Source organism: Perna viridis, chromosome 2 (genome assembly GCF_037379345.1).
Source record: "Perna viridis isolate PV_CMFRI_1.1 ecotype Kerala chromosome 2, ASM3737934v1, whole genome shotgun sequence".
NCBI classification, from domain to species: domain Eukaryota; kingdom Metazoa; phylum Mollusca; class Bivalvia; order Mytilida; family Mytilidae; genus Perna; species Perna viridis.
Genome location: NC_142446.1, coordinates 25827056 through 26073761, shown reverse-complemented (window position 1 = coordinate 26073761; position 246706 = coordinate 25827056). Strand labels below are relative to the sequence as shown.

Sequence of the window (246706 nt, the reverse complement as noted above, 5' to 3'; positions counted from 1 at the left end):
TATGTGCTTTTAGAAATGGGTATGGGTGTCAGACCTTTTTGCTGAAGCTCCATGAAGATTGGAAATCTGCACTTGATAAAAAACCAGTATGTGGCAGCCATACTAATGTACCTTTCGAAAGCTTTTGATTGTCTGCCACATGATATTTTTTAAAGTAAACTCTCTGCTTAAGGCTTATCATCTAAATCTGTGAAAGTACTGGCTAATTATTTAACAGGTCATAAGCAAGAAATCAAAATACAAGGAGTAGTCAGTGACTGGGCTGACATCACTAAGGGTGTGCCTCAAGGTTCTATACTCGGCCTCTTCCTTTTTAACACAATTATAAATGATATATTTTGTTTCATTGAACAGGGTACTTTATATAATTATGCAGATGATAACACCTTATCTTATGCTGATTATTACTTCTAAAATTTAATGTCTGTTCTTTTAAAGGAAAGTACTGTATTGATAGAATGGTTCAAAATAAACTGTATGCAGGCCAACCCTGAAAAATTTCAAGCTATTGCTAATGGTAATAAAACTCATGATATGAAGCCTGTTTTTGATATTGAGTCAGCTGTAATAAATGTGATAATGTTGTCAAATTACTTTGGATCGATATAGACTATCAATTGAATTTCAATCAACATATAATAAATATATTACATAAGGCCTCAAAGCAACTCAGTGTGCTTAAGCGCATTGGCTGCTACCACTCAAGATTTAATAAACTTACTATATTTCACACTTTTATTCTTTCGAACTTTGATCTTTTGTTCTTGATCTTTTGACATGGCATTTTTGCACTATAAGTAATACTTCTAAATGGGAAAAAAATACAAGAGAGAGCCTTGCAGTTTATATATGAAGAATATGAGAGTACATATGATGAACTATTAGATCGACCTAAAGTACCATCGCTTAAGATCAGAAGGATGTGTACAATGACTATAGAATGTTTTAAGATTTTGAACAAAATGTCACCGCCATAGTTACATGATCTTGTTGTTTTTAAAAACTCGAATCATAATTTTAGATATTCAAATATTGTCGATATACAAAGAGTACGAACAACTACCTATGGTAAGAACTCTTTTAAATATGCTGCAGATATTTTATGGAATGACCTACCTGATGATTTTAGAAAAATATCAAATTTGAATCAATTTAAAAAAAACATAAAATCTTTGGATGAAAAAAAAAACTGTAAATGCATTGCATGTATTGACTCAATCTATGTCATTTCGAGTTGTTATATATATATATTATTTTGCTTTAACGCTTTTGTATTGCTTTTATCACCTTAATTTCAGTTGCTTTTAGTTCTAGGGGTATTTATTCACCTGCTTTTATTTTGCTTTGGTTGCCAGCTCTTATCATTTATGTATTTCTTTTATCGTCTATAATTTATTTGTTGTTACATTATGTCGCTTAAAAGCTCATAAGAGCTTATGTTTATTATTATATATTTCACGCCGACTATAAATAGAACTTATTTATTTATTTAATAGAGTTTTCTAGAATTATTGGGAGTGCTTTTTTTCACTATTAATATAATACTATTAAAATAAGGATTTGCATTAAAATGATGTGGAAATCCCGCGAAGTTCTATTTAGAAAATAAAAGTAAACCTTTGATCAGAATTTAAAGAGTCTGTCTAAAATTAGTGGAAATGCTTTTAATTTGAATACCAATATAAAATTTTATTGTTAAAAATATATGTTCATCGGAAATTTTAAACATTCATGACATTGAATGTTTTGATAGATACTATGTTTTGATGGTTAGTGTTACTACAGGCAGTGGGCATCCTGATGGACAATTATTTTGCACCCCTACTCGCTTAACTTGTTCTACAGTCTCATATGGGACGGAATTTGACACCTTCTTTTGATTACGGTTTTCGTTAAATTGATTCCTAGATTTGTTTCCATCCTTTGCATATTAATCCCCAGCAAAATTAACTCTTTATGTCAATTTCATGAACAGAGACTTGATCAAAACTGGATAGATTGCAAAAAGACTTAAGTTGCCATTTCAAAAATTCTATACGACCATCATCGTGACCTGACTAAAATATACTGAGAGTCGGTATCCAATATGATCGATGACATCTGAATATGATTCTGAATATAATTAAATGAGCTGTATGTTTGATGAATTAAAAATAAAAACTCGAAAAGCATATATGATCTTGAAGTTGGCAGTATATTGGACTAATTCAAAATAACTGGTATAGAAACAAATAAACCATTGTAAAGAAAGAAAAACCAAGCTAAGCTGCAATTTTATTTAGAAAATTATCAATTATAAAAAGACCAAAATGTTGCTAAAACATAGATACATAACATGCACCGTGAACAAAATCGCTGAAAATTTAAATTAAACGATTTAAACCACAGAACTCCTGTGATGATGTAAAACATCTTATAGTTCTGAAATTTAGATATGTTATTAAAAAAATCCTTATCCACCAAAGTTTAACCTAAGTCCTTTTTATTTTCTACCGACTTTTGTCGAATAACAAATCAAGAGTTCATTAAAGCTAAAATTTCCCAACATTGTGATGAAATTTGTACAAAAGTAGATATAAATAAATACTTTTTTTTAATTGAAAATACATGTATATTGATTATTGTTGGTACTCTGTACGTATATAGAAACTTTTCTGTCACTTTGCTAAACCTCATTTTTTGCACCATTTGCATTTCATTCCAACTAAACACTATGGCTCTAATGACTATGATTACTAACTTCTTGGACTTCATCACATTAGAACCAAACTTTATTCTATACCCCTCACTCTACTACACTCCCTTTACAAAACAAGTCTTGACACTCCTGTTTCTGACCCCACCTCATCATTATACAGACTTGTTGCCATCATTTTGTTCTTGGTTTCCACAGGCTCTTTAAACCAGTTGGTGTAAAAAGTCAAGATGAAGAAAAACGAACATTTCCTCCACTACCGTTTGTAAACAAAGGTATAGATGCAATAAATTTGGCTAACATCACAAAAACGTTACCAACAGAATTCCATCATATTTCAAAGACAAATCCATACCAGTTATTTCATATTCCTATACTTCACCTATTGCATCCAAAATTTTCAATTATAAAAGGCTATTGCAGAACCTCGAGATTGAGGACTTCAAGGCTAAACTAAATGACAGTTCTTGCGAAAACTCTCCATTCAAATATGGCCCTTCTGGTCACGTCGTTACGGGAGATTTAAGCATCATCGAAAACGAATCTCTGCGTAATATCCTTTCTAAAGGTCCCAAGTACCGTGAACCACGCTCCATAAATTGGAATTATAACTTTAAAGTTCTTATGGATGCCGTGGAGGACTATGCAAGAAAATGGATACAACGAGAACAAGGAGACATTGATTCTCTGTCAGAGTCGTTAAAGGCCGTAAGGTCTTTCATTTTGAAACGAATGAAAGTTTTAAGTAGGTCAATGAGTGCCAAGGCTACATCAGTTTTCAAAGACCCCTATGTAGCAAAAACATTGTCTAGTATACATGACAAATATGTTGTCGTACCAGCACACAACATTGTTTTTTCGGCAAAACGTTTTACATCCAATGTTTATTATCAGAGGTAGACGTAGAAAATAATAGCAGTGATAAGTCCTATACTGCTCTTCAAAGAAGAGATTGTGGAAAACCATAAATCTGTGCTATCCTCTTTTGGTCTCTCTACCAAGGACGATGATTGTCATTTACCGTCTATGTACTGGATTCCTAAACTCCACAAGAATCCATACAAACAACGTTTCATAGCTGGAACTGCAAAATGTACCACCAAACCTCTTTCAAAACTTTTAACTTCTATACTCACAACTGTCAAAGAGGGTCTGCAGTCCTACCACAACACTTGTTACTCTCGTAGTGGTATTATTTCAATGTGGATCCTGAAAAATTCGAAATATCTTTTGAAGACAATCAGTTCAAGACTATTATCTGAATATAATAGCATTAAAACCTATGATTTTTCAACACTGTATACTTCTATTCCCATACTCAGTTAAAATCTCGACTTAAAAATATTTTACATCGTTGTTTTTCCAAAAATGATGTGTACACCTAGATACAGATATATAGTTCTTGGTAGAGATTCCTCATGCTTTCTAAGAAATAATTCCAAATCATCTTCCAAATATACAGAGGAAGATGTTAACAAAATGCTGGAATATTTAATCGACAACATATTTATCCAGTCTGGTGGACGTGTTTTTCAACAAACGGTCGGCATTCCAATGAGAACAAATTGTGCTCCTTTACTTGCTGACCTATTCCTTCACTCTTATGAGGCTGCCTTTATAGCTGATCTGATCCGGGAGAAAAAATATCGTTTGGCTAGATCCTTTAATCTCAGTTTCCGCTATATAGATGAAGTACTATCTTTAAACAATCCTAATTTCAGGGATTTGATACATCGCATCTACCGCAAAGAACTTGAGATAAAGGATACTAGACAGTGTGAAGTCAGCCTCTTGCCATAGTCATATCTTGACCTACACTTAGAAATCGATGATAAAAAACTATTGACCAAACTTTACGGCAAACTTTTCATTCAGAATTGTCAACTTTCCTTTCGTCTGTGGCAACATCCCTTCAGCACCTGCGTATGGAGTGTTCATATCACAACTTATACGTTATGCCAGAGCTTGCCGAAACTACGCGAACTTTTTATATCGCGCTAGAACTCTAACAAATAGGCTTCTGAAACAGGGTTATGTTGGTACAAGATTGAAGTCATTACTAAAGAAATTTTATGAAAACTGATTTATACAACGGGTCATAGTTTCCCTTTCCTCGTCTGTCTACCCGGACTTGACTTTTTATGAGCAACTCGGCGGTTGTTTCTAGAAAAGATGAGGACGCTTACCCTACAGGTGCACCTCGTCCATGCTCCCAGTTTTTAGTGGCGTCCGGGTTGCTCATTTGCTTTTGTTACTTTGTATATATGATTTTAGTTACCTTATGAGTTTTTGTTGTGTATGTCTGTTTTCCATTTCTGGTCTTTGTCCCTGGATTACATTCTTTTGATTACCGCTATAACCGTGCTTTCCCTTGATTACTCTTTCTAATATTTGATGACATTGACACCTTTTTTTGCGTATTATCTCTCAACACTATACTAGAAATTGTGACTATTAATCATCAATTATATTTTATCGATAAAGCTCTATGGCTATGTTGCTGACAAAATAATCTCGTGCTCAATGTTCTTAGATCGTCACCATGACTGCGAAATTCCAATTTAAGAAACAACTACCTCTTGTTAGATATAGGTTTCCTCTTTCACTAAAGTTGACCTACAACGAGCAACGTGTAGTTATTTTGCAGGAAACAGGAATTTCTCAGTCTTCTTGATTTCTTGACTTATTACAGTGGTTTTAATGCTGTCTTTCGTCTGTTCTGCTGTAATTTGTCCGGGCATTGTTTTGTCCATGGATTTTTTTCTTGTTTGTATTTTGTTCTTGCTTTTACTTTACATCGTTCTGACTTCACGATTGACAAATTACTACGCTTTCCGTCAAATTAATGTAAATGAATTTCGACGGTTTTTATGTCAACCTGACAATAACAAAATTTACGGCCCTGGTAAAAATCTTAAATTATAAATGACATCGCCTAAAGTAATCCAGGATAACTGCATTTATTCACTAGAGAATAAACGATCGAAGTTAGGATCCAGCATTTTAAATAATCTTGCTAATTACAAAGTCCTTACACAACAGACATCATATACAGTTATATCAATGATTATTAACTGTGAATGTTGACATGTAGCCGAAGAATTCAATAGCAACAAAAAAGTAGCAGTCTTTATAAATATCAGACGGGAAATTATACATCCAAATAAAAAAAACAAAAAGTCACTTTTCTTTCTAATCATGGAACAGTTACAGACCAAATAACCAGTCTTACCGTGTCATGCGGTTGTTGCTTTTTTTTAAATAAACATCATAACTTTCAAATCAAGTAAGCACTTTACTTCAACTTGTATCACTTCTTCCTTCTTAGCAAGTGAATTTCAGATGGACTGGTAATATTTTGAATTTAGTATTAACATTTTAACTTCGAAACATAATTTGGCACTATGTTGATTTTCTTATTTACAATAAAAATCTTCTTTAGAATTCTTTTATAGGTCAATATGAGTTTTAACGCATCTAGTATTTCAAACTGACTGTAGGCTTTATGCGGATTGATATTTGAAGATTTCAAATCATATTCATAAGTTTGAAAAGAATAATTATTCTATTATAGTAATAAAACCGGTATAATATAAACGAATGCCATTTGACATTATATTGATGTAAGACGATTGGATAGCTCTATTGGTTCAACATGACATCAGAATTAAAAGAAGACATCTTTCATCCTATTAAACAATAAAAGAATTTCATAAATAAATGTAAAATCATAAATCATAATCATAAATATATTAAAAAAAAACATGAATGATTCGAAATAGAACAGATCTACATGTAAACCATTTGTTTTTTTTCGGAACTGAGAAAAATTGAATTAGAAAAAAAATATCAAATCAAGACAAATAGAAATCTCCTTCCGGTTATCTTTAATGAATGTATTCAAACATTATTGCTTGATGTAATCCCTTTAATACAGAAACAATAAGAATACCGAAGAGCTATTGCAAACGCACACCCGAAAATATCAAACGGGTTATATATACGAAAAAGGTTACATGCAATTAAAGAATCTAGGACGAATAAACTAGAAAAAAGCATGAAGCTAACTTAAAACCTAGAATGAACTCTGGTCCTACCAAAGATTAAGAAGCTCCTACCCTTTTATGACACAACGCCAAATGAAGGTCATTTATTTGTTTGGAAACTTATACTATACAGTCAATAAGATCATGATGGTATAGAACATCATAACAATCTCGAAAATATTTTGTCTAAGCCACTGAATTCTTATCCGCAATATTTATTTGTTATATTAAAAAATAAATCAATACGATTGAGCAGTTGAATTATTACTATATAAGAAAAGATAGTTGACAAAAATAAAAGGGCGTCATTAAGCGAACTTTTTGTTGCTTATTACAATTAGGATTCGGTGACAGGGTTTTGTTGCTACAAAATTAAAGTAATTACTACGGAAGTTTTATGGTCGTTATCATGAACTCTTGGATCGTTATAATGTATCCATCTGCACCACGAGAACCGATTTGTTCATTGTGTCAAAGTTTCCTTACCTCTTCCGTCTACCCCGGAAGTGTCATTTCATGAGCAACTCGATGGTTGTTTATAGGAAAACAGAGGGCATTTACCCTACTAATGGTTTTGCTCCAAGTTTTTAGTAGAGTACGGGTTGCTCATTTACTTTTGTTTCTTTGTATGTATTATTTTGGTTATTTTATGTTCTTTGTTTTGTATTTTCCCCCGTCTTGTCTTTATCCTGGGTAGATATTCTTTTGATTACCGCTCGAATCCTGTTTCCATTGGCTACTCTTTCGGGATTTTTTTCTGAATCATCGTTTTTAGGAACATATTACAATGCACTTAAGATAAAATGTGTGTCATAGTATTTTCATGGACTGACCTAAACATGTTTGAATGTCCGATATTTTTACAGAAATCTGTAGAAAACCTTAGTTTTTACTAACAAAATGAGTAAAACTTGTGAAAAAAGAGACCGAGAAAACCTGAGGAATTTGCACACTTTCAACGAATATCGATAAAAATGCATTTTCGACGACGGTTTTACTCTAAACACATTCAGTCGGGAACCATAACATTGTATGATCTTCACGTTTGTGAATTAAAAAGAGCATAAAATGGTTTTAAAAATTCTTTTACATGAAAATGTTTCTTTAACAGTAGACTTCGTGTCACTTATTAAATCTTTACAATTCCATTCTTTCTTTTACCAGGTGCTATACAATCTAAAGGTGCGATGTAGTGTCCAACAGACAATACAGTCAAATCAAGTAAAACCATTGAATTTCTGAAGTTAAACAAAATACTTAGAAAGTTACCCCGAAAGTTGGTCCATGTACCTTTTCTTTCGTTCGTTTTTCTTCAAATTAAGTTTAAACAGTGAAACATTAACCTCCTTTGTTATTATAATATCATACAGTGGGATAAACAAAGGCGAACGGGAATAGGGCGAAATAACTTAAATGTAGCGAACGAGAGAAGGAGCGAAACGACCCTCATTATAGATCGTATACTACTTGGTTGGAGAGCCATCCAATTTAATTATTAATTACATGTAGTTTATTGTTTCATTGATCTTTGTTGAATATAAGCATACTGAAATTGCAATCTTGGGGGTTGTTTTTACGAAGAGTAATAAAATAATGAAAATTCTCTTAAAATCATATTGTTTTTTTCTGTTATGAAAATCGAAAATAAAACAGTGCTAATTAGTCAAATTAATAGGTTTTTTTTACTCCATTGCAAATTATTTCGTCAAATAAGGCAATAAATCAATTAAACAAATTAAAAATATCTTGCGCTTAATCCAAAATTCCAATTCATCATATGACATTATTTCTGTACACTTTTATCGAATTTATTTTTTTTCTTCATTCATTGCAAACACACTTGTCGTAGGCTTTGGTTTAAATATTGGTAATTAATAGAGTATCGTGCATGCTTACAAGGATTCTAGGTTTAGCATTATTCAGTTTCTTATAATAAGGCTTCTGGAACAGGGTTATGTTGCTACAATATTGAAATCATCACTACACAAGTTTTATGGTCGTCATCATGAACTCGTGGATCGTTATGGTGTATCCATCTGCACCATGAAAACTGATTAGTTCAACGTGTCATAGTTTTCCTTTTCTATTTCGTCTGCATCGGCGAGTGTTTCTGAAAAAGCAGAGGACGCTTACCCTACCAGCGCACCTGGTCCATGCTCACAGTTGTTGTCCATGAAGTTTATGTTGTTTCCCAGTCAAATTTAGCTATCATTTTATCACACTTTTGAATATCAGCATTACGATTGTCCCTTACACGAAATTTGAGTTTTGATGTCGTGATGTTTTGATACATGTGTCGCGGCATTATTGAATGGAAAAGATGTGTCAGTTGGCTTTTGTTGTTGGATAAAGTTAATTCATATTGTTTTCATATACTACATGACGGTATTATGATCTACTCTGTTGATTTTCCATTGAATAGTACAAAAAATGTGATCGTGGTAGATAGAGGCCGCTTGTCAATTTTTAACTGTAACAATCATGTGTTTGTGATGTATCTTCTAACCGGATCAATGTGGATTTTGAAAATTTTTGATTCTTTGTGGAGCATGAACCGTTACTCTTATGCTCAAAAATAAAGCAATGGAATTCATTTTGGATTTTCGGGACTAGCATGACTGCGTTTCGATTCGGGATTTGAGACATACTATTTCATTTTGAATTTATGAAAGACATTTAGTTATCGTTCACATGATAGGATAGGATGACCTGATATAGTCAGCTTGATAACCATGTATTTCAAGAATATTTTTTTCCAAAATCAAGGATTTATATTTTAAAATGTGTCAGATCTGGACGAGTTCATCGGTGACAGGGGAACAGTTACGTGTTGTGAATTTGTGTAATATCAGGTAATAGTTAATTTTATATGCTTTAGGAGCCATTTTCACCCAGGACACGTGTGAAAAACGCTTCTGACTTTTTTTTATTTTAAAAATTATATAGATTGGTCATTTTCGTGAACTCAGTTTTCACGAGTTCGGCGAGTGTTTCTAGAAAAGTAGAGGACGCTTACCCTGCCAGTGCACCTGGTCCATGCTCCCAGTTTTTAGTGGAGTTGCTAATTTCCTTTTGTTGCTTTGTATGTATTGTTTTGGTTGCTTTGTGTTCTTTGTTGTGTGTGTCTGTTGTCCCTGGATTGCATTCTTTTGATTGCCGCTATGGCCTTGGTTCCCTCGATTACTCTTTTGCTCAGTTTCAAACTAGATTTGATTTCAATGGAGCAAGAATTATTCGTTCCACTCACTTCATTCGTAAATCTCGCTCAGTTGGCATTGCATGTGATTCTCGGTATAATGTCATATTGATGTTATTGTCTACTAACGAAATTCGTTTTCTCATTTTTAAGATTTTCAACTGTTTTCTGTGAAATCAAATAAAATAAAATGAATACCTAAAATAATACAGCTACAAAAACGAAATAATCTTGCCTTGGACAATAACATGTACATAATTGGTGAGTTTGGATCACAGTCTCACCCATCATACCTAACACATCGACAATTGGTGATACTTATGCCGCAGTAAAAGTATCCAAAAAGTAACTAAATGAATGACGGGGACAAATTATTTTGTTTTGAATCCTGAACATCATGTAATTGCTTGTAATTACCCTAAAGGGCTTTGTTTTTATATAATTAAAAACTAATATGGTACTCCTATACAGGGCGCAATAGTACTAGTTTTACGATCAACATAGCACAACAAAGATACGTCAGAGGAACACTGTGTGAGCTTTACAAAAGCATTGTAAACTGTTAGTTTGCTATTTCAATTAGTTTTTATAGAATTTTTATATTTTGTAAACGTGTTTCATCCAAACATAATATTTTACATAGTCTTCCTTAATACATCAAACCTTCATTTGACATGTAAAACATGTTAGATTATGCCTATTATCAAATGTACAATATTTGTTCTCGTGTTTTAATTATTCAATATTATTAAAATATCGGTTGTAAATATTTGATATCAAGTTATATTACAGAGACAATACACTCATGTCACATAATAAATATAACTTCAAGTTAACTATATTCGAAATAATTGAACATATTTTTATGGTTCTAAAATTAAAAGCCATTAATTTTTCTTTTAAAACCTAAAAATCAGACTAATATTTGTCAATAATGTATGTATTTGAATGAGCCTTATCATAAACGAGAATTTATCATATCACGTTTCGTAACGAGCGTATATTATAAAAGTATCATATTTTTTAATGTATAAACAAAAATGTCATTAAAGAATCATACTGTTTGAAATCACATATCACTTTGCAGAAGAAAATAGCATATTGCAGCAATACTAACTGACATTTTATGGTGAATTAAGTCCAATAGACAACAGAGATAAGATTTCTTTTAAATAGTCGTATTAACGATAATTTTATTACTAGAAACTATCATGACAGTCCTTCTCAATTTGTCAACAGAAATAAAAGTAGTGCCCATGCTTCGTCTACACGTGGTTTTATAAATGATTTAAAATTACAAAATGGCGGCCAACAGTGGTGGTCACGAGATAGTTTGCTCATGGAGCAAAATAGGAATATAAATGTTTCTTTGGAGTCTGTTAAGCATTTATATGCACATGATAGTGTAAATTGTAGATCTTTGGGTCATGGAGCGAAATACAGCCAATATTCCCCACGGAATGATGACTTTGTGAGGTTATTTACATATACACCAGATCCAAAAACAAACACTCATGAATTGTAGTCACAGCGATATATAGGTAGATTTAACCCCATCCCAAATAATGTACAGTCAATGTCCATACTTTATTCCCCAGGAAGATTGTATTGCTAATATTGATCACTAACTAGCCGACCTCCCCAAGATTCATACATGGAAAAAAAGAACATAACCAATAATTCGGATGATTGTATCACATGGTATGGAAATACCCTGATGAGTACAGCTTAATCTGTCCAGTGGTGGCCACCAGGGAAAGTACACGAACAAGGTCTTCAGCTGATAAATTTGCTAGAAATTGCTATATTTTGCAAATGTTTCTAAAAACGTGATGCCCAAACAAATTCAGTACAAAACAATATAGAGTCTGTGTCAAACATTATTGAGAATTTCATTTCGATATACGTGTTATTCTCTTTGCAAGCACTTCTGGAAAAATTCGCCAAAGGCGGAAAGTCAAATGATAACAACGAGAAAAAAATACAAACCCTACAAATTCAATACACGAAGTTAAATGACTTGTTAAATGAAATAGTATCAGTTAATGAACAATTTTTAATGGAGAATTGAAAAAAAAATCGACTCAATATGACTCGAAAAAGAAACTGATGCAACAAAAATAGAAACAAGTAGAATAATCCTATCTAAATTTATTAAGAGAGAAATTAAAAAGTGTTATCAATGAGAGAGAAAAGATAAGTAAACTTACTTATTGTAAGTTAAATAAATTGAAGGTGCTAGTTAAACCATCATATGTCTCAACAGTTTCCCCTATTAACAATAACACCCGTCAGTGAAGTACCAAATTCCAAGGTTAGCACTAATCATGTGGGACAATCAGCTAACGATACATCAAAAGTTAATACTAGTGTTACCTAACACTAACGGAAATAAGTGTAATGAGTCAAAACTTTCAGAGAATAAACGAAGGGATGAACGTCCCCTTCCCTACACAGAACTATGTACTAAATCAGAAAAAAAATTACCAATTCATGTCAGCGGTGTTTTTACCGAACAAGAGAACCGAGATGACGTATAAATTGGAGTGTCCCGAAAATGAACAGTTCGTTATTCTGTGAATGGTATTGACTTCATATTGATACGTTCTGGTACATTACATTTCCTTGGAAGTAAAGGTGTGTAACTTTCCTACAGATATTTCATGGCAAATATGACTCTCTGTACATTTCTGCGAAATTAAACGTACATCCAAAATGTGGCAAAATTGTAGAATCTGAAAACTTTTGGCCAGCAGGTGCATAATTTCGTGCACGGTTAAGCCAGCAGAGAGTGGTTTAATAGATGGAGAGATGATAAATATTAAGAGTCACGTTAAAAAAATTACACTATGTATTACAAACTTATCAAATCCAATTAGTTTAGTGGTATCGCTGTGTTGTAAGCAAGGACTTCTAAATACTATGAATTTATCCATTTTGAATTGGAATGTAAGACGCATTATGTCACCAACAGTTTGTTTATCAGAGTTTTTGTCAAAAACCAATTGTGATATAGTAATTTTAAGCGAGCATAAGTTAAAACAAAATTCTTTAAAATACTTTAACAAATATTTATCTGTTGCAAAATTTGATACGTTAGATAATACGTACATGAGTACTCATGGGAAGGGCAGCATAGCCATCTAATATAAGAAATCTTTACAGTTTAATGTTTACATTATCAATAATATTGAATGTCACATAGTGGTCGGGATCTGTATGAAGGGTGATTTAATTAAACCTACATTTTTATTTGGTGTATACATGCCATATGAAGGTTCAATTGAGAGATATAGAGAAGTATTAAGTGTTCTTGATGAATTATTATGATAACAACGGGAATATAATTATTGCTGGTGACTTTAATGCACCTTGTATCACAGATAATATTCACTACATCAATAAGTACAAGTCATATGGACTCATATAATTTGCAAACTGGTGTTTATTTCACCATAACTTTACATTAAATTAATACTCTTTAAAGGCCCATTTTACATATTTGCCTTGAAATATACTATGCTTGAATATATTTTGGTGCAAGAATCCCTTGGCAGATATGTAGACATCTATATAATTCGAACAGAATGCTTGTTTAGTTCAACGTCAAACTACTTACCAATTGTGTGTTGCCTAAAAGTATCTGAAAATCTACATATAGACATCAAGGCTTACTTAGCGTTACCGGCTTGGCAAAAGATTGAAACCGACACCATTAAAACTTACCAGACAACACTTTCGGAACCTCTAGACAAACTACTTACAGGTTTTGAAACAAACTGTAATGATATTAACTTGTTATATATAACTCTAGTAGATATTCCTCTTAATACTGCAAAGTCTGTTATTCCTTCTTCGACGTTTAACAGATACACAAAACCTTACTGGAACAGCAAAGTAAAAGAATCACATAAGAATGAACGAGAAAAGAGACGTCGTGAAACATCCGAGGAATACATAAAACAAACTTTTGACGACATTAATAGTGCATACGAATGAGACATTCGTATGTTTTGGAAACTGATAAAACACCAAAGGCCGAAAAGTAAAAAAAAACATTCGCCTGAACTAAACATAGACGGTACTTCCCATAAAACCCATATTTCAATGGCCAAAAGCTTTGCTACGTATTTTGAATGATTGTAAGGACCATCAAATGACACTTTGATGACGAAACATTTAGTGTTATTGAGAGAGATGTTTCAAATACTTACCAACAATGCAGAAATGGCACAATCAAAGATCTTCCGGGTGGACGCATAACGGGTTCTCCAATATCTGTTATCGTCAAAAACCTCACAAGGCGAAAAACATTCGGTGTTGATAAAGTGCAAAACGAACATTTAATTCGTGGTGGCCCAAAACGTATGAACTGTTTGCAAAATTGTTCAATATCAACTTCAAGCAAGTTTAAGTCTTAAACTAGTAGAAATATGGACTAATCGTACCAATCTACAAGGGTACCGGTCTGTATCCTTATGATCGTGTATCCTAAAAGTTTTCGAAAAAAATTGTTCTTACCAGGCTACAAACTTGCATTTTACCGCCTGAAATTTTCCCATGCCTTCTTCAACAAGGATTTCAGATGTGTATAGGATATCTGACTACATCGTTTCTGTTATATAAAGCCTTATATCATAATATTGAACTTAATAGTCATGTATTTGTTGCTTTCTTAGACAGTTGATAAGCGTTTGATACTTTGTGGCGGAAAGGCCTCATGAATAAGTTATTTAATTTGAATGTAAAAGAAAAAGCATGGAGACTTATCGATGACCTTCACACTGATATTCAAAGAGCAATTGTAGTTAATCATCAAGTTTTTTAAAGGTTACTGAGGGTGTAAGACAAAGAGGTCTGCTATACGTAGTTTTTATCAATGATATATCACTTGACCTCATAGAATGTAACGGTAAAACGGGAATTGAAAATTTAAACTGACGTGCACCTAGCCTTGCCGATGACCTTGCATGGATATCTACCCCACCCACAAAAAACAAATATTAATTGTCTGCTCGAACTACGCAAACATATGGCAGTTCAACGCAGCAAAATCAAATGTCACGTATTTCCTAAAAGACAGAACAAAGCTCATTTTGTTTGGACTATGAATGACCAAATAATCCCTATTCTATAACTAACTGTCATAAACATAATTGTATAGAAATAGGTAGTGATTTGAAATCCTCCGATAGAATAAAAAACTGCTGTAAAAAAAAAGGCTGCAACATATTTTCTCTCTTATCAACAGTCAAAGTGGCAACATGAATCAAAAACCAATTATCATAGAGTATTCAGGAGAACCAAGATATCAGCGGAAATCGAAAGAATGCAACCCTTGGACAAAGACCAGACTTGGAAGACAGACACACACAACAAAGTGCATAAAACAACCAAAATAATACATACAACGTAACAAAAACAAATGAGCAACTCAGACCTCCACTACAAACTGGGTGCATGGACCAGGTGCACCGGTAAGGTAAACGTCATCCGCTTTTCTAGAAACACGCCGAGTTACTCACGAAAAGTCAAGTCCAGGGTAGACGAAAGAGGAAGGGACAACTATGACACATTGAACAAATCAGTTTTCATGGAGCAGATGGATACACCGTAACGATCGACGGGTTCATGATGATGACCATAAAACTTGCGTAGTGATGAACCCTGTTCCAGAAGCCTAATTGTAAGAAGTCGAGTGCGATACAAAACGTCTGTGTAGTTACGGCAAGCTCTGGCATAACGTAAGTGTAAAACTCCATACGCCGGGGATGTTGCCACAGATGAATGGAAAGTTGACAACTGTATAAAACCGTTATTCTACCCACCTGTTTATACGGCTGTGTTCTAAAGAATCAAAACACCAAACCAAACAAGTTTCATCAATTTGTAGCCCAAAAGATCCAGTGGTTTCCGACAAGAACTAGATCAGATATGTACGAAAGCGTGTTAGGCCTTCGACATTGTTTGTGAAATCGAAAAACGCAAGCTAATTTTATTTTATTTTTTTTTTTTTTTTTTTTTTTTGGGGGGGGGGGGGGAACTCTGTCTTTTAAATAGTGACAATTTACCTAAAAGGATATTTAATAACAGACTGATATTTCCGAAATGTCCTGATTCATCCTTGATGTATTTTTGATTTTTCAAAAGTATGGAGTCTTTTCCTTTCTTGGGACTTATGTCAAAGATGGACATTTTCCAACAAAGTTCGTCTGGAAAAAGATCAGTGAAATCCAATCAACCAGAAACAACAAAATATGTGGTTAAAGCGTATTTCTACTGATGTGATTTTTTTCGTTTATGTCAAATTCACCAAGATGTGATAATGGCAAATACCGGGAAATAAAATACCCTTGATCTCCAACACAACTGCAAGGAGCGTTTTATATCGCCAACTTATTATTACCGTACCCGACAATATCATCAAACTTTGTGAAAAAGCTTCAATGACGTTTTTATTCACTCATCGTCTGAATGTACATATACTTACCCTCTGCGGGATATGTTGTATTATATCGTCATTGGAAACTTAATGTTGAACTGAGCCACTTTTACATTGAAAAATTCTATTGTGTCCTTCTCTGAAAGAAAACAGAGTTTCATCTTGATGACACCGATGTTGAACACTTCTACGCGATATGATATACACGTGATTAAATTCACAGCCACTTACAATATAGGTCTTACAAATCGAACAGCTATAGACCTTTGACCCTGTGTCCTTAAGATCACTAACATTGATCAAAGTTCTTTGACATTCAGTATGTATATATGTTAATTTTTCCATTTTAATCATTTTTGTTTTACTCCTGTATGTATACTTTTGTTATTTCATATCAAATCCATGTAAGGATGAACCAAAGGAGTGAATGGTGAGTAAATTAAGCTTCATTAAACATACATTGTCGTCATTTAAGAAGCTAACTATATGAAATCCCTCATCACCATGCGCAAGAAAATGGCACATTACAGCAATATTAATTGACGTTTTATTGTGAATTAAGTCCAATAGACAATAGAGATCGGATTTGTTTTCTAAACAGTCGTATTGTGTGAACCTAAAAGCCTTCTAATCGTTATGACAACAAGTTTATCACGAGAAGTTTAAACGACAGTCCTTTATTTGTCTACAGAAATAAAAGTAGTGCCCATGCTTCGTCTACACGTGGTTCTGTACATGTATAAAGTCGTATACACATAAATGTTAGAGCAAAATACATGGGCGTTGCGTGCACTGCAATGTACATTATGTTCACGTTATATAGATCTTTCGTTTAGTGCTTAAACGAACAGTTTTGTAACCGATATCTCTGAAAAGAGGTCTATAACATACTTCAATATAATAATGTTTCATCTTTTTTAGAATTTAACAAAAAATATATGTTACAGTGATCAAAAGCCATGATATTGAAGATACCAATATAGTGGCTTTATAAAATTGAATAAAAACTGAATAATAATAAAAAACAAACAAACAAACAAACAAACAGAACAAACGATGAATGTTTAATTTTAATACGAAGACAAAATACAAATTTTGTTTCTTATTTAGTGATGACAATCAGGTTAATGGTACATGGTAAACATTGGAATTCTTTAATCCTGTTCTTAAATGATATTTTAGGATAGTTTAGAAAAAATAGAGATACTATAGGTAAGCTCGCAAAGAGAATACCATTCCAAACCGCTTCAAATGGAGTTCACTGTAATACCCTTAATACTTCCCTTATAAGTAATCTTAAAGTATTTTTTTCCTTCATGATTCGCAACCTTCTTATAAAATTTCATCCGGATCACTTAAGCATTTTAGGAGGACTGCACTTATGAGGTTTAACATTTGGATTATCTCCCATGGAGTCCTCCGACAGTAATTATATCTACGTATGCTGCCCAACTTTTCTATAAAATTCCATCAAAATCCTTTGAGGGGTTTAGGAAGAGTTGCGCTTGCGATGCATTAACGTGCAAAACCCATAATTTGGATTATCTCACTTTTGAGTGCTCGGGTAGTATTTATATGTCTTCATGCACATCTATACATAATGCCAAATCTTGCTATAAAATTTTATCGAAATCCCTTGAATGGTTGCTCTTAAAAGAAATATGGACAGACCAATAGACAGACTGGTGATTCCTATATAATCCCTTGTCTTTGTATTCAGCTGGGATATAATAAACGGATCGAAGTATATTAGTACATAAGTATTTCACATATAACACGCAAAGTGTTATAGTGTTCTCCATTCAGAAGAAAATAATAATTTCTCCCATGTACTTTAATACAAGTTATCAGTGAGATCAATCTGGAACAAAACAGTTGTAATGGTTTGCTTATAAATTGGACTGATGAATAACATGTTGTGAAAAGACTATGTGATCTGTAGCAAATGTGCACCTTTAAAAAGGTGTTGTGGTCATATATGTGTTGACATTAACCGGATCTCCTATTATTTCTACCTCTTAAATGGAATTGGAAATAAAAATGGGTTATAGTTATAATTTCGCTTTATCAAGATGATCATTATTTTTACTCAATTATAGGAACATTTAATTTGTTCAGATAATTACAACACTTATTGTTTCAAAGGAACTTTGCTTGCAATAAAACACATGGAAAATATTTATTTTTCTATTGCCATGACTTGTTTCGAATATGTACAGATGACTACAAAAATAAAATGGCATTGTAAAAATCAATGTCAACAAATAATTTTTATCATAATTACTACGAATATTTATCGGGATCATTCAACTATTAAATTAGGGAATAGCATGTTAATGGCTGAAACAAAATTTACAGCATCATAACTTATATCATATGTCAGATTATCTTAGGCTTGTTGGCGCTATTACTCCACAAGTTACATAACAATAACCCATCATTGGGAAAATACATTTCGTGTAAATTGCTTGTTCTACAGATAGCCAAAATTAAGTCATTACAAAACATACGATTAGTTTAAAATATATAAAAGATGAATAGCTTTTCTTGTTTGAACTCTAATAGTTCAATCAATACTTACCCACACTTAGTATATTATCTTTATTCTTGGAAAAATGACCCCCTGGAAATTCTGTGACAATTGCAAAGAAATTGCTATTAACGGTCGTAAACATTATATGTTTATTGAAAATCATAAAAAAATGATTCGTTATCAACGTGCAGGAATTTTTAAGTCTTAATTGTGGACAATAAAGAAATTACTTTAATTTTCAGATGTCACATACTCGTTGAAATGGATAACTGTTTTCACTAGTATTTAAAGTAATCAATGTTAGTTGAATCAGAGTTAAATATTTCCAAAATCCCGATAAAGCTTTTTTCCTCTTTGCTTTGAGATGGGTCTTTTGGTATAAGGATTCTTGAGCTTTGACTTTATTTGCAGCAGTGGTATTCTTGAGGTATCCTAGATGTTTAATGTAACACTTTTTTAGTACAAATAGTAATATATCCAATTTCATTTTTTGTCACCTACTGTTAACTCATTTTTAACTTACAGGTTTTCTTAATTCGGAGTAGCCAGTCATATATTAAAATATTTTATGTTTGTTATCTGTAATATATAATAAAAAAATGCCTTTGTCTGAGAAACCAGTCCATAAACTTTAAATGAACTGTACTGCAATTTAAAAAAGAACAAGAAGCAAAACCGAATGCACAAAAGAGGAAACATAAATCGAGAAATTTAATGCATGGGACACAAAAAGGACAAAAGACGAAAAACAATTGCAATTAGGATGAAATCAATCGATTCAAGCAGATTTCATACGGAAAAAATGTGCAGCAACGTGGCGACAAGTATTTTTGGTTGAATATATATTTTTACTATTATAAAAGCAAATTAAATAAAATCAAAATAAATAACTATTTTAAGTTCAGGCGAGAAAGTGCAAATGATATAATAAAACTTTTTTAACTTTGACTTTGATGGAAAATCAAAGTGCTGACGCACTGAGTCAAGGAAGACCTCAAAGTAATAAAAACATTCATGTAACCAAATTGTAAGCTAATTAAACCGATCAAAACTTAGTCCTTTTAAATAATAACAATTTTAATGCAGTGCATATTTATACAGTCCATTTATCAATGTATGTTTGGATGTTCTATTGTACTATTGCTTTTGGTATTCCTGGCTGTACACTTACATTTATGTCTTCATATTTCTTAACACTTTACACTTAAATTAGCATTTCTTACAAAACATGAATTCCACTGAGAATCACAGATGATCAATATTCGATGAATTTTCAAAACACGTGGATTTTTTTGTAATAAATTAAAACTAAAAAATTGTCCTTGCCATTGCTATCTAGATTAGGCCCTGTGTTTAACTCATCGAAACTGTGCACGTATTTACAAGAAATTATTACCTTTCTTTAGGAATTTTTCAATTCAAACAAGGACACAAACTCTTGTTCTAAAAACTACAGTGCAATTTAAAAGTCTTTAAAATAAAAACAACTTTGCAGCTCATAGATATGAGCAATTTAAGATTCCAATGAAGTCGGAAAGTCAATGATATAGAGATGTGGTGAATACAGGGAATATGATGTCTTAATCACAAATGCACTTTGAGTATAAATCTTTTTTTCTCTCTAAAACAAAAAAGTTACTAGTGAACCCATACCCCATGAGTAGCACTTTTTTATGATGAATCAATATTGTGCTAAAGCTGAGTGTTTAATACCTGTCTGCCTACAATAATGTATGTGCATTTCTTTCATTTTTTTCTGCATGATTGTTTCACAAATATGTATAAGATTGCAATACCAGTAACTTCTAAGTAACTCCAAACATATAAATGCTAAGAAACCAGGCTTCATGTTTGTATAGTTTTTTTTTTTATTAAGAGATGATTATTTCTACTCACATCATCTAGTGAAACTTTTAAGTGATAACCACTGAAAAGAAATCAAGGAAACAAATCATAACAATGTCCGATATATGCAAAATGTTACAATGTAAATGCATGAAAATATACATAAAATATACATTTTAACCATATGATATTAAAAAAAACCTCCTCTTGTTGGGAAATATTGTAACATGTACATATAATTTTGTGCAAAGCCTGCAAAAATAAAGGTTGGGTGGTTATAACAGTCCCAGGTTTTTACTGGTTTTTAAACCACCTGGTCAATATTCCCAAAGCGGATAATACTGGTCAATCAGTGGCGGATCCAAACATGTATGTTTACTATTTTATTTTGTTTATGTACATGTATATGTAGTAATTAACATACATATACACAGTGCATTTTATGTACAGAAGATAAATTCCTGGGATAAAATTAAACACACGTGAAATTTTCCAATTAAAAGGAGGGGTACCAACTCCATTCACCCTCCCATGGATCCGCCAATGTACTCTATAATTACAACACAAAAAGTGTACATTGCATCTCCGAAAACCCGTCATTAGATGCTCCCAACATTCTCATTGCCAACCCCATGCATCCTTCCCTGGATCCTCCACTGTACATACTCTATACTTACATGAAAAGTGTACATTGCAACTCCGAAAATCCGTCATTAGAAGCTCCCGACATCGTCATTAACAGGGTCAGGACGAGAGAAATAAATTGGCAAATCTCGATTGGGCTTTCTTCTGTGAATGTTCGGGTCTCTGCGTCAAAATTTAAATAGTTAATATCATATAATCATTTAAATATTGTAGTTTAACACAGTCATATTAAATATCTTTTATATTGTTATACACCTATATCGTAGGTTAAGTAAACATCGAATATTTTACATGGAGTATGATCGGCGACGGAGAGATATTTTCACGTGAACTTAGCAAGGAGAATAACCCGCGTATTTTTATTGTGGTAGTTATATGTAGAAATGTCTACCCTGGTTACGTAATTTGGTTACCGACGATCTCTAATTCAAATTCAGTCTATAAATAGACTTCCTTAACAAACGGCTTGTTATGCGAAAAAAGACAAAAATAGTTATGTTTGTATACTAATGATTTTTAAATCAACGGCGATATACAATGTTTACAGTCGTCATTTCAGTGATAAACTACGAACAAAATTTGATCATACATATTTGGTGTTCATTGGCATCATGAAACTGGCTAAAATTCAGATGCCGTACTATTTCACATGCATTAAACGCTTTAGATAAACTTTTGAAAGAAAAATAAAACAACTGGATTAAAAAATACCAGAATAAAGGATATTGTCTATGCTATGTACGCACACCGGTATACTTCTTTTTTAAATGGTTCTCTGAAATGGTTATTAGACACTTAGACAATTGGGCAATACCTACTTAATTGATACCCTTTCCCTCATTTGAATCATGCATCAAAATCGAAAATAGGAGATAGAACATGGTAAAATGTAAAACCGATTTTGTGGAAGTTTCATTGAATTCCTGGCTATGTTGTGGAAAGATAAATCCAACGTTTAGCTAATTTATCACAGATCAAAATCTAAAATAAAAGGTCACATTCAATATCTATTGAAGATTCTGTAAAGGTTTCATCAAAGTCAATTAAGTTGTGTATAGGAGTTTCAAATAAGAAAAAAGTAACCATATTTTGCTATGTGAAACCTCCCAATTGATTTGGATGAAAATCTAAAATACGGGCTTTACAATAGGAATATGTGGTAAAGATTTTGTGAAAGATTAATTAAATCCCATTCACAATAGTTTTATTGAAAACACCATTTTTGTAAGCCACAACCTCACGAATTAGACGCTAAATTTGCAATAGTGCTAACCGTAATTTAACTGATGCTCTTTGAAAATATGTTCCCAGATTTTGATTAATGTAAAGCAAACATTATCAGATGAATAGACGAATAGACGAAGTAATGATTCAGACAGTACCGCGAGTATGAGCATACCCTCTATAAATATATATCAAATAATAATTACAATATTAAAACGTCAAAATTATACGGAACAACCATAAAAATGGTATTGGCAAGAAACGAAGTCCAAATCAATGTCATTCAACAGGTATAAAAAGAATATAGATCGAATGAAAAATACAGAATCGTTATATTAGATATACTTTTTATGATTCTACTCTATATGGAAAAAAAATGTATTTTACAATTTTACATTACTATAACCCATACAAAGTAGTTCTAGACGGAGAACATAACATGTAAACTCCTGCACAAAAGGCCCGTCTCCCTATGTTTGTGTTGGGTGATTAGAAAATATAGATAAACTATTTGAAAAAAGAGGGGTTTTTGATTTTTTCATTTATATTTCATAAAAAACATTTCGCTGTTTATCATACGGAGAGACGTACCATATTAAAATGACTCTGCTATGCTATATATTAAACGTCCGCCGAGAGATCACAGAATTTTTTTCTGGATAATATATTGGAATCTGCATTAAGAAATATGTTGTGCATGTGTTTACTCAAAAAAGGGGAAATAGTATGGTATAGGATTTTTCCATATTTACTGTACCACCAAACATCGGTCCATATCGGCCCTAAAGCGATGCGTTTTGGCTTGTAATGACTATGATTGTGTACTTTATATGGGCAATTATGCTTAGTATGAGTGAATGTCTTGTCCTCATACGTGGTTCTTTGATTAAAACTTAACTCAATTTTCATTTTAAAAGATAAATGCTTGATACAGTCATTAGTTGACGATTGATTAATTAATTGATAACATTTCTCATAAAACAGATTTTTTGTTTAAATTCAGTACAAATTATTAAAGACTATAAGGTCCGTTTCCGGTACAAACGTGTTGTACATAAAAGATTAGAATTACAAATTATAGATTTTGTTCTTTGCGAAGAATGTTCTATGAAACTTTCTATGTAAATCACTTCAAATGAACCAATAATGGAAAGGAAACCGATGTTCTCTCATTCAAAATAATATTTAATTTCTATCACACTGCAACAGTTAATGGATCGCTATAAAATAAAATTCAGTACAATACTTGAAAGAAGAGATTCACCGACACGTTCATCTTCAATTAGACAATCATTTTTTTCAATTGTGGAATGCAAAATCAACTAAATGTTTTAACACCTAAGAGTTTGAGATAGTTAACATGACGCTGATCTTTATCAATTTAATGGTGCAACCTTCACTAATCCTTACTGTAAAAAACCTGTTATGAGACCAATTTTAAGTATTTAATATTTTTGTTCATCTAAGCAATATCAAAGTTTATATACATTATGTATAGGTTGAAACGGTTAACTACTATCAATGTTCATATATTAAAATCTCTTGTTACTTAAATTGTTAGTTACTTAAACTATCGTTAACCTTTTTGTTCATAAAAGTACGTATTGTTCTATATAAGAATTCATTTCATAAACTGGTATGTTATCTCTTATATTTTTTCTACAATCTGAATAAGACGAAAAAAATCAAAGTAGAACTAATATCTAGCTGTCTTATATGTTAGAAGAACTCTGTTAAATATTTTTTTACGAGTTTGATCTTGCATCCACAACAACTTACAGATTTAATTATACCTGTAGACAGGACAAGACAAATTGATATAACAATTCATGTGTGCTTGAAATTAAATTAGACCTGATTTCCCTTTGGCTATATATGAAAAAAAAAGTTTATTCGTTTTAGAGTTAAATCATTTACAAGTTATTTGATATTCTACACTCTTAATTCATATAAAGGTGTTTAAGTAGTACGCCACATCGAACATGCAAAAACATGACTAAATATACAACTTTTGAATTCCTCTGTATAGATGTTTCGATTTGTTAAAAATAATTGATTAAAAAATAATGTATGAATAGGCAGTTGTTCAACTCAATGTAAATTTCATCCCACCAAAAATACTTTGAGTAACATATAATTATATGGTATGGTAAGCATCTCAGCTATATTACCATATATATGAATGGCTAACAATATGTAGTGATACAATCATTTTAGAAAAGAAACAAATATGTTCTCATGAAACATATCAAGTGGCATTTAATGAAAAAAAAAAAAAAAAAAATGACGATGGCCTGAATAAATAATCAGCACTTCTCAATATATTATATGTTATACCGGTAATAGATAGGGTATATAAATGTCACATTCATGGCATATGAATTATATTCCATGAGTCGAAAGCGAAAGGAATATAAATCATAAGCTGTGAATGTGACATTATATACCCTGTCTAAGGCCGGATAACATATAATGTTATTGTGAACATCTTCATATTTGATAAAAAATCGGGAAATAAAATTTAAAGTTCTTACTCGTACATTGAGCGAAGTCTACTTGACACCTTCCTTACTTATCTTATTATTCTTTACATTTTTTTGTATTCTTTTTATTTGAATTTCTTCAGAAATGAAAAAAAAACCGTATTTTTCTTTCCTAAAGTAATTAACATAGAAGTACAAGTTTCGTTTATTATCCTGTGTGAGGCCTCTACATTCCTTGTGACTGCATTGACCAATAATATATCTAAGTGGTTTAATAAGAAATTACAAACACAGAGAAAATTAAACAATCAACAATATAATTATCACAGAAATAATAATAATAAAATAATAACAGAAATATGTTCATATATTTATATGTGATAACGCCCACGGCGGGAATACGAAAAGTCTTGTGTATACGGCTGTACCGGCTTATTATCGAATCAGAATTCCTACACTTTAATGTGAGCTGTGACATATACCTTTTATATATTATATAAGCTATACCCAAACCCTGGAATCGATGCAAGGCATGGCTGCAAATTAATGATGCAAATGTGGCCGCTCTCCCGGGGAGATTCAAACCTATTCTCTATTCTTTTATTTTACATAGGTTATGTGCATGGATAACGCACGATTCTCATTTGTAAAAATAGCCATTCTTGCATGATTTTCATTTGCAGTAACAGTTTTTTTTCGCATGATTTCCGTTTGTTATAACAGGTGTTTTCCGCATGCTTCTCATGTGTAATTTTTTTTCGCACCATTCTCATGAATAAATAAAGGTTTTCTAGCGTGATTCTCATTTTTTGAACATATTTTTCCACACGATTTTCACTTGTAGGTAAAGATGTTCTTGCATATGATAGCCGTATATAAGTGAGGCACATATGACAACCAATTCAAAGGTAGAATTTCTCATGTCTGATACTTGAAATTTCAAATGAAAACGTAAGAGGAGCACATTAAGTAAATTGAGAGAGAGAGAGAGAGAGAGAGAGAGAGAGAGAGAGAGAGCGGGGCAAACTTAACAACGAAAATGATCCTTTTCATAGTATGAGAGTTCTGAAGCGTTTATTTGTTTAGCCAATTTCGCTTAGATCAAACCAACGAAATGACTCTGAACAAAGCGCTTCGTCCATATTCTAAAAATGAAAAATCTGATATTCGAACACGAAATTGTTTTTGTAATTCTAAATTAATATGTCTCTAATGTCTAGATGAATGATATGATAGAAGGACGGATACGGATCAGGATTATCTAAAACCTTGGAAAGACTTACCCTACCGGGGCATCTGGTACATGCTCCGATGTTTTATTGGAGTCTAAGTTGCTCATTTAACTTCGTTTCTATGTTATTTTGGTTATTCCATGTTTTTTGTTCTGTTTGTCTTTTTCCTTGTCTAGTCATTACCCTTGGATCATTTCCTCTTTTAATAATCGTTCGAAACCTGATTCCCTTTACTTTTACACCTCCCATACTTTTACTGACGGAATTAGTAGGAATATATTTACATTAGGCGTAAGAAGGATGTCTTACTGTCGTAGGTAAACGGGCGAAGTATTCGTGTCGATGTTGTATTGGGAATCCAAAAGCGTTATAAACGACACATAATATAAACATGCTTTTTTAACAATACATGTAAATAAAGTCAATGTCATCGGGTTATATAGCGCTATATATTCTCAACATACTCCGGGCCGTAAAAAGTGAACGCAAAATGAAAATACTGACTTAATATGACAATAAAAGATTGAACAATATCCCCGATTTCAATTCGCATTGTGTTATCTCATGTAGTTTTGTGATATTCTTTAACAGCACCCAAATACTCTGATTTCCATCGAATCCTAAAGTGTTCAAACAACATACATTGTCTTTGTGACACACAGTTTCCATCAGTTTTCATGTATTGTAAATTTAAATCGCTTATACTCGGGTATAGAAGTACAAATATTTTACGTCCATATAGCAAATGTGCTGGAGTTAACGGCTCATTGTAACATGAATCTTCTTTTTTCCTTTGATCTTTTTATGGAATAATACAGAGACGACAAGCATGTACCAAAATGTATGCTCTAAATTGAAGCAACCAAATAATATTGCATGAAAGGTCACATGGGCCTATATAATGCAATGAGGAAACAGCCATGAAATAACCAAAACACTAAAACCAATATTGCATGGGTAAGCTCCGCCTCTTTGGGAAAAGATTACGCCTACAAAAAAGCACACATACAAATGTCAATTTTATTAGGTTTCATATAATAAAAGACAGAGAACAAAAAATATAATGTCTACTCATTAATTTAAAGATAGAACCGAAAAAATACACATTTCTTTACTTTTGAAACATATTAGCAAAAATCCACAGCTTGCGAAACACTCATGTCATAAAATGGTTCAATATTTTGATGAATTTGCGACAATCTAATATTCTCCTCTATTGTTGCCGACGCATCTGCTAATGATATATCTTCCTCGACATCTTGAAGAACCTGCAAAACATATTGTAGAAAATTGTAAATATGGAAAAATAAATAGATTTTTTTTACATTTGGGCCAAAAAAGGGGGTCCATGCCCCGAATAGTTGTGTTTAAAAGCCTTCAAAAAGACAATTAGCGTAAATCAGTCTAATTCAATAAAAAAATACACACCTGAGAGAGAACCAAATCATCGCTTTCTACATTTTCAATGTCAAGCCAATCTGGTAGAGAGAATGCGTCTGCCATACTGCCTACTGTGCGGGTTATTAGATTTTCCCGCCAAACGTTATTTTTTTCTGCACGGACTGTCATGGGCGTGTCATTCATGTTACAAATCATTTATAGCAACGCCTTCCTCGTTAGCCAAATAAACTTCTCACGCTGCGCGTTCGAAAGTTTATTTGTCTAACTCGGAATACTATGCTATAAATATAACAGGTCATCTGGGTCTGATGAAACGGTAGTTAAAGGTCGGTCGTTTAGGACTGATTCGATCTCTGTAACAATAGTTTGTAGACTTTGGGATAAATTTCCACTATATTCATTTTTCAGTAAATGATTTTTGTATTGTAACACGAGCGGGGTTCGCCGGCCGACAGTAGCGGTCCCGTTCGGTTGACACTTCTTTTATTTACTCTCTCGTTTGTCAGGATCATTATGATAAGCCAAATACTCAATAACAAGGAAAACAACTTTATTCTGGTCCACATAGTTTGCTTCAGTTTTCATGTATTGTATTTTCTACATCATTTATACTCGGGTATAGGAGTTCGCATATTGTACGTCCATATAACAAATATGCTGGAGTTAACGACTCGAGGTCATCTGGGTCTGATGAAACGGTAGTTAAAGGTCGGTCGTTTAGGATTCGACCTCTGTAACATTAGTTCTAGACTGTCTAAATCAATTAGTGATTTTCCTAATACTATTTTCAAACTTGTCTTCGTTAATTCTGAGTCTTTCCCACCATCCTCCAAACCACGGCGCGCGTTTGGGGATAAATTTCCACTATATTCATTTTTCGGTAAATGATTTCCGATTTGTTTCTGATTCGTAGATTCTTCGCATTTCTTTTGAAGCTGCTTTGAGTATAATTGCATTATCAGGCATAAAGATTTTATGTGTAAATTTTCTGCTATAAAATCGTCGGAAAGCTTGCAGAAATGCCTCTTCAGATAGATTTTGAACAAATTCTAAATGTATCGCCCTTGTCGAAACACACGTGAGGAGACAAGTGTAACATTTGATCAGAATTCTCTCCTTATTTTTTATATATAAGGCTCTAGTAAAGTCAATACTAGTAGTTGTAAACGGTTGTGCTTCTTGTAATCTTAGTTATTGTAAAGGTGGCGGGTCGGGAGCTGGAAATGATCGTCCGATGACCTTTCGACAAGTTACATATTTGTGAAGTGTGTAATTTTTACAAACTGTGTAAGTGCTGGTATCCAAAATGATTGTCGGACTTGAGTAACTGTATTGTTTGTTCTTGAATGGCAGGTTCTTTCATTGGCGTCAATAACAATAAGTATTGTCAGTGTGTGAAGAATGTACGGATATTTAGTTGTGTGTGGCAACGGTGCATTATGTATTCGTCCAACACATCTAATAAGATTTCTGTCGTCGAGATATAGTCGTAGTTGCCGAATTCTTGGTAGTGTCTTCCACTATTCCTCAGTGTAGTCATGAGGCAATCATTGAGACTGAGGTATTCTGATGATATCTTACAGTTGTGCACTTTTTTATTGGTGTTGTACTAAAGTCTTTCTTGAATACCGAGTGATGCGGAAAGCAGTGCATTCTGTAGAATTTGTCTCTCCGCTTACTTTCTCGATAAATTCGGGGAGCTTTTGCACTTGAAGAATTTCAGCGTATTTCTTTAACATGCTTGGATCCTAATTCAACCTTCTAATCACATTCTCTGTTCTTCTTTTCGTTACATTGTAGTTGGTTGGCAACTCGTCACATTATTGTTTACATGGTAATTTTGCGTAATAGCCGTTTTCTCTAAATTCAATGGATAATTCCAGGTATTCTTGTAATAACAATTTTTTCTTTTGTCTTTATCTGATGTATCTATGCTAAGAAATTCAAGGTCCAAAAATGTGTGTAGGTCGAATTCTTCAGACTTGTGTGGTACTAGTACGTTTAATATGCTGTAGCGTTTGTAGATACGCGTCTGTTGTCCGTATCGTTCCTTTAATGCACTGATGTCTTCCATATAATTGTCATTTGGAAGTGAAAACCCTGAAATCGTATGCAGCGCTTCGCTTTGCTGTTAAGATTTCAAGTTGTTTTCAACGTTGGTCAATGTAGGGTTGAAATGAGCTGCCGACACATGCGAGTCCCAAAATGTCTACCAGTCTAAGATGTTTCCATTAAAAGTAGGCAATGATAACTTCCGAAGTCTATGGTTACTTATTGTACTATGTGGCATATTTCTACTTGTTTCCGATACGGAATACATGTATCTTTGAGATGCCGATTGTAGGTCATTGGTATCACGGGCGTTCATGTTCTGATGGGTAATACTCAACGGGTGTGTAGAAGGGATGAATTGTGGGCTCTAAACATTCAAAAGTTCAATTGAAAAGTAGATGATGTTTGAACAGCGTGTAGGGTTTACATCAAGTTTCAAAAAGTTATTGATACGTCTTAGTTTAGTTTCTAGAGTGTTAGAATACTAATCTGGGTCGACGATTTCAGTTTTATTGTCTTCTGTTTCCATTTTCTCCCAATATCTGCCGGTTCAGTTTTTCTAACGACTTTGTCTTCTCTTTTAAGTTATTATTAGTAAATAGCAAATCTTTTGTCGAATTTCTGTAATAATCTCGTTACTACAATCCTATTCCCCGCTCGAACTGCTTTGAGCTTTTCCATTTTTCGATTACCGACGGTCACGGCATCACTAATTTCGGGGATTTAGCGTTGATCGTGTTAAGACACGAAAAACAGCATGTATAGTTTTACGTTTACTTTTTGATCTCCATTTTTATGTTATGACGACACCGCCGTCAAAACGTCGAATATAGTTATAATTACGTTAATTTCCCGCCATATTCACGACACTGCCCCTATTCATAATTGCTCTTTTCCAAAACCAAACCGTAAATTCGCATTAAAAACAATACTGATTCGTAAGTATGATAGAAATTTGTATCTTTAAACTTTTAAAGACCTGAAAAAAAAATCGATTCTTTATAGACATTGACTTTAATGATTTAGACAAAAGTAGCAAAACGATTTAGCTCATCTACCTAGTCCTAGTTATGTCTGAGGATACTTTGGGCAGGTAGTCTCAATTCATCTGTTTTATCCTTTCTTTTCCAACTCTCCCCAGATGTAACCACGCCATTTCATCTCATCTTCTACAGTGTATCTCCATGTTTTTCGACGTCCCTGTTTTCTTTTCCCGTGTGGTGCCCATCTTAGTGCTTAGGCCGTCATCAGCCAAAATATCTTTTTCAATTAATCGTTATGGAAAATGGAGAGCTTTCTGATGCCTCGCTCTGTCATTCTCCAACATTCTGCTCCATATAGAAGAACAGAGAGGACACAGCTGTTGTATATCTTGTTTTATGTTATCATGCTGACAGCTGAGGATTTCCAGATGTTCCGGAGTTTTACAAATTCACCACTTGCCTTTCCTATTCTTTATTGGATATATTTGTCAGCACCACCGTCATGTTATAGTGCTTCCTAGGTATGTGAATGATGAAGAGCAGTGTAGTTGTTTTCCATTTAATTCAATATCAGGAGGTACTCTGCAGTTTAGGGTCGTCAACTCGATTTTCTTGATGTTGATGTTTAATCCTATTGAAGCTGCGTTATTCTGTAATGTTGTTGTTTAATTTTGTCTTTCATGTTTTCCCCCAGATGTCACGGTAAGGCAAGATCATCTGCATAATCTAAATCTTCTAGATGTGCAAATAAGGTCCATCTAATTCCTGTGTTTCCTTCACTTAGGCATGATCTCTGTCAATTGTTACTATGAAGAGGAGAGATGACATTACACATCCTTAGCGTACTCCTGCTTTTACTAGAAAACTGATGTCCGTTGTGTTTCCAACGGAGCATCTATTCTGCATAAAACGTTTGATTAAGTTGGACTATTTACTAGTATGCCATAACATTTTCCATAGGCTGTTTATGTGTATGGAATCGAAAGCTTTTTCAAAGTCGATGAAATTTATTATCAGTTGTCTCTGCCATTCTGTGCATTGCTCGATGGTGTGTCTCAGTACAAATATTTGATTGCAGCACCTCTTTCCTTTTAGAAATCCCGCTTGTTCTTTTCTCAGTTGATTGTCAACAGCAGTCTTTATTCTATCGATCAAAATTTTATTGAACACGTTGCTTGGTATTGAGTTGTTGCAGTTAAAGAGATCATCTTTTTTGGTAGTTCGATGATGTTATTTTCTGTCCTGGGTCTTTGGGTGGTGTTAATTTGCCAGATTTCCTGGAATAGTGGAAGTAATTTATCAGCAGTTTTGGATGGATCTGCTTTAAAACGTTCTGCTTTTAGATGATCTTTTCCAGGAGCTTGTTGTTTTTCAGACTTTTAATTGTCATTAATAGTTCTTCCTTGGTTGGTATTTCTAAGTTGAAATCTATGTCCGCCTCAGCCTCTGTTATATCAGTTGTTACTTCAGGGTCAGTTCTGTTAAGAACCTCTTTCAAATGCTCCATCCATCTTGTTTCTTGTTTTTTCTCTGATGTCAAAAGTGTACCCTGTTTGTTCCTTACCGGCATATCATATCTCTTTCCACATAATTTCTTCCTTATTTGGAAAACATCCCCCATTCTGTGTTCTGAAGCCGCCTTTTCAATTATAACGTCTAAGAAGCACCTAGGACGTCTTCAGCTTCTTTTGTCATGTCTTCTACGAAGTTATGCAGATCTTTCTTGAGGATTTCTTTACTTCCGTGTTGGTTTTGGAATATTCAGTTTGTTTTTCAATCTCTCTAAGTGTGTACTGCATATCTTTTTCTTGCTTTTTTTCTTATCAATAGTCTTTCATATTGACAGTGTGATCCACTCTTTATGTAGCTGCCTTTCGAATCTCAAGACCTTAATGAATTTGAATGAACCTTAATGAACCTTGAATGAAAGTTGTATAAAAGGGTGCTACAAAGATTTGTGTTTCTCATCTGTCACTCTTAATGTCTAAATTACCCAACATATATTTGCCATTTCCCTGGGAAACATATGTCAGAAATGGTTGGCTAGATATTGAAATGAAATACCAATATCCACCTACAAGGAAGCATACATGGTATTTTAACGTGTCTTTCTCAATGTTTAATTGTCTAGTTAGGTGACAATGTCTCGTACAATGTGTTGCTTTAGGACAATTATAACGTCTAAAAAGCACCTAGGACGCCTTCTTTTACGATCAACCCTGAGCTAAAGGTCGCCTTTTGGACAGATAACTATTATAATGTTATTTTTTCCCTCTTATGTCCATTACTGTAACGTCCTCTTTTTTATTCAATTGTAATCTCTTTTGTCCTGGGTTTAACCTTGATATTCAGGTTAATTCCATTGTTTAGCTATGTAAATTATGTGGCGTTTGTTGCTGCATCGTGTAGAGTGAAAATAGTTTTGATAACAACGTTAGCACTTGTGATATGACTGTTATTGACCCTTGATTGTAGTGACGCACTTTTTTTTTTATTTCTTTCTGAACAGAAGAAAAAATCGCTTTAAATTCACTGAATTTACGAATTTACTGGGGAGGTTAAAATGCCGATTTAGGTAAACCTTTATGCCACCATTAATATTCTATTTTCCCATGTTAAAGTATGTTGTTCCGAATATCGAATCGGACCATAATTCACAGGGGAATCCCATCTGTGTAGATTTAGTTTATTCACTAATTTTGAGTTATGAAATCTATCTTCGTAATTGTCTATGGGGAACCCTATTGGTCGATTGATTTACCATTAGTAAGTAAAAATGCAAACATTGTTACATATTCGTGCGTGTTCCGGGAATGTTTGTTGTAATATTTTCCATTTTAAGTCAATCAATATTAAAACAGGGAAGTTTTTTCCCAGTAACGTATAATTTCACAATTTGCAGCAAAAGACCAATTCATCATTTTTATGAAACTCGTCACAAGCATATTTTAACTGTGTAATACGCTTCTAATCTTTATAAATCAAATGGTTATGAGATGCATATTACAACCTACGAGACCGAGACGATTTACTGTAACATGGCACATTTCACAGGGAAGGAATGACTGACATCATTATTGCAATACAAAGTATGTGTTAAATGGTCATGTAGCAATCACTCTGGATATTTAATTGTCCTTGTAAAGAACGTTATTCTTCATAAATAATAATATTTAAAAGTAAAGTATCACAATTGTAAGAAAATACAATTTGACATTATTTATATATGCAGTAGTAGATTTTTAAACTTATAGAACCCTTTTTTTCGAAAAAATCTTCCACCACGCAGGTTTTTGGTCGATTTAAAATCGTTTTTTTAAATTCTTCTGTATTCTGATCAATTTTCAGCTCTTTTAATTTCTCGAATTACATTTGTATACTACAAAAACCCTTCAGTCCTTCTGACCCTCGGAGAAAAATCACTTTTAAGACATGTATATTTTTCATATTTGTGTAAATCTTCTATGATCCAGTTCCATCTTATAAAATGTCACTTAATCCCCGAGAGAAAGCAATGAAATATTTGTAATGAAAATACTTCGGCAGATTCGACAACCATGCTTAATAAATGAAGACTTTTATTCGTAAAACTCGCTCACGATAACCATCTATACTCATTCCTTCACGCCTGTCAACTATTAAGTATCCCTTGACGAAACAAGTTACTGATATCCGTATTCTAGTTACTGTAATCATTTTAGTTCCATTTCACTTATCTTCTATCTAATTCGCAAGAAATACATTCCATACCAGGGCCCAGAATTCATTGTTTATGTGCTTCTTAAATGTTAACGAAGATGGTTGAAATTTAGTTATTCAAGCATTTTATACAGAAATTATTGTTGGAGTTTCAAGATCTTCTATGTTTATAATTATACCAAAAAGACATTTAATGTTTAATGCCAGCGAATTAAATCGTAATTATTGCAAACTTTCTGCAACAATGCATTACAACTATTTCTGAAAGATAGACTAGTTTGCTAAAACGCCAACGATTATATTCAAATGAAATCAACACTTTCTGTTTCACTTAAGTTACTTGTCATATCATGTCTCCTGATCAAAGTAATTATGATAAATCACCAATATAAGATGAAATTAGTGGTACCTCCAACTACCATCTAAAATCTTTCTTATAGTTTTATACTTGGATTCAATATCAAATCCATTGGTAGGCTATCAATGTGCTTTTCATAACTGGAAATTAAAATTACAAAAGGGAAGCACAAGGCTCTTTATTTCATGTATCATTATATTCTTACCTAGAAACTAGGACAACATTACTTCACGAAATTTCTAGATTACAAATAGTACTGTTTTTATGTTCGTATAAAGTTATTGTAGGGAAATTTGATCCATTCCAGACGTTTGAAGATTTTTTCATCAGGATCATTTTAACGTGGGAAGAATAATCAAGGGAACCAAGACTCTAGTTGAAATCAAAAGAATGTAATCCAGGGACAAAGACCAGACATGGAAAACAGACAAACACAACAAAGAACATAAAGCAACCAAAACAATACATACAAAGCAATGAAAGTACATGAGCAACTCGGACTCCACCAAAAACTAGGAGCATGGACCAGGTGCACCGGTAGGGTAGGTGTTCTCTGCTTTTCTAAAAACACGCAGAGTTGCTCATAAAAAGTCAAGTCCGGGGTAGACGAAAGAGGAAAGGAAAACTGACACGTTGAACAAATCAGTTTTCATGGTGCTGATGGATACACCGTAACAATCTACGTGTTCATGACGACGACCATAAAACTCCTGTAGTGACGACTTCAATCTTTTAGCAACATAACCCTGTTCCAGAAGCCTAATTGTAAGAAGTCTAGCATAATACAAAAAGTATGCGTAGTTACAGCAAGCTATGGCATGACGTATGAGTTGTGATATGAAAACTCCATTCGCAGGTGCGGAAGGGATGTTGCCACAGATGAAAGGAAAGTTAACAATTCTGAATGAAAAGTCATCACGTTTGTCGTAAAGTTTGGTCAATAGTTTTCCTTTACCATCAATTTCTAAGTGTAGATCAAGATATGAAGCTGACTTCAAAGTGTCTCTAGTATCCTTTATTTCAAGTTCTTTGGGGTAGATGCGATGTACAGAATCCCCAAAACTAGGATAGTTTAACGATATTACGCCATCTTTATTGCGAAAACTGAGATTAAAAGATCTAGCTAAATGATGTTCTTTCTTTTGGATCAGATCAGCTACAAAGTCATCCTCATAAGAGTGAAGGAACAAGTCAGCAAGTAGAGGAGCACAATTTGTTCCCATTAGAATGCCGACCGTTTGTTGAAGAAAAAAAACGCACCAACCACACTGGACAGATATGTTGTTGATTAAAAATTCCAGCATTTTGAAAACATCTTCTTCTGTATATTTGGAATTTTTTTTTCACTAAGAATCTCTACCAAGAACTATATATTTGTATCTAGGTGTACCATCTCTTTTGGGAACGATGTATAACGCTTCTGAGTCGGGATTTTAACTGTGTATGGGGAATAGATGTATACTGTGTTAAAAAGCTTCTTTTCCTTTCTGTCATGACAAAAACAACAACAATAGTTTTCCGCTTTTCAGGGGCAATAACTTTTACATAAGGGATCATACAACTTTGACACCACAGAGGTCTATAATCTTGGTTTTTTTTTTAAACATTTGAAAGTTTCTTTATATCTAATATGCTTTTCAAGAAAACAGCCAAAACGGCAGTGACATTAATATTATCTTGTTTTGGCTTTCAAGGACAACAACTCCTATATGGAATTTCAATACAACCTTGACCTTCAAAAGACTTTTTTTGGCAAGTTCTTGAAGCTGAAGAAAACTAGAGGCTCAAGAGAGCCTGAATCGCCCACCTAGTTAACCATTTGCTCATTTGAAAACCTTGAGGAGTTAAAATCAACTAAATTGTCAAATTGCAAGAAATGCTTTCATAGCATTTTCATGACCTGAACCAGAAATTTGCTAAAGGCAACAATTTTTGAATTTTTTCCCCTAAGTTCCATTTTTAGTATAGGCAGCCATATCTATTCGTGGATTAAAAATCACAACAGTCATTTTGAGCACAATACACTAAAGAACTATTATGCCTATTTTCAGTCAATGATCTTGAAAATGGTTTTAGAGAAGATTTTCAAAGTTGTACATGTGAAAAAAAAAAAAAAAAACTCCTACAATAGTCAATGAATGATTTTGAAAATTTCACCATAGGTCCTTCTCATAATGCTTAACAATTTTACCCATGCCAGAAATTTGCTAAAGGCAACAGTTTTTGAGTTATTTGCAAAAAACTGCCATTTGACCCCTATGTTCTATTTTTAGTAATGGTGGCCATGTTTTTTCATGAATCAACAATCCCAACTGTCAATTTGTGTGGGATATCCTAAGGAACATATATGTCAACTTTCACTGAATTCTGTGCAATGGATTTTGAGAAGATTTTCAAAGTTGCACATGCTAAAATACAAAAAAAACTGTTTCAGGGGCCGTAACTCCTGCATCAGTTGACCAATTGTTTTGAAAATTTTGGCATAGGTCCGTCTCATGATGCTGAACAATATTACTCGTGCCAGAAATTCGTTAACGGCAAAGGTTTTTGAGTTATTTGCAAAAAACTGCCATTTGACCCCTATGTTCTATTTTAAGTACCGGCGGCCATGTTTTTCTTTGAATCAACAATCCCAACGGTCACTTTGTGTTGGATACCCTAAGGAACATGTATGCAAACTTTCATTGAATTCTGTCCAATGGATTCTGAGCACAAGAATTTCAAAGTTGCACATGCGAAAAATGCCAAAAAAAAAAACTGTTTCAGGGGCCATAACTCCTACATCAGTTGACCAATCGTTTTGAAAATTTTGGCATAGGTCCATCTCGTGATACTGAACAATATTACCCAGACAGAAAGTTGCTAAGGGCAACGATTTTTGAGTTATTTGCAAAAAACTGCCATCTGACCCCTATGCTCTATTTTTGGTAACAGCGGCCATGTTTTTTCATGGATCAAAAATCCCAACGGTCATTTTGTGCAGAACACCCTAAGGAACAATCATGCCAAGTTTAAAACCTGTCAGTCCAGTATTTTCAGAGATGAAGATTTTTTAAAATTTGTCCACCACGACGAAGACGGACACCAAAGTGATAGCATAAGTTCACTTGGCCTTTGGCCAGGTGAGCTAAAAAGTAACATTTTTTTTCTTATGACTTTGGAGACAAGTTAAATTTAATAACCTTATAAGTTTGAAGCAGAGAGTATCCTCTTTTGTCTACCCTGAGCTTGATTTTTTATGAGCAATTTGATGTAGTCCGAGTTCAATTACTTCATATGTATTATTTTGATTATTTATGTTTTTTGTTGTGTTTGTCTGTTTTCCATGTCTTGTGTTTGTCTTTTGATTTCCGCTAGAAATTTGGTTCCCCTGATAACCTTATCACCATGTCCTTATTGATAAGCTAACAGTTAGTTGACTATCCTTTCATAGAAGTGTGAAGATAATATCAATTACTGCCTAAGACATTTAGTCTATGTGCTTTAGAAATGTTTGCATAAAAGGTAACACATTATCAAAAGGGGAGAACAAAAATGCACTGAGAAGACAGATTAACTCAAAAAAGTTTCGAGGCATACTTTACTGTTCATTTTTTTATATTTAGCATTAGCTTTACAATATTCAAAAAAGAAGTAATTACAAAAATAAATGTAAAGCCCTTATTTTTGATTAAGGATGACTTACTGCCAACAATAACTAACATTTAGCAGTACAACAACCTATTTTTTTCATTTGACCATTACAATTATATATGTCACAATTTGTCTTAGTAAACTTGACTGCATTTCAGTCAATTGAACATATGTCAACATAGAATCCTAGAGAATTATGCAGCAGCCTTCCAAGCAGACAGTATCCTCTTTAATGTAGGTATAGATAAATGTGACAAGTTTGAACACAGCAGTGGTAAGGTGGGGGATCCTGAAAAAAAAATTACAAATTATAAAGTTATAATTAACGTGACTGAGAGAAAGAGGTGTCACCTTAAAAATGCATATAATGCTGTGGTCATTTCTACCTTGAGATCAGATTTGTTCACAATATCATAGTTTACCTCTTTCCTTTTTACCTGGATTTGACATCATATGAGCAACTCGACAGAGGTCTCGAGAAAAGCAAAGAATGCCTACCCTACTTTTTCCATACTTCCAGTTTTTAGCCGAGTCTAGGTGATCATTTATTCTTCAGATTCTGAGTGTGCTGTTATAGTTAACTTGTATCTGTATGCTTTCTTGGTCTAGTCCTTGTTTCCATATCAAGAATATCCTATTCCTTGTTTTAATCATAATTTCTTTGCATGCACCTTCAGCTTATCCCCTGTTCTAACCATCATAAAAAGACACAGCCATTTGTGTTTCGGTTCAAACTGTAGCAGGGTTCCACACAATAAACAGATTAGTTGTCTTGTCAGGGAATAGGGTTTTAAAAAACACTGAAATCTTTAAGCACTTGAAATTTTTGTATTAATAATTATCAGACCTAGGAGACATATTCTTTTAGAAAAATAAGAAAGACATTACTTTGTTAGAATGATCTCCTTGCACAATAATATTCCAGTAAAATCAATCTACCATGTTGACTATATGCTCTAGATATTGTTGTAATCCCTATGTAATTTATATCTCTTAATTAAATTCTTATTGCAATGTCTAATCAGCAATATCTCAAACCAGATTTTAATACTGAACAAAAACACAACACCTATATATATCACGGAGATTTTACTTATAATCAGAATTGTTGAATGGAAGAGGCAATTTTCAGCATTTATATTTTTGGTTTCTTCAAAGAAAACATTGGTATTTAAATAATCAGACAGTTTAAGTTTGTATACTGAGGGAATACTAACACAGAAATTCTGACAACTCATTTTATTAAAAATTGTTTTAAAAGATTAAAATGTGTCTTTGGAAAAAAAAATCCCCACTTTAAATTGGATGGTTAATAACTATGGTCAATTGAAACATGCAGCATTTTGACTGCAGTTTAGTTAAGCAGAATAGTTGATAAAACTCAGTATGAAGCAAAGCAGGACAATTTCACAAGTTTACTACAACAGTTTTCTCTTTCATAGAATTTTTTTGAAACTATTTATTTCTACTGATAAAATAGACACATCTCTATCCAGTTTCCTTATCAGTTTGACTTGACTACACTGTTTATAAGTTCTTATTGGATTAAAAGAATCTAAAGAAGAGATTGTCATTTCAGTTTGAAAACAAGTAATGGAAAAAAAGATACAATTTACTTAATTTAAATTGTTATACAAACACTCATATACAAATTACTACAGATCAATACATTAAGTACATTATATCTGAATCAAATATTCCTCAACTTGTTCTTTTTTATTCCTTATTTCAACATCAACCCTAATGTGTAAATACTGTTTATTTAAGTTATTGTCAAAAATCTTTTTATGGTCGGGCACTGACATACAAGGAAACAATAACTATTTCAATATGCAGCAGTATATTCACAAGTAAGTCTGTGTATATCGTAAAGACACTCACCAGACCTAAAAATAATATTCAATAATTGATAATATTCAAAAATAAATTGAAAGTATTACAAAACATGGAAATGAAAACGAGAAAACCCTCTATTCATTAGGCAATAAAACATTTCTAGATTATTACTATTGAATGCATTTCTTTCAGTTCAGTAAAGAGCTTATCAGTTTTTCTGCATCAGTAGATAAAAAATTTAGACCTAGACAAAGTATTTAGGGACTTTTTTACAATACAAATGATGAATTCAGTTTTGTGGTGAATTACAACACAAGAAAAATTACTTAAGGTCATACAAAAATGAAAAGTCATTAATAATTCAAATTCAACTTAAATTTTGAAGTGATATGCCTTATCCTTCTGAAAAAATATAAGGTTTAATCCCATACTTTATAGTTATGTGAAAGGATCTAACTAATTCAGAACCAAAATTAATAATTCAAATTTGGGTGTAACATCATTCCTGAATAGTCAAGTTTTTAGGCCCATTTCTCCATAGTTATGAAATATTAATATATACCGTAAACAATGTACCATCCAATTTGTGCCTGAAGTCAAGCACTATAACAACTAAGCAACTGGTTATACCAAATGATTAGTCAACTGAGTGATTCAGCACAAGACACTTGATGTACCAGGTACATGAAATTTTCTACCATAAATCAGTGATTCACATCATCAGAGAAAACCATACAAGTTTCAATGACCAACCACCACTGTTTCATTTTAAATTGAGAAATTGCTTTATCAAAGAGACCTCAAATCTTTTTAAAACATTGTCAAATAGTACTTCAGTCTGTTTCTGAACAATATGATGCTTTCTGTGTACTTATCATTGTTTTATTATTTTTGATAAAATCTTATTATTTGCTTCATGGGAGATATCTCTTGATCAACAAATTATCATTTCTCACAGGGTGAATTTAAAAGAGCTATCTCCGTTTGTGATGATACATGTTTTGCTGTGATATGTTTTAACCAGGACCAGGCAATTTGGGTTGTAAAAAAAATAAAAAAACAATAAATATCAAAAGAAATGCAAGAAGATCCTCACATTGAAATGGGAAAGACCTTAATACAAAAGTTTTGAATAAATTCTGAAATAATAAAAACTACTAAATTTTCCAAGATATCTTTGTTTAAGTTAAAAAATGACAGACTTTCAGAGGACTATGATGGCAATTAAAAAGTAGACCCCCATTTAGTCAAATATCTGAATTATTTTTTTTCATCTTACCTTCAACAATTATCTTGGAAATCTGTGATGGTGTTGGTAATCTGAACCATGTCAGGTATGAGGTTAGATGTGAAAGTTCATAACCTTTCAGATTTTCTCCTTGTAAATATTTGACAAGAAGATCCATGTTACCTGCAATATAGAAAAGGGGAATGTTTTCACTATTTTCAAATAGAACTGGTTTCTTAAAATACACTTAAAAGCAAGACAAATGTCTCCATAGTTAATGTTAAACAAAGGCCAACTATGGACTCTTATTTAGGACCATGATTTAGTGTTTGACACAGCGCTGGTTTTTAGGTGTGAATATGTTAATATAATAAGTCATAAGAAAAAGACCAGATGTCAGTTAAATATAACAAAATGGACATTTAAAAAGGAACATATCAAGTTACAATCTCATTCTCATCTTGAAGTCTCTAGAAAAAAAAAAACCAGTAGTACTAAATTACTATATCTATGAAATTCTTTAAGCCCAAAACCAGCAATTTCATCAAAACTCACTTAAGGTAATAAATCACATACTTGAATTGTTCTACACTAAGATATAATACAATACTAAAAATCAACTCAAAATATGTATACCTAATACTATCTGGAATACTATTTGTTGTAGTAGGACAGAATATGTATACCTAATACTATCTGGAATACTGTTTGTTGTAGTAGGACAGAATATGTATACCTAATACTATCTGGAATACTGTTTGTTGTAGTAGGACAGAATGTGTATACCTAATACTATCTGGAATACTGTTTGTTGTAGTAGGACAGAATATGTATACCTAATACTATCTGGAATACTGTTTGTTGTAGTAGGACAGAATGTGGAATGAAATGGTAATTTATATGCCCTAGTAACTTTGTGGTCAACCAAGTAAACAGATATAACATAAAGGTCATAATTGAAAGCTTCATTAGATGTCATCCAGCAATCTCAACCTATTGCTTTTCTTCATTTATTGAATTTTTAATAAAACAAAAAAACTAAAGAAAGATTGCCAGATAATGCCCACTTATGATACCCCTGCACCAGTTTTTGACCTTTCTACACAAGCTCCAATTGAATGAACTTTTAACTACAAGATTATATTATTTCAGTTTAAATACAAGAAATAAAAACAAGAAATGTTTGGGCTAATGCCCAAAGATATTCTTGCACCCAACTTTTGTATGTGATCAAATATAAACAGAATTGTCATACCAGATGTTGCGAGACCCCAGCCCAAAATCAAATCCTAAAATAGCAGTTCCAGAGAAAACTAAACTTACAAATTTGTGACAAACAGATGGACAGATAAGAGTAAAATGGTATACCCCCTTCTTCAGAGCAGGGGTATAATTAACACACACAGCTTCAGTTCTAATGATTTTCATTATTCAAATATAATTGGAAGCACATAAAAATGGTAAAAAAAAACCTTAACACTACAAACAGGAACAAAGCCAGTCCATCTTACATCATTACTTACAGGACCAACAGTTCTGTCATTACAGAATATATCAAACCTACATTCGGGGAACCCACATCATCAGTGTCAGAGAATGACTCATATAATCCATTGTTTTATTTCAGAGGGAGTATCTTTTCTGTCTGAAACATTTAAATTGAGGACATTTGTTAAAAATCTTGATGAGCATTAAACACACGAGGGAGCTTAGATTAAACACAGAGTGAAAAGTTCATCCTAATCTCAATCTGATTGTTTTCGAATATTTTACCAAAAAAAGGAAATTAAACTCTCTTTCAAAACACATATTAAAACAAGAGTAAATATAGCAACAAACTTGGTTAAATATTACTTGTTCTCTGTGTAAACTACATTCAGCATCAACTTTCATTAAAGAATAATTTAATTCTGACTTCTACTTAATTGTCATTTTGTAAAGGAGATATTCACTCCAACTCACAAAATATCGATAGCAATCAGTTAATTGCTAACATGCAATAAACCAGTTTTATAAAGCTGAAGTTAATTTGCTTATGTCACGGGTATGGTTCACTGTTTTGGATTTAACATCTAACCAATTGTGGAGGAGAGTTCACAACAACTCAATTTAAATTTACAATGTGATGAGATAGGAAATGGTCTGTTAACACAACTTCAATTCCAATAAAATTTCAAATTCATTTAGAAATGTTACCATTGGTCTTACAGCTACAACTGTCAGTGACACTTAATACATAATGACATAAAGGTGACACTGGGAAATCAATGTAAGGTCATTTTGAAAGTAAAAGTTGTAGTAGTTAAACTGAAAACAGATTGACTTATCCTATCTTAAGTCAATGGGATCGAAGTGCTGGTAACTTTAATTACTGTAAATGTATTAATTTTCGCGGATTCTGTCAACTGGATATATTAGCGTGTACCAATTTTTACAGGTTTAAAAAAATGATAAACCTGATATCAATTTCGCAGGTACCATGTCAGAATTTGGCAAAACCTAATGGTTTTGGAGATATATACAAAAACCTGCTGTCTGACTCCTATGTTCTATTTTTAGTAATGGCGGCCATGGTTTTTAACTGAACAAAAATTGAAATGGTCATTTTATTAAGGATACCATAAAAAACAAAAAATACCAACTTTCATTAAATTCTGTAGTTTCTGAGGAGAAGATTTTTTAAAGTAATAACATCAAAAACCTCAAAATACACACAAAAAGGACAATAACTCCACCATGGGTCAACAGATTTTCAACAAATTTCAACCACAGATAGATCTCATTATGCTGAATATTTTACCATCATATCAGAATTTGGCTAAACATAACAGTTTTGGAGATGTATACTAAAAGCTGCTGTCTGAACCCTATGTTCTATTTTTAGTAACAGCAGCCATGTTTTTTAACAGATCAAAAACCCATCAGTCATTTCGCTCAGGATACTCTAAAAAAACAAACATCCAAATCCATTCAGCAATTACAGAGGAGAAGATGTTTGAAGAAATTGTTAACAAAAACATTGACAATGATGACAATGGATGCCAAGTGATGGCAATTAATCACATGGCCTATGGCCAGGTGAGCTAAAAATCAAGAAACCCAAACAAACAAAAAACCAAAAAAGGAAAAAAAAAAAAGAAAAATAAATCTGTGAGCAGTCTGATACTCCCGCTTTTAATCACTATAAAAGGAAAATAAAATAAGTCCTTGGTAAACAGGAAGTTGTTAAAGAATTTTTCCAGAAACAGACCCCACCATATGGCATAACCTACAGGAATTCAAGCCACTGTGATGAGAAGTTGCTGAGAAAAGTGTGACGGAGAAAAAGTGTTACCAAAGCACGGACAAAGATAAAATGGTGTAACCCCCACTCCTCTTAAAGTGGGGTATAAAAGTGTGTATAATGACATTATAGAATAATCATTCTGTGCAAGTTTCACATATTTACATCAAGAAGTTAGAGGAGGTGATATGGAAAAACTGGGTACATCTACCATCTATTGGGAGTTCATTGTAATTTCCTTGTCACACTAGCAGGTGCACAAACATTATCTCACAACTATTCCTTAAAAGTTTCATAAAAATATCATCACATTACAAGAGTGTGGTGGAGGAATAAAAGGACAGATAGATAGAATGAGCTTGATCACTATATATAAACTTACTCTTTAAAGCTAAGGCTGTAAATACAATCATTCAAAGAATTTTTTTTGGTAAATTACAGAAAATAAATCATATAAAAGCATATTTTGTTCTACAGAAGCAAGTTACAAGGCATGCAATAGCTTTGAAATACTTCTGAATGAGGAAATATTTCTGATAATAATGTAATTTAATTGGGAAACTTTCATCGTTGAGCAGTAGTATCATATTTTTTATTTAATCAATCAAAAACCATTCAGCTCTATCATAGCCCAGACAAAGCTCAAAGGAAAGTTATTGTTGCAACAATTTGATGATTTCACAATTTGACAAGAAATATGACTTTGTGCAACAATCATATATTTCACAAGCAATTTCATCATAGCGATAAGACACAGCCATTTGAGTCTATTTACACAAAGATCACGTTCCGGTCTAGCCAGACTTCAATTACTATTCATTTTTTGGCCTCAGAATTAATATCAATAAATGTAGAGAAATTGATGATTTTTCTATAATCATTTATAGTTACATAATACCAATATACCAATACCTGAGTCATTTGATTGTGACCACGCTTAAAAGATCAACTGCTATGTGTTGTTATCACTATCATGCGATGTGATTTACCTTCTCCATCAAATTAGACAAATTTAGCTTTTTTTAAAGACACAAAAAAGTGGTTTTACAGTTATATTAATCTGAATTTACTTTGATGATAATGACACTTTAACAGCATATTCTCAATAGTGCAAGCAATTACATCACTATAATTAACATTTACTTTTAAGATTGAATAAAATATACACAGATATCATTTTTTTTTTCAAAATTTCTATTCATTAAGTCAAACAAACCCCATGGACTTTGATCACCATCATTAATTTTTACATTACAAAAAGTAATGTAAACCTACTACAAGCTAGAGAATGTTTATATCCTGCAATGGTAAAACAATAGGTCTACATGAATGAAAGCGTCAACTAATGATACCTGATAATACTAATCATCATTCAATACAATATCAAAGATTCACACTCTAAAAATATTGCTAGTTGCATTTAACTACTGAGCATTTGAAAGTTTAGATGAGAATTAAATGGTCTGGGAAATGACTTGTTACATTATGGTCTGACTAATGTCTCAGATTGCCTTTATAATCTGATCAGTAGCAGCCACTTTACTATATTACAAATATACATTCAATTTTAAATATGAACAATTGCATAAGCAAGTCTGATAATATTTTGCCCCTGGGAAAAGATACCATTTTCATATGATATGCACATTACAAAATTGTGTTTAAAACATCAATTTAGCATAAAAGGCATCAGCTCAATGACTGAATTTTTACAAAATTGTAATCAACAAAATCCACATTTGTAATAGTGGTCAGTGACTTCCACACATCTGTAATCAACAAAATCCACATTTGTTATAGGGGTCAGTGACTTCCACACATCTGTTATCAACAAAATCCACATTCTAGACATCTGTAATCAACAAAATCCACATTCTACACATCTGTAATCAACAAAACCCACATTTGTTATAGTGGTCAGTGACTTCCACATATCTGTTATCACTAAGAAGACCACTTCCGGAAAATTCCGGAGCAATCATTTCATATTAGAGGACTAGAATCTTTTTTATACATACATTTGTATTTTTCATTTATTTTTTTAGTAGGATTGTCAAAATCATCTGAAATTACAAACTGGTTAACTGATTGGCCAACCGGCAAGATTTTGTTAATACGGCAATTACAACCAGGAAATCGCCTCTATAGTTTTCTATTTGGTTTGATGTATAAAATATGCATATTAAGTTGATTTGTCTAACAAACAAACATACAACATGAACAAATGAAATGAAATTGTGAATTCAAGTGTATACATGTCAGAGTCTTACTCATCAGGTTTAGAATCCAAAATATAATTTTTGTTCAAGAAAATAATTTAATCAGATACAGATGATGACAGCAAATTTCTTAATTTCGTAACTACTTGTCCTACACACGAAATATACTATCTGATGAGACAGTTGTTTCTGGAATGCTCAAATACTGACATGCCAAGACTGAAAGACGGGTATTTTGCAGAGTTTTCATTTCACCATTCAAATGGGAATTTGTCATGCAATGCAAGCTCTTTCTTTTACAGCAATTCAAAAATTCATTCATTAACGACTGTGTTGCTTTTTCTGAGGTCTGTGAAAATTTTGAGTGTTTTAAGTGACTTTCAACTTATGATGATTTAAATAGCATGTTGCTAGTCCCGCCTGTGTATGCTTGTTCCAAGTCATATAGTTTGCATTTAAATATGTTTTTCATCTGCACTTCTCTTAAAGTAAGACAAAGCTTTACACAGTGGCATTTTCACTTATGATAGCAATGATCATTTAGAAGTGCAAAAAAGTGTTTACTACAATTCAGAGAACCAAACCATTTGATTTTTAATTAGATGTTTCAGTAACTATCAAATCAACTTTTAATGTTGTAATTAGCCTCTGGTCAAATGACCATTGCATGTCTTAATTAGATAACGGCAGTTGGAATTATATGACCTGTTGAAAATAACAGTATACAATAAAAATATCATGTAATAAAATCTCAAAATTCAGAACATGTACAGTTAATCGAGTAGCATTTTTGGTATTTGATATTTGGTACTTCTGACGGTTAAGCGGTTAACCGCTTCCATCCCAAATTTTTAGACCAGATTTTCCCATCTCACTCTTACATCTAGCTTTCATATTTTGCCCTACTGTTAACCCTAGATTAACCATGAATTTCTGTTCTTTTAAAATCTTATAGTTACTTAGTTTATATATCAAATTTTTTCAGAATATCATATAAACCAAGATCGTTTTTTACATAATATTTTGGACTTTGAATATTGTCCTGATATGATCTGAACAATATCGTTGGCATCCATTTTTTTAAAAAGATTCTTTATTCTTTCTAGACATAATTGAAAATGATAGAAAGGTAGTGACATTTTATAAGTTTGCAAAAAATATAAAGACTTTCATTCAATCTCATTAATCTATTAAATATAACCTGTATAAAGGTATTTTTGAAATTGTATTGGAAAAGAAGATATGAAACCCGTGGTAAAAAATGCCTAATCGATGGATAATATTATCTTAGTCTGAATCAATCATTACCTTAAGAAAATCATATCTAATATTTTTTATGTCTATAGATTTTCCAAATTTTTTTCAGAGATGATGTTGAATGATTATATTTTAGAATATTGATTTCAAAAAACCTAGGTCACCAAACTTGATTTTGAGATAATTGAGTAGTAATGGCAGAGATTTTTTCAAGATTTTATATATGTTATCATGGGAATTTTCTTCCTTATGGGAGCAATTAAACAAGAGCCTCCCAGGAGCCTGAATAGCTCACCTGGTTAAATTTTTGTATTTCAAGGGCAATAACTCTAACAAGGAGTTGTCAGACAATTTTGACTCCATGAAGACTTTGGTAGGACTTATCATAAGGATCATTTCATCAATCCAACGTTTCATTCTATCTATTATAGTTTTCAAGGTATTGACTGAAAACTGCTTAAAATGTAATTTTTTGCCTTTCAAGGCCAATAGCTTACATGGAGTTGTCTGACAACTTTGATCCTGAAAGACTTTTGTTGGCTTTATAATAAGAATCATTTCAGCAATTGAAAGTTTTATTCTATCTATCATAGTTTTCAAGATAGTGGCTTAAAACTGTAAAAAAAGGTCATTTTTCACCTCTCAAACGCAATATCTCTTACATGGAGATGTCTGACAATTTGGATCCTGTGGAAACTTTTGTAGGCCATATAATAAGGATCATTTCAGCAATTGAAAGACATTGGCTAAACATAACAGTTTTTGAGATATATGCGAAAAACTACTGTCTGACCCCTATGTTCTATTTTTAGTAATGACGGCCATGATTTTTAACCAATCAAAATTCCAAACAGTCATTTTATTGAGGATACCTTAAAAAACAAAAAATGCTAACTTTCATTGAATTCAGTACAGTAGTTTCTGAGTAGAAGATTTTTGAAAGTAATAACATAAAAAAAAGCAAAAAATGTCAAAAAAGGGCAATAACACCAACAAGGGTGAACACATTTTCAACAAAATTTGACCACAGATAGATCTCATCATGCTGAATACTTTTACCCATGTCAGAATTTGGTTAAACCTAGCAGTCTTGGAGATATATGCAAAAACCTGCTGTCTGACCACTGTGTTCTATTTTTAGTAATGGCAGCCATGTTTTTTAACAAATCAAAAATCCAAATGGTCATTTTGTGCAAGATACTCTAAGGAACAATCATCTTAAGTTTCATCCAAATCCACTATGTAGTTTCAGAGGAGAAGATGTTTGAAGTAATTAATAAGGACGACAACAGAGAGCAAGTGATGGCAATAGCTCACATGGCCTACGGCCTGGTCAGCTAATAATTAATCTAAAAAAAGGATACTTTCAGATATTCCTACATATTTTTATTAAGAATGTAAAGGGCCACTGAACTTTGATCTTTTAATAACAAAACATCTAAAATTCCCATTCCATTTCCCTACCAATTACCTCCCCTTTCGAAAGAAAATACAGTTTTATAAATTACATTTAAAGTTTTATGTGAAATAAATTTTCACATTATTTCAATCAACTCCTTAAATACATGTTTTTATAAATGCATTTGCAAGATGACAGAAAGAGACGCTGCCTGTAAGACGTGTGATCTACCTTAGAGTCAGTAGTAAAGTAAAGTTCTTTTCTTGATTAAATGTTTGTTACTGAACAATGGACAAAGAGATTTTAACTTTCTATCAAACTTACAATAAAATACCTATGAAATGATAGAAAGTCTCCTTGTTATGGCCTAAGTTATTTCATCAGGTACTATCAATCAATCAAGAAAAAACCAACTCTGTTCCCTGAAATTAATCAATTTACTCCCTGCAGTACTCTCAGATTATCTAACAAACAATTGTCAAATTCTAACCAAGAAATAAAAACTGTGGACAACATCATCATTACATACAAATGGAAAACCAACACAATGAAAAGAGATTTATTTTCAGGACTTAAGTTTTATTATCTCTTTATACCAAGTAATGACAGGATTAAGATTATGAGAAAAGCCTAGATTATTTGTCCTATATTCTATTACCTTTCTAACTATTATAAATCTTCATTACAATAGCTGATATAGCCAATCATAGCCTGTTTTGTAAACTGATGAAGTGACAATAATTGGAGCATCTCATTTTCAGCTAGTTTTGGAAATAAAAAAATAATGATATTGATGATAACTTTGAAATTTGAAATAATACTTTTTTTAGGTTCAGTCAGAAAATAAAGCACATAATATTCATCTTTGATCGACATCAGAGAATTGTTTCCAGGACACAGTTCAACAGACTATAAAAACTAACAATATGATTTCATGGTATATGTCTGCTTGCAAATATATTATAAAGTAAATATTTAGATTATCCTTCCTTGAAAAAAATCAGACAATAATCATCCACATCTACATAAGACCTTCAACCAACATATTAAGATTTATCAAAATCTTTTCAACAATTTGGGATGAGTTGCACTTACAAGGTACATAACAAAACAGACAGACAGATGGACATTTGCCCATATCTTGCTATGCAGGGAGCCTAATAATGCATCAATCTAAAATGAAGTACCGTAAGATCTATCGAAATGCATGATAAAAACCCACACATATTTTAAAATGAGCCATCTAACAAAACTTTAACACTCTAAGGGTCAAGTAAGGATTTATTCTCCTTGAATAATCAAATCACGGTAAAACATACAATATACTTAGGACATTGATGAAGAAATTGGGGGGGATCATATAAGTAAAAATAAACATGTCACTGAAACTTCAAAGAAGCTCCATCTAATTGAATAATCCATCTCTTTTGCATATATTTGAGGTTCCATGATTTGAAGCCATTGTCATGTGATGGATCAATAAGAATCTTTATATCTTCTTACAAATTTAAATAAAAGGCTTCATAGGATAAAGCTTGATACAACCGCAGAGGTCGAACCCAGAACATTCAAAACTGATAAGTGCAAAATTTGGATTGTGATTAAACATTTAAGAAAACAAAAGCTTCTACAAAGAATGAAAGTGGTCAAAGAACTTTAAAGTAAGCAATTTATACTAAGTTCAAGAAAATAATAATCCACTTTTGGACCCTAGTTCCTAAATTACCATAACCAAAACTTTCCTTTTGTTTCTTGTAGTACAATTTCATAGAGATCAATTCTAGTTTTACTCAAGTAATTGCCAAGAAACCAAGAGAATGTTTGGTTTTTTTTTGCCTCAGTCTGTCCCTAATTCCTACACAATAAAGGTCATAACCCCTAAAATCTACCCCAGTCTGACATTTGTAGTACAGTTTTAAAAAGATCCATACACTTATACTTTAGTTTTGGAGTTAAGGTTTGCCTTTTTTTTTCAGCCAAACTTTAGGCAATCAATTCCTTAACAGCATTATTTAAAAAAACCACTGTAAACGTTCTTTTTGTGGTGTACACTGTGATACTATCTCAAAAAGAGATCTGTACACTTTCACTCAACCAATTGTAAAGAAACAATAAAAAAGTTTCTTTTCACCCCGTATTTTAGTCCTTCATTCCAAAATAGTTTTTGCCATAACCCCCAATACCAACCTTCTTTTGTGGTATGTAATCTTGTAATAAAATTCATCACGATCCATTGACAAATATTAAAGCTATCATAAGAAAACTAAGTGTCAATGGCCAACAGATGAAGGAGGAGGATGACAGCACCACAACATTATACAATCACTTAGGTTTTGCAGTCATATAAAACATGGGGGGAAAGTACAGTTAGTTTTAATTAGATTGTATTAATATAAACCTGTTTGCCATGTGTCCAGTACATTCTCCAGTTTGGCTTTCAGTGACAAAAGAAACTCCATCTTAAAGAGTTGATTCTTCTGTTCAACATCTTGCCTAAGGATCTGGTGCTTACTTCTGTAGTATGATAAAGCCAACAACAATTGTGTGACCCCCTCTGTTTTTAATTCAAAGTCAATTTTGTCCAAGACCTGAAAACCAACAAAAGCATTTGAAACAAACTAGATATACTGTAAAGAATACCCCACTTGAAGTGGATTTAATACAAAAAATACCAGTTAAATATCTTCCTTCATGCACAATTGCATACAATGCCAAACTTTTCTAAAAGTTACTTCAAAATCCATTGAAGGACTTAGGACTAGTGCTTATGAGGTCTCTTGAGCTAGATTATCTCCCTTTGAAAAGATTGGATAATAACCCTTGTCGTGCTGCACCAGGACCTATATGGGATTAGCCTTGCTTCTGCTTTATTGGTTCTGGTAGTGTTAATCTTAGTTTAGAAAAGCACCATTTGTGTCCATCTTCAAGTAGCGTGACTGTGCTTTAAAATGAGGCTATCAGATAAAGAGTTTGTTAAAAAAATAATGACTTGAGAGCTGAAGGAAGAGGTCATGGGTCTCCACTGTCCAAAAAAGTGAAATTTTTTTAGGGAGTAGGGTTCACTTCTCGGCCCCTCGCCAGAGCAGAATCAATCTATAGTTCTTTATTTTGCCTGGAATCTATTTGTAATTTATATTTTTATACCAGTATAATGATGAAGAAAATAAGAGTCAAACAGTCATGGCAGCAATAATAAGCAATTAATCTGATAAAGGACAGACCTTTTATTGGTAGGGCTACTGATATAATGGGTAATTAGTAACGTCAAAGACATTCAACTACAAAATAATACTGATGAAATTGACTCCAGTGAATGAGAACCATCGAAATCTTTTTATCATTGCAATAATAATATTCTACTTTTGTTTAACTACATTCAAAATATTATTATTTAATATAGCAGTTTTGATAAAAAGAAATGAGGCTCATACAATATCATGAGTAGTTTCCTATTATTAAAAGGTTTTGGAAGAAAAGATATAAAATGGGACTGTATCACATGTTTGGAAGTGATATTGATGTTTTTGCCCTTTTAATAAAACACAAAGTTGCAAGACAGTACCATTTCAGGCCTGGGTTTCATAAAAATATCTCAGTTTGAGAATTTCCTCAAGTCCTGTGTTTTTCCTCAAATCTTCCATGTCATGTGATCTGATTGGTCAAAATGTGAGCCAAGGAAGGATTGGAAGAAAATCTTAATTTGAGATGTTTTATGATACCGGACTCTGGATGGTTACTGGTAACAGGCCTATCGTAAACTGTAATGCGATTCATATCAGACCGTAGTCAGTGGTAGTATCATTACTACAGAAAGGGAGGGCTTTATTATAAATCAAAGAATATGTTCGTGAATAAAGAAATTACATTAAAACATGAGTTGAAACAGTCATCTAGAGCTTTTTGTAAAGATTTAATTATTGGATAAACAGATTACGACATTGCATTGTTCCATAATGTTCCTTACATCAACCCTCGATCAATCTCAAACTTGGAGCAGAGCTCTCAGGGTTGTTATAGCAGTCTTGTGTTGATGGCCAATAGGAAAAATGCAAGGTAACAATCTACAAATATCTACAGAATATACACCACATTATCATGCTGAAAAAATAGAAAGTGGTGGTCTGAAATTAACAAAGTACAACTCATCATGTCAAAATTACATATCAAATATCAAACCAACATTCCCAGTAGGAGTTGAAAAAAATCATGATCATAATTGTTAGTGGACAACCTGATATTATAAATACAGTACAGCCAGTTTCTCATGAGTGTGGGTATATAAAAAAACACCATCAATTTTGGTAAACATGACAGAAGACAATCTCTCATCCACTGGAACTTCAACAATAATTTAGCACTTTAACTGTACTAAATTATGTGAAAGTTGGAGATGACCTTATATAAAAGAAAGCTTAGATGGAATGCCAATGTTCACCTAAATATGGATTAAACACAAATAAAAGTCTTGGCAGTAAGTCTGAAGGCTCCTATGAGTATTTGATACTGAGTTTTAATAGGTACCTGATTGAGTCCTAACAGAGACATTATAGCCTCTGGTTTCTCTCGAGTGACACATTCATACAGTACCGCTGACAAAATCTGTAGCAATGGACAATCCTGAAAAGATACAAACCAGATTAATTTATTAAAATGCTCACAAACAATCAAACAGAATGCAAATAACTGCCATCCTGAAATCCTAGAAGCAGGGTAATTGGGTTATGTTTGATTCAAAGGAATCTGCAGTTAGGTGTTATCCTGGTGAAAGAATTACAAGGTCATTTCCACACAATGTCAGTTATAGTTCTGGTGACCCATTTATAAAGTCTTGTCAACAGAATTACCTATGTACTTAAGTAATAGAACTAGGCAAAGGATGCCTCCACACTCCATGTTAACACATCTACTGCATAATGAGTGGTTGTCAAAATTCATTTATGAGAAGATTGTTGTGTCTGAGAGACATATTTGATGCCCCCACATTTATTTTCTTACATATATAAAAGTCCTTTTATACTTACAAGCTTTAATTCTTTAGAATGGCAACAATTTTATGATCAGACAAAATGACAAAGTCCAACTATCCATGACAATGTCAAATATTAAAAGAAATCAAAACCCTGATAATTTGCACATCTTCAATCCATATATAATCATTCTGCAAAGTATCAACTTTGTACTCTAAATACTGTAAAAGGAGTTAAGCCAAATAACTATATACTCTGAATGGGACAGACAGATGGACAGGGGTAAAACAATAACTGAATGATGCAGGGGCATAAAAAAAAAACACAACAAAAAGGCCTCAAAATACAAAATGTTGCATGCCACATTGTGCTTAAAATACTCAAACACAACCATTTTTAATTAATTAAATCATACCATACATAGAAAGTAGATATGAAAAGAACAGGGAAGGAGACACAATACACACATTGAAGCTCTTCAGTCATTAAGGTTGGTTATTAAATAACCAAACAAGTCATAGATTTGACTTCATTCTTTTTACCAGATTATAACACACATAAATTTTAAACTATTTAAAAATAATTCCAAACAAGACATTTTCAAATTAAATTCCATTTGCAGAATTAATAAGTAGATTTTTTCAATATCAAATTAAATTCCATTTGCAGAATTAATAAGCAGATTACTTAAAGATAAAACAGAGTTGTACATGTTGTCATGCTTGGCATACCCCCTCCCCTTGTACAGGAAGATGAAAAGAACCAATATCACTTACAATGTATGCCTCGCTTATATTATACCATACACCAAATTTGAAATTAATCCTTCTATTGGAAGCCAAGATAATTGCAACCAAATTCTGACAAACGGACTGACAAAGTGATTCCAATATACCATCCACTTGTTGAGTGGGGTATAAATTCATACATTTTTTGATAAATAAGTATAATTTTCATTTAAGTTTGCAACTGTTTTTGATTTTAGCTTGAACACTAATAAGAGTACACAAATTTTCCACCTCAATAAGTGAGTGACATTCAAGGTAAATTTTCATTTTCATTGCATCCACCTACTTATCCAATCACAAGTGGTCTACACCATGCAAAATCGTACAAAATATTATATTAACATATCTAATGGAATGAATTTGTTCAAGTAATATGATGCACATCATACATTTATTTTAGTTCTCAGTATATCGGTAGAATTCCGCTTTCAAATCCACCTCAAGGCTGCGTAGAATGATGCATAATTCATACACACACAAATTAAGAGAAAAATTGCAAAATAGTCTTGATAGATTTAATCAAACTTATTCAAGCACATTTATAGTAAAATAAAGCTTACAGATTGTCAGGGTAGTGGAAAACAGGGGAGCACAATGAGAAACAAAGTGAAATAATCTACACAACCTCTCATATCAATGCTTCAATAAGAAAGTACTGGAAGTCAAATACTATTAGATATGAATATAGAAGTGTACTTATGATCACTTGTTTACCTAAAGCAGATCAAGACTAGTCAAAGGCTAATTTGGATAAAAAGAAGGTTCAACTTGAAACTAAGAAGACAAATTTGGTCTATAGGCTAAAAACCACTAATTCCACTTCCCATAGGCTTCTATGCTAATTTCACAATATTCAATGGCTTCTCTGGACTTTACCTTAACTTTAACCTGCAGAGGACTATATATCAGCATGATTCTACATATGTCAGCTCACAATCCTCAGAATGGCATGTGGGGTTAGCAGACTTGCAGTGCAGTACTGGTCACCGGAAGTGAAGGGTCTATAAATAGCATGGGAAATCCCAGTGTTTTCACAAGATAGGGGTATATTTAAAAATCATTATGGAGATTAGGCTTCACATCACAAGAAGCAAAATTCACCTATAAAATGTACAGAAATGTTTTTCCTTTCAGAAACTGTTTCAATTCTTTAAATAAGATGAGAACTTTTTTCACAGCACTATGAGGAACAGGGGTAATTTCTGCGTACGTTCCAAATGCTCATTGGTTGAATTGGTGGTCTGTAACCTATAAAGCATCATCAGGCACTTCTTTCTTTTAAATGATGGTATATATGTTCTGAGGATTATTATAACCACAAAGTGTACCAATAATTACACATGTAAATGAATTAATTTCATCATAACAGAAGTTTATTTGACATTACTATAATTTAAAAAAAAAATCATGATCCACATAAAAGGTCAATTTTACAAAAATGTAACTATACCATTATTTTTTTTTTTTTTATGACCAACCAAAAACGTCAATTATCATAGATTAAATATACGAAAAAATCAGCTGTATGTTAGGAAAGCTAAGCATCTTTTTGAAAAAAGTAACTCACCTTTAATTCATGAAACAGATGATACTATGATATCAACAAAATTACTTTTAGTGAGTAATGACACATATACAATATTATAAACTTCAAAGGTCTGCAAAGCCAGACATCATGGAGAAATTCTCAGATATTAAGACAAAACTTAACAGGATCTGTTTTCCCTTGATACCAAGGATGGTCTGGAGAAACACTGCTTGTCTCATGATAGTTATGATGAATGGTTCTTGTATGCAGATGAGAGAAAAACCTATTGTTACAAGGCGAAGAATGACGAAGTTAGAATGCATACAAAAATACTTTTCTCAATACTCAATAAAAAAAGAGCTATCCCAGTATTTAATTTAATCCAAAAACTTAAGAAAAAAGACAGAGAGAAAAGGATACTTAGGAGATCAGGTATATGTGCACTATCAGCTGATAAAACTTATTAACCCAGATTTATTAACCAATATATGATATTAATATTTTATCTCTTGTGACAAAACTGCATGCAAATTGGTGCTATTTTGAAAGTTCAATATTTGCATTAGCAAATAAAATTGAAGTACATTTTTTTTCCAATATTGAAGATACAAGTTAAAATATTGCCATAAAAGTTCAACAAAACTGATGTTGTGATTTAACTAAATGCATATTATTTGCATTTAGAATGTAATTTTGTTATCAGATTTTGTTACCGTGTAAACATGTCACACATGATATAAACAGCATATGAACAACAGAGAAGAGAAATCTAAATTGTTCCATAATGATCCATTAGCTACAATTTATGGTCCTATAAACCCTAGGTTATTTTCTGCTTCAGAAGCTGGGCTAGGGTTTTGTCATTATTAAAGAGAGGAAATTTGAGTACTTTAACAATACACTGCTGTGCCACACCAGGGAAATTTAAAATCTGATAGAAACACTCCTGATAGTAACTTGTTAAGTGAACAGGTTTTGAAACCTTTCCATTTTCAGCACATAATTATAAAGTATTACTTCTTTAAAGTAGTTATAGGCATAGATTTCACATCTCTGTGACTAAAAATATTCTCATTAGAACAAGAAGGGAAAAATGTTCTAGGCCATATACTTTGTACTACTGTTCATTGCAACAGAAATCTCAATGTACACATTCTCATTCAATATATGTTTAATAAATTAAGAAAAAAAACTTCAATAAAATAAAAAGGTCTAATTTATCTGAAGACTAACAAATAGAGAGACTAATAAAGTGTATGTTCCAAGCTATTGTTATTTTTTTGTTTTCTTTGTGTTGTTTGTTTTTTAAGCCTTATACACAAGTTCAGGGACTAGTTGTTCAAAACTTTATCTGCTAGATAAATATTTAATCACTTGATAGCTCATATAGATTGAACTCCACATTTCAAGTAGATAATTTGTCCAACAAAAAAGTTTTTGAACAAAAAGGCTCTGAACTAGACTGTATGGTTCAACAGTATGATCAATGCATGGACCATCAACTAATTGTTGTGATCTATATTAAATTATCATTTCCATCAAATTTAGACATTAAAAATTGTCCATTATCTTAACATAAAGACTTTGTGTATATTAGGTATCAAAAAGCAGGCAAGAATAATAAAACAGGATGAACAATACATTTTAATAAGTATATTTAAAATTTTTCCCAAGCAGTAAAATATAAGGTTTTTGCTTTCCATGCTATCACCATCAGTCTGCACTGACATTAGCTTTGTGTAACTTATGTCATCTAGTGACTATTCCAAATAAAATCAATCTATTTTAAAGAAGTTTGAATCAATCAAGACAGATTGTTTTAGCCAAAATATAAGCATATGATATAGATAATGGTTTGTAATCACATTTTACATTCATTAGCTTCAAGTCAACTGTCTAGATTATCCAAAGGTCCACCTCAATGAACCCTGATCATATCGAATAAGTATATGTGATCACTCCATACACCCATATAGTCTGGAATTTCTTTTAACTTACATCTAAGAACCTGATAATGGCTTATATCATTCAACTACAACTATAATGGATTCACATGGACTTCGCTTTTTAGACAATTAGTTCTTATTTATATAAGACTCATCCAGCTCTTACCAAAGGTTCTGATGGGGTCAGTCATGTTATCTGCTGAGCGTTAATTGGCTGGTCTTATGGATGTTACTAAATACATAAATACTCATTTCAATCACTAGCTCAGTAAATATTTCACTCTTCAATTACCAGAATGGTTAATACAATTTGATTGCAAGTGAAAAATGTTTCATCTAATCTACTGAATCATGATGAAAAATATTTACTTCTCGGAAGCTAAATATGATTCATGATTATAAGTCATGCTAACCCCGGACTATTGATTCCTAGTTATATTAACTTGTTTGTTTTCATGGATAATTTAATTCAATCTATCACTTTTTATCATTGATATTTTTGTGACGTTTATTTGCTACTCCTTTAATTATGTCTAGATTTTATAAAATTGTTCATATTCATCATCACATGATCAAAACTCCAATAAACCTTTGCATGGAAGATTCACTTACAACAAAATTCATCTCGTTACAATTACTGTCCATTATAGAAGGACTTCACTGTAATTGGTGATCATCCGATCGTTAAACCATCAAAAATGTTTCCCAATAATTCATCCTGCCTTAATATAGATACAATGTAATCAACGAAAAAAGTGGACAAGAACCTAATAAGACTAACTAGATTTTCATCAAAGAAGACTGACTAAAGTAATATACATAATACACATTTATGATGTCTCTTGCTGAGAAGAAAATGACAACTTCTATCACAGGGTTGGTGAGCCAATTGGTCATTAATTTGCTTTAGGAGTTCCAGCAGGACCCCACCAGGCAGACTAATTTATACTAACAACAGGATAACAGAGTGCTGCCAAGTTAAATAATCTATACATGGAAAAATTATATGTATATATTTCTACTGAACACTCTAGTAAAAAGAAAATGTGAGATACACTTAGTGTTAAAGGATCTTATATCATAGAGAATACACATATTAATAGTTCTTCTTTCAATTTACTTTCCCTACCTTTTCTTATACAAAAACACACTACCAAAGCAATACTTGACAAATAAGAATGTATTTTAGGTTATTAAAACTACAAATATTATTATTCTGATTATGTGCAGATCTTATTACTGTTTAAAAGAAGAATATACTAATCATGTTTGTCATGCTATTAAGAACGATCAGGAAGTACTTTAATAGAGGTAGAACGATCAGAAGGAAGACTTACACTATACCTTTACAGATGAAGATTAGCTTAAGATCAAAGGTTCTCATCAAATAACTCTGAAAGGTTATTAGACATCTTCAATTTCTTTGTCTTACCATCATCTTTCAGACATTTAAATGCCAACATGTCAGGCAGGCTCATATATCATGATGCAAAAACAGGAACTGTTTCACATGTAGCTAGAGCTGTCCTTATACTGATACCCCTCCTCCCACTTCAGCATATTTTTTAGCTTCAAACTTGCTTTGTTTGATACATTTGTCCAAACAATTACTAAATGTATAAATATCTAAATTTTATTACTACAACAAACATTTGTCAGGTATGTCACAAAGAAAGATGAAAAAGGTCAAAGTTTAATCTTTTCTGAAAATTTACTGAGTTCATAGCCTGAAACTTCAAAATTTTGTGGAACTGAATGAAACTGACCAAGAAAGACACTTACAACCCTAAAAATCAGCTCAACATCTGTAAGAATACAGACAGCTAGAAGAAATGATGGAATAGGAAACCATTGCTATCCCATCCCACAAAGTCAAAGGAACATTAAATAGGAAATAAAAATCTACACAAACAGTATAATGTTTTTAATGAAATTTCTATTTGAATTTCAAATGGTTGCAAAGCCATATAATCACAAAAAAATCTATCCCACAAAAATAAGTCTTACATAGGATACAATTCATAAAGCAGGAGCTGTATACCACGTTTTATCCTTTCCTTTAATAATGGCTTGGATTTTTGCAACAAAAAGTTATGAAACTCTAAAAAAAGCAAAACCACTTGGTTAACTGGAAGTAAATGGACTGCACATGGTACAACATGGTTCAAGCTGAAGCTGCATATTTATATTTCAAATCATTTCAATTAAGCATAGTTGAGATATTTGTGATAATAATATACAAACGTTGTCAAAGAAAAAGAACACCTTTTAAGCCAAAAGTTAATAGAATACATGTGCCAACAAACTGAAAAACTTACACAGGGTGATAACCAAAAAGAACAACATGCATTCCATATCTTAAAATTGTTTTCAAGAGGGTTGTGATGAAAATTAAGGCAACAAATTTGTTAAGCAAACAGGAAGTTGATTCAAGACAGTGTATAAAAACACATTCTACAACCCCTCAGACTAAAGCTACATAATTTCTTAATAGCTACACAGTGTACAATCCTTCAAGCTAAATTGCATAATTTCCTCATTTTAAATTATCCCCACAAAGGTTTTCTGAGATTTCTGCTCAGAAAATTTACAAACCCCACCCAAAAAACAATAAAAACCTTCCAACAAACAAAAAATAAATATGCAATAGAGCTGAAAAGCTCACTAACTGTCCAACCTTTCATGTTTAGCTGTATACCGAAATATTCTATTGATGGATTGTTGAAATTTTTGCAAAGAAAATTTATGAAACGTTGTAGGCCAGTTATATTATAAAAACTGGAGCAAACTAAAAACAAATTCAATATGCATCCCATTAACATACATAAACATACCAAATGCTAATTCAATATCTGCAAGCAGTAAGAAAATAATTAAGGAAAACTGTTCATAGTGAAATGACAGTATAATAGAATGCCAGACAAGTGTAAAATGACATGCCATGACCTTTTGTTGAAATCATCTTCAAATGGCAATAAGACAAAAAGAATCCTATACAAATACACGACTGCTAACTTTGTGATCATATAAAGAGGAAAGCAGACAAAACAAAATATATTCTTTGTTTAATACTTTCATTGGAGACAGACAATTAATCAGCCAAGCTAGATAATGGAGCAATAAGACACAACAAGTTACACAGGAATCTGCAATAAAGTCAATCATTTCTGTTCACCTTATCTGGACTTTATATTGCTGCTAGCTAGAAGGAGTTTAAAATTATCAAAATTCCCAAAATATAAAGTAAAAAGAATGATTTGATATAATGTTATCTTCAATGTTACAACATGCAGTTCATATACATGATATTTGAGCATGAATACTTTTTATATATGCCCTGAAGTTCAATTTACTATTGCATAACTTCTAAAACTTTTATTTAATTGAAAATTTACATGCTTAATTAAGATTGAAACTTGTTCATTTGCACAGAAATAGGTAGTTAACATGCAAAAAGTTTGACAGAAAACCAGTATCCGACTGGAAAAGGCCTGCAATGTGATCTGGAATCATTTATCAAGTATCAAGTAAATCAAACATATGAGATTAAGGCTACTGGAGATAGAGACAGTTTATGGTAATTTAGCATGATGAGAACCAAATGTTCAACCAACAATGTCAGTCAATATTTCAAATCATAGGCAACTTCCTTCACTATATGTTAAGATAGATATACATTTATCAAGTAAGTCTGTCACCTTATTAACTGGTGAATAAATATATATAAATCCACTACAATTCTACCATTTCTATAACAGTAGCTCTATTATCACAAGTCTTTATATTATATATGACAGTAATTCATAGAAACTTCATTCCATGTGGGAATAATTGTCACAAAAGTTTTAAGTCAATCTGATACTTATTCATGAACATATATCAAAATCTATACCAAATATTACTGAAATCTGAAAAGTGTAAATAAAAAATATAAAAGGAAATATCTCCCACTCATGTTCACATTCATTCAATGTGAAGAACAAATTTCAATTTGAAATCCATCTAGAAGCATTACAATTGAAATGACTTTCTTTACACATTCATCAAATACTTTATGAATGCACCCATACATGTGATATGGTTCACACTAATACAAACTTTCTTTTAAATCACTGAAAATAAGATGATAACATTCAAAGAAATATGACTGACTTGATTTATGGAAGGAGGGTGATGCTACCAGTCTGTTAAGTAGTTAAGTCTATGTAAAAAGTTACCGAACTGACAAATTTCCTGGAGATCAGACCAACAAGCAGTGTCATACTTAATGTCCTACCACTTCTGAAAGTTTAGCCTAATTTTGCTATTTTTTTTTATTAATTTGCAACAACAATTTCAAATAGCTGTCACAAAATCATTAAAACTGTCTTAAAATAATTAAAACATGTTTTAACTATCTATTTCTCAGTTTTAGTCTAAAATATTGGCTGAATAAGCAGAGAAAAATATCCCAAAATATCTGAAAGTTTAGCCAAATTTTGGCATTTTTTTTTATTAATTTGCAACAACAATTTCAAATAGCTGTCACAAAATCATTAAAACTGTCTTAAAATAATTAAAACATGTTTTAACTATCTATTTCTCAGTTTTAGTCTAAAATATTGGCTGAATAAGCAGAGAAAAATATCCCAAAATATCTGAAAGTTTAGCCAAATTTTGGCATTTTTTTTTATTAATTTGCAACCAAAATTTCAGATAGCTGTCACAAAATCATTAAAACATGTTTTAACTATCTATTTCTCAGTTTTAGCCTAAAATATTGGCTGAATAAGCAGAGAAAAATATCCCAAATTTGTGTTAATATCAATTATGAGTCCTGTCAAACAAAAGTTGGCAGCAGGACAGTACACAGTACAACTAAATATGTTAATATAATATACATATAAAGAGAAATCTTTTCCCCAGTATAACTGAGAAAAATGTGCCAGCAATATATTTAAATAAAAAGACAACACGAAGCAAGTAAAAAAATTCTCTTTATTCTGTCAATCTGTTTGTCATAGATGGAGGTACATAAGATTCTGAGAGCTCTTACAGACACATCAAAATTGTCACATCTATATTCTTCAATCAATGATGATGTACAATATTTAATTTATCAAACATTTACATACCTCAATAATCTGCTATTTATATAGATCTATTTACTACCCTAACTTTCCTATTAAGTTAAAACCCACAGCCATTCTTATATCATCATGACTTTATTTCAATGTATTAGTTAATGTTGTTAAAATCAGGGTACATACTCTCTAAAACCATTATACAAACCTCTGTGTGTTTGGAGTGGAGAAAATATTCTGTCATGGCATGTATTCTAGCATCTGATGTGAAAGCCTTCACTACATCTGGCTAAAAAAAACCAAACAAACAAAAATAAACAAAAAACAATAAATTTTATAACATGAACAGTTTTATTAGACTTTACTAAAAGCTAACAATATAAGATAGAATTACAAGGCGTAGACATTAAAATCAAAACTATGTAAACCAATTAAAATAATGAATTGTAAAATAATTTTACAATAAAAGCAATGGTTTTATAAATTTTCATTCATAATCATAAAATCATTCAAAGCCTTCAGTAAACTGGAAGATACTACAGAAGCTATAAATTTTCATGGTTTTATATTCCAAATTTGCATATGACTATACCACATGTCATAAAACAATGTTATCATCAAAGAAATGCCTACCAACCTCGTCTTACTTAAAAATGAAACAACGCATACAGAGCCAGAAATTCCTGACTTGGGATAGGTACAAAAAATATTGGCGAGGTTAAAGTTCTTTGGAGTGATGACAACCCTCCAACAAGACTACACCACTGCAGTTTAAACCAAGGTCAGAACCATAAAATAGCATGATAACAGAATTTGGAGATTGTAGGAGAAAGACAACTGTCAGTTATTCTATGATGAAGTATAGGTCGTAATAAAACAAACAAGTTCTTAACATAGGATACATGGCTACAAAATTTTGTGACATGAATGTAGTCAAAGATGCCAGATTTATAGACTGAAAATCTCAATGTCACCTTATTTTCTAGGAGAATCATATTGAAGCTGAAGGCAACTTTTTATTTAATCAACTTTTTTCATTGTTTCCAAATTAAAGTAATAGAAGTATGATATACACCGTGACAATCATGACCTAAGTATTTACTGTGGACAATCTATAGTTCCAGATGTTTACTTTCAGTCAGAATGTACTACATGGAATCGACATCAAATTACATTAAGGAAAAATATTTGAAGCAAATCAAGAATAAAACATGGTTGGGACTTTTATCAGTTTATTACTACAAGATACTTCAATGCTTTTGATTTATTCAACTGTATTCACTTACAATAATTTGCATAAAATGATTAGACTGAAACTTGAAAGAAAAATCATTTTGAAATTGTTGTAACAATGAACAGCCAATGTTTTATTTTTAAAATCTTGCATGCAACTAGACAATTTAAAGTCACATTCTACTGCACCTGAGTCAATCCTACTCTTACAGCAATCAATATACTTTGAGAAGCATGTAATTCAGTTTTGTAAAAATAATTATAAAGAGTAAACCAGATCTCCTTCCAAGGTTAAAAGTAAATGTATTGATAATGTATTGATTAAAGGTATTAATGTAATGAAAGCTGAAAGATAGATAACTTAGTCTAAAATAGACTGCGAAGTACTTATTGTATCTTAGGATCTTTAAATATTGCAGATGAGGGCCTACTCATTGAAACATGTGTACCCATACTAGCATTTGCAATATTTACATGAGCTGTATCCAATTCAACTGAGCAAAAATTAACAGCACTTTTGGTGGTTAAATTTGAAAACATCTACAAATATCTTCCTTATGTGATCTATAAGAATGTAAGCTAATGGTTTTGGTATAAACCAGACTATTATAATGAAGTGATAGCATGTATATTCAGCATCTTTGGTGGAACTTATTAGGGTTATTAAAAACAATCTTCATGATATATGCTTTGTAGGGTCTGAAAGATGGATCTTTTGATTTGTTTCCTCCTGTTATATTAATGAGCATTTTAATCAGTTTAGAGTCCTTTTACCAAATAAGTTTAGTAGAATAAGTTCAGATGAATCAATCAGAGCATCAAATATGCAGAAGCGTCATATACGCATCTGTATCAATTATTAACATTTTAATATATTTTCACAAGTCAGACTTTTCTCTGGTAGACAACCTTTGGGCCACATTTCCAACAGGGATGGTAATGGCTTTACTATATATAACAGTTTTATGACAAATTTCCAGTCATTTTTTGCCAAACCAGGGAGTGTATACTTAGTCCCATTTTTTTTCATTTATAATTCACAAAATACATTTCTTTTAATAAATCAAAAAGGTATGTTAACGACAATTTCTTGTTCAGCTAAAGTACATTTTATATCTTCATTTAGACATGAATGACTTTTCAAGAGACTTTAAGATACAGAGTTAACATAATCAACTGGCAAGCAAACATCAAGTGTCAATATTTTATTGAATCAAGTTCAAGATATTTATAAGCCTATAGAAAATATATATGATACACGTATTTGTCTAGAGTAGATGAAAATAAAAAAAAATATTTGAATGAGGCTTAGGACCTGAGAAGAAAAAAGACTGAACTCGGTATATTATCCTCTTCCAAAGATTTATTTTCACTCATTTTGCAAGAAAGAAAGAAAAAGGGAAAATTAATCGCAATGAACCAATGGCTATATTATGGAATAAGGGATGGAAGAATGTAAATTGTGAAAATAAAAACCAGTGAAATTGAATGGATATCCTGCAACACATAAATGAGTGTCGGTGAAATAATAAGTTAGTTTACAGATTATTATCATACTTATTACAACAACAGATTTCAGTTTTTGTTTTAGATGTGCTGTGAAACCAGTGTAAACCTAATCCCTTTCCAATTTTATAATCGGTTCAATTTACTTAAAAGTACAAATACATTTTCAAAATTCATATGAAGGGACTTTTAATAATGTCTGGTTTAGACAGTTAATTAGATTTTTAACAGTTTGGTTTAGACAGGTTTCTCTGTAGTACTTCCCTTTGTGGTTATACTTGGGCAGTACTACCCTTTATGGTTATACTTGGGCAGTGCTTCTCTTTATGGTTATACTTGGGCAGTACTACCCTTTATGGTTATACTTGGGCAGTACTACCCTTTACGGCTATACTTGGGCAGTACCACCCTTTCTGGTTATACTTGGACAGTACTACCCTTTATGGTTATACTTGGGAAGTGCTTCTCTTTATGGTTACACTTGGGCAGTGCTTCCCTTTATGGTTATACTTGGGCAGTGCTACCCTTTATGGTTATACTTCGGCAGTGCTACCCTTTATGGTTATACTTGGGCAGTGCTACCCTTTATGGTTATACTTGGGCAGTGCTTCCCTTTATGGTTATACTTGGGCAGTACCACCTTTTATGGTTATACTTGGGAAGTGCTTCTCTTTATGGTTATACTAGGGCAGTACCACCCTTTATGGTTATACTTTGGCAGTATTTCCCTATATGGTTATACTTGGGCAGTATTTCCCTATATGGTTTTTATTTAGAAGTACTTCCTTTCATATTCATACTTGGGCAGTACTTCCCTTTATGGTTATACTTGGTCAGTACTACCCTTTATGGTTATACTTGGACAGTACTTCCCTATATGGTTATACTTGGGCAGTATTTCTCTATATGGTTTTATTTGAGAAGTACTTCTCTTTATGGTTATACTTGGGCAGTACCTCCCTTAATGGTTATACTTGGATAATACTTCCCTTTATGGTTATATTAGGGTAGTACTATCCTTTCAGGGTTCTCAATATGTGCCGGCGACCGGCGATTTTGTCATCTACTTTGACATTGACCCTGGCTATTTTGTACCTAAAAAAATTAAATTGAAATAAGAAATGTTTCGTTATTTCACATTTCATAAATAAAAAATTGTGTCAGAAACCTTAAGATTGTGGTGTTTATTGTAATGCAGATTAGTTTCCTTGATAACTTAATTTTGTTTTGTCGTGATAGGTGCTACAAATAAACAAAGTTTAATCATGGTTAATTCGGTGCTTTTGTTGTAATGAATGTGATCCTTTTTTTTTTCAAATGCAGTACTGATTCCGTATCACGGATTCCATATGTGGGAAGGTTTAGAATCACTTCAGTGCTCAGTTCGGGACTGAGAGGGCCCTCAATGGTGCCACCTAATTTTAATTTTCTTCCACCTACTTTAAAACTTATTGAGAACCCTGTTCTTTATGGTTATACTTGGGCAGTACTTCCCTTTATGGTTATACCTGTGCAGTACTGCCCTTTATGGTTATGCTTGGGTAGTACTATCCTTTATGGTTATACTTGGGCAGTACTATCCTTTATGGTTATACTTGGGCAGTACTAACTTTTATGGTTATACTTGGATAGTACTACCAATTATGGTTATACTTAGGCAGAGCTAAAAGCTACTACACAAATATCGTTTTAAAATATTTAACAACTTGTATTCCCCTGAATCTATATATAAAATTTCCTTATTACAGGATTAATGCTTATATTCAACATCAAATCTATTAACTAGACAAAACCCCTGATGATTATCAGAAGCTGTAGACAGGAATATCAGTGTTTTTTTTTATTATTATTATTTTACAATCCAAACATACTTCAAAACAGACCAGAAAGTCAATTTATGTTTTGACAAAGGGGAAATCCTAAAATAGGACACTACAGGAGATAGCAGTGTGAGTGGGAGGAATTGATCTCAATTAACCAACCTTTGCCCACAGACCAAATTACAAGAATGAATACAGTTAACTATTTTTTTCAGAGATTACTATTCTAATAAAATAAGGAGTAGAACTTTGTAAAGATAAAAATCCCAATCAAATGGGCTTTTCCTTGATATGACATGAAATTTAGAGAGACCCTAAATTTCACATCATACCAAAACTAGAAAGCTTATAAAGAGAACACCCATTTTTCAAATGATGTTATAAATGTTAAACCCTAAAGTTAGATTATCACTCTTTGAAAAAATTGCACATATACATAAGAAGCATACAAAAAAAAAAAAAAACAACATCAAATTGCTTTCAAATGACAAAGGACTTTACAATAAACAGTCAGGCCAAGATTACTACAACATCAAGGAGATTAGTTTAATAATAGACCTGTAATCACAGATCTTTGGTTTAACTGAAAATAAAATACTTACATGTCATAATTAATCTAGGACAATTTATATGTGACACTTTCATAGTCAGTGAACTATGATTTTGATTTAATGATTATATTTTGTACATACAATTTTCACAACTATGAATATAGGTAAAAAATGCATGTTAAAATATGTATATGTAAAATACTGATAAATTTGTAAACATTTTTCTTCCTTTCATTACTCTTCAGTCATATTCTTGTGAATATTCTCAATATACAATAGAAACACCTATAACTAGAATATATGATATTCCAAGGTTTTGATTTTACATACCTCTTTTGTGAAAACTAGAAGACCTGTTTATCACAGGTGCCCCCCTCATTTTTTAGTAGTATTTTTTTATTTTATAAAGAAATCAAATGTGTCTGTAAGACACTAATGATTCCCCCCTTGCTAGATTTGCCAAATTAGGAATTAGTTTATTTTTGTATGAAGACATGGTTTGCAGATTCAGAAATCCTTTCAAGGCTTGTGTTACTCATTGTCTGAGGATCAATTTGGGGATCAGAAATCCTAAATATATGCATATCTACATATTGTATCCTGGCAACATAGTGTCATGAAATTCTGTTTGGTAGTGTCAGACTAGTTGTGATGAGAAAAAGGGGACCAATGGACGTATTAATGGACACATAAAAAATGTTAATACCCCCCATAACAAATCCCTAACTTTGTTGCTTGGGATATATTTCTGACAAAAATAACTAAGTCTAACTATCACCCAGTTCTGTAATATTTCATGAAAATCAAGATATTATGACCTTGCACACCATCATTATGTGTAGAAATATCCTGCAAAAAATATTTTAGATGTAGTTCAAAAACTACAGAAAGAGATAGCCATACAAGACATATAGCCCTATTTTTGACGAAAAATAAGTAAGTCTAACTTTCACAAGTTTCTGTAATATTTCATGAAAATCAAGATCCTTTGGCCCTGCACACCTTCATCATATGTCGAAATATCCTGTAAAATATTTTAGATGTAGTTCAAAAACTGTATGAGGAGATAGCAGGACAAGCCATATAGTCCTGTTTCTGAGCAAAATGACTAACTGTAACTGTCACCAATTGCCGTAAAATTTCACGAAAATCAAAATCCGTTGGCCCTGCACACCCTCATCATTTGTAGAAATATCCTGTAAAAATATTTTAGATGTAGTTCAAAAACTGTATGAGGAGATAGCCGGACAAGCCATGATCCATATATTTCTGAGTAAAATGATTAAGTGCAACTATCACCAATTTCCGTAATATTTCACGAAAATCAAAATCCCTTGGCCCTGCACACCTTCATCACGTGTAGAAATATCATGTAAAATATTTTAGATGTAGTTCAAAAACTGTACGAGGAGATAGCCGGACAAGCTATGATCATGTGTAATCTGGATGGACGAACGGACGGAGAGGGGTAAATTAATATGCTCCCCCCCCCCACCACCAACAGCCTGTCATGGGGGCATAAAAAGGTAGTAAAAAATATATACAAACCTGACTTTCATTCAAATTCCCCTCTCCAAAATTTGGTGAAACAAAAAGATCTTTCAATTTAGTTGTTTAATCTGTTATTTTGGACTTACAAATTCACTTCATTTGAAGCTGCAATTTATATGTATCAACCTGTTCTTAGACTATCAAATTTCTAAAATGAACAAATGTTTTTCTCATCTCCAGGAGAAAGATCTATTCCCTAAGACAAGCTGTGAGGGGAGCACCAGTACTATAAAACTTTTCAAGACTTATCTTAGTATCACAATGGACCAAAACTCAGTATCTTAGTATCACAATGGACCAAAACTCAGTATCTTAGTATCACAGTGGACCAAACTCAGTATCTTAGTATCACAATGGACCAAAACTCAGTATCTTAGTATCACAGTGGACCAAACTCAGTATCTTAGTATCACAATGGACCAAAACTCAGTATCTTAGTATCACAATGGACCAAAACTCAGTATCTTAGTATCACAGTGGACCAAACTCAGTATCTTGGTATCACAATGGACCAAAACTCAGTATCTTAGTATCACAATGGACCAAAACTCAGTATCTTGATGGATGAAGAATAACATTAACTTGTTTTATAGCATATTTTTAAATGTAGGAACCCATATGTTTTATTCAGAAATCAGTTTTTTTAAACCCCCCCCCAACAGCGGCAGGTCCCATGGACCCACCATTGAAGGTAGTTGGGGTGATTTCATAATGAGACCCAGGAAAAAACTATTTACCTTCACTAAACAATGGCTGGAATGATCACTGGTCAAGGATTTAGCCAGCATACTTCTGTAACCCTGAAATTTTTTTTTAAATTATTGCATTCATTGATCAATTAGACATCAAAATTATATGTACATAGATTAGCTGAATTAACTGGTCAATAGTAACATTAGTATCAGAAATAAAATATCAGATGTAATTTTGTTTGAAACTTTTCTTCTACTTCACAGGGAGATACAATTAAAACTCATTTAAGGTATTTATTTAATAAAACCATGGCAGCAAAAGAAGACAATAGAGTTATACTTGCATTGTGACTGTGGTGTTATCTAATTAAAAACCGTATATATTTCTCAGTTAACACTCTCTTGATACAGACCTTAGGATCCTCAACATAAGACAGATGTCCAGCTCTTTGTTTGACATAGAGAATTCCTTGTTTTGATAACAGCAATCTACAAATATTATTCTTTATCTACATGTTCGTATTGCAAAATTTATATCAGACAATAATAAACCATTTACTGTATAACAATATAACTCAGTTTTGTTTAAAATGAACTTATGTCACAGAAGATATCACAAATTTTAACTGTATTAGCACTAGTGCAATATGGAAATTTATTGCATGCTGATGTTGCACTGCTTTCTATGGGGAAATTATATCACTTTAAAATATCAAGAGGCTTCAAGGAGCCTGAATTGCTCACCTACTTTCAAGGGCAATAACTCTAATAAGGAGTTGTCTGACCATTTTGACTCAAAAGAAGACTTTGGTGCAAATTTTCACAAGGATCATTTCTTCAATTGAAATTTTCTTTTTATCTATTATAGTTTTCAAGATATTGGCTGAAACTGCTAAAAACATCACTTTCCACTTTTCAAGGGCATTAACTCTAACAATGAGTCGTCTGACAACTTTGATCTCCACCCACTTTTGTAGGCCTTATCATAAGGATCATTTCAGCAATTGAAAGTTTCTTTCTATCTTTTTATAGTTTTCAAGAAATTGGCTGAAAACTGTATAATCAAACACGATTTTTCACCTTTCAAGTGCAATAACTCTAACAAGGAGTCATGTGACAACTTTGACCTATTGCCGACTTTTGTAGGTCTGTAATGAGGATTGTTTCGACAATAATAGAATATCGATTGATAGAGATACATGCAAAAAACTTCTGTTGGTTCAATTTTTAGTAACAGCAGCCATGTTTTTCGACAGATAAAAAATTCTCATATCAGTTGTACGCAGAACATCAAAGGAACATTCAAACCAAGTTTGGTTCTGATTGGTCCAGTAGTTTCCGAGGAGAAGATTTTTGAAAGAAATAAAATAAAAAAGGGGCAATAACTCCAACATGGCTAGATAGTTTAAAACAAAATTGAATCTAAATATGGCGAACACTTTAACCCTGTCAGAATTTGCCTAAACCTAAAGGTTTTGATTGGGGGAGAAGAGTTTTGAAAAATTGTTAGCGACAATGATGATAGATGCAAAGTGATGGCAATAGCTCACATGGACTAGGGCCAGGTGAGTTAATAATCCTAATCTAAAGCAGCATACTGTAAGTGAAAGGTAGTGTGATTATCATAACATCGTTATCTAATTTTATATACATCAAGCTTGAAATACTCACTCAAGTATGCTCCAATTTTTATCTCTATGGAAATTGATAGGCCAATATCTTGGTCCTAATATTTTAACCTGAAAAGATCAAAGAACCTTAGTGAGTGCACTCACATATCCCATGCATTCCCATGTTGGACACTCAAGTAAATTTGTTTGTAAGAGAAATACATGCAGAAGGATGCTGATAAAAAAGGAATAAGAGTGTTTTTTGGGCTTTAGACCTTAATCTTCTTTTTTTTTTATTTTTATTTCTTTTTGAATATATTCAAGGTTTTACAACATCCCCTACATCACTACCTGAATAGAGTGTTATGGGGTTTGTAAACATGTATATACTCCTCACTCTATTATATTAATTTGAAAGACTGCACTTATCATACATATTTACTTTCACTCATGCTCAAAAGACAATCATTCTATGATACATACATTTCAATTTACAATTTGAAATAAACGAAATATACTGTCTAGTATTTTAATGTCTAATAAACACATTTTCAGTTATCAAATATCTGAAATATTTCTAATAGGGGCCAATATCTTCTCAAATTTATGCAAAACATTATTTTCTGGGCAATAAAATGTTCAATGCGATAGTAATGTTGGATTCTTTCCTTTAAACCAACATTATAAGCAGTTTTTCTTCCAATTTGCATTTGAATATGTACTGTTTTCCAATAAATAACAAAAGATTTAATTTGATATCTGCCTCAGGAACACCAAAAAAGAAAGTGCTTTTTTTCATAACAAAATCAGAATAATATTTTCTAAGAAAAATCTGAAAATCATGTAAGACATTTGAAGTGACTAAGCAGTCAAAAAACAAATGTTCTATAGTTTCTATACTCTGGTTACAAAAAGAACACAAATTTGAATCTTTTATATGAATCTTGTACAAAAACATATTTGTAGGTACAACTCGATGTAAAAACTTGTATTGGAAATTGGCAATATAAGCATTAATACAACACTTCTAATTCAGAACAAAATATTTTTTCCAATCTGGAATTTCAGCATGTAATTCACTTACCCATTTCAAAAATTTTTCATGGGGAAGATAGGACTGTAATTTCATTAAATGACGATAAATAAATCTAATACATTTATTATTAACAAGCATTTTCAAAAATGAATCCTCAACAATGTGTATCACTGTGTTGTCTACATTATTTTTTCATAAATTGTCTTAAATCAGTAGGAATACTTGATATTAAGGAAAAGTATTTCACAAATTTTTGTGTATGTACCTTGCATTTCAGTTCTGTAAAGTTGAGGAAATTTTTCCCCACTATGTCAAATACATCACTTAGATATTTGACATTTGAGTCTTTCCACTTAATTAAGAAAGAAAAATCTTGTAAAGGCACAAATTTTAAAATATCTAAACTTAAGCACTCATTAATATCTGTAAGTTTTTGTAATGGTTTAGATAACGATAAGGCATAAAACACATCTTTCCAAAACAGATTTTTAATATTTTTTTATACTTCTAATAACTTCCCCTTTTGCAAAGAAAAGGTTCTCAACCCCCCACCCCCAAAATCTTTTTATTCAATAATAAGCAAACTTTGCCACTCTCCTTCTTTTTGTAAAAAGAGCCTTCTCACCCACCTAATTTTCAAATACATAGTAAAAGAATGTAGATGGACCATCTTTAATCCCCCATCTTCTATGTCAACTATGAGTGTTTTACGCTTTATTTTTCTGTTTTTCCATCCCATATAAAACTGAAAAACATTCTATCTAAGTCATTAATCAAATATTGATTTATATTAGGCAATGCTGTAAATAAATGTATAAGCTTTGGAATTGCTAGATTTTTTATTACAGTGATTTTACCCTGAAGTGTCAGCTTTCTATGTTGCCAGCTTTTCAGTAAACCTTTTAATTCTCTTATTTTCCTTTTAAAATTCCATAATACCATTGAGCTTAAATCTAATGAAAAATCTATGCCAAGATACCTAAAATTTGAAAATGACCAATCAAGTTTAATGTCAGGACATTAGATCAAATTTGAAAACTTTTTACTACCTACCCATAGCACTTTTGTCTTTGAAGCGTTCATTCTTAGCCCAGATATCAAATAAAAATCATTAAAACATTTCAGTGATTCTCTTAAAGATGAATCTCTACCATGTAGTAATAAAAATGTATCATCTGCATATTGGATTATTGTGGGTTTACAGTCAGCCACGTGTACTCCTTTTATACCAGATGTTAATTTAAGCTTCATAGACCTTTATCTTCTAACTACATTCTGTTACTCAGAATGGTAGTTTCAAACTCTAGACTGTGATTTATTTGAGTTTTAGTCAATCCAAAGTAAATATCATTGTAGCAGAACAAAATGTACACTTGAACTGTAACTTATCATGGTGAACTTGTATACCAAAAATCATGTCATAATCTGCAAGTGTTTAGAAAAAAAAGTCCAAAAAAACGGTTATTTCGGTGAATTTTGCTAATTCAAGGCACATAATTTTGGTAAAAATCATCGGAGCGGGACCAACAACAAACTGGTCCTTTAACTTATCATGATGAATTTATATACCAAAAATCATGTCAATATCTGCAAACGTTTAGGAAAAAAATTTGGGAAATGTTTTTTTTCTGTGAATTTTGCAAAGTTCAAGGCCCTTAATTTCAGTAAAAATCATTAAAGCGGAATGAAAGTTAAACTTGATCTGTAACTTATCATGGTGAATTTATATTCCAAAAGAAAACAAAAAAAAAAACACATATGGCCCAAATTAATAAAAATATTTAAAAAAAAAGAACGAGAGGCTGTAAAGAGCCTGAATTGCTCACCTAGCTGCATAAACAACATTTTTTTTTGTAGAAGCAGCCATGTTTTTTTTTCTTGCGAAAAAAATTACTAATGCTCATACCTTAGGAACAATCACATCAATTTTAATTTAATTCTGTCTAGTAGTTTCTAAGAACAGTTTAGAAAGCATTGTGAAAGGGCAATAATGCCAACATGGTATTACAGATTTACACAAAAATTTTGCAAAACTAAAGTTTTGGAGATATAAAGGAAAACTTCTGTCCGACCCCTATGTTCTATTTTTATTATTGGCAGCCATGAATATAAAGCCCCACATCAGTTTGTTTGTTTGTTTGTTGGGGTTTAACTCCTGAGCAGCAATATTTCAGCTAAATTCAGGCGATGAACATAAAGTGGATGATAAAATGAACATGAAATGAAAAATGGGATGGGACAGAAGGACAATGGGATCGACAAACTTTGATTGCCACTGGAAATAGGGAAAGATGGGTAGGGTCAGGCAAATTCAGCCTCCTGTGGCAGAGCCCTATGGTTCCTACTCCGGGAGAATACCACAGTAGGGTTTTTTAAAGTGCGAGGAACGTGTCATCTTTCCCAACATGGTGCACCACTATGGTTTGCGGTCAGGTTTTCCATATTACAGCCTGACAACCCCAACATCTAACACACCAGGGGTATCCCATTCCACCGCCTGGGGCACACAACCCAGTTGCTCTGTGGGCAGAGCACCCTAGCCCCCTGCTAAGGTTCTGAGCACTATTTAGTCGCCTTTTACGACAAACTTAGCTCTGCTGCAGGCCTATTCTTTTGACACCTGGACCTGCACGGGTCGCCCCACATCAGTTCTATGCTGAATATCATAAGATACATTCTTACCAAGTTTTGTTTTAATTGATCCAGCAGTTACAGAGAAGAAGAGTTTAAAAACTGTTAATGATTACAACAGCTCATATGGCCATACAGGCCATATGAGCTAAAAATAAAATCTACAAAGCATAAGTTCACATGGTATTTAATGTAAGTTTCACTGAGCATGTTCACAAAAATACTTAAGTCTAATCCTTACACAACTCAAAGGTCGAGACTTCATTCTAATGGTTTGCCGCCTGACACAATGTTGAAGCAATACGAAAGAGTAATCAAGGGAACCAAGGTTATAAAGGTTATAACAGTAATCAAAATAATGTAATCAAGGGACAAAGACCAGACATGGAAAACAGACATACACAACAAAAAACATAAAGTAACTAAAATCATACATACAAAGTAACAAAAGCAAATGAGCAACTCGGACTCCACTAAAAACTGGAAGAATGGACCAGGTGCACCGGTAGGGTAAGCATCCTCTGCTTTTCTAGAAACACTCACAGAGTTGCTCATAAAAAGTCAAGTCTGGGGTAGACAAACAAGGAAAGGAAAACTATGTCCCGTTTAATAAATCAGTTTTCATGGTGCAAATGGATACACCATAGCTATCCACGAGTTCATGATGACAACCATAAAACTTCTGTAGTGATGACTTCAATCTTGTAGCAACATAACCCTGTTCCAGAAACCTATTTGTTAGAGTTCTAGCGCGATACAAAAAGTCTGCATATTTTCGGCAAGCTCTGGCATAACATATGAGTTGTGATATGAACACACCATACACAGGTGCCGAAGGGATGTTGCCACAGATGAAAGGAAAATTGACAATTCTGAATGAAAAGTCATCATGTTTGTCGTAAAGTCTGGTCAATAGTTTTCTTTTACCATCGATTTCTAAGTGTAGGTCAAGATATGATGCTGACTTCACAGTGTCTGTAGTATCCTTTATCTCAAGTACTTTTGGGTAGATGCGATGTATCAAATCCCCGAAATTAGGATTGTTTAAAGATAATACGTCTTCTATATAGCGGAAACTGAGATTGAAGGATCTAGCCAAATGATATTCTTTCTTTCTGATCAGATCAGCTATAAAGTCAGCCTCATAAGAGTGAAGGAATAGGTCAGCAAGTAAAGGAGTACAATTTGTTCCCATTGCAATGCCGACCGTTTGTTGAAAAACACGTCCACCACACTGGACAAATATGTTGTCGATTAAAAGTTCTAACATTTTGTAAACATCTTCCTCTGTTTATTTGGAAGATGATTTGGAATTATTTCTTACAAAGTATGAGGAATCTCTACCAATAACTATATATTTGTATCTAGGTGTACCATCTTTTTTGGAAAAACAACGATGTATAATGTTTTTACAGGATCCACATTGAATTAATACCACTAAGGGAGTTATAAGTGTTGTGGTAGGACTGCAGACCCTCTTTGACAGTTGTGAGTATAGAAATTAAAAGTTTTGAAAGAGGTTTGGTGGTACATTTTGCAGATCCAGCTATAAAACATTGAAGTCATACAAAGGAATTATAGTTTTGCTGAAGTAGTAAAGGAATAACAGACAGAAAGTAAAGAAGATTTTTTACCTCCTGTATAAGATGTAACTCAGGCAACAGACATGGAGCTGTAGCTTGGAAACATACATTCTGATAAGCTTCTGTGTCCTACAAGTAATTAAATCAGTTTCTTCAGTGAGAGTAACAAAATTTTTCCAAGTACAGTTTTTATAATTATTTAATCTTTTTTTTTTGACGAATATATTAGTAGTTAATTGATACTCCACAGTCTAAAAACAATTCTTTACATAAAAGATTTTATCTCACATAAGATTTTAAACAATAGTCACACTAACATCACATACTGAGCCTTAAATAAGCAAAATTATACACAGCAAGTTTGCATCTAGTTCTAAGCTAAAAAAGACTTTTGTTACATGTAAAGTAAAAAACTCTCTGGTTACATGTAGTGTAATAAACTTTCTGGTTACCTGTAGTGTAAAAAACTCTCTGGTTGCATGTAGGGTAATAAACTCTCTGGTTACATGTAGTGTAATAAACTCTTAACAGTACAAACTTTGTTTGCGGGGGTATAAAAAGTCTAGAACGATGTAGTGATAATTTACTTCTTTATACAACAAAATTTGTTACTTCTTAATGAATCAGCAGCGCAGAACAAAATAAGAACTCAATCTGTACAATCACATATCAAAATGTGGCACAAGATCAGTAAGTATTCAGGAATGACAAATGAGTAAAACTAGTGCCATAAAGGCAAAATTTTCAAATTAATCCACCATATATTTTCATTGTTGACACTAGACTTGGTCTACAAGAAATTCAAATGTCATAACACTGACCTTAAACTTAACCTCCATTGGAACATAACAAGGATAACCTGTGTCCACGTCTCTTGGAACTACAACCCTCATTTCTGTTGCTAACACATACAAATGTCTAAAGGCCTGTAAATGGTATCTGGAAAGGACAGCATACTTGTGATAAAAGTGGCATTAACTGTGATGTTACATGTGCCCTTAACAATAATATTATGTTGAGTAAGATTCAGAACAGACTAATATTATTTCAACAAGAGCAGAGTAAGATCAAATTCCTAACCAGCTTCAATAAGTCTTTTTTATGAAAGTCAACATTCACAAAAGACACCAAAAATGTCTTTCCTTGATATTTTAAATTGATTCAGATATGTAAAGTGAGAAAATATTGAATGCTTCTCTCCTAAAATATAAGCCTAAACCATTAAGGATTTACACATGATCTTCTGATCCCTCAGCTGTAAGATAAGATGTAAGAAGATCAGCAAGTGAATGTCCTAATTAAATATTGTTACCTGTTGTCATTACTATGGATAGGATACTTTGGAAACATAGAACATAAAAGTACAGCAATAGACTCTGGGTCAGTCTTTAATGAGTATCTGTAAAACAGGAAAGTTCTCCATTGGTAGTGTAAGGTAATTAATTAATTATTAAAAATGATAACTGAATTGTATGTAATAAAGGTAAAATTAGAAAAATTACAATGAAAAACAGAAAAAAAAATTTTTGTTACTAATCAATTATTAAGTGAAGAACTATAAAGAACTGATAGCCATGTGAGTATTACTTACCTACATCCTCCAAGGAAGAGAAGTCCTAATGACATACTGACAGCCATGGGGATATTACTTACTTACATCCTCCAAGAAAGAGAAGTCCTAATTACATATTGATAGCCATGGGAACATTACTTACCTACATCATCCAAGGGAGATAAGTCCTAATGACATACCAATAGTCAGGTGAGTATAACTTACATATATCCTCCAAGGTATAAAAGTCCTAATCACATACTGATAGTCAGGTGAGTATAACTTACATACACCCTCCAAGGAAGAGAAGTCCTAATGTTATACTAATAAGCACCAGAGTATTACTTACCTACATCCTCCAAAGAGAGAGTAGTCCTAATGACATACTGATAACTGCCTGAGTATTACTTACCTACATCTTCCAAGAAAGAGAAGTCCTAATTACATATTGAAAGCCATGTGAGTATTACTTACCTACATCCTCCAAGGAAGAGAAGTCCTAATGACATACTGATAGCCATATGAGAACCATACATCACATACAAGTTATAGGGAGGTCCTACTCTGGATCTTAGATGTCGACATATCCTCAATACCTCTAAGTTACCTGTACCTGCCATTACCTGTAATAATTTTTGCTAAGAATAGAATGTTTGTTGAATTTAGAGCATTAGCTGATGAAATGTATCTAAGCCCATTGAAGTTATATAAAAGAACAACAGAAAGCTATGTTATTATGAATCCTTGCAAGAACGACACCACAAATTTTAATGAGAAAGATTGACCTTTCAACTCATCCTTAAATAGCTATATGTATTAAATTCTGTAGACTTAAATGTGACTTTGCAGGTTCTAAAAGTTTTCATGACAACAGTTTAACCTTACTCTCAATACAAACATAAGAATTTGTCAGATAATAAATCACTTAGTGTAAAATACTTCACAAAGACTCTATTTTATCATTATTTTACTTATTTTACTATGGGCTGGTCATTTATGTTTTCTTCTATTACCCTGAGTGATAGTGCAGGAAGTAATAATGACATTAATGGTAAGCCCTTGGTAAAACAATGATAAAATAGAGTCACTGTCAATCATTTTGATTCTTTTAGGACATGTTTCTTCATGTTTATGAAAGATGCAGCCTATGTATCTGATACTAAATGTTTACAAATCTTCAAAGATATACTAACCAGAGCTACAGCAACCAGTACAGTCATTAGACAGCTTTCTACTGTACTTTTACCCGCCTGTTCCACTAGTCGAGGGTTGGTTTGGAATGTCAAAAACAACTTTATGCATCTCATCTATAAAATAACTTATTCAAATAGTACAACACAAAGTCATTGCTTATTTTTTTGCAAGAAAACCTGACAATAAATACTGAAAAATGTTTAAAAATCTTTGTAAGGATGCAAATATTCTTGGTATATTATCTCTCTTAATGATCCTTATTATCAAGGATTAGTTAGCTTCAGAGTGGTGTTATTGTTGTAGTGGTTTAATTCATAAAACCTGATACTGGTAAAGAAAGGTTGTCAACGTATTATTTTAAGAGTTTTTGATAATGACATTATGGACAATACAGTTCAGAACATGTGGTTTCTGCATATATTTGGTTACTGGAAAAATCTAATACAGTTTTAAGATTTAAAATTTGAATAAATCATATGCCATCAAATGTAAGCTTTAACCACCAAGTACTGAGATAATAGCACCCAAAAGCACACAGTATCTTAAATGAATACATACTAAAGTTTCAAAAGCTGTATGATTGGCAGTACCAGCAAACTTTAAACCTATCACCATACTCGCTCCAGCTAGAATGTTGCAATAGGCTTGGCTACAATCATACGAATATTGTCATGAAATGATCAGTACAAATCTAACATTCTGTTGGATGTACCCCGTAACATAATTTTCAGGCTATCAATTGTAGACGGTCCTTAAAATTGTGAAGTAAGTCCTGCCCACATTTTATATTGTGGAAATAAACAAACAATTTCATATTTAGGTTCTAAATGGAGATAATATGATAAATGAATAATACTTTTAAAATGATTTGAAGGGGTCAAGTGAGATTTGATGTTAAAAATATATGCTAGTAGATTCATTACTAATAAAATAAAATATTGACAATGAAAATCTTTATTGAACCTTTCATATTTTCAAATACAATACAACAAATTTATTTCAAATTCTTGACACCCCCATTTCTGTTCATAAACAATATTATCATCAATCATAAAAAAATAAATGAAATATAATAATAGTAAAGAGAATCATTACATCCCTTAACAGTTAAAAAATGACCTTGAAACTTTTACCATTGTTTCATGACCTAGAAAATCAATTTAGTTCATAATTTGTTAAGGAAAATGTTCTTATCCAAATTTTGGTTAAAATCCATTCTGAAGTACATAAACTGGTGTTATGGACAAAAGGACACAACTTCAACGATGAGTGGAAAAAAAGCTTAAAAACTTACCTCTGTGTTTCAAAATCTGTAATGTTTTCCTCATCTGGGGACTCTGTAGTTTGTCCTCTATTAAAAGCATTCCACTGAATAGCCTAAAATATACAACACATTAGAAATTATTTTTTACAATAAATATATCTCCTCCAGCATCTTTTTGTAATCTAAAATTAACATAACTGCCCCTTCAAAATAATGAGTAAACCTAACATTTTAAGAAGTGTTAAGACTTACCACTACACTTTAAAAATGAGCAAGACAACAGAAATAACATATATTTCAAAGCCAGTTGTTTAAAAATATACATGAAAATAGGGTACTAAAGGAATATTAAGTGATATTCAACCACATAATGCTTATAAAAGGAGGATGGTAAAGTGTTAAATATGGCCTAACTTGAAAACTACATTTTGAATTTTGCTGAAAGTTGCACTTGACCTGAATTTCATAATACTTAACAACAGAACAAAGTTTCATATTCACTGATTCAGTCTCAAGTAATTATCTGGAAACCGTCCCGGGACAGATATGCAACTATTTGGAGGATATCACATAATACCTTGCCACTTTTGTGGCAATGTATTAAAAGAGTGCTTACAAATATTCATAATAATTATTAGTCCATCTAAGTATCAGAAGAAAGAAAATAAGTGGTTCATGTTTATCTTTTAAATAAATATTTTTGGTAAATTGATTTTGTAGCCCAAACAGACACTGGATATAGGAGATTCTGAAGTTTAGAAGACATCAACAGCTTTCATTGATTTGAATTGATCCATGGAAAGTATCGGAAAACACTGCAATAAAAATTTTGCTACAAAACAATAAAAACTCCTTCAGTAAGATTCCAGGAGAAGTAAAGATCACAAATATTATTGATGGAATCTTTTGAATGCTCTCACCCAAGTTAAGATTTAAAGAAGTGATAAATCACACCTTCAATCATTTTAAAAAGACCCATACTGACCAACTACATTAAAAATGGGAATACAGGCAACTTGATTAAACAACAAATTACTTACAGAATTGAATATTCCCCTATCATATTTTCAAATCAGTCATAAATAAACTGAACTAGACAGAGCTTTCTTGAGTGCTCAGTTTGCCATACCTCTGGTACACTGTTCTTCAGCCATTCAAATGTAGGTAGTACAGTATCCCACATAACAAGCCCTTTACTTAAGGTCTGAAAGTAAACATCTTCAAAATGTCATATATCATTGTAATACAATTGTGGACAAGTGCAAAAATTTCAGGATCTGTTTTTTTGATTTTGAAAGTTTTAAAGTTTTGTCTAACCAAGTGTTTGAAAATGATCATTTAATAGAAAATAAAAAATCAATTAAGAGCAAGAGCAATTATATTTATTACGCTAAGAAAGCTATTTGGTACCACCTGCTGTGGGTCACCACTGCAGATTCTATTCTCCATGAACTCAAAGATCAAAATGGGTGCAAGGATTACACATATTTTTACTACTTATTTATTGTATCTACCCGTAACATAAGGAAATCAGGTCTGACATGATCTAACATGAACTGTGTATCAGCAACACTTAACCATTCAGCTACCGCACTGCAATAAAGAGTATGTATCTACAGTTCATGGTCATATTGCTTTCAATCATTTTAATATCAATTAAAAGGTACACTTGTAACAAACTATTTCTGTATCACAAGTGTATGTATTTAAATGCATTAAATCTCTGACAGTGAAAACTGTATAAAATGACCATTTCAACAAAGTAAATTTACTTACAGTGGACTCTTTATAATAGTTATTAAATAGGATTAAATAACTCAGTTTCAAATTGTACATTGCTACCAATTTTGGAAATAGTCTTACACAATCCTTTTTGTAATTATATCTTGTAATCTTGTAAACAATTTACACAGAAAAAATACATACGTATTATTTGACTTGAAGTAGAGCATGCCCAAAGCCAAAGTAGCACCAGGAGATGTAACATCTACATTTACTGCATCTCCTTCCTGTAATACAATGAAATTAACTGTCAGATAATCATGTCAAAATTCAGATCTAGAACTCTACACTTCTATAATTATAATAACATAATAATTCAGATATGATTACTATCCTTAATAATAAAATAAATTTGAAAACGATTCTTTTCATACTACATGATAGGACATCTGATGAAACACTTAATGATAACATGTCATGTTTCAAATTAATAAACTGTGCACATCAAAAATTAAAACCATAAAAAGCAAAGCTTCCAACTGGAGAACTCCATGAATTGTGCTAAAATCAAACTTTGATTGCTTTTACAGTACTTTTAAAACAATTGTGCAGATTAAAAAAATCTACAAAACTGTTATCAAGATATCATCTGAAAACCACTTTGGGACGGACACATTGAGAGAAGGTACAGACATATGGAGATTTGTGTATTAACACTACTACATGTGAAAATCACTCTGGGATGGACACACAGAGAGAAGGTACAGACATATGGAGATTTGCGTAGTAACACTACTACATGTGAAAATCACTCTGGGATGGACACATTGAGAGAAGGTACAGACATATGGAGATTTGTGTAAAAACAGTACTATATGTGAAAACCACTTTGGGACAGACACATTGAGAGAAGGTACAGACATAGGAGATTTGTGTAGTAACACTACTACATGTGAAAACCACTTTGGGACGGACACATTGAGAGAAGGTACAGACATATGGAGATTTGTGTAGTAACACTACTACATGTGAAAACCACTTTGGGACGGACACATTGAGAGAAGGTACAGACATATGGAGATTTGTGTAGAAACAGTACTACATGTGAAAACCACTTTGGGACGGACTCATTGAGAGAAGTACAGACATATGGAGATTTGTGTAGTAACACTACTACATGTGAAAACCACTTTGGAACAGACACACTGAAAGAAGGTACAGACATATGGAGATTTGTATGTTAACACTACTACATGTGAAAACCACTCTGGAATGGACACACTGAGAGAAGGTACAGACATATGGAGATTGTTATGTTAACACTACTACATGTGAAAACCACTCTGGAACGAACACACTGAGAGAAGTACAGACATATGGAGATTTGTGTAGTAACACTACTACATGTGAAAACCACTTTGGGACGGACACATTAAGAGAAGGTACAGACATATGGAGATTTGTGTAGTAACACTACTACATGTGAAAACCACTTTGGGACAGACACATTGAGAGAAGGTACAGACATATGGAGATTTGTGTAGTAACATACTTTATGTGAAAACCACTTTGGAACGGACACATTGAGAGAAGGTACAGACATATGGAGATTTGTGTAGTAACACTATTACATGTGAAAACCACTTTGGAACGGACACATTGAGAGAAGGTAGACATATGGAGATTTGTGTAGTAACACTACTATATGTGAAAACCACTTTGGAACGGACACATTGAGGGAAGGTACAGACATATGGAGATTTGTGTAGTAACACTATTACATGTAGCCAGGTATAAAAAACTTCTGGAGTTTCATTTGTAATGTGACAAAATTAATTAAATTTTGAATACTAAGTAATTGATTAAGGATTAATTATAAATAATTCTACCTTGATGTGGTAACTTGGTGACTTGTATCTTTCCTTGTTTGGACCAATCTATAAATAAAGAAAGTATTGTTTGTACTATCAACAATCTACAAGTTGCTATGAGCCATATCGTTCACCTGGAAGTTTACTGAATAAGGAACAGTAGAAAATCATATTTTAGAGATTTCAGACAAGTCTACCATAAATTAACGATTACAAATTTTAGCAGTAGCTACTGTTTAAGAAGCCACCTGAGCTGTATCAAAGGTTGATCATTTGTAGAAGTCACTGCTTTAAACAATCTTATAAATTTTCAAAACATTTGTTCTTGTAGTTTCAGATGAGTTGAATTTAAAATTTGGACAATCAGATTCTCATATCTCTTGATATACAGGCATCACTTTGCTTCCCAAAGTGTCTAACTGGAAACTTTATTCAGCTTCCCAAGGAACCATCTTTGTGGCATTAAAAGTGAACTGTTTTTAGAAGATATCGCTATCAACAATCTCACAAAATTTCATACATTAATCTCTGTAGTTTTAGAGAAGTTGAAATTAAAAAATAGGCTATTCAAAAGGTAACAAGGTCTTATATGGATATTTTTTTTAAAGGAAGTAGAACTAAAACCAAACCATATGTAGAGTTATACCCATACAAATCACATAGGTTTACTTGGATCTTTTGCTTACTTTTTAAAGGCTCAGGATTTATAAATATCTTGTGCACGAGTCATTCATAAAAAAACCAAAAAAAGCACATAAAAATTTAGCTTGAATCTTGATTAAAAATTGAAACATCTATTTCACAAGTCTTCAATCAAGACATGAATATATTACCATCATAAAGTAAATTGAACTATCACATCAATATCTTAATCCTTTTATTTTTCCATTTAGGTAATATACAACATACCAGTGGTCGTTTGTGTCCACCTATCATAAAATGACACAGCGTATCTGCCATATTCAGATCTGACTTTACAACCTGCTCTCCTCCTTTCTACAATTATATTCAGTTTGTATCAGTAATCATAGATATTTATACATCTATATACTCAAAACTATATATTCTGTTTACAGAGCATTAAAACAATGAACAAAATGAAAAAGGGATACACTTTCCTATCAAAGAAAAAATCTTGTTTGCTAATATAACCATCTGCTGAAATTTAATGAAGCATTTTTTTCTTTCTATGATAACCACTAACCCCAAACATAACTAGTCCTAATGCCAAACCAGCTGCAAGGGAGTAAGATTCTCTGTCATTACAATTCTCCATCTCAGGACCTGGTGGTCTACCTATTTCAGCCAATAGGACTTCAGCCGTGTGTCTGTGAGCTGTACCCTGGAACACCAACCCTACACCTAAGATAGCTGATACTTGTACATTGTGGGGTACATTCAGTTCTGTAGATGTAGGTGGCAGTAGAGCAGGAACATGAATACTTAGTACTTTGGTGGTAGATATTTCCATTGAACCTCTCCTGTAATTATACAGGTCAATAATATCAACTGTTAATTGACTAAACGATACTGATCAACATAAAAAAAAAAATAATTTCTTAACTTGAAATTTTATTCAATACAATGATTTGAAATGAAAATCTGTTTTCAGGTAGCTTACCCTTGTAACAAGAACTGGAAAATTTTGCTTTTTGTGGTTTTATTTTTAAATTGATATATCTGATCAAAATAAAAGTCCTGACCCACAATCAATTTTCAATACCTTTATTAACACTGTATCAAAATATAACTTTATGGCCAAAAATAAGTTAAAAGAATATAATCTAAACTTTGTTAAGCCATACTTGTGTGTCAAAAGTTATCTCAATACAGTGTATTTTTTACAAACATTAAGAAAAAGTCTGAGAAAGTTTGTTGCAGCAACATGAAACAACATAATAGAAGACTAACTTGGTTAAAACTATATGCTCCAATCATTCAGTGGAGAGAGATGCACAAAATTAAAGACATTATGTGATACTAGAATAACCATCCTCACTATCAGTCACAAAACTTACTTAGCGGCAGCCATCCCAAGCAACAGGCCAACTGTTGTCATTTCATGACCCTGTAAGAATACAAAGTATACAGTTTTTGTTTTACAGATAAGTAATAGTGACACAAGCATCACTCACTTATATTTTTTGTCAAAATAAAGAACCGCTGGTACCAATATTTCAAAGTTTAAATCAGATTCAGCTTGTGCACCACACTGATGCCATATTAATACTGCAGACAAAGCTATCTGGTGTTTGTAGGAGTTTTCTGATCACATCAGAAAACATGCTAAATGGTGGCATTATACTCAATAGACATGTGATTTAAATGAATTACTGTATTGTAATTGAAAAATGAAAAATCATTTCACTCTTCTTTTACTATGTATCTTATTATTATACATGCCTAATTTCATAGGGCAGACTTCATATAGAGAGCAATCTATGTCCATCTTCCCAAAAAAGCAAAATATCAATTTTCAGTATGAAATAAAATGACAAAAAAAAGAATTAACACTGTGCCAAATATTTACAAGTTCAAGGACTATTATTCTGTCAAAAAATCATTTCAACCGGAACATATTTTTAGCTTAAGCTGTAACTCATCTAGATATAGCCAAACACCAAATATCAAGTCAATATCATAAAGAGTATAAAAAAATTCTGACAACTGAACAGTTTATCTAAATATAAAAATGCAAGGGCAATAACTCTGCCAAAAATCATTCAATCAGAATAAAATTCAAACTTAAAGGCAACTAATCTAGATATAGCTATATAATGAGTATCAACACAATAACAAAAAGGAGATCTAAAAATAGCCAGGACAATCAATGTGAAGGACAGATGACAGACTGATAAAATCTAAAATTACAGTTCCTTTAGGCATCCCCTTCCCACAGAGTTAGATGAATGATTTTAAATGAAAATGCAACAATATTAAATTAAGCTATCAGGGAAGGTAATAAATAATCAGAACTACTTGACCATTTCGACTACATCAAAACAAAACCTCATATGCAGAAAAAAAGAAATTCTTCTTACGGTAAAGTGTTCCCTGGGCAAAAGTAGTTCTATCCCCAGGGTGGCACTTGAAATTTTAATTAGATATCACTACAAATCATAAAAAATAACTATTCAAAGATTAGAAGCTAAAAAAAGGGAAAAAGTCCTGCAATAATTTAAAAATCTGGTAAGATTCTCTCCACTCCTGGCACCTGAGGTTTTTCTTTGTGCGAACAAGAAATGCTGAGTATTTCTAATTGCCTTACTTACCTTGCTGAGATAATCATGTACATTGAGTGTATGCAGATTAACAAGATGTCCATTAAGTCCAAGTGCCATCAGGAAACCAGCATACTCATTGGTCAGATCATTACTTTTTGGTTTGTTGTAAATAATCCAAGTAGAATCTACCTGTAAAATGTAATTAACACCTTGAGAACCTTCAATACGCTTGCTGTTTTTAAGTGCTGATAGCCTGGCAAGACAATGATGCAAAAATGTTAGACTTTTCACATATTTCCATCATGCTTCATGAATAAGATCAAATTTTGGCAACAGAGAATGTTTATCATTTTCTCCACTTTCTATCAGACCAGCACATTATTCTTATCTCCCTTGACAAAGTAAAACCATAATATTTTGTGATTTCTTCAACCATTCTCCAATGGGAAAATCAGTGTCATCTCAATTTTAATTTCTCATCACAGATAAGCATTTTCTACAAATTAATCCCACCAACTTCCATATATTTGCAATATTTGTGAAAATGTTTACCATGGCAACAGAACAGCTAATAATTACAGGATATATATACTAACTACTATTTCAGCAGAATGAGGTCTGCTACCTTTGGAATCATGCTACATGTGAATCTGATTTATGGAAACTTTAAGTTGACTTACTCTCCAAAGGTGACCTTTGACCTCTTTTATGACTTCAAATAAGTCATTTACTTGCATTTATTAACATTTTTTTCAGTTCAGGTAGATGTATTTGAAAGAAAAACATTTTTTATTTTTTATTACTTCAACCTCAAAATGTTTGATGAAGATTACTTAGTTTAGACATACATGTAACTGGCAGATTATGATTGAAAATAGTCAACAATTCTGGTTACCTGAGATGAATTAGCCATTCTAAGACCTGCTGACACTCCATTATGGAACTGTGGCCAGGCAGACATATTTGGTGGTGTGTCAATGTGGGTCAGATCAACTGTTGCATTCCTGAGAAATGAATAATGTAAATGAATCTTCATTGAGAGATGATCTTAAAGATTAGGATTACTGTAAACAAACTAATTTTTGCAGTGTAATAATTTTCGCTATATTCAAACAGAACAGAAAACTGCCAAAAATATTACCCACAAAATTAATTTTTTACACTATATTTTTTGGAAATCATGAAAATTGATACCTGCAAATATGTTTGATAGAATCTGCAAAAATTAGCCACTGCAATAACTAATCCATTTACAGTAAGTTGTATAGTTTTTTTCAGTTTGTTTTATTTTGAAACTGTATACAAACAGTAAAAAATCTGTTGAAACAGTCAAATTTGCCAACACAACATCAATATTCTCTGCATCAGAATCATTTTTCATCCTTAGAAGTTAAAATACTTCTGTACCAAGTTTCTAATCCACTCAAAGAGAAAAAATCTTCACCATGGAAATGTAATCATTATTAGTTTTGGACAAACACAGAAATAAAATGATTAAATGAATAGGAGAAATAGGATAATTAATCAGTAAGAGTGAATAACCAAAATATGATCACAAGTGCTGAAGAATGTCTAGATCTGATGAGTGAGTAGAACTTGTTTCATGCACGAATTAAATCTTCTAGCGTTTTTGGCACGAGTGATCATATATATGATCACTCGTGCCAAAAACGCTAGTTATTGGTTATTCACGATAAACAATTTATTATCCTATTTATTATATAGATTTCCTTCATAATTTTTCAATATTTTCAACATGAGTTTTAGATTTTGCGATTGGAGGATTGATATCATAGTTGTGATGTTTTGGCGGGAGAAAGTCCGAGAGTGAAATTACTGAATTTATTTCATATTGCGAATTATTGAAATCTATTACACTGGGAACATTCAATAAAACACTGCTATCTATATAATAAAATGGATGCTAAGACTTAAGTTCTTTTTGTTCAAACTTTGTTGTCCTGGTACAATTGAAGGAAGCTCAAATCAAAACTGATGAGTAACAGTATGAATTGATATAACTTGTTTTAGTTCTTCCATACCTTGGAGGAGCCCTGCCTGTGAGACAGAATTTAGGTATTGGTAAAGCTTCTGTTGGTAGTGGGCGGTAGGAACACATGGTAAACATTCCCCTGTGGAAACATATCAAACAAACCTTGAATGACTGACAATACATAATCGGATGTTCTGTTACTTCAGACTGACAACCATTTCCCTAGTATAATGACATTACTTTTTTGAAGAGTAATTTCTTTCAGCTCAACATTTCTAATTTGTTTAGTATTTATTAATCATATACACCTGTATGATATGATATATTTATTTTAAATGCAACATAATACAGTACAATAAAATACAAAAAAAAATAAGACTACTGACTTATATCATAGTACAATTATATAAAATATCAACCTGGCTTTTAAAAAGGCTTATGATGCAATGTTATAATATATTTCAAGGGAAAACCTTTTGATTTGGAAATATTGGAAATACTGCTACTTATATCAATATTTACATATTAACTGGTCAACACTATCATTAACAAATAATCTAAAATATCATACCAACTTGCTTCTGTCCCCTTATGTATACACAGAATGTACAAATATTGTACATATTGAAGAACTTACCTGCCAACAGGTAAAGCCATTGTCCTGATACAAATAGAATAAAGGTGTCTTTCTTGTTCTTCTATAAAGTCATGATCACTGCAATGATATACATAAGTGTAACAAGATGTAAAAGATACTCTCCTAACACTAACAGTGCTACACATATGGCAGCGTTGAATTCTTCACAGACAAACAATGCTACATGTACAGCAGTGTTAAATTCTCCACACACATACATTGCTCCATGTACAGCAGTGTTGAATTCTCCACAGACAAACATTGCTCCATGTTCAGCAGTGTTGAATTCTCCACAGGCAAACATTGCTCCATGTACAGCAGTGTTGAATTCTCCACAAACAATGCTCCATGTACAGCAGTGTTAAAATCTCCACAGACAAACATTGCTCCATGTACAGCAGTGTTAAAATCTCCACAGACAAACATTGCTCCATGTACAGCAGTGTTAAATTATCCACAGGCAACTGTTACTACATGTACAGTAGTGAAGAATCAATCAATTGATGGTTGCCGGTTATTACTTTTTTCTTTTAATAATTTTGGTTATTCCTCTTTCAAATGCATTTATAGTCACTGTATTAACTAACTTTCCAAAATAGACTCCTTTGTTGTTTAGTTCACTTTCATTAAAATTTTGACTTCAGGCTTTTTTTAGCAGGCTTAGACCTTTAAACAAATTTATTTAAGGTCTTCATTGCAGAATTAAACATTACAAAATGGAAATACTGAATTTGTTGCAGACTGAATCAATGATTACCTGACTTCAGGTCTCTGTACCAGAGCTATTCTAGCAGGCCTAGAGGACTGTAACAGTCTCCTGACTTCTTGTACCCGTAAATCTTCACTAAACCGTAACTTCAGCAACTGTAAAAAGATTTAGCCAGTGATTTTATCGGTGAAAATGTTTAATTTGTAATGTAAACTGGCAATTCTACATCTATCATATTTCAAAAATAATCTGAAGAAGCTGATCTGTCAAACATAGAGACCATAACACATATATGTACATGGAACTTGTTCTGTACAAGAGTTAAATCTCCCACAAGTGTTCTTGGCACAAGTAATCATATTCCCATTATTCTACTTAGATTTAGATAATGATTTATTATCAATTTCAAATAAATTTAAAATTTTGTAAATGGCTGATGGACATTTAAAATCATCAGTCAAACTAAAATGTTTTGACAGAAAAATGTCTGAGACCTAAAATAGAGAATTTATCACACTAGTGAAATATCAATTTGTTTACATAGAGAACATAGAATAATTCATTGCTGTCTACATAATAATTGTTACCTCATCATCTGTATGAGACATACCATCCTCCTCTTCACTAGACTCTTTATTCTTTGACTGGTACCAATTATTGACCCCTGGTCCTGGTTTGTTTTTGGTTAATGATAATAACTGAGATATATCTTGTCGACCTGTCAAATATAGGCATGTTTAATATGCTCACTGAACAAAATTTTGATGCAGTGAAAAAAAAAAGAAATACTGTGAGCAAGTCTAAAAGAAAAACTGCTCCTTCATTTAGAAATTAATTATTTTATACCCTTAAGTTTTGAATATCTTTCTTTGCAAGGATCCAACAATTATTTTTCAAAAATCATGATCTTACATTAGATCTACATATATATATATATATCATGTCATCTTCCTATAGAATGTCACCAAAATCCATTGAGTGGTTTAGAATGAGTTGTACTTTAAAGATTTTACCATGTAAAAACCCTTATGACAACCACAAACCTATGAATGTAGAGATTGTAGAAATCCTTCTTCATATCATTTCCCTAAGTTTTGTTTTAAAAGGCTTCTGAACAGCTGATTCAATATTGATTTTACTAGTAGCCTAAATATCATAAAAAGGTGAACAAAAATAAGTATATATCAATGCTTTACCAACTAAAACATAAGCTTCTTCTGGCCAATCAGATGGTGGGTTACATCTACAATGGAAGATAGCTTCACGGAGTGGAAGTGCAATTCCTATTGGATACTGTTCTAAATCTCTTTTTGTCATACCTGTCATGGAAATTGTATGTCAGTTTTGGTTCACAAAAACTTGAGGTACAAGTTGAAATGCATTGACAGTTTCATTAAATAACAGTTATCATCTTTTCTCTAATTTGATGGTAGTTAGAGATGCATGTGAATTTTTAGTCACTAAGGAGTTATTAAATTTCTGTGACAGTTTTCCAGCCATTTTACATTTTCCAAGGTTTCTACAGATTTCATGGGAGAAACCAATTCTCCTTATGCTAAAGGATTGCATGTAAAAAATGTTAATTTTACTATCATGAGTAGAGAAATATTACTTATTACTGAAGGAGAATCTATATTCATTATCTTTGCTTATGGCTTCCGTATTTTACCTAGGTATGATTTCACAATACCACTAACACTGCCATGATGATAAGTAATTAATTTTACTCCCCCTATCAGAAAACTAATCACAATTCTGACCCTGAGCTACATGTTAGCCCGTATGACAATTATCTTACCAAGCTCAGTCATATACAGAACCATTCTCTCTGGTACACTGGCAGTAGGTACTGATATTGAGAAACTTCTGGACATGGACAAGTCACATGTTGGTGCTCTATGTCCTAAAATATATCAAGATAATTCATAACAGTAGAACCACTGTAACTTGAAAAGTTCAGTTGGCATTAGTAGATATTTGTGTTCTATGATAAAAAACAAAAAGATTTAGTGTCCAAATCAAAAATATCTCAATCTAAACAAAATACTGACTGCTCCATTAAAATAATTGTCATGAGAAATCTTTACTTAATTCCTATGCATGGTAACTGTATCTAGCTTTATCAAATGTAAGGCTTTTTCAGAATAAAATTCATTACCTGTTGTTAAGTATAATACAAGCGTTTCCTGATAAATAACCATACCGAACACAAAGATTACACTTTCCCATTTGCAGCAAGCTTGTAGATACAAAAAATTATTCATGAAATACCCCAAAGTTGTGCTCATAATACTGTAAATTCAAAAGTTATTGTGATGCTTCCAAAATATCCATGATAAAAACTGGCATTATGGAAATTGTTAACATTATTGATTGGGATTATTCTCAAAATCACAACAAACAAATTGGCATTTTTTTTTTTTACTTACATGACAAAATTGCAATTAAACTTTAGATTTTTTTTTATTGATTCCAAAGATATAGATAATGATACTTTAATAATCATTGCACACAATAATGTCTGAAGCATTATGCTTAAATTCGTTTATCTTAAGTATTTAAACTACACTTATCTTTATAAACACCAAAAATATTACATAAAAGAAAAAAAAACAACTCAACAGGGTTTTTACAATAAAAAAAAAAGAAATATTAAAAAAATCAAAGTAAATCATAGCATGCAGAACTTGTATAATAATAGTTTATCATAGGTTCATTGAATGCAAGCAAGCCTGTAGCAGTAATTTCCAAGCATGTGCCCAGTACGGGTTCTTATTGTCAAATGAGTTTTAAATCAAACTTCTGTTATTTCTGGTTACGAATGTTTGGTTAAATATTCATTTTTATACCATGAATCAGAAAAGGAAGGAAATTTTAGTTTCAACTCTTGAAACATAAGAATGAAATTTTGTCTTGAATTCATCTGCAATTAAACAAAAGTATGATAATGACATCTGGACAAACAATGGTGACTGTACTCTATTGGTAGGACAGAGAAATGTTTGTGCATGCAATATATAGTTCATCCGAATACAATATAACAGTACATTCCAGAAGATTTTTTCCAAACGGACAACACCAATGCTTTATATCAGAAGATGATGTGTGGTTTTAAACAATACCTGGACTGTTAACACAACCTAAGTTATCAATAGATATAAAATATATAATAAAGAATGTGAATATTTATGTCTGTTTGGTTGTTAAATTCTAACTGATGTTCTAACAACATGTACTGATAATATAGATGGTATATATAATATAATATGGACTAGATTGATTGATTGTTGGGATTTAACACCAAAACAGCAATATTTCAGCTATATTCAGGCGATGAACATGAAATGGATGATAAAATGAACATGAAATGATGAAATGGAAAATGGGATGGGACACAAGGATAATGGGGTCAACAAATTTTGATTGCCACTAAAAATAGGGAGAGGTGGGTAGGGTCAGACAATTTTGCCTCCTGTGGCAGAGCCCAATGGTTCCTACTCAAATAGAATACCAAAGAAGGGTTCTTTAAAGTGCAAGAAAGCTGGCATCTTTCCCCACACGTTGCACCACTATGGTTTGCAGTCAGGTTTTCTGTATTATGGCCTGAAGACCCCAGCAAGTAACATGTCAGGGGTACCCCATTCTACCACCTGGGGCACACAACCCAGTTGCTCTGTGGGTTCTGAGCACTATTTAGTCGCCTTTTATGACTAGCTTAGCACTGCTGCAGGCCTATTTTTTTTACACCCAGACCCAAATGGGCCACATGGACATGTAATGAAAAATATGTACCGGAGATGCAACATGTAATGATAATGTGTACATCTAGGGATGTAACATGTTATAACAATGTGTACTAGAGATGTAGCACGTTATGATAATGTGTACTAAAGTAGTAACATGTTATGATAATGTGTACTAGAGATGTAGCATGTTATGATAATGTGTACTAAAGTAGTAACATGTTATGATAATGTGGACAAGAGATGTAACATGTCAAGACAATGTGTCCTAGAGATGTAGCATGTTATGATAATGCTGATGAGAGATGTAACATGTTTAGTAACATGTTATGATAATGTGGACTAAGATGTAATATGTTATGACAATGTGTTCTAGAGATGTAGAATGTTATGACAATGTGATCTAGAGATGTAGAAAGTTATGATAATGTGTACTAAAGTAGTAACGTGTTATGATAATGTGGACTAGAGATGTAATATGTTATGACAATGTGTTCTAGAGATGTAGAATGTTATGACAATGTGATCTAGAGATGTAGAAAGTTATGATAATGTGTACTAAAGTAGTAACGTGTTATGATAATTTGGACAAGAGATGTAACATGTTATGACAATGTGATCTAGAGATGTAGCATGTTATGATAATGTGTACTAAAGTAGTAACATGTTATGATAATGTGGACTAGAGATGTAACATGCTATGGTAACATTGACTAGAGAATGCCATTTACAGATCAGATGACTTTTATAGGTACAGAATAAAAAATCATATCAAAGACTACAAAGACTTCAGAACATATTCGGTTTACTACTATTTTCAGTGCTGTTTTGTGAAATTTTGGGGTAGTATAAATAAGTATTATATAAATATGTTATTGTAAAGATATATACCAATGAATAATATTACTAGATTTTTATTAATAACTCCACCTACTCAATCACTTTAAGTCTAGTTTATTAATGAATTATCCAGGGTCTCCCAAAAAAAAAAATCCTGAATTATAAGTTTCAGGTTATAAGATCTGGAAAAAATTAATTCAATAGGCACAAAAAAGAATGTATGCAAAGGGATGATTTCATTTTCAAAGGGAAACATTTTCTAGGACAGAAAGCTAAACATACCAGCAGGTGCTACTCTCCTTAGACACCTCTCTATGGCCTGGTCTGTACTCATATTTCTCTTCACCATCAAAGCATACAACTAGAAATATGTATAGAAATGGTTAGTCTATTGAATTATTCTACTTTTTTTTGTATATAATTCTAATACCAATAATTGACAATGTCTGCTAGTAACTAATATGCATGGATTTTATTTTCATATGCATTATGGTTATTGCCTCTGACCTTACACCAACTTATTTCTGTGAACTTATTTTCGTAAGCAATCTGTTTTCACTAAGCTCACAAGAACAAAAACTTTCCTTCAGAATCTGTGGAACATGTACATCTTTTTTTTAATATTCACAAACTTATATCCACAAAAATGTTGGTTTACACTTAATTTGTGTGCATAGAACCAGGGCATAATTTATGATCATCAATGACAAGGAGAAGTTCTAGTAAATTCTGTCTGAAAAATAACAATATTGACATTTTTGTCTATGCAATCTACTACAAAATCTTCTCCATGTCAATGACAATTGGAAGATGTGAGCACAAACAAGAAGATTTTACTCATTTCTCACTCTAGATTAGGCCCTTATAGAACTTGAAATGTTTTCCAGCCACCAGAGTTAATACTTACAGAGACAACATTCCTGATATTATTACAGACATTTGGTATGAATGGAAAAGGTCCTGGATCATCGTTACCGAGATGTGTCATCACCCACTGGTAAACAGAAGGTACTAATTCACTGTAGATTCCAGGATACTGCATCTTCTGTAAGTGTTCTGAAAGGAGAAAAAAAAACTGTAAAAATTTTGAAATAACCTACCTATTGATTCCTCAAAATTACTGCGAAAACTGCACATTACAAGATTTAAAATCCCAAAAGTAAAGTCACTTCCAAAATAAACAGCTTGACCTTAACTTTCATCCTAATCAATCTTAACAATAATTCATCCTAATCAATCTAACCTAAAATATTCCTAGATTCTCATGCCCATCTGATTTCATTTTGCAAGCCTTCCCTGATTGTTTCTATTTTCAATATACATTTTGAAAAATAATACCAGACTAAAATTTCTGGATATATTCCATGTCTTGTCCAGACTTGCTTTGTAATCATCGTCATTTAATAACTTTCGTTTTGTAATTTTTTTAATTTTTGGCTGCCATTTCTTTGAACAATGGTTCCAAACTGATAAAAACTGGTAAGGGTGTAGCAGTAGACACACATGTACTTTGATAGAGCCTTTTTGATACTTTTGTAAAATCAATCATTAAGCACACATAGATGATGATAACAACAAAGTTTGTTTTTCAGTACATATGAGTTACTGTAGGAAAAATAAGAAATAATAAATACAATTCGTCTCCCCCCCCCCCCATATTTTTCCCAATTAAAGAACCTTAGTGAGCGTGCTCACATACCCCACGCTTCCTCATGTTGGATACTCAAGTAAATTTGTTTGTAAGAGAAATACATGTAGAAGGACGCCTATAAAAAAGGAATTGGAGGGTTTTAGAAAAGATTGCAACCAAATAAAATTTTAAAAAGATTTTTGAAAATGATTTTTTCTTTATCTTCTAACTAAATTCTGTTACTAAGAAAGGTAGTTTCAAACTTCAGACCAAGGGTCTGGAAACGGTAAAAAATGGCTGGTCTTAGACCAACAAATTTTGCAAATGACCGACGACCATTTTCCAATATCAGAATATAAAAAAATTGTCAACCCTTATAAATTACAGTCTGTGCGGTTTTATTACTGTATAAGCATCTTGTCTACCTGTCTCCTTATTGTTTACTGAAAATTAATTGACAGGTATGTGTCAATTTTAGCTGATGTGCAGCCACCTGTGACTGTGATTTACCAGTAACTGATTAGTTGATTGCATAATTAAATTAATGCTACACATACAGTTCCATTGCGTAAACGAATTAATTGAAGTGACTTTAAGAATTTTCATACATTTATTAATTGAGTAATAAAGAAAAAAGATTGACAAGTCCATCATTTTCCCGCCGATCTTTCAGAGGTAACGAAAGCATGTGGAACATAAACTATGAATCAGTGGTAGTTTGTAATTATTAATTCATCTATTGAATCTTTTTAACACAGAAGTCAACAGGCCATTTAAATCAATATACAAAATGCGATTTTCTTTTATAAATAATCAACATTTTTTTTCATCACTTGGAAGTTTTCGGCTGTTTGCCTATGTGAGGAATAAGTCTGAGAGAAATGATGTTTTGTTTACATGTTAGAATGGCCACATGTGGTCGAAACCGAACTCGTTCACTCATTCTGATATTTTGTAAAAGACAGAGTATGTGTTAAAAAAACACAATTTCCAATATTTATCTTAAAATAACTTCATAAAAAAGTTTTTTTAAAAGTTTATTTTCAATCTGAGCATGCAAAAGACTGACACAAATGTCTGCTGAAGTTTGATAAAATGTCCGGCATGGGCTGTCAAAATTTCCAGACCCTTGTTCCAGACTGATTTCTTTGAGTTTTTAATAAATAATCAAAAGTAAATATCATCATAGCAAAACAAAACGTACACTTGACCTGTAATTTATCATGAAAACTATTATTTCTGTGAATTTTTTTTAAGTTCAAGGCCCGTAATTTCAGTAAAAATCATCTAAGTGGAACGAAAGTTAAACTTGACCTGTAACTTATCATGGTGAACTTATATATGGGGAATAAAAATTGGATGAGAATCTAGGAATCTTTTTATTTATTATGGCCTTATCTATCAATAATTTGTACATTTTGTCTCTTTGTTTTAAGTTTTATATAAGTGTAATATCATAAAGAGTCTACAACAAATACAATAATTATACCTTCATTAATTTGACTGAAGTCATCATTCCTTTGAAACAACTGTGGAAAATCTCTACTGTAAAAATCTGTGTAGTTACCACACTTCAAGTCACTGAAAAAAGGAAAATTCAAATGTTTATCCTACAGTTTATTTCAAAGAACAATCTGTTAAATACAGAGATGTTTTAAACTTTTCAAAGAGCCTCTCCGATAGATTCACCATAGCTCTAATTGTGATAATGAAACACAAAATTATTCAGTATAAATATCGGTGCAATATACAAACCTGAACTAGATTTAAACATGTAGCCTTCCCAAACAATGTTAAACTTATTGGCTATAAACAACTGTGAATTTTTCTTATACAAGTAAATACCTGCTTTGCTGTGCATTTTAATGAAGGATTGACAATAGTGAGATTATGAGTTAATATGTAAGTGAAAGTCATAGATTTCTACTAGAGTTTTTTTTAGATTGAGCACTTTGACCAATAGTCATCCAATGCCATGACGTAAATGACCCTCAACAATGTAATAAAATATCCAGAAGAACATGCCAAAATCAGCCAGTTCACTTCACATATCCTGTGATACAAGATTTGAGATTTAAAACAGGAAATCAACATAACGGCCAAACAAAATAAGGCAACTATTTTGTTTACATATAGATACATAGCACACCAAAAGTCAGCAGGAGGTAGATTCACCTTGTTTATCATAAGTCTCACAGAGAGACTGGGACAGTTAACATCTCTGTCAAATAATACAATACAAGCATTGTCTGACATGATAATATAAGCTAAACATTTCTGTTTTGTTATTAGGTAGAGACATTCTACATTTTTCTGAAGCATATCATAGGCACAATAACTAAGCCAAAAACAGAAATCATTCTATAATGATTTCTTCATTAGTTAATTAGGACTAAAAGACAACCAATAAATATCAACATTTTTGAAAAGGGTAAATATAGCTACCCTTCAGTTAGAGATTTGAGATCATTAGTCAAAATATCATATATTTTGATAACAACAATGAAGTTTAATGAACAAAATTACCTTGCTATTTGGAACAGAACAGATGCCAATTTTGATAGTTCATCAGTAAGTAAGATATTCAACTTCATATCCTGAAAAGTTATACAATCATATTCTACAAACAATGGTAAAATTAAACATAGAACACAATTAGAATACAATAAAAACAAAGAACCTGTTTTGAAAAAAAAAACTGTTCACAGTAGAAGTCTAAACTGGTGAAAAAAGAAATAGTCTATGAACCAAACAGATTGTGATAATTACCACATACACTAGATGAAATGCTTTTAAAACATGTGTACAAAAATGGAATTACCTCATATACCAGATGTAAAGCCATCATTATAGATGGTATGTGTACAAAAATGGAATTACCTTATACACCAGATGTAAAGCCATCATTATAGATGGTATGTGTACAAAAATGGAATTACCTCATACACCAGATGTAAAGCCATCATTATAGATGGTATGTGTACAAACAGAGGAGCTGTTGTGTTGATGCTACATGGTTTCGAGAATACAGTTCCATCTGGTACAGAACTAACTGAAGATAGACCAGAAGATGACTCTAAAGTGTGGCTTAATAACTGGTGGTGGTCAGAGTTCAGTAAATATTCCCAGTCCTAAAATATATTAATATTTTTAGCATCCCTAACAAACAAAGGCTTTAACCACTGTTTTTCACAAATAAAAAATAAGGCTATAACTCTACTGACCTGAACTGAATAGATATTTTTATTGCTTTCAGAGATTAAGTAAAAGATGACTACAATATGTATAATGTTGAACTAATTTTTCTCCCATTCTAAGCTGGTGATTAAAATTGCACATGACTTTTTAACCATCTGACAGTAATTAAATTTCTGTAAAAAATTTCCCAACATTTAATATTTGGCAAGTTTCCAACAGATTTCATGGGAGAAACCAATGCTCCTTCAGCCTATTTTTTATTTAAATCTCAAGTGGTGAAAAAATATAAACCGCTAATCACAGAAGAGAATCAATATATACATGATGTAATCTTTAAGACATCACACAGCGTAGACTGACCTCATCACTTCCTTGGTCTGATTGTTTAGGTTTCTTCTGGGCTATTACTGGAGACATTGATACATCCAGATCTTTCTGTAATACAATCAAGTACAACCTAAGTTATAGGTATCTCTATCCAATGATCAAAATTGCATTGGTTTTTTTTCTCAATATTTTCTGACATTGAATAAAAAAACTCAAAATAAACTAAGACTTCTTTAAACAGTTTACAAAGGTAAAACATGATATACTGATGATTTATGATTAACTGTTACCTGATTAGTGAGTGCAAGCCTTGTTGTATCATAACCCATCAAATTGAGGAGACATCGAGTAAACAGTGTCCATTCTGACTGGTTCCCTAAACCTCCAGGGGTATTCCTCATTGTAAACCACTTCCCTAGTAACATGATGGCCAAGTCTTTTGGCAACATATGTTTCAACCCATTCAGACAGGCCTCAACTAGAAAATAAATATATGAGTGATGAAGTAAAATATAAAAAGAAACCTTCTATCCAAAAAAGTTTCACTATATCTATCTTTTTTTAGTATAACTTGGTATATAGATTAAGCAAGCACTATTTTCTATCTTTGTCAAACTATACATAATTAATGTAGACATTACGATTACAAAGCTTGTTACAGCTAAAGGATTCCATGACTTCATTAGATCTAGCAGCTAGTGGATTTGGTAGAATTACAAGAATATTATATCTAAAATGTAATCTCTTTTTCACAAAAATCACTTTTAAGAAATGATAGCCTTCCCAATGTTTTTCCTTTTAAACAAACAGTATCCAACATGAATGTACTCACTTCCAGGAGAATTAGTATGATTTGGCATTGTTGCTCTACACATATGTCCATTCATCAGCTCCTGTCAACACACATTATTAAATCTCCATTACAAAATGATCTAATAAACCAAGAATGATAAGCAACCTACAGAGATGGGTCCCATTACTCTCCATGTAATTCAATAAATTACAATAACTTTGCAAATTGTATGATTAAATTAAATTAACGATTACAGCATTTCTGAATGTAATTTATTAAATAATGATTACAATGATATGTAATTTTACATCCTACAGTTTATTTCTTTGTGATAACTTCAGTTGAACAAAATTAAAATCTTACCATAATATAAAAGCTTCTACAAGAACACAAAAAATACCCACAAATTTCTCCTTTTTGCAGTAAGAAAGTCCACAACTAGTTTGTGTAAATATCTGTCAGTAAGCACATCATTACATCATTTTAATTCAATTAAATAAGTGAGGAGTTTCCTTCTGTCCTAATAACCATTTTAGAGATAGTGAGACTATTTACACACAGATTGTCTAACCTGGAAAGGGTTGAACAATATATAAAATATCTTACAATAGTGAATTTAGCCCCTATGTTATCTCTAAGACCTTGAACAAATCCAGTCTGTAATGGGTTTTCCTCAAAGTTGGCAGACTCATCAGCATCTGACACTGGTGAAATATGGTTTAACTGAAAGAAAAGCAAATAATAAAAAGTGTCAAATATTTTTCAATAGTGAATATAAAACATACTGCTGACATTACTCTCTGTTCATAATATATGTTGGCCAATTACTTTACTTACATGTTCAAATGTAGCTGTATGATAAAAAGGTTATAACAGAGTTAAGTAACACTACAGAAAATGTCCTGGACTCATCCCATGTATGGCTCAGACAACACAGGCTTCCACATACAATATGGACATACAATATTTTTGTGTATTGTACAATAAACTGTATAATAATCTTGGTGTTACAATATAACACCATAAAAAAATATATGTGTTAAACATCTGTTTTATGATCAGATGTTTAACACATTTATTTTTTTATGGTGTTATATTGTTAAAGTTGTTTACTAGTTACACTTTTAAGAATAACCATCAACATACTTCCTCATCAAATCTTGCATCCATAGCACTTGGAGGTCGGCTTGAGGTAAATACTCCTCCTCTGGTGGGACTATTCAATGGTGTAACAGTCCTCAACATACTCATTGAACCAGTTCCAACAGGTAAGGTTGGTACATGTAGTCTGTTAATCTGTCAAAACATAGAACATTATTATTTATTATTTACTTCATTGCTTAACCATTATTGCAATATAGTGGGAAAAAAACTATAAAAAATAAAGATTACTCACTAAAAGTTAGGCCTTAAACAATCCAAAACAAAAAAAAATCAGATCTTTAACACCAAGGGTAAACAAAAAATCTTTCATGTCCCCTGTTTGTTCAAAAGATGTTAATATTGTAACATTTGGAATACTTATCCTGTAGAATAAGAAGTGAGAGCAAAAAATATTGACTAAATTTCAATGTTCAATGTAGATAACTCTCACAATATAAGTCATTCATCTTGGATTTTTTCATACAAACAATAGATTCATGGCAGTAACATTGTGTACAAATTATATCCAAATATAAACATAGACATGAGATTACAAAGAAAACAAAATTTGAAATTTCTATTTTCTGAGGGCAATAACTCATGATAAATCTCACAATATCAACAGTAGCTCTTCATTTTTTTGCACTTTTCTGAAGATTCATGATAGTAACCTCTAGTATAAGATTTACGTGGGCAAAGAGGCACTAACAAGGTGTGGTAATTGGGTGCACAGAGGCCCAAAAAAGTCCCTGAGTCGAGTTGCAGCTCAGGAAAACCATTCAGGCAAACACTTTTGGAATATTTTAATACAATACTCAGCACATGAAATTTGTAACAATAGTATATATAAAGAATAAGTACTTTTTAAAATGGAATCAAAACATTTACAAAGAATTACAACATTTTACTTAATTGCATTACCTTGGTGTTCCCACTGTAAACCCATAATACATTACAAGGATCAATAACCACCAGTAAATCTAAACTCTGAAAATGAATTAAGTTTAATGTAAAGTACACGTTTTCTCCTAGTGTAAGAAGCTATTAAGATGATACCTTGTTTAACAATCACAAACAAGATGCAACAAAACTATAGCGAACCTATTGTATGTTATACTCATTTACACTGCAATCATCCTATTTGAGCAACCAAAATGCACTGACAGTATGTTTATTGCTAATCTATGGTCACTGACAGCACAAGGCATAACTAAAATGTTTTTCAAGAAGCCAAGGCTTCAACATGCTTGCAATGGAAACCACCAAGATAAATCCCTCCCCTTTTCTGTAATATGAAAGGCTTTTACAATGATTTTGACCTAGCTACACCACTGGACAGTGTACTTTAGCTCCACCTTCTTTCCTACCCTTGCATGAACTACCTGTTTATCACAGCTTCACTATCAGGGTTCAATAGTGGGGAAGTATAGTAATAAACATATCATATAAAAATTCAACTTGATTTACAAAAATAATAACTATTGCAGTATAAAGACAATAACTGTAAATTGACTAGAAATAAAAAACAAAAACAAAAAAAAACAATATATGAATTTGGCATGACTTTGCTTGAAAAGTGTCACATTCTACTCTGATTCTAAGCCTCAGCTGTGTATATTGTTTTTAATTTCAAGTCAATACACTGAATTTTTCAACATTTGTTTACTAAGTCTCATGATAAATAAAGAGAAGAAGAATGAATAAAATCATCTGTATATCATACAGATAATGCAATTATATTAAATAATCAGTTCATCAAAGCTGGATTGTTTCCTAATCAGTAGGGAAGTGCCTGTATGTACACTACTTCTAAGGTTGACACAATATCAATTTGAATCATATATCATAATAGGACTGTGTGAATGTTATGTTAAATGTGCCGATGAACCTGTCACAACCACCAACATTACACAGTTTAAAGAAATAGTATTTTGCAATCATAAAAAACCTAACAATTTAAAATTGTAATCAACACTTCTTTTGATAGTGTATATCCTAGTCCATAACATAATTAAAAGTATACCTCTACAGGCAATGCATCCTTTGCCTGAACTACTGCTACAGCTCCAAATATCAGCTGGCTTAAATCATTACTTTCTTCAAATTTTACACACCTATTCAATGACGATATGCACATTTAATCATGAAACTTGTATCCGATCTGTACAATTTGGGATTGTTCAACAGCCTTGCTGTCTTTCACATTTTTTCTTCACCAAAAGGTGAATGATATATATTTATAATGCACAGATGGTAGATTTCAAAACCCATACCAATTATTTTTAATGCAGCAAAATAATGCATTCAATTATAAACATAAGAAAGACATTAGTTAAATAATTACTTTATACATCAAAATTTTCGATTTAAAAAAACTCAATTAAGATTGCAGTTTTAACATTATTGATGTGAAAGGGGAAATAATTGAATGATTATCTTACAGAATATTTATAGAATGAAAGTTGATAAATAGACTCTACTCCATTAATAATAAGGAAACACCTTGTTATTCACTTACCTCAACTGCTGTCTGTATGAAATAAGATAACACATATACTGTTGTCCACATAAATCTCTTGTCAGAAAAGCTTTAGAGGACTTTCCAAGTGAGCCATCCCTGTCAAGATTCAAATATTATATCAGTGATGTGCAGCATAAATGAGGTTTAGCTTGAACTAAAAATACTGTGAGCCAACTCATGAAGAGAATACCCCCTGCTCCGAATGGAGTTTAATATATAATCATTATGTTCAATTATCTCCCTTTAGAATGATAAGACAATTATCATATTCCTTCATGCACATCTAAATATGATACCTAACCTTCCTATAAAATTTTGTCAAAATCCCTGAAGTGGTTAAGGAGGAGTAGCACTTACAATGTATAAAATTATACGTAAAGATTAAAATCTCATTTTATATGACTTTCAAAATTCATTCCATCCCAAATTTTCTATACATTTAGTTGCATTATAATCAAACTATGGAAGCCAATATTCATTTTTTTGTCCTTGTATTACAGCTACATACCCATTAGGTATGGTAGGATTACCTGATTGCTGGAGCAGGCTCAGTCCACAAGTGTTCAAAACACACCTCAGGTTTCAGAGGTTCCACCCATTCAGAATAACTCTCATTGATCAGTGATACATTGTATGAACCTACAGGTGGGGTTCTAAAGTAACCAGCAGGACTTCTGGCTATACTGGGAGAAGGTGTCTGAAATCTTATTACTGAGGCCGAACCCACTACTGCTGGAGACTGAGCTCGACTAAAATATAAGAAGGAAAATGTAGACGTTACAAAACTATTTTGTATGTTTTTATAACAAAAAAAAAGGAAGACATTTTATAATTATGTAATTCAGCCTCCTGCGATACAAACTGTTAATGGTTAAATCTTTTTTTAAATTTTTGAAACAGCACAAATTTAAACCAATTTATGAAAATACCTGACAGCTGCCATGGTGTTGACAGAAGGACTTAGACTTTGAGATCGTATAAATCCTCCTCCAGGGGAACTAATCCTTCCAGAAAAGTTCCTCATTGGTGAAACACTAGGAGATTGAGCTGAGAGGTTACTGATAAATCTAGAATGGTTACTAGCAGACATGTTTAATCCAAGAGATGTAGTGTGTCCTGCAGGCTGTAAAAAACTGGTCTCAAATGTGGCACAAACAGAACTACATTCCTTAAAAAAAAAAAAAAAGAAAAGGCACTGATGTTAGTAAGAAAAAAGTAGTGAACCATGGTAAGGATTTCAAAATTTACACAATAATTTTAAAAGTAAATAAAAACCTAATGTTTCTCAGTCACAAAACTATGACGACAATGGCTCAGTTCGACATGCTGAAAAAGAAGGGGAAATTGACAAATTTTGTCCAGGACAGAAAGTGCCAATTTTTAACAAGTAAATAATGTGTAGAATGATAAATGATAATGGTTCAATAACTTTAAAAAGTTACAGATTACACAAAGTAACTACCTCTAAGAGTGACAGACTAATAGAACAGCTACAAGACCTGCTTTAGTGCTTGTATCATTGGTAAAATCTTAATGTGTTTCAAGAGCAAATACAGAAAATTAATTAAATGAATAAAAATAATAATTTTTAGTAAAAATATATGTGGCATGAAAGCCTGAAATTGTAGTAAGAACTCACATCAGTACTAGCTTTTCTAACTCTCCAGACTGAGTGGACACCTATCATTGTATCATATGTAAACACTAAGGACGGATCTACACTGGTAAAGACTATGTGTTGAGTATTATCTGTCAAATAGGATATCTTTGGGTAGCCATTTACACCTACAACAGAGTAATCTAAGTATCATACATAGTTTGTTAGGCATCATTGTTAAACCAAACATCACTAAAAAAAAAAAAACCATAAATGTCATAATTAAATAAAACTTTAAAAAATCTATTAATGAACCTTTAATGACCGTAAGTCTACTGTATATACTCGAGTATAAGTCATTCCCCCTATTAGTCCGACTCCCTTTTCAGTCCAATATTTCTGGAACTTAGCCTTGACCTGCTTATAAGTCGGACTGATTTCTGACAGCAGCATCACTATTATTCCTTAATTACAATGAGTATACCTGTTTGTTTTCATAACTTCAATAAATGTTGAAATAAATAATTACAAGCTAGACTGGAGTTGATTTATAGCAGTAAGTCAAGCCATGATAACTGTTTAATAACGAACATTTATTCATTCATTCTAATTTTGGTAAAACCAATAACCCAAATTGAAATCATGAATATAGAGAACAAAAAAGAATAAAGCAGAAATTTAATGATATCCAAACAGTTCATTTTGAAGAAAAGTTTTATCTTACAAAAAGAGAAATTCATAAAACGAACAGTCAAAACCAACCAAAATATTGATTAATTTTCTCACAAATTATGGCACATTATTGGGTCATCTTTATATTACACCTTTTGGTTTTAGGCTTTATATGAGTGTACACAGGTAACAATCAATACAATAAATGGATAAGTGAGAAATACAAATAAAATCATTAAAGGCCAGTATTGTGGCAAAATAAAGACTAAACAGTAAATATTCTTTTCCTGCATCATATTTTAGCTGTAAAAGAAGATGAAGAAAGTCTTCCTAAAACTGATGTTTACAATTTAACCTAGGGGGAATGGTCTGGATGTTCAATGTTGGGTTTTACAGCTTAAGCTAATGACAATTGTCAAGCTTTTAACATTTTCAATCTGAAAATTTAATTCATCAACTAGATTTCGTCTATAAGTCAGATATCAATGTGGATCCTGAAAATTTGAAAGATCTTTTGGAAACAATCAGTTCAAGACTATTATCAGAATATAATAGCATTAAAACCTATAAATTTTTCAATACTGTATACTTCTATTCTCCATACTCAGTTAAAATCCCAACTTAAAAACATTATACATCATTGTTCTTCCAAAAAAGATGGTACACCTAGATACAAATATATAGATTCCTCATACCTTGTAAGAAATAATTCCAAATCATCTTCCAAATATACAGAAGAAAATGTTTACAAAATGCTGGAATTTTTAATTAACAACATATTTGTGCAGTGTGGTGGACACATTTTTCAACAAAAGGTCAAAATTCCAATGGGAACAAATTGTGCTCCTCTACTTGCTGACCTATTCCTTCACTCTTATGAGGCTGACTTTACAGCTGATCTGATCCAAAAGAAAGAATATCGTTTAGCTAGATCCTTTAATCTCAGTTTCCATTATATAGATGACATATTATCTTTAAACAATCTTAACATCTGTGGCAACGTCCCTTCAGCACCTGTGTATGGAGTGTTCATATCACAACTCATACGTTATGCCAGAGCTTGCCAAAACTACAGACTTTGTATTGCGCTAGAATTCTAACAAATAAGGTTTCTGGGACAGGGTTATGTTGCTACAAGATTGAACTCATCACTACAAAAGTTTTATGGTCGTCATCATGAACTCGTGGATCATTACAGTGTATCCATCTGTGCCATGAAAACTGATTTGTTCAACGTGTCATAGTTTTCCTTTCCTCTTTCGTCTACCCCTGACCACTTTTAAAATTTAAAGATTTTCAAAATTGAAATGAAGCATTTCACAGGCAATACAATGATATTTTTTTCAGATCACATTGTTTAGAGCTTTATATAGTTCATGCCAGCAGAAAGATAAGAAATAAGAAATACCTGATGTTTTTGTAATGACTGGGGCAACTTCATCTAAAGGATGGAGCATACTGAAAACTGTAGTCTGGTTTGGTGAATTTCTGCAATCATTTACCATAAAACATGTAGTTAAGGATTCCTGATATTATATAAGTACCAGTTTATTTGCATTACTTATATTTTACCCTATTTATGATTTCAACTCATGAATTTGTATTTTTTCTGAACATTCAATTTTACACTTATTTCCTGAACATTCAATTCAATAGTTATTTTCTGAACATTCATTTCAATTGCTACAGTGACAATCAAAATTTCAGTAGTTTAGATTTTTGTGGAGCCCTTTTTCTTTTTTCATATTTCAAATTCATATGACATTGAGCATGGTAACATATGACTTGATCTCTGCAGCATTACTTTTGTTTTATAGATAATACACACTATTGTATATATAAGGCTTTCCCTTAAATTGACATGAAGTATACCTTGAAATGAATGTATAAAAAAATATAATTCTGATACAATGAAGATATACCTTTTACTGCCAGTAAGTTCGGTTGGAGACACTGTTCTCTCAAACAGAAGTCCATTCTTAACAACCCAAGTGTTGGCAACCTACAGTAAATCAGTTCTGTATCTCATGTTTAATAGAATATAAAGAAACATAGAAAAAACTTTTATATTCATCAGTGAATTATAAACAATGGAGTATATACAGAATGTTAGATAATTGATTTCAGATACTGGCTTTATTACATGGTATCTTAGGTGAGCTCATTAAGCCAGTACCAAAAACCAACTGCCTAATATTTTTATAAGTAGCATTTTATTTTCATTTCGTATATTGAAAAAAAAATTACAAAAATCAAAATTCTGCCATTCAATAAAATATTTTTAAATCGCCCATTTCGTCAGATTGACCCAAAAGTGTTGGGATACAGTTCATATAACACCAAAGTACATGTAATTCAACTTCATTGTGATATGACAAATTTTTATTGGATATTTCTCCCTAATTGTCACACATGCTTGTTAATAAACTGACCTATTTTTTTGTATCAGAGCCATAGCACTGTGACAAACATTACAAATCTGTGTACATCAAAGCAAAATGCCTCAAATTACCGATACTTGTCTGATTTGTTATTGAAGTACAAAGGTAACAGCTTGTTCTTTTGAGCTATTATTGTCTGTATACAAAATAGTACAAAACTATCATTCATTAATCCATCAACAAGAAAAAAGTTCAATTTCAACAATACCTGAAATGGTAAGGCTGTGTTGAACTCACTTCCTTTCTCCATAAAACAACTGACCGAGCCTGATTCTACTACACAAATACCTCTCTGAAGATCACCTGAAAAAAATATAAACCTTTATTACCAAAATTTCATTCTAAATGAATCTAGTCTGAAAAATAATAAGACCAAAATTAAAATCAAGTTTGTTTCCTCTTACCCTACATATCCATAAAAATTGGCCCTATTCAAATAATTTCATTGCCATTCTCCGACCAGATTTTTTTTTCAATTTTCAAAGCAACATTTTCAATTCTTTGATCATGATTTTGACAGAATCAGATGAACTTTGGATAGAAAAAGTATTTCCCCTACCTACCTACCTACAGCCAGGAAGTAGAGTCATGTGAAGAGGAAGCAAACATTATTTTAAGTGTGACCTACACTGTTTGTAGAGATGAAGAAAAAAATATTTAGATTCTTTGTTTCTTATGTAAAAATAAAGATGTCATTTCATACTTTTAAACAACAAATTACGATATAAAAATAAGAATACAAGTTCAGACATTCTTTTTTCTTTAGTTGCCAACAATAAATACTAAATTATTCTTTACTTTAAATTTCTGACTTCTTAAGGTTACAGACCACCAATTCAACCAATGAGCATTTGGAACGTACGCAAAAATAGTCCTACACAGAAATTACCCCTGTTCCTCATAGTGCTGTGAAAAAAGTTCTCAGCTCATTTAAAAAATTTAAACAGTTTCTGAAAGGAAAAACATTTCTGTACATTTTATAGGTGCATTTTGCTTCTTGTGATGTGAAGCCTAATCTCCATAATGATTTCTAAATATTCCCCTATCTTGTGAAAACACTGGGATTTCCCATGCTATTTATAGACACCTCACTTCCGGTGACCAGTACCGCACTGCAAGTCTGCTAACCCCACATGCCATTCTGAGGATTGTGAGCTGACATATGTAGAATCATGCTGATATATAGTCCTCTGCAGGTTAAAGTTAAGGTAAAGTCCAGAGAAGCCATTGAATATTGTGAAATTAGCATAGAAGCCTATGGGAAGTGGAATTAGTGGTTTTTAGCCTTAAGTTGAGGCCATGGCAAAATGACAAGTTTCTTGGAATAGCTTTAAACTACTTGAAGATCTTGTAAACTTTGCTATGAGAGGAATACACTACAAAAATCCTTCAAAATATGCATTTTTTTAAGTTATAGGTCCAAATTATGGAAAATTGGTCTTTTTGGCTGAATTTTATGTCCTATTTGGTGAAAAGTGTAGAAAATTTAGTAAAAATGTCAAATATTTAACTTTGAGGGCTATATTTACTTAAATATGGTGGTAATCAGCACTTGAAATCAAGTTTTGTGTAAATTTGAGCAAAAATTTGATTAGAAATGAGGAAAAACTCACTTTCATTACTGCGGTTAAGGACATATAAGCATTTCCCTATGGCAACATGGAAAATGCATTTTTGAGTACTTTTTTTGCTTTAGGTGTCCTTTACTTGTCATGTTTTATTGCGAAAACACTGTATTTACAAATTTAAAGCCAAAGATATCACCTTTTGCGAAAATTTAAAGATTTAGGGTTTTTGACATGTGATCAAGAAAAAGGGAGAGGCATGTCAGACATAAATTTTTAAAAATAGACCAATTTTTCAGAAAATGACTACTTTTAAAGGCTATCTCTTTATTAATATTGTTAAAAAACAAGTTGTGATTGATTTTTTTTATTTGAAAAGTCAGAAAAAGTTCTTTGCAAATATTTAATGCATTTAAGTATGGTAGAATATTGTCACTTCTTTGCTCGCGCAACTTGGTTACCCTATATTTAAAAATCAAATATTTACAAAAGTGCTTGTCACATTTCACTGAAACTTGGCAAATGCATTCAGTATGTGTATAAGAAGATACTTGTATAGTTATTTATTTTTTCTAAGACAGAAAATGACTCTTTAGGTTACAGACCACCAATTCAACCAATGAGCATTTGAAACGTACGCAAAAATAGTCCTACGCAGAAATTACCCCTGTTCCTCATAGTGCTGTGAAAAAAGTTCTCAGCTCATTTAAAAAATTTAAACAGTTTCTGAAAGGAAAAACATTTCTGTACATTTTATAGGTGCATTTTGCTTCTTGTGATGTGAAGCCTAATCTCCATAATGATTTCTAAATATTCCCCTATCTTGTGAAAACACTGGGATTTCCCATGCTATTTATAGACACCTCACTTCCGGTGACCAGTACTGCACTGCAAGTCTGCTAACCCCACATGCCATTCTGAGGATTGTGAGCTGACATATGTAGAATCATGCTGATATATAGTCCTCTGCAGGTTAAAGTTAAGGTAAAGTCCAGAGAAGCCATTGAATATTGTGAAATTAGCATAGAAGCCTATGGGAAGTGGAATTAGTGGTTTTTAGCCTTAATGCACCATCGATGCCTGAGTGATAGGCTCTTGGACTAAGGTTCTATAAATGTGTCTCATCACTGCCTTTAAAAAGTTTCATACCCAATACGAAGATGTTATTGAGAAATATTCTGTTTCTGACAAATAAATTGTAGATTTTCATAATTTTGACTAATTTATATTTCTATCTTATCATTTTCATCATAACAGAACATGACTTTCCCACAAAGTTCAAGACTTATTTTAAAGTTGGTGTCATTTTTATTTTACATGTATTTTATTGTATTTGGTTCCTTTTATTTTCACTTATTGTTTATTTCTTCCGTACTGTTCTGACTAATGGAATATCAATTTTGACTGGTGGTAATTTCATACCATCGGAAATGCCTACACCAAGTATGGACTATTGCACAGGTTTCAAACTCACTTTTTACCCTGATATTGCCATTTGTTGTACATGCAGATTTTCCTTTTTGACTATTTTTTACTAGGGTATGTATGTTCTGTAACTATGTTATTACCTTTCATTAAACTTTTTTTAACCATATATTTGTAAACTTTGAGTAGAAAACTCATGTTATAACAGTAACATATGAACTTATGAACTAATGAACTAAATCATTCATTATATCATCCGGGCAAAGTGAACAATCATTAAGCAACTCTGGACATACTGTTAACCAGGACAAAACAACTTAATTCCAAGTTATACCGTTTATTTCAGATTAAAAACTTTTGAAATTTAACTTCAACCTTTATCATGAACACTTTATTGAGGACTTTAGACCATTGATTTGAAACTTGGAAAAGCCCATGATCTTCCAGTCTTGAAAGCCAACTTTGAATAACTCATCCAAAACTGGTACTTATTAGAGAAAAAGAAAAATGGTTTAATATTGAATAAGCTCTCTCCTTAGAAACAAACCTTGTATATCTATGGTTGGAATGGTATTGACAGGCACCTCACTCCTTGGTAAAATAAAGCTACACCACAAGGCCTGTCAAAAATATATAAAATTTATTACTGTTGTATGGTATAAATGGTTCCTATCTTTTTTCTAACTCATAAAAAACAGGTAAATTTGTAAAAAAATATACTAGTGCGTTAAAAGATTTTAATTTAAAGATTTCTTTTATTTTGTTTTAATTGTAAACATAATGCATTAGCTGTCTTTATCACCAAATTTTTTCTGCTGAAATATACCTTAACCTTGAATTATTTCTACTTATTTGTATTTTTCACGTATAATTTAATTTGATATCCACAAATAAAATGCATTAAATACATGAAATAGGTGTCTATGTATTTATTGCCTTGCAAGCCAAATAATCGACCTAGATAAATTCGTATGCATGTGACTTCTGGTGACCTTCATCCGCTCATGTGCTGTAAGGGTTGCCTCTTTAATAACAAAACTGATTGCAAAGCGAATGTGGTTATTCAACTGCAAGGAAGACAGACGGACTCAAGCCGTAAAAGAAAAAAGTTTGAATATAATGCAAGGATCATTTTGAAATTTACGTTATGTGATATAATGTGGCACAAATATGGTCATTATTTATTAGAAAACTGAACATAATAGAAGAAATGAAATGAAAACAAGACATGTGTATTAGTTATTGTTGTTTTTTTTTTTTTACCAAAGTTAAAGTATTTTTAACCCGGGTGAATGTCCTGTTGGCAATCTTCGGAAGTAATGGTGAAAAATAATTAGATCAGAGCTATCGATTTTCTCTGATTGAAAAAACGTTGTTTTCACAGTATTATTGACATTTATTGCTTCAATTGCATTGCTGCAAATTTATTTCATTAAATCAGCATAATTCAGTAGAATCAAAACTGAACAAATTTGGCAACTAATGCAGTTTTAAGTGTACAATCAGAAATTGGAACATCAGAATTTTTTGGTTATTTCCTACACAAACAACTACTCTGTAAGCTTGGTAGAAAAACAACCTTTCAGTTTAGTGCACATAATATGTAAATGAATATGAAATACATGAGTAGTTGTGATAGGTATACCACTACTGGTATGGCAATACGATGAAACAGGAACTTGATTTCAAACAGTATTCAAAACCACTTACAAAATATGCCCCATCTATATAAAGCTACATACCACGTTTAAAATCAATCTTTCTAGTGGCATTCCATGTAGTGAAAAAAAAACAAAGTCTCACATAATAAAAAGTTGATATTGGACAGCAACTGAATGTATGCAAAATCTATAAAAAGCCACATACCAAATTGAAATGAGTTCAGATAATTACAGTTATGTACAAACAGCTGAAAAAGGTTATAATTGAGTGGGTATAATGCAAGGGTCTGGAAATTTTGACAGCCCATGTGGGACATTTTATCAAATTTCAGCCGACGTTTGTGTCAGTCTTTTACCTGCCTAGATCAAGAATAAACTTTAAAAACCCTTTTTTGTTGTTATTTCAAAAATAAATATTGGAATTTGTGTTATTACATCACATACTTTGTCTTTTACAAAATATCTGAATGAGTGAATGAGTTCGGCTTTGACCACACGTGGACGGTCTGACATGTAAACAAAACATGGTGTCTCTCAGACTTTTTCATCACATCGGCAAACAGCTGAAAACTTCTGAGTGATGATATTTTAAAAATTAAAATAGTAAATACATTTTATATATTGTTTTGAATGGGTTGTTGACTTCTGTATTAAAAAGATTCAATCGATAAATTAATTATTACAAACTACCACCAATTCGTAGTTTCAGCACCATGTGCTTTCGTTACCACTGAAAGATCAGCAAGAAAATGATGGATTTGTCAATTTTTTTCTTATTTAAATCAAGTAATAAATGTAAGAAAATTCTCCGAGTCACTTAAATTAATTTTTATACACAATGGTGCTGCATGTGACCATTAATTTAATTATGCAATCAACTAATCAGTTACAAGTAAAATCGCAGTCACAGGTACATGGGCTTATTAATATTGACATACACCTGTTAAATAATTTCCAATAAACAATTAGGAGACAGGTAGAAAGGATGTTTACACAGTAATAAAACCATGCTGACTGTAATTTAAAATGGTCGTCGGTCAATTTGCAAAATTTGTTGGTCAATGACCGGCATTTTTTACCATTTATGGATCCTTGGTATAAAGTACCTGTAATACTGGGGAGTCCACAGTAAATGTTTTGACAACAGATCTAGCCCCATTTTGTCCACCTTTACTCCACACAACTGTAGAACCACTAACATACAGCTCTTCATCAAATTCTTCTTTATTTATACTGGTTTCATCAATGTGGTGTCTAAAATTCCACTGTTCTTTCTAAAAAAAAAAAAAACAAGATTACATGTATCATATACTCTGAGTATAGCATATAGCAGAAAAAATACTCAACTATGGAAGGGCTATAACTGTTTAAATCAATCAAGACGTACATGTACTCATATCTCAAAAATAATCTCAATATCTACAACTGTTAAGTTTTCCTTAAAAAAAACATACAAAACACCCTTTCTGCCTGGGTTTAAAGGTTAAACAATCATTCTATAAATTTCAGAAACTCTGTGTACTTCTTGTATACAATTACTTTTTTAATCTAGAACTTCCTATGTGTTTGATTCTAATGCTGCTAGTGAGAGGTTACTCCTTGAAACACACACAGCAAATTGAAATTTGCAATACTAATATGATAGGAACTTTTGTATTTCAATTTCAAATAAAACAATTTTAAACCATTCATATTTCCCCCTACATAATATATACAGGGCGTCGCTGATGCTCTGCCTCTTTAACTAGTGGTAGGGTTTATTGATTCTGGAGACTCTCACTAGCTTTGCATATTTATCAAAATAAAATTACACAAGTGTATCACAATTTGCAAAATAAAATATCTCAACAAATTTCTTTCAGTCTAAATAAAGTGAGGTTGCAAATATCAAAACCAACAAACTTGAAGTACACTGTACTTAAAACATCATATGAACAACACTCATCTATCCTAACAACTGTTTCACAAACATTTATGCATGATCATATATATATATATGTGCAGGTACCTTATTATTTTCTTGTATGGAAATGTCTCTAAATGATTTGAACAGAGGTAACCCATGTTCTGCCTGCACTGCATTCTGGACCTGTAGTTGGAACTTCCCAGGATGACGTCGGCAATACTCACGGCCAAAAGGTACAAAATCCTGGGTGTCACAGGCCGCTATCATATCATCAACATCCAGATTGGTAGGTTGTAATTACAATCTAAATAATCAAATTGGAACACTTCACTTACACTAAAGGTCTAGTGTTCCCAAATCACTTTAAGGAGTTAATAAGGACATTTGTATACATTGTATTTTCATGTACACTATCAATAATCAATATATCTAGCTTCTGAGCTCATGAGGATAAAAAAATTAATATGTCTTGCCTGAGGCACATGGTCACTGCTATTCGATATAATTTTATATGTGAGGGCATAGCAAGGGCTGCTCTGGCTTCAAAAATTCTGTTGCCAGAAAAATCGCCAGCTGCCATTTTTTGTTGCCAGTTTTCAGAAATTAGAGCCTAAGGGTGCCAAAAATAATTATACTTCTTAAAAAAAAGACAGTATAAGTCCACAGATGAATTATCTTTGTCAATTCATCAAAATAACCTCTCCATTCATGACGTGTAAACATGTACCCAAGATTCACTCTTGATGCATGTATAAAGCAGGTTTTTTGCTCTAGTCTGTCAGTTTCATATAAAAAAGTACTACTCCAGAAACAGGTATTTTACTTTCAAAGACTTTATATTACTATTCTCATATAGTCAATGATTTTAAAACATGTTCACCTTTGTCCTTCATGGGCTAATTTATCAAATACAATATAATTTATTTTTTTTATTATTAACAAACTTGATTCTTTTTCTCAAGTGATAAAATTTCTATCAAACTACATTTTGTACCATGGACCATTAACTGTGTCCCTGTTTAATTATCTTGATATCTGAATAGCATTTCTTTAATTAGATTTTGGGAATCTCCATTCTATTTGTTTACCAATTTTCCTGCCAAAAAAGTCACATGGCAAAAGTGTAAACAAATGTCATCCATTTTCTTTTACCAATTCTTTCATTTCCAAATATTTAGACACTTCCTGATGGGATAATCATTGTTAATTGGATTTAATTTATTCTGTTGTTAGGTAAGTCTGTTTCTGAATGTATTACATGGTTAAACAGGGCTGTGAAACTTGTGTGTAGCCGTGTGCACATGGCCTTAATAGTGTTTACCTTTGACCAGATGATGAGTGTTTTGATTGGCTCAATAATATATTTACATTTGATTGACACCTCCCATGAATATATCATCAGTCACGATCGCCTGGTCTAATTACCTTTAATTGCATTCAGTCATAAATTGGTCAAAGTCAATTAACTCTGACCAGGTGTCAACACAAAATTAGAGAGAATATCCTTTGCTGACTAACTAGTTGTCAATTTTAATATACAAAACCTAGGCGCCAAGAAAAGCGCCAACTGGCTATTTTTGTCGCCAGATAAAATAAAAAATCGCAAATTGCAACATCAGCGAAGCCCAGCACGACCCCAGGCATAGGCATGAAATGGATACAGAATTGTAATGTAGTGATGCTAAATATGATTAACCCAGCAGAAATGGTTCAGAAAAATTTAGCACAAAAAACAAAAAAATTAACAATGACTATTTTGATAATTACTTTACTGGAGTGTACGCATTTTTATCTTCCCTTACCAATGAAGGTGTTTTTACTTAAGAAAACTGTCACCTTATAGGGCATAGTGCTACTTTTGTGGTCTTAGTGCACAGAGACCAGACTCCTTGTGGTGTTTACACAAAGGTTAAGATAGTAACAATACAGAAAAAGCTGGCATCCTTCTTTCTAAGGCAAAAAAAAAATAAGTATTGCTTCCTCCTACCTGAACAATCACTTCTATTAACACCCACTCTTAAGTTTTTTTTTCAAATTGTTAAGAATTCAAATTTTCCTAATTTTATTTTTCCGAATTTCTGGTGTTTACAGTCTTCCGGTTTCTGCATATATTAATATACATGTAGTATGATAACATTGTGGCAGCCATGTAGGCCACTCATGTACTTTCCATTGTGTTTTTATGAAACTGAAACAAGCCCTCTATGAATTGAAAGAGAAGTAACTTAAGGACTGTGTTACAAAAGATAAAAGAAATTGTGTTAAAACAATTTCACCTTGGTAGAGCACATATATACATGTAAAAATGTCAAGTTATTTAAAAACGAAATTACCAATCCTATTCTTTCTTTAGGCTGGAAGCAGGAAACAAGACTACAATTTTTTTCTTTTGCCTAAGATCAGAGACATATAATACAAGGAGATTAGTAAACTAACCAAAATTGTGACAATCTTGCAGGGGAAAACAAGATTTCGTACTTAACCAACAACCTACAATGTAAATTTAAATGATTATTACTAAAGCAGTAATGTGAATATTGAAACAAAATCTTTAGTTTCCTATTCTACAATGTCTTAGCTTTTTTATATTCATATCGTATTTATCTCTCTACCAAAACAAACAAAAAAGAAGTACACTTTGCATTGAAAACAAGTAAACTGCAACATATTTTTTTAAAAAATCAAATTAATTCAAAAACAAAACACATAATCATTTCATCAAAAAGGAGAAAATGAAGTTTAATAAATAAGTTGAGTAATCAGGAAATCTTGTTCTCCACCCAGTGATAATTTTATCAATAAACTGGCTAATTGAGGAAGTAGTTATCGCTGTATTATATGCCTTTGCTCTGATCAACTTACAAAAAAGGTGTGTAGTATAGGCAAAATAATTATGTTGTCTTGGTAGGCTTTCATTTCGCTTGGTTGCCTCTATACAATAATTTAATAAGACACAAACATCATATTAAAAAAATGCTTAAGGCCTCAGTAAATATCATGATTATGTGGATTTATCTAGGATTTATAGTATCAAAAATGAACTTGATCATTCATGGTTACTTGCCTCTAAATCGAAGAACATAAGCCTTTATAGCTCTTCCGTTACAAGACTTTCCAAAACACCGCTCCCTGGTTAAGTCGATGACCTGTGGTTGTTTTCTGGTCAAATACTTTTATATATCATGGAAGTCCGGCATGGTAAAAAGAGACAAATCGAAAATTCTGCCAAAACATAGAGACCGGAAATCACTATTCTATTATCATTTACTTTGTCGGTACAACGCTGTATGGATTCCGGTTTAATCGGCTTTTCTTTTTTTTTTTTTTGTAATCTTAAAGAAAAAAACGTGAAATTAAAAAGAATATATATATTATTTTTATAGTAAACTCATGGCCTTGGGCTGACACTTCCATCCCGGTGGGGTTGTTGTCTCCTTGACATATACACCATACCTATATTCTCGTTGGGTCGTACTTAAATACGCCAGCCCACAAATCTCTCATGTCTCTGTAAGAATCAACACAGGGGGTGTATATTAAAGGAGACATGACACAAATTTCAAATTGCTAATTTCACGTTTATTGGCTTTGAAATGCCGATAAATTGACAAGAAAGCACTTTCTGGAGTTAAAGTACCGATATATTTGAGATGAAAGAGATTTATAAATTGCCTCGACCCAAGCCGATAAATTTTAATAATATTATAAAGTCCATGGCATCAGGCACTGGGTGAAACATGGTATAAAAAACCCACTATTTGAATATGTAATTTGACTCTTTGCAATCAAGGAAAAATGACAATACTTTCCATATCATTTTGGAAAACCGACTTTTGATTTCATTGAAATGCACCGAAAATGAAATATTTTAGGGGCTGATAACTGTCAAAAACTTCATTTTTCTATCATTCTATTGAAAAAATACTGAGCAAGTTCAGTTGTGCAGAGATCAAATAGGGAAAGCATCATTGAGTGAAACTATATTTTTATGTAACTCAAGAAGTTCATCTCAATGATGTTTATCTTTTTTTACAGTAATTTAGGGAGCTTTATACACTCCCCGAGTAATTCACATTCTAGGGACAGCATGAATTGAATCAGTACATTGGTTTTACTTCTTTCCCATTATATCTACATGTATCTAAAATATATATATAAACACATTTTTTCCCAGTTTTTAGTGGTCTGAGTTGCTCATTTGCTTTTGTTGCTTTGTATGTATGATTTTAGTTACTTTACGTTCTTTGTTGTGTATGTGTTTTCCATGTCTGGTCTTTGTCCCTGGATTACATTCTTTTGATTACCACTGTGGCCTTGGTTCCATTGATTACTCTTTCCTAAATCTATATTCAATCATGTTGGCATATATTTGAATCTTTGTTTTGATATAATTGTGTAAAAAAATCTTGGCAGGGTTTGGTTTCATAAAAAAAATATTAGAACTATACATATTCAAAATGATGTGTAACTGTTAAAAAAACACCTGAAAACTAAACATGAAAATCTTATACTATACTATACTATAAAATACTCTTGACATCCTCTTGTTGCCATCATATGGTGTTTACTTAGTACAATTTCATCAATTTTCTCATATTTGTAACAATGCTTGGGAATTTAACAAAGAAATCTTTATATAACCAAGAAATTACTACATCAAAGTTTTTAAAATCACAAGCTCGTAAAAAGATTCATAAAAAATTTTCAACTGAAACAACGAACTCATTCTCAAATACAAAACGAAAGAGTTATCACCCACTTTCAATGCTTTCTATGTAATGTATTTCTCTTTCACTGTTGCAGTTAATCAGAAATCAACATTCAACTTCTAGAAATGATCCATTTGTGATATAAATAGATGAAAATTATCAGCTTTATATTATTAGCATCTAGCTTTATCATCGTATTTGTGTTATAAGAAAAAGCTGGATATCGCCTCCTGCTCTCTCTTTAGACTTATTCTGGGGTTTTCATTTTCATTGGGAGTCTTTTATTCCGCTCACAAATTTTTTTTAAATTTTTACATGCAATTGTGCAATAGTTAATGTTATTTTTGATCTGCAAATTTTCACTACAAAAGTAAATAGTTTTGATACTCCTAATATGATTTGTTAGGCACAGATCATTTGATATTTGGGATCTGGGTAGGTGTGAAACTGGAACTTTCTGGAGAGCCTGTTATTCATCATACACGATTATTTTTAATTGTTTGAAAGAGTAATCAAGGGAACCAAGGTTATAGCGGTAATCAAAAGAATGTAATCCAGGGACAAAGACCCGACATGGAAAACAGACATACACAACAAAGAACATACAGTAACTAAAATCATACATACAAAGTAACAAAAGCAAATGAGCAACTCGGACTCCACTAAAAACTGGGAGCATGGACCAGGTGCATCGGTAGGGTAAGCATCCTCTGCTTTTCTAGAAACACCTGCCGAGTTGCTCATAAAAAGTCCGGGGTAGACAAACGAGGAAAGGAAAACTATGACCCATATATGACTATAATGCATAAACACATTAGCATTTTGATAAATGATAAACTCTCTAAAGCTGGTTGTCTGATACAATCATACATCACATCCTTTTTTTACCCAGGCATAAATCAAAAACTGAATACAGACTTCAAACAAGACATTTACTGAGAGAAAACACAAAGCATTATAAATGTATAAAATAATCAAAGAGTGGTAAGGTAAAAATTAATGGCCATCTAAGTACACTAACATATAAATGCTTAATACCCGGTTATAAAAAGACTTGTGACTAGGCAATACAATTCCCTCTACTTGCTGCCAGAGCTATGAGAAATACATTTAATTTAAAATTTTAATTTATTTATTATCAAAGGAAATTCTTCTAATATCTCATCAATTTTTACACAATAACTAAAATTAAAATAATTTTATTGGAAAATCATTCTTGTAAAAAATATCAGGAAATTTTTTTTTTTTCTAAGGGTAACAACTCAAAGCAAAAATAATGTGACCAGTCCTATAATCTAGCACAATTTGTAACTTCTACTTCACAAACCAAAAACTAAATTTATTTGGTTAATGCATTGTACAAAGAAAGACAGGAATATTGTTTTGAGAGTAAAATATAGACAAGAGCCAAAATCTAAAGCTCCCTTTGGCATTACAAGTAGGGGACTTGCAACTATAAAACACAACAGCTGTCATATCAATAATTAATGTGGGTAAACTGTCAGTAATGAACTTGGGAATCTGAATTGATAGGGCAAGCACATACCACTAATTCATATGTACTAAACAGATAAGTTTTTGTATGATGTTATACTGACTATTGATGCCCAATCTAGTATGTAATTTAGACTGAAGTAATATTAATGAACAATTTGCTTAAGAAAAACTCCTAGATTCTCATTCAGGTTTGTTCAAATTTTGAGGTGGGCTGACAAATCTTATTTTTTATTTTTTGATCAGTTTTAGTGAAAAAGATTGTCATTTTGAAAGAAATAGGCCAAAAAACTCAAAATGATTTGGGAGTGAAAACATCAGGTCAGGAGAAGATGAGAATCTAGGATATTTTTTATTTTGGCCTTATCTCAACTGATACATGAAGATAAAAACCAATAACAACATTACAACATTATTAAAAATATTTTTTTTTGTAATACATATAGTGCTTACAACAATCTCATAATCTTCTGTAAAAATGACCATGTCAAAATATATACAGACTGTAAAATTTTATTGCACATTATTTTATTCATATATATATTCCTTCAGTTTCACTGAAGCTAAAACAAGGAAAAAAATCTTGCTTTTAGCATTAACAATTATATCAATGATGTAATATCCCTATGGGAAATTGGTAATAATCATAAAAGCACCAAATGTAAAAAGTATGCAACATTTATTTAGGTAAAGAATTAAAAAAAAAAAAAAGTAACAAACAAGCAGAACAGAAAAAAACACATAAACAAAACCATTTGTACACTGATATAATTTATTGCATCAACACAATCATTGCAGCCAAAACAGTTTCTACTGTTCATCTAATAACTTGAAAGTACTTATATTTGTGGGGTACTTATTTCATGGATCTTGTGGTTGACTCATACCATGAAATTGAATTCCAGACAAAATACATATTTTCTGTTTATTTGTACTGTGAGAAATATCATAACAGGAATTTATGAATCCACAATCAAACGACTGTTCTGCAATCCACAAAACAGATATCCCAAAAAACAGTACTTTCACAGTAAACTTGTTGTTCAATACAAGACTTTCCTTTTGGACAGACCTAGAGACATAAATATCATGACAAGGGAAATAATATTTCATCTAACAGTAAAACCTGTCTGAAATCAAAACCAGACACTTTTTTAATTCCAATGTGTCTGTTAAAATGTATTTTGAACTTGAATATATTAAATTCTTGTCTAAATTTAACAACTTCTATTGTCCAAAAGGGGTATGATTTTGACAGGTTTCACACTAAAACATTACCATTTCTTCTTCAAAATTTCAATGAAAGATTTGTTGTAAGCAATCTTTACATTGATGTAAATGTACATTCAAGTGCCCAGCGTCGATTTCACAAAAAGTGTAAAGTTGATCACAAGTAATGATGTCACAACCTAAACATTTACGACTTTTTTGTGAAATCGATGCCTGAAACCTACTGAAGCTTATAAACTAATTTCAAACAGAATTACAGAAAACAATTAGTTTGTTAATGGCTGTACATCTTTCAGACATGTTCTTCATGTATCTATAGTCATTTGTTCTTTGTTCGCTGTTAACATGACATAAGCATAATATTTGTTTGCATGAAAATTGACCCACTGAAACTTAGAATATGCTAACATAGTTTGGTATATCCAAATATATCTTCTATTCATCTCCAAATTCTCTGACTATTCTAATAAATAGCTATGGTTTCTTTTTTGTCTTACTACAATGTAGTTAATGTTTTCTTATTCCCATCTAAGTATATGTAAGTGAAAATTAAGTGTCAGACAATTTTTTTAATTTTCAAATTGAAGTACTGTGATTTCATAATCATTCGTGGGGTATTCATTTTTGTGGTTTTTCTGGGAGATATGGAACCACTAATCAAAAATTCAATGGACAATTATCTCTGAAATGGAAGTCAACTCAAATGATAGACTCTAAATCGCAGCATCATACACAGGTCTTGGGGAAGAAGCCACATCCCTTAATTGTTTAATTAAACAACAAATCAATTGTTAGTTGTCACTTATTAGTGAATTCAAATATCCAGCAAAATTAAATGAAACCATAGTATGGCTGTAATTTAGTGGAATTTCATTTTCTATTCATATTGGTCCTGTTCAAACTGACCACAATAATCGCCCATAACAGGGTTGGATTTATTGACATTTTAACCTCAACCTTCATAATCAAATAATAAACAGAAATATATATTTTAAAAATACACAAACCTGTTTCTGTACTACACAAAAATACACAAACCTGTTTCTGTACTACACAAAAATAAACAAACCTGTTTCTGTACTACACAAAAATAAACAAACCTGTTTCTGTACTACACAAAAAAACATACTATATATATGTAAATACACAAACCTGTTTCTGTACTACACAAAAAACCATACCATATATATGTAAATACATCGATCTGTTTCTATACTACAAAAAACATACTACACACATGTAAATACAATATCCCAATTCCATACTATGCCCAAACTAAATTTGATATTTGTAATAAACATTTAACTGTTTTAATATCTTGCCCAGACCATATTACCTCATTGTAAATAAATGAGTTTCAATATTACACCAATACCATGTTATATGAACGGATTCTACTTCTTTGCTATTTTAAGAACTACCATACATGTACATGATAAGAAATATGAGAAAAATAAACAAACAAATGCTACAAATCACTGAAGGCATACTTCCTTAACATGGCATAATACATATATTAAATCAAAAGTTTCAATAAAACTGGTGGCAAACTAGCAAAGACTAGCAGTTTATTTAGAGGTAGAAAGCAAAGTCTCATGATTCAATAATAAGCATCATGAAGACTAGCAGCTTGTCTTAGAATAAGATCCTGACTTCCATGGAAAGTGTTGTAGGAGGAAACTGTTTTCCATTGCCTAGAGTCCTATAAAAATACAATTATACACATAATAAATCAGTATAACACAGAAGTTATAAATCGTCATGGTTATCTCATTAAGGATAAGGCTATAATTTTTTTTAATTGTTTGTTTATGAATTATAGCCAAACATATTAATGTACTAATAGAGTAGTACTAAGTTCAACATCACTGGTGGTTCACAGAGGCTTGAGTTCACCAGTGTGTAAGTTCAACATCACTGGTGGTTCACAGAGGCTTGAGTTCACCAGTGTCATAATAAAAATGCCTGTATTGCCATGTAATGTTTTAATTTTAAAAGTTTTTAACCTATCCATGGTCATACACTAAAATATCTAGTGATTTATTAGTGTATGGCAATGGCTACACAGCACATCAATAAAATTGATGTTTCTACATTAAAAATTCAATAAGTATGAAAAATAGTAACGAACTACAGAAGCTATATGTGTAAATTAGTATAACTATATAACTGTATTAGTGAAGCAGTGATAATGATGTCGTGACTGACATTCAGTTCCACATTTAAAAATTTATGAAATTGACCATATCATTTTACATTATATATCACATATGAATAGATATATTTACACTTATGGATGCCATTGAGGAAAATAACATATTTTCCTTTTGTTTCCATACTGAATTTTCCTTCAACTTAAGATTAATGACGTCAAAATGTTGAATTACATTGTTTCTCTGATGTGAAAAGGTTATTCAGAGTTAAATCTGGGGTCAATGGGAGCAAATGACAAGTATGAATTCATGTATTATTTTTCAGGTTCCTAGGTCTATGTAATAAACTTTATTGAATGTCACTACACTCAAAGGAAATAATACCAACTGACAATAAGTTTATTTTAATATGAGTTAAATATACCTGTTTGAAAGTTTCGGTCAACTGATCAAAGTGGAGGTTCCAGACCTCTACTTCCCTCCATGCATTGTCAGTGTTGTATTGATCATCAAAATATCCTCTGTAGATCATTGATGAGGCAAAGGGAGCTGACAGATAACTCTTGAAAAACTGAAATGAAATATATTCCTTAAATTAACAAGTGATTAAGTTTTTTTTATCATAAACATGGATATTCTACATATCTCATACATGATATATGAAGTCACTGTGGTCCACCACAAGTTACCACAGAAGTTATGTAATTACCTTAATCATATCATCAGCATTCATGTCTGGTTTAATTTTGGTTTTGTTATCTTCAGCAGTAACTGTTAGGAACTTCTGACATACAGCACTATAAACTGTCATGTAACCATAGTCTCCTCCCTGAAAAATTCAAGGAAAACACACTCATGTGAAATTTTATGGTTCATAGGAGAATAACTCGCAATAAAATATTCTGATTGGAATTTGGGTCAGTATTTTCAGTAATTCCTGTAAAATGTAGAAATAATATGATTTCTACCTGTAACTCATTAAAGGAATGATCTACCTTTTTATGAATTATCAAAATTTAACTTTTTTTCACTCTGTGGTCATTTAAACTGACACCTTCAATGAACAAATACCTTAATGATAAAAATAATGATGGCCATCAATGTCACAGTAAAAATAACAATAACTAGCATTTCAGTTAAAACTCCTCATATCTTAACTGTAACAAATTTGGATGTTTCAATACAAAGCTTCCATAAAATAAAATATCAAATACCTAAAGAAAGTCATGGTTGCAATATTTTAACATGGTAATTTCATACAATACCAACTAACTTACCCTAGGTAGTTTATAATTAGACTGTCCTGGTTTCTGTCTAGCAATCACTTCCAGTACCTTTTTATCCTCAACCATCATGGGTTGGTCATCCTTCTTTTTACATCGTGTCACCAATAACATCACATTATGATTAGGACCCCACCTGTTTAGTCTACCTTTCCCTCTTATACCAGTTCTCCCCATAGGATTTCTATAAAAGGAAGTCAGAAATTTAAATTAAATAATACTTGATTGTGATAACATTTCATACAATAATAATTAAAATTCATAAGAAATCAAAACATTCACTGTTGGTCATTTAATTTATCATTTTGGTCAAAATTCAATTGGTTGTTTTATCAACTTCTTGGGCAACTAAATATTTTGTAATATCACACCATGGCTCAGTTTGATACAAACAAATGATATCAAAAAATCGCTGTTGTGATTGGTTGTTGTATGATTGTGTCACATTGTTAATAAAATCTGATTGGTCAAAAGTAACATTATGAAGTTTCTAACATTGTTCTCCGAGAACCATGGCAACATCATAGTTGGATTGTTCATACGATTCCCGTCATGACAGATGCCCAATGTCAAGGGGCCAAATATTCAAAAAGAACCAGGTTCCATAAATTAGAATTTGCAAAAAATTCAATTCATTTTATATAATTTTAACATCAAAACAAACCAGCCTCTGCTATTTAAATTAAACTTACAGTGGTAGGTTACATGTATCTAGAAGATATTGAATCTGTTGCCCATTCTGTTTGATGTGTGTCTGTCTGTCTATCTCCCTCTCCTTGCCATTAACCATGAAGGTAGACACAGTATTCCAGACTGGCATAGAAGACATGACATCAGATTTACTTATATCCTCAAAAGATACCACTTTACTGTCTATAAGTGATCTATAAGATAAAAAAAAATTAGCAATTATTATTCATATGCTTGTTTACAAAACATACATCATTCAATTACAATTAATATAAAATCAATGACAATTTTATCTCTATAACCTATAGCTATAACTATCTACAAGATTGTTACACATACAGCAGTATGTCCCCTACCTCCAGCAAATAAGTGCAGAAGTCCCATTACTCCTGTAAAATTTATCAAATCAAAATGATGGTGCTATAGGATTAACAACAAATGATGACTAACAATCCAGCAAAATTTAAACGAAATCCATTGAGCAGTTTTTGAGGAGTTGCATCCACAAATGTGACAGACCGACAACAGTTTTTCTATGTTCCTTTCCACCTTACCGTGGATGGACAAAAACTGCAATTACAAGAGCAAAGCTCACGAATTCCACTGTTCAGCTATGTACACATACATTTTTAGAATGTCCAAGTTTTAATATAAACCAAAAATGCATTTAAATCATAAGAAATTGAATACTAATGCAAATTTGTCTTTGTGATATGATTAATGTTCCCTCAGAAACAAATGGGAACAGCTATCCCCTTCTTAAATAAAGTTTACTTCGAATTGCCTGTACCAAGTCAGGAATATAGTGGTTACTTTAATTTCTGATACATCCTTGATTTTACCAGTTTGTACCGATTTAATATCTCCATGATTTGTGATTTTGAATTTCTTCAATTTCATTACATGTACTACATTTACTAAGTCATAGACTAAAGGAAACTTCTCATTCATAACTAATTATAGCTTTTGAAAATTTCATTTAGATTGATTATGGTGGCATGGGAGGAGTTGCCAACAAACTATATCTGAACCAATTGCAAAGTCTATGTTATGCTTATAGAAATACCAAATTCAATCAGATAAAATAAACATGAAGTTACACACATTGAAATGCTAGGTATACTCCTACTTGTACAAGAATTTAATATTTGACACAACCAAATTCGCTTACAAGTTATTCTCCACCAATATAAAGCCACAAAACAAGTTTGTAATCAATTCATCTATTGGGAGCTGAGATAATTGAGCCAAAATTAGGATGGAGGGAATGACAGACCAAAAGATGGACAGACAAGGTGATGTCAATATACCATTCACTCGCTGATTGGAACTATAAATTGAAATAGAAGGTAAACAGCAGTATTAAGTAATAGTCAAGTCCTGAAGTCCCGAAATTTTCACAAAAATCCAACAGTTAAAGGAAGAGAGAAGTATATAAAAGAACATCCAGAGAGCCTGATCACCCTTTACAGCTCACTTTAAACATAGGCATATATTAAAGCCATGGACAAAAATGAAAAAAAAAAAAAACACACACACACACACAAAACAACACAGATTTTATATGCTAACATTTTCATTAGGTATAGTTATTGATTGTTTAGATTATTTCTAAGTTATGGTTATATAATAAAGATTTTAAGCCCCTTCTTCATGTGTTATACTGTATTTTGTCCCCATTTTATTATTATTTTTAAGTGATAATAGACTTACTTAAGAAAATCTGGATCAACAAATGGCTGAGTTTCTGAAGGATACTGATCAACAGGACATGTGTAAATCACTGGGTCATAGGTACTGTATGGTGTCTGCTCAGATTGGAAAAAAAGACAATACAACATATATATACGATACTAATTATAAAGTAGAAAGTAAAATGTATAACACTTAAGCTCAATTAACTTGCTTTAGAGTCCTCTGACATTACCTACAGTACCCGCACTTCAAATGAAGTTACATAACTCATAAGTTCAATTATATATCCTTGTATATCCATTTGGAGTCCTCACACTATAATTATTTTTCTTCATCTACATCTATATATGATGCAAAACCTTCCTACAAAATTTCATAATAAATCCCTTAAGTTGTGTTGACGAGGTTTTAACATGTAAAACTCTATAAGTTGGATAATCTCCCTTTCTAGTCATCGAACAGTAACTACAATCCTTTATGCACATCTACATACAATGCCCACCTTTCAAAGAAAATTTCAACAAAACTCCTTGCATGGTTAAGGAGCAGTTGTGCAGACAAGTTAAAACATGTAAAAGCCTTGAGTTGAATTATCTCCCTCTCACATCATCAGACAGCAACTATCTACATATGATGCCCAACAGTCCTATAAAATTACATCAAAATCCCTTGAGCAGTTTAGGAGGATTTGTGCTAGCACAATATGGGGACAGACGGACAAACAGACAAATGGGTTGATTCCTATATACAAATATAAATATGAAAAAAATCTAATTTGAAACTATCCAAATGTTACATTGGAAGTCCTTTTTTATCTAGAACTGAGTAAGCTAATTGAGTGATAAACCTGAGTGTGACATATAAAATACCTGTATTTAAATATGATTATCTTCCATACAAAGCATCTGTCAAACCAAATCCTACTGGTATAATGTTGAACCCTCATATTCGATAGGTTTTTGAGTAGTTTCACAGACAGGCAAAGGATTCCCACATCACTTAGTTAGAGGGTATATTGAAAGGTGGATTAAAAAGAGTAAAGATCTTTTTTAAAAAGGAAACATCTGAAATTAAATTACTGATTTATGCTTACACATTTGAAAGATGGATTCATTCATAGCAGTTCATAAATTTTTGCTGCTATGCAAATATTTTTTTTAAAAGTGACAATGAATAAACATTCAATTGTGGGTTTTAGGAAAAGTTCCTATTACAATTTTTATCTACAAATTAACAAATGCAATTACCTCCCAAGGCACATATTTGTCAAAAACAGAAAACCTAGCGACTACTGTTTCTGGGTAAGGAGATCTTCTACTGAGTATATGTATCATTTTCTCTTCTGAAGTTAATGCTGGCTGTAAGTGTGGATCTAAAATTCATATTGATCATTAGTTGTAAGCTGCTTCAGTATGTTCAATGTATGGAATGTTATATTCCTTTTTATATTTTTAAAATACTAATAAAATACTAATTTTCCCTCTGAAAGAAAGCATACAAACAAATTAAAGGCTGTCATTCTGTCAAAAACTACCTGAGTGTAATATGCAATCTTGATCTAATAAACTCAAAACCAATCTGGCCAACAAGCAAGGAGAGTCCAATATTTTATATCAACTAAATGACTCATCAGAGTTCAAGACATGCTTGCCTTAGGTGCACTGACATCAAATTTTAAAATTTGAATGCAAATAGTTGACTACTTGTGGTTATACAATATTGATCATGATTGTGATTGTACAAGGGTTACTTGGGGACTTAGTTACTGATCACAAGCTTCTAAGGTAAAAATAAATTGTAATCATATTTCACCATATTTTTGTGGAGTCTTCGTCATTGCAAAATAACAAAAAAAATTGATTGTCACAAAATTTTTGGTTAAACAGTACAATTATAGTTTTGATTATAAGACACTTTCAATTTAGCTTTATTTTGGGCATTTTTTTTACAGTATGCAGAGTAAAATTTTACATATCTAAATCATGGTGGAACAATAAAAATACCACCAGTAATATTTACTCACTAATTTTCTCTATCATATGCTTCAGTTCTTCTAAAGCTATCTGACAGTTAGCAACATTTGTTTCTAAGCTAGAGATTTGCTCAACCATTTTACCATTATGTTTTCTTTCTAATGCAAACTGGGCAATTAGACTGTCCAACCTATGGGAAAAAATTACATTGAAAAATCAGAGCTTCAGATAGACACTGAAAAAGACTAGATGTTGTAGAGAAAAAGCAAAAGGATAATGTTAGTAAATACATAGGAAACTAAGACAATAGGAAAGAAACACAAAGTGGGTAGAAACAAATTTTTTTTTTTAAATCATTTTTTTTTTCAGTTTTATTACTTGCATGATATATACTGTATGTAATCATAAATTTTAGGCCAAATATGTACTATTCATAATCGTAAATGCTGCACTTTAAGTCTGTATTTAGATTGTCACTAAATTGTTCCCAGAATAGCCCTGTCAATTACATGTACTACTATAAAAGCACCTCATTAAGAAATTAAATTATATCAGGGGAGATAAGTTGAAAAAGTCTTAGAAAAATCTTTTTGTCAACCAAGTTTCATTCCAAAAAATCTTTACAGAATGCCAAGGGTACAAGCTTTGATTTCAGCTTGGTATTACTCTGATAGAAATTCAAATTTTGAGTGCAAGGTCATTTATCTGAGACCATAAGACAGAGTGAATATGGCAATTTACATATTATAACATAACAGACAAGAAATACTGTGCTCACAAAGAGAACAACCCCTGTTTCAAATAGACTTTAAAATAAATTGTTGGTCATCCAACAATAATTATACACCTTCATGCACATCTACATATGATACCAGACCTTCCTGTAAAATTACTTTAAAATCCATAGAGAACTTTTAAGAGGAGTTGTACTTACGAGGTTTTATCATGTATGGAGTCCTCCAACAGTAATTATATTCCTTCAACATATCTCCAAACAATACCCAACCTTCCTATAAATTTCAACTAAATCCCTTGAGCAGTTATGGAGGAGTTGCACTAACAAGGTTTTAACATGTAAAACCCTTAATTTGGATATCTCCCTTTGGAGTCCTCCAACAGTAATTATGACTCTTCATGCACATCTATATATGATATCTACCATTGCTATAGAATTTCATCAAAATCCCTTGAGCACTTAAGGGGAAGTTGTAAATGATTCTGTGAAGTTTCATAAAATTTCACTTGGCTATGTAGGAAGATGACAGAAGAGATAGGTCTCCACCATGTTCCCATATTCATAAATGACAAAGTTCATGTTTTACCATGTGGAACCCCTTAATTGATATGGATCACAATCTTAAATAAAAGGGAAACAATGGGAAATTGTAATAAAGATTCTGTGAAAGTTTCAATAAGTTTAGGAGGAGTATTGGATAAGACATGGGTCCCCCTCTGTGTAACAGTGCAAAGGAAGGAAAGAAGGATGAAAAGACATCCCTATCCCTATATACCCCTCACGTTGGGCTATAAAAATGCTAAAACTTTTTTAACTGTTTAACTATCTCTCTAATGCCCAAAACACGTCAAAAATATCCAAAAATGAAAAGCGTGCAAAATGTTATGATTCCGATTCATAGGAAACATGTTGACATCACACAAAGGCAAACATTCCAAACAAAGGAAACCAGACGATTTCAAATGTTTTTTCACTTCAAATCTTCCCCAGTCCCATCATAATTCTTATTTAAGGAAAGAAAACACCAAACTATCTCATTTAACTGAAAGATAACTACAATGGCAATTATGGCGATTCTAGATGGAGTCCAAGACAATCCATTTCTAAGCCAATCAAACTCTGAGAACAAAAAAGTCACTAGTGATGAGAACATCTTTTTCCACATCGGTCAAGCGGTATGAAAATTGAAGCAAAATTAGAGAAAAGTTTTTCCAAAATCCCAGTCATATTCCTCCTTTTCCCTCGCTTTCAAAATGGTGGATAAATTTGTCTCACTTTGCCATGCTTTAAAATTTTTAACCCTTAAGGACATCACTAGAAACATCCTTTTCTGTTGTAGCAGGTCAGATTAATTTATACAGATATTGGAAATATTACAGTTGTAGGCAGATGGTGGGAATATTTTATAACTGATTTGTTCAACCTGTCGTAGTTATCCTTTCCTCTTTTGTTCACCCCAGACATGAGCAACTCTGCAGATGTTTCTAGAAAAACAGAGGAAGCTTACCCTACTGGTACACCTGGTCCATGCTCCCAGTTTTAAGTGGAGTCAGAATTGCTCATTTACTTTTGTTACTTTGTATATATTATTTTTGTTATCTTATGTTCTTTGTTGTGTTTGTCTGTTTTCCATGTCTGGTCTTTGTCCCTGGATAACATTCTTTTGATTTCCGCTAGAATCTTGGTTCCTTTGATTATTCTTACACATATCGTGACATAAACAAAATTCAGATGCAACTGACAGAGCTCTGCCAATTTCAAAAAGAAAATAATTGTCATTCCTATTACAGAAAAGCTATTCGTCGATTTGGATATTACAATATATTTTTTCCAAGGCATGTTAGGTTCTTGACAAGAGTAACAGTAGAACAGCATCGATACATACGTACATCCAAAACTCGAAAACTATCAGAAAAGATTAAGTTAATTTTTACTGAATGTAATCTTAACCTTTATATTTTTGTTAGTTTGATTTAAGGAAACATTGAATTTTCTCCATAAGGAAAGTCACTTTTTGTTACTTCCAGGACCTGACTTTTTTTTCTTTAGTACAATGTATATTGAGGAACCTTAAGGAAAATTAGATAGTACATGTAATAACCGTACAGCTCACACTGCTTTGTGGTGCTCACTAATAAATTAAAAATGATACATCAAATAGCATAGGAATTGCTAACAATACATAATTTTTGCCTAATACTTAGCACCTGAAATTTATATTATCAAGATGACTTACTTTTCACTTTCTATTTTAGCTCTGTCCTTTTCTTTCTCTTGTTCATGTTCATCATAATCCAACTTTTTAACAAAGTTGCCCCAGTAGCTATAGTCCTCTGAATATTGCATCATCATTATAGAAACTTTTCTTGCCCCATCCTGCAAAATACAGCTGTCTAGTGCCTTCTGATATTTTTTACTAGAGACAAGGATATCACAAATAATTGACCTTTCAGAAATATACAAATCTACAATGATAACTGAGATATTTATAACCTAGAGATGTAGATGACAAATAAAGATCTAAAAGCCTTGGAACTAACTTATCATTCAGTGTAGTTCTCATTTCAATGATGAAAAAGAATGTTAATATTTAAAATATGTTTATGCAGTTAAAATAATTATCCTTTATCAGCATCCTTTTAAAGTTTCCCTACTAATCCATTCCTAAGACTCTTGTTATTACTTCTCTTGTTCTTTTCGTACCACACCTGTCAAACCTACCACAGAATCATCTCTTCTGCAGCAGTGGGAGCAATTTTTACACTTCTTAAACAGACAACAGAGATACTTGAAGAGGTTCTGGAATATCATCATAGTGTAGCTTATGATATTAAGTGGAGGTGGCATTATTAATTTCTCCTCGAAGTCCACAATCAAACTATATTTCTGAAACTTGTAAATTGCTTCTGATTCTTCTTCAACATTGGCTGTTGTACGACTGTTGAAAGAAATTCAGAAAATCAAAACCTTCATTTGAGAAATAGTACAGGGAACTGTTACATTGTACCCACGAAATAAAAAAAGGCAGTTTTTTCCATTATATGCATTGGTAAATATGAATAAGCTGAGAAAAAAGATAATATTCTAATGTGATTAAATTACAATAAATGTAATACACTCATAAACAAATCAGAACTATAATTTGTAAGGAGGGGGTTAGTGAGCCAAGTAGAAACCCACTTACAACATGTTATACCCTTTAGTTGGATTCTCCCTTTTTCAAGGCATCTGGCAATCATTATTTTACTTCATGCACATCTAATATATGATGCCAAACCTTCCAATAAAGTTTCATAAAATTCCATTGAATCATTCAGGGTTTCTTTTAGAAGGGGGTTCCTATATAAACTTTGTATCTGGATATATCAAGTAAAGAGTCAGTATCATAGTCATATCATATTTCAAGATAGTGTAATAAAAGTAAAATTTATAATTCTTTGGTAATAATATTGAAAGGGTGAATAAATATAAAATCTTTTTGAGCAATTATTACTGTAACATATTTCTACTGTTGCAATATATAAAGTTTAAAGAAATTTGAGCCCCTGATATGCAATTTAATATTCAGTCTATTGAGACTGGGTGTACATACACTTATCAACTGTTTGCAAAACAGATTCTAACCAATATCTAACAACCTGTTTCTACAGAAATCCTTATATTATGCATTCTTTGTATATGACATCATTGGTTTTGTATCCAATTCTCAAAGATCCTTGCAATCTCACATAAAAATATTCCAATTGACTTCTCAAAACAAATTAATATCTGTCTATTAAAAAAGAAACACCAAAGAAATAAAAGATACAAATTAAGTCACTAAATAGTCTCATACATACCTGAACAATGCAAACAATAGAGTGACCAATATCAACTTGACAATGAGCAGGTACTGTATGACTACAAAATATCCTCCTAAACTACTGTAAGGACACTTAGATAACTCATCTTTAGCTGTAAAGAAGAGTGTGATATCACCTTAGATGATAAGCCATGGTAATTTGACATCAGTTGCAACTCTTAGGAAATAAATTCCCTATCATGCACATCCCTGAGGCACCCTTTAGCCAGTATGAGTCATGTGATGTTTTATATAGCCTACATCTATGAGCTCATTGTATGTCAATCCTTTAGAATTTTAACAAAACTGAATTTTGGTGAATGAGGAAAGGCCAGTCAATATTTTTTAGTTTTCACTGAGTGTGTCATACATTTTGGAATTTGCTTAAATAACATGTAGTCTTCAATGATTAAAGTGTGTACAAAATGTGATGGGTTGTCTGCTGGCTCCACTGGAAATTCATTTCTAGAAAACTGCTTCCAGATTCAGGACAAATTTGAAGAGAAAACAGTAAAAAAATTACTAAGTTACAGAACAATCTTTATGGCAACTACAAACAATTTAAGGCCCCATCATAGAAGAGCCAAACAGGAAAAATATTGGAAGCTAGAAAATTATTAACAATTTTAAAAAGTAAACAGTGAAATCTGCAAATGAAAATAATAATAATGCCATTTCTGACACAAAGTATCATTTATTTAGAAGCTCTGACATTTATACTTACAAAATATTGATTCATTTGTTCTTCTGAACAGTGACTTCAAAGGCTCCCTCCTCTCTGCAAACAAAAGGTACATTAAACATAAACCTGCAAGTCATACTATAATGTTAGGTGTATACTCACTTGATACTGGATAGCACCCAAAATACCTTACAAAGTATGCCCCATTATTTAATTCAACAAACCAAATTTGAAAACAATCTATTTTTTGGGAGCTGAGATTTTTGTGACAAAGATTTTCTTATCGTTCCATACAGTGAAAAATGGCAAAGTCCTAAAAAATAGGAAGTTCATAGCAGACAGCACCTAAAATAGCTTTCAACATATGCCCCATCTTCATAAAGTCACACACCAAAATTCATAAAGATTTTTTAAACGCTTTAGGAAAATCTTAAAAAATAGTAGCTTCCATTATGTAAGTTTTAATTAGTGTGATTACAATCCATTTAACAAATTATCATATCAATAGTTTTAGAATTAACAGTATATCTATAATATGAAAATATAATGACACTCACCATAACAACGATCAATAACTGTAACATTGTTATACATAGAAGAACATTCAGCTCCTGGAAAGATGTACATACTTTTCAATGGAAACAGGTTATAAAAATTAATTTTTTTGAAGATTTGAAATGCAATATGATTCTATTAAAGTATACCAATTCAACACCAATCATAATGAAGAAATTTTGATTACTTCTCCATATATAATCAGTTGATATAAATGAAAAGGAAAATGTCAAAAAAAAACTTTTTTTCAGATATAATTATCAGTAAAGATGACAGATGATTTTATATCATTTAATTTGAAACAAAAATATAGACAAATTACTTCCTTTTACTCATGTACATGATAACTTGAGTACATCTTTGACCATATATGTGTTATTGGGTTGACTTAATATTCTTACCACAGACTTTTTTTACTCAGTATTTAATTAAGCGCATCATATACAACTGAGTGGGTGTCTCTAAAAGCACATGCTTACCCTACGAGTGCACTTACTTCATTATCCAAGTTTTGCTTAGCTGAAAGATTATATTTTAATATAGAGTCTTTCAATTTTTCTTTCTAGTTCCTTATTTTTTTTCTGGTGTTTGTTCAAGTTTTGGATAATAATCTAACTATTTTTTTGCTTTGATTTACCATATTAGGCCTACATACCTTCCAAGTCATCGATCTTTGTTAGGAACATGGCAAAGAATGCCCTGGAAAATGATACCCTGATAGCTTCAGGAATCAGTGGATAGTTTGGGTACAATACTGCCTGAATAGCAATGGCTCCTGACACCATAATAATTATAAACATTCTAAACCAGGTCAGAAAATCATGCTTTATCTGTAAAGGATACAATCTTTACTAAATTTCTAGCAAAAATTTACAAAACAAACCCTTAAAGCTAATCCTACTCAATACAAACTACAAGAACAAAATATATGAATAAAGAAAACCAGCTGAAAATATGAAAGCTGAATTCTGAACAAAAATCATGGCAATAACATCGTGGCAATTCCAATTTGTTTATATTAAAAAAAAAATCTGCTTTAAAGGTTCATAAAATGAGTAATTAACCAAAAATGCTTACTGATAGTGTTGGACTCAGAATATTGAAGATTAAACCAAAAAAGATATTAGGTCAATAAGTCAATAAAACATGTAAATATTCTTTAGTTTATTGTAGCACGTTTATGTAAGCATAAAAAAACTTGCCATCCTTCTGATGCTAATAATCATAGGACCCAAAATAGAACTGATTGGCAGAAATACCACCAGAACTCGGTAATAGAAGTAGATAAGTCCACAGCTCATGATAAACTTGGTAGTGAGATAAGTAAAGAATGGCTTGAAGTACTGTGGTATCCTGGCTGTAAATACTACTATGATGAGGAAAAACATTACAAATATCTCTATTACAGTCCAGAACAAATCCAATTCTCTGTATTTCTGAAATCATACAGGAACAATTCTATTATAATAACTGAAAGAACTAAATATGCAATCATTTCAGTAAAGTAATACAACTGTAGAATATGCCAGTATAACAAACTTGCTGAAAATACTTGCATTTGAATTCTTTAAATAGTTCCTATCCAATCATTTATGATAGACAGCGATTCATTAGAGCCCTGAGTCACTCACCTTACCACAATCATGTGATTCATTAGACCCCTGAGTCGCTCACCTTACCATAATCATGCAATTCATTATACCCCTGAGTCGCTCACCTTCCATAATCATGTAAAAAAAAAAAAAGATGTTATATGGCTATGTTATTGTGTTGTAAGTCTACTGAGAGATAAATAACAACTAAATTTTCACAAATCCATGAGGATTTAAGGAATTTCATGGACGAATTTTTATACTTCAGTTATTTATCTGATTCACCATTTCTGAGATATCTGAAAAACCAATAACAAAAACACATAAGACATGTTAATTTCACACAAAAACTTACAGTGATATGGACAATAAAATTTTGATAATAATTTTAATTTTCTAACACTTATAATTCATCTCATGTAGTTAACAAGATACATGGGAAAAACAGTAAAAAAAATGTGAGTCTGTTGACAGAAGTAAGATCAGCACATCTGTATGTACCTTCCACTTCACAATCGTTGTTCTGACAAGTTCTGTCCAGATCATCAGAGTCCATCCAAACACTGCCATATCCAGCTTCAAACTACCACAATAGGGCCATAGTGTTGCTAAACTGAACAAGATCAGGAATACTATGTAGAATATCTAAAATCATAAATATGTGCAATGAAACTATGCAGCGTTAAACCTTGGATTCAATAGTTCTTTATTGAACCTTAGATATTGTATTTCTTGATACCCTTTTAATACTTTGCAAAATCAGGACTAAATTTGGATAATGTAAATATCTGAAACTGGAGTAGGGTGAACTAAGGTTAAACAATTATAATGCAAAGTTATTTGGATTAGTTACCTCAGGTCCCAGTGTGAACATACAAGTGGAATAAAAATGCTGTCATCAAGAACACACGTGACAAAACAAAAGGAATAAAAATGTTGTCCCCAAGAACACGTGACCATACAGGTAGAATCACCAAGACCACGTGTGACCTCAAATGACATCATGTCAATGAATTTCTCTAAGTTGAATGCATTAAACAAGGTATTGTTTGAATTAGGAATTATTTTGGAATTAAGAAAATGACCAAAAATAAATTTGTAAAAGTAAACCTTACTAAGTGGGTTAGTCATGCCGGCATGGCTAAGAGGTAGGGTTAGTAGGATAACAAAAATCAAGGAAACTTACTAACCCCCCTTGATCATGATGGCATGACTAACCCCCTTAGAAGGGTAAGGTTCATATTTAATTATTTCACTTATTTTCTTAAATCCAAAATAATTCCAAATTCAAATAATACTACTGTTATATGTTAAAAGATATCTTAAATTAACTGTTGACTCAACAATAGAATTCTTTCAGCTGTCAAAACATTAAACACATACCATGTAAATTATCATATCAAATAGAATATGTAACTGGCTTGATTTCTTTATAAATCAACTGACACTGACATTTTTATTTTTGGCAAAGAAAAAATATAAATATGGACTGCCCTTAAGAGAAGTGGGAACTGAAGAAGTTAGTCCAGACAAACTAACCAAGGTTTACATTGTAGCAAATTTTTCAGAGTGAACCAGATTTTTTATGATACAATGCGGTAACCTAGAAATCTTTTTACTTTATAACAGGGGATTTTCAGAGCATGAGATTGTAAATGTTTAATAACTAAATGTAGTAAAAGTACTCAAAAGTATTGCTTACACTAGTTATTGTAAATTTGTCAATTTAGCCTGATATGCAATTTGAATTTCTTAGATAACTAGAAAAATAACTTTTCAGTTATCTAAAAAAAAATCAAAAAAAGAACAGGGTTCCAAATTTGTGCCCCACATAAAAATAAATATTTCAACCAACAAATCGCCTTCCTTATCAGTGTCCATGTAATGTTACAATAACACTAAACAAGGCTATATATATATATGAATATTTGAAAAAACATGATGTTATACAAGTAATTTATTACAAAAATTGGTAAAAGCATTACAAAACTGTAACTATAAATTCACTGAAATTTTCTAAGTCCAAGGGCCATAACTTCTGTAAAAATCATTCAACCATAACTAGAGTCGAACTTATTCTGTAATTCTTCTTAATAAGACTACATGCCAAAAACAAACTTCTTTGGTAGGAGCAGTACAAAAAAAGAGGTGTCGGGGGGGACAATAACGTCAGTTTACATATAGCATAAAAAACTCAATGATAACTCAACAGTTATGTATACTAGTACATCACAATTATTACTAAAATTCACAGTATTCAAAACTCACTATCAAAGAACACTGTTATTGTAACATTGCTCCACTCAGGACATACAGATCACTAAGAATTTGATTCAGTCTGATCAAAAGTCACAGTGACAAATCAGGGATTAAATGCAGATGCATCTTGAAAGAAGGTATTTTTTAAAATCTATCTGCCTTGACCTAATCTTTATCTGATTTTGTATAAATGGACTTTGTAGACTGCATATTCATTTTACTTCATATAACAGTACCTTGAAAGATGTTTCCTTACCTGGTTGAGCCAAAACTTAGTAATAGGTGCACTCCACAGGTAGTAAAATTGTAGGTGAATAGGAACCTTAAATCTCTCTTTACTGTAATGCCATACATTCTTCATCTTATACATCATAGTGGATGATGGCTTTACAATCTGAGGTAAATATACATGTAATACCGTGACAAATCAAAATTTAATCTATAATTTTCTACACACCCAAAAAATTGAGCATCTGTTGGACAATTTAGTAATAATACTAATTTTATAATACCATGTCACTTTGTGTGAAATAAAATCCATATAAAAAAAATCAAACAGACAAACAGCTACATACCTATTATTTTATCATAATTTCATCATTTGTCTAATAATAAAACCTGACACTATGTATAATTGAAATGAAATGATTTTTGTTGGTTACATCATCTAAAACTTTGTGTTGTGTGTGTTACAACTCTACCATACTGTAAAAATATTGATGCCTACAATAAGCTGTATTGCCCTCGATTCATTGACTATCACAGTGTAACTACTGAAAACGAACTCATTTTCAATGATACTTATTTCCACATTTCATGATATCAATTCAATCTTCAACTTCCCAACAAACACTCTCTTGACCTTGTTTTCCATAATAAGGGGCCTTATTTGCAACATTTTATTTTCATGTTGTTTTTATACATTTCTCAAAATAAGCGCAGATAAATTGTCAACAAAAATAATATCTAACTGGCAGCAAGAAGTCTTTTAACCTACCCAATCATCAACAAACACAGGGGTGTACTTTGAAGGATAAGAATCAGTCTTTTGTTCTTCTAGGTCATCTACAAACAAAATTCAAGGAATTATATCTACTTCATGGCAAGAGAAAGAACCAGTCTTATTAAAATCATTTTAATTCTGGTTATTCTCTAATGATATAATGATAGCACTAAGCATTTAACTGTTCTCAAGCTAGAATGGACTAAACATGCACAGTTGTGTAAAATCTATTTTTATTAAGCAATTAAAATGGAATTAATAAACTGCAGTGGCTTATAGATTATAATATATGACAACACTGAATTACAGCACTGCACCTTCGTAGGTATGATAAAGGGTTAATAATTTAGCAACTTGGCAGATAATATATAATATATCCATCATACTTGTCTAATTGTTTAATGGAGAAAACAAGTCCAGCAATAAAGAAAGCATTAAGATTAACCATTTACTACTTGCATATTTCATTTAAAAGATGTTGCAAAAGATGCTTTTAAAATAGACATATCTGAATAAATTTTACAAATTAAATCTGTCAAACCAGTAAATGCATTTATGCTCAATGTAATATTATTACAAGTTGATGATTAATAAGTCAATCAGTAACAGCTTTTGATCAAGTAGGAAAAAAATTACATACTAGAAAAAAAAAAATAATTGGTCTTCACATAATATTCTAGTAGCAGGCTTAAGCATATCCCAGAACAGAAAGCTCAATATATCACTTTTCAGCATCTTTTCAGCTAGCAAAAAGCTGATGGTTATAAAGTACCAGCATCAATAAATTCTGAGTATTCCATATGGTGAATAATATAACAAATAATCAACATGCAAGATCGAATCAATGAAGATGTTTATATACACCAAAGAAATAGAAAGGGAAATAATAATCTGAATGCTTACAATTCACTCAAAAACAAGCTCAGCAACATTTACCTCAATACATGTACTTAATGTAATAATCCATTTAAACACATTGAATCACATTAATACTGCATAAAAATCTGGCTTATTGGACGACATCTTTAATTAGTATAGCAAAATATACTGATATGACTCTACTATTGAAATTTTGGCCAAACTCTTTTGCCCAAACACCCAAGCTCGTTATCCATGATATCATAATCTTGTATGGTTATCCAAGTACATGTACATTCAATGACAAGTTTATTGATACATTCTTGCTAGCTTACAAGTTAAAACAATTTAATTCTGAAAGAAAAAAGATTTGTCATAACTACTGATTAAGAAATGGCCTAGCAGGAGGAGAATTACTGAGCTACCTCTATGATTATAGTAATTAATCAAACTACGATGTTCCTCATTAGTAACAGCATTATCTTCAGCATGATTGTGGGGATCTGAAACAGGTACTCAAGCTAATAATAAATTGATTCTTTTTAATTACACGATTTATCTACCGAATATTGTGGTCCAAGAATAGTCCACATTTTATCTGTTCTGTCTGTGAGTATAAGATTTGTTTTTTTTTTTAAATGTCTAATCTTAGTTAAGTATTTAATATAAGAAAGGCATTGCCAGTGAAGCAAAGCACATTTTGTTGACCCTCTCTTCAAACTGATCCCAACAACAGAAGATAGTTTTATAGTAATTTGCTGGAATATATCATACAAAAATCCAACAGTAGGTGATATTATAAGTAGAATTTCAAAATTCCTCTCGGATTCTTTATCCAATAAGGGGAATAACTCTTAAAAAACTGCAGGAATTTTTATCAAGACCACAAGAAAATAATAAATACTGTTTTTTTTTTTAATGCAAAATATGTCAGTAAGACATGTTAAGTAAAAATATCTATAAATATAATTACAGAGGTTTGCTATTTTTTTCAAGTTCTTAATTTAATTTTCTCTCTTAAAATACTCTTTTCCATAAATTATAGGATATCGAGATATTGTCAAATGATAAATATTAGAAAAATTCACAGATTTTTTTAACCAAGAAGAAATAATTGATATTATTGAAAGAAAAAATACATTTTCACTATTTTTTTTCTAAATCATAATACGGTTCAAAATTCACATATTCTGAGGGATAAAATTTGTCAAAAAAATCAAACTACCGGTACAAATAAAATTGTGTTAATAAACATCAAATTATGCCATTTAGTCCAACTAAATATCAATCCTGACAAGCAGAGGAAGAAAATATGAAGTTGCATGTATTGTCCTGTCAGGTATACACCCACTCACACAAGGAGATGATATTGGACAGCAACCGAAGATACTTACAACATATACCCAATCAATATAGCCATATATTGTGTGAGTACTATTGTTCATGGGGTTATAATTTCTGTGGTTTTCTTGAGTAGACTAAACCACAAAGTTTGGTTCCCAACAAAAAGGAGATTTCCAATGATTTGTATACTGAAAACCTCAAAACCACGAATTCAAGAATCCACAAGCTTGTGTTTCTTCCCTTATCCACAAAAATTGGTTTCCACGAATTCAAGTAATTTCATAGTACCACATAAGAAATCAGTCTCTTCAGTGGACACCAACATTTTTCTGACAAATTTTTTTTCTATCATTCCATATTCATGTATTGAAAAATGGAAAAGTCCCGGGTAATATTATGGAATGAAGATAGGACTCTGCTGCAATGTCGATGACAGCCATCTTTGCACTATTACTTCATAAATTAACTCCCACCCAACAAACTAAGGTAATTGAAATGTCTTATAATGTATGTCCCATTAATGTAAAGCTACATATCAAACTTGACATCAACCCATCCATTGAAAGTTGAGATAAATGCAACTAAGTTCAGATGGACAGGATAACAGATGGATGGACAGATAGAATGACAAGTTGATTCCTGTACACTATCCACTTTTTAAGTGGGGATACAATATTTGAAAGTGGGAATACGATATTTTAAAAATCTACAAAAACATAGGTTTTAGCTAGAACTGTATCCCTTGTTCAATAGAAAATCCCATTGGAAAATATCTTCTGTTGCAATTAATCTGAGATCAAACTTTTTTTTCAAATTGACTAAAAGATTGTTAAGGATTGTCCATGGACACATTTTAAGATTTATTTATATAACAGCAATTTATATGAATAGATGGATTTCATTTGCTGGAATACAAATGTAAATCTTTTATTTTTTAAATATCAAAGTTTCTTTAAAAAAAAATGTACTTTTATTATTCAAAATTGTAATAAAACATTGTGTTTCATCACACTATATATCAAGTCCCTTAATTTTGTTGCAGTGTTCAGTGTTTAAATTATCATAACATTGACACACACAAAAAAATGGGAAACAAATGAAGAACAAAATAGATCTTCAGTTCCTGAGGACAAACGTTATACCATTATTAAAATTTCTTTATGCTTTATGGTTATTGTAGACTACTTGTAGACAAAAGACCAATGAATGGGTGGACAGACAGAAGACAGACAAGATGGACTCACAGACAAACAGTATACCATTATAATTTATGTCCATCAAAAACAGGCATGTACAAACTATTAATCCTGAAAAATTAGTTCTCATTACCAATGCATTAAAAAATTAAAGTGCAAAATTGAAATAAGTGTGTAAGTGAGAATATTAACAGGGTAGAAGTCATGATAAATAGAAATTCAAAGGATATTTTAACAAAGATGCAAACAAGATTTTGACTGTTTTTAATGAGATTGTTTAATCAGTCATCTTCTCTCATGAAGTACAGTCCTATTACAGTGGTAGACATTGACTATTGGGGTTTAATGCCTGAGCAGCAATATTTCAGCTATATTCAGGTAATGTGGTAGACATTGTAAAGCATTTTAAATCAAAATGAAATAATGGCATGGTGATGGACTGAAAAAAAATGAACAGTCCTCCATTTGAAAGATTAATCAAGGGAACCAAGGTTATAGTACAGATAAAATATTTAAAACCACCACAGTTACTGATATACAATCTATCATAATTTTTGTGTTACAATTTAAGTGAGGACTACTTACCACAAAGCTGGTCTAATTTGACAAACAAATTATGTACATTATAAAAAGAAGCCACACCACTTTGGAATGGGTATTTTATACATTATAAAAGAAACCATACCATTTTGGGTATTTTTCATTACTGGTGTCTATAAATGTGCAAAAATAATTCACAGTTTTGTAACTTATAATTATGACTGAAGATACCCAATTTCAAAAGATTTAAAATTTTTTAGTTCTAAAAAATTTTGAATGTTTATTTGAAATACCTGCATGTCATCAAGTTAAACACTTCAAATTTTAATTGTATTTTAGCATCAACTGATTCTACTTCAGATAAAAGAAAAGGAAAGGACACCTTATTGAGATATATTTACACCTGTTTGGATTATGTTAAGATTTCTACATAATATTTATAGCAGTGGAAATATATCACAACAGATCAAATTTGTAAGTTATACATTTTTTCTTTTTTTCCCTTTTTTTGTAGGGGGTGCTACAAGGATGAAACTAAAGTACCTTACACGTGTTTCGTTTAATTAAAGTTGAACAGACCAATATGAAGGAACAGAAATTAAAAACAAAGTTTCTATTGGACAAAGTAAGAAGATTTAACTATACATATTCATACTAAAATCTGTGCTTTGGTTACTAGGGTTACAGAAGTTCAATACATACCATCATTCAACTGTGTTGTTTTTAAAATGAAACATTACTTTCTTATCACAAACAAACCAATTTCAATCAAAATTAGAAATGCATTGAATGATAAATTTCATTATGATTTAAATTACTTGGGAAATTATTTCAACCACTTTTTATAACAATTATCAGGTTGTTAAAGGAAAGTCAAACTTGCTGAATGTGTTAACAAAGAATTACTGGGTATTCTAAAACAGCACACAACTCTACATTATAAATTACATGTACAGGAATCAATAGTTATGGGTACACATGGCAACCAAACCAAAACAATAAATTAACACATATCACTTTATTTACTGACACCTGTTATTTACAATAGTCATAAATAATTTACCTTCAATTATCTTCCTCCTTCTCTTCCTGTCAGCCAAATCATAATCAATCCAAATAAACATAGGAAAGATTAGCATCAAACTCATGTATATCTGCAAGAATATAAAACAAATATAACTCTGGAAATGGATTACTTTAGAATATTGTTTACATGTCAAAATATGTTGTCAAGGAATATCATTTTCACATTACATTGCTCTTACTTTTTCTTTCTTTTTTAAGTACAAGAACCATTTCAGCAGGTTAAAAAATTAAACAACCAAACATTATTCTTTGTCAAAAGTGGTTTCTTTGATACAATGAGTTGCAGTTAATGATGTGTTCTTTATATATCCTCTTTCAATAATACACAATGATCCTGGTGCTATTTAAGCCTGAAAGATTCTGGCAAAATGGCAATCTCACCATATTTCTATAGATATAAAAGTTAACGTGCAGCAGTTTCATTTTTTTCTCCACGGGCAGAGATGTGTGAAAAAAAAGACCCTGAAAAATTGAATTTTAACACTATATAATGCTAATCATTTTTTGAAACCATAAAAATTGATCCCTTTAAATATATTCAATTCCTATGCAGGGATTTTTATAAAGAATCCAATAAAAAAATGTAATTTTCAAAATTTGGCAAAAAAAAAAAGTTGATATTTTAGGGCATGGCCCATGTACCCATTTAACTCCAAAACGATTTTTATCATTCCATATACTGTTATAAAAAATGGCAATATTCTATGAAACTGGAAGTTGATATATGAAAGCACCCAAAATGGCTTACAACATATGCCCCATCTACATAAAGCCACACACTAAATTTAAAATCAATCATTTTATTAGAAACTGTGATGATAATTGCAACGAACTTTGGCGGGGCTGAATGATGGATAGACAGAATGCTTCCAATTTACCACCACCTTGTTGAGTGGGGGTATAATCAGCAATCTTCTATACAAGCACATAATGAAACAAACATAGGGCCAAATGAAAAGGCTTACCTTCACCCAGTTAGGGATCTTAATAGGTCCCCAGTCATACTTTTTGATCAGCAAATTTCCAAACCATCGCCTATTGAGCCATTTCTGACAGATATAGTGGGCAATAAAATGTCTGTTCTTTGCAAAATGAGCCAGCTCTACAATGGTTTTGTTGTTGAAGTCTCCAAGCTTCTTGTCAAGCAAAGCTATGGTGTTTATATTAGAATCTTTGTAACTGTAATCCAGCAATTTTACAGCAAGCTCACCAAACTCCCTAAATAAAAATAGCTATGAGTGATAATAAAGAACATAAACTAAATAGACGGTGATCAAGCTCACAAGTAGAATTTACACTGATTCAATTGGACTAAAATCATATCAAATCTTTTAAGTTGGATTCTTTCCTTTTGCAGATATCAGGCAATTAATATTTTCCCTCAAGCACATCAACATATGATGCCTATCCAGTCAGTAAGATTTCAACAAAATCCATATGGTTGTTCAGAAGGAGTTGCACTTATCAGGTTTAAACAGGTCACTTGGTTTTGATGCCTTTGAAGGCATTGGATAATAGTTATCCCCCTTCGTGCACATCTATATATGATGCCTAACCTTCCAATAAAATTTATACAAAGTTTAGGGGGTTTAATATCGTTTGTGCTAACAAAACTTTAAAACAAGTAAAACCCTCATGTTGGATTATCTTGTTTTACAGACATCAGACAATAGTTATCTTCCTTCATGCACATCTACATACAATACCTAGTCTCCCAATATAAATTTCCTCAAAATCCATAACAGTCTGCACTTCAAAAGTTTTAACATGTAATACCTTCAAGATGGAATATCCCCATTTGCAGGCATAAGATACAGCACATCTACATATGACATTTACCAGATTACCTCTTAAAAACTTCATCAAAATAGCAAGGATTTCAAAAGATTGTGAAATATTTTCTGATCTTTCATGCTAGAATGATATAAGAAAAAAAACCAGATGGGTCATTGTTGCTGTTTTTTTTTAGATACAAGCTTTTGAAATTTTGGAGGGAAAAAGATTCTTTGATTTACCATAGGTTTTGGCTTAGTAGGTTTAATTGATTAAAACACTGAAGGAGTAACAAGAATTTCAGGAAACTTCCCAAATAACATTTTAAGGTGTTTTTAATGAAATTATGTTAAGAAAACTGTGTGTCACTAGGCAAAAAATATTAATGCTATGAAATGGATAAAACCAGAGGAGTCCAAAAATCTGACAAAAATGGCCTACTAAATGAAATATATCAAGAAATTACTTAATTCTGACATCACTTTAACCAGCCTGTACTTAACTTCATACGACGATTGACATATTGATTTACTATAATATGGATCTGTTGATCTTTATATAGTAACACGATGTTGCATGCTAAATCATGCTAAGAATGCATTAAACAACTATTATAATATATGTATACCATGTATACCATTACCAAAAATGAATTTATTACAGTTATTAAGTTGCACGGTAAATAGGAATAAGATATGCAAAAAACTTCAAAGGGGGAGACTTGGTTAAAGTGGTGTACCAAATATCTAAATAGTACCTCCAGTAGAAGCTGAGAAATCTGTTTAGAAAAAAAATCCACTATGCATCACCTATAAATTACTAAGTTGTATGATAAACAGAAAGAGGATAAGTAAGTATCCTGGAATGTGGAGACACTGTAAATAGCAAAATCAATAAACCAAATAAGCATTACCTCCAATAGAAGCTGAGGGATGGACAAGACAGCCCACTCCCTAATAAAGGGGGGTATAAATATTATACAGACCTGAAGTTTCTATTTTAAAGGAAGTTACAACAAACATAGTCATGTTTCAAAGTGACTTTTCAGTAGAATAGAAATACCAAGTCCATATCAAAAATATTTAAGTGATACTGTGATCTAATCAACCAATGATAAAGTAAATCACAACAGATAACTAAATAAGTCACATTTCATAATACTTTATAGGTATTTCATAAACTCTCATGAAAATAATACCTTGAAGATTTCAAGAGTCTTCTCTTAAGGTCAACATCAGGACACCATCTTTTTGCCATATTATGCCACAGCATGCTGACAATCATTGACATAGCCATGGGCTCCTCTGTCTTTTTCCACAGAGTCTTGGTTAATTCTGTATCATAATTTAATGCTGCCCAAAAAACTAATATGTTTATGGCCTAAATAAAACAAGAAATGGTTCATTACAATATGTCAAATAACAGTAACTGTACTTATTTTCAGAAAAAGTGTGGTTTTTGTGTAAAGAATAAAGGTAGAAATTTCTTTCATATGTACTTATTTTTGCGGACAGTGCATGGCAGCAAAATTCGTGGAAATAAGTACAATTACAGTAAATGTTTGCCGGTGTTTAATTGTTGTATTATTCATGCTAAGTCTTTATATAGGTATACTTTACCTGGACAGTAAAATATTAGCATGTGAGATGGTATATTAATTTACGAGGTATTGAGTACAGCATAGTCTGTCAAGGAGGATGATATTTTCTTGTATCAAGTATATTCTTATCCATTCTTTTATGTTAAGTTATTAGTAATTAGTTTCAGAATTCACGGTTATTATATTTATGGTTTGATAATTGAAAAATTTCTGGGATATTTCTTGGCATCATCTAGCCAGGTCAGGCACATTTTTAGTCAGCAGAATGAAATACACATGGTGCAAGATAATCACACAAAAAAAAACACTCTACTTAAACATTTTATTGTCTATAAAAATAAAATGAACATAATACAACACCATGAAACACTTACACAATTTAATTGAGTTTATTAAATACAATACAAAGAAAAAAAATAATCTGACAGTCATTTTCATGGTATCTCCTAGGAGTCTGAATCAACAACATTCCTACTTTGTTTTTTTTTAAATGTTCCCCCACTGTTTTAAGTATATAAGTATATAAACTCAATCAAGATGAAAAAAATCAAACATATTTAGATGAGTACTTTCACAGATATATATTTGAACTTCAATTGAGACATCAAAAATTGCTTACTGTGGAAGTACTTTAATTCATGGGTACTAATATTCGTAGTTTAGGGGAAAACCATCAGTTCGTAGATTCTTGAATTCATGGATTTGACACTTTTACAATATAAACAAATGGGATATTTTCTTTTCCTTTGGGCATCAAATTTCATGGTTTAGCAAACCCATGAAAACTACGAAAATTGATATCCCACAAGCAAAAATACTTTCACAGTAAATACCAGACATGATTTTACAAAGCCAACAAAAAGGCAGATATTGCTGAAACCCACAGTAAATATAAAAGAAGAAAAAACATAAATGGTTAATCCAGGATTTGAAAAAAAGCAGAATTCCAAGAAATCCATTATAAAGCAGACAAAATAATGTCTGAAATATGTATGTAAAACTAAATTGATTTACTTTACATCTTATTTGAAATAGACAGCCATAAATAAAGGAATATCAAGCATGAAAGAGAAAAATAATGAAAAACATTACCTTCCTTTCTGCTATAGCTAGTGTAGCTACATTGATATCTGTGGTCTCTAGTTTGTCAACATCTGTGAAGGTACCTAAACCAGACATGTGGGTGGCTTTGTACAGAAGTTTGTTGAAATCAGATCTTTCCCCATTTACAAACCTCTTACCAACTGGGTAATCTGAAATCTGCATCATTATTTAAATATTAATTTAATGAAACATTGATCACAAACCTCTATTTTATTTCAGAAAAATTAGAGTGAACCAATATTTATTCAAGTTGTCACTGAAGTTGAAATCAAAGTAGAATATAAAGACTACAAAACTTGAAGTTACTACATTGTACTTGAATTTATTTTTTTTTTCAACTCTAAGTAGAACAGTCTTGGCAGAGGACAAGTAGTTTAAATTGAGATTTTTAAATCTTTTCAAAGATAAATTTCTATATTGTATTATTTTTTTCAGTCTGATATTCCCAAATTATTTTAAATGGTTAAATTACCAGTTTCATGACTCTGTGATTATTGGTTACTGACTAATTTTTTTCAAATGGTGCATGTGATTTGTTACATATTTATATCATGCAGTAATTATTGTGTAAGCCATTTATTCATTTTGTCTTTCTATTTACAGTTCTTATAAAAAGAAGATACCATAGAACTCACCGGTGAATATCCCAGCATCTCCCCAAGACACATTGTTCTAAAGAATTCAGAGTCTTCAAAGTTATTGATCAGATAAAGTAACTTCTTGTGAGTAAAGTATTTATGTAATTCTACAGCATCTTTATCAAGGAAGAGCTCTACAAACTTGTGTCTATCTTTCTTTATCATGGCTAGGTCTAACAGAGAAGGAGTGACCTGTAAACAACACTTGTACTTAGCACTAAAAATTCTCTTACATTTTTATGTCATTTTAACTATTTTCTTTCACAGTACATAAAGAGTAATCAAGCGAACCAAGGTTACAGTGGTAATCAAAAGAATGTAATCCAGGGACAAAGACCAGACATGGAAAACAGACTCACACAACAAAGAACACAAAGCAACCAAAATCACACATACAAAGTAACAAAAGCAAATGAGCAACTCGGACTCCACTAAAAATTGGTAGCATGGACCAGGTGCACCAGTAGGGTAAGCGTCCTCTGCTTTTCTAGAAACACCCGCCGAGTTGTTCATAAAAAGTCAAGTCCGGGGTAGACAAACAAGGGAAGGAAAACTATGACCCGTTGAATAAATCAGTTTTCATGGTGCTGATGGATACACCATAATGATCCACGAGTTCATGATAACGACCATAAAACTTCTGTAGTGACTTGACCATATCAAACAGCTCAAATAAATTATTTCCCACATCATGCTCCTAACAAGAGGTTTCTTAATATTATCCACAAAACTGGCATATGTCAGTAGGTCTTATGTACACATCAAAAGTATAATAGGCCTCCTTCCAATAGGGCTGTTCTTATCAATGATTGTATAAAACTACAAAAACTGTGAGCATTACGACTGGTACCCAAACTCCACCTCTGAAATAGGATGCACAATGGGAATATGTAATAAAAATTCTGTGAAAGTTTCATTTAATTCCATTCAGTTGTATAGGAGGAGTCATGAATAAAAGATGGCCCCCTTTATGTAATGGAAGGAAAGAAGGAAAGAAGAAAGAACAGATACCTTCATCACCACTTACCCCTATTTGCAAATGGGGGTATAATAATAAACTGCATGCATGTTACCATACATTCAAAACTGAAATCACCAATTTTGTTCTCACAATATTGCCAGAAGAGTACATGTATAATTTAAAACTTCAAGAAAACAAGAAGTTGCACTTATACTCAGCATACATAAAAAGTTGCACTTGTTAACAGCTATCATGAAAATTTTTAGTTGCATTGTAAACAGGAAGTAGATTGCAGAAAGCTTAAAAAAGAGAGTCACCATAGCAAAGCCATATATATTTCAGACAAAAAAAATTACCATACAGTAGAAGATTAGAAATTTGTTAAAAAAGTGTGAAAATCAGACATAAGAACAAAGTTTGGGTATTATAATATTATCAGAATCTAACTTGATACCAACAAAACCTCAACTCTAGTGTAAATATATCAATGTAAATGCTTCTTTTAGACCTCTCAATAGCTGTCGTGCACCTACTGGCCATACTGATGCCTTACTTGCATCTAAGAAGGCCTGGTATAGTTATTAGTGTGCATTCCACTGAAATTGCTGTGTAGTAACTAATATTTTCAATGGGATATCTCAGCTGATAAAGATGGAATCACAATTAGAAATTACTTATACATGTCATGTTAAAGAGCTAATCCCACACATATACTATTGTCTTATACTGAGATAACTGCAGTGTCTTAAACATAGAGTAGCTTATTTATCATTAGGCACTAATTAACTGGAACTACAAAAAGATGTGGTATACCTTGATTCTAAACCAGTCATATTTCTGAAATATCCTACTGACAGCTAAATCATGTCTATTCCAATCTAGTGTGAGCTTTAGGTTACGTTGTAGCTGATACTGGAACATTGTTCCCTTCTTTGGTTCTTGAGCTATAAAATAATATTACACTTATCAAATTATATTTGTAATGTTTATAAAATAAACCTTCAGAAGTGAGCTCATCATTGAATAACAGATAGTACAAGTACAAAGCTGTTTTTGTCATGATTCTCCATTGTGCTTTCATTCAAAATGCAGCACTGCCAGCAGTCATTATACAAGAGAATATTTAAACTCATTGTAAAACTAAAGCAATACTTTTTATTATATCGAAATTAAATATTTGGAAGTGGTCTTTATCTCACAGATGACATCTCAATCCTCATACAAGAATACTTTTTGTAGTGACATTTCCTATTATACTTATGAAACTCACAAATAAAAAATAATGGCAGCAAAATACATATTTACCTTCTAATTAGTAATACTTACATTCAAATAATGCCAGCAGAATATATTTATTCAAATTCTTTAAACCACTATTGTCACGGTCAATGTCCAAAACCGTCAAGAAGTTTTGCTCCTCCTACAATTAAATTTTAGATATTTTATTTGAGTTTTTCAACTGAAAAATGTGTCCATTTCAAAACTAATTACTTTGTAAGGTGCAGCTTGATTCAACTGTAAAAGTCATACCTGAACAATTATGAACAATATATTCAAACTTTATACAGCTGAACTTTTATTAGGAAACAATGTTGAATGAAAGTGAGTTATACAGTTTAAAAAGTCTAAGAAATGAGTCTTTTTGGCCCTGTTTTGTCCTTAAATCCTTAACAGTTGGGGACATAACCCCAAAAATCAATAACAATCTTCCTTTTGTGGTATGAAACCATGCTGCGAGAATACACAACTGTGAAAATTAATAACTTTACAGTATTTGAAATTGTCTTATTTTATGTGTTCTTTCCAAGCATTGTAATACAACATTTCTTTGCATTCTATAATAATTTGATTTCAATAATCAAGATGTGATGAGACATGTAAGTTTAAACTTTTCAGATCAAAAATTTATGGTCCCTAACTGCTCTCAATGGGAGATTCCAATTTTTACAACTGATCCTAAATTATGAGATTTTTGTGCACAATATCATTAATTTCCTGTGGGATTTCCTCCTACATTCTGTTAACTTCACAAACAAACAAAAAAATCACATACCAATATCAGAGACCTAACTTGAGATATAAATAAGTAAGTTCGGGATGCTTAAAATGCCCAACGTACCAAAAAGGAAGCCTAAATTCATCAATTATTGACTCTATATTCAAACTGGACCATTATCTGATTTCAAGTCATAATTTAGTATTAGACACAGCATTGGTTTCTGACATAGTGAGAAAAAGATCATTATAGAATTAACAATAATCAGTTATTTGACCTGTATCTTACTTTAATACACACAATAATAGTTTGACATCGATTTCTTGTAGAATTGTAAACTGCAATAAACTATACAATTCTGATAGGAATCTTAAGATGCTAATCTACCAAGACTTCACTATCACTGCTAATATGTTCCAGTAGTAATATTCATATTTGCTATAACTCATCTACCAAGACTTCACTATCACTGCTAATATGTTCCAGTAGTAATATTCATATTAAAACTATAAAATTATTGTCAGTAGTTTTAATGAAAATCTTTGGAGCTTCATAGGTACAATGGCATAGGTACTTACCCTGATAGAGTAGAGTACACTTGCTACAATTCTGTCTCTACATTGGTTCCTAGCAAGATCATCATTCTTAAACTCATGTGGATAGGTGGTCATTATCTTCTTCAATAACTCTGGTTTAACATAGTTATTAATATGGTCTTCATCACCCCTAATATTTCAAAGGAAATAAATAACAGAGCTGAGCATTGAAGAAAGGGATAACAATGCAGGGATGGAGAATTGGTCAGTTTTATGGAACTTGGTCCACCTACTGATAAACTACAGGGTTACTTGATTGGTGACAACAAAATAAACTTTTTTTAAGGACACCTGTTTCCAGAAAACTTAACCCTACTGCAGAACATGTAAAGTAGTAGTTTGAATGCATTTCAATCTTTGGGAATTTAATACAACTTACAGAAAAACAAATGCATCCCTTTTTATCTGTTTTGTTGGTTGGACAAGGTCTAATAATATTCCAAAATAACCTACATTATTCTTTATTAGTAATTTATTTATTATTAAGGATGAAGTGGAATTGAAATGGAAGTAAATAATTTTATCATATTTTACCACTTTGTTTTGTTTTGGTTCTTTTTTAGTTTGCAAATCTGTTCTTTGTCATATATACATGTATACCCAGTAGCTAATTGTGGACTTAAGTCAGAAATACAAAATTCAAATTGTTGAAAATTACACTATATCTTCAAAAACATACACGATTAATTCATCTTTTTGTGATTTTTCAGTCATTCCTTTTCTATATTAGGCCCTAGCAGAACATGAATTACCTATGTTTAATTTCATCAATGGTGAATGAAAAAAGATCAGCAGCTGCCCCAGTTCCTTTGAGGATGACAACTGGTACTTTGATTTTAACTAAGTCACAAACATGCTCTATATCACTAGGGCTTCCCTGGACCAATAGACCAACTAATGGTGTTGATGTTGCTGTGATAATGTCATTATCACCATCACTTTCTAAAAAAAAGTTAAAATGATATTGCCTATTTCTCAACTTCAACATACAAACAGGATTTTTCAACTCTTCAATGAACAGAGCCTTCATTATTTTGCAGTAAATCAAATTCAGAATGTCAAAAGAAAAATACATGACAGAAAACAAGAAAAAAGCCATTTAAATTTTTATATCAGAGGGTGTTTCTAGAAAAGCAGAGGACGCTTACTCTACCGGTGCACCTGGTCCATGCCCCCAGTTTTTAGTGGAGTCCGAGTTGCTTATTGGCTTTTGTTAATTTGTATGTATTATTTAGGTTGCTTTATGTTCTTTATTGTGTTTCTGTCCGTTTTCCATGTCTGGTCTTTGTCCCTGGATTATATTCTTTTGATTTCCGCTAGAATCTTGGTTCCCTTAATTACTCTTATACGTTAGAGTGACATATATGCCCATATCTAAATGGCTAATGTTGAACCTAGATTTAAGTTCGACATACATATACATGTATCTTTTATTTTGGACCACGATTAAGTTCTTGACACAACATTGTTTTTTTACCAAGTGAATATGATAATAGAATTGATAAAAAAGATAAAAAAACAGATTTCTAAATCAATGTAATTTATTCAAAAATTAGTTCACTAGAATGTGAGGAAAACTTAAATTTTAACACATTTCAAAACTCAACTCAGTGTTATGAGGAGTTAAGGGAATAAAGTCATAAAAGAGTGAAAACTATGAATTTTTTAAAGTTCAAGGTCTATAGCTTCAAACTAGAGACTTGAAAGAGCATGGGTCACTCACCAAAGAATTTGAAATCAAGTAGTGGTATCATTGGATCCATTGGAAAAACAGTTTATCATTTAAAGAAGTCCCTACATTAACATTATCCCTTCTGAACCATCCAAGTTACACAAAAAAAGAAATGTTTGTATAAGACAATGAGGTCAACAGCCCTATCAAGTTCAAAAACATAGGCACATGTGGTTTCAAAGAAATTGATCTTAAAAATTAAAACCCTAAAACAGCAAAAAAATATCAAAAAGGGCAATAAATTTGTGTCAATAGAATTTCACAAAAATGTACGTTAGATTATATAATGCTGAATTTTTTTTTACCTCAGTTTGAATTTGTTTTAATAAAGGTTTTTAAGAAATTCACAAAAAACTGCTGTTAGACCAATAAACCTCATTTTTTAGTAATAGCAACCATGACAGTCCACAAATCAGAAATCTTCATATCAGTTATGTACACAATACCTAAACTTCTGACTGATGATAGGTCATATCCTTATTATAATGGAGAATGAGTCAAAAAGTAACGACTATGCTTTTCAAGTTTATAACCGAAAAATTTGACAACAAAAAATGGTAAGAATGGCATAAAAGAGGGAATAACTTTTAACAAGTCAGAAAATTAACTTGAAATTTACTAAATAAATAGATTTCATCTAACTGAGGAGCCCAAGAAGTCTTAGTTTTTTCTATTTGCTACGTTTTTTTTTAATAAAGGCAAAAAAATGGTGACAGACCCCTATGGTCTATTTTTTGTACCAGCGGCCATGTTTGTTGACACATCAAATTTCCCCAAATCAGTTCTAGACAGTATACCAAAAGGATCATTTATACTAAGTTTGGTTCTAATTGGTCCAGTAGTGTCAGAGGAGAAACTGTTTTGAAAAATTGTTAACAATGATGACAGACAATGACAACGACAGACAATGATGATGATGGACACCTAGTGATGGTAGTAACTCACATGGTCCTTTAGGCCAGGTTAAAAGGAGACAAAAAGTTGATTTTTTGGGGCATGGCCCCATTTCCTACCCACATAACTCATAAATGGTTATAGATAAATCAATTAAAAAACATGGGTGAGGCTGAAATCTCCAAAAAACTATAGGGTCCACTTTATGTCCTTTGGGACAAAGTGTTTAATAAAGATATGATAAGTGTTATTCAAACTATGATATATAAACAAAAGTTAACAGGTGCCAATGATGACAGTAAAAACAACATCATAATACCAATATACATGTGCTAATTTTTCTTGCAGTTGTAAAAAAAAACTTCAGTAAAGATGTTCTATCTATGAATTTGAAATATCTTTGATCAATACCCAAAATTTTGAAAAAAAATATGAGGAGAAGAATGTAAATCTGAACTATGCAAGTAATACAGTCAGATACAATCACACACCTAACTCAAATCCATATCTTCAAGCATTAATAAAAAAATATTTGGAAAATTGTTTGTTGCAGGATGATAAACATGGGTAAAATTGCCCCTGTCACTTTTTTGGTATAGACACAAGAGCCATTTTTTGAACTCTTTCAGGCCTTTGATATTGAAGGATGGAAGAATAATGTGAACATCGAACATGAATATCATAATTATTTGTGTATGAGAATTTGGAAAGTAGCCTAAAATATGAATAACAAAATACAAGCAAACACAATGTATTAAATAATATTACTGAACCGTTCAATGTTCCAAAGCAGTCATGCAAATCACTTTCAATGAAGAAAAAACACATGTTTATCAGCAATCTTTAAGCAAACTCTCAACCTACCATCGACTTTCTTGTATTGTTTAGGTTTCCCAACAGGCAATCTGAACCTTTTTTCTACAGAGAGTCGACATTCATTCATGTCAGTTTGTGTTTTTACATTGTCCATCAAAATAAAGTTGGTCAGATCTGGATTCAACTCTTCAAGCATTGATAAGCTACCTTGCTCCCCCAGTTCTATCTGTACTTCTGTATCCTAAGGAAGAGCAAATATTAATAGTACATGTATATGTACACAACACTCAATGTGACAATAACAATCTTCATGATTCACATAAATAACTTCAAAATAACTTAATAGAAATATTATAAATAAAGACCATAGATGTACACTTTGTGCATCTAATTCCAGGGCTGATCAATTAAACCATGGACATGACATTAAAAGCATATTTCTCATTTATAGATACCAATAATTGGTTATACCATACATTAAAAACATATTTCTCATTCATAGATACCAATAATTCATTATAACATACATTAAAGCATATTTCTCATTCATAGATACCAATAACTGGTTTTACCATACATGTAATTACAAGAAATAGCAATATATTTACTCAACTTGAAAATAGAGGTATAAAATTGAATCACACAATTGTTGATGTTTCCTTTGAGAGGTGTCTAATAAACCAAACAAATAACTGAATGATTGTGCATGTACATACCTCTGTGTTAAACACTTGAGCATAAGACAATTTGGAAGTAGGAACAATTCCCACTGCTGTTATTCTAGGTAAGTTTTCCAGTCTGTCTGAGGTTACAAACTGTTGGGAGAAATTGGCAGCCAGTAGTTGTCTCCTCTCCTTTTCCTTTCTGATGGCATCTCCTATCATTTTTGTTACACCACTATTTATACCATCTGTCAACAACCATACAGATGTTGTGTTTAAAGCCTGCAGATATGAGCAGCAAATTATCAAAGGATTTTCATCATGTGATCAAAGATTATATTGTATTACTGAATATTATTAATAATTCCCATTCCATCATCATGTGCCATTTTGCTTAATTTGTTTTTAATTACAATTCAAACAATCACACATTTGACTAAATATTGTTAAAAATGTCCTTGTTTTCTTACCTCTTTACTATTCCATTGAATTTGTTTATCAAGAAAAATTTGTTCAGTGATGGTTAGCCTTTTTAATTGGACATATGAGTAGAAGATAAAAAAAAGACATGGAATCGCTGTTAGAAAGATGACTCACAACACCTTTAATTTTAGGTAGTTTTTTACAATGTACAGTGTGGGTCTTTATGGTTGTTGAAAAAAAACACGTGTGACAGGATTGCAATCACAGGTATTTAATTTATAATTTAAAGTTTTGTTAATGAGAAAATCAATGCATACCTGTCAACCTTTGAAACAGATCATGAAGGAGATTCTCCCCAATTGGCACTGTCTCATGAGGGAGATTTTCATGTAAAAGCAAATTTTTTAAATAAAATTTCAATTGTTTAGTACTTTTCAAGGAAAACATAGTAATTTTAAGCAAACATTTCACACAAATCTCTGATGTATATGTGGAAGATTTATAATTTTTCATGGATTTTGTGGGAATCTCCCCTCTACTGTAAAAGGGTTAACTGGTATGACAATGTCATTTTATTCTAAAAATCTAATTTATCAAAATACCAAATAGGGTCTAAAATAATCAAAGTGCTGTCAGCACTGAGGTTTCTGACTTGTGAAAATTGTAGCATGAACAAAATTTCAAAGATTACATGATGTAAAATAAAATTGTGATCATATATTTGAATTTTTCATATTTGACATCAAGAAGTGTTTTTTCCTAATATGTATAAACAAGATGTCAATCCATACTTCTGATCTAACTTCACACACAAATACAAATTTTGTTCCGTTTCACCTTTTTTCTAAATTTTTAAAACTGTCCAAAAGTTAATTTGCATTAACATTAAAAAACTACGATAGTAGATTATTTATTATACAATGTACTCAATTAAACCCAACATAAGACTTTCCAAGAACTTGACACTTTTATCAATTTGAATTTTCCCGCTAATTTTACTTGGTTAAAACCACTGCTCTTCACTTCCTGTTTATTAATGATAAACAGTTAATGAAAGGCTGGAGAATTTGACTGGTACATTTGTAAGTGTGTTATATGGAACATGCTTAACCCATTTTATGCTTCTTGACACATTACTGCAAGAACTAAATTTCCTAAATACAAATTTATTACTAAATGTGATCTTTCAAAGCCAAAAAGCAGTCCTTCAAATCTTCAGCTGATATGAAGACTAGATCTCAATTCTATTTGCAGAAATAATAGAATACTATTAAGCTGAATATTTGCAGGAAACAAAAAAGAAACATGGTTATAAAAGAGGTATTGAATAATATAAAAGTAATTACATTTGGACTTTATTTTTGTGTAGTGAAGTTCCAGTGATAGACAGGCGACATACGGTATAATAAATAAAAAACCTAAAAAAATCACCATACTTGCTCACAATAAACTCTGAATTCATAGTGTAAGAATTAAAAAAGCAAAGCAAAACATTTTATTCAATTACACTAAATGTTATATTTATACTTTAAACAGAGGAATATACATTACTTTTAGTCAATTTATTGTCTGCACATTAAGAAATGATTGTTTCTAGCCATTTTCTTCTCTCATTCCTTAATGGTTCAAATCTTAACCAGATTCTGACCTTTGGATATAGAAAATTGTGGGACAATGTTACATACACACACTTTTACTGAAGTTAAATTCTGATAAAAGCTTACAAGTTTTTGATACCTTCTTGCCCCCTTATTCCACAACGGTTGGGCCAATCAATACCATTTTGTGGACCTTATTTGGTTCATATCAATCTGAACTTTCCTTCAGAAAAAAAGAATTTCACCAGAATCCATGTGACTCTTTTTTGGCCCTCATTTGGTTCAAATCTGAACTTTCCTTTGGAGAAAAGGCACATTGTGGTACAATTTCAAAGAGATCAATTCTCAAACGAAAACCAAGTATCTTCGAACGAAAACACTGACACATACAAATATAAAAATCATATTCTCTCTATCATATGTTTTAAAATCTAGACTAGACTGTGATGTCCATTGTTATGGATTTTTCTTGGCTGTCATGACTTCTCAAAAATCAATGGTATAACATATAGAAAACTCCATATTTAGTTACAAATATTTAGCAAATAGTCAATTGTACAGAGGGTCATATGGCATTATCTGGACGCATGTCATCCGGAAAAAATTAAATGGACAGAAGCGCAGCTGAGGTCCATATAATTTTTAAGGGCGACATACCAGTCCATATCATGGCATTTGACCCTCTGTACAATTACCTATTTGCTATACCATACTTTTCTTCCAGTCAACAGCTTCATTCAAGAAGGTACTCAACTATCCTGTGTGATGCTAAAGATATAATTTTTCTATGACATGCAAAACTGTATAGCCTTCAATGCATCTTCATCTAACGAAGCAAATCTGCCAGATGACATTTTGGTTTTGATCAAAAATCAAACAACGGAATCCAATCCGGAACGAGACTGTCAATGAAAATAAACTATGTCTACTGGTCCAATATAATTTCCAGCCGGTCCATATAGCATTTTATGGTCTGATGCAATTTAAATACGGGAATAGACATATAATTTCTTAAAAGTATTATATATGATAATATATATTCACCTCCACTATGCCCTTTTGAAAATCTTCAGTCTGTGTTTCACTTCTCCAAGGCTTCCAGTGATGAGGATCAGAAATAACAGACAGAATAATACTAGGTGTCCTTAACATCCATGCCTTCTCGAAGTAATCTGCTACTTTATCTGTGCTAGTGTCATCTGCCATTTTGATGTAATAGCTCACACTGGACTAAATACAGCAGAGAAAATCATTTCAACAAATGGAATTTTTGAAAGCTAACAATTAACTATAGGCCAATAAATATAACACCATACCAGTCTCTATCCTCTCTATTAGAAATAGCAATGGTGAAAAACATCATTTGAATACTAGTTAAAAATAAAGTTTCAAAATAAAATACATTCGCATTCTAAAGAAAATCATGAACAAACTAGAAAAACTGTGAGCATAACTCACTTATTGATACCCCACACATGGGGGAGTGTCAGGATACGGTCGCACCCCACTTTGAAAACCAACAATCACTATTAAATTTATCATTTTGATTCAACTGTGACCTTTAAAGTCGATGTTTTTGAATAAAGACCCCTGACCTTTAAATAAGCACATCCCTTTCAAAAATCCTGTGTACAAGCATGCCCCACACCTCCCTAGAAAGTCATTCAGATGGAGAAACAAAATAAGAGGTGCACAATTGACATCATGTGATAAAGGATGTGTGAAATTTCATCAAATCCCATTAAATTATTTAAGAGGAGTTTCAGATTACAGTACAGAAAGAAACATACCATGACAGATCACTGACATGGTGGTGTACAACTTTGCAAGTGGACATGAATATTTTTTTAGTTTATCAAAATATTTTGAAATTTTTTATGCATTTAATGTGGTAGAGCTTGCCAGTCACAATACAAAAGAAAGAAACAAAAAATTTCTTAGGGGAAGAAATATTGAGACCCACTTTAAAAGCGGTACAATGTACACCACTATGATGGTATTTAGTCACTGTATTTCTCTTTCTGTATTGTATAATATGGTCCCCCATGATTGACCAATGAAAAAATTCATGTTTTGCATCAGAAATGAGAGAAGACCAAATATGATTTAGATGAGAAAACAAAATAGGAGGTGCACAATGGCATAATGTGATAAAAAAAAGTTTGAAAGTTTCATCAAATTCCAGTAAGTGGTTTTAGAGGAGTTGCAGATAAGAACTGGGGAGGGACAAAAAGTCAGATAGCATGATTACTATATACCTTTTGACGTGGGGGTATAACAATTACATTATATTTACATATCACTGGTTAGTATAGTTCCCTAATACATATTCTGTCTTAAGTTTTGGTCAAGTTAGTAAACTGTATATGTATAGATACTCACTCTCTTTCTTACTGAGCCTTGAGTCATAAATTTCACAAGACCCCCTGACATGCCACAATTTTCTATCCATTTTAGATCAGCAGAACCTGCACTGTTTACAGAAATCTTGCTAGTAACAGTTGCATACACTGGGTCAACAAAAATAACTTCAGGCTCTGCCAGGTCTTCACTGCTATTTTCCATAATTTCTTAGTTCAACCTGTAGTAAATATACATATGTATATGAATTGAATTTTAAAAGATGTCAGATGTAAACCATTCATGTCAGTCACATATTTTATGTGTGAAACCACAGTATAACGGTTTTTATTTAATCTAATTATTAACTGCATTTTGTAGAAAGTACAGCTTCTCCTGCACCATCTCAGTGAAAGCATACAGCTCTACCATAACATTCATTCTCCAGTCAGCAAGGTGCAGAATGATGGAAACAAAAATTTGTTGTTCAGAAGTGACATGTTACAGACAGAATGCATTATAAAAATAACAATCTACAATTTTGTTCTTTATTTACTAAAATGATGTCAAGAACATCTAAAAATCTATCTCAAATAGCGAAAGATGTTTAGTATATGTCAGAGAATGGCATATCACAATCATAGTCCAAATTTCCTTTGACCCTGCAACCCTCCTTTTTTTATTTGGATAGTGATATATCTGGTTAGGGGTCAGACAAAAAGTTGGAGACTAATCAGGATCAATGTTGATGCATTTATTTTTATCTGAGAATTTAATTTGGAAGACAAACAATATTGAAATTCCAGAATTTTGATACATTGTAAGTTTCAATGAAAACATAGACCTGTAATTATTAAAGGTCTATGATGTAAATGAAGAAATACAAAGTGCATATCTACCAGCTTACACAATTCAATCATGTCTTCACCATTTTGACCATTTGTCCTGCTAACAAAATTTTTAGGTCAAATTTTCCCCAAAACCTGATTTTGTCAAAGCAACCTAAAAAACTCCTATAAATTCAAACCCCTAAAGTGATAGATTCACTAACACTAGTTTCTGGTCAACAATTTTGTCGAAGTTTTAACTTAATATTTAAATTTTCATTAGCCTATTTCCAAGCTTAATTACTATCTGAATACTAATATACAGAAAATAGAAGTTGTTGTGTCATAATTTAGTTACAAGGAGGGCACAAAACTCTAATTCAACACAGTTTTCAAAAAATTTTCACAAACATGAAAAGATCAGGGGTAGTCTTTTAATCCAAAAATATAGAATGCAAGATATGAACAACAAAATCTTTTGTCAGGAGGTGATGGTACAGAAGGCTGTTTTTGCATAAATATCAAGGAGTTTGACAAATGCGCTTTATGTTTTCTACAAAAAAATGTCTCATGAAATAAGCTATTTAAGACAATTCAGCTTAATTTTTTGTTTTGCTTTATTATGATCTACAATTTTAGTGCAACACATGCATGAACAGCAATGAAACTTTGTTTTTCATGAAGGATCATATTAAACTAGTGTATTATGCAATTTCAAAATATATTTGAAACACTTTAGTTTTAGGGGCTGATTTTGATATTTTCTAGACATACTCCTTTGTGTTTCCATCATTCATTGATTAGAAGAGTCATTATGCTGACATATGGTGTTTACTGCTGTCTAAACAGGTAAGGGTATGTTTTATGACATGTAAATAATCTCTAAGGAGCAATCAGCTGATCAGGGTTATTGATGATGACTGACAACTACAAAATGAATCTGGTTTGGATCTACCACTATTTAATGAACAGGCAATCATTTTCAAAAGATTAATTTCTAAATGGGTCTGAAATTTGTAGAACCATGTATGTAACAAAATATAAAATTACCATTGTTTAGGTCTCACTAACCACTTCTAACGTTTCCATTACTTTACATGTTAAAAAAGTAATTTTCAAAGTCTCACTGTGAATTCCCAGTACAAATGACATCTTAAAGTTGCATACCGTTGCGAAGCTTGGAAAATAAGGCTTCCAAAATCATTATGCTAATGGTACGATGATAATAGAAATTCTTCACAAAATTTACTTGAATAAATAATACTGAAAATCCACATTTTTACCTGTTCTGCTAACTGACAGCATGGAGGCAAATTACTCACACATGTAAACAATATTCATACACTTTTGTAGTTAATTACATATATGATTTTAAAGTACACATTCTCAGCTTCATTTTGACTACTTTTAATCATAATACACCAAATAATGCACTTACAATGCATATGTCTAGGTTCAGTGTGTTTTTGGTACTACATAGGGTGGCCATTTGACCCGGAAGTGGTTAGTGAGACCTTATACAAAATGAGTTACCTCCCCTGCAGTCTTAAATTCTTTTTTCACATTTCCCGTAGTTTCAACAATGCAGTATATTTCCCAAAAGTTTTGTCTGCAATAGTTAGAAGAAATACTATTCCTTTTAAACAGTGATAATTTTGGAAATTTGGTAGCAACATTCTTGAATCCTCATATACTAAACCTCATGACATTCCTTTAATGAAAAGAAAGAGTTGCCCAATTTCCATCTTCCCGATTACATAAATCTATTCAGCATCATTCTGTCGCATAGACCAAGACAGGTTGTGTAGGCCATATAACTGGACTCAGTCATCCTTCAATAGACATTAATGGAAAGAAGGAAAGATGTGCTCAATGAATTTTAAAATAGTAGAAAGAGTAACCAAGGGAACCAAGATACTAGCAGAAATTAAAAAATATGTAATACGGGGACAAAGACCAGACACAGAAAACAGACACACACAATAAAGAACATAAAATAACCAAACTAATACATGCAAAGTATCAAAAGTAAATGAGCAACTCTAAAACCATGAAAATCTGGGAGCATGGACCAGGTACACTGGTAAGGTAAGCATCCACTGGATTTCTAGAAACATCCGCCAAAATACATCTGAATGTAAGTAAAAGTTTTTTTCATTTTTTTTTTAATTGAAATTTCAGAATTTCAATTAGTATTGAGGAATCTACCACAAAAAAAGGACTTATAAACTTCAATCTGTTACAGTGCATGCACATATTGTTCAATTGAAAAAATCTCTTTAATACTAAAGTGGTTACAAATGTATCTTATTCATACATTACTAGAGTAAAACCTATGCAGTTTGCAAATATGTCATGAAAATGTCCGTTCATATGTTGTCCAGCCTAAAAACCTCCATGGGGGTTTTCAAAAGTTGGCAGGTACAAAATGTATGAAAGTGTACATTTGTGTTTCAAAACATACACATATTCAACTATTATAGTTTTTGGCAGATTTTTAATGCTAATCACTTTCTCCCTGGTCAACAAGAAATACTGTGCTCGTTGTCCATAACAAACTTACATAATTCCCAAAACAACTTACATAATTCCCAAAACAATATCCTGCTTAAAATAGATATCTACTCCTCCAGATAAGACTGTAATAGATATCTACTCCTCCAGACTGTAATAGATATCTACTCCTCCAGATAAGACTGTAATAGATATCTACTCCTCCAGACTGTAATAGATATCTACTCCTCCAGATAAGACTGTAATAGATATCTACTCCTCCAGATAAGACTGTAATAGATATCTACTCCTCCAGATAAGACTGTAATAGATATCTACTCCTCCAGATAAGACTGTAATAGATATCTACTCCTCCAGATAAGACTGTAATTGGAAGACAATTAAAAAGCAATTAAACGACATCAAAAAATGTTCTGTTGGGAGAGAGAATGATGGGAAATGAAACGAACACATATCAATTTCTTGTCAAATCGGTCTTTTTTGTCACGTCCCAATCATGGTAATTCAGAGACCTATAATTACAGGCTAGGTCTATATGGTCATATACAGAGTCAGGACTTTCTAGCAAGGATTTATATAAATTATTGTTTCTAATTACCAGTACGACACGTACAAAAATGCAAAGATCTCTCTATGGTCATTTAATGATTGTTTTTAATATTTGACCATGCTTGTTTTTTTTTTTTTCGAAATAACCAACTTTTGGGCAGTTTAGGCTTCATAAACCGCCAACACGGTTTACGAACGAGCGTAACTGTCCCAACATTGGTTGTGCGAGCGTAACTTGGTAAAAAAAAATAAAACAATCCGTCTAATTTAATTTTTACTTGATTGAAGTCAAAATTGAGATTTGTCTCTTCGTCAAAGCCTCAATTTAGTTTGGAATTAAATGAAAATGGTCTGCGTCCGGTCAAAAAGATTTCACAACTAAAATTTCAACCAATCAAATCACTTGAATTTGAAAATTTGCAGAAAATACCGATTTGAGATTTTTTTTTTATGAAACCCTGGCCTGAAACTGGATCACAATTTTCAAGGAGCATAACACGAATCTTAAATCTTAAACTTTATAGTTCATATTTTTGGGTTATTTTTTGTCGAAGAGTTCATGTAATAAAATTAGTTTCAAGTCATATATCAAATTGTTTAAATGTCTATGCAGGGACTTTAATTATATTACTATATTAGTATTATATAGTCCCTAGTCTATGTTTAAAGATTAGGGGAAAAACTAAGAATGATACGATTACGTATGGATTTGATATTAGCAAAGAGTAATCAAGGGAACCAAGATTCTAGCGGAAATCAAAAGAATGTAATTCAGGGACAAAGACCAGACATGGAAAACAGACAAACACAACAAATAACATAAAGTAACAAAAATTATACATACGAAGTAACAAAGCAAGTGAGCAACTCGGATTCCACTAAAAACTGGGAGTATGGACCAGGTGCACCGGTATGGTAAGCGTCCTCTGCTTTTTTAGAATCACCCACCGAGTTGCTCATGAAAAGATAAATCTGGGGTCGACGAAAGAGGTAAGAAAAACTATGACACGTGGAACAAATCAGTTTTCATGGTGCAGATGAATATACCGTAAAGATCCAAAAGTTCGTGACGACCACAAAACTTCTGAAGTGACGACTTCAATCCTGTAGCGCCATAACCCTGTTCCAGAAGCCTAATTGTAAGAAGTCTAGCGCGATACAAAAATTCTGCAAAGTTACGGCAAGCTCTGGCATAAAGTATGAGTTGTGATATGAAAATTCCATACGCAGATGCTGAAGGGTTGTTGCCACAGATGAAAGGAAACTGACAATTCTGAATGAAAAGTCATCACGTTTGTCGTAAAGTTTGGTCCAAAGTTTTTCTTTACCATAGATCTCTAAGTGTAGGTCAAGATATGAGGTGGACTTCACAGTGTCTGTAGTATTATTTATCTCAAGTTCTTTGGGGGTAAATGCGATTAAAACTAGGATTGTTTAACGTTAATACGTCATCTATATATAGCGGAAACCTAGATTATTATGATTCTAGCTAATCGATGTTCTTTCTTTCGGATCAGATCAGCTATAAAGTCAGCTTCATAAGTGAATGAATAGGTCAGCAAGTAAAGGAGCACAATTTGTTCCCATTGGAATGCCGACCGTTTGTTGAAAAACGCGTCCATCTCACTGGACAAATATGTTGTTGAGAAAAAAATCCAGCATTTTGAAAACATCTTCTTCTGTATATTTGGAGGATGATTTGAAATTATTTTTACAAAGTATGAGGAATCTCTACCAAGAACTATATTTGTATCTTGGTGTACGATCTTTTTTGGAGAAACAACGATATATGATGTTTTTGAGCCGGAATTTTAACTGAGTATGGGGAATAGAAGTATAAACTGATGAAAAATCATAGGTTTTAATGCTATTATATTCTGATAATAATTTTGAATTGAGAGTCTCCAGAAGATCTTTCGAATTTATCAGGATCCCCATTAAATAAATACCACTACGGGAGTGCCAAGTGTAGTGGTAGGACTGCAGACCCTCTTTGACAGCTGTGAGTATAGAAGTTAAAAATGTTTAAAATAGGTTTGGTGGTACATTTTGCAGATCTAGCTATGTAGCGTTGTTTTGGATTCTTGTGGAGTTTAGGAATTCAGTACATAGACGGTAAATCACAATCATCGTCTTTGATAGAGATCGAGACCAAAAGAGGATAGCATAGATTTATGGTTTACCACTATCTCTTCTTTGGAGAGTGTAGTGGCAGTATAGGTCTTGTCCTTGCTATTATTTTCAAAGTCTACCTCTGATAATAAACATTGGATGGAATACGTTTTGCAGAGATAACAATGTTGTTTTGGGCTTTGTCTGCTGGTACGACAATATATTTATCATGTATAGTAGACAATGTTTAATGTACATCGGGATCTTTGAAAACTGATGTAGCATAGACACTCATTGACCTACTTAAAAGACCTCACGGCTTTTAACCACTCCGACAGAGAATCAATGTCTTCTTGTTCTCCATTTTCTTGCGTAGTCCTCCACGGCACCCATAAGAACTTAAAAGTTATAATTCCAGCTTATGGAGCGTGGTTCACGGTACTTAGGACCTTTAGATAGAACCTTACGCAGAGATTCGTTTTCGATGATGCTTAAAACTCCCGTAACGACGTGACTGGAAGGACCATATTTGAATGGAGAGTTTTTGGAAGAACAGTCAGGTGGTTTAGCATTGAAGTCCTCAATCTCGAGGTTCTGCAATAGCCTTTTAAAATTTAAAATTTGGATGCAATAGGTGAAGTATAGGAATATGAAATGACCGGTATTGATTTGTCCTTGAACAAAATTAAGGGATGAGGGCAGGCTAGGGGAAGGCAGTCTTTATTTATTTATTTTTTTTTATATAGGGAAATTTTGTTGGTTACGTTTTTGTGATGGAGGGTGTTAGCCAAATCAATTGCATCTATACCTTTGTTGACAAACGGTAGTGGATGAAATGATGTTTTCCTTCATCTTGACATTTTACACAAACTGGTTTAAAGGGTCTGTGGAAACCAATATCCAAAATGATGGCAACAAGTCTGTATATGATGAGGTAGGTTCAGAAACTGGAGAGTCAAAAATTGTTTTTAAAGGGAGTGTAGTAGAGTGAGCGGTATAGATCAAAGTTTAGTTCGAATGTGATGAAGTCCAAGAGGTTTTTGTATGAAAGGAAGAAGACCATCTATGGAAACATCATGCATCTTAGATGACTTATAGTGGCGAAGGCCATGACTCCTTATCCATCTTGGATTTTTGTCAAATAAATTCATCACATTTATGTTATTGTTATATTGGCTTGAAAGTTTCCTATACTTTTGATGATGTCATTGCACCCATCAGGTATTGCAGTACCTAGTCTGTGTATCCAGTATTCCACTCTTTCCCTACGAAAGTTTTTACTTAGGACACGACTGTTCGTTGGATGGTAAATATTTTCAAGAATATGAACTTCCATAGAGAGGATTGAATGATCTTGTTGATTAAAATGTTGAAACTGTCAGGAATTTGGTGGTATTATTCCCGAACGATGACCGCATATTCGTTTGTTTAATCGTTCTTGTACGTGTTTCACCGACATATAGTAGACCGCATAAGTTGCATTCTAATCCATAAATTAAGTTTGTCGATTTGCAGCTTAAGTCATCGTTAATTCTAGTGTGAAAGGTTTTGTTCGTAAGTATACTAGCTAGTGAAGAACGAGTGGGTAATTAGAATGTTGCATGTTTTGCAATTTTTATAATTGCACATTTTGATATAGTAAAATGTGATTCGTCAACGTTGTAGTCAAATATATCATTTAAAGTTTGATTACTTTGAAATAGTCAGATTTTTTGTACTGGAATAGATTGGATTGGATACTCTGTTGGAATTGTCGGGTTACTATCTATACCAGATGTGAGCGCGCTAGGATTCCCATCTGGGGTCACTACAATCTTACAAGACAACAGTGTGTCCGTCTGTTGTCAGGATCGGATGAATGATGTCCTAGCACCCTCGTTTCTAAGTAACCCCGGCAGTCACCTCTCCTTTTCAAAGTTCTGGATCCGTCCCTGAGATGCAAACGAGATGCAACCCCAGAAAATGTCTCTGACTTTGCAGTATATATGCTCTCGGACATGCGCCTGTTCACACCCAGGAAAAAAATGGTCATCTACGTATTTTACTTTTTAGGTTATTTTTGAAGAAGTATACACATATTAGTGAGAGTATCATCGTTCTGTCACCATAGATTTTATTTCTTTTGTTGTCGGGCCTTTCAGGGCTTACTTAAAGTTGTGTTAACGTGCACTTGCTGAAGACCTTTTGTTGATCTCTGAAACAATTGTTATTTGTTGCGTTTCGCCATACCTATATTGAGACAACGCCCACTACAGCCAACACAAACATTGACCTTTTATTCAAAACTCTGAACTTTCAAGCAAGAATATTTAAAAATATCTGTTGAGATGTAAACATGAACGGTGATTTTTATAGATATGTCCTGATTTCGGGTGTGATTTTAGTTGGCATGCATTTTGTCACCGGTGACATGTAGTGCAATATAGGGGTGAGCGTAACCGAGAACGGTTACAAGCAGAGCCTTTACAAAATTTAACAAAATAGAGCGGTTACGCGGTGACACCGTGACCAACAGAATCTATATAAAATCTTAACATTGGAGCGAGGACAGCGGGGACAGACAGAGTTTTCTAAAATTTTATAAAATACTGCGGTTACGCGGTGACACGGTGACAAATAGAATCAATATAGAATCATAACATTGGAACGAGGACAGCGGGGACAGAGATTTCTAAAATTTTATAAAATACTGATGTTACGCGGTGACAAGGTGACAAACAGAATCTTTATATAATCTTTACATTGGAGCGGGGACAGCGGTGACAGAGTTTCATAATTTTTTTTTATAAAATACAGCGGTTACGCGGTGAGACGATGACAAACAGAATTTATATAGAATCTCAACATTGGAGCGGGGACAAACAGAATCTATATAAAAAAATCATAAAAAGAGTGCAATGTATTTTTTAATTAGTACCTTCTAAAATATGCTATGAAAGCATTGTGTGTATTTTTGAACTGCTTTCACTGAATGGTTTGGAGTGATTAAAACGATCACTAAATGATAACTATAGATTACCACAGCTCGACTAAAGAGGTTATTTGAATTTTTTGTCTACCGCTGTCCATTTTCTTCCAACATTTAAATAGAAAACCTGGAAAAACCTTACTTTTCATATTGACTTTCTATTACTATAAGAATTATATTTGGTAGTGTCTGGTTGTCACAAAATTACAGTCGCTGGAAAAAAATAACTTAAATAGATCTAAAAGAACTTCAATAGAGATATTTTTGATCAAGTAGAATCAGTGACATGTGCTAATAGAGATAAGATTATCATGCAGCGGAGAACAAAACTCCCAGGCCTTTCCACTTATTTATTAAACTACTTTTCCTGCTTTCAGGGATTTCCATTTTACGGGAAAATGTGTGGAGATAGAATTAAACTGTTTATTTATTTGGTTTGGCCGATTGATTGGGCACCAAATTAAACCGTTTATTTGTCCATTATGACAGTATTAAGAGATTTCTGGCCCATTGAAATTTTCCAAGGGCCCATCTTTTTTTCTTTAAAATGCCCCATTGAAATCCTGAATATTTCCATCAGCTCCTATATAAAATGGGTTCATAATGGTCTAAAGCCATGAAAACCCGTGCCCTTTTGATGAAATAATCTGAAATAAATTGTAGCAAATGCCAAAAAAAGACGTACAAATGGGCAACTAAAGATTGTATTTAAATATCTTTTGAAACAAAATGAATTTTGACTGGACAAACTATCAATTAATAAATTCAAGACACAGTAAATTATATGTACAATATATACACAATGGGGTGAGCTCAGGTAAATATTAAGTCCATGCATGTCCTGAAGCTCATGGCTGCACTGTTCTTCAGCCTGGAGTAACGATATTTTTTATTAAATATGATAAATTCAAAAGCGATTGCTTAGTACGACATTAACTGTGAGAATTTATGTGTGCTGCATATTTGATAATAATACTTTGGTATAAATTTCTTTAATTTCTTTGCTCAAGAAATGCTGGGCATTCAGTGATAAAATGATATTCATCATCAATGTTCCTCGTATAACAGAAATTACAAGTTCTTTTTCTCTATCAACATTTTGCCGACGTCCAAATTCGATGGGTAAATAATGGTTCGTAGTTTATTTACAAAATTTGATTGCATCTTGTGTTTTCAAAATTTCTAAATAATCTTCCAACTTAATGTAAACAGTATTTATTCAGAAATATCACATGATAAATACAGATAAATATATAAAGAACTGAATGGGATTGGAAAACAAGTGTCGAATACTTTTACAAATTCCTCTCTTCAACTTAAATTCTATAGTTAATCGCTTTATTCGACTCGAAAATAGTTGAGTGCACATTTTGTATATATTGGTCTTGCAGGCTAAAAACCACTAATTCCACTTCCCATAGGCTTCTATGCTAATTTCACAATATTCAATGGCTTCTCTGGACTTTACCTTAACTTTAACCTGCAGAGGACTATATATCAGCATGATTCTACATATGTCAGCTCACAATCCTCAGAATGGCATGTGGGGTTAGCAGACTTGCAGTGCAGTACTGGTCACCGGAAGTGAAGGGTCTATAAATAGCATGGGAAATCCCAGTGTTTTCACAAGATAGGGGTATATTTAAAAATCATTATGGAGATTAGGCTTCACATCACAAGAAGCAAAATGCACCTATAAAATGTACAGAAATGTTTTTCCTTTCAGAAACTGTTTAATTTTTTTAAATAAGATGAGAACTTTTTTCACAGCACTATGAGGAACAGGGGTAATTTCTGCGTAGGACTATTTTTGCCTACGTTCCAAATGCTCATTGGTTGAATTGGTGGTCTGTAACCTAAAGTCGCCGTTTTAGAGCACATTTTAGGTTTTGTTGATTCCAAGTTTAGGACCCAGACAGCATGCCTCCGTTGGGCAAACGTTGACTGATGGTTGGGTCGTTGGCTTTTAGTTGGCGTTGGCAAGACAACGTTGGCCCAACGTTGGCCCAATGTAGTAGTCCGTAGTTATGGAAATGTTTTTCTTGATTTTTTTTTAAACCAAAATGGTTTTTACTTGACAACCAAATGATTAAACACGACATTTTGAAATTTTAAATACGTTCATATCATAAAAAGGTTCTACGTAGAAACGACTTTGGTAACAAACATGTTAAAAAGACTTAACATTATTTTTGATACATAAATGTATGTCGGTCTCAAGAAAGTAAAACTAGAAAGCAAATCAGGATGTATGAAAGGAAATATTGTGTTGCATCTAAACTGCGATACCGAGTTGGGCCAACGTTGGCCCAACGTTAAAAACCAAAATATATATATTTATTAATATAATTTTACTTCTTTCAAAAAGTATTGTTGGCTCTTTTCTTGGGTTCTGTTAACTGCATGTTTAATATTCATGCAACAAATATTCGCATTTAGTATTTAGAACTTAATAACACAAAATAATTATTATGAATAACCAAATCTAATTTATGATAACAACGGTGTACATGATTATCTCCCCCTTATGAAGCTTTGTAACTGAGACCACAATACACCTTTTCAAAACAAAAGTTGTCTGTCATTTTAAACAAATGTATACATATTTTCAATGTAAATTCATCCTAAATACAAAACATTGACAGGTATTGTCATATGTCTATTCAATGCAAAAAAAAATGCAAATTTTCAATAGTTAGTATACCAATGGTCATAGTATCTGCTAAATTTATAATAGATTTTCTTGTTTTAATCTTGTAAACTACAATCAGCTTGTCATTGATATATTCTTACTGTAAAGAATTTATATGACAAACTGATGGGAAATGGGAGCACTTACTCTGTAGGAGTGCACAGCATCAACACTCTGCGGCATGACCAGGAAATACATAATAAAATTATGTTTTAATATCTTACGGAATACAATCGTCTGGCCATAGGGTTGGGTCAACGTTGGGCTTATGTTGTGCCAACATTGGGGATTCGTTGGGTCAGTGTTGGCATTACGTTGGGCCAACATTGGGTACCCTACGTTGGGCCAACATTGGGTACCCTACGTTGGCCCAACGTAAATGACTCCGTTGAACCAACGTTGGCCCAACGTAGGAATGCTGTCTGGGGAGTAACTTACAAAATTTTATATTAACTCTTTCAAGGTTATCAGATATTAATATTCTTAAATTTCTTTTTAAACTTACTAAACTTTTGACTGGCGTGTTCAGTCTTTATCAAACCAGGGTTTTCCATTATTTCATGTATGTGCTCCTTTCTGTTACCGAGTTAATTTGTGTTACCAGTTAATTTAAGTGACATGTTGTTATAAAAGATTTACTGAATAAACAGCGTCTGTTAATTGTGTCTGGTGTAATTGTTTGATGTGTATCTAAGTTGGACAATACGCAGACACACAGGTGTACAAGAAGACATATACACATTCCAACATAGTCACAACAAACAACTATTTTATAAACCACTCTCAATACATTAACAATTTTTACAAATACAAAAAATTACATCGCAGAAAACTTTAAAATCTTTTTATGAAGTGAGCGAGGTCTTTGTACACATCAGTATGACAGAGTTTTAATAAATTAATAATTTTTGTTCGTATATTGTAAATAATAACTAAGTATATATATTTGTCTAAGTTCTAGAATTTCTCTTTTCTCACAAATGAACAGGTAATGAAATTCATCGCCTGTTACATTTCTACGTAATTGACATGTTCGTTCATCTCGTGGGATTCCTGACTATCTCCCGGTTTCAAAAGTGATCTTCAAATTTGAGCATCTGAATTTAGAAATAAACATCTGCTTGTTGTAAACGTAGCAGGTAATTTTCTAGGCAAAAAGTAGTCCCAGATTTTGAATAGAAGTCGCCACGACTTGAGTTAGACATGCTGGACTGCCAATGTTGTATAAACTGATCTTTCAATTGTACTGAAAGCATTGATTTTAACACTTTCTTTTCTAGTGGTATTTGGTCAGCCTAGATGAACGATAATCCAGTATCATCGATTTAACATGGGAAATCCACTTGAATTTGTCTAGCCCTAAAGAATGTTATGTTAACATAACTTGGTACATGATTGAGAATAGTTTTGTATTGTTGAACAGAAGGTTGTTCCAAAACATTACCATTCTATATTTAATACTAATATTTAAAGTAAATCGACCTAATTCCCCACAGATCACATAGTAGGCGTGGTATTTCGAACTCTGTAAATTTTCTTTCAAAATTATATATGAATTCTTTCTATTTCATCTGTTTTGTCGAAACCCAAAATTTCAGATGCAAATAACAGTATTGGACTTTAAGTTTAAGCTGTAAATCAATTGCTAAGCATAAAGGTTTTTTTGGCTTTGATCACACAACCTTATCTTTGCTTTGTAAAAACTTCCATTGTAACAATATAACACACTTAAGTATGAATAAGTGCCTATAATATCAATATTTTTTCTATTAAATTTGAATTTATGATTTAATATTGTTTTCTTTTTAGTGAAAACCACAACTTTTGTATTACTTGTGTTCACACTTTATTTCCAACGCTCACAGTATCTTTCAAACCATGTCAAACTCTCTTGCATATCATTTACGCTCTCTGATAATAATGCCGTATCATCAGCATAAAGAATAATAAACAATTTTACAAATATTTCTATAGACTCTTGACATACATCAGAAAAAGGTCCTAAGACTTTAAATACTGTTTTCTGTGGAAAAATTTTCCAAATCTTTCAGGGTCTACATATACATTATTTAACTATAATAAAAGTCTTATATTTCTTATATTTTCATAATTATACTTGCCAGAGATGAAGAATTATACATTAACCTGTATTCTAGTGAAAAGGATCAAAAATATATTGGCGCTATTTAAATACGAAAATCGAAAAGTAAACTGGCGCAAAAGGCCTCCTTTTTTTAGCGCAAAAGGAAAACGTCCTGTTCAGTACAATATTTTTATATAGCCTAGCTGGCCGAATGGTCTAGGACTTAGTGCAGGCGGTGTTGCCATAGATGTCACAGCAGTACGAGTTCGAGTCCCGCGGAGGGAACGACCAAAAATTTGTACCCAATGGTGTTTGCATGTTTGATGCATTTGTGCTGATTTGCTTGACACTTTTTCAAATTTTCTGTGCTATGACCATTTTTGTTTTTCATTGTCAAACACTGATGCCTGGCAAGTGTCTTGGAAACCGGATATCTGTGGAAACTGTTCTGTTAAAATTGAATACACAGTATTCATGATGTTTTGACACTTTTGATCGGTCAGGATTTTTTGTCTTTTTGTCTTAACGTCCCTACCAAAGGTATGTTTGTCTGCCTGGATTTGTTTTGCGTTGAAATCGAGTTTCCTCTTATTCATAGATAGGTCAAGTTCACCGTCTGTAATGCTTGTCCGTTTTTTTTTGTTGCTGAAAAGCATTTGGTCATTTTGGACTGACGTCTGAACATGTACATGTACGTGTTTCATTCAGAGTGTCGTCTTCCTCGATTGTCTCTAAATCACATTCTCTTTCTATTGTTTTTTTTTTCTGTTATGTACGTTATTAGTTGAAAATTGACAACGATTCTTTTTTCAATTAGTTCAAGTTCTATGCTGCTTTTTTGCTGATAGAATATGGTAGAACGTTGTTGACATGATTCTTTGGGAAATTTTGTGACACAATTGTTGTTGTTTTTTTTTTAAATATACCAAATAAGGAAAACAACCCCATCTGGAACACGGAGTGAAAAAAACTGTTTTGCGAATATGAATTTAGTGTATCTTATTTAAACATTTTCATCATTTTTATAGTCCGAATTTCCTCTGACCCTGCAACCCTCCTCTTTTTTATTTGGATATTGATATGTCGGGTTTGGGGTCAGAACGATATGCCATACATAAAGTTGGAGATTTAGCGGTACCGCCCTTCAACCGCTTGTAACGACTTTCAAGTTGAAATTGTGCATGTCACACCTACCCAGTTCGATTCCGGTATCATTTTCCTGTATGCTGATACCAAATTTGCTACAAAAATTACATTTATTTTTGAAGTTTCGATAATTTTCCACGAGAGACCCTGTTTTGTTGGCATTTTGAACCGTAATAGAGAGTAGGCGGAGCTTGTTACCTTTGGAACGGAACGGAGCAGAAACGATTTTTAAACCGGAATCTAACAGAATATTTCAAAATTCCGCTGAAAAATTAAGTGTCCGCTACCCTTCCGATATTTGACGAAAACACAAAAGTGGAGGAAAACTTTAGAATTAGAGGAAAATCTCAACTTAAGATTCATTAATGAAACATATTTCTTCATTTCCTACATGGTTTGTTCATATATGAGAAGTAGACGATGAAGTACATTTTCTTTTTTCATGCTGATCAAATAAAAAAGAGAGAGATATATTGTATGAGTTAATATTATCTACATGTCCACATTTTATTAACCTCAGTGATGAAAACAAATTGATATGGATCTTAAATTGTGAAAACTCTATTATTGTTATATCAAGTGGTGTTTAAATTATAATTTTTCTTTTTTCTTTTTGTATATGGTATTTATTATTATTTTTTTATCTATCATTAATATCTTCCCATATCTTTTTCTGCTTATATTGTAATATGTAATGTAAGAATTTTGGGTAATTTAAAGCGCAGTATATGCAAATTTGATCCTTAATTTTCATACTTGAAGCCTAGAGCACCGTCCCTTGGTGTCCTTTGTCTTGAAGCAACTCAAAAGACTTGCTTCTCTGCACTGGGCACAAGGAGGCTTCTAGTGAGTATTATGTCCACTGCACTTATTTATTTATTTTTTCTTTTCTTTCTTTCTTGTTTTAATGCATTATTATCACTATTGCAAATAGATATGCCCTTAAGTGAATATATATTTACATTCTTTATTCATATAATAATTAGATGATCATAATTATAATCTCCATTATCATAATCCAATTTTGGAAATGAAACTGAGGTTTGCCAGTATGATAACTAAACACTATGTGCTGATTACTATGATGTATTACTCATAATGCAAGTAAAAGCTAAAAAAAAACGTGACAATTATTTAGTTTGTAAACTAACTGTTGATATTATATGTTATTATATATGTTCAATCAAAACTGTTGTATGTAAAAAAATTGTATTGTAATCATGCCCTTTATGGGCCCTTAATTGGTGAATAAACAGTTCTTCTTCTTATATGTTTGTTTTGTAAGTATTTTTATTTTGTACTTTTTGTTACATTTAAGTGCTTAATATTAAAATAGCTTAATAAACGGTCTACTTTTATTCATAAAAGTCCCAGCTGTTAGGGGCTGGACTGATGCGAAATGCCATATATGACGCCTTTTTCTCCGTACAGTCTAATAAAGGACTCCATTCTTTATCATTTTCAATACTGATAGGATAGCAACTTTTTTATTACAAATTTAGTTATAAATGAAAAAAAGATTTTTTTAAAGTTTTTTTTAAGTTTTGATTTTAACTTATTATAACTTAGTTCACAATCAATTTTTCAAATTTTCAGATATTTTGGATAGGACTCTACTGTAGTTTTATGAGAATATGAAATGCACCTGTCCCAATTAACCCCCTACCCAAAATAAATCCTTGCAAAAATGTATAATTTAATAACTGAGTGTATTAAAGATCGAATACATCTTTTAAACTGCCTTACCGCATTCCGAAGGCCAGCCCCAGTTTCTCCTTTTATTTTTTAATTTACACTTCCGGGTGAACGTGTATACATAAAAGAAAACACAAAAAACTTTTAAACAATTTAACGTTGTTATTGATTTTAATATGTTGAGTTTAAAGTATTTAATTGGAATCTCTATTCTTTGTATCATAGTTGCATACTTTTATCCTAAAATATACGATTATGAAGAGGATATGAACGGGAGGCTCCACCAGGTCCTCTCGGGACTGTTAAGAGCTGAAAAGAAAATATCTAAGCCAAGTGCAAGAATTGCTGTAGGGTTTGGAGGTTGTAAAGACATGTTTGTCGATGGGTTAGCCCTTCTAGATGTGTTAAATTTTACAGCCCCAGACAAAGCACAACATACTGAAGTACTTGATACACAAGAACAATTGAGTAAAATGATGGCTTACTTTTTTCAGTACGGTGCAGCAGCAGAGTAAGAAAATAGTCTTTTAAGTTTATTTATTTAAACAGAATTATGTCTTACTTTGACGCCCAAACAATGGGACTTGCTCCCTTTATTAAAAAATGCAGCCTGACTAGTACATGTGAAGAGGAGCAATACAACTTACAAGATGTACATGTAGCTACCTGTACTGTACCAGAAAACTACATAAGTAAACATAGATATGTTGGTGATAATTCCAGGCTAAAATTAATACAAATGTATATCATTTTTCCCCCAATCCCATCCCTTCAAATTCAACTGCTGTGGTATATAATGTATGTATGTAGGTCAATCATTTTATTTTCGATAGAAGTGGAAATAAAGTTGGTTTTTCTGGCAAGTCAGAAAATTGAAAACGAGTGAAAAAAAATGAATGACAGTAGTTGGGAAGGAAATTTTGCAAGGGGCCATTCATGAAGAAAACATAAAATTTTCTTTTAGATGAAGCATTTTGTTGAGTTGGTCAAGATTAGGTCAATAAATAATTCAGCCACAAAAAAAAAACCCAAAAAACAAATTATGTGACTGTCTTACTGTGTATTTGTGATTTTACTGTTATTTTAACAATTTTACCATTCACTTAAATTCAATAGTGCTGTTTATCACACATTCTGTGCATTATCTTTGAAGTCATTTTTTAATAAGCCAGGAGGCTTACCCTACCAGTGCATCTTGTCCATGCTAGTGGAATCCGAGATGCTCATTTACTTTTTTACTTTGTATGTACATGTATTAGTTTGGTTATTTTATGTTCTTTATTATGTGTGTCTGTTTGCCATGTCGTGTATTTGTTCCCGAATTGTATTCTTTGGATTTTCGCTACAATCTTGGTTCCCTTGATTACTTTTTCTACAATTTTAAAATTCATGGAGCACATCTTTCCTTAATTCTATTAATGTCAATTGAAGGGAGACCGAGTCTACTTTTGGAATTTAAGGGGTTTAGTCCAAATATTTCTCTGGCTTAGACTTTAGTCATAATTTAATTGCTTGACTACATTGTGTACATGTACATCATCAGGTGATTTTTTATTTTAATTCTATTTTCAATGTGTTAGGCGATATGTCAACAATGGCACTTTATTCAAGCAACTGACAACTGCTGCAAAGAGTATCCCAGGTTACAGAGAAGCACTCGGTGGAAATGCCCCAGTTATGGCTCAAAGAATGGCACATGAAGGAGCTGAAGTACTATTAGCTGCAAAATTGTCAGATGATACAAGAAAATCTTTGCATTCAAATTTAAAAGGTGATATATTGCATTCATATGCACTACATATGATACAAAGGACTTTACATCATTTTTCCTGTTTCAAGTTTGATCTTCTTTGATAGAGTAAAAACTGAGTTGTATCACATTAATTTTGTTTACAGTACTGTCCAGCTATAGGAAATATAGTAAGGTTCTAAATAAATTGGTCAAATAATATATTTATCCATATGATAGCTATTCTGTAATTAGAAATAAAATTAATTGAAAAAATCTGAATTTTTGTGCAATTCTTAATAGTTCAGCGTTATCAAGCAAAATTGTTCATTTTGTATAACCTAAATTGGTATTAGCCATGCCCCCAAACTATGGAAATACTTCATTGGAGTATCCCAATACACTAAAAGCATGCATGTAAATTACAAATGGTGCAATCTATTGACAGTGGACATTTTTGATTTACATTTAAAAAATGTTGATTTTATATTATAATGACAATATATATTTTGATTTTATATTTTGTTTTCTTATGATTTTGAATGAAAACATAAGGATTGTTTTCAATTGCTGGTTAAATTATGGGATATTAAAAACTTAGATGTATGTCATTTATTTTGATTTTGGTGTATTTGAATTGTCCCATAATTGATGCTTCTGTATTTTTGTAGATATTTATAAACAATGTGAAATTGGGAAATTAAAATTAGGGTTATCATTTACACGTCACATATTTAAAATGTTTATCCAGCTGTATAATTCATGAAGTATGGTCTGCTAGACAGGAATCTGATGGAACTAAATAAGTTTTAGACTTTGTTATACTGCAAAGAAGTATGAATGTTTAAGTGCAGCACAAACTCTGCATTTTGACCATGTTTATATTGAAAATTAGGATTAGCCTAATGACTGCCAAAATTACCTATGTAATTAATGTCTCAACGCAATGAATCCTATGCTCATATCAATCATCATTTTACATTTATTATTTTTACCTTAAGAAAAATTAGGTTTAAACATGAATAAACATTTCATATCACTACAAATTAAATTTTGCAGTTCTTGGTGAAGCTTTAGAAGAAGATGACATTCATTTAATATTGGAATATAAAACTGGTGACCAGTGGGGAAAGTTTACATCCCCTAGAGCTAATAGGTAGGTCATATCGTAGTATAATCATCAGTCAAGTATAAGCAGTAACTCTTTATACAACCACATAAAAATGTGTTGTCCTATGATCTTGTGGTTGTCATCTGGTGTTCCATGACAATTTGGTCGATAGCATGAATGGATGGATCTCCATGAAATCATACCATAAGGTAAATTTGTCATTTTCATGTGTAAAATTGTCAAAAAGTGGCAAATAGTGTCCTAGCAACCCCTTTTTTCGGAGGAACCTCGACTGGCACACCTCCTTTTCAAAGTGTCTAGATTTGGCCTAGGGTCCAAAAAGCCTTAAAAAGGTACCAAAAACAAATGCTGTCATGATTTCAGGGCAATAACTTTTGTGGAAGGCTGGGAATGATTTTGGTGGTTGCAAGTAGAACATTGCTGCATGAATAAGGACTAAAAGAGAAGCCACTTTGATTCCAGACAAATTCTTATCCATGTCAAAAATTGAATTGCAGTCAAAATTTGAAGTTGTATGAAGCTTGAATGTGTCCATGCTGATTACTGTTGATTTTCTTGAATCAGTTTTCTCAATCTTGCTATATCAAGTAACATCATACCTTTTGGAAACAAATGATCCGATAAAATTAAAAAAAAAAGATAATCTGGAAATAATCAGCCCCTGTTTTCTTGTGAATCTGTTTACTATAAACCAACTAATTTTTATGAGCAATTTATTTTTTTGCAAAAATCACAGGCAAGAAAAAAATTGTAAAAATAAAATCTGGTTGAATGAGTCCTTATATTAAAAAATAGATCTGTTAGTTAGAGTGTAAGTCTTGAAAATAAAAATAACAGGGAAATTGACTTGATTACCTGTAGTATGAAAAAAGGTATTCACAAAAATAAGTTACTTCATACTTTATAGCATACATATACATAGTTAACATTCAGTATATTTCTATGGTGCATTGAAATTCTGTCGGTTCTTGTGATAATTCTACATCATTGTACTAATTTATAGGTTTATAGTCCACAGTGATAGCAGCAATCCACATTTAGAAACGGTAGAAGACTTGGAGAAGAAAATCATTGGGTTTGATCCATCTGTATTGGTGGTTGGAGGGCTACAAATGATGGACAACTTTCCCTTTAAAACAGGTGTTTATTAAGGCTTGTTCTCATTTCACCTAAGCTGTAAATTTATTTAAAAAATAATCCTGTTTTGCCTTAGTATGAAAAGAGATGAACTGAGGCAAAATACCAACAAACTATTTCATGAAAGTTTGTATATCAATGAAATAAAATATTTTATTATTTTGTTTTTGCTAAGGTAAGTATGAGTTATATGTGTTGAAATGAAATTAAGATTATAGAGTTTATATATAGGTTCTCCTTTAGTAATGAGTGGTTTAAACTATTTTTTTTTATTTGGGGGGGGGGGGGAATTTAGATTTTCAACAGGTCAGTTTCAGCAAGCATGTTTAAATCTAAATTGTACTGTATAGAGTGGTGCTATAGTTATCATTAGCATCCATCATCTGGTGTTCGTTTTACAAGAAAATTCTTCTTTCAAATCACCCAGAAGATTAAATTCAAAATTGGCCTACTGTTCCATAAATAAAAAATCAGTCATTGTGTGGTGGATATCCTATGGACTAATCATATTAGCTTTCATTGAATTCTGTTCAATACATCCTGAGGAGAAAATTGTAAAAAAAAAACTGTTAACAGACAATGGACAACTGTGATGGCAATAGCTCACATGGTTTTTGGCCAGATTTGGGTCAATCTAAAATAGGGTATGCACAATGGGAATATGTGATGAAGATTCTTTGAGAGTTTCATTAAGTTCCATTCAGTGGTGTAGGGGGAGTAAGAGATAAGAAATAAGAGATGGGTACCCATTGTCCTTATATTCATAAATGAATTTAAGTCCATGTTTTGCTATTTGAAACCTTTCAATTAATTCAGATCAAAATTTCAATTAGAAGATGCACAGTTGGAAAATGTAATAAATATTCTGTGAAAGTATCATTAAATTACATTCAGTGGTTCAGGAGTAATGAATTAGGAGGGAAGTACAGATTGAAAGACAGAAGAGTATCACTATATAATGCCCACTTTCAAGAGGGTATTAAAAACTTATTTGATGAAATTATCCTAATGATAAAGTCTACTAAATTCTCCAGTGGTGTTAGGATAGTGTTTTTTTCTGTTCTGCAAGACTAAATAATATGGCAACTTCTTATTTTCCCAGGTGAGGGATTCAGGATGTTTAGAGCCTTTAGTACCTTTATTTAATCAATATCATGAAACTGACTTATACTTTTCTCTTTCTGAATGGGAATCACAAAATGATTAATTCCATGGGGAGTTGGGTTATTGAAAGACGAGATAGATAAGTACACCTAAATGGGAGAAAAAAGGAGTTATTGTAGATTGACAAAAGTACAGGCTTGAAAAACTAACTTATCCTGGCAACCATCTTTGGAGATGCATTAAATTTTTTTACCCCTGCTTGAAAAGTGGGAGGTATATAGTGATCACAGTATCTGTTCGTTTGTCCATCCTCTGTTCTAATCCGCAACTCCTGTAAATCTGCTGATTGGAATTTGATGAAACTTTCACAGATTCTTTATTAGATGATGCTGTTGTGCACCTCCTATTTTGTTTTCCCATCTGAATGATTTTTTGGTTTCTTGCAGTAAAGTATGAATCTTGTCATTTGTCAACCAAGTTTGGACCCTCTTCTTATCTTCAACTCCTGTGAAACCATGGAATGGAATGCAAAACTTTCACAGATTCTTTATTACACGATGCCGTTGTGCACCTCCTATTTTGTTTTCCCATCTGAATGATTTTTGTGGTTTCTTACAGTAAAGTATGGAATTTGTGATTTGTCAACCAAGTTAGGACCCTCTTCTAATCTGCATCTTCTTTAAATGGAATTTGATGAAACTTTCAAAGATTCTTTATTACATGATGCCATTGTGCACCTCCTATTTTGTATTCCATCTGAATGCTTGAATCACCAGGAAAAAATAATGAGTGGAAAATGCTGTGACACCAACGTAGAATTTTAAATATGATAGTGTCTGATTTTATGACTGAATTAATAAAATGAAATATCATTCAATTTATTTGTGTTTTGTCACTAAAAAATAAATGTGTGGCTCAAGTTATCCTTTATAAGTTGGGAATGTTAATCAAGTTTCATTGTTTATATATATCTGGAAAGTAAAACTTTTTCTTGGAATCTCAGATACTCATTTTTCTGTATAAAAGTTTGGAAAACTAAATATGGTTGTATGGTTGTATGATGATAGCACGTTGACAAAAAAACTTCATAGTTTTTGTTACGGTTTGAGATGCTGCATATATGATCCATAAATTCAAAATTATGTGGCCTGTTTATCTTATTTTCAGGGGAAGCTGAAGCTAGATTAGGGAAATTGAGATCACTTTTATCCTCCTTACCCAGGAAAATTAACACACATTTTGAGATGGCCTCATTCACAGATCCAAAGCTTTTACAGAAAATTTTATCCAATGTGGTTGAGTATTCCGACTCTCTAGGGATGAATGAACAGGAGTTACCTAATCTTGTTAGTATGCTGCTGTATGGTAATGTCTCCCTTTTGTCTGATGCCTATCCAAGGGTAGCGTCAGTCTTAGATCAGATGAGAATGGTGTACAGATTACTAAAGGATACTAAAGAGAAAGATGGCAAGAGAAAGTTAACCAGACTGCATGTTCATACACTAGCTTATCAGGCTATTCTAACAACAAAAGGTGCTTCTTGGAAGAATACTATGTCAGCCACAGCTAAGGCTTCACTTACAGCTCATCGTCATGTTTGTGGGTCAAATTATATTCATGAAGAAAAATCAAAGTTGTTGATGGATGACTCATTTTCATCTAGTGTGTCATCAACATCATTTAGGATTCCAATCCATGAGAACAGACCGGTTTCATGTTGGGATGAAGACGACTACCAAATTTGTGTTGCACCAGTATTGGTGTGTACACAAGTTAGACAGACTGCAGGTGGTGGAGATAACATTTCTTCAGCAGGACTTTTGGTTCAGGTGGACTAAGAATGGGTGCATTCCAAGTTAAAAAGAATGCAAGTTGTGACAATAATATTTCAGATAGACTTCTGGTTCTCACAGTCAATCTGATTTAAAAGATAGTTTATGTTTGATTGAAAAAAATTAATATGTTCACAATTGCAATTTTAGATGCAAGAATACTTAAGAAGATATTTACTAATAACTAAAGGGATAAAGAGTACAAGATTTTGTTAGGTAAACCTAATTTTTATGCTCTATACTACGAACTGAGTACTTTATAAAATGCCCTTCAGAAGTTTTAGAATTTTAAGAGTTTTGATTTTGTACGTCTCATTTACATGATTTTTTATAATATTTTTCAATGTGGCTAAACGTCAATGAATATTAATATAAGCCTAAATTGAACCTGTCATTCAGTTAATTATATGGTAGTTGTGATTTTAAATAAATTATTAAAAAAGAAATAATAAAGTGATTTTCCAATAATATTCTAGTAGTAAGGATACGTAGCTTTAAAGCATAATAATTGTACATTGAATAATATTTTAAGTATGAAATCCATTTTATAGTATTATGGAATTTATTTTTACACCGCTTTTTTTATAGTATGCAAATCTTTCAAAGACTTTCACAACAAATGAAAAATATATGACACAAATGGTTACCAAACACTGTATAGAAGCATTTACAAAAAAATAAAAACTACCTTTTCAGGTACACTACAATTTTTTTTTTTTTGAGAGTTATTTGGAGATTGGCATAAATGTTTATGAAATTTAAGTCAATAACTTTATACAGTGTTGGAAAGTAGAAAAACATATCAAAAATTTAATTTAAGCATGATACTGTAATTCATAGAGGAACACAGGTAGTGAACATAAACTTTTGATTATTACATAGGTACAAGTATATGTCTGTTTAAATCTCCTTCTTAATTATCAGTTAACTACATGATGTACATGAAGTAGTTATTAATATAATTCTATCTAAATCAAGGGAAGATTGATTATTCCTTGAATGCCAACATCTTTTGATCTGCTGACAGTTTACCTGTAAAATATTAGTGGTGTTGGAGGAATAGGGGCAAATTGTTGTACAGACATTTGTGTATTGTTGATTAATAGCGAATTTCATTGGTTTTTTTTTTTTCATTTTTTTTTGTTATTTGTTAGTATTATTTTCTTTGTTACAACTGCATACTATATATATTTATTATTGACAAACATTTTAGTGTATTCGTTTTCCTAAATGTTTAATGTTTAATTTTAGCACTCAATTTTAAGCAGAACATTATTAAATATATGCAACCAAATATTTAAATTTGACTAATTTAAATGGTTATTTCAGGTTAAAAGTTTAAAAAAAACTACTGTAATTGTTTTAACATAATAATTTTGTTGGTATGCGAGGAATAGGTACCTTTTGAAATGTAGGCTTTCAAGCAAGACACCAAGAAACATAATTCTATTTCCTGAAGTTTTACCAACTATAACAGGTGATGAAACTTATTTTTGTTTGAAGTTGATAATATAGAGCATGTAGCAAGGTATAATATGATACCCTTTGAAATGTAGTGTGTCGATCCCCTGAAGGCTTCTGGAGGATAACTTGACAATGGATCAATAAATTGTCTGTAAACTTTGCACAGTTGTTTTAATTATAAAATAAAGGTCAAGTTCAATTTTCAGCAAAATCCAAAATGAAGTTTTGAAGTCATTTTGCAATCCACCATTTTAGCTCACCCGGCCAAAGGCCATGTGAGCTTTTGCCATCACTTGGCGTCCGTCTTTGTCGTGAACAATTTTTCAAAACTCTTCTCATCAGACACTACTTAACCAATTGGAACCAAACTTGGTATGAATGTTCCTTTGGGTATCATGCATAGAACTGATGTGGGGATTTTTGATTCATCTGAAAAAACATGACCACTATTACTAAAAATAGAACATAGGGGTCAGACAGTAGTATATCTCCAAAGCCGCTAGGCTTAGCTTAATTCTGACACGGTGGTAAATGTGTTCAGCATGATGAAATCTATCTGCAGTCAGTTTTGTTTTAATCCGTTAAACCATGTTGGAGTTATTGCCCTTTTTCAATGTTTTTTGCTATTTCTAATGTTATTTCTTTCAAAAATCTTCTCCTCTGACACTACTTGACCAATTGAAACCAAACTTAGTATGAATGTTCCTAGGAGTATCCTGTATAGAATGATGTGGGGATTCTTCATCTGTCTAAAAACATGGCACCGTTATTAAAAATAGAGCATAGGGGTCAGACAGTTGTTTTTCGCATATATCTCCAAAACTGTTTCTTTCAATAGCTGGAATGATCCTTATTATTAGGACTACCAGTCCAGTACTAAAGTCTTCAGGGATAAAAGTTGTCAGACGACTCCATGTAAGACTTATTCCCCATAAATGACAGGTTTTTTTTTTTCAGCCAATATCTTGAAAACTATGATAGATTGAAACTTTTCATTGCTAAAATGAGCCTTATGATAAGTCCTATCAAAGTCTTCTTGAGTCAAAATTGTTGGACAACTTCTTGTTTAATTTATTGCCTTTGGAAGGCAAAATTCAACAAGGTGAGCAATTTAGACTCCTGGGATCCTCTTGTTTCACTTTTATGTTAATGTGCTTAATGTTCCATTAATTCCGTATGTTTTGTCAAGGAGCAACATCTTTTATATGTTCACATTTCTTTTTAAATTAGATATGCATTGTAAGCTTAAAATTATTTACAATTCTTAACAAAATTGCTGTACTTAAGTGTTTAATCCATGTAAAATGTAATTTATTTTTATTGTTTTATATGTTTGTATGTGGTTAGACATGAATCTTCATAATCTAGTCAAAGCACTGTGATTTTTTTTTGTACCAAAAAGGATATGTCAAGCAACAAGTTGGTGCATCTGTAGTTAGTTTATCCCCTTCAAAGTTTTGTGGTAAACATGAATCGCCTTATCAGTCTGTCCACATTTCTGATTGGAACAACTCCTCTTAATTTTTTATAAAACATTATAGGAAGTTTGGGCATCATACGGAGATGTGCATGCAAAAATATATTGTATAAATTAAAGAGATCAGTTCAGTGTCAATTGCCCAATAAAGTGACACCTTGTGGTGCAATTTCAGAACAATCCAATCCTTTTCACTCAAGTTATTCATTCAGAAAAAGAAAAATACTTGTTTCTGGCCAATTATTAGCTCAACTGGCCATTGCCCATGTGAGCTATTGCCATCACTTGGCGTCCTTCGTCGTCTGCTAATAACAATTTTTCAACCTCTTCTCCTTTGAAACTTCAAGACCAAACCAAACTGAACTTAGTATAAATGTTCCTTAGGTTTAGTCAATGTCTGACATGGGTAAAAGTGTTAAGCTTGATGAGATCTATCACTGATCAAATTTTCGTTTTGATCTGTTAAGCCAAGGTAGAGTTATTACCCTTTTTGAAGTTTTTTTCCCAATTTTTAAAGCTGTCTCTACCAAAAATCGTGTCCTCTGAAACTACTAAACCAGTCAGTACCAAACTTGATATGAATGTTCCTTAGGGTCTTCTTTATAGAACTGGAGTGGAGTTATCTGTCGATTATCATGGCTGCCCTTATTAATATAGAATGTAGGGGTCAGACAGAAGTTTTTTGCATATATTTCAAAAGCTGTTAGGTTTAGCCAAATTCTGACATGGGTAAAAGTGTTCAGCATGAGATCTATCTGTGGTCAAATTTTCATTTTTAAATGTTAAGCTATGTTGGAGTAATTGCCTTTTTAGCTCACCTGGCCGAAGGCCACGTGAGCTATTGCCTTCACTTGGCATCCGTCGTCATCATTAACAATTTTTCGGAACTCTTCTCCTCTGACACTATTCAACCAGTTGTAAGCAAACTTTGTTTGAATGTTCCTTGTGGTATCCTACATAGAATTGATTTGGGGATATTTGATCTGTTGAAAAACATGGCCTCCATTACTAAAAATAGAAGATAGGGATCAGGCAGTAGTTTTTAGCATATATCTCCAAAAGCGTTAGGTTTAGCTAAATTCTGACACGGGTAAAAGTGTTCAGCATGAGATCTATCTGTGGTCAAATTTTCATTTTTAAATGTTAAGCTATGTTGGAGTAATTGCCTTTTTAGCTCACCTGGCCGAAGGCCACATGAGCTATTGCCTTCACTTGGCATCCGTCGTCATCATTAACAATTTTTCGGAACTCTTCTCCTCTGACACTATTCAACCAGTTGTAAGCAAACTTTGTTTGAATGTTCCTTGGGGTATCCTGCATAGAATTGATTTGGGGATATTTGATCTGTTGAAAAACATGGCCTCCATTACTGAAAATAGAAGATAGGGATCAGACAGTAGTTTTTAGCATATATCTCCAAAAGCGTTAGGTTTAGCTAAATTCTGACATGGGTAAGTGTTCAGCATGAGATCTATCTGTGGTCAAATTTTCATTTTTAAATGTTAAGCTATGTTAGAGTAATTGCCTTCTTAGCTCACCTGGCCGAAGGCCACGTGAGCTATTGCCTTCACTTGGCATCCGTCGTCATCATTAACAATTTTTCGGAACTCTTCTCCTCTGATACTTTTCAACCAGTTGTAAGCAAACTTTGTTTGAATGTTCCTTGGGGTATCCTGCATAGAATTGATTTGGGGATATTTGATCTGTTGAAAAACATGGCCTCCATTACTGAAAATAGAAGATAGGGATCAGACAGTAGTTTTTAGCATATATCTCCAAAAGCGTTAGGTTTAGCTAAATTCTGACATGGGTAAGTGTTCAGCATGAGATCTATCTGTGGTCAAATTTTCATTTTTAAATGTTAAGCTATGTTGGAGTAATTGCCTTCTTAGCTCACCTGGCCGAAGGCCACGTGAGCTATTGCCTTCACTTGGCATCCGTCGTCATCATTAACAATTTTTCGGAACTCTTCTCCTCTGATACTTTTCAACCAGTTGTAAGCAAACTTTGTTTGAATGTACCTTGTGGTATCCTGCATAGAATTGATTTGGGGATATTTGATCTGTTGAAAAACATGGCCTCCATTACTGAAAATAGAAGATAGGGATCAGACAGTAGTTTTTAGCATATATCTCCAAAAGCGTTAGGTTTAGCTAAATTCTGACATGGGTAAGTGTTCAGCATGAGATCTATCTGTGGTCAAATTTTCATTTTTAAATGTTAAGCTATGTTGGAGTAATTGCCTTCTTAGCTCACCTGGCCGAAGGCCACGTGAGCTATTGCCTTCACTTGGCATCCGTCGTCATCATTAACAATTTTTCGGAACTCTTCTCCTCTGATACTTTTCAACCAGTTGTAAGCAAACTTTGTTTGAATGTTCCTTGTGGTATCCTGCATAGAATTGATTTGGGGATATTTGATCTGTTGAAAAACATGGCCTCCATTACTGAAAATAGAACATAGGGATCAGTAGTTTTTAGCATATATCTCCAAAAGCGTTAGGTTTAGCTAAATTCTGACGTGGGTTAAAGTGTTCAGCATGATGAGATCTATCTGGTCAAATTTTCATTTTAATCTGTTAAGCCATGTTGGAGTTATTGCCCGTTTTTTGACATTTTTTGCTATCTTTATTGTTATTTCTTTAAAAATTTTCTCCTCTGACTCTACTTGACCAAGTGGAACCAAATTTGATATGAATGTACCTTGGGGTATAGAAATGACTTTGGGATTTTTGATCCGTTGAAAAACATGGCCGTCGTTACTAAAAATAGAACATAGGGGTCAGAGAGTAGTTTACAGCATAAATCTCCAAAACCGTTAAGTGTAGCCAAACTCTTTCAGTTGCTGAAATGATCCTTATAAGAAGTCCTTCAAAAGTCTTCAGGAATCAAAGTTGTCAGTTGACTCCTTGTAAGAGTTGTTGCCCTTGAAAGATGAAAACTGAGGTGTTCTTTTTTTTTTAGTTGTGGGCAAGTATCTTGAAAACTATATTAGAAACTTTCAATTGCTGAAATGATCCTTATGATAAGTCCTACCTACGTCTTTTCGAGTCGGACAACTTCTTGTTTAATTTATTGTTTATTGCCCTTGAAAGACAAACTTTAAACAATTTAAGTGATATATTTGGATATATGTTCAATACCGACAGGTTTAACGGAATCCTATGAATTGCTGAAATGAACCTCATTATAAGGCTTACAAAAGTCTGCATTAGGTCAAAGTTGTCAGATGACTCCTTTTGTTAAAGAGCTATTGCCCTTGAAATGTGAAAAATGATGTTTTTACAGTTTACAGCCAATATCTTGAAAATTATGATAGATAGAAACAAACTTTCAATTTGTGAAATGATCTTTATGGTAAGGCCTACAAAAGTGTGCAGATATTAAAGTTGTCGGACGACTTCATGTGTGAGTTATTGCCCTTGAATGGTGAAAAATTATATTTTTAGTAGTTTACAGTCAGTATCTTAAAAAATTTAAGCAGGTGAGCAATTCAGCCTCTTGTTCTTACTTGGCTCAAGTCACAAACCCTAAAATGAATCCCAGTCTTCCCTTTGTGATATAGTACCTTGTAATACAATTTCAGAAAGATCCGTTAACTTTTTCTTTAATTATTGTCCAAACGTACAGAAAATGCTTGTTTCATTACCCTAGTTCCCAAAAAGGTTCAAGTCTCAACCCCAAAAATCAACGTTGGCCTTCCTTTGGTGGTATGGCATATTGTAATACAATATGAGAGATCCATTCACTAATACTAAATAGCAGTTACTGTCTACACACAAGAAAAATCGTCGCACCGGACGCTGTGTGAAAGCCGGTAGACGGATGGAACGACCCATTCAGACAATTATTAGTTATGGAAGGGATTTTACACCAAAATATTCAGAAGGCCATAAAACTTACAATCTAGTCGATTTAGTTTCATCGGAAAATTGATCAGCCACAACAACAATCAATCCGATTGAACCTGTCAAAACATACAGACCACCAGAAAACTGAGTAAATTTGACTGCATGATTAATAAATGCATGACACCCTTAAAGACCTTTCTGATGACCAAGTGTTTTAACATCTAATATATAGGTGAGTAAGCTGAAATTATGGTAGTGTGAAGAATTCAGTTTCTATCTGATCAGGTTGTTGTGTGATCAAAATTTGTCAATATTCTTGCTCTGAGGCAATATATTAACCATTAATGGTGGTAAGGGAAAGTGATTCTTTACATTTATGACATACTATGAGGTGAAATGTTGCATTAAATGTTACAAATATTCAATATTGCTCCTATTAAATATCAAAATTTTCAGTAAGTAGAAGGAATAACAACTTATGGAAAATGTCCTTTACTGTTGAAGATATAGACAATTTTTAAAATATTGAAATTATAAGGGAGGTAACTGACATTTTGAATAAACGAATATGTGCAACAGGCAATTGTTTTCACCGGTAGTTCTACAAAATTTAGACGTGTTAACTGGAAAATATTTGTAAAATTAATTGTGCAGTAGAAAATAATTATTAACCAATGATTGGCTGTCCATTAAATTGTTATAGATCCAATCGGGATTCATTTTCTACTTGTCAATCATTTTTGGATAACCCTGGTCAGCTGATTGATCACCGATAATTACCTGACGTATACATGAAGGTTAATTACGACAGGATATAATTAACGAAGGTGACACTTCTTAATTGGCTTGGGGTAATTTATTAACAAGAGTGGAAATCTTAAAGGGCCATTCAGAAAATTATAAATGGGCACTAAGGGGGTACTCAATAGGGGCAGAGGCCTCAGAGGGGCGCGGGACCCCTCCATTTTGTCCTAGCTAGGAAACTGGACCGTACATCAATCGACAAGAGTGTCATAAGTGAGCTTAAACGAGATGGATTCAATTTACATCAAGCATCTCGTTCGTCAAACGTGGTGGTGGCATTGCCATTGTTTACAATGCGGACTTAAAAGTTGAGCACATTTCAAATGTAATGAAGCATACTCATTTCGAAATTCTTCAATGCATAGTAAGTGGCGAAAGTAACAAATTTTGACATTTTATGATTTACCGTCCGCCTCCATCAAGGACTAATAACTTACGGAAATCTGTAACTTTTCGATTAATGGTCAGACTTTTTAGACCAAATTTCCATTATGCCGGATGAGTTGATCATAACGGGAGACTTAAATTTTCATTCAGATGACCCAAATGACAGTGATGCTAAAAAGTTTTTACAATCGCTGGAAGATCATGGACTCACTCAGCATGTAACAGGACCCACACATCAACATGGTCACACTCTTGACGTATTGATTACTGGAGAGAACAATGCGGTCTTGGCTGGAAAACCAATTACGCATGATCCTAATCTTTTTGATCAAAATGGACATTCTACCTGCGACCACCAGGCAGTTTCAGCGAAGGTTCGTTTAAAAAAGCTTCCCAAACAAAGAGAAACAGTTGAATTTCGTAAATTCCGCAATATTTCGAAAATTGATCTCATCCTAGATGTAACCATGTCTACTGTGTTTTAAAATCTAGATGGATCCGTTGAAGATCGTGTAAATAGCTACGTTTCCGAACATCTAATAGACCCTTTTGTGGTAAGTTGGTGAGCATTCTCAATATGCACTTCCGCGAGGTAGAGCTTGGGTAGAACAAAAGAATTTTCCTCGCGGAAGTGTATATTGAGCATGCTCTACGCATGCTCATCGACTACCCCAACGTTAGCCAGCACTCCACAGTTTAGTTTAGTTATGGAAACCGGTGGTTGCTATAGTGATTAAAAATGAAGAATCTATTGTTGATAAAACGTTTTCTGAAAACAGGGGACTTTTAAAAGTATTTTGCCATGTTCTATATATTTTCAATGTTGAAGGGGCTTTTTCTCAGTGACAATTTGACTTCATTGTGAAAGTGAAAGTAAGTCAATTTTTTAACATGCTAAATTTAATAAGTGGAATACAATGTGAAATAGCTCAAAATCTAACGGCGATGCCCATATGAGGAAGGGGTTTTCGAAGGGAAAAGTTTGAACAGTTTCAGGGGATGAAATAAAAATTTAAGATATTTTGCGGGAAATTCGATATTTTTAAAACTGATTTTATGAACTTTTTTGCAAATTTTCGCATATTTTTGCATGGTTTCTATGGTAACCCTATTTGCTGTGGGTAATTTTTTTCCAGAAAATATCTACTGCATCCTGAAGGCATTGGCTTGAGCTATTTCTAGATATATAGATTTACAGATGCTTGACAATTTCTTAAAGTGATAAATGTTACAAAGCATCAGATAACAAGACCAAAATTAGACAGTTCTACAATACTGTGGAGTGCTGGCTTAGCACAAAAGGGTCACTATTGTTGATAAACACGCTCCTCTGCAGTCCAAAGTTGTGATTATCAGACCAAACACAGAATGGCACACTGATCAATTGCGTGTCGCAAAACGGGAACGTCATAAAGCAGAACGTGTGATGCGAAAAACTAAAGTACTCGACTATCCACAAAGAGATTTACCAAGAACGTTGCAAAATATCGAACCAACCACTGCATAAATGTAAGAAAGATTACTTCTTAAAAAATGCGGAAGCTAGAAGCGATCAAAAACAACTTCATAGAATCACCGACAAACGTGAAGTGATATTACCATCTTGTCAAAACGAAAAAAAGCTAGCTAATTCATTTGGTGACTTCTTTATGGGAAAGATCGAGACAATCCGTAGCAATTTGTGGTCATCAGGTGAGCGAGAGAAAATGTCGACATATTACGAGCTGATGTAAAGTTTGAAGGTGTACCACTCACAACTTTTCATTCGGCTTCTATTGATGAAATCCGTAAGATCATTCAGAAGACCAAACCGAAATCATGCGAGCTAGATCCAATGCCAACATATCTTCTAAAATCGTGTTTGGATAGCGTTGTCTATTTAACAACAGATATTGCCAATACATCTTTTACGGAGGAACGTGTTCCACAGACATTAAGGAGACCATTGTACGACCGCTCCTTAAAAAGTCCGGCTTGGATCAAGATGTGTTTAAAAATTACCGCCCTGTGTCAAACCTATCATTCCTGTCAAAGATCCTCGAAAAAGTAGTTACGGCACATCTTGAAAGTAACCTGCAGTCCAATTCACTCCTTGACAACTTGCAATCAGCTTTCCGTACTGGCCATTCTACGGAGACAGCTCCTTTACGAGTTTACCATGACATTACCTCTGCACTAGACAAAAACTCGTGTGCGGTTTTAGTTATGCTGGACTTGTCGGCTGCGTTTGACGTAATTGACCACAAAATACTAAATACAAAATACCTATGTACTACCAAAAACACATTGAACCTAGACATATGCATTGTAAGTGCATTTTTTCTGTGTATTATGATTAATAGTAGTCAAAATAAAGCTGAAAATGTGTACTTTAAAATCATATATGCAATTAAATACAAAAGTGTATGAATATTGTTTACATGTATGAGTAATTTGCCTCCATGCTGTCAGTTAGCAGAACAGGTAAAAAATAGGATTTTCAGTATTATTTATTCAAGTAAATTTTGTGAAGAATTTCTACAATGATCGTACCATTAGCATAATGATTTTGTAAGCCTTATTTTCCAAGCTTTGCAACGGTATGCAACTTTAAGATGTCATTTGTCCTGGGAATTCACAGTGAAACTTTGAAAATTACTTTTTTAACATGTAGAGTAATGGAAACGTTAGAAGTGGTTAGTGAGACCTATGTTGGTCTTCTTTAGCATGGATTAAATCATATCTAACAAACCGAACTCAGAAAATCGCAATTGGATCAGTTTATTCAGATGGAATTCATCTCAAATAAGGTGTGCCTTAGGGATCGAGGCTTTATTGCCTATTTTCTAAACCGATTGGACAAATATGTCAACAACACGGCATGGAATATCACTGTTATGCAGATGATACCAAGGTATATCTTGTATTTAAACCATTAGACAGCATTGAAGCATGCCTAGCAGACATTAGCAACTGGATGCAATCAAATCTCCTTAAATTGAACCAAAATAAGACCGAATTGCTCGTTTTCACACCATAACACCGGATTGAAGACTTTTCCTATTGTAATCTTTCGTTCGACGGAAAGTTGTCAGCAAGGTCTCCTTTGTTCGAAATCTTGGTGTTATTTTCGATAAGACACTCAGTATGGAGAAACAGATCAGTGCAACGGCTAAATCATGCTTTTTCCATATCCGAAACATCGGACGAATACGATCTTACATTACAACCGATGCTTGTAAAACCTTAATAAACTCGCTAGTAACTTGGATTGAATTACGGAAATGCTATGCTAAACGGACTGCCTACTAACATTACAAACAAATTACAACGAGTCCAGAACAGAGCAGCCCTTGTGATAACAAAAACTAAGAAACGTAGTTATATCACGACTTTCGTTTCTCTCCATTGGCTACGTGTGCGTTACCGTTGCCAGTATAAAATTTTAATGTACGTTTTTAAACGTCTTTGTGGCAGATCTCCATCCTATCTACGAGATTTGGTCCATGTCTACCAGCCTACACGGTCACTACGATCGGAGAACTGTTCATTACTCACTGAACCTCGCATCCACACCTAAACTTATAGTGAGAGACGCTTCAATAAAGCAGCTTCTAGTCTGTGGAATAACCTACCTGGTACTCTCAGGAATGAACTATCGCTCTGTTGTTTTAAGAGATATTTAAATACACACTTTTTTAGACTTGCATATCAGAATTTTCAACTGTCGTTTAATTATGGAGTCTCGGATTTTTATTACCAGTCTTTTAATTTTGAGAATTTATTAACTGACTTTTACTATTGAGATATTTATTTACTGTCTGTTTATATTGTTAACATTTTTACAGCATGTTTTATTGCTTATTTTGCATTGTTCAATATTTCATTATTTTTATCCCACATTTTTTAATGGATGTTGTAAAGCGCTTTGAGTATTTTATCGTACATGTAAATATACATAGCGCTATAAAAGAACCTTGTAATAATAATAGAATGCTTGTTTCTGGTCCCTAATTTCTACAATGATCAAGTCTTTGAACCCAAAAATCAAAATTGCAATTTTCCCACAGCTTGTTCCCTCTGATGATATGGTTCATTACAGGATTAATGTGGAGGGTCGGGGGTCCCAAGAATGGTCACTCATGAGAATAAATGAGAATTTTTTGCAATTTTCGGCCTCTGATTGGCAAGATGATTCATATTTTGCAGTTGTAAAAAGTAGACATTGCCCTTAACGAGACCAATACACTCTGCAGCCTTTTGAACCATGTACATTCGGGAACCAATGTGGACATACAATTCACATTGGACACTATTTTCATGGTGGATAGATTAAGCACTTTGTTTCATTTCTTAAACGGCCTACTCCAAACACCATCAATACTATTTTTTTTTTTTGCTGACAGGCAATAGAGTATGGTAATCTAACACTTCATCGAGTTACTTAACAATCCTGCAACTCATAAAGATGTGGTGTTGACAACACATCAGAGTAAGTTATGCTGAAGAATGACCAAGTTCAAACAGTGAACATTTCAACAATTTATGTTTATGTTACCCTGGATAATTTGAAATAATGTGGTCATACTAACATCATACCTGCCTCCCTTAAAGTTATACAATAAGAAGACTGTAAAGGTCCTTGAGGTCCATAACCCTTATCAAGTTTCAACAATGGCACATGTGATTTCAGAGGAACAGTCCTCTGGAAATTGGCCAATCAGAAGCTTAAATAGCCTCCGGCAGTGACCTTGTTTAATCAAGCAGAACCAAAATTTTATCATGATTAGTTTGTCCCTATTATTATTCTGCCAAATTTGGTCAAGATTGGGTAAGTAAAAGCAAAGATATAGGCCAAAATGTGTTTCCCATTAGGCTTTCAATGGAAACTTTTAGTGGCTGCAACCACTTGCTGAGCCAAATAAAAAGAAGATTGTTTATAGAGGGCGTTGCAGAGCTTTGGAACCTGTAGCATCAGAGTTGATTTTTGATAATTGGCAAATAGTATCAGATTGGCATCTCATTTTAAGTCGAAATCTAGGACATTTATTGTCACAATACTTTTAGTAAAGATGTTAAAAATACAATTATTATGTTCCTGAAAACTTGCTTAATATTCTTTGTACATTATTCTACATATGCATAATTCCTTCCTACACAAAACATGTTACTGAAGCCATATTTTGCCAACAACAGAAGTGTAAACATCAAATTTTAAAATAAATGTATTTTTACCCGAAAAGATTTTTGTTCAGAAATGCAAATATGCTGTAGGCTAAATATCTAGTGCAGTGCAAGCTAGTAACAATTTGTGACAAATAGCCAAATTTGAATGAAAATTTTAATATCTATGTTTGTTTTGGTATTTAGCTAGATCATGGCATACAATATCTTCATTCACCCAAATTCAAATAAATGGCAATTTTGTAAAGAAAATTAATGCTAGCTTGCACTGTATAGTACATTTAGGAACAAGGCTTTATGAATTTAAGACTTCAAATCTTGTTTTTAACAGCTGTAGATTTATTCTAAAATATGTTGTTTACATTTTTGTTGTTCATGTTTTATGGAGTAATCAAGGGAACCAAGACCAGACATGGAAATAGATATACAGAACAAGGAACACAAAATAACTAAAATAATACATACAAAGTAACTTAAGTAAATGAGCAACTCAGACTAAAACTAGAAATACAATGTCTGCTGTTTTACAGAAGTTATAAAACATTTTTTCCTATGTTTGACTTGTGTTTAATACATATGAAAATGCATTTAGCAATGTTTCAATGCTAAATTTAATGTATTATTAAAACTATGAATGAAAACATTTCATTAAAGAGTGTCCTAGATATTGACTTCAGATGAACATTAATCAAGCAGAGACCAAGTTTAGCTGGAAAACCCCCATCCCCATGTTCAACAGTGCAAGCTGCTTAGTTTGGACAGACGGACAGGGTGAAACTAATATACCCCCAAACATTGTTTGCAGGAGGATATAAAAATTGTTAGAACATCCTGTACCCACTATTTCATTGACAAAAACATGATTTCTTTTGGACGGCAATCAAACCAGAACACATTTGTTTCTGTCTTCATTCATTATCACATACATCAGCATAATAACATTTAATAAATAGATGATGTCACTTAAAGATCTTCCCTTGGTTGAACTTTTTACCACCAAAGTCACCTTCCCATGCAAAGTATTCCTGGACCATTTTTTTTGTCTCTGCTGAGGTGGGATCCAATTTTTTCCAATCATAGGACTCATAATCTATCTGCCAGTCAGGACTTAGCTAAAAACAAAAAAGTTCCATATCTAATTAAAACAAGCATTCTGACAGTATTGCTGATGCCTTTGAACTCATTGCCTGTATGAGATTTTTTTTTATATATATATGTGAACTAACAATGGATGTGTTATTTTTTAACAATCAAGAGAAAATAACTCTTGAACAGCAAAAGCAAATTCCATCAAAATCAAACCTGAGCTTCATTTTATAGCAGATAATAACATTTTTGCATTACAGAAAACTGCATAAAGACATTCTCTTTCTATCACCTGGAAAGTTGAAAAAAAAACTGTATTATGAATTAAAGGGCAAATAACTCTAGAATGACAGCAACAATTTGCATCAAAATGATGAAACATAAAATTTTACGTAATTTTCTATGTAAAAGGGCCATAAGTTCCATATAAACCATTTTGCCCCAATAATATTTAAATTTAATTTGTAACTTATCATGATAAGACTAGCTAACAAATATGAAATCAATTGGAAGAGGCATTACAAAGAAAAGTCTGGAAAACAAAATTATATGAAATTTTCTATGTCCAAGAGACACAACTTTTGTAAAAATCATTCAACCGTAACATCATTCGAACTTAACTTGTAACTTGTCATGATAAGACTATATACCAAATATGAAATCAATTGGATGAGGCATTACAAAAGAAGTCCAGAAAACATAAAATTTCATGAAATTTTCTGTCAAAGGGCCATAACTTCCGTAAAAATCATTCAACCGTAAGGTCATTCAAACTTAACTTGTAACTTGTCATGATAAGACTATATCCCAAATATGAAATCAATTGGATGAAGCATTACAAAAAAAATATCCAAAAAACATAAAATTTCATGAAATTTTTTATGTCCAAGGGCCTTAACTTCTGTAAAAATCGTTCAACCATCATGTCATTCGAACTTAACTTGTAACTTGTCATGATAAGACTATATACAAAATATGAAATCAATTGAATGAGGCATTACAAAAGAAAGTCCGGAAAACCAAGTGTGACTGACGGACGGAGTGCAAACCTAAGTCCCCTTCAGCATTTGCCGAAAGGGGACAAAAAATGAAAATCTTTATACATAGAAAAGGGCTTCAATTTTTTCATTTTCAATTGTTTACTATAAGCATACTTGATCTTTTCAAATTTCCATTTCTGCATAAAATTTCATTAAAAGAATCCAAACCTTTTTCTTCTGTTTTTACATTTAGCTATGAACTATAAATAATAAATAACTTTAAAATACCTTGAAGGCAAGGTCTTGTCCTTTCCAGAACCATATACCAGAAATACTGTTGTTATTGTCTTCTCCAAATACACACATACTACCGAAGGCATTTTTTCTCATCTTGTCAATTCTTTGGTAAAACCCTGAGAATACATAACGATTCGTTTGTCAACTGACAACAACAAAAAAAAGATGCATGATACATAAATCATAAATTTCTGTAGTTAAATGCTTAACAAGGCCTGTTTTGATACATCAAAGGTCACAACAGTTGAACTGTTATCTTCTAATTTAATTAATGTTCAAAGAACAATAATTCCAATGAGCTCTTAAAGGAGACACGAGACAAAAAATATCATTTTATAAACGTTTATGTTTATAAATACTATAGTTTGTTTAGATACGAATGTAACAAATGTTTTCTCATCAGGTTAGCACAAAATAAAGTTAGAATGATTTGTATGTGTTTCATGACAACCTAATTAATGTGCATAAATAAAAACTGGAAGTAATGCTCAATTACCATATATAAAAGTGTTATGTCATTGGTTCTCAATCTCCATTTTGGGTACATTAAAATAGTGTACAAGTGCCAGAAAAAAATTAATTAACCTTATATTAATAGACAAGCCTGGTAGACTTAATTATGAACAAGAGATAGTGTGGCCAGCTACTTTTGTCTTTACATGGTTTGGCAACCCAAGACACAGGTGTAGACCCAGGTGTAAATTTCTTTTGTCTTAAGGATTTTGAAATAAAACAATTTACATGGAGAATTTGACACGATACACAGTATATAATAGGTGACTCTAAGTGAGTTTAAGGGAGCTTAATTTTCTGGTACAGACAATATTTTTTATATGTCAGTTAAAATATTTAATATTAGCAAAGAAGATTTAGAAAACGAAGAAGCTTCAGCACAAAACCCTCGAGTTATCAAATTAAATTATCTAATATAAAATATGTTTATATTATCCTCTGTACTTGCAGGGACTTATATTACACTCCCTGTTACGGGTACACTTGTCAGGGCTAATGTTCCGTAAACAAGGAGTGAAATCAATATTTCCATTGAAGATCAAAATTGGAACAGTTTAAATCTTAGAAGATGAATTAATTTTCTTATGTAAAAAGTTCAATCTTATATGACAGAACATAATGAAATATTTCTATCTAATCTACAATCAGAAGTGGTGACTCTCACTGTGGGTAGTAGTCTTCATACCTGTAATAGTTTAATATTTCTGACATTGTCATTTTCTTCTTGAGGTGGTTTAAATTGATACAAGTGTAAGTATATATTCCCTGTCAAACCAAAACTTTCAATTTGTTCACTCTCAGTTGTAGAAATCATGTAAAAAATGCAGAAGCAACACGCATTTCAACCACTCAATCTATAAATTAAGAACCAATGATGTACCAGTCACATGACCACATGGCTAATTAAAATTTGTATGGTTTGGGTCATCGTCGATTTTGAATCTATTTATCTTCAATTAAACGACACAAGTGACTACAAGGAGCATTTTGAAAATATATATTAGGTGTAATAAATCAAATAAACCAAAAATTGAAAAAAAAATAAATTTTTGTGTCACATCTCCTTTAAGAAGTTATGATATGAGTGTAATCAATGGTGGACATTAAAGTCTCATGTAAACAATCTTATGTTTAGTGTATTTACAAAATACATGTTGAAGAATACTTAGTTTAATTTTTACCAAATTTAATAAATGTTTTGGGCCTCATTGTACCAAACCAACAACATGAGACTCAACAAATACTGTGAAAGTACTTCAAATTTGTGGATACCAATTTTGGTGAATTTGTGGTTTGGCCTACACATAAAAAATAGCATTTTACAGTATATCGTTGTCTAATGAATAATTCATATATATTCTTTGCAATAACATATTCAGTTGAAATTTTTTTATACACTGAAAGTGAAAATATACATGCTCAAAAGCTTTTACAGAAGGTACAAAAATCAGATTTCATTGCAAATGACTTTGTATTATTTTCATATGAAAGAATTGAATGACTTACATTAGATCAAAGGGGTATATTTGTTCAAAACAGTTATCTATTGAAATTGTTAGCTTAGTGACTGAACAGAATTATTGCAATATTTTTGTGTAAAAAAGATCACTAAACCCAAACAAAAAGATAAACAAACTGCTACAATATATACAGATCAAAAGGACGTTACAAAGTATGTACCTTTCTTCATTCAACTTTCTAATTTCTTTTAAGGAGGTAGACCCAGGGTAAGGGACATAACTCATGAAACCAGTGATATGTTTGTATTGTATTCAATTTCACTAAAGCCTCTCAAGCTTTCATTTGAAGCACAATAAAATGAATCCAAGTTATTTAGATGCTTACACAAGATTGATGTAAGATGCTGAATACAAACGTTCCAATGAGCTTTAAGAGTTGTGTCCCTTACCCTAGGTCTACCTCCTTAAGTTTGTAGATGATAATTTGGTCTGAACAAATTAGCTACGAACTAAACATTTTGTCAAATCTTGAGACAATATCTGTGTTGATTTGACCACGCTTATTTTCAGGGCCCAATTGGATATAAAGCGAATATATTCCTTAATGATTGCATGAACATTGTCGACAACATGTAATTAAAAAGATTGAAACACAAATTTAGGTTCTAAGACCTATAATTTAGACATATAACTTCTAATCTGATGTAATACTGATTAAATTTATACATTTTTTGTAAATAAATTAATAAAAACTTTCATGCCATATGTTTTAATGCTCATTAGTCTTACCTCCAACCAAATTGCATGTCATAAATATCCTTGTCAATTCATCATTATATTTGTAATTACAGAACCATATAGAATAATTGTCCTTTTCAAAATTTTTCCAAAAATATGGCAAAGCTTCCTTAATAGTGTCTTTATTGGAATATTCACGTTTGAACTCATCCATATTGAAGTTCCTGCAAGAAAAGAAAGTAATACAAGTACAAAAATTGCAAAAAGGACATAATCGTTCTCTTATAGGTTACAGACCACCAATTCAACCAATGAGCATTTGGAACGTACGCAAAAATAGTCCTACGCAGAAATTACCCCTGTTCCTCATAGTGCTGTGAAAAAAGTTCTCATCTTATTTTAAAAATTTAAACAGTTTCTGAAAGGAAAAACATTTCTGTACATTTTATAGGTGCATTTTGCTTCTTGTGATGTGAAGCCTAATCTCCATAATGATTTTTAAATATACCCCTATCTTGTGAAAACACTGGGATTTCCCATGCTATTTATAGACCCTTCACTTCCGGTGACCAGTACTGCACTGCAAGTCTGCTAACCCCACATGCCACTCTGAGGATTGTGAGCTGACATATGTAGAATCATGCTGATATATAGTCATCTGCAGGTTAAAGTTAAGGTAAAGTCCAGAGAAGCCATTGAATATTGTGAAATTAGCATAGAAGCCTATGGGAAGTGGAATTAGTGGTTTTTAGCCTTAAGATGAAGCCATGGCAAAATGAAAAGTTTCTTGAAATAGCTTTAAACTACTTGAAGATCTTGTTAACTTTGCCATGAGAGGAAAACACTACAAAAATCCTTCAAAATATGCATTTTTTTAAGTTATAGGTCCAAATTATGGAAAATTGGTCTTTTTGGCTGATTTTTATGTCCTATCTTGTAAAAAGTGTAGAAAATTTAGTAAAAATATCAAATATTAAACTTTGAGGGCTATATTTACCTAAATATGGTAGTAATAAGCACTTGAAATCAAGTTTTGTGTAGATTTGAGCAAAAATTAGGTTAGAAATGAGGAAAAACTCACTTTCATTACTGCGGTTAAGGCCATATAAGCATTCCCCTATGGCAACATGGAAAATCCATTATTGAGCACTTTTTTTGCTTTAGGTGCCCTTTACTGGTCATGTTTTAATGTGAAAACACTGTATTTACAAATTTAAAGCCAACTATATCACCTTTTGTGAAAATTTAAAGATTTAGGATTTTTGACATGGGATCAAGAAAAAGGGGGAGGCATGTCAGAAATAAATTTTTAAAAATAGACCAATTTCTCAGAAAATGATTACTTTTAAAACTATTTCTTCATTAATATTGTTAAAAAACAAGTTGTGATTGATATTTTTTATTTGAAAAGTCAGAAAAAGTTCTTTGCAAATATTTAATGCATTTCAGTATGGTAGAATATTTTCACTTTTTTGCTCGCACAACTTGGTTACCCTATATTTAAAAATCAAATATTTAAAAAAGTGCTTGTCACATTTCACTGAAACTTTGCAAATGCATTCAGTATGTGTGTAGGAAGATACCTGTATAGTTATTTATTTTTTCTAAGACAAAAAGTGACTCTTTAGGTTACAGACCACCAATTCAACCAATGAGCATTTGGAACGTACGCAAAAATAGTCCTACGCAGAAATTACCCCTGTTCCTCATAGTGCTGTGAAAAAAGTTCTCATCTTATTTTAAAAATTTAAACAGTTTCTGAAAGGAAAAACATTTCTGTACATTTTATAGGTGCATTTTGCTTCTTGTGATGTGAAGCCTAATCTCCATAATGATTTTTAAATATACCCCTATCTTGTGAAAACACTGGGATTTCCCATGCTATTTATAGACCCTTCACTTCCGGTGACCAGTACTGCACTGCAAGTCTGCTAACCCCACATGCCACTCTGAGGATTGTGAGCTGACATATGTAGAATCATGCTGATATATAGTCATCTGCAGGTTAAAGTTAAGGTAAAGTCCAGAGAAGCCATTGAATATTGTGAAATTAGCATAGAAGCCTATGGGAAGTGGAATTAGTGGTTTTTAGCCTATACAGCTAAAAATGTATAAAACCTCCTATAGCCAACTCACCAAAACCCATGTAAAAATTGCATTTAGCTAGTGCTGATTTCCTGACTAATATATTGATGATCCTGCTGATCATTTTTTCACCTTTCAAGGGCAATACGGAGTCATCCTACACTCTGATACCTTGCAAACTTTTGTAGGCCTTATAATTAAGATCATTTCTAGCCATTTCAGAGATATAGGAGAAAAACTTCTGTCTGACCCATATGTTCTATTTTTAGTAACAACGGCAATGTTTTTCAACTGATCAAAAATCCCCATATCAATTCTAGGTAGAACACACTAAGGAACATTTATATTAAGTTTGGTTCTAATTGGTCTTGTAGTTTAAGAGGGGAAGGTTTTTGAAAATAATAACATTAGAAATAGGGGGAAAAACATTGAAAAAGGACAGTAACTCCAACAAGGCTTCACAGATCAAAACAAAAATTTGACCACAGACTGATCTCATGATCTCATCATGCTGAACACTTTTATTATTGTCATAAATTGGCTAACCCTTACGGTTTTGGAGATATATGCGAAAAACTATTGTCTGACCTCTATATCCCCACATCAGTTCTGTGCAATATACCCTAAAGATCATTCTTACCAAGGCTCAAGCTACATGAGATAAACAGGAAGAAGTGACTTCTCTTTCAGAGAGACACTAGGGAGAAGTTGGGATGAACAGGGAGAAGTGAATGTGTATGCACGTTATTAACTAATGCTTTTTAAAAATATATGTGTTATATGTTACTAACATGCACACAATAAAAGCATTTTCATATATTCAGTTTCTTTTGAGATAAATGTTACTTTTTCTTTAAGCTTACTTACATATGTAAGTAACTAAATTAATATTTTGGACAATATGAAATCAGCTTACTGACTGAATGATTGACTGTTATCATATCTTCATGAAATTGAATTTCTAATCTATACCTCTACCCCTTACCAAATTTATTCAACAAAATTAATATATGATTGGGCAAATCAAAGCTTCTTGCATTGTATTTGTCTATTGATTTTGTCTTTTAAGCAGCACTGGAATAGAAAATTTCAGGCAGTGACATTCTGTTGAAATTTTCATTTTGTTGTTTTTTTCCCTGATCCCAAATAATCCATAATGGTTTCATGTTCAAAATATCCAGTCTCTTGATATAAGTTGACCAAGAGTATTAATAATGTTAAATATTTATTACTGACAAATCAAGACTGAAACTTTATTTACATATTGTAGCGGTCGGTACGAATTTGTCTCAAGCTTAAAAAATGGGGAATTTAATGTTCTGTCATGAAACATGAAGATCAAAAGAAATGCTACAGGTTTTCTACCAAATTATCAATCTGACCTATACTAATTAATCCAAAGCCCGCACAACAAATTTGGACGTTTCGTAATGAATTATGTACAGTAAAACATAAATTATCGTAAGATGAATTAAAGAATGTTCATTCCTATACTGTCTTAAACGTTTGATCCAAAACTCTGATTAAAATACTTGCTTGTACCCGATAATTCGATAGATTTCGAAAATTTTTACAATTTATTTTCTTGAACGGGCGCCATTTTTGTTTGAATTGTTATTGGAAGAAATATAACATTGGTCAAAATACTGCTAAAAGACGGAGTACAGTACTGATAATGGGCAATGTCTGAAAATGACAGAGCGACTTCACTTCACTTTTGGTGTCGTCTGAGGGCAAAGTGAGCAACTCTTGGGCGACTATTTTGCCCGAATCACCCAGCAGCATGAGCTCTGTCTTACCAGAGAAGAAGAGTTTTGAAAAATTGTTAATGACAACGGCAATGGACACCAAAAGATGGCAATAGCTCACATGGCCAAAAAGGGATTAATTGCTGTCTTTACAGATAAAAATTGTTTAATGACTGGTACAGGGTTCTCAATAAGTTTTAAAGTAGGTGGAAGAAAATTAAAAGTAGGTGGCACCATTGAGGGCCCTCAGGCCCGAATCAAGCACTGAATTGATTCTGAAACTTCCCACATACGGAATCTGTGATACGGAATCAGTACTGCGTTTGAAAAAAAAGGATCACGTCCATTACAAAAGCACCAAATTAACCACCATTAACGTTTCTTTATTTGTACTAATGATCACAACAAAACAAATTAAGTTATCAAGGAAACTAATCTGCATTACAATAAACACAACGATCAAAGGTTTCTGATGCAATTTTTTATGTATGAAATGTGAAATAATCAAACATTTTTTTTTCTATTTAATTTTTTTTAGCAACAAAATAGCCAGCACAAATGTCAAAGTAGAAGGTGAAATCACCGGTCGCTGGCACTTACTGAGAACCCTACAGGTTAGTAATCAATGAGGAGCAATCAGCTGATAAGGGATGGTGGACAAGAATAAAATGGATCCCCATTGGATCTACCACAACTTCATGGAGGGCCAATCATTTGTTCATGATAAATTTCTATTGACCAACTGATCTGACAAATCATGTAATTAAACAGGCCTAATTTTTTTTAGAACTACGTGTGAATACAAATTAAAAAATTGCACTTGATTGTTTATTCAAAATGTCAGTTACATCCCTTCCAATTTTCAATCTTTTTTACATTTTCCGTACTTTCATCAGTACCATAGTTTCCAAAAGTTTCCTTTGCAATAGTTAAAACAAACACTATTCCTTTATTTTTCAATGATTTTGAAAATTTGGTAGCAGCGATCTTGAATATCTTTTACATTTTACCTTGTGGTATGCAATATATGTAAAGAAGCTCTGGTTGAACACATCTAAAGAGGAGCATCGATAGACTTCTTCATTGTCCATCCTTTCTGTTTAATTGCTAACACTAGAAAAACTCCCTATTCAAAATCTTGACCCTATTCAGCTATAAAAACATCCATAAATTGACTATTTGAACATAAATGGCCTAATGTAAGTCAAATCAAAGTATAGAAAATATATAATTTAACATTTAAAGAGTACTCTGCTGTATTGCATCTTACTAAATCAGAGGTACACAGGTGTCTTCTCAAGTCAAAAGGGTGAAATGTGGTCATAGAAACAAGATGAAACAGATCATATTAAACAATATTTACATGTTAAATTTAACAAAGAAGTGTCATGAAGCTCTGTCCATTTCTTTATTTTATAAACTTACCCATTTACTTAAAATAATCAAGTCTGTTCACATGTATTACTGTAAACCTTTTATGTACACTTTTGTATTTCACTTAGCATGTCCTCTTTGACAATACAATTGTTCCCTTTTTTTAGGACCCAGCAACCTCCCCTTTTGAAATCCTAGCTGGAACACTGGAAATGTACTTGATGTGTATGACAAAAATATGATGCTGAATGGTGCAGTTTCAAGGCAGGTAAATGCACTTATATGTAGTATCTCTTATGTTACTTTTTTAACTGCAAAACGGTGCATATGCCCATGTCACAAACACAACTGGACTTCTAGACATAGCATTTATGACTTAAATGCTACCATTCAACATCTAAAAAGTTTTCTTTTTTGAAAGATTCCTGAACCAACAGTTAATTGATTCTAGTAGAGGACAAAGGTAGCCAAATGGACTTAATTTAGGTCATCCAAAAATTTGCCAAAAACTGAAGTTTTCAAATCAATAACTTACAACCATTTGTGCCGTTTCATGCTTTTCTAAGTTTCCTCTCTATTAATTACTGTTTAAAGCTAATAAAAATGTCAGATTGAACAAAACTAGACATATATTCTGCTGAACAAAAAAAGTCATTACCCTCTTGGTAGCTGGCCAAATGGGTCTTTCTGTTCTTTCTCTTTTGGAAAACCATCATCTTCTTCTTCTTCTTCTTTCTATGTAAATATAGGGTATGTAATTTAACATTAAATGACACTGCCAGCAACCTGAAATTTTTTGCCTTGGTAGCAGGAAACAGGCACATTTTTTGGACCATATTCATCCTCAAAATGGTAAAAAATAATCTCATTGCCACAAAAATCAATTCAAGTTGGACCTTTATTAAGATCCACCAACTTATTTCAAGATATCACAGAATACAGAGCACATGATACGCCCATCAGCTTAATATGAAAATAACAAAGAGCTGTGCTTAAAGCGCATGATACGCCCGCTGCCCTTTTAACTTATTCTTATGCTTTTAATGAATTTATATGATCAACTAGAAATACTGTGGGACCTGTCAAATACCCTCCCCCATAAAAAAAGTAAACAAAAAATACACAAATAATTTGGCATTATCAAGGCTACCTCAAGTTTAACTAGGTTTGTTTTCTGGATTTTTCACCCATACATTTCTGTCTTGTTTAAAACACACTTTTCTGACAAGGTTACTAAGTACCTTCTATATTAGTCTATCATCAAAACAAATGGTCTGTTTTAAATGATTTTTCAATGAATAAGTTTTCCTTGGCCGTTTCCGGCTTTTTTTTTCAAAGAGTATAACTTATAACATGGAAATGTATAAATTTGACATTTATACAAATTGGAAAGGAGCTTACTTCAATTGATATGAACAATTCACCAAAGTTTAATAAAAGTTAGTGAAAGTGTTTTTGAGTAATTGTGCGAAATCATGAAATTCTCCCTCTTTTAAAGTACAAAAATTTGAAATTTATTAAAATCGAAAGGGAGCTTACGTCAATAGATATGAACAATTCACCAAAGTTTCATGAAAGTTGGTGAAATCGTTTTTGACTTATTGTCCAAAGTGAGGACGGACAGACAACAGTATACCATAATATACCCATCTTCGATGGACATATAAAAACCTCCCCCCTTTTTTTTATATTAAAAAGTGCCAAAAATCAAAAACAAAATTTTATAGAAATGAAAGGGAGTCTATGACCATGGATAAAAAGATTACTTCCAAGTTTTGTGGCATTTGCTGAAAGAGATTTTCAGTTAGATCATGAAAACAGAAAAACAACCCAACAAACCTCTTTTTTTGACATGCAAATAATCCTCTAACTCAATCAAAGTGCTGTCAACACTAGAGGTTTTTGATTATTATGAAAATAGAAGCACACTCAGTCCATTACAAATATTATATAGTGTAAAATAAAACTGTTATCATAAATTTACATTTCCCATATATATTGAACTTTTTTCTTTCTTAAATATCGAAACTGAATACAGTGGATTCCGCTTAATTGCATAGCTTTTTGCCAGTAAAAATTATGCAAATAACCGGGCTATTCATATAACCGAAATTACGATTTTACCGGAAGTGTGAGTTCAGGTAAGACGACGATACTGTGGATCAACCAGGGATATCACTGTTCAACATTTCTGATCTGGTATTTAATTGTTATAGACCTTCTCATTGTATTGTTCGTTATCAATAAATAATAATATATATTGTGTTTGTCTTGTTTATTGACCTTCTTTACGTTGTGTGTATTTATAAGTAATTTACGTTGTGTGTATTTATAAGTAAAACCACGTGTTTCTCATCTATAAATAGTCAAGTAATTTCCTGACCTTTCTACGAAAGCAAATCCCATATTTCATATTTCAGCCAGGATTCAGTGTAATATTCATCAATGTTTGCAGTTTGTGGGCTTTTGAAATGGTCTGTGTGTTTTTATTCCTCTGTTCATTGTACACTGATAGTTGTGTATTATACGCGTCATTGACCTCGATATATTCCTATGAAGTGTGGATAGTATGGGGCACCTTAGGGTAGTTGAATTTCATTAGACATTGTACTGAATTTGAATGACTTTTAATTTTTTCGTATAATATTTATGCCTTGTAACCCAAGCTCACTCAAAACTGTTCAGCTCATTAAAAAAAATTAAATTTACATTGATAATCATTTGTAGTCGGAAGAATTTAAATAGGGACAAAAAATACCCCAAGCCGAACCTCAAGCCACATCATAAGGTGATGTTCGGCATGTCCTCAGAAGTCATTGTTCACCTAGGGGCTTGTTTATTTTAATGTAATTAGAAATCATTTATATTAGTCTTTTATGTCCATGATTTTTTTAATCCATTATTAGCACCTCCTGATTGATGATAATCTAGTTTTTACAACAATAAATATGATTGACATATTTATGACCCGAAGGCTTAAAATAGAATTTGGGAAAACCTGTTTTTACCTGGACGAGGCAAAATTCTCTATGCAATAAACCAAAATGCACCTCCAAGGCCTATGCAAATAAGCGATTTTTTCCCTAACAGAATAATAGGAAATGGTTTTGTGCAGGAGAAAATTATGCTAATAACCGAAATATGCAATAAAGCGATATGTGATTAAGTGGAGTCGACTGTACTAATTTTTTACATTGATTTTAAGATATATGTGTATCAATGTAAAAAAAATATATGAACAGTTCACTTGGAAGATTCTCTCCCCTAGACATGATCTCATGAGGAATATTCTTATGTAAAAATTCAATTATTTTGTATTTATCACAGAAAACATAGTAATTTTATCCAAAAATCTTACATTTTTGCAGAAAGTTCCAAATTATTCATGGATTTTAAGGGAGTCTCTTTCTAATGTGGAAGGTGAACAGCTGAAGGATCAAAATCTCAAAAACCGAATCTTCGAAATTAATGTAAAATTGAAATAATCAATAATTAACAAAAGTTTTATTTAAAAGGCTTAAAGTGTTTTGGATTTCTTGTTGATGACGGACAGTAATATACCACAATATGCCCCATCAAAATTGATGGTTATATAAAATGTCGAACAGAAAAGATGTAATTAATGATACCTTGGGTTTCTCTTTCTTTGCCTGAGGTTGCTGTTTTGGTTTGTCTTGTTTCTTTTCTTCCTTCTTTTTGTCTTTCTTTCCACCATCACCTTTGCCATGAAGCTCCTGGTACTTCTTTGCTGCATAATTTCAAATAAACTTTTCATTATTTAAATCCCTTATTCATATTTATATATTTCACATAAAAACCTTCAAGGGAATATTGGTTTATCTGAATATGTTGTTTGGAACATGTAGACCTTAAAGACAATGATGTTAGCAAAGACTCGGAGTTCCAAAATTATTTTATCCTCACTTTCAATATGACAATCTACAAACAAGAGTAGCACATTTTGCCATGAGGAAAAACAGATATAAAAGAAACTATCTTATAATAACAAAGAGTTGGGACATCAGTGTATGATACACCAGTCCCTCTAATGCTTATCTTTATGCTTGATCACTCATGCACAATTTTACTAATGCACACAGTCAAAGGTCAAGAGAAGGCTAATACCAATCTAAAGTACTGCTTGGAAAATTTCTTTACCTCACATTGCATCAAAATGACACACATAAAGTTTATTTTTATTTATTTTATACTAGGTCTACATACAGCTGAGTGTAAACTAAATAATACAATTGGTTAATACATTTTGTTATTGCTTGTCAGCAAAAATTTACCAAGATATCATTTATATTATAAATGAGCTCAGAGACCCATGCTCCAGCCAATACTAAATATAACTGAATTATCTAAATGAATTTGTCTTTTACCTGTTTGCGTCCAATAGCTGATATTTTATTCAAATTGTGCTAAAAATAGAATCTCCATTTCAGGCAACAGGCCAATACTTCTTTGAAATATCTTATTCTGTCCAATATTTGATAGGTTTAGACAAAGGAAATATTGACCTAGGTCACATATGTTTTCGCTATGCGAGATTTTTTTTTGTTCACAAGTATTTTCTTGAAGCAATACTTTAGAGAAGTTATTGTTAAAGTAGAACTTGAAGTAGAACAAACCAAGGAAACAATGAGAAGAACTGTGAACTTAACATTCATGGTTAAGGAACAAATACAACACAGAAAATGAACCATACAAGAAAAGCAATGATACTTGCACCAAGCAATAATGTGCAAATTACAATTTTTTTTCTGTCTTGGGTATTCAACCCAAAAAAATCACCCCTTACAAAAACAGTCCCTATGTCTTTTTTTAAATTTGTATCATATAGGACTGCTCAACTGCTTTCAAAACCATTTTTGTTCTGTATGCATATTCTACCAACTCACAATCAAACTCAGCCATCTTCTCACAGAATTTAAAATCTCCAACAACTTTCTTGAATTGTGGTTGATTTACTACTGTGGTGAACCATCTGTTGACATTTGGAAATGGTTCTCTGAATTTGGGGTCCAAAACCTGAAAGCATTAAGTCATATTTTAATTCTTAGTTCAATAGGTTTATTGGATTTGTAACTATCTGATTAAAATTGGATCCATCAGTTGTTCCTTTCAATCCCTGCATGTATTATCTAACAACTCTCCCTTCCACCTTCTGTTCTGATGACCTTTTTAATCAGCCAATCAGATTTCACCAGTCATGATTTTTGATAGAGTAATCAAGAGAACCAAGGTTATAGCGGTAATCAAAAGAATGTAATCCAGGGACAAAGACCAGACATGGAAAACAGACATACACAACAAAGAACATAAAGTAACTAAAATCATACATACAAAGTAACAAAAGCAAATGCGCAACTTGGACTCCACTAAAAACTGGGAGCATGGACCAGGTGCAACGGTGGGTTAAAAAGCCCAAGAACAATTTCTCTAGAACGAATCAGCAATGTTCAAAAGCAGTAATTATGGCAGAAATATGGTATATGCAATTGTCAATGTCTAAAATGTTATGCACCAAATGTGGAAAGAAATAGGAGTCATTTCCATTTCCAACTTGAATTGATGAAATGTTAATATTCCTCCAGTTCTTACACATTTGTCCGTATAAAACAAACATGCCTTTGATGAAGGTTGCATTATTGTTTACTGTTGTATCATTTTAAGATTACTGTAAAGATTCTTTTGTCTTAAAAATAAAAGCGTACATATTTGTATAAGGAAAGCATGTTGCATGCTAAACTTATGTCTGCTTGCGTAATACGTTCTCCAACTAAATATGTGCGGGTAAGTAAATAGTTGTTCAGAACTGAGAGTGCTTTCTTGATCTGTTCTCTTGCCTTTTCAGTTTCCTGTAAGAGAGATAATGACATGAAAGTTTGATACATGAACTTTACAGGTTATCTATCGGAAAACAAATTTGCATCAAAGAACAAATACGAGAGGAAAAAAGGCATTTTGTTGGGTACTTAAATTAATAGTTTGTATGTCAATGGAAAATAACATTGAACACTATCATTTTGAGTAAAATTATTCCCAAATAAAGCTTTTTTGTTAAAAATAAAGAATTTATGTATTTTTGGTTGTTGCAGATCCAAACACAAACTCATTGAGACAAAAGTTTAATTAATTACAAGCGGAAGTAACATGTAGAGAATAATGATTTCCATTTTCATTTTCTTGATTATGAATAAAAGTTCTGGCAGGTCAAAATTTGCGAATTCAGAATGGATCCAGGCACTATTGCTATTTCTATGTTGAAAAGTGATGGTAAAACCCAAATGCCACATACAACAACTGTTAATGCTTCGGAAGATGGAATAAGCAGAGTGCCAGATTTTAAAATATTGGCTTACTGTAGCCTGAGTGCTCAAAAATGATAAAGTAGCTGGAATATTGTCAATCTTTGACACATTTACCACAAACATTAACAGAATTATGTAATTACTATCTGGGATTTTAATGTACCTGACTGTGATAAATTTCAAGATGATCAATACAACTAAGTTATTGCCTGAACATCAGGAATGTTTCTGGTCCCTTGTTTCAAAAGGGCAAAATTAAAATTAAGTTAGTATCCTCTCACTCTACCTACCCATAACAAGGGGCTCCCAGGAGCCTGAAACGCTCAATTATTAAATTTTGCCTTTCAAAGGCAATTAATTAAACAAGAACTTGTCCAACAATTTGGACTCAAGAAGTCTTTGGTAGGACTATTACAAGATCTTTTCAACAATTGAAAGTTTCTTTTAATCTATCATTGTTTTCAAGATATGGACTGAAAGCTATTTTAAAAAAAGTCATTTTTCACCTTTCAAGGGCAATAACTCTTACATGGAGTCTGAATACTTTTGTAGTCCTAATAATATGGATCACTTCAGCTATTGAAAGAATTTGGATAAACCTAACAGTTTTGGAGATATATGTGAAAAACTACTGTCTGACCCTATGTTCTATTTTTAGTAACAGTGGCCATGTTTTTTTCGACGAATCAAAAATTCCCACATCAGTTCTATGCAGGGTAACCTAAGGAACATTAATACCAAATTTGGTTTCAATTGGTTGAGTAGTGTCAGAGGAGAAGATTTTTGAAAGAAATAACATTAAAAATAGCAAAAATCGTTGAAAAAGGGCAATAACTCCAACATGGCTTAACGGATTAAAACCAAAATTTGACCAGAGATAGATCTAATCATGCTGAACATTTTTACCCACGTCATAATTCAGCTAAACCTAATGGTTTAGGAGATATATGTGAAAAACTACTGTCTGACCCCTATGTTCTATTTTTAGTAACGGTGGCCATGTTTTTTGACGAATCAAAAATCCCCACAAAAGTTCTATGCAGGATACCCCAAGGAACATTCATACCAAGTTTGGTTCTAATTAGTCAAGTAGTTTCAGAGGAGAAGAGTTTTGTATAATTGTTAACGACGACGACGGACACCAAGAGATGGCAATAGCTCACATAGCCTTTGGCCAGGTGAGGGGGGGGGGGGGGGGGTCACAAGACATATTTCAGAGCAAGTTAATATCGTACTACCTTCAAATTTCCACACTTTTACCTGTTTGTTATACTGAACAATTCCAAGACATGGATAAACCCAGGTACATGCAGATGGCAGAATTTCATTGTCACCAAAATTTATCCACTGCAAGACTAAAGATGCATCTTTATCTGATGTGCCTCTCAGTTGTGGATTCCCCACTGTAAGCAATAAATTAACAAGTTTTTTTTAAGTTAACATAATAGTAGACAAACTTTTTTCCTTTAGTAGCAATACAGAGATATTGTTTATCTTTGGTCTTAATAATCCCAATTTTAAATGACACATTTCAATGAGCACTATTTTTTAGATGACTTCAATGATAGTTGAAAAATTTTCTTACATCTTTTTGGGTAGAAATTTGCCAGAGTTGACTTTCAACTTAAATAAACTAGTATACTCAACTGTACACAAATAAGTTTTCACACAAGCATTTTCTAAATTCATCTTATCTTGAGGACATCTAAATCCTTGCAAAATTACTTCTCATTATCATTTTCAATTATGGTGAGCCCCTACATCCAAGTACATCTGGGTTTTTTAAGAGATCACAACTACTGTTTTGGACAGTGAGTGTTCAGAGCATTATTTAAACTATTTCTGAAAGTCTTTCGGTCAGAAGGTGTTACTTTTGACTTATACTGAACCTTTACACTTTTTAACCATAGATGATCACAATGAAAGAATTAAAGCATCCTCATATACCCCGTGCAAACCACATCAAAGAGGGGTCAGTGTAAGATTAAGAAATTTTCATAAATTATGATGCACATAAAAACAATTTGGCAACTCTTGACTGTATGATTTGAAGGATTTTACTAAAAAGATGTTTCAGTAGTGCATTTCAGGAATATAATTGTAAAGGGGCACAACACAAAACAATTTGAGGGATCGAATAGCTGGTAATATGCACAACTACATATTTTGTTCATGCTACATTCCAAATTACATAATATTCTTTTCAATAATAATAGAGGAAATGTGATGACAAAGAGAACTAACAGGTGGTAGACAGAAGTCCACATCAAAATACATTATACACTCCCAGCTTTATTGGGTAGGGTATAGTTGGGTAGACCATGTACCACTGGCATATATAAATTCATTCTGATGCACTGACGTCTGTCATGAATACCCATATACCAATCAGCCAGGAAAAGGACATTATGATATCATTTGCCACAAGTTCCACCTAAATGAGAGTCTGTATCATTTTGTTGCCATTTCCATAGCTAATATTTAATAATGGTGATTCAATAATAAACATTATAGATTTCCCCTTCTACTTTGAGATAAAAGTTATTTGTGACTACCCATCAAATGATAGAAAGAAGGGCTAATGTGAGATGGTTAAAATCAAATTATAGCACTAATCTTTTTACATTGGTGCAATCTCTGTTCTTTAAGTAAAGATAATGATATACACATCATGTACTTAATACAACTAATGACAGAGAAGTATCTAAGCCTATATTGCATGGTTATTGACCCAATATATTTTCTTAAAATTCTCTTATGCCATCTAAATTTTAAAAACTTCACATCAAATTTTTGTGTTGATTTTAAAGATATAATTTGAAATCTAGAAATCAATTAACATGAACATAATACTTTGAGCTTGTCTTTCAACCATTCTTCTTGGTTTTTATTTAATAAAATTTGAAAAAACTAATCTTCAAAGTCTTTTATAAACAAAATGTACTTTAAAATACATTCTTAGCAATATCTCTAGAATACATTCAAATGAATTCCATTCTATTAGGCATGTTCCCCATTATCTACAAAAACTACATTTACAGCTTATAATGTGCAGCTTTATTCATAGCATTTTGCATATTGTGGATTTGTTATGGCCAATTCAGGTGGTCAAGTAAGGGACAATAGTTATATTACCAAAAAAATTCTTTCCAATCCTTGATTATGTCCATTTCAAGTCAAAAGCAAACTACCTGGGAGAATTACTGAATAGTCTTGAAAAGCAAATGAACTGGCATCTTCATATATCTTAATGTTAGTATAAAATCATATTGCAGAATAACAGCCGGAGTGTATTTGCTCTGTAATACTTACAATAGTATGCAATGGCATTGCTTTCAAATATACAATCCCCTTTTGATGATACAAATGCTGGTACCTAGAACATAAAGTACAATGTAATAAAAACAAATTTGTAAGTCTTTTTGTTAAATACATTTAATAATCAAACTGACCTGCTAATATATGATTCAAAGCAGAAATGGTATAACAGTGTCCAAGTTTTTTTCATGTAAGATTCCAAAGGAAATATCCAAATAAAAGTTAACATTCAACAATCAATGTGTGCTTTTTGAAATGAACACATTCTTAAGGAAACTAGAGAATACCCCCACTCCTGCCTCAAATGGACTTATGAAAAAACACTTGTTGGGTTATCTACTTTTGGCATCATGGAAAGTAATTAAATTCCTTCATGCACATCTACATGTGAAACCCAACCTTCCTGTAAATTGACATCAAAATCCTTTGAGCAGTTTAGGAGGAATTGCACTTATATTGTTCAATGTTTTAACATGTATAACCTGTATAATGGATTATCTCCCTTTGGGGTCCCCCAAAAGTAATTATATTACTTCATGCACATCTACATATGATACCTAACCTTCCTATAAAATTTCATCAAAATCTCTCGAGAGGTTTAGGAGTTGCACTTGTAAGGAATGTTGACAGACAGATCGATAGACAGGGTGATTCTTAATTATACTGGGTATAATTCATGGTTTTTCTTGAGAGGTTTAGGAGGAGTTGCAATTACATGAAATATGGACAGACAGATGGATAGACCGGGTAATTCCTAATAATATGGGGTATAATTTATGCTTTAAACCATATAAGAGGTAGTGCCCAAAATGGTGGGGTATATCCCTAATCATCTTTGATTTCTGGCCTTGTTCCCAATCTAAAGTCTGAAGACTGAACACAAAATATCAAATTTATAAAAAAAACAAATGGGAACTCTTAAGTCTTATAAAAAGAAGGATTTAATTCACAAATGGCAATATTTTTGTATTGGGAAATATGGATGGATGGCCACCAGAATACCATAATGCTTCCTGCACTGAAAGACATGCATCAAAAAACAAATCCTAAATAAATCAAGGTAGGTGTCAACAAGAAAGTCTACTTAAGCAGTTCACAAAAATAGATTAAGAGTGGAACACTGGTGCCACAATTCTTATGTATGGCACTTAATTCTAACCCCAAACCTGACATGTGAATTTCCTTATAAAAACAGAAAAGGGTTACTAGGTCAAATGCTGTGAAGCATGGCGATTATTGCACACACGAACATTCAAATTCAAGTCAGTCAAGAAGCTTCTAGAGAAAATGAACCATATTATAGTACTATAGTATGGTGATTATTACAACACAAATTTATTAGATTTCAAGCTCTTGTGGTACATTACTCGTATCCACTTTTAAAGAGGAGTATCAGAAGTCCTCCCCTGCATCGCTAGTATGCACAGTACTCTGTAGACCAAAGTGAACTAGCATCAGTCGTACACGATATATTTATGATTTATAACTGAGAACTCACTTTTCCTAATGGGAATTTGGACAAGAAATCTTTGCTCTGGTTAGTCTCGCCAAACTTGAATCCACTTGCTAACTTAATATCAGTTCCACTAAACTGAGCAGCGATTTGAGCTTTAAATGCTCTAAAATTGTCAGGGTAGGTGTAAAGAGTCTACAAAAGATGAAGTACATATCGATAACATATCATTTAAGAAATTCAGAATAAAATCTTTATTAAAATGGTTAAGATTGCGGAGATATTAATTTGATTCCACGTATTAGTAATATCCTTTACCCCAGCTGCCATTGCACCGACTAAAAAGGAAGTTGCATGTGCGTTCCGGTTTGACATGCGCCACTGAGGAAAAATTTGTGCAGAAGCCCGGATGTTTCGTCTTCTAAGTTGTTGGATCGAATTAAATAACAAGAGACAGTGAATTTCGACCGAAAATGGTAATTAACATAAAACTTTTTACAATATAGTTATAAAAGCATTTACCGTTTAAACGAATTTATGGTTGCACCGCAAATAAGCTTGAAAAGGACACACTGTCTTTCTATTCTATGTTTATAGTAGACTTACCCATGTTACGTATATTGATCGGTGTTGTTGATAAGATGTAGGTGATGAAGAAAATGAAGTAACGACTTCAGCCGTGCAGTCTCTTGACAAGCTTTTTTAAGATTGTTAAAATGGCACAGTCACAGGTGAAACCTAAAATACTCCAGTCGTCCAGAAGGTGATGATATTGGAAGTTCACAATCATAATCCAGTCTTCGAAATTAGTCCTAATTATTAGGACTAGCTCACCAGCCAATGCTGGTAAAAATAGTGCCAAGCCAGTTAATCCCATGTAAAATCTTTTCAACTTGACGGTTGGTGCTTGTCTGAAATTAAGACTGCAAAGACTGACAACCCTGGTTTAAAGGGCTCAGACTGGTCAGAACTGCTTTCAGCAATTCAGGCTACTTTTTCAACCTGAGAGGTTTAAATTCTGTTCCTCAATTCCAACTTCTTACTTCAGGGTGATATACTGCAAACTGCATGTTCCAAGGTACCTTGAAAGCTAGCTCATGGTTAGGTTCTCAGTATACAATAAATGAACTGCCATGCTATTTTCAAGCTAAAAGAAGCCAGATGTTGATACTTTTTTCTGGATATAAGAATAGTAGATCTAATTGATTATACAACCATTAGAGCTCCCTTTGGGCCCATATTTTCACATGGGGAAAGCTGATGGCTGTAAGTTTCATTTATATTAACCAAGAGCTTCTAGTGTTCTCATTAAGTTTTTAAGTTTGGGGACAGTGTACCATACGACTATAGTAGAGCTCGCAGCATAGTCTGATAAATACCTGGTATGCCAGGTATGAATCCTTTGAAATTTATTCTGTTTTTTGTAATATACAAATGCACAACTCACTAATTGATAAATAAATTCTTGTGTATCATGTAAAATTACCTGTCCACCAGGACAGGTGATACTGGAAAATGTAATTTACCTGTAAGGTAAAACTGACTTTTAATTAGTGCTAGAAAACTCATAAATGTGTATAAGAATGAATATATTTTTTTTTGTATTGAATTAATTTTTAAAATAAAAATAATTTTAAGACAGAATTTCAGTTGAGTTATATTAACCCTGGAAAATTATAAATAGATATAACTTTTTTTCATTAGGATTACATGTAGGTGTTTCAGTAAAAATCATTTGTAGGGAAAAAGTCACAGAAAATATTACAGTTTATAAATGTACAATGTATTTGGAGCTTTTATGGAAAATATAAACTGTAAAGGATAGAACATTGTATTTTATCATCTATTTTATACCATTTAATACTGAAATTAAATAATTTTATATTATATTTGCATACATGTTAGAAAATTTGAAGATTTCATTTTCATCCCCCAAATAAAAATAAATACAAGAAATGAAATATAATAACAAAACATTTTTTTTCATTGGCAAGGAAGTTATTTATTTTAATTCACTTATTACATGTGTTGAAAAAGAGGGAGGCCACATCTACCTGAAGATGACAATATTCAGAATATGATCTGCGTAGGAATTTGACTGCTTTATGTCTAATAAATGGTCATTACACATTAAAATGAAAATAATTGAGAAAATATGGCTAAAATTGACTTGTGCATTAAACCATACTATTAGCTGTAGGATGTTCTTGAGGATTATATATGATTTCAAGCATTTGTAACACATCAGTATTTTTCCTGTGACTTTTTTTCAGTTAACCTAAAAATCAAATGTGGAAATATTAAGAGCACATGGGAAGTTATTACATGTGATCAGTAGTATAAGTTGACTTCACATACTTTGTTATACTGCAAATCATCGTCATTCAGTACTATTATATATTTTTTGATGATAAAACGATAGATGCAAAATAGCCTATTATAGAAAATTTAAAAATATAAATAATAAATGATGAATTAATTGTTTGTCATAGTGTCACATTTCAGATTTATAACAAATAAACAAAACCAAATCTACTTTCTTAAACACATATCATTTCAAAGAGAAAGTTTAATTTTATTTAAAATCAAATTATAATTACATGTAGCAACTCAAAGTTTTGTAGAGGTGTTTTATCATAAATGGTATATTCAATGCTAAATGTACCTCCAAAAAATTTTGGTAGCTTTTAGTATGGGAATCTTTATGTGCAGTTATATATGAAGATTTCCACAGTAGTAAATCAATTTTAACTTTAATGTTTGTTGTTGTTACTTCAATTTGTAAACAAATATCCCTGTCTAAGTAATTAAATAAATCTAACTACATCTCAAATAAATTCTGATATTAAATCATGAAGCAGAAAAATGTGTGTTCATATAACTGGGAAAAAAACAAAAATATAGTTTCCTAATTATGATTTTTAAAATAATTAAACTGCAAACTAGTTTTTCAAAATGATAAATAATAAATATAAAAATTGTCACATACATGTAATAATACAATGCATTTTTATATCAAAATGCCAAAACTTATCAAAGACAAAAAAAATTCTACATATACATGTATAATATTTGATTTAAACACTGGTAAATACATTAATTCATCTACTAATTTTCTGAGAACTAAGTAGTTTTGAAATTTTAGTTAGATACTCAAAAATTTCAAACCCTATATTATAAAAAAACTTATTTTTAATTTATTCTACTTGTATACTAATTATAAATTGCTGAGATGAGCCACCTGAGTGTGATAATTAACTGTACAGGTAAAACCACCAGTAGGTACATGTACCTGTTCAGTTAATTAATCATTTCCTGTTGTATATTAGATAAAGATGATGCTGGGGAGATGGGGATCTTGTTAATTAAGAGCCAATAAGCAATAAATACCTGGCATTGGATGCCAGGTATGAGGTATGCCATGTATTTATCAGACTTCATTGTGAGCTGTACTGTACTCGTCCCCAAGTTCCGGTTTCACTAATTATCATAGGATGACAGTCTGTTAACAGCGGAAAAGAAGTAATCTCTTTTGAATACATCACATAAAAATCAACAATGAAACATTTTACCACATATATATATGATAATACTAATTGAATGACAAAAAAGAAGGTTATAAAATCTAAATAATTTTTAGTGTTCATTATTAAAAAAAAAGATTCTGTTTAAACATTAAGACAGTTTAAAAGGCTAACACATTGATAAAATATCTTTAATTTTCACGATTTGCACATCCAATATAATTATTCATTACAATGTTTCTGTGCTATTTTTTTTTTAATCTGATGATTTTATTGTATAAAGCTAAATACAATTGTTATTTTCATAGTTTTCTCTAAATTGTTTAGTTTCCACAAAGGAATAAAAAAAACTTGTCCCAGTCTTTTTACCAGCCATATTGACAATGACGCAACAGACTATTTCATGCATTGATCTTATTTTTAAGAAGTGTGTTCACAGGATTAAAGATGATAAAGCGTTTGGGGGTCATTCCTTCAGGCAAATCATACAAAATTTGTTCAATCTCGCTATATTATATCTAATTTTTCAAATATACAACAGAAGTTATAATACTTTACATGTTTATTTACAATCGTTATTCATAAAAAATAGGATTTGCAATTATTTTGCTATTATTACTCCAAATAAACCTAATTAGTAGACTCTCATTCCTTCCTGCCCCTAAAAATTGTTAAAAAATTGGGGAGTGTGAAATTTCAAAATCACAATTTTTTAGCATCTGTTTCTAGTGTTGAGATACTTTAACACATAAATCGTTCATTTCTTGGTGACTAAACTGTTTCTTCTCTGAAACTGAAATGGCTATGAATTTAGAACATGTCGATACTACAAATAGCTATAATAAGGCTAGCAAATATCTGGTAAGAAATAAATGAAAATGTACCAACTTTTGAAATTTGTAATTCTTATAATCATATATCAGCATAATAGTTTCGGTCCTTCCTTGTCATCAGTTTTCATGTGATAATTAGTGAAAACGGAACTTGGGAAAGATTAGCCGCACAACTCCTTGACCCCGACTTGGGGACTGGGAGCCACTGCATTTTTAAAAAGAAGGAAAATTTTTTGCAATAGGTGGGAAAGGAAGTAGTGCCAGGGTGTGGGACCGCCTAGGCTGCTGATGAAAAATTATGCAAAATCCTGTATTCTACATTTTTGAAGGTGTTTTCTGGAGCCAATTTAAATATTGAAATACACCAAAGACGAAAATATCTATTTTTTAAACAATAAATTTAGTCTTTTGTAATAGTCCGACCATTTTCGATAGTTTCTTCGATTGTTTACCTTTTGAAATTCTGAAATATGAATGTGTATTGCTGTTCAGATCGATATTGCTAGTAACTTTGTTCGTTGAACATATTTCTTGTTTTTTGTTTCTAAGTATTCAGGAAAAGCACCTTTGCAAATAAAAAGAATTGTGGCAGTATGCTTTACAAATAAATTATTCACAAGCAGTACTCTCATGATTCTTTTTAATCAGTATCAGTAAAGTTAAGAAAACCCCTCAAAATTATAGTCTTCATCCTCAACAGAGTCTTCTCTGACATCTGTTAATTGCCTAGCTTTCTGTCACTGACTCCGAGAGCTAAACATATTTTCAGCATTTGCTTTGATACTTATTTTGAATGGCATATGTCAGAAATGCTCAAAACTAAAAAAAAAATATATGCCAATAGCTGTCAATTTTCACTGGCTTCTGGCTCTTACTGAAAACGCTGGTTTCTATCATCCCAACATGGCAACCAATGATCATTCAATTCATTTATGAAGTACTTATCCAACTAAACATGTGGTATATATTTTTTTTGGTAACTACTGATAAATAATCCATCGGAAAATGCAGATTTAGTACTTCAAAAAATTGTATGATAAATTGTGTTTGGATATATAAATAGTAGATACTACATCTATAGAAGTATCAAGTATACTGAATGATGTTCATGTTAGCCTCCTATAGTTTGTGGCCACTTGGGTTGTGGCAAAAAGATCCAGCGGATGGATGAAGTAAAATTTTCCTTTTTTTTTGTCAGGATAATTTTTTTTCTGTCTAGCCACTATTTTTTCAGGAACCCTTTGAATCAGTTCTGAAAATGTTATTGCAGAACCTGAGGTCTAATTAAAATATTTGGACTTAAAATATTATATTTTAATAGCTTCTACATTGTAAAAGTGCAATCATTATCATCTTTTTATTTGTTTCAGGGGAATGAAGCATCTTTACCTTTAGAACTCTGTTCAAATTGTAAGTTTATTTATTACATGATACGAACAAATACATTGTATATCAGTCCACCCAAAGTTTGTGTTGTGACTTGAAGTACTTATAATGTTTATGTTTGTTGCATAGAGGCACTTCATGTTGTGTTTAGTTTTGTTTAAAATGGTACATTTGTAGGAATAAGGCACAAAAGAGTCCATTACTTTCAAAGCTTTTTTTAACACTGATACTACTGTTTTACTGAATGCTTCATATGCTTGAATATGGCTTTGACACTATTGATTTTATTTTTCTAATGGGTAAATTATTAAAGCTATGAGGCTTACATATACAGGGTTTTTGCTAGGATTTTGAACCCTTTAGTCACTCTTGCGGTTAGAGAAGTCAGGAAGTCCCTATGAAGTTGAATTCACTCATTATGTAAAGCACTAATATCAAGAAATAGCAAATATACACTAATTAATGTTTTTTTATTTCTATTTGAGCACTAGTACATTAAATAAAGATAATATAAAATACAACACAATCAAATCAATAAAGTCATAACCATGTTGTATTATCTCTATAAAAGTACAGTTTTAAACAGTTTAACAAGTTTGTTTTTTTAACATAAAAAAAATAGTGACTATTACAATGATAGTTGTACATGTATAGCGAATATTGCTTTAATGAAGTGATTGTCATACTCATAGTACAATTTATTATACTTAGGTTGTTTGATAAGTTCCAGGAACAAAAATAAATGGTGCAGGTCCTGCTAATCTTTGTATTACAAGAATGGCTTCATATTTAATGACATTAATTTTGATGTTACAATATAAGAAGGTTACTCTGTATTCACTATTGCTAGATTTGCCTGTGTGAGGTGAAATTAGTCAGTATGTGTTACCTATCAGATGTAACTGTTTATGTAGGTGATCATTTTTATTTGCCATTAATATTTAACAGATTTTGAAAGATTAGTAAATCTTTAACAAGTTGTTCTTCAATTTTCTTTCCTTTTGCAGTTGATGCTGATGAAATAAAAAGACTTGGAAAACGATTTCGCAAATTAGATTTAGACAATTCTGGCTCATTGAGTGTTGATGAATTTATGTCATTACCAGAATTACAACAGAACCCTTTGGTACAACGAGTCATAGATATATTTGATACAGATGGGAATGGGGAAGTAGATTTTAAAGGTAATTTAAGAACTTTTTTAAAAATTTACATTTGACTACCAGTGAACATCTATAGATGCAACTCTAGAAAAGTGTTTCCTGAAGAATTACCTACCCTACTTTACCTTGGCCTTGGCCTTGCATTTTTATTCACAGCAAATTTTACAGAAATTATATTTTGACTGGTATTGCTCTTGATAATGATGTTTTAATTTCACTAGGTTATTGCTGAAAATTAAGAAAAAAGTTTGTTAAACATACATGTAACAAACACATATTAAATTGACAAAACAGCTTCTAATAATAGAAGCTTAAAGAATGTTAAGATTAATATTTATAACATGAAAAGATCAAACAAATCAATTCTGGGATTGCTGATAAGCAACTAATTTGCATAAGTTTGCAAAATATCGAAATCTAGACATTCTTTCAGAAATGCTCAGCACAACAAGATTTTTTCTTCTTAATTGGTCTTCTTAGTTAATTTGATAAGGTGGGTAATTTGGGAATTGCCTTATTCAGGCATGTTTGGAAAAAAATTATCCACAAATTTGCCATTTGGGAGGGTGTAGTTAATATTTTGGGAACATTGTACTAATTTGGTATAATTTTCTTTTGGAAAAGATCCTTTTGCAGGACCCTGCTGAATACTAGAAAAATCCATGTTTCAAGTATAAAACAGTGATCAAACTGAGGAAGTGGTGCCTTTTAGTATTTTTGACTCCTCCTAGCATTTAAATGAATGTTAATTCATAAAGTGTTATGAAAGTACATGAAAGTGACTTGAACTTCCAATTTTGATTTTGCTAAGAGGATTGTATATTACATTATGAATATTTCTCAAAAGAAGTCCTGTTTTGGTGTGTATTTGTTATTTATAAACCTTTTCTATTATACAGAGTTTATTGAAGGAGTTTCACAATTTAGTGTGAAAGGAGACAAGTTATCAAAGTTAAGATGTAAGTATATGATAGTATTGTTACATTGTAAACAATGAATATGAGCTTCATTTATGAAATTCATTGTGACACAAATACGAATTTTCCAATTTACTGAGGCAACAAAGTTAGGAAGCACTATCCTTTAAAAAAAACAGACATCTTGTTTTAGGCCATATTTTCATACAACTGTAAGAAAAATTGTGGTCTTTCAGTGGTTTGCCACTGTGTTCCATGTTGTTGCCTGTAGACTGCATGCAATAACTTAAGTATTGATGGACCTTTGTGGTTGTGACTTAGACCATTCAGGAAATTGGGACCGAAAAGGGACTACTTCTGAATAAGGAGCTGAGAAAAAACCAGTATAATTCTGGTCAGACTAATTGTGTGTCATATATTGAATCACATTGAAGTATTAAGCAGTGTCCATCATGCATTTCACTCTATACTGATTATGTAGGACTTAGGTAAAAGGTTGAATTGCAATTTTGTGATAAAAGAACCATAAAATTTTTCACTTCTGTTTTTATTGTATCTACTGTTGTGCATTTACAGCATCCATTTCAAAAAGAAAAGTTTTATGATTGTTAGAAAACTTAACTACATATACACCTACCAGTGTTCTAATTATGTATTGTCAAGTACTTGATTTCAGTTGCTTTCAAGATATATGACATGGATAAAGATGGATATATTTCAAATGGGGAACTGTTCCAGGTGCTTAAAATGATGGTAGGAAATAATCTCAAAGACACTCAGCTTCAACAGATAGTTGATAAAACCATTATTCATGCAGATACTGATGGTGATGGTAAAATATCTTTTGAAGAGTTTTGTTCTGTAAGTATTCATACTAAAAATATTTACTTTAATACCCTTCCATTACATAAAAGCTTAAAAATAATAGATTCTTTTTAATGCTACACTGGAAAATACTTCCATCATCTTTAAGAACAAATATATTCCAGGTTATAAAAAAAACTGTCTATTGCCAGTTTGATGCTAACAGTGTAATTTTGTTTGATTTCCTCAAGTGTTTACTGTAGAAATACATTAGCATTGAATAGTTCAAAGTAATAGGATTCACAGAATTTAATTGTTACAAGTATGTTCTAGGGGACTGTATTAACATAGAATAACGGCAGTTTTGAGGTTAGACAGAAAGTATCACATTATTCTGTTTAATGGCAAGGTCACAGTTTGTGTGACAAAATGTGTCATTGGATTTTGCCAGTATTTTTTATTATTACAACATTAGCCCGAGATAGAAAATATTTGGCAGTAAGAACAAATAAAGTTGCTGAAAAAATGTTATCTTGTTAACATAGTTATAATGCATCTTTTAATCTTTTGTGAATTTATAGTTACTATTTAGAACAAAAATCCAGCAAGACATTGGATTTTTTAATGCAACTAATCCTCAAATTTTCCTTAAAGAAAATGTGTTAGTTAATATTCTTGTATACCAGTAATCCAAAACAATGGCACATTCTGTAAAGCCATGCTTCATTTGACTCAAATTTTCTAAACAGTGGATAGTGTCAAAAACTTAGCTGGTTGAATTTTTATGTGAAATACCTAAATTGTTGAAGTAAAACAGTGTATAACTAGGTTTGACCTTGATGATAGAAAATTAATTCACTTATAGGTAAATTCACGTGTAGTTATATTTCAGTCATTTGTTTGTCATTTTTCTTTTCTGAATTTCAGGTTGTAGGGAATATGGATGTACACAAGAAAATGGTGGTAGACAATATTTAATTTTTGAATGTAGTCTTAAACTTTTTTCCATGACATTTTCTTGTCAGTTGACAAATCCATTTTACATATTTTTGTGTATTTTTCCATATTTTTATTATCATAATCCCTTGTTCAGGAGTGTTAGTAATTGTTGCATTTTTGTAAACATTTAGGAGGAATATTGTGGACCATTTATCTTTTGGGTAACTCAAGTTTGTGGTTCAGATATTAGTGTAGTTTGGTACGTTCATATTTTTATTGGTCTTACATTATTCAAAATACCTTCCCAAGTTCACGTACAGAGCACTCACTTGTGTTTTATATATTGGCCATCCAAGCTGAAAATATTTGTCTGTCATTAGCATCAGTATGTTACGGGGACTGACAGACTGGTAACATTTACCAACATGAAGATTCAACAAATTATATATGATCTAATCATTGTTGATTGGAAGGTACTCTAACTCCTGTGTGATAAAAAAGCAACGATAACTACTTTTTGTCATTTTTATAAATCTAAAAAAAAAAAGTATTGTTTGATGTAGATTTTTGCAATGTATAGCTACATTTGATATTATGTATACAATATCACCCATTTTTAACTGAAGTTCTAAGATCTGCTCAAGTGTGAACAATTATTCATTTTGATTGGTTCTAGTGTTGTTAAACATTCATAGAAAGTTGTTGTTTCTTGTCCTTCTGTGTAATTTTTTTTCTGATTATTTTGGGTTATTTTTACGATTGTAGTTCTTTTTGTATAGCAATGTTTAAATGATTACTGCTAATTCATGTTAAAATAAGGTAATAAATAATTTCATAATTTAACATAAGTCTGTTTGCTGTGCAAAGGCTTTAAGTGTTTATTGTTTCTCACTTGTTTTAAGAACAACTTACATTCATTACTCTTATCTCCTTTTATAAGACTGTTTGATAATATCTTTAAAAATCATGTAGAATTGTGTGTGTGTGTGTGTGTGTGTGTGTGTGTTTTGTATTTATTTCTATATCTAAATCTTTCATATTAAGTTAACTTTATTTGTTATTTTTGATGATCAATTTTTATTATCCATCTTCTTGGTAAGGCCAAAAAGTAGATCAAAATGTTTGGTTTTGCCTTTCTACTGATTTGAAATGGTGCATCCTAAAATTTTGTGGGTTATTGTCAGTAATTTTTCATAAGACTGAAAAAATCTGCTGTCAAATAATGGTATGGTGCTGTCGTCATCAGTAGACACTTGGTTTTCGTACAATGATTTGTGTATTAGTTTATTGATCTTTATAAATTTTTTAACAAGGTTTCAAACCACTAAGGAATGGTTGTTATTGGTATTTGGGGATTGTAGCCCCAACCGTTTTATAATTAAGGACCTAAAAGGGGGCCTAAAACAAACATTTCTTAGAAAGCAAATACATATGCATAGAACTCAAGTAAAAGCATAGGAATGTTAATGATAATGTTTTACAATATTCTATACCACAATGGTCTGACATGAATTGATTTTGGGAGTAAAGACATGAAATTTTCAGAAATTAGGAGCACAAAATGGGGACCAGAAATATGCATTTTCCTGATGTCAAGACATTAACTTATTCATTTTTGGTGCGATTTTGTATTGGATTCCTCTTAAAAATCCTGCCTACATTTGTCACTCAGATTTCTGAAATCGCTAACAGTTTTTGGGTTATAATTGGTTTAATGCACCACATCCCCAAAAATCAACTTTTTATTTTTGGTCAATTTTTAATTGAATTTCAATTTTGTACTACATTGTGTCCAAACCAGTTGTTGTGTCCATAATAAATTGTAAGTCCCTGTGCTTTTTTCCCCGTGTGTCAAAAACAAATATTGTATCCACACTTGCCCCAACTGTTCAGAGTTTGAACACCTCAGTCATTTCAAGCTGCGCTCGGCAAAACTCTTTATTTTGGGAGAAATTGAATGATGGAATCTATAATGTAGCATATCTACCAATGGACCCTCAACCTAAAAGGGTTAGTTAGCAACATCCAACTAATATATTTTTAACTTTTGTCTTAAGGCTAGCAATCATTGTTTTATTTAAGATACACATAATTATTTCATGGTTATTTTGTATATTTAAATATTAGTTTGAAGCATATTTGCTTAGTCGCGTATCATTTTTCATAGATTTAATGCAGAAGTAGAAAAGAGGTTTTTTTTTTAATAAAAAAAGAGACATATCATTCTAACTATATTTTACTTTTGTTGAGAATCTTTTTGAAAGTTGAAGAGTAATGCTTATAAGCCTTTATCAAATGTTTTTTATAGAACTAATACTTAACATTTTACTAATACAGTTTGATTCCAAGGAATTACTTCAATAATCATGATTCTGTAAAATGGCATGTTTCTCTGATCCATAAAATCTATGAATGAACAGCAGGGCTGTCTAGAATCACATACAGGTCTGCTTCTTTTTTCATTTCAAATGGAAAGGTTAATTATAAACTATGTTTTGTATTGTTGTACTTGTTTTTCACAATTCGTGTACTGGGCATATTTTATTGTGATTATCACAATTTTTAATATATGAACAAATGGATTGTTATATATTTTGTTTTTGTTTTGTTACTATTTTATTTATCTTGCATTGATCCTTTTGCAGTATAGTTAACTGTAATTCGCTTCATTTTAACAATAGTCCCTAGGTATCAAGTGTGACAGCATGTAAGAAAGAGAGATGATTGTGTGAATGTCTGTTTTTGAAGGTTTTTTTTTTTCAAATTTGTTTCATTTATGTAACAAGCTTTGATTGAAAATATTTATTGATTGGCTGACCAATTTTTCTGTTACATCTATTAACTATGTTTTTAAGTATTGTAAATGAAAGAAAAGTCATGTTTTGAATTTGTAACTTGATAAAGTAAATCAATAAAAAGACATCTTAAGTTTATGAAAGGTTTTAGTATATAGTAATGATAGTCACACCTCCTGTTAAAAAAAATTGATGTGGTGCTTCTTATCCCTGGAAAGGCAATCATGTGCTGTAGAATTAAAGGTTAAACAAGCTTTAAACGAAAGTGTTTTTAAGGTGATTTGGAGAAATATCTGTAACAAACATTCTTAACTAAACAAATGAAGTTCAAAATTCAAAAGTAAGGACTGATTTGAAGTCAAGAATGGTGATTTTATAGTTCAGCTTGACCTAGTATTCAAATGGGCTTATTTTCCCACAGCCTTTTAAATCACCTACCTAAAACCCCTTGACCCTTTTTCAAACTTGGCAGGAATAATGTATTAGGAAACCTTTTCCAATGATCTTTAGTGCTCTTATTTGTCCAAGGCAGCCACCAGAGGCCATTTTATATTTGAATTTGCCTTGATAGAGCTAGATGGCAATCAGTTACTATTAAGCTGTTACATGGTCTATATTATCTGAAAGTATTGATACAAAATGATATGAGAAGGCAGTCAATGACTTCTACAATGTATTTCTTTGTAGCTCAGGTAATAAACAGCATTCATTATACCAATGAAGTCTAATTAGATGAATTATTTTGATTAAAACCTTATATTTGTGGAATTTTTTTTTCTTTCCAACAAGTACATGAACATTGTTTGAGAGGTTTAAGCTCTAGGGGACCTTTAGATTTTATTTCTCTTTTTAAACAAGTTATTTAAAATAATTACAAATGTATGTGTATTAAATTTTTATGCATTCCAACAGGACAACTTTTATTTGTCTTTCAAATTTATATTAGTCTATTTAGTATACAGTGCTATTGCATAGCGATTATATTATACCATAAAAAGAAATACTGTGTTCATAAGTCTGTTTAAATGTTTAAAAAACGAAGTGATCTGTGACATTTAATTTATTTAAATATCATGCAGTAAATTAAAGAGCTATTTTGAAGTGTGTGAAAATTACGTTATGTTATGTACTTGATAGTTTATTATGTTCTAAATAATTAATTTTCAGTTTATCAATCTAAGAAAGTTTGTTACCATATGGTAAGCTCACATTTGTAAGATTATTGTGAAATTAGTGTGAACAAGTTATATAAAAAAGGATGAATGTATGGTCATTTTTTTAGATGTTTCTGAAAAATACTTCTGTATGTTACAAAGACCGGTAGATTATCATTTTCTGAAATAGGTGCAAATAAAACTGATCAAGGTTTGAACAACATTTTTCCTTTGGTCAATTCTGATACATCCATACTGTTTCATCTGATGACAAGATATTCTGCTGTAAATACAATTTAATTTGTTTTCTACCTCTGTATGCTTGTTTGACTGAATAAAATACCTCAGGATTAGAAAATCAAATTTAGATATAAGATCTTGTCATAACAAATTTGAAGTTAATTATCACTTAAATCATAAATTTTCAACTGTCACTCTGGGAGAAACATTTGCAAATTCTTATAGGAAACTTTTGCATGATAGTTGATTACATATTTTCCCATTGTGACAACATCTGTCTTGTGATATTTTGATAATCATGCTTTCCATAGTCTTGCTTAACAATATTTTCCTTTTGATTTTTTGGCTTAGATTTTTCCATGTTATTTTTATAGTGCTTGCTTTTGTAAACAATGCCCCTTACAAAATATCTGTGTTTTCTAGCTGTAGAGAATATTCTCTATGTATCTATGGTGAAAATATGACTACACACACCCTATTCCTTTAACCTCACAGTACTTGGATTTTACAATTAAGTTGCATAAGAAGTCATTTACTATTTTGATCACTTAACTAAAACACTCTTCGGGATGAATTATTGAATGTTAAGAGTTGAGAAACTGACCATGTAGAAACCAGGTAGTTCCGGTGATATGGATGGCCAATGGTAAATTTTATCCCACTGAACCTTTCGATCCTATGTAATATTTATGTCATACCTATGTTAAAGAGTACAATATTGTGTTTTAAATTGAGGATGGATGGCTCAGGAAGTAATATTAACGTTCCCTAAGAATGCAACCAAATTATGCACAAAATAAATTAAGTTCCCTTTTTCAATGAATTTAAATGCTTTTTATTTAATTTATTTCTAAACCGTTGCAGTTAAGCAAAAAACCAACATTCAACTTTGAGAAAGGATGCATTTGTGATAAACTTTTGAAAACAAAATTTGTCATGTACCCACCCACTGCCTGGTTTTTGGGTGGAGTTTCTCTTAAGTGCTACAACTATTGGTTACCACATTTGGTTAAAAGCTTTTCGATCCAGCAAAGAAAGCATAGAAGAACATTGTAAGTATTGTTTAGTTTTTAAGTTTATTATAGTGAAGTAAATTTAACACATGTATCAGTTTTTTGAGGAATTCTCTGATATATTTATTTCCATAGATCAGTAGTAAATAAAAAATTCAGTCATATTTCTATATTGATTTTGGTTAATCCATAATGTCACTCACTGTCAGGGATTGTAATTTTTTAATAGTTTAAATCCTCATAATTTTATGAGTTGTTTTTTACAGCCAGAAAACACTGATCTGGTGATGAATTGCATGGTTTGAATTATTGTTTAGGAGTACTGTTGTATTTATGTCGTGTCTAACTTATATTTGAAGCAATATGAATGTACAGCAGTCAGATATTGATATTGTAAATTTCCAAGTTTATGCTGTTATTAAAATTTACTGTGTTACCTGTGTTTGTTCTTTCTTGATAAGAGTAAATCACATTGTATTAAAAGTGGCAAATAGACCAAGGTCCGATTTTATACGATCGCCTGAAAATTGGCATGTCTCCAGTAGACCTTTGGTGTCCGTCCACACAATAGCTTGTGTTCTATACTGCATTTTTCCATACCATGAAACAAAGGCTTGAATTGATTATGGGACCTGTGACTTAAACCATTTAGGAATTCGTGTTACAAAAAGGACAGAGATATGCATTTTCCTGATGTCCACACCATAATTTTAGTAAAACTTGATGCAATCTCTATGGAATTGCATCACAATGTCCATACTTAACAAGATGATGACAAAATTAACACCCGGGGTTATCTTTGTGTGAACAACTCATTCTCCTAGGTAGCTATTGTCTTTCTGTTGATCTGAATAAAGTTTTCCTTTAGTATAAGGGGAACATCGCAAAACTTCATACTTAATTTAATTTGGTATCTTTGCAGAATCGATAAAGACAACGTAGCAAATGTAGGACCAGTTTTTTTTTTTATTTAATTCAACATAAAATTAATGTAATTTTTTAGCTCATCTGGCCAACTGAATCTTGTATCAAACAATTTTATCAACTTCTAAATAGCCTGAAAAATGTTTCCTATACTATAGTGCTTGTTTTGCAGCTGTATAAAATATATCCAGAGGCACTGCCACTATTATATGGTTTCAGAACCAACATAACGTGTATGTATATTCAGTACTTCACAACACTGTCGTTAACTTTAGAATCTCTACTTCATTAAATCCTGTAAATCTTCAATTTACAATTTAACGAAACTTATTTTTACATGTGTAGTATTAAGGCTTTGATACTTGATGAAAGCCCCACCCTTTTGACAAATGTTCAAGAATGCATGTGACTAAAATTATATTTTTATGTACATGTACAAACTTTACTTCATTGGCATGGTCATAAACAAATCAAAGTGCTGAGGCACTGAGTCAAGGGAGACCTCAAAGTAATAAAAAATATTCATGTAACCAAATTGTAAACTAAATAAACAGATTAAAACTTAGTCCTTTCAGAGAATAATCATTTGTTTTAATGTTATGTATATTTATACAGTTCGTTTATCAATATATATTTTTGGATCTTCTTTTGTATCATTGCTTTTGGTATTCCTGGCTGCACACGAAAGTTGATGTCCTCGAATTTCCTAACACTTAAATCAGCATTTCTTACAAAATATGAATTCCATCGAAAATCACTGAGTATCAATATTCGATGACTTTTCAAAGTAAGAATGGATCCACACCTTGAAATTTCGGTTTGGAGATTCATGAAGTAGAAATGAATCCTGCAGACTGGAGACGTTGAACAAAGGTCTAATCTCAAGGGAGAAAATTTAAATGCTCACTTTGATATAGAATCTTTTTGTAATAAAATTAAAACTTAAATTTGTCTTTGTCATTGCTGTCTAGATTAGGCTATGGGTTTAACTCGTATTACCTTTCTCTAGGAATTTTCCAGTTCAAACAAGGATAAAAACTCTTGTTGTAAAAATTACTAAGCAGTTTAAAGATTATTAAACTAAAAACAACTTTGTAGCTCATAGATTTGAGCAATTTAAGATTCCAGTTAAGTTGGAAAGTCAGTGGTATAGAGATGTTGTGAATACATGGAATATGATGATGTCTTTATCACAAATGCATTTTGAGTATAAATCCATCTTTTTTTCTCTCCAAAACAAAAAAGCAGCTAGTGAACCCACACCCATGAGTACCACTTTTTCATGATGAATCACTATTGCTGAGTGTTTTATTTCTGTCTGCCTTCAATAATGTTTTTGCATTTCTTTCACTTTTTTTCTGCATGATTGTTTCACAAATATATAAAAGATTACAATATAAGTAACTGTTATGTTTTGCAAATATATAAGTGCTAAGAAATCAGGTTTCATGTTTTTATAGTTTTTTATTCAGAGATTTTGACATACACATTTACAGCTGCTTCATGCTACACATATATGTACCAGCACTTGAGAATCATGAACTTTTTTTCATGCTTAAATAGTGTCCCAGCAGAGAAATGGTCTGTTTTACATTTGCTTTCTTCTCAATTGATCTAGTGAAACTTCTAAGTGATAACCACTGAAAAGAAATCAAGCGAAAAAAATCATATCAGTGTCTGATATATGCAAAATGTTACATTGTAAATTCATGAAAATATACATGTATTTTAAGAAAATGATATGGAGAAACCTCCTCTTGTTGGGAAATATTGTTACATGTACATATAATTTCGTGTAAAACAGGCTAAAATAAGGATTGAGTGGTTATAACAGTACCAGGTTTTTACTGGTTTTTAAACCACTTGGTCAATATTCCCACAGTACTTAATACTGGTCGATTGAAATTTTGCAAACAATATTTCTGTCATTACTCATAGTTTTTGTCCCACATTAAAAAATGTTAATACAGTATATGTCTACTATATTTCAGTGTTCTTAGGTTTTATTCTTTTAATTTCTCCATCAGCTGTATTAACTAGCATTTCTTTCTCTAAAATAATTCAAATTTATCTGAAATAACATAACAAACTTCACAAAAATGTACAGTGTATTTCATGAGCACATCTTTGTTTCAATAACTATTTATAACAGGTAACACAAATAAGTAGAACAGGTTACTTTTCACATGCCCTTGTTAAAACAACATTCTCTCAAAACCAGGAAGATAATAAAAGGTGGTTCGAAATGATGAGTTTAAAACAATAAAGTCATTTCATTTACCAGACAAAAACCTTCTAAATACAAAAAATAGAAAGATTAATAAGGTTATTGCTTTAGGGCTTCTTCCATGTATGATATTAGCTACCTGCTGTTTTATAATGATGTTTGGACCCCCATTTCAAAATCTCTGGATCAATACCTGCATATTGATTTGTCTATGAGCAATTAGTGTCACATCGTAAAGTAGAAAACAAATTAGATACATATATAAGTATATTACAAATATCATAATTTCATTGTATGAAATCTTTAATTGATACTGTACTACATATGCCAGTGACCATAGTTAGAGTACATGCACATGTATTTTTGTAGTTTTCAGTGTAAATTTCTTGTTCACAGACATACAAATGTAAACTGCAAATTTTGCTAAGAAATACTGTTCTACACTAGCAATAAAAACATACCTATCACTAGTTTTGAACATTTTAAATAACTGTGTACATACAAAGTATATGAATAAATAATGTATACCTTTAACACTTACCTAGTACATTGTACATGTAAGAATGTCTATGGAAATCAGCTCTTAGTAAAGGTCTACTTTTGGTAGCCTTGATATCCAACACATTTTCAATGCACTTTCATGGACACAGAATTTTTGACATAACTGTGTCTTTCTTGTGTCATGAAAATCCTGTTTCTTACTTTATAACCTGCATTCTAAATAAATGTATCTGGTTTATCTTGACAATGTACTAAAAAAGAACCACATTGATAATCAGTTATGACTTACATAATACAGTCATATACACTGTATTACTATTTCTTTAAATTCCACACTATATAGTACATGCCAAAATATGTATCACATGCAGTATCAACAGGAGACTCCTACATCAACTCAAGGGCGGCTGGGCCACTGGCCCGCGGGGTGATATGGGTCGAGGGTTGATACTGCAAATCAAACAGACTTTTGCATGTCATGTTCCTTTTTTCTTATATTTTATCTATACAAAATGTACTTCAATTGTCTTCTGTGCAAGGCGTGGTATATTATGATATGCAATATATGTCTAGGGGTGTGATATATGGTATGTCATATAGGTCTATGGGTGTGATTTAGAGAAAGCGATATATATGTAGGCCCATGGGTGTGATAAACAGTATGTGATATAGGTCTAGGTGTGTGATATAAGGTATGCAATATATGTCTGTGGGTGTGATATATAGAGTATTTGAAATGGGTTTAGGGGTATGATATACGGTATGCGATATAGGTCTAAGGGTGTGCAATATAAGTCTAGGAGTCTGATATACAGAAGGCAATAAAAGTCTAGGGGTGTGATATAGAATGCATTATAAGTCTAGGGGTGATATAGAAAGCAATATAGGTCTAGGGGTGCATGAAATACGATATGCAATATAGGTCTAGGGATGATATATACAGTAAGAGATATGTCTAGGGGTGTGATGAACGGTATGCGTATAGGTCTATGGGTGTGATATAGGGTATGTGATAAAGGTCTATGGTCGGTGTGGAAGTTTGGATTTTAGGAACATGTACAAGTGTATGTGTAATGTCATGGCTATTGTGTCCACTCACGTCCCAGTGACATTATTTTATTTCACTGAATACCACTCCTGTTTGATAGTTCTAGATTATCTACTAAATGTGGTGATTATGTCAAATGACCTCCATTCATCCATACCGTTGAAGCAGAGACATTGTTTATGTCTCTGCTTTGAAATCATAATAATTTAACAATTCTGTTTATTTTCTATTTTAAATACTTTATTGTTTGCTACATGTATGTACATGTGTATTCACCACTTTTATTTATTTATGTATATGTACATGTAGTAATTAACATATATTTACACAGAGCATGCATTTTATGTACAGAAATTATATTCCTTCGATCAAATTTATCACACATGAAATTTTACAATAAAAAGGAGGGGTGCCAACCCCATGCATCCTCCCCTGGATTCGCGAAAAGTGTACATTGCAGCTCTGAAAATCCGTCATTAGAAGTTCCCGACATCTTCAATAAAAGGGTCACACGAGAGAAATAAATTGGCAAATCTCGATTGAGCTTGTTCGGGTCAATTTGACAAAATAGTCCAGCTCTCTGCGTCAAAATTTAAATAGTTAATATTATATAATCACTGAAATCTTGCAGTTCTTCACATATTAAATAGCCTTAATATCGTTATACCCCCATGTCGTACGTAAAGTAAATATTACATATTTGACATGGAGTATAATCGGCGGCGGAGCGATATCTTCATGTAAACTTTGCAAGGAGAATAACTCGCGGAGTGTTATTTTGATAGTTGTATGTTGAAATGTCTATCCTGGTTACGTAATTTGGATGCCGACGATCTATAAGTCAAGTTCAGTCTATAAATAGACTTCCTTGACAAAAATGTTTTAATTAAAAATCATATTAAGAGTTGTCAGTACGTGCAGTCTGACATATAGCAAAACTAAAAGTCGTCGGAGCTTCTCGGGAATGTACTTACATGTACACTGTACTTTTACGTTTACATAATGTCTGTATTTACAGACAATAGACAATTTTATTTGCACAAACACATTTACAGTAAATGGTTATGGTATGAACAAAAACAGAACAATGTAATATGCATTACATATAAACTAAATTTATGACCAAGGTGCGACAGTGGTGTAAATCTGATCAAAACATATTAATCTTTAGTTTTAACGTTATATATCAATATGATTAAATTGACATTCGATTCCAACATTCACTCATGAATTTGAAGTTTTTTTTTTAGTATTTCTATAGAGCTACTGTTTAATATGTATGCTGTGTCTCTTGGTGTGAGGTGAGGTTTTGATGAAGAAATTAAATTATGGTTGTCCAATTTCATTTTGTACCGATTTCTTAGCGGTATGTAGTGGGTGCACACCGAGAAGAAATGATATTCATCCTCTATGTTCCTACTATCACATAATTTACAAATACGTTTTTTTCTTCTATGTTTTTGTACCGACTCCTTTCTATTTCTAGTGCATGTGCACTCAAACGAAATTTACTGATGATAGATCTTTCTATTTTAGATTTACATAAATCAATATATGGGGGTCTTTTAGACGGAATAAATATTTTACGGAAAAATGACAGTTTTTCACTCATAGCTATTGAGCCTACTAAATTTTGCTTAAACTGATCGTGTAGTCTTTATTCGATTCTTTTGATATAAAATTGAAGGTTATTAAGTTGTAAGATGACAGCACCCTAATTTATTTAGTATATTTTTACATGGGACATCCACAAGTTGTTGTTTTTAACTTCTCTGAACATTTCGTAGACTAGTGTATCTGGGGAGTTAAGGATATGGTTTAAAAATTTAATCGTATTCAATTGAACTTTTAGATGTAGAGATGTTCTGTTCAGTTCTGCTAAGTATGCAATGTTTGTAGTTTTACTATATACTCCAAGGATTACTTTTTTGAATTTCAAATGTAAGTGTTCATATGGGTCAGAGTCATTGAAAGTTTTTCCAGCTCCCCAGACCTCACTTCCATAAAGAATAACAGGCATTATCAAAGTGTTAAATAACCTTTCAAGTAAATTATAAGGAACATCTATAGATCTGCAAACATCAGTGATGTAATTTTTAAATTGCCAATTAATATTGGTTCTGTGTTTCCAATTTTAAGCTGATCAAAGATACCATTTGTAAACAGATTAAAAAGGGCCGGACTGAGGACATCACCTTGTTTAACTCCACATCTGGAGGGAAAATATTGACTTAAACCGTTTGGGAATTTAATTCGGCATTTCGTATTTTGATACATAGAATAAATGATATTAAAAATTTTATTCGGGACTTTATGTTTTGATCATATATAGAAGAGGCCCTCTCGCCAAACCGTATCAAACGCCTTTTTAAAATCTGTTAAGGCGACAAAGACTTTCTTTTTCTTTCATTTTAGTTATCTATTATTGATTTTAAGGTAAAAATGCGATTTCTTGATTTTGGTTTGAATCCAATTTGATTTTTATCGATCAGTTTATTGGATTAAATAATTAATACAATATTTCATGAATAATTTTATTAAAAAGTTTACCTAGATTAGAGGTAATTGATATCCCTCTATGATGAGTCTAATTTATCTCCTTTTTTAAATATTAAAGAAATGCACCTCTCGTCCCATATTTTAGGGAATGATCCTGTATTGAATATTAGGTTAAATAGTTTACATAGTGGTTTCAGTATGACTTGTGTACCACACTTGATCATTTCTTTTGAAATAAAATCAGCTCCTGCTGATTTGCCATTTTTTAGTTTCTTTATTGCTTTTAATATTTCATTTGAGTCCATTCTGTTGTTGAGAGTGTGTTAATTATTGAGATTATTTTCTGCAGGATTATTCTTAAGTTTCGAAATTATCATTTTATGAAAATTGTTATTTTTTGAATGACCAGAATTCATGTCCCTAAAATTTTTTTATAAATTCTTCTTCATAAAACTTTTCATCTGTACTGCTTTCTGATAACCTGTTTAGTTTATTTATAAGGTTCCAAACAGAACATATGGATCGGATGACAGTTTTTTTTTTTTTTTTTTTTTTTTTTTTTTTTTTTTTTTTTTTTTTATAATTAAAAAAAACTGTTGCCTTCAGCAAAATTCTGGTTTAGGTCATAAAAATGCTATTAAAAGCATTTCCTGCATTTGACAATTCGGTTAATTTCATCTTAGCCTGTCTCATTCCTCAAGTTTTTTTTTAAATAAGCAAACGGTAAACCTGGTGAGCGATTCTTGAGCCTATAGTTTACATATCTAGGGAATGCTATGCCTTAAATTTTTTTTCTAAATACACAGGTTTGTCTTAGTCAGAAGGAAATTA

General features: G+C 32.1%; 6 protein-coding genes across 14 annotated transcripts; 2 read left to right on the top strand and 4 right to left on the bottom strand.

Annotated features, from left to right (window-relative positions):
* Positions 1–27468: 27468 nt before the first annotated feature.
* LOC148624246 (uncharacterized) lies at positions 27469–28029 on the bottom strand. The gene is made up of 2 exons (XM_088571020.1): positions 27770–28029; positions 27469–27609 (listed from the first exon to the last, which is right to left on the bottom strand). The coding sequence occupies exons 1-2, from the start codon at positions 27935–27937 to the stop codon at positions 27469–27471; spliced, it is 309 nt and encodes a 102-aa protein (XP_088427146.1). The 5' UTR covers positions 27938–28029.
* Positions 28030–38396: 10367 nt separating this feature from the next.
* On the bottom strand, positions 38397–121076 carry LOC148624245 (anaphase-promoting complex subunit 1-like). Of its 4 annotated transcripts, XM_088566850.1 has the most exons (54): positions 120887–121076; positions 117925–118126; positions 117023–117190; positions 114803–114875; positions 111474–111568; positions 110747–110826; positions 110233–110312; positions 108195–108340; positions 107485–107723; positions 107086–107304; positions 106553–106651; positions 106058–106148; positions 104956–105021; positions 104038–104187; positions 103498–103614; positions 102931–102991; positions 102389–102576; positions 102132–102206; positions 101513–101704; positions 101100–101170; positions 100063–100154; positions 97851–97999; positions 97226–97304; positions 95483–95500; positions 94159–94263; positions 93557–93679; positions 92948–93078; positions 92409–92515; positions 91652–91729; positions 91064–91153; positions 89917–90025; positions 89070–89210; positions 87816–87865; positions 87002–87278; positions 86707–86793; positions 85816–85863; positions 84131–84213; positions 83719–83797; positions 83334–83408; positions 82235–82317; positions 81499–81589; positions 80940–81053; positions 80221–80369; positions 79507–79593; positions 79016–79133; positions 78246–78323; positions 73006–73073; positions 71748–71823; positions 71380–71442; positions 64190–64270; positions 54211–54306; positions 52088–52277; positions 41583–41714; positions 38397–38756 (listed from the first exon to the last, which is right to left on the bottom strand). In XM_088566850.1, the coding sequence occupies exons 2-54, from the start codon at positions 118087–118089 to the stop codon at positions 38662–38664; spliced, it is 5817 nt and encodes a 1938-aa protein (XP_088422976.1). In that variant the 5' UTR covers positions 118090–118126; positions 120887–121076; the 3' UTR covers positions 38397–38661. The 4 variants fall into 4 exon arrangements, with proteins under 4 accessions (XP_088422976.1, XP_088422977.1, XP_088422978.1 ...); XM_088566851.1 differs by lacking the exon at positions 95483–95500; XM_088566852.1 differs by lacking the exons at positions 38397–38756; positions 41583–41714 and adding an exon at positions 41721–43176.
* Positions 121077–123449: 2373 nt separating this feature from the next.
* Positions 123450–169659, bottom strand: LOC148624244 (transient receptor potential cation channel subfamily M member-like 2). Of its 6 annotated transcripts, XM_088566844.1 has the most exons (34): positions 169579–169649; positions 169286–169335; positions 165917–166115; positions 164579–164764; positions 161568–161795; positions 160900–161092; positions 158162–158351; positions 157392–157539; positions 156144–156237; positions 155631–155761; positions 153854–154048; positions 153207–153374; positions 151713–151894; positions 149707–149959; positions 148719–148809; positions 145001–145078; positions 143712–143779; positions 142971–143108; positions 140957–141100; positions 140066–140299; positions 139519–139693; positions 138866–138919; positions 138351–138404; positions 137625–137739; positions 136507–136723; positions 136022–136161; positions 133100–133239; positions 132324–132448; positions 131095–131189; positions 129384–129575; positions 128686–128875; positions 128118–128237; positions 127833–127979; positions 123450–126957 (listed from the first exon to the last, which is right to left on the bottom strand). In XM_088566844.1, the coding sequence occupies exons 3-34, from the start codon at positions 166097–166099 to the stop codon at positions 126856–126858; spliced, it is 4770 nt and encodes a 1589-aa protein (XP_088422970.1). In that variant the 5' UTR covers positions 166100–166115; positions 169286–169335; positions 169579–169649; the 3' UTR covers positions 123450–126855. The 6 variants fall into 6 exon arrangements, with proteins under 6 accessions (XP_088422970.1, XP_088422971.1, XP_088422972.1 ...); XM_088566845.1 differs by lacking the exon at positions 169579–169649 and having other exon boundaries at positions 169265–169342; XM_088566846.1 differs by lacking the exons at positions 169286–169335; positions 169579–169649 and adding an exon at positions 168401–168488.
* A 12890-nt stretch (positions 169660–182549) lies between these two features.
* LOC148624243 (ADP-dependent glucokinase-like) lies at positions 182550–192231 on the top strand. The gene is made up of 5 exons (XM_088566843.1): positions 182550–182971; positions 184041–184231; positions 185249–185345; positions 186325–186461; positions 188730–192231. The coding sequence occupies exons 1-5, from the start codon at positions 182637–182639 to the stop codon at positions 189398–189400; spliced, it is 1431 nt and encodes a 476-aa protein (XP_088422969.1). The 5' UTR covers positions 182550–182636; the 3' UTR covers positions 189401–192231.
* An 11203-nt stretch (positions 192232–203434) lies between these two features.
* Positions 203435–224254, bottom strand: LOC148624242 (elongation factor 1-gamma-like). The gene is made up of 11 exons (XM_088566841.1): positions 224227–224254; positions 223954–224103; positions 222450–222513; positions 220398–220540; positions 218541–218684; positions 217725–217854; positions 216450–216568; positions 213479–213555; positions 207665–207837; positions 204894–205018; positions 203435–203651 (listed from the first exon to the last, which is right to left on the bottom strand). Exons 1-11 carry the CDS (start codon positions 224236–224238, stop codon positions 203499–203501), a joined length of 1290 nt encoding a protein of 429 aa, XP_088422967.1. The 5' UTR covers positions 224239–224254; the 3' UTR covers positions 203435–203498.
* Positions 224255–224288: 34 nt separating this feature from the next.
* LOC148624241 (calcineurin subunit B type 1) lies at positions 224289–239112 on the top strand. The gene is made up of 6 exons (XM_088566842.1): positions 224289–224384; positions 229636–229675; positions 230659–230835; positions 231714–231773; positions 232408–232592; positions 233463–239112. Exons 1-6 carry the CDS (start codon positions 224382–224384, stop codon positions 233511–233513), a joined length of 516 nt encoding a protein of 171 aa, XP_088422968.1. The 5' UTR covers positions 224289–224381; the 3' UTR covers positions 233514–239112.
* Positions 239113–246706: the final 7594 nt, after the last annotated feature.

Excerpts from the sequence above, each read along its gene's own strand:
- LOC148624246 (XM_088571020.1), bottom strand. The coding sequence starts at position 27,937 with ATGATTTGTAACATGAATGACACGCCCATGACAGTCCGTGCAGAAAAA. Across the intron at positions 27,610-27,769 it reads ATGATTTGGTTCTCTCTCAG|GTTCTTCAAGATGTCGAGGA; the intron begins GTGTGTATTTTT and ends TATGTTTTGCAG.
- LOC148624242 (XM_088566841.1), bottom strand. Across the intron at positions 222,514-223,953 it reads CCAAATTCCCATTAGGAAAA|GTACCAGCATTTGTATCATC; the intron begins GTGAGTTCTCAG and ends TTTATGTTCTAG. Across the intron at positions 217,855-218,540 it reads TGCTTTCCTTATACAAATAT|GTTTTGGACCCCAAATTCAG; the intron begins GTACGCTTTTAT and ends TAATGCTTTCAG.
- LOC148624243 (XM_088566843.1), top strand. The coding sequence starts at position 182,637 with ATGTTGAGTTTAAAGTATTTAATTGGAATCTCTATTCTTTGTATCATA. Across the intron at positions 182,972-184,040 it reads CAGTACGGTGCAGCAGCAGA|GCGATATGTCAACAATGGCA; the intron begins GTAAGAAAATAG and ends TCAATGTGTTAG. Across the intron at positions 184,232-185,248 it reads TTTGCATTCAAATTTAAAAG|TTCTTGGTGAAGCTTTAGAA; the intron begins GTGATATATTGC and ends TAAATTTTGCAG.
- LOC148624245 (XM_088566850.1), bottom strand. The coding sequence starts at position 118,089 with ATGATAGCGGCCTGTGACACCCAGGATTTTGTACCTTTTGGCCGTGAG. Across the intron at positions 102,992-103,497 it reads TAGGGGCTAAATTCACTATT|GAGCTGATGAATGGACATAT; the intron begins GTAAGATATTTT and ends GTGTGTTGACAG. Across the intron at positions 81,590-82,234 it reads ACAGATTTTGAAACACAGAG|CCAAGCCTATTGCAACATTC; the intron begins GTAAGTTTTTAA and ends GTATGATTGTAG.
- LOC148624244 (XM_088566844.1), bottom strand. The coding sequence starts at position 166,099 with ATGGAAAATAGCAGTGAAGACCTGGCAGAGCCTGAAGTTATTTTTGTT. Across the intron at positions 164,765-165,916 it reads AAGGCTCAGTAAGAAAGAGA|TCCAGTGTGAGCTATTACAT; the intron begins GTGAGTATCTAT and ends TGCTGTATTTAG. Across the intron at positions 137,740-138,350 it reads AACAAATGAATCAATATTTT|CTAAAGATGAGTTATCTAAG; the intron begins GTAAGTATAAAT and ends TCTTCTTTACAG.
- LOC148624241 (XM_088566842.1), top strand. Across the intron at positions 229,676-230,658 it reads TTTAGAACTCTGTTCAAATT|TTGATGCTGATGAAATAAAA; the intron begins GTAAGTTTATTT and ends TTCCTTTTGCAG. Across the intron at positions 231,774-232,407 it reads CAAGTTATCAAAGTTAAGAT|TTGCTTTCAAGATATATGAC; the intron begins GTAAGTATATGA and ends ACTTGATTTCAG.